The sequence below is a fragment of the Trematomus bernacchii genome, unplaced genomic scaffold (genome assembly GCF_902827165.1).
Source record: "Trematomus bernacchii unplaced genomic scaffold, fTreBer1.1, whole genome shotgun sequence".
In the NCBI taxonomy this organism is placed as follows: domain Eukaryota; kingdom Metazoa; phylum Chordata; class Actinopteri; order Perciformes; family Nototheniidae; genus Trematomus; species Trematomus bernacchii.
This window is the reverse complement of record NW_022987720.1, coordinates 26,696,578-26,974,103: the sequence shown is the minus strand read 5'-3', so window position 1 is coordinate 26,974,103 and position 277,526 is coordinate 26,696,578. Positions and strand designations below refer to the sequence as shown.

Below are 277,526 nucleotides of genomic sequence, written 5' to 3'. Positions count from 1 at the left end.
ACCTTACCACTGATGCTCAGCCATGCACATGCAAATCCACATACAGATGCACCAGACCAGCCCATACACAAACATGTACAGTACATATATCACAATACACAGTGTGTGTTTGTTTGTCTGTGTGTTTCTGTGTGTGTGTGTGTGTGAGCTCATGGCTGGGCCTTGTCACATTACGATCATTATTCAGGAGATGACCTTATCAGTGTGTGATTTATTGCTGACTCCAGTACAGTTTTATTATCATCCCCTGCAATCTCGCAGATTTGGTGGCCGGGCACCTCTGCATCTCTCCAACCTGATTTAATGAGAATTCTCAGACTGCATATAAACAGCATTATACAAGTGAATTGCAGAATGTGTGTGTGTGTGTGTGTGTGTGGGTGTGTGTGTGTGTGTGTGTGTGTGTGTGTGTGTGTGTGTGTGTGTGGTGTGTGTGTGTGTGTGGTGTGTGTGTGTGTGTGTGTGTGTGTGTGTGTGTTTCATAGTAAACAGTCTCTTAATAGGCTAAAAATCCTTAGCAATGTTTTTTTTCTGTCTTGTAACCCACAGAAGTCATGCCAGTCATCAAGTCTTTCCAAATAATATGGCAATCTGTGTCAAATAATCTTTTGGCCTTAAGATAAGAGTTTTCTGATGTCATTTTTTTCAATATTAAAACAAGACGATCCTTTTCCCCTAACCTTGTTCAAGTGTCTTGAGTTGTATATGCATCTAAAGAAATATGAATCATGGTTAAGTGCTAAAGCGGATTAGGAAAAACGGTTCAATTGCATTGCAAATGAACGTGTTGCACCTACATTCATCCATGATTAAAAATGACTACATGCCTCGATTATGTCATTCTTTATATAGCCTTTCTATCAAGCTCAATACCTCAACACAGATAATATTTGACCTGAATTTCTTCCATTAGTCCGGGACAAATCTTATGTTGATTGGCTCCAACTTTTTATAGAAAAGGTAACGCTGTGTTTGTGTAGATGCTTATCGAGCAAAAAGTCCGAATTGGGGTAAAAGTTGCAGCGATGTTGCAGATGCGTTTTCATTTTTTAGCATTGATTGCTTAAACCCCTCTTGACTTCACACAGCTATGAGAATCAATGGTTAATGTTACATAACACTGGAGAGAGAGATGACCCGGAGGAAGCCCTCGGTGTTCCTACTGTATCAGTGTCTTACAGTCGCACTCCTGAGTTGGCTGATGAGGCAGTGAGTGACAACCGATCCTCATTATCTCGGCTATATTTGTACTTCTTCACCATCACCCAAGGGGGAGAAAGAGCACTGTAACCCATTATACTGCGTTCTTTACAAGAGTGTATGGCAGGATGGCTGTTCAGTTTTTTACAAATTGACTTTGATCCAGAAATATAAACAAACTGCCTGCTTTTCACTTTCTCCAAAAGTCAGTAGAGAGTTGCCGCAAATTAAAAGCTCCAATACTGCAACTTTATGCCCCCAGGCAGCGAGTGTATTGTTAGTCTTGGCGCTCGGTTCAGTTAGTTTAAAACACTCGTCTCTCATCGTGATGGGCTGTCTACCTTTGGAGAAACATGTAGCCTCAGGTAATCTAGGGAAGCTGTGGGTGAATTTCAAATAAATAACAATTACAATGTAAGCAGATGGCTGGTGTGCTACAATTCAACTTCAAGGTGTTTTACTAATATCTTTTTCATTACATTTACATACAGTAAATAACAAAAATAATAGACAAATCGAATGGGCCGCCCCTATTGACAGACGCCATACGGTATGAATTATTTAATATTGTATCTTTTTCATTTAGATTACATAAATAATACAAATAAAAGTGGGCTCCATGGTCTGTCTCCCCATGGTGTTATTGAAATAATATAATATCATGTATTTTTTCATTACATTCACATAAATAACACAAATAAAAGACAAGAAAGAAATCAATAATATAAAATGAATGTGCCGCCCATTGTATAACATGAACATATGGTCAAACTCCCATGGCATGATATCAATTATATAACATTGTTTTTTATATAATTTAATTAACTTAAGCATTTAAGCATGACATAAATAAAAAACAAGAAAAAGTGAATTCAAATAAAACCCCCCATTTCAGAGGCTCCATGCAAAAAAATGAATGAATTATATAATATTTTGTCAACATACATAAAGGCAGTTTAAAGACCTATGACAATATGGTCCTAATTGTTTTATCTCAGAGATCCTCATCCTCTTGCCTTCACATATTCCAATGGTTTCCATGGTGATGACTGTACCGTTACTTGAGGGCCACCAATCACGAGTCGGCACGAAGGGCAGAAGAGGGTTCAGGGCGTCTTCAGGTTGAGTCAGGGAGAGCAGAAGCAAACAGAACATGACGACACACTCAACTCCCTGAACTCAACGTGGACGAAGCTCCAGCCATGTGGGGCCAAAGAGAATATTCATCAAGAAAAAATACAAAAAAATGTAATCCTAGCATGGCTGCAAATAAAGCTATAGGCAAAATGAGAAAGGGTAATGGACTGTACATTAAGTGGACCTTGAAATGACCTTCAGTTGCTGGAATGTAAACACTGCTACATATGTCACTACACTGCTGCTATAAACAAACGTTGGAGGCGGATTTATGTCCTGTGAGTGTTGTGACAGAGTCATCATACTATTATCATAATTGCCTTGGAGAGCAAATCAATAGTGCACGGAGCATTGCGTCGGCATGAGGTGAACCTGCAATTTTCTATATGTTTCTGAGCATCTTGCATCCACTTTTTTTCCAGGAGTACTTTCTGACTGCTGGCAGAAAATCGATCTCCAGACGGAGAGAATGAAAAAGGGTATTTCTGCTCTGCAAACACACACATCAATATATCACAGTTCCATCTTCAGCAGATAGATGCATAAATCAGCTAAATTTGACCTTTTTCGAGATAAGAATGTCTTTGTTTATTCAAGGACCAAACTTGAATTTGCTCTTAAAACAATTTCAGCTCAAAGACAATTAGCTGTGATCTCACAATATCCCAAACATATCTGGCTAAAGTCACAATGAAGATCTTTTCACTTGTGTTTTGCTTAAAGTCCCTTCATTCAGAATTCAGATATCATGGATACAAGCCATTGGTTAGGTAATTGGGATAATTAAAGGGGACCTATCATGCAAAATGCACTTTTGTACGTCTTTTATACATGAATATGTGTCCCCGGTGTTCCAGGGAACTCACCAAGTGTCAGAAAACACAACCCTCTCTATTTTCCTCCATACCCAAATCTCTAATAAAGGGGCTGCAACGGATCTGATAAAAACTGATCCAGATTTGAACACTGTCCTGACGTCAGGACAGTGGCGCTACGGCTATTGGGCCAACTCCACCAATCAGGAGGAGACAGCCACGGCCATTGCCGTTCGAAAGCGCTGGAGACGCTGTAGTGCATATGCCAGGCCTGTAGGTGGTGCTGTTCTCACTGAATCAGCACTTGCTAAAACAGAGCTAGAAATGGTCAAATTGAACAAAATGAGGCATGGCTAAAATGCATGATCTGTTTGGTATTTTGAAAGAAGAAAAAGTATAAATATGCCTTATATAGGTATGGTCCTACACTATATTATTCAAATATAGTATGATAGGTCCACTTTAAGCAATGTAAATGTATGTTGTATCACCTGTTAATGCTAATAAGCTATAGCTAACAGTCGCAAACGTAAGTTCCCGTAATTGCACTACAGCTATGTTTCTTTTCAAAACAACACTATCCTGAAAAAATGTACGCGCTATGCAAGAACAAAGTGTACACAATGTACTACAAGTACTAACAGAAGTGTCCAAAATGAGTCATAGGTTGCAGTCGAATAATCTTTTTGGCTTATAAAGAAAACCAACGAAGTTAAAGGCCAAGGAACAACCTAATTCATAATAAGAGATTATTTTAGGGCCGTCAATTTCCTTCAGCAAATGACGTTGGTTAGGAACAGTGGTTAGGAAAAGACGTAGGATCAGATTTATTTTTATTTTTCGACCGCAGCCATATATTTAGTTCTTGATTTGGTATCCTTGAAATTCTCAGACCTGCTATTCCACCATCTCCGATACAAGTACAACCATTCCCTTTAGGTTCTTTGTGCAGATTCCACTGAGCATTTCAGCAATCAGCTTTACTCAATAACAACCACCACCATCACCACTGTCTCTGGATGATCCTTTACTGTACGTTGATGAAGATCCTTTACATGAATTGGATCCAATCACTTGCTCTGTTTCCAATCTAAAGGCTTGTTGTTATACGCCTCCATTTGATATCATCTTCTTAATTAACTTTTGAGAGTGTCCAATCATTTCCAGATTGTCGTATTTTATAAGAAGTATAAAATGAGGAAAATCCGAGTCCTTTGAGTCCCACACTTGGTGTGACGTACAAATTAAAACTATAAATTGCGTCACTCGCTACTCTCTTTATAACATGTCAAATCACATTACAACTTACCCCAGTCCATCTACCTACCCTTTAGCAAGTAGGATAGCTGCCAGAAGTTATCGTTTGGCTCAGGGGAGGGGACGCGGATCAGTGAAACTTCCTGCAGACTCGTGGGGACTCAGAGGAGCCGACGGCTCCTAACCGTAATAGCATAGCAGATCCAGAGATCCATACTCGTCATGTGCACGAGCATAGCCCCTCCTCCAGCACCCGGCTCCCGCGGCTATATTATGCACGAGTCAACAGCAGACTCGCAGATTCGCAAATCCTGACTCGCTGTGCAACACACAGCAGAGCAGACTCGTGCGGACTCGGAGCCGTAACCATATAGCAGCAGATCCAGAGATCCAGCAGACTCGTCCTCATGCACGAGTCAACAGCAGACTCAGATTCGCAAATCCTGACTCACTGTGCAACACACAGCAGAGCAGACTCGTGCGGACTCGGAGCCGTATATAGCAGCAGATCCAGCAGACTCGTCGTCATGCACGAGTCAACAGCAGACTCAGATTTGCCAAATCGCAAAATAACCCTTTTTTTTTGTGATCAACATTTTTTATTAAAGCAAAATACACTGTGTAGCGGAGGTTAATATAACGTCAGTTTAATAGATAGATAGATAGATAGTACTTTATTGATCCCAAATTGGGAAATTGTTTGATGTTACAGCAGCATAAGGCATTTTACAATAAAACAAACTACAAAATATACAAGAAATAGAAATAAAAATAAAAATAAAATATAAAATATACATGTCGAAATAGAAAATATACATGCAGATATTATATATATATAAACAAATATATATATATATTCAAAATATATGGCAATAATAATATGCTTGTGAAATGCAACAACTTTTCGGTTTCACCGATAGGATTTCTACGGTCTTGGGTGATGCTGACTCATATGACTCAAATGAGCCTCCCTACGATGCTGCTTCAGAAAACAGTTTTGCATCAGATTGAGGCGATTGAATCGAGTCCTTTGCTTAAAAACACCTTCAACAGTGCAGTCCTCAACCCCCCTTCTATTTTTGCCAAAACCCAAAGCAGGGAGCACTCTTCAAAGCAGCCAATCTCCTGTGCACTGACCCGTTCACACACACCAACCTGGTTCTGTTGGCTGTAAAGCAGCCAGCAGAAAGTGCTCGAGTGAGAGCATGGGAAATGAGATGGCTTTTAAAAATCAATGATAATATCACATAGTGCTCCCCATCCCGCTCGTTTGCAAATCTGTAGAAATATTATTATGAACCCTTCATTCATTGGAAAACAGAGCCCTTAGGGAAACAAAATGAATAGGTCACATACATGTTGTGAGTCACAAAGGGGACTTTCGAATATCAGTGATTTCAGGGATAGTACAGAGACAAACGGAGAGACTTTGAGGAAGAAAACACAGAGAGATTGATAGAAAGTTGGATTCGAGAAGCTTTTAATTGCTAATTAATGGGATAATGTTTGGGCTGCAACAAACTGTAAAGCCTTGTGGGACCTCTTCAGTGGCTCCTTATGGCGCTGCCTTTAAACTGCCTTTGGAACACTAATTAATTTGCATCCTGCTGCTAATTAATTTGCCACCGCTAATTAAACTGAAAGGCACCTTCTTTTCACCCAGTCCTCTGCGTCCCACAGCTCCTCTCGCTGTTTCTCCATCTCCGTGTGTTTTTTTTTTAATGTCCCTGGATTCAACAGCTCATCCAACGAGCCGCTCTCCCCGCAGTGTTTTCACGGCTGACAGCTGATGCTATTATTGTGTTGTATGCCCCCGGCTAAAAAGTGAAACATCTTGCTTTTTTGTACCTTTTTAAATGGTTCCACCAACAGGGGCATTGTTAGCGGGATGTCAAGTATAATCACTCTCCGAATCCCAACACCGCACTCAGCTGATTCAAAGCTCCCGTTTCCCACTCAGACAATCACAACGACATAAACGTGGCAAATGGCTCTTCAAATTACGCAATCCTTGTTTACCTAATGATGTAAAACTAATCTGCATACTTAAAATATAAACACAGCTGTTTTTAAGCAATTGTCTTTTTCCGATGACTCACGAATTTCGTCAAACCATAATGGGCTTTACTTCCATGCCTGTAATCATTTTGTGGGGGTATTATCTTTCTGGAAAATGCGTCAATAGCAAAGCACTGTGGTTGAACCGTAGGAAGGAGGATGTCCGCTGAGAACTCCTCGTGAACCTCGATGCTGATTTGTTCTCGTGCCGTATGTTGAAAGTCGTATGGGGATGCGCTGTGATTCTAGCCTCGCTTGGACGGTCCCAGTGTAAGTGTCGTTCCCCATGTGCGCGTCCTGGCCCCTTGACCCCCTCCTCAATAATTCTGTCACGGTAATGTATTGCATGTCAATTTGACCAAAGCTCTATATCCACTCCCATCCACACGGGAGCTAATGTGCATGACAGGTCGATCTCATACGAGCCCATTTGAACCTCACTCCAGCTGAATGGACATCTTTTCAAATAATTTATTGTAAGTCATGCCGTATAACGTGGAATTGTAATAACCAATTACATTCGTAATAATTGGAAACAACCTCATTATATCTGCGATTTAGTCTACTTATTGACGCATAATGAGCAGCGATAAAGCTCCTCACGAAGCAGACACACACGAAGCAGACACACACACACGAAGCACACACACACACACACACGAAGCACACACACACACACACAGACACAGACACAGACACACACACACACACACACACACACACACACACACACACACACACACACACACACACACACACACACACACACACACACACACACACACACACACACACACACACACACACACACAGACACTTAGCCCGGGGTTATCTTTACCTGGCTTAACGGCTGACTGAGGAGTTTTTGACACACAGGAATAGTTCGGATTTTTTAAGTGGGGTTGTAGGACTCACTTATCCATAGTCAGTGTAAAACCTGCAGTAGATAGCTGTAGGCAAGTTCTACAGTTTGGAGAAACAGACAGAAGTTACGGGCACAGAAGCAAAGTAATGTTCCTGCTGTTGACGGGGACTGTGGCAAAATACAGTATATTTTAACCACCTAAAAAACCCATTAAGTTGAAGTGTATGCTATATTTAAAGTAATTTTTTTTGCTTTACCTTGCCATCAGCAGACACGGGAACTGAATCCATAATCTATGCTCTCTTCAAAGCAACTACCATCCTTTGACAAAAGAAAGCAATTTAACCAATCTAAAATCTAAATCCTACACACTTCTTCTTTAAGTGAAGCACATGAATACCTATTTAATCACTGGCTTTATAATGAAATTCCATAAGGTATTACAACATCTTAAATGTTCACTTAACTCCATATAACTTATATTCACCTAATTTAAATGAAACCCTATCTACTGAAAATACCAATGGTCTATTATTAAAGCAGAGGAAAACAAAGACACATAAGGTAGCTCATTTAATGAATGGCTTTAATACAAATAGGTCCAAAAATGTGTTCAAAAAATACTTGTTTAAAGTAACAAACCTTAAGATTTTCCTTTTAATAAGTAACGGACCGTCCACACAGCAGCGTTAAAAAATCTTGAAACGCTTCTGCCCATTCACTTTGAATGGGGTGACGTCATTTGCCTCACTTTTCGCCGAACTGCATTGTGGGCAGGCGAGCGGAGATTTTCAGGATTTTCAGGATTCAAAGTTGAGCAATGTTCAACTTTTGAAGCTGAGGTGGAAGCGTCAGCCAATCAAATCCCGTGTATGCAAATCTGACCGTTCAAGCTCTAGCCAATCAAACCGCGTGTATGCTGGGAGAGACATACCGCAGGTCATTTCCTCATATTCCAAAACATGGAGGAGAAATTAGCGGTAGGGAATCACCCGGTGCTTTATGACCAGTCCCTATTTACCTACCGGGATATAAACCGGAGGAGCCAGGCATGGAGGGAGGTGGCAGAGACAGTGGTATGTTTTCGCCTGTTTGGAGAGTTTATATCCAGTTTACTTCAAACTTTTTTGCTTCGTATGTCGGGGGCGGGAGATTCATGTGATTGGTTGTTGGTGCCTTGCTCGCAAAAAATCCCCAAGCTTCAGATACGCCCACCTCCAAGATTTTTTTAACGCTGCTGTGTGGACGGTCCGTAACTGTTGAGTTTCTGTTTGTTGCCAAAGGATGTAACACAATGGTGATTGAACACATGACCCACTGATGAATGTATTCCAATATCAATTTATTTGCAGTATTACAAACCAAGTGTCTGTGGTGACATTACTAAAAAAAGAACTATACTAATACAGTTTTTCTCCATTTTCTCCCCCAATGTTGCTCTGACACGTTTAATCTCCTGACACAAGGATAAAACCCCACATCTCTATAGTTTGTTCCCCCATGTTATTACAAAGCTCTTGCAACAGATCCTCAACTAAACGATCTTCCTGAGGATCAGTGCTGTGTGTCCCTGTGCTTTAAATATCCATCCACTTACATCAATAACAATTACGACTATGATTATGATGATAAAGGATTGTGCTGCAGTTCTCTCGGGCTATGATGTGATTATATTACCAGCGACAAAGATAATGAAAGTCATACACTATTGATTACGGCTGTGATAAACCTTTACAGTGGTGGAGTACTCATTAAACACCAACTCCTCATGAGAGTGTGTGTGTTCCTGTGTGTGTGTGTCAGGTATCATTATGGTACAATGACCTTGTGAGGGTCATTAATGACGGTATGTCTCGAGGGGTTAACTTGATGCATAGAGAGTGTATTTGTGTATAAGCACAGATATACCATGTTTTAACATTCACTACATCAAAACACCTTCATATGCTCCAAATAGATATGTCCTATGGTGTGAGTGTGTGTGTCTTAGCGTGAAAACTGACAGTACGTGTGATCACATAATGAGATTCTGGTATTTAAAGACGCGTCGAGTACATATTTTTCTAACTCACGTGCAATCTTATATGATGTTTTTCATTGTTTTGTTTGCTTTTTTAATTTATTGCCGAGTGTTATCTCCAGATCTGCCCCTTCTGTCAGATTCCCAGTCTGCTCAAACACCCCTGTCTTTCACGCTATCTTGAATGCAATGAATTTCTAATGACTGGTCTGATGGAAATTACATTTCAGTGTTTGTTCTCTCGTTGAGATGTGTGCTCGATGTAATCCACCGGGAGATGTCGGGAAAGAGAGTCTGCCTGTGAAACATCTGCTTTGGGACCCCTGTGAGTGACAGATGTGGCCCATTGTTTTTGTTTCCAAGAGAAGTAGGACATAAGTCTAAAAGAATGACCTCAATACTAATCACAAAAAGAAGTTAACCCTTTAGAGATGTTCTGTGACGATTCCACTCCAAAAGAAAACCTGGAGGACCAGAAATAGCCTGGCGGAGAAGTGTGACGGACGAGCTAGCCAAGATCAACTCAACTTTGGGGGGAGGCTCGGCGTGTTGCCAAGGAGAGGAACGACGGAGGGAGCTCTTTGTGGCCTTATGTTCCACAAGGGATGGAAAGGGATTAAGTAAATTAGGAATTTTAAGCTTCATTTATACTCCAGCATTAAAGGGTTACACCATCCCTACGGCAGCTACGAGTATTAGCTCAGAAGCTACAGCTGACGTGTGCATTACACAGAAATGCGTCTCTGGTCATTAGCATACCCTCATTGATAAATGGGGAGGGCTATATAATAAGAAAAAAACAGTAACTCAATGCAAATAACCAAACCAAAATGACCACACAGTTGAATCAACACCAAACTGTTCCGAACAGAAATATACATGTAATGTTCATTAAGGTAGAATTATACAAGACTATTGGACAGCGTTTCCGCCAGGGGGGCGTCTTGCCGTCATTTGACGCCATTATTAAGCTCGGAGTAGGGGTGCATACCGGTTCCCGGTATTACCGAAATACCGGTTACTGGTGGCTACGGTATACCGTACCGAAATCAGATCCGGTTTTCGATACTTTTTTTAATTTTAATTCTTTTACTTTTTTTAATTTTTTTTTTATAAAAGTGAGGCATAATATCCTTAAACTTGTGCCCAAACCGTCGGAATTACGATGTCAATTTCGCAGTGAAACTCCGCAACCAAGTCACTTTTGAAAATCTAAAGTGTGGCTGCATATGACTGCCAGTCTGAATGGTGGGGTCTGTAACCACTGCCAGTCTGAATGGTGGGGTCTGTAACCACTGCCAGTCTGAATGGTGGGGTCTGTAACCACTGCCAGTCTGAATGGTGGGGTCTGTAACCACTGTCAGTCTGAATGGTGGGGTCTGTAACCACTGCAAGAAGTTTATTTCTGGGAAAGGTGGCAACACATCCAATCTCCAACCAATGCTGTCTTGTATGGCAACCAAGTACCTTTGTGTTCAGGGAAGCAGCGTGCCAAGCGAGAGAGTGTTCAGTTTAGCAGGTGATATCCTACGCTGTGAAAGGGCCCGTTTGGATCCAGAGAGAGCAGATATGCTCATCTTCTTGAAGATGAATGCACAAAACTGAACTGTGATGGGATTTGTTTTCTTTCATCAGGCAAATGTTGATTTTAAGGATGCTATTTGTTTTATGTGCAATGCCGAGATCTCATGATCCTTTATGTGTTCTCTGGTCAGTCGAATCTCAGGTTGAATATTGATTATACTGGTGCTATTTTATTTTTCCATTGACAAGATGTACTATTCCCGCCTGATGGTTGTTATAAATGATATTGCAGAATCAGTTTTCTTCATAGATAACGTGTTTTTCATTGTTTGTTCAGTACTAAAAGGTCCAAGTCCCACAATTGAATTTAATATTCATTTGACATGTTAACTATATAATAAAGCGCTTCATGGGAGTAATTGCGGGATGATAAAATGTTTCCCTTATGCAACATGAAAGTATCACGATATGTATCGGTTGAGTATCGGTATCGTTCAGTGGTATCGGTATCGGTATCGGTATCGGTATCGTAAAAAAGTCAACGATATGCATCCCTAGCTCGGAGCGCCCTGAACTCGAGCCGAGGGCGTCCAAACAAATAAATAATTCGAGAGAAGATCGAGAGTTTTAATTGCTTGAAATTACGAAAAGGAAAAAGGACAAGGATATCCCTCTGTTGGAGGGGCAAAGGAGTCTGGTTGGATTATTTTCAGAGTATTGAAGATCGTTTCCCCGACATCGGCGGTGCCTGTCACAGGACAACACGGAACGTGCGCAATTTGGACGCGATGAGCGGGGGTGTGCTAGTGGAGCACGCGCGTGAACTGCGAGCGTCGGGCCCTCGCAGCGGCGAAACTGAGGCTCCGTTTTAAACTGTGGTAACATGAAGAGCCGTTTGGGAGCCGAAAGAGAGCTGAGCCAAATGATGCGCCGCATTTCCCATCACTAACGTAAAGAGATAGTATCTATAAGGGACGGCTCAATTCAAAATTCAAGTCACGTGACACGACGTGACGACACACCCTGTGCCCCCCCCCCCCCCCCCCCCCCCCCCCCCCCGCGCACTCTCGGGGTGGATGCCCTCTCAGCCCTGGTCTGGCGGAAACACTGCTATTGGATTAGTTTAGCTATGTGTTTCTGATGAGGATCATTTATGATAAACATCGGTCTTCTGATGTTTTGGTAATATCAGATACTGACTGACCTACCAATCAAAACGTACGTTGTAAACCCTTTCTTCCATAAAAATTGTTTAACTTCCACTACTACCGAAAACTATTGGTAGGCCAACGACCTTCTTTTCCATGTCTGAGAATTAGGGATGTCCCGATCACCTTTTTTTGCTCCCGATCCGATTCCGATCATTTGATTTTGACAATCTGCCGATACCGATTTTTCCCGATCCGATCTTTATGCAATGCATTAAGAGGAAAAAAAAGGTAACAGATAACGGCTGGTCATCCAACGCGATGAATTCAGCTATCTTGGCTGTTCTGGGGTAGTTTCTCTTTCCTTTTAAAAGTCTCTGAAAGTGTCGGTTGTTTCAGTGCCGTTACCTGAGTGGCCGCTGTGTACTCGTCGTGTTGTTGTTGGTGGTGTTTGTATTAGATTGGTCATGTTGAACGTAGCTCTGTTCTTTCCACCACGCGGAACCTCCGCCTTGCAAACATTGCATCTGGCTGTTACACTGCCTTCGCTTTCAATTTTATAATACTTCCAAACTCCTGACATTTTCTCTGTCCCGACTCCCGAGTCACCAGCTGAACGTAGCCTCTCGTTAGCTTACTGCTACTATTAGACACTGCGCCCACTCTGTTGCCAGATTTGAGAGAAATAAGCAACCAGGTCTATGAAAACAAGCCCAAAAGAAGCAACACATACATGATGTTGTGTAATTTTAACCCAAAACTAAGGCCTCAGGATGACTTTAAGACGTGAACATGGTCATTTTTGTTTTGTAAGATTAAATAAAATGTATAAAAATATTTTATAAAAAAAAAAAAAAAAAAAAAAAAAATTCCGATCCCCGATTTTTTTCTCCCGATCGCCGATCACGTGAAAATCACGTGATCGGCTCCGATCCCCGATCACGTGATCGGATCGGGACATCCCTACTGAGAATACATAATGACAACACCAATGTCATTAAACAGCAACTGTGTCTTTACTAATGCACAATATTGTTGTAGACAGAAGACAAGACAACCAACAACATATTTGCATTAACTAAACTGAAAAAGTTAGCCCACAGTTTTTTCTGAGACTAAGATAAAACTAAAATGCAACTAAAGTTTAGACAAAAAAAAGTTTGACATAATATGATACAAACTCTACAATACAAAGACATTTGACACCGTAATATAAAAAGGCTAAACAATATATGTAACTAAAACCTTCTAATGTGTCAAATAAGTTGAGTTTATTGCTAATTTACAAAGTTTTTCCCCTGCTTATCTTATACTCCCGATAGAAGCTTAGATGCCTCCACAATTACTGCTAGTATAATGGAACCTGATACGTTTGAGTCCCAGTGCGGTGTAAATGGAGTCGTGCATGTAACCTTGCACAACCCCAGGTGTAAGGTTAGCAGGCAGCGGGGTCAGACTTAAATGTCTCGGAGCAGGTGTATCTCAGAGGAGGTCACATGTAGACAGTTAAGGTTCAGTAATGCATTGAGCAATGCATCGACCTTAAATGTCTCAAAGGAATTGTAAATTAATCTTAGTAAAAAAGCTCATGTGTGAGATTCAATAAGATCAGTTTAATTGGTTTGCAATTGTGTAGTTTGGAGAAGTAACAAACTTGGCTTTCCATAATAATTATTCAGTTGGATATCATTGTCTGTAAATCTAATAGCTTTTAAAATGTATTTCCCTCTTTTGGGAACAAGGATATTCTCTAACTGCACAGGAGAGAGCCTCGTCTTGATTTAGATCATTCGTGATCGGTGGAGACAGATTTTGTGATGAGCCCATTTCAGAAGAGCTTTGAAATTTGAAAGGGATAATGAGGTCACTGCGGAGGGCTTTGATGAAGGCGAAGAAAACATTTCTGTCGTTGTTCCTATAGCTTCAGTGCAAAGTGAGCTCTGGAATATGAAAGAGGAAAGGAGACACTTTGCACTTTGTACCAATCTAATTCAGTAAGGTGGTTTGACTGTAACAAGTCCTGCCAAACCTTACCTATCCATGGGGAAAAAAGGGGGAATTTTGTTGTCAACATCAGAAATGTACCGGGACCACAAAATCACTTCTAGTGGTTCCAGTGAATCTCTGATGCCCGCATTGTGCTGCCACCTTGGACTGTTATCTTCGGGGTGAGTGCTTCATTTTAAGCCAATACAAATTGAAATCTCTTGGTAGCTGTATTTTTAAGACTGGAGGAGTTATACTGTAGTTGTACTCTCAAAGCACGTTGTTGCAGACTACAGAAGGTCTTTATTATTTCTAAACATTAAAAAACAGAACTGATTTAGATCCCTCTGCCCACGGACAAAGTTGCGTGCAAAGTTTGCAGTCCAAATGGCTAATTACACACACACAGTGACTAAATTAGGACGCTGCAGCTAAATTATGAATGTCGGACCTCTCTGAATAAATATTTGAATGGTTAAAATGAATAATCTTGGCTATTTTTTTAATATTTCAGCGTTCGTATTACAAAATCAACCATCTTAAGACTCGGGTGTTGCCATAAGCCTCCTCTACTCGACTTTCCCTTTGAAGAACTTTAAAGAAATTAAAGAGGAAGCCCTGACTTTGATACTGCCTTCTCAGCACGAAACATTTTTAGATTAGATCAGGAAAAAAATATCCTCCCCTAGGCAATTTGCCATGCAATATATGTCACATATTTACACGCTGTAAAATGCTAGTTTACACCCCTTCACGTTAGCTTCACGTTAGCTTCTGGGCTCTTCATGGCATGGAGGTAATCGACTGCACAGGTTTGAGCGAGTTTCTTTAAATGTGATGAGATGATAAATATAGAGTTGGATAAACAGCCACGGGGAGAAGAAGATGTATGGTGATGTGATCAGGCGTACTGAACCAAATATGAGTCATCTACAAGTTTAGGAGCCTCGGTGATGAAAACATCAGCCCTTAACTAGGCTAATCCACTGAAATCCACATATTCAAACTGCACGGACACACACAAGGACACACACACAAGGACACGCACACAAGGACACGCACGCACGCACGCACGCACGCACGCACGCACGCACGCACGCACGCACGCACGCACGCACACACACACACACACACACACACACACACACACACACACAGTCACGTACTTAAACCAAAGCGGTGCCTCATTTAAAATGAAAGAGATTAATTATGGAACACTCCAAGTGCTTATACATGTGTGAATTATAGACCTTACATTGTTTACTGTAGCTATCAAACATGTTTATTTAAAGGCTTTACATTTCCATATGTGCATGCACTGATCTCTGCTCTGTAATAAAAGTCAACTGGATTTTACAAATCCTCCGCTTTGTGTCACAGAAGTTTAGCAGGAGGAGAGAGAGAAAGCGAGGGCACGTTAGTCTCTGCATCAACAAGGTCTTCCAACTCTTATAATCTGCTTGGGTGTTTCTCGTTTCCTCTTTTCATTTCACACTAAAATGTCCTGAGGTCAATAGGTGCGTTCACACCGGAGTACTTTGGTGTACTTTTCCCACAATAGTTCATCAGAACTACGATATATTTGCATTCACACCAAAAAGCCCCAGGAACTAAAGTAGCTCAAATTAGTTCGTCCGACCCGCTTTTCAGTCCCTGCTAGAGAGCAGGGACTGTTGTGGGAGAAAATAGTTCGTACGTCTGATTGGCTGTGCGGAATGCAAACCACGCCCGTTTGACTCTGAATTTTTTTTTGGAAGCAGCCATTGTATTTGCTCGCTTCGGGCAGCGTACCCGAAGAGATTACTTTTGTGAAAGCAGTTATTATAGCAACACTAAATAAATCATCGGAGCGGTGGAATTGATGAGGATGTCTCGGCGCTTCTGGCGATTTACTCGGAGGACGCGAAGCGCCGCATTCAGAAGCTTCTACTGAATGCAGTTTCCGTGGCTCTGCAAAGTTAGCAGACCTGGCAAAGTCATGTCGGGACGACTACCAAGGTAAAAATAAAATACATGCACTGCACTGTTTTAATCTGCACAATACTGGTCTTAGATGTACTTTTATTTGCTCAGTAGATCGAGCTAGCCATGCTAGAACTTGCTAACGTTAGGTCCAAGCTGGCTAACAACATCTAGCTAGCTAGCTATTCTCAGCCATGCCCGCTATGAACACGTTTTGACTTGGGAATAAGTGTGCAATGTTCTGTAATTTGCTTCACTAACTCATGGCACTAATCGTGTGTTTCAGGCGAGGTGTTTCTCTCAGGATTAGAAACTAGTTTTCCCCTCCGGGATAAAACGATAATATAACGTTAGCAATTAGCATGCTAGCTGGACATAATGCTACCTCTGTATTCTTACCTCTAACAATACATTAGTTGCTATAATTTCAAGTAATTTGCAACATTCATTCTACATGTTAATGGTAAAAGCTTAAACAGTTGATTACCTGCATGCCACAAAGACTGATGTTCTAATATTTTTGCACATTTAAGTAGAAATGTAATTGAAATTCTATTTATTTTTCCTTTTTTTTATTGATTGTTATAATTGTACTCAGCCATGTTATGTTAGATGTCAATCCACTTACACTGTAACTACTCTGGCCTTGAAAGAAGAAGGTGATATAACTATTAATAAGTAAAAGTAAATCGAAATATGTATTGCATCACCGCTGCTTAGAGTTCATGCACAAGTCATTTGCTTGATAATGAATTGATGCATTGTAGCAATAATTGTAGTCAATATCAAAGAGAGATGTAATTTCGATATTTCAGTCCAAGCTTGATTGGCCCAGCTACCTCAGTATATGTGATGTATAAATAAAAGGATTACATGAAAACGGTTTGATCTTTTATCTCAGAGTAAACTGGACTATTAATCAACATTTTGCCTCGTTGTTGCGATTAAACTGATCTTGTATCTTGCATATTTCACCTTAGGAAAGTGGGCACGCGATGACAGCTTCCTTGACACCATCATGGCGATGGACCGCCGTGCCATGGTCAGCAAGGAGAATGAGGACCTGCGTGCCAAGGAGATGTACGATGAACGGCTGCTGCATTCACACAAGGCCCAGGAATCGAGGTGGAGCAACAAAATACCTTTCAGGCTGGGCTTCTGGCAGTGCTAAGCGAGCTGATTAAATCCAAGAGGCCTTCAATACAAAAATTAAGAAAAACTTGTCGTTGATAAACTGTACAATGACTTGTTGGGAGGCGTGTGGTGCAGTGGTCTGGTGCGTTGGTGTTCGGATCAGGGGAGCACAGGTTCAAACCCCACTGCAGTCAGGATGTCGTTGTGTCCCTGGGCAAGACACTTCACCCCAAATTGCCTACACCTGTGACAGTTCATTTTGTATTATTGTGATTATATATATATATGCCACTGTTATTAATACTGACACCTAACTTTGCACTAAGGTGTGTCTGCTGCTGAGCCTACCTATTGTTATTATATATATATATATATATATATTGCCACTGTTATTATATTGTTTTGATACTACTGACACTTATTGATCTGCTGCTGATAAATAAAAGAGAACCTACATGCACGGCACTAGCATCATGACTGTCTTTGTTTAAACCAGCAGCAGTGCAGCTGTACACAGACTAACCTGTGTGTGTGTAACGTAGTTCTTCAGGTGTGTATGCTTAACATGTATGTTAACATGTATGTATACAAAAGTTTTTAAAGAGCTTTCAACCTCATCCCATTGTCTTTAACACACATTTAACATAATAATATACTCATTAATATACAAATATACAGTATGAGTACTGTTTTGATACTGACATTTCATCTTTGCACTAAGGTGTGTCTGCACTATTGTAATTGTGTCTGTTGACTGGTAAATAAAAGAGAGAACCAAATGCACTGTACAAAAGATCAGCTTTATTGTCAATTTACAATTTCCATGCTGTTCAGATGCCTCTCCCCAACGTTGCTTCCAGGCGAATACAGAGGAGTTGAAAAGAGCCCTTGGACATTCGGAAATCTTTGATCCACTGCACATGTTGGCAGCACCTCCCACCAGGCCGACGTTCTATTGTTCACCCAGAGTTCCGTAGTATTCGCATATCTGGAACACATACAAAGACACAAATTAGCCCTACATAACTCCATAAATCCTACATTAGATAGTATTAATGTGATTTAATGAACGTACCATTGCTGTTCTTTGGGCGTGATAACGGCCATCATCCTCAGCTGTCCTACGGCGAAACATGTCCATAGCGTGTGCTTTCGTCGTCCAATCCTTTTGTTAAGGCTTCTTAACCGCCTTCGCCTCCGACTCAGCATTTCTATTGCATTTGAATGGTCGATCTGTATTTGTATTTGTGGCTGAGTTATTGGCTTAAATAACTCAGTTACGAAGCTGGATAACACGACCACCAAAACGTCAACTCCATACCGTGTCTGAGGTCGGAAGGTAAACAGAAGCATACAGCGGAAGCGGAAGTTTTTTTTCTTCTTCTTCTCTCGGTTTTTTGGCGAATTGCAACTTTAAGGTGCATACCGCCACCTACTGTACTCGCCGTGAAGTGCGGCCTGCCAGTAAACCCAAAGCAGAAGAAGAAGAAGTGACGTCAGCGGCTCATTTGCCTAATCCACCCCCAGGAACTCATTTTGGTGTGAACGCGATCTGCTTTAGTTCATCAGAACTAAAGGAGCTCTCATGAACTAAAGTTCTCATGAACTACTGTGGGAAAAGTACTTGGTGTGAACGCGCCTATTGATGGATAATTAAGGGTTCAGGGGTAGGGAACCAGGAAATGACTTTAACAACCACTTCTGATTCCCTCGTCTTGAGGTCAACGGTTGTTTGAACGTGGTTGGAAGCCTGAAATGAGGTCTGTGGTTAAAACAAGCCTGATTTATTTTTGGAAAGTCAATCAAACCAGTACAAAGAGATGCAAAATAACAAAGAGACTGCAATGAAAACGATCCCAAGAAAGACCCAAATAAAGAATACGAAACCAGACCTCAAAATGACTAATAAGACAAGCAAAACTAGGCTCAAAATGAACTACAAAACATGTGAAAGGTCCCAAAATAAAGACAAACTTGACACAAAATGACTACAAGATCCGAATTGACTACAGAGATATGGAAGATAAATAACTAGGGTTTGGCATTATGCTGAAGTTTCCCAACTGGCCACCATTGCTCCAACATTTGGTAATTTCCGACTCAGTTGCGCGCGCGTGTGTGTGTGTGTGTGTGTGTGTGTGTGTGTTGTGTGTGTGTGGTGTGTGTGTGTGTGTGTGTGTGTGTGTGTGTGTGGTGTGTGTGTGTGTGTGTGTGTGTGTGTGTGTGTGTGTGTGTGTGTGTGTGTGTGTGTGTGCTGTGTGATGTGTGTGTGTGTGTGGTGTGTGTGTGTGTGTGTGTGTGTGTGTGTGTAGTGTGTGTGTGTTGTGTGTGTGTGTGTGTGTGTGTGTGGTGTGTGTGTGTGTGTGTGTGTGTGTGTGTGTGTGTGTGTGTGTGTGTGTGTGTTGTGTATTTGCGTCACTTAAGAGCAGCTGCCACTCGCTCCCTTGGTGCGGACCATTTAATTAGCAAGAAATTACAAAAAAAACACCCAGATAAAAACATCCGGCGATTAACTAAGCCAATCACAATCATGGCTGATTATTTCTCTAATCCCCAAATCGGAATTACCAACCATTATTTTTCAATGTTTGGATATTGCTCTTATTCAGGTGAGGTTTTGGACCTCTTAAATGTCTGTGCCCCGGGGTCCTGCGTCTAGTAATCCGTCCATTCCTCACATTTGTGCACAGGGCTCTTATTTGAGTTCCTTCGTTCAGCTGCTTTCCCCCCTCATAGTGGGAGCCACTCTACCTCAGATTATCTTTGTTGACCTTTGGGTGACCTTTCTCTTTCTGTCTCTTCCTCTCTCTTTCTACATCTCTGGTCACTCTATCCATCCTTCTGAGGACAGATCTGCTCTCTTACCGGCTGATTGGGTTACTGTCCCTGTTGACACACACACTAACACACAGATGCAAACAGTGGATGGCTTTGCAGGGGACAGGCTGCATTAGGATGACACGGAGACAGACAGCTAATAAAGACATGGACCTCCCACTGAGACCAGTCAGATAATCCTCTATTGACGACTGCTGGCTGAATTCTTGACAAGTCATCTAGCTCGGTGTCTCCTCGGTGCTCTGGTTATCTGATTGAAAGCTCTCTGCTGACTCTGTCAATGATTTCTCAAAAATACTACAGCTAACAGTCCGGTAAAGTCGGTAAATGAAATCCATTTGTGCCAAAATGAAAGAAAAATGTAGGAGATCTTGTCTAGTGTTTCCTTTCGCCTGTACTTAACAGACTTTGGAAATTGACCGGACAATCTGTGGAAGTCCGACAATTTTAAATCTCTCCATAATAATTTTGCGGAAAAAAATGATTCAACCATCAACACTATCAAGATTACAAAGAAATAGGTTAAATAGACGAGTCAGCAGCCCTTTGGTTGTGGAGGCTTGATATTTTATATATATATATATATATCTCAGAATATGACTTTAAGCTGAGGGAAATGTTTTGTGTTAATAGCTACAGAATAGTATTGTGTAATAATTATTTTATATGTTTTTATTTTCAAATGTTCAGTTTCTGGAAATCTTCCCTGACACAATGACAGATACTAACTTTTATTTTTACGGAAATTCACATCTAGTTTCAATCATTCTAGTGATACAATATCAATATATTACTCAGCCCTATTGCAGGGTTGCACAGGATGAAGCTTTCCCCAGCACACTTTGAGAAGGACACCATGAACAGTTTTCTAATCGTCTACAGTGGATGCTCCTCAGAATCAGAAATCCTTATTTTGTCACACAGTGGAGAATTTTACTGCATTACGGCAACAAAGATACAGTGCAGATAAAAGGCAAACGGAACAAAAAAAGGCAAAAGATAATAAGGTATCCAAAAAAACGTAATCAAAGTTAAAGGGGACCTATCATGCAAAATGCACTTTTGTACGTCTTTTATACATGAATATGTGTCCCCGGTGTTCCAGGGAACTCACCAAGTGTCAGAAAACACAACCCTCTCTATTTTCCTCCATACCCAAATCTCTAAAAAAGGGGCTGCAACGGATCTGATAAAAACTGATCCAGATTTGAACACTGTCCTGACGTCAGGACAGTGGCGCTACGGCTATTGGGCCAACTCCACCAATCAGGAGGAGACAGCCACGGCCATTGCCGTTCGAAAGCGCTGGAGACGCTGTAGTACATATGCCAGGCCTGTAGATGGTGCTGTTCTCACTGAATCTGCCCCTGCACAAACAGAGCTAAAAAATGTCAAATTGAGCAAAATGAGGCATGGCTAAAATGCATGATCTGTTTGGTATTTAAAAAAAAAAAAAGTATAAATATGCCTTATATAGGTATGGTCCTATACTATATTATTCAAATATAGCATGATAGGTCCACTTTAAGTTCAATGATACAATGTCCAACAGTACAATTACAACATTTTTTCCTATCGTGCCCTTTTTGTCTTTCCTGTGGCCTCCTTGTGTCGTTCAACTTATACATAGACTACCATTCACGTTTTTTAATGGTGCGCATCAGAAAAGGAGTAGAGCAAGAAGAGCGTAGTGTTTGCGTGCATTGATGCCGTGCGCAGATTATTCCAGCCTCCTGCCGGACAGTGATGGATAATGAACGATAACCCCTCATTATGCTGCGCCTTCAGGTTTGTTGACAGCTCAATACCTGATGAGTTCAAATTAAATTTTTGCTGATAGATCGAAGTGTGTTGTTGGCCATCATCAAACTAAATGCCTGTTTGGATAGCTGACTGACAAGACTGGATAGCCTAGTTAACAAATGGCTCAAAAGGATCATCAATACTTAAATACATTAGCAGCGGGAATTGATCCGCACATAGAAGGGCATTTGGGGTAGTCTTACAAAGGAAAATAGAGTCATCATATTGGAATATAGGATGGTATAGACTCACAAACACAGTATAACACCAATCCAAAGTTAAGTTTTCCAAGAAATAAACTAAAACAGGATATCTAGGAACCAATAGATGTATCTTTGATATCCGAGTGACCCACAGAGAGGTTAGAGCAGGGCAGTTCTTTCACAACAGGACCTTTTTTTCTGTCACAGGGAACAGAGAGGGTGAGCTCTTTGTGTACTTTTGATTGTCTGTAACCCTCTCAACTTTCCCTCTTCTTCAGAGAGGGATCACAGTACAAAAAGTGCCACAGCGGGGAATAAGACCCAGCTGTGTCGCATGGGGGGGGGGGGGGGGGTTGGGGCACGGAGAGTCATCCACAAATGAAACTTTTATTTTAAGAGAACAGCTCGAGGCAGGGAACAGATATAAACCCCCAGTGAGACACACTTTAGAAAACTTTTTTTTTTTTTTATGTTTTACCTTTCATCTCTCCTGTAAAGATTCTGCTCCCATACAATAAAACTGCACTTTCAATTAATGATTTAAAGGACACCTATCATGCTATATTCGAACAATATATTGTAGGGCCATACCTATATAAAGTATATGAATATAGTTTTTTTTTCAAAATACCAAACAGATCCTGCATTTTAGCCATGCCTCATCCATTTGCTCTTTCCAGCACTGTTTTTGCAGGGGGCTGATTCTGTGAGCTGCAGCTGACCACGCCCCCCTGCAGGAGAGGGGAGCGTGCTCTGATCAGCTGCTGGGCTGTCAGAAGAGGGGGGAGATCTCCGTCCTCTGTGTTTTATTATATAGAGTCGTTATTGATTTGTTTTAAAGCTCAATAAATAACAAAGAAGACCTTTGACCGGCACTTTTCTAATTTTGTCCGGAAGATTTAAACTTTAACGGACATCTTGACCGGCAGAAAAAAACCTAACTGAAACTCTGCCGCACGGTCCCCTCGTTCCTTGGAAGAGGCGGAGAGGTGGGTGTTTGTCATCTGCTGGTGGACTAACCGGAGAGAATTACAGTGCTTGCCTCGACGGGGAGGGATTGCATTGAATTAAAGCAGCGGGAGCAAACGCTTGCCTCGGGGAGGGAGAAAAAAAGCCACAGCGGAGAATAAACAGAAGGGTAACCATGGTAACCATGCGCGGGAAGTCTTCTTCGCTGCTTTTGTGGCAGACTACAGCGCCACTTACAGGCCTGGCATATGTACTACAGCGTCTCCAGCGCTTTCGAGCGGCAATGGCCGGCCGTGGCCCAACCCCACATTCCCCTGATAGGTGGAGAGTTGGCCCAATAGCCGTAGCGCCACCGTCCTGACGTCAGGACAGTGTTCAAATCTGGATCAGTTTTTATCAGAGCCGTTGCAGCCCCGTTTTTAGAGATTTGGGTATGGAGGAAAATAGGGAGGGTTGTGTTTTCTGACACTTGGTGAGTTCCCTGGAACACCGGGGACACATATTCATGTATAAAAGACGTACAAAAGTGCATTTTGCATGATAGGTCCCCTTTAAGGGAAAACCAATACCACTCTCATGGCCGTCCGCTAAATATGAAGTTATGGCCAGCAGCATGTTAGCTTAGCTTAGCATATCAAAAAGACTGCAAACGGCGTGGAAACAGTGGTATCAACTATAGTCAATCACAAGGTAGCCACGTCCGTAAGCGGTTACGACTATAAACTCCTTAGTAAAAAGGTTTAATCAGGTGTCAATTTAGTAATTTTCTCATAGACTTCTATACAATTTGACTTTGTAGGCCATTAGAAAGAATGCAGGTGTAAAACTATTGTATATTGGCTTATGAAACCTGTCTTGCCAGCTGAAATTCAGATTTACAGTTAAAAACACCAGTGTCATAGTCAAATAGATTATTAAAAAAAATACAAAACAGTAGACACACACACAGGGCACTCACACTCCTAATTACTGCCTAGGTTAGGGTATAAACTATATATTCCATGCTGTTAAACTCTGCTGTCTGAATCCTCTCTTCTTGGATCATGATGTCTTTGTGAGCGAGTGCATGTGAAAGTATTTATTTATGTGTGTGTGCGCGATAGCTCAGAATCAATGGCAGGTATACGATGTCTGGTCCCTGTAGTCAAGGTTGAGGTTATTGGAGGGCACCGTCTTGGGACAATGCTGAACACGGCAGTCAAAAAAACAAACTCTCCTACAACCGCAGTCATCCATCAACCGGGTGAAGTTACCAAACTATAACTTAATCCATCGATCTTTGTCTTTCTTTTGTCTTTGTTTGCTATTTTTCTTCTCTCTTTCTTGGTTATTTTTGACTGCCATTATTCATTTTCTTCTAAATAACTAATCCTGTTGTCCAAGGCCTTTCTCTTGATTCTTTCATTTTACCTTCATTCTGTCATGGCCTTGTCGGAGTTACCCTCCCATTACTCCATCTGTTTTCTCCGTGTTCATCTCCACCCTGAGTTAATCTATACCGAGCTAATCTGTATAGCTCAGGACAGTAATGCTGCGTTCACACCGGACGCGATGCGATGTTTGGGGGGGGGGGGGGCGCGATTACATGTAAAGTCAATGCAGAGACGCGGACAGACGCAAATTCGCTCCGACGGCAAGCATGAAGCGGTGGACACGAATTCCGCGGCGCGATTGAAGCGATTGAACGGTGCCGCGACAAACGCTCGAGTTCAATTTTTTCAACTCGAGCGTCATATTCGCGTGACGCGATCTCGCGGTAGCCAATCAGCGGTGAGGATCTCAGCCTGCCGTCACTGACGTTCAACCAGAAAACATCAGCCGTTAGCTGTTAGCAGTTAGCACACAGAGCTCACAGCTCCTCATATCTGTTCAGAAACTGGACAAAATGTAAACAAGAACAAACCACAGACTGTCTGTGTCATGGCGAATACAGTCGCTGCTTTTATTATGATCTTCATTCAGAAAACAAGCATTTTAAAAAGTTTTTCGGCTGCCGTCTTGTCTGTAGACTTGTCAAAGCATTAATTCATGGTTTTTACTAACCGGTATCAGTATGTTGTTACTTCGGCATCATTTAGAAACGTGTATTACAATTTAGTCACGGTAAAATATGTTAATTTTGTTGTAGTTGTAGCTCCCGAGCCAGCGCGTCTTGTTTGAATGACGCGAGTAAACACAGCTGACAGCCGCGGTGAAACTCGAGCGTTTAGAGCAGAGGTGGGAGTAAGTCCTACATGTGCAAGTCATGAGCAAGTCTCAAGTCTTGACCTACAAGTCTCAAGCAAGTCCCAAGTCACTGTGATGAGAGTCAAGCAAGTCAAGTCAAGTCATTGCTCAGGTCAAGCAAGTTAAGTCAAGTCATACGAAATTCTGATGAATTTTCCACATTTAAATCAGTGGTTCATAACAGTGGTTATGAAAATAGATTCAACCCACACTATGATCTTCATTACATACACAGTTAATCATTTGAAATCTAATTTAGACCGATGACAATCATATTAGATTCATATTAACCCTAGAACTGCAGACAATATAGCTAGGACTCAGTCAAAAAGTCTGTTCAAAAAGGCAGAATTCCAGGTAAGAAAATCATATATGGCATTTGCCATTACACAAATTTAATTTAAATGTCTGTTAACACTAGAACCGCCTCAGCGTCAGCATCTACATAGATATCATTTTCAAATCATTTAATTTGTTCCTCTTCATAATTTCCTTATAAACTAAGTAGGACGATTTAAAACTCAGTTAATTGGGTTAATTTAGAAATTGCTTCAGTTTATCATCATAACAGATCAAAAAGTTCAGATTCATTTTACAATAAATCAAGGAATGATGCACTTCTACAAACAAAAACAACATAATTAAAACATTTAAACAAACTACTAAAAGTGGATGAACTACATTATTCAACAGTTTACAGTAACTTCTGATAATAACACCGGGGAAATAAACGAGGCATCTCTTTTCCTCTCTCTCTCTCCCTCTCTCTCTCTCTCTCCCTCTCTCTCTCTCTCTCTCTCTCTCTCTCTCTCTCTCTCTCTCTCCTGACAGCCCGTCAGTATCAGGGTTAGTCAAAATGAATCCCTTGGCGGTTCTAGTGTTCATTTACCGTTTTGTCTTCTCTTTGCAAGGCTTAATCGATTTGAAACCAAGTCTGACGTAGCTTAAACTTAACGTTAGCTTTCTAGCTAACACAACACATTCACGCACCTTTCTCTGTGGGTTTTTTTGTAGTGACGAATGAAGTTGGATGTTGTGGTGGTCGTGTCACTGATCTTTATGCTGCAGACCCTGCATACCGCTGTTCTCTTCTTATTATCGTCATCGACAACATAATCCTTGAATCCAAACTTCACTATTTGTGGAGTAACGCTAGCCGCTGCCATGTTAACTGACAGTCCTGTCGTCTAGTGGGTTGCCAGGTTTGCGCGCATGGCGCTATAATCACCCAATCACGTTTTTCAAAAAAACTAAACGTAATATCTCACTACAAAAACAAACGCAAATATTTCATTTTAAACAGTCAAGTCCTTTCAAGTCATCTGTCTCAAGCTGAAGTCAAGTCTCAAGTCATGAAAACCAAGTCGAAGTCAAGTCAAGTCTTTTATCAATGTTTGAAGAGCTCGACGAAAACACTCGTGAAAAGTGATGTTTAAAACTCAGTTAATGGGGCTCATTCACTGGCGCTTCCACAAACAACAACCAACATAATTGTTACATTCAAATGAAGTAGCCTACATTATTCAAGTTTACATTAACTTTGGATAATACCACGGGAGAAATGAGCGGAAGCGCTCTCTTTTCCTCTCTCCCCCTCTCTCTCTCTCCTGACAGCCTGTCAGTATCTCATGCAGCTCACTGATCCAGTAATGAGTGACAGTGAAGAATAAACATATGTATAACTAGTTCCAAATGTAGATAAAATAGCTAAGTGTGTTAGGTCTAACTCTTGTGTGTTCTGCTCCGCTCACCGGTCCGTCACAGCGGGTGGAGCTGCAGGATTTCTGCTTCACACACGTTGCAAACCGCTATTTTATTGTCATTTTCGGACACCTTAAAATACTGCCAGACTGGTGAAGCGATTTTTTTGCGAGCTTGTTTTGCCGCGCACAGAGAAAAGTGTCATGTATGTTACGCCTCGCGATCGGCCTTTTTAGAGAGCACCGATCGATCGGCAGAGAGTGAGTGTCGGCCGATATCGATCGCCACGCAAAAACTGGGGCATTTTTACAGCTCCTTATGGGTAATGTAATTTGTGAAGTGCTTTCCTCTGTGGTGAAACTATCAGCCCTGCACCACGGAGGAAAGCGGCAGAAAGTTGCCTGGAGTTAAAGAGGGGGGTTTGCGTTGCGTGCATGGCTTCCTTCAGCAGGTAACGGGGAGACGCGCTCTGGCGGCGGTCTCGTTCAGGATCCGAAAATAAAATAAATATTTTGTACACTTATTCCACTTATTCCTAGTGTGCCACTGGTTACGGTGCCGCGTGCCATTGGTGGCACGCGTGCCAGGGGTTGCCGACCCCTGCTCTAGATCCATCATCCCTACCATTCTGTCATGGCCTTGTCGGAGTTACCCTCCCATTACTCTGTATGTTTTCTCCGTGTTCATCTCCACCCTGAGTTAATCTATACTGAGTGACGGTCTGAGAGTACTCGAGTGATGAGCCGAGCAGCCATGCCGTGCGGAAGTAAGTGACAACGATTGAGTAAAAAAAGAGCAGGAGTGACAGGCGTGGCGTACCGTGGCACATACACCAATATTTGAGAGACAATGGGAGACAGTTTGATGAGAGGATGTGAAGATGAGGAGGGAGACGGTGACACAGTGAGCGAAGGACGAAGTGAAAGTAAAGAGATGTTTGAAGTGGCAGCAGGTGATGGAGGTGAAGAGGGAGGGGGAGGTTTGCTTTGAGGAAACTTAACATATCTATATTCATTCAGATTTCTGTAAGATATAAAGGAGAGGAAGTCATGTGAAGAGGTGGAAGATGAAAAAGAAAATAGAGGAGAAGAAACAAGAGAAAGGAGCAAAGTACCTGAGAAAGATGAGAGGAAGAGGAGGAATAAAGAACAGATTAACAGAGGAGCAGGGCTCGACAGTAACGGTTGCCAGGTTGCCATTGGCAACCATTCAGAAAAAATGTCAACCACTTCTTGGCCTTTGGTTGCCATCAGTGGCAACCAGTTTTTAACATAAAGAAATAAGGACAGCAAACAGCAAAATGTGCACCCCAAAATAGATAAATGTTAATTATTTGTTGTATTAAGAGTGATATTTAATTATTTGTTGTGACCAGTCGGAACCTGATACTTAAGTTGCACGTGCATTGGTGTGATTACGGAGCCAGAAAGCGATGCACGTTTACTCGCGTGCGTGGTGCGCCGTGGGTGTTTCTCAATGTCGAGGAGGCTTGCTTGGTAGCACATGTCTTCCGAGTCACTTGCTTCAGAAGCGAGGCAAGAATCCTTCCTAGCCTCGGAAAACAAAGAATGGTGGAACAGGCTAACATGTGTGCGTCATATGCGAGGCCCCGCCTTAAATGGAGCGCGATTTCCACCAAAGATTTGGAAATTGGTCCGTGCGCAAAGCATTGTGGGGATTTTAAGACCGCGGAGTCTACACATGTGCAGCCTCGAAATTTCTCGCTACGAAGTACGCCGGCCTCGGTAGAATTCCAAGTATTGCTGGACATTGGAAGAGTCCTTCGGCGGCACTCGATGACGTAGTATGCTTGAAATAGTGGCTCTGGAGCAGCCTTCTTCGACATTGGGAAACACCCCCAGTGTTTGTTTTACTAAAAATGGCGTAGCAAATTAAGTTGTTTGACTGTGGGGTAAAAAGTTCGGCCAACCCGTCAACATCTCAAACGAATGTTCAAAGTGATTCAACTGATAAAGCGCAAGATGAACTCGAACGAAAAGCAAAGAGGAAATGTGTAAAGTCTTGGGAGGCGAAATATATATGTACATTCTGCTCCGTTGTCCATTCACTTCCGGTAAAAGGTCCTTCAAAATAAGAGTCCCGATCTTATTACTACCAAAATAAAAGTGCAAAATGAAACTTTACCATAGGAAAATAATATTTAATTCTTAACTGTGAATGGTTTTCATTTATTTAACATTAGAAATGTATTAGTCTGGCCAATCCAAGACTTTAATGCTGAAAGGCCAATGGATCTATGGTGGGGGGTCAGCACAAAGGTCAAGGAAACCCACATTTGAAAGGGAGACAACGGATGACAAAGAAACTAGTGACTTGCTCCATTCATTTGTGGATCTGTGAAGAACATGACAACAGCTGCACTACTGGTATTTTGTATACCAGCAATTGAGGGTGGACAAGTTTACTACCACTTAAGTTTCAAATAACTGTGTTAATTACTTATTGTAAAGCATTTGAACATTCTTTTGTGTCACATGTTCATTATTAAGTTGATGTATAACTGTATAGTATCTTCATTATTTAAAATATAAGGTGACTAAAAATGGCAACCGTATTTTCAGTTTTGGCAACCAAAAGCTGATGCCTGGTTGCCAGCCTGGCAACCACTTTTAAAAGGTAGCGTTGAGCCCTGCAGAGGAGAGAATATCCTTTTACTGGATTTGTCAGCATGTGACAGAAAGATAGAGAATCCACCAAATACTCACTCCTGTGCTACCTGGAATACTGTTAGGTGTCAAAACAAAAATACTTTAAGGGATGTAAACAAATAGGCTGGCTGCACAGTTATCATTCTAGTAAAACATTCCCTGGCTTGTTTGTATTGCTTTATATCCATCAAATGTCTTTCTTTGTACATATTGTGGTGGTCCATTTTTGAATCCATACATTTTTAGTTGCTGCACTTGTTTTGTCGAATCCGTGAACGTTTCTAAATGCTGGCTTGAGGACACATGTTGGTGAAGATGCTTCTTGATTTCCACGTGTTTTGGCACATTTGTGTTTTTTATATTTGCATCGTTTTTGAAGCTGCAGCGTGTTTCTCCTAATGAGAATGGTATGTGCCATTTTACTGCATTTGCACCTGTTGGCCCCCCTATATTTGACTTAGGGGCAACATTTTGAGAACAAATCAAAATACTAGCGTAGCGCATATACAGAAAGTGCGACTTTATTTGCAAAATGTCCACTTTATTATCAACATTTCGACTTTATGCTCAACATTATACTCAAAATGTGAAATGTACTTGTTACATTTGATCTTTATCCTCCAAATTTAGATTTTATGCTTAAATCGCAAACATTTTTATTTTTAATTTTTTAAACCTCCCAATTACCCCCCCTTATTCCTGGCCCTACAATTATTTGGTGAGGAGATACCACCCCGAGAGTGTTTTACCTAATGGAAATCTTCTGGGCCGTTTGCACCTGTAAATCAGACTTTGGCTTGAATTTAAAATTACAATTGTACAATTCAATTAATTAGAATTTTTCGACTTTATTCCAAACATTATACTCAAAATGTCAAATTGACTTGTGACATTTTGTTTTAATCCTCAGAATGTTGATTTTATACTTAAATCCTCCTTACAGTATGTTTGCCCTCTTATGCCTGACCTTAAAACTCTTTAAGAATGATGAAAATACAACACCATGGCATCAAGAGTGGAAAATACTATGAAACCACAGCCAAGCAGAGAGAGAGAGAAAGTTAAATGATTTAAGACTATCCTATTCAATCTGCCCTCCGTCTCTCCCCCAGGACTTCACCTCTACATCCATCTCATCCCTCTTTTCTTCCCGTCTAGATTTTCCACAAACACCCTTCGCTCACACCTCTCACTGCCTCTCTGCATCCTGCATTTTTTTTTGATGGTGGTAAACCAATCTTTAGTCACCACCACTTTGTTTCCCATCTCTTAATTAATGACCTGCTTTCCATTAGAGGAAATGTGCTGAGGACACTTTAATGTCAGACTGCAGGAAGGAGGAGGATTAGCTGATTTGTGGCACATCGCAGAGCTCTAGTGTAAAGTCATGGGAGTGTGTCAGCGCGCAGTGTTTGTGTGCATTTTGTTAGTGTGTGTATTCTTAACACAACTCCTGATGCACCCTGCCAAAGATTTTAAGCGAATTTAGGCCGAGAGGGTTGGATAGAATTCAAACAGCAAGCGAAGCGGAGCAGTGAAAAAAATTAAGAAATGCGGCTTATAATCAGTGGGGAGTTTGTGAAAAGATAAAAAGTAAATGGTGACAGGGAAATTAAAGAAAAGCCCTTAAACTTTTATGTAAAAAAAGTTTGAAAAATGAATATTCAAGATAACTTTCAAAAAAGTGAATAAAATATTAGGTACCTTCTTTTCTCCGTGCTTTCTGATAAGGTTCATGGTCGGACCCAAAGGCGCTATTTCATTTCCGTATTGAAAATCTAGTTCACATTCAACATTATGTCTGGGATTATTCAAAAATTCATATCGTCTCTTCACTGGATTTCCTGAGAATTTGTATTTTTCTGAATTCTCTCTGAACACTATTCCCTCTCCCGGTCTAATATGTCACTTCCTTTTTGAGATAGCTGTCCTTTTCCCCCTCCTCCTACCTGTCTGCACTCCCTTCCTATCTGTATCTCTCCCCCAATCCCTCCCCCTTTCCCTCTGTCAGTTCCTATTCCAGTTTCTTTCCCCATGTTTCTTAATCCCCCCTCCCGTGATAATTCCTCTCCTCTTTTCGCTCCCCGGCTTCTCTCTTTGGCAGCCGCTGTCCTCTTTTCTCCTCCCCTCCCTTCTCTTCCTGCTTCCCTCTTCCTCTCTGTTTATCTCACTCTCGCTTCCTCCTCTGCCTCTATCCATCCATCCCTAAATCAGCCCCTATGGACTGCAGCAGCTTCACATGTTACAAGCGTTCTCCCGCAAACAAACGGGGATGTGCAGAGGTGTTAGCGCGGCAATTACGCACATTCTGAAAAGGTTACATGGATAAAAGGTAAACAGAGATGAATGGATACCACACAAAAGAGGGAAGAAGGGGAAAAGGGAAAGGATGGAGTTTTACAGAAAGAAGAGGGACACAACTGCGAGAAGAGAGTGTCAGTGACACATAATGAGGGAGTGAAAGGGAGAGTCAGCAGCGCTCATTTACGCACAAAAGCCATAAGTGTGTGTGTGTGTGTGACAGAGAGAGAGAGCAAAAGGGAGGGGTGGAGTGAGCGAGAGAGGGAGGAGTGAGTTGCGGAGGGAGGAGTGAGAGAGAGAATGTGTGTGTGCGAGACATTGTCATCCAGTCCTGACAGAGAACAGCAGCAGCAGCGCGAGCATCACCGGCCGGCGGGATCCAGACGCACTGAGCCCACTGAGCGAGGAATACGGAAATACACACTGATGAAGAAGCAGCAACAAAGGGAGAGGATGGAATAAAAAAAGAAAAGAAAGAGAAAAAGCATTTTATTGCTTCTCTTCCTACTTCTGTTTGGAGCATCCCACAAGCAGAGCACCAGTGAAAACACATACATATGATATATATATAAAATTCCTATACATATATATCAAATTATGCCTGTTTTCAAAGAAGCTGCAGCCGGACAAGGACTGAATTGACTGAACAAATCCAGTGCATGACAAATTGGGAGATAATATGCAGCATTTGAATTAAAACTGTTGCATATTAGATTTCTTTTTTGTACAGCTCAAAGGGGGAAAAGACAAACAAATACATTGATGCAAATGGAACATTTGGAAAAACTGAGTTGTTGAACAACAAAGATCTTCTGCTGCAGGCAGTCCTATATTTCCAAGTGGGCTTCTTTTGAAAACAGGATATTTTTTTCTGATCTGCCCTCATTGCCACACGGCCGTTTGGCTGTCGCATCTCCACTTGTCTCTCGTGCGTATGGGCTGGGGGAGCTTTATTCCGCCGAGGCTTGCACAAGTGCGACACTGAAAGTGCAGAGGGCAGTCCACGGGCTCTCTGACCCCACGCTGATATTTCCTCAGCGACGACAAAAGCCCTCACAGCTCGGGTTGAGAGAAAAAGGGTGAGGTAAGTTGCGGGGGGGGGAAATAAAGAAGTAGAAAATATCAAAAAGAGAGCATTTAGGGAGATCAAAATGTAAACACAGAGAAACTGAGCCTAAAGAAGAACAAGGGAAAAAACCCACTAACTAAGATCTGTTATGTGGGACACGCCACTCATTCCCACATATTTTACAGCTTCTTTAGGGACGTGGATGCAGCAACGCTAAGACATTAAGATCAGAGATTCAGCGTCCCAACATCAGCCCCCTTCCCCTCCCACCTCTCTCTTTCTCCTCCTCTCCCCTTAGTCTTAGCACTTGTAGGGCAGGCTGGTGTCCTGGGTCTGTCAGAGATCCACAGAGAGGAGGGGTTTCTCTGGAGCAGCAACAGCAGACGAGGACAAGAAGCCATTGGAGTCCTTGTGTGTCGCTTAAACAGCACTGTCACCAGGGGGGTTTGAGCTGCTGTGAATGTGTGTGTGAGAGAGTGTGTGTTTGTGTGCGTGAGAGACAACACGCCTCAGGTGCGAGAGCTTTTGGACCCTAAGGATTTCAGCTTGACGAGACCCCGGAGTAATGTTTTAAAGAATATTGCAGAGCTGTTGTTACCTGTTGGCTGGAAATAGGAAGGACATATACCCTACGTGATCTTTCCAAAACAAAAGATCAACTTTCAATCTCACTCCAAAAGACTGGATCTACACATCTCAAGGAGGGGGTTCACCAAAGTGGAGCAAGGTGGCAGTGGAAGAAGATGCCCACCACCAAAATAAAAAAGCTTAGTAGTAGGAGGAAGACAGATGCGACATAAGCTCTGAGAGGGAAAATTGGAGGAGACACACAACAACGCTCCACTCGTGGTCTGAGTTTTTCCAGGACATCTGAACTGATTTGACTTCAGCTTTGAGATTTGTTATCCACTCAGGAATATGAGTCTGTCTCCGGAGTGCAAATCCTTTCATGTGGGAGCCTGTGACTATCTCTGAGTTTGAGAGGAATCTTCCTTCTTTTTCTGCGAGTGCTAACAGTTTTCCACTTTTCACGGATTATTCATCCACTCAGCAGGGGGGCTTATTGCAGGATGTGCCAGAGGCAAGTTCATTCGTAGGTAACACGCCCTCTTAAACTAGATTCCCTCCAAACCAAACCGGATTAGGATTTGTCTACAACCGCCTCTGCTGTCTGCTGACGACATATGGCTTTGTGAAAGGTGACAGTTCCTGAATTTTTGAATATGTATGTGCTTCGATAAACACACTCCTACACACATAAAGTAAGCTGCCAGGGACTGTGGTGATGAGTCTGTGCATTTGAGTGTCTGCTCACAAGAGACACATTCACTCCTGTTGAGATGGGAAATTGATTTCTTGCACTCACTTGTTCCTCTGCCCCTCGACGACAATTTCCCCTTCTGTAACTGTTTGCAGTAATAACTCCCACAACGCTAAATGAATGCTCTTTCTTTTTCTTCCAGGCATGCATATATAGGTTAACCCCAATGTATTCATTAGACCTGTTATCTCAGAGATTCATTGACTAAAGGATATCTAACTTTCTATTTCTTTGTTGTTTTTTTAAACCTAGGAGCATTAGTATCATTACAAATTACACATCAGACCTACCAGAAGACACTGGCGTAGATCCAAGATGGCGCCCTCCGTGCATCCGCTCTTGATAAGCCTTTCCCTGGCCCTTATCCTGGGACTGACCTCTTTCGGGGGACTGAACTCTTGGCCCTCAGGTCAAGTTGTGGCGCAGGTTCCTACGAACAACCAGACGACAGAGCCCTCTATGATACCTGAGGCCGCGCTGGCAACGCCGACACCGGAAGCGGAGGACAAAACGTCTCTGTCGAACGGTGGCCGTTGCTGGGGTTACTACGACGTCATGGGCCAGTGGGACCCGCCCTTCAACTGTAACGTTGGTGTCTACCTGTCCTGTTGCGGCTCCTGCTTCTACCGCTTCTGCTGCCAGTTCAAAATCCACAGTTTGGACCAGACTGCCTGTTCCAACTATGACACGCCGGTCTGGGCGAACACCGGGAAGCCGTCAGAACCCGTCACCGAGGTCCGAGAGGAGCCGGACAGAGATCAGACCCACATGATCGTTTATATTATTTGTGGAGTGGTGGCCATCATGGTGTTGGTCGGGATTTTCACCAAACTCGGGCTGGAGAAGAGTCAAGGAGGACAGACCGACATGACCAACTCCAGGTATGAAGTGAGAACGGCAGATTGATGGTTGGGTGGATGATGTTGGCCAATGATGATAATGGTTTCGCTAACCACATCATCCATCTGATGTTGATATATTTAATTACATAGGATTATCTTGACTGGGAGAAATAGTCCCTGTTGCCTACTGTAGGAGTTATTCATTTGAAGAACATACTGTATGTGTACTGTAAGAAGCTTTCTGTAGTTTGTACATTTATTCTAACAAAGATAGAAAAACAATGGTTCTTAAATAAAAAGGCCACCTCCCAAGCTTTTTCCAGCAATAACTATCTAATGAAGCTTAGCCAAACTTGGGAGGCTAGCAACCTGCAGACAAATTTTGTGTCAACTTTCGTGTAGGGCACATTTGTAATCTGTTATTACAGGCTAACTTACATAGACCCTCCATTAAAGTACGACAACAAATAAGTGGGAGCCCCACATTTTCAAAGTGTTCCTGGGATTTGTTACCATTATGTACTTGGTAAATTACAATTGCAGTCCTTTGTACTGCTCATTACTGGAAACAGTAATTGCACTAATGATATTTGTTACTGAATAATGCATTACTGCCCAACCAATACAGAAAAACAAAACAAATCTGCTCTGCTTCTCCGCTGCAGCACACAGTGTTTATGCATGCACACATGTACCTGTGTGAAAGCCTGCCTGTGGTGTCGGCCTGCGTGTTTCTGCTGATGTGTGAGAAGGTCACCGGCTGGGCGGTGAGTCAAGCGCCTGAATTACAGCGAGGCGATAATTTGTGAGACTTTTGCATGCAACCACGAGGGAGCAATGGACATAGTGATGGAGGAGAGGGAGGGAACCTGATGGAGGTCAGGCGGTGGGACGGAGATCCCGAAGGACAGATGTCGGGTGATAGTAATGGAGGAGTTTGGGGGGGATTACAGTGCGGTTGTGTTGTGTTGTCTCCCACATTGATAGGTGATTGATTGCTGTGACACAACTATGACAAAGCGAGGCCTCCAGTGAACAACGAGAAGAGAGGCGTTTTTTTTTGGGAGGGTGGAATATTGAGCTGATCCGACTGGAATGCAGCCAACGGCTAATTCTAGTACCCAGAATAGGGGTGTGTATTTTTGTTTGTGTGAGGGAGGGGGGGAAAGGGGGATGGTGTGTGTGTGTTTGTGTGTCAGGCCACGGGGGTTACTTTAAAAATCCTTTCATTACCTGATCTCCTCCACCTCCCAGGGGGGTATGAGAGGTGGAGGATGATGGCGGTGGACATCAGGACTTGTTAGTGTTACACTGCAATGAGCCAACCATAACACAATGAAAGCTGGCACCTCTTCGCACTTGTTCTCCCCTGAATCAAACAATTATGCATGAGGCTTTATACTTGAATCAAGGACTTGTTTGGGAGATATTTTCTGAAATGTGGTCTGTCTGTCCTCACCACCTCCAGGTCAGAGTGTCAAAAGATATTCTGCATATGTCTTGAAGTTTCTCCGAAGTGACATCTGTTTCCTCCGATCAGCAGGACAGATGTTGGCAGGCTGAAGTGTCCCGGAGCAAGACACTGAAACTCTGCTGTCTTGACCGTTCACTTTGACCTTCCTGGTAGAATGTAGTTACTTCTTTCCCCCAATGGAAGTAAATAAGATCCTTTTAAATCAAGTAAATGAGCAAGTGTATGCCAAACTAGAAGGGCACTCGGGCTCCACCAAGGTCGTTTCCATAATATAAAATAATGCCTGTACTGTATGTGCTTTGTTATTTGGATCCGATCCAGAATTTGAATGAGTTTTTCCTCGCCCCATGCTCAAGTACATCCTTCCATCAAGTTCCTGGAAAAGTGGTCTACTAGTCTTTTTTTCGTAACGCTTTTAAAAACAGACCTACAAACAAAACTGAAAACATGACCTTGGTAATGAATGCATGCAAATAAATTGTAGAGAGTTATTTGAGCAATCATGTGGAGGACAATTTAAATTTAGCAATCAAAGAAAAACACAAGTCCTTATTTTTATTTCTGTTTGTAAATTAGAAAAGACCTGCCCCAGTGCTTTGATTGAATTCACTGGAAACAATGCTGCTCCAAAAACAAGTTAAAGAATAATGAAAACAAGTTGTTTTCACTTGAAATAAGTACAAAAATCTGCCAATAGAACAAGTGAAAATTTGCTTGGTAAAATGTCTTGAAATAAGAAGGAATATTTAGATAAATCAGATCTTGTAATTAGCTAGGAGAACTTATTTTGAACTGTATTTGACCAGAATCAGGAAATGCTGTGTTACAATATAGGCCGCAAATACTCAAAAGTATTCTGTTTTCTGATGTTAGTTGGTGATTTTCCAATAAATATGTAAAAAACCAAAAATGTAATCTGAGATACAACTCAAAATAGGATTATTTGATTTAACAAGATGATGCATTGTCTAAAAACAAAAGCCTATATCTCACTGCATTGTTACTTCTGAAGTTAATATGTCTTATAGCAATTGTAAAGACATATTCTGACTAGATATTAGACAAATATACTGGGCAAGATTTCGAATTCTTGTAGTGTTTTTTGATAGAATTGTGACAGTAAAGAGGTCACAACTCTACTCGAAAAACAACTTCTTTGTCAGAGGGTTGTCAAAAAGGAATTGGTATTGTCTTTCACGGCCAATCACATTCCCAATCTGGCTGAAGGGCAGGGGGGAGCCCAGTAATGGACAATGGTAACACCAACATTGCCCTATAAACTAATGAATTGCATCTACTTCAAGCAATGCCAACATCTTAACAGGTTTTGTATTAGTACACAATTTACACATTTCCCTCCATCCAAACCATTAGGCAATGGTAATGGAAATAACATCCATTGAATCGGCTGATAGCAATCGGAACGTTGTCTGTGCGTTTAGAAAAAAACAGTTCAGTCAGACAACTCACGTGTTTCTTAATATGTTTATTATAAGCAGCATATAGTTTGGCGTCTAGGCTCGGGCCTCATCACTCCACAGATTTACAAAGAACATTGAGTGATGATTATATAACTATCCCCCGAGCCTACAGGTGGAAGCTGGGGTGGAAGCTGGGGTGGAAGCTGGGGTGGAAGCTGGGGTGGAAGCTGGGGTGGAAGCTGGGGTGGGAGCTGGGGTGGGAGCTGGGGTGGGAGCTGGGGTGGGAGCTGGGGTGGGAGCTGGGGTGGGAGCTGGGGAGGAAGCTGGGGTGGAAGCTGGGGTGGTGGTGGGGCAGGCGAGCAGCAGCAACATGAAACACAGCAGCAGGAACATGAACGTAGCAATAGCAAGTGAACACAGCAGTGGCAGCAGCAGCATAGCGAGGCAGAGGCAGGAAGACCTGGCAGCTTAAATAGAGCGGCATGTTTAGGAGAATGTGTTTGGTTGGTTGTAAGAGGGACGAGGTGCGTCACATTACATTAATGATTGGTGCTCGAGTTGACTGCCTGAACTAGCTCGCAGGCTTCGCCCCATTTATCGGATCAAGTGAACTTAAGTGAGAATGGTTTTTTTTAGTGGCTGATAAATGGATGGAAACTATCTTAAGAGAGGGGAAAAACTGTCCTTTATTTAGTCTATGCTCCTCAGGTCATATTTCTGTCATTTATTCCTATCATAATTGTCTTTTCAAAAAAATCTAAATTGTCTTAGTACTGTCTTCCGGTGTTTGGGGCTAAACACACATCTTGGAGGCAGCACTTTGCACACACTCTGTGATAGGCACACAAAGAAGCAGTTGACAATGTGCCATATTAAAAAACAAAACAATGTACCCGTATCTCAAGCTTTATGACAAACAGAAAAGGAGATAGTGAGAAAAACAATGCAAAAAAGATTAGAAATTCAGTGAGGTCTTTATGTTTTCCAGAGTAATATAACCTCCAAATTGCTAAATGAATTGCCTAAACTATAAATGACCAAGTAACTGAATTGAGTTTGAAACCACAATTATAAAAATGTCTTGGATATAGCCTGATTTTGCCTGAGAGAGACAAAAACACAGCCAGTTTCTCCGTAGCCTGGAGGAGCCCTGGTGAAATTGTTTATCGTATTCTAAAATTCATTCTCAACCTGCATACATTTGACTGCACTTTCACTGTGTGCGGGAAAGTGCAATGGGTGTGTGTGTGTGTGTGTGTGTGTGTGTGTGTGTGTGTGTGTGTGTGTGTGTGTGTGTCAGTGCTTCCACGTGTGTGTGTGTGGGTGTGTCTGTGTGTGCACTGAAGGAATAAATTCAGCCACAAAGCTGTTAAGGTGGTAATGCGCTGAAACCCCGGGTCAGGCAATCACAACAGCCAGCAGTGCAATGATGTATAGCACAGAACACACACACACACACACACACACACACACACACACACACACACACACACACACACACACACACACACACACACACACACACACACACACACACACACACACACACACACACACACACACACACACACACACACACACACCTCTCATTATGACTACGCTGCCCCCCCCCCCCATTGTGTCCCATCAGTAGCCCTGCTTCTCACCTCCCAAGTGACTGTTTTTGTTTTGCTCTCAGTCTGTCGGCTGCTGCGTCTGTTGTGGGGAAACTGCTGCAAAGCAAAATAGAAAAATGATTCATATCCTTTGATTCTGCTCCGGGATTTAATATGCCATATTAATTGTATTTATTTTTTAAAGTAACGACAGCTCAGCTCATCACATTTTAGCGTTAGTAGGGATGCAGAGGGAGGAAAATGGTAGTCGACAAACACCATGGCCTTTCAATGACTAGTAAACATGTTAATATAGAGTCGTCCATGAATGACTCCTGAACCTGGATATGAGTCAGCTTTTTCCCTTGTGGTTAAAACAAGGTTTTATATGTTGTTCTACGACAATATACGTCAGTAAATGGTGAATCCATCACAAAGCTTTCATGTCAACAAGTGGCAAAAAGCTCTGACCAGCGGACCATGAACGCTGTTTAAATGGCCGCTGTAAGACTTTGGTGTTGGCCAACACATATTGGCACACTTTTATCATCTAACATTTGTATAGCATTACTCAAATATACCAGTGTTAACAGGTTTAACATCAAACAAGCACATGAAACAGATAATGGGTCACATTTAAAATCCCCAGATTTACAGATACATGTTTCTTACTAGACTTGAAGGGATTTGGAAAGTTATTCTGAAAGATATCTGACAATTTGTTGTGGGATAAAAGGTACGAAATGTATTGGAAATAATCTAATACCAAAACATTTGTTGGCCTACTCTTCATTCTCAGTGCCAGTAAAAACATATGGTTCAACAACATGTATTTATTCAGATTTGAACCATTACATTACCAATTGATAGCAATGGTGTAGAATCACGTTTTGGGATGAATAGCTCTTAATTGTGTAATACTGTCATATAATACCAAACTGCAAAACCAAGAAATCAGTGATATTAATTTAACTTCATATGTCCCCCTATTTAAGTACCCTAAATGTGTACTTAAGTACAGTACTATGGTAAATATACTTCCACCACTGTTTATATGGCATACTGTCATCATGGCTGTCTCTCATTAATGCAAACTAAATAAATGAATCCAACACAAAGATACATGTTGAGGATTTTAGGGAAGCTCTCATCACTAATCCAGTACAGTATGTAACACTGCCTTTCTGTTGTGTAATGACAAATGCTGAATAAGTAGAATGACTAATAACAAGTACTGTGTTTGTAACCTTTATCAAAGACCTTATTAACACCACCATCATAATATCGCAGCGAGAACAGCGAGGTATTACTCAGCTCAAGTGTGTTTTTGTTTGGTGGAACAAGTGACCACTTCATACGCAAGTTGTAGACACACACACACACACACACACACACACACACACACACACACACACACACACACACACACACACACACACACACTCAGTTTAATAACACTGTGCCACTTAGCCTAAGTTATTCCACTGAAGAGCCATGTGTTCAAGGGCGCAGGCGATTGAATGACCCACTGGGGACCAAAACAAGCGTTTCCATCGGCCATTCCCCTGTATTGTGTTTCACCTGCAGCGCTTTCTATTTCCCTCACTGTGCAGCCGCAGTGTTGCTCTCCATCATCGCCTCTGACAGGTGTTTAGAGCCCAGAGATAAACCTCTTTGCTTTCCTCAACACTAGCGGACAAATAAATCTAAAAATGTTGTGGTGAGGCGTGTGCAACCCAAATTACGTTTTTGTGTCGTGGCATTTGGGGTGCAACAAACCGAGTTTCTCTTTCATTTAGATCAAAGGTATTCAGGAAGCATGAGCAAAAAATAAATTAAAACATCAAATAGGAAATGACTGATTAAACAATTCTGTGCAAAGAAAGTCGTCGTCGATGTTAAAAACAGGTCTTCAGGCTTCGATGCTGATGCCACCTCTCTTGTTGGAGCGTTTGATATTCTCACCTTGCATTAAAAGGAGCTTGTGTTTTTTTTCGGAAAGCAGTGAGGCTTGTTAAGCTCATGTCTTCCTCCTCCATGCTTAATCACGACCCAGAATAAACTGCTGCAGCACACTTTATATGGAAAGCACGCCTACAAATATTATAACATTTCAACAGCTTGTACATAGTTGAGTCTCAACAATGCAACTGTTTTGCTTTGTCTTTAGAAGTCTAACACAATATCTCTAGGGCAGGGGTCTGCAACCTTTTTGACCAAAAGAGACATTTTGCCCCCTTTTCCACCAATTTCTTTTGTCTGGAGCCGCAAAACATACTTGATAGCTTGATAGCTTATACAGTTGTATATATTGTTACATCATAGACACAAACTACAGTTTTTTTTGCATTTATTATTTATTACATTATAGAAAACAGTTTACCTCTAATAATAAACAAAGAACTCTTACTGTATAAGGAGAATAAAGAAATACACAGGCCAACTTTAAAATGAATTAAACAGCACTTAAACAGCACTTGGGGAGTCATTTTATTTATATTATTCATTTGAATAAAATTAAAATGGGCCCACTTTGAAATAAATAAAACATATAGCTGCACCCTGAAAAGAGTTAACTGATTGAATTACAGAGTTACTTTTGTCGGTAACGGAGTAGTGTAACGCGTTACTTTTATAATTCAGTAATCACACTACAGTTACTAACATTGCCCCGACACGCGTTACTTCGTTACTTTTATAAAATCAGTCATAATCACACTGACAGACAAGAGGGGTTTCCGCCGCAGGTTTATATGTACGTAATCTGCGCGACTTGCGCGTCTACATCTCCCCGGGCAGTGCTACATAAACATGGCAGAGTCAGCGATAACTTTCGAGGGGTGGAGGTATGCCCATTATTTTGAGTTCGTCCGAAGAATAGACAGGAATGTGACGGTGAGGTGCAAACTGTGTCCAGGCCAGAAGCTGTTATACACTGCTGCAAACACCACGTCAAACCTCAACAAACACCTGCAAAGAACACATGCTAAGGTGAAGCTAATAGCTAAGGACCCCCGAACCCAGAGTGAGGATGTTGTGAGTGCGCCGCCGCCGACTCCGAAGCAGCACAAATTAGAATTTGGAGGACCGGTAACCAAAGCAAAGATGGACAGGCTTGTAGCATCCTTCATAGTAGAGGTAATGTTGCCCATTTGCACAGTGGAATCACCATCGCATCGTTCAGAGATATACTGCGCAAAATACAGATAGCAGGAGACAGAGGACAGCCATAGTCAGAGCTATCTGGATCAGTCTTATGCGACAATGGAAACTGAACTAAAGAGAACATTTGAAACTTTAGCAGTCTGCGTGATCTGCCTGTAGGGAGGGGCGGGCCGGCCCTGCGAGTAAAGTAACAAGTAAAGTAACGAGTAAAGTAACGAGTTACTTTATGTAGAGAGTAACGAAGTAGTGTAATATATTACTTTTTTTAAAAGTAATATGTAATATGTAATATATTACTTTTTTTTAGTAACGACCCCATCTCTGTTGAATTATGACTGAAGGTCGTCAGCTGTCTTCCTCTTCCGTGTTTTTCCTCCAATACGTAAAGGCTGCAGCACCTTTGATAACTTCTCTCCACATATCAAACATCCCGGTAAGCCAGCATCGTTTGCTGTGAAAGCAGATAACTCTAACCACGCAGAATTAAACCCTCTGTGTTCCTCCGATACTTTTCTTTGATGTATCCATAGTTCGCTCATCGAGCCGGGGGTCAGGTTATTCGCCTGCAAGAAAAGGCGCTGGTGCGGGACCGTAGCAGGATGTGACGCATATTTTAGTTGACCTAATTAAAACCGTTTTTTATTTATGTGTCACAGTATCACCTCAAAATACAAGATACCAAACATTTTCTACCGTGCAATTAAATATAAATAGTCCTACAAATATTTTAATTTTATTTCCTTCTTATTTTTGTCTAAGCTCAAGGGAGCCAGAGCAGAGGGCTTAAAGAGAGCCGCGGGTTGCAGACCCCTGCTCTAGGGTAAAGATGACAATTCATGACCATACCAACACATGCTCACAATATTTGAGCATCGATTGAATACGTAATTCAAGTATACACATGAATATTAGCAGTTTCAATATAAAATGTAGAAAAAGTTGTCTTTTACAAAAGGTTTTCAGCAATACTCAAAAAAAATAACAACCCCTTAGCAGTAAATATTTAAGAGAAATATTTAATATTGTATATCATGATGACATATACATATTTTGTAACCCTCCAGAAATGTCAAATTTCATGTAGGAAGTGTCGGAATATAACAAAATACATTTTCTCAACTACTAAGTAAGTAGCAAGTAAAATTAGGAGGTACTTTCCATTAAATGTCACTTTATATGAATACCCTCTATATATGTATATTTATGCACCATTTATCTAGCTACTTTGCAGATAAAGATTTTGCATACAAAACGCATGATTATCTTACGATGTGATGAATATTTATATATTAAATTACCCAACAGTGTGTAAGGTAGTGAATGATTTGTTATAGAAATCAAAATGCGTTAGACGTGATGCTAAGTTTTACCTTTGTCTCCTTGTGAATGCAAGACTGTTGCTACTTTTTTTACAACTTGGTGCTTTTACATTGAAGTATACTTGAACTTCGTAATACTTCTTCCACTGCTGGATGTGCTGGATTGTTTTAGACAGAGGTGTGTCTTTTTACATGCGTGTCCCATAGAGGAGGTGTAGCGGTTGGATTGTAACTCCGCACCACGCCTCAGTGCAGCAGCTCAGAGACGGATTGCTGCAGCGCTGAAGTTCCTCCAACTGTTGCTGCAGTGGCTTCAACTCTTTCTGCCTCCACCTCACACTGAAGCCTGGGCAAATGTTCCATTCCTCCCTCTTTCTCTCCTTCCTCCAGTCTCCCCATTTCAAATAGTGTATCCAATTATCTCTCCTCCTGCTTCTTGTACTCCTTTTCTCCTTTCTCCTATTTTCTTCTGAGAAAAACATTTTGCAGACATCCGGCAGATGGTCAGACTTAAACGGAAAATTACACAAGGTTTTGCATATTCTGTTTGCACATTATGCATCATTTTAAAGCAAAGAAAATAAATTAAAGCAAAGCAAAGCACTTTAAAATGAGTGAATGCAAGGCAAGTGTGTTTAGATGACAACATTTGACAGCAAGGCAATTTGAGGTGCTTTAATTAAGACACAAAGGCCTTGAGAAAAGACATAAAAAAATATAGAATTTATGCAATTAATCTTAAGTGTTGTACGGCTCTCATTGGAAGCATTGCATTTCAAAAACTGGATAAAACAATTAAAGATATTGACGGTGAAAGTGAAAGTAAGTCTTACCCCATGCAAAATGATAAGAGTCTTAGGCCTGCCATTATCCTTTAAAAAAAATTCAATGCTATTGAATTGAGAAATATGCAGATTTTATTGATTTATTTATACATTTTTGCTAAAAAGTCATAACACAGGTCGCTGAATTCAAAGGGAAAATCCTGCGAAGAGGAACTTCTGCCACAGTGAAACATGTCATTTCTCAGCACAGAATCAAGTATTTCAGTATTTTTTATACCCACCAAAACAGGGTTTCCCACACATAGACTTTACTTGGGCGGGCCACCAAGGTATATTAACGTCCGCCAAAGTATATAGCGCGACCCATTTAGGTTTAATCTTTTTTTATCCGTCCGCGAGCACGATGCCATCTGCGATCGATTAACTACCCCTCCTGTACCTGTTCGCTCTGCTATCGCGTGAAGGGTCTGCTTTATGCGCTCCGCAGTAACTCCGCAGCGAGGCTCCGGCGAACAGTTCATGAGCGTGCTCCACTTTAACCCTCCCAACATATTCCCTTTCTTCCCAGCTATTTACATGAAACATCAAAAATGCAAAAGCCCATCTGTCAGTTTCATCCTCTCTGCTTTGATTTTAATTTACTTGTCGTAGCATCCTATTCGTCATCCTACGTCTTCTGTATGAGATATTTATATCACATCACAGCCCACACACCCAAATTACCAGATATTTTCCATATGACGCGCAACTAAAACACCATACAGTATGTCTCTTTCTGTTTGAAAAGAAGACCAACTATAAGCTAATAAGTGTGATTACTCCATAATGAGAGGTTTATTTCTCTCTGTGGGCCGCTAACAAGGATCCCTGTCACTTTTGACTTTGTAATTTGAAGACACTCTAGGAGTGGGAGGCTCCATTGTTAGTGTGTGGATATTGTAAGATTCTGCCCTGAGGTAGGATTAGCTGAAAAGAGTCCAGGAAGCTTATTTACAAGTTAACAGCGTTTAATAAAACAATGGTACAATGATACGACAAATTTGCAAAAGGTTAGCCCGGCCGAGCTTGCTCCATCCAGTCGCAGGGCATGAGAAAGAGACCGACTTCCTGTTTGTGTCACATATTTATCATCTGTAGTCTTCTCCCATTGGCTTAGCGTCGACGGGGGCGGGTCCAAGGCACGTCCTGTCGTTTTCTGATGTTAGTTTTACAATCTTCTAATATCTGTTGGTCATTTAAACATTCCCTAATAATAGTATTGCAGCGTCAATAAGTGAGAGTTGAATGCAGTGTGTTTGGTATGCAACACAACGTATCATTCCCCCTATATTCATGTTCACAATATACCATTAGCTACATGCTAATGGCTAAAAACAATGATTAACGTGAAACCGGAAGTCGACGGTGTCGCGAACATGCGGTTTCAGAAAAAAACAGTTTAAAAATATAACAGTGTATTCATTTAAAGTTCCGGCACTTAAATATTGATTTTATTTCTTACAATATATTCCCGTCTAACTCCTCAGAACTTGTGTGTGTGTGTGTGTGTGTGTGTGTGTGTGTGTGTGTGTGTGTGTGTGTGTGTGTGTGTGTGTGTGTGTGTGTGTGTGTGTGTGTGTGTGTGTGTGTGTGTGTGTGTGTGTGTGTGTGTGTGTGTGTGTGTGTGGTGTGTGTGTGTGTGTGTGTGTGTGTGTGTGTGTGTGTGTGTGTGTGTGTGTGTGTGTGTGTGTGTGTGTGTGTGTGTGTGTGTGTGTGTGTGTGTGTGTGTGTGTGTGTGTGTGTGTGTTACATTGTGAGCCTCCCCTGTGTAACTGTGTGTGTTTAGTCGCCATGGAGTTTGGGAACAGGCCGTCCAACATGGGCTGTGTTTTCACTCCAATGGTCCTGGTAATGGTCTCGTCCGTGTGGATTGACGCTGGCTCCAAGTCGCCCTGACAGAAAATCAACTGCTTACATGTCGCTGTTTGCTGAAGCGCACGTAGTAGCAAGCATTATCACTCGCTGTGTGCTGTAGCTGGTCGTCTCTCTTTCTCCTCCATCTCCACACTGACACATCCATCTATCTGTCTATATCTATTTGTCTGTTTATCTCATTTCTATTCATTGCCATCCCGCCATTCTTAGATATCGTGCATTTCTTCATTTCTTTGCAATTTGCCCTCCAACCCTCCTGCTTCCTTCTCATCTTTTAATATCTTTCTTTCAAAGGAGGGAGGAATAATGAAACATTTAAACTCAGGTGGGATTGCTGTTACCCCAAGCAAGTGAGGTATAACATAGCCTACTGTTCAAACAATGCATTTTGAAGAAGATCTCATAACTTTTCGTTTTTTATTGTTTGCTAATTATGACTGTATTTTGAATGGCCTGTAAATACAGAAAATAAATGGGTAATTATTTACCAAGTTAATCACGTAGACCCTTATAAGGAAATACAAGTCTAAAAAAGGTTAATTACTATCTCATTATCTAATATCTTAAAGTGGACCTATCATGCTATATTTGAATAATATAGTGTAGGACCATACCTATATAAGGCATATTTATACTTTTTTTTTTTCAAAATACCAAATAGATCATGCATTTTAGCCATGCCTCATTTCGCTCAATTTGAAAAATGTTAGCTCTGTTTTTGCAAGGGCAGATTCAGTGAGAACAGCACCATCTACAGGCCTGGCATATGTACTACAGCGTCTCCAGCGCTTTCGAACGGCAATGGCCGTGGCTGTCTCCTCCTGATTGGTGGAGTTGGCCCAATAGCCGTAGCGCCACCGTCCTGACGTCTGGACAGTGTTCAAATCTGGATCAGTTTGTATCAGATCCGTTGCAGCCCCTTTTTTAGAGATTTGGGTATGGAGGAAAATAGAGAGGGTTGTGTTTTCTGACACTTGGTGAGTTCTCTGGAACACCGGGGACACATATTCATGTTTAAAAGACGTACAAAAGTGCATTTTGCATGATAGGTCCCCTTTAAGAGGGTATAATGCCATTGGTCCCAAGAAGACCATCATGCATAATAAAGTTGTCCAGACCTGTTATTGTACGCAGAACAAGAAATTAGGATAGAAATGGCTCCCGTGACAAAAACAAAGAGATGTTTTCATTGGATTCTTGAATAATTCAGCATGTAAGATCTTTGGCAAACACACCGTTATGATACTAACACGTGTTGTGCAGCAGGATAATCTCACATAAGAGTGCTTTCATGATGGATGTAGCGTAAATGCCAGAAGTAAATAGCTAGTGTTAGGCTATAAACAAACTACATCACGGTCACATGACTTTACATCAGCGCCGCCAAGCTAAGACTTCTAGTGATCTCATTAAGACACTTGGTAGCAACCGCAGATATTAAGACACGTAAATGTTTCAGACATTCCCGATTGCTGTATTTACTGATGTGTTTTATGTCTTAGAACAAAACATTCAAATCTCGTACATTTTGCATCAAACTGCAATTACTGCTTTTGAAGCGAAATTCCACAATTTATCATTTATGTGAGAAAGCCGTTATATCTGATCTTAACGATAACACCTGTATTTTATCACCCGACGCCAACTCCTTCCCTTGGTAATCACCTAACACTTTTTTGTATCACTCTTCTTATCTTCATATCAGCAGATCAAGATGTGCTAATAAGGGAAATGCAGCTATTTGTACAGCAGTGTACACACTCATCGCTAACAGGTTGTTATTAGTAACAGACCTCAATCTGTTTTGTTGCATGTGGGTGTGAGTATAGTTTTTTTTATTCCCTCTCATCTTCTGGCCATCGTGGCTCTCAGTAATCACCTCTTATCTCCAAACACAGTCGCACCAACAGCAACGCTTTAACGTAGAAACAGATTTGACATTCATCTTCCTTATCCTTCCATCCTTCTTCATGGTCTCCCCAAAAAATAATTACCTGCTAGCTGGTATCGCCCAAACCCTCGTACATCTTAAGCGTTGTGCAGGGACGGACATGAAACAATAACGCCGATGAGCGGAAACTCCGAGGGGGAACAGGATGACACAGCGAGGAGGAACTCACTTCTTTACTTTGCTCTCTGCTTTCATCCCTTGCCATCCTCCCCGTTCATGATCTGCTTGCTTTTCATATTCGTATGCTTGTGCTTGTTCCATTCCCTGTCGGTCTCTCGTTGTCTTGATCCTTTCTTCTGTCTCGCTGCTCTTTTTCTAAGCCCTATTTCTTTCTTCAAAACTTTTTTTTGGCACGTAAGATGAACATACACTGTGGAGTTATCAGTACCAGAGTTGGAACAAGTACTAAAATCTTAACATGAGAAAAAGTAGCAATACTTTAACGAAAACTTTATCTATTCGTTGGTTTAATTTTTTAATTAGTTTATAATCTGATTCTGTAAAGTAACAAGTAACTCAAGATGGCAAATACATGGAGTGGAGTAAAAACTACAATACTGGCTTTCCAAAAAGAACAACAAATTGCATTTAAGTTAGGGCTGTGCAATTAATCGTATTTTAATCTCGATTCACGATTTTGGCTTGAGACGATTACGAAAACAACGTAATCGAAAACGTAATTTTTTTTTATTATTTACTTTTATTAAATAATTTTTTTATTGTTTTTTCAGTTGAATTATACTTAAAGTTCAGGGTAATCAACTGTTAAAAACATATCGTTCAACATTTTTCTTTCAATAAATGGATGTTTTCAAAGTAAATGGATAATCGTTTTTAATAATCGTGATATCAATTATTGACCAAAATAATCGTGATTATGATTTTTGCCATAATCGCACAGCCCTAATTTAAAGGGGACCTATCATGCAAAATGCACTTTTGTACGTCTTTTATACATGAATATGTGTCCCCGGTGTTCCAGGGAACTCACCAAGTGTCAGAAAACACAACCCTCTCTATTTTCCTCCATACCCAAATCTCTAAAAAAGGGGCTGCAACGGATCTGATAAAAACTGATCCAGATTTGAACACTGTCCTGACGTCAGGACGGTGGCGCTACGGCTATTGGGCCAACTCCCCCAATCAGGAGGAGACAGCCACGGCCATTGCCGTTCGAAAGCGCTTGAGACGCTGTAGTACATATGCCAGGCCTGTAGATGGTGCTGTTCTCACTGAATCTGCCCTTGCTAAAACAGGGATAAAAAATGTCAAATTGAGCGAAATGAGGCATGGCTAAAATGCATGATCTGTTTGGTATTTTGAAAAAAAAAAAGTATAAATATGCCTTATATAGGTATGGTCCTATACTATATTATTCAAATATAGCATGATAGGTCCACTTTAAGTTCTAATTTTCTAATAATTAAATAAATAAACATGTATTCTCATCAATTATCATTCATCACAGTCCCATTTCTTTAAGGTAGGCCTTTAAAAATGCATTGGCTGACCTTAAAAAACACTTAAACACACAGATATTTACCTACACACACACATATATCCACCTACACACACACACATATATCCACCTACACGCACAATAGCACACACAAACTTGTTGTTGCCGAGTACAATGCCTATATTTGTTGAGAGCGATCACAGCAGGTGTTTCTCACCTTTCAAGTCGAAAAGCCGGGTTTTTCATCTTCCTTTCATACCATCTGCAGGAAACAGAGAGGAGACACAGAGTTCTAGAAACCGTTGAACTAGAACGTTTCCATGATTTCCCAGCTGTTTTTATCCTCTCAATTACCCAGGTTGTGCACTTCACTTGATATTAACTTCAGCAAAACGGCTTGATTAAGACCTCGGTGTACAGTAACTCAAATAGAAACAGTCAGTGATTTGTTTTCAGAGCTGGAAAGTAACTACACTTATCTTAAGGTTATTTACTTCAGTATTTCAATTTTGTGCCATTTCCCCACTAGAATTCAGAGACGGACATTGAATTCTTATCCCACCATAAAGTCTTTCTGGCAACTTGAGTTAGTTTCAGATGCAGATTAACGTTGCGAAATATCTCAACAAATTATGATATTATTTTATAAGCAAGAAAATCAAACCAAGACGGAAATTCACAAGCTACCCAGTGTTACATAGGCCAATATCATTTTGATACTGCCCCTTTTGAGTACTTTTGGTGCTTTTAAGGGCTCTCTCACAAGCCAACTAATTAAACTCTGGTGCAGGCCATTTGGCAGCAGAAAGCGCAATAACGGTAATATGGTACGGTCCGAAACAACCAATCCAAGACCGCTTGAGAGCCGTGGTCTTGGAAGTTCTTCAAAGTGAACCCTAGTTCAATGACATTTCAGGAAGGGAACCAAAACACTGGTGTCTGCAAGTCTTCTACTGAAACAATCAAGCAACATGTTTTTGACAATCCTGAGCCTTTAAATGAAGCATTCGTTCTGAACACTGTCCAGATGTGTTTGGTAGAAACTGCCAGTGTCACCATTGTATATGCGATGTGTTTTGCACCTAGTTGCTCAGTTTGGGTTTCCTCCGCATTAGTTTATTTCCTTATTGACACCACCAGCTTTTATGACGAAGACCAACGCAAATACATTTCTGACCTTGCTCCTCTCAATGCCCCAATTTTGTTTAAAATGTTCTCTGCTTTAATTTGAGCACTGTGAAACCAAACCAGTCCTAATAGTAATAATTTCACTGTAATGCAGACTAAGCTAACCGACTAGTGCAAAACACACCAAGTATGATTTGAGGCTATTACTTTGGTACATTTTTCAATATAACACTTTTACTTGTAATACACCATTTCTATTCTGTGGTATTCCTTCTTTACCTTAAGTTAAGAGTACTTATCTCACTGCTATTGAACCTATTATAACATGGTTTCAGAGAAACACTTGTTTCCATCGTCTCAGTTTGTTGTTGCAAATGGACCATGCAGCCAGAAAAATAAATCAGTGTCTCCCCAAAATTCAGATAAGTTTGTTGTTGCAGTCTGAAACAAAACCAGCACACTATTATTGCTGAACTCATTGGCATTGACCCAGAATGCAGAACTGCTGAATGATAACATTCTGAGTATTCAGAATGGGTATAATGGCCATTTACAGACTGCAATTAATTATGGTTTTCCCCTTTCAGTGATTGTGATTAAAATAATTGCCTATTGTATAAAATGTGGACTATTGTACCGCGTTCATTTCCTCCATGCATCACAGTATTTTACTGCTATTCCACTAGGAGCTAATTGAGGGTTGACTCTATATCTCGGTGTGTGTCATGATTGATGAGCCTGCGAGGCGTTCAAGGTCTAAAGCCACTACCGCCACTACATCATTTTGTCTGCCGTTAACCCTTAACTCCATCCACTAATGCTTTTACATAATCATACAAATAAACATGAAGTTACATCCACAGCAGCAACACAAAACTTTGCTTGACATTTGCACATTTATTATTAATAAATATAAGTTTTCTGTTGTACAAAAGGCGGCGGTTAGTTCAAATCAGAATGGAAGTGTCGAAGACGTTTCAAGGGAATAATTGCTTTTGCAAAATAACAAACATGTATATAATTAACACTCACTTGCCTTCTTTTTTGCTTCCCCTCACACACATGGAAACATCTTTTTCTTCATGCTTTAGCAAACAGAAATTGCTTTTACAGGGTTTTGCTTGTCCAGATAATAAGAAAAACAGCTCTGCTGGTCCGTCTATTTCTCGACTAAAATTCTACTTCTCTATTTTGCATCATAAAAAGGACAGGAGTTATCTTGTCTTCAACCACAACTAGATGTGTCATTTTAAGTATGTCATTCACTGTCTGCTCTACAGAAGCAGCCACAGAGTGTAAGTCTACTATCCTTGTGCTGAGCAGGATTGTATTTGTTCTTTGCACTCGGGATTAATAACACAGTGCCTGAGCTATAATGAAAATCAATCTGGATTCAGGCCTGCAGTTACAACGCATGATGACACAGTCATAGTACACTAGAGCCACTGGGCTGTCTGTGGAGCCAACAGCAAATATTAAATTCAATATTTTACCTGCATCTTTTAAGTACTTTGGAAGCCTCCTATTATAACTGGAGATATGCCCGGTCTGCTAATACTCCCACTGTCAACTCTCTCCAATTTGTGTCTTTGCTTCAGCTGGTCACAATGATGCCAATGCTGCTTCACTTGTGTCCTTTTTTGGGACACAAGTGAATCATCGCAGCATGTCGCAGAGTATGACAAATATTGGCAAGATAGCCAGGAGTTTTTTTAACAAGATGGGCTTTTGGAATACAAATATTGCAATATATTAAGGTTAATACATTGAGGTTAAGGGTTCTTTTTATTTATAGTAATTGTACAACACAAGGCTGTGCGACCAAATTAAGTTGTTGTCCCTTTTTGCTTCAGTCGACAAACTAAAAAAGTGACTAAGTGAATACAAGTTGAATATTCAATTGACCAAAATGCAGTTTTTAAAGAGGCCCTATTATGCATTTTGGGGTTTTCCCTTTCCTGTAGTGTGTTATATAGGTTTTTTCTGCATGTAAATGGTCTGCAAAGGCCAAAATCCCAAACTTCCCCCCCCCCCCCCCGCCTGAAACGCCTCCATTGGACTCCTTTGTTTACTTCTGTAACATAGTGACATCACTGTGTAACACTCGCGTTTCTGTTGGCCATCCCTCCAACACATTGTACGTGATAGGCTAAGGGGCGGTGTGGGGGAAACTTCAGTGTAGCAATGCAGGAGGAGTCACTGACTCATGAAGGAGACACGGGGAGAGCTGGAGCTTTGATGTCAAACACTGATGGTTTATTTAGGAGCCTCGGCCGGAGAATTCACAAAACAAGTCCAAGAGTCAGAGGTTCTGACTTCATGGTAGAGTTGCCACGTCAATTCTGAAGAACTCTACCCCAGACCCATGTATTTAGCTAGTTCAGAGAGAATAATCAACATTGTGCATAACAAGATAGAATCCTAACACCTCTATCAGCTGACGCCAACAGCCAGGAACAGGGAGACAAAACACTGAGAGCACAGCAGCCAAGGTTACAGGTGCCTGTGCTCAGTCAGGACAGAACTGATAAACTGGGTCAAAGTTATGGGCCTTGGAAAATATTTCCCCAACAGGCGGGACATATCTCAGCAGGTGACCAATCCCAACAGAGCAGGCCAGCTAACCAATCAGAGCAGACTGGGCTCTGGTTTCAGACAGAGGGTGAAAAGAGGTGCTGCAGCACAGGCAGTATGAGAAAAATAAAGAGCTTTTTGAACATTAAAGCATGGAGACATGTCCCAGTAGAGACACTACATACAAATGTGAAACTGAAAATGAGCATTATGGAGCCCCTTTAAAGTCAAAGACCCTAAAAACGTTTGCATCAAGATTGCTCTCAGGGTCATTAGTCTGAATACGAACCGTCCTGCACACATACAGTACACACACTCACATTTGGCTGCAGCGCATCAGTCGATATGTGTTACCTAATTATACCCATGCTGTATCAACGTTTTAAATGTCTGCGTGATGCACACTGACGCTGGGTGATAGAGAGAGAGAAAGACATGTTGACGTCTTGTCCTTGAGCTGCAGTGAACACAATATAATGCTGTGAAATTACTGAGACCATGACAGAAAATGACAGGAGGACAGATATTTATCATCGATACATGACAGCCTTAATGGTCAAAACTCATCTTATCTGTCTACGCCTCTATCTCATATCTTTAAATCCATCACCACTTCTTCTTCCCTTTCCCTCTTGTTGCTCCTCTGATATCTTCTTCATAAACCCCTCTGGTTTCTAACCCCACATTACTTGTAAATATGTCAACAGTGAAGAGTCGTTCAGTGATATTAATAACCAGCTTTAACTGTGGAAAGACCCAGTGCCTTGAAGTCAATGACCCTATTGTGTCCTTATGGTTTAAAAATATGCAGCGAGTGCTTGTACGCATGTCTGAATGGTGGAATGAAAGACTTTAATCCGCTGTATATGGCTAATTTAACTCATGACCCTTGTGATTAGGGATCATCGTCAGACTTGGTGGCCCTCAGGCTCGGTGGCAGGTTGCTCCGACGGTTGACAGAGATATTAAAGGCTCTGCGCTGCCTCGGACAAAAGGCCTTTAATAAGAAGATGATGTTAAAACAGCTTGTCTGGCATACACTAATATACTAATATTGAAATAAGAAAGAGAAGGGTATTTCAGATTGGGGGTTGCTATGCTTTTAATACATTTGGGAGCCAGCAAATCTTATTTTAAGGCCAAATTAAACTGTTCTTATTTCAATATTTCTATGTATATGGTAGTCAATCAGAAAAGTACTAAAACTGGATAATAACTGCAGACTCTCCTGTAGAGAAATGTTTGTATGGTTAACATCTTATACCAAATTTTAAAGAGCTGTATTCATGTTTTTTTTTATAACATTAATAGCGCAAAACCATTTTTATTTATTTTGGAGATAAATATGCTTAATCGAAGCGTGAACAGCAAGCATGTTGCCATTCATCCCATTGCTTCTCACCACTTGTATTTCTAAACTATATTTGATTAATGTTACATTTTTGGGCCAATTTAAATTTGGTCGAATAAGCTAGTAGCATTTCCTGTTTCAGTGTTTTTATGAATGAACAGACAACTCTCACTGGATTACTTTGATACTAAATACAAACTAATACTTTTTTTTAAATCATACTGTAAGCAGCGTTTTCCCGCCATGAGTTCTAATCATCATCATCAATCAATCAATGTAATCACAACTGTGTTTACAGTGAACATCTCTGAAACATCCATTAACCCAGCTAGCCCGACATGGTAAACAAACATGGCAAAACGTCCACCATTTCAACTTCAGGAGGTGATCATTTGTCAATGTTGTGTTTACGGGCTTTGTGCTGCCCCTAAGTGGCCAACATTCAATTAATGAGGTTTAATATATTACAACTGGTATCAATTTCATCATTTCCCATGATGCCTATAGTTGTTGATAACTAAGGAATCACCGGCAATAACTGCTTCCCTCTTTTAATTTCATTCACTGCAAGTAAAACACAAAGCACAAATGCATTAGTAGTGATTTAACCATTACACCCCTGAGGAGACTGTGATTGTGGGAATAATGTTGGCAGTGGTAGCTTCACTAAAGAATATCTACTCAATAGTCACAACAGAGCCTTAATTTCCAAACTGTTCAGTGGGGTTTACAGTGACAACAAGCACTCTATATAGTTCAGCCACTGCTCGGGGGAAACAAAGTCACTCTGTGTGCCTCGTCCTCGGTGAACTTAGTAATAAAAACAATGCTTACTGCTGGTCCCCACAACCAATAAACCCAGCGCAGTTTAACCACGGTCTGTGAGAAAGTGGAGCACGGAGGCACAGTAACACGGTTACATAACACAAGACAAGGGAAGAGTAGGGGGGGGGGGTTGAAGAAAACAAAAAGCTTCAGAGCGCAAAGATAAAATACAGAAGTAGATGTGAACAGAGAGAGAGTTGGTTTGTAAAAGTGATGGATATGCAACAAGACGTAAAGAGAAAACATTGATGCTGGAAAATATTTGTTAGTTGGTTGTTTTTTTAACGTGAATACATTTTAAGGTTTGTTAAATTGTGTTGCAGCCTCTGGTTGTGTAGATTTTAGACAGAAAGTGACAACGCTTTATCACTACGATCTCTAAACTGGAAATAATTCAGACTATCGTTTATTTTTTTTTAAGTTAATAAGCATTTAAACAAGTTGTGACAGCTGGATTCACGCGATTGACATATGACGGTGTATATCCATAAAGGAATGCACATTGGATGACATTTGATAATAAATCTACTCTGGTCAAAATGTGTCATCTGAAGCAACAACCTAATCCATTTGAATTCCAAGTTGTTGACACATTTTTACAAGTAGCAACACCAATTTCTTCAGGTATTCATACGAAAAAGACACTTTATTATACATCTACTTGAGTATACATCCATTAGTATGCAGTGTATTTGAGCAATTCACCTAAAAGTGCTTCATTCCCACCTATGGATAATGAGTTTTCCTTCATTTGTAGGCCACATGGGTCTCTTTTAAAGTAAGAACCTAATTTAAAGTCTCACATAAATGATCAAATAACAAGGTTAAGATTGAGATTACTTGAGCTGAAGTGGCACCATTTTATGATCCATGTTTTCTTTGGAGAATTTATATTCGGTCATTTGGAACCCTAAGGAAAACTGACGGCCGAAATACGCAAATTACCTCTTTATGACACCATTTTGTATGGACATGCGCATCTGTCTCTACATACAATACATGACAAGTAGAATAAGGGACTCGTGCTTTCTGTTGAGCCCTCGTGTGTCCTTTGCTTCTGGCTTTCAGTATGACTCTCTTTGAGCCACGTCATCCCTATTTCCTCTTTAATAACCTTCTTCTGTCGCTCCTCCATCCATTCCCTCGTCCACTCCTCCGTCAATCCATCCGTCTCTACTCCATTTGGTGTTTTTATCCGTACGAACCACTGTGAAATTTAAAGGGACATTTATATTCCAGCCATGCTTCCTCTCCTCCATACTTTTGTACAAATGAGTGTGATACATCTTAAGGGCGAGGAGGGATGCTGTATACTGTATACTGCATACATATTGTGGCAGAAAGGCAGCACTCCAGCTTTCAATTGGAAAACGATGGCAGCAAATGTATGTTTAGACACTGTGAGCAACGGCAACTTGGGATGGCAAGAGTTTAAGAGGCTCTGTTATCATTTTTAGGGTTTTCTCTTTCCTGTAGTGTGTTATATAGGTTATGGTGCATGTAAATGGTCTGCAAAGGCTAAAATCCCAAAGTTCACGCCAGAGGGAGACTCCCCCCCCCTGTCTGAAACGCCTTTTTTTACTGTAACACTCGCACTTCTACTGGCTAGCGCTCCAACACATTGTACTAATAGGCTTAGGGGCGGGACAACTCGATTGACCAATCACAACACAGCCGGCCAACTAACCAATCAGAGCAGACTGGGCTCTGGTTTCAGACAGAGGGTGAAAAGAGATGATAACACAACAATCTTCATTGAAACCCGAGAGAAATAAAACAAATCAGACGCATCTTTGTTAAACCTTCCACTGTTTCAACAATCACTAACTTTAGTTTGGTCGAATTTATCCCATAATTAACTTTCTAATGTTGTTATGCTCTAGCGAAACAACCGGACTCCATTGATAAAAACAGTAATTTTACCTCGCTGATCGTTGCAAAAACACTTGATTTAAGCTGTCGGACACAAAGCATGTATGCTGTAGCACCTGTAAGCTACCAAGTATATCCGACCTGTAAGTGTACACAAACACACTCACACACACTTACTCACAAACAGCCTATTCCCCTGATTAAAAGTTGCTCGTGGTAATGTGCCAAGAAATGTTGCAATGCGCCAACAAAGAGGCAGAAAAGAAGACTGCCAGCATGGCAACGTGGATAAGAACAACATTGTTTTTAAATCCTTCCAAAAATCAACTCTGAAATGTATATTTTATGAGGAAGGATTTTTTTATTTCTGGCCTCAAGGACACACACAAATTGTGTTTGATGTAAACGTTTGTTTGTTTACAAAAAACTCCACAGGGTGCATTTTAATTTGGTGAGCATTCATGTTTTTATATGAATGCATTTTTCTTAATTATAGACCAATCAAGTATTTTTTTGTTACCATATAAATTATAGGTATGGCTACAAAAATACATGTATATAATCAAATATTTACTCTTGTAGATAAAAACTGATTTTATATTTTTCTCAATGTATTAATTACGCTTTTTTAACCTTTTCTCTGCTTTTCTGTACAACAGCACCTGAACCACCTTAAAAATGTATAGTACATTTATTTTAAAATATATGTATAATCCCTTGGAACATTTTGTCAGAGTATTCAGTCCAATCTCTGCTTAGACCACCTCCTGTGGTTGTGTGTGTGTGTATGTGTGTGTGTACCTTTATCATTATGTGTACAGCAGTTTCTCCCACATGCACATACATCAACATATAATAAACCATTTCCCGCTGTTCACATCCCCTTTTGGTCTGTCTGTGTGACGGCCTCCATCCATCTCCAACCTTCCTCTTTCCTCCTAAGTGATGACTATCCCGTCAGCTTAGCTCATGCTAATATCTCCAGCCATTAGGTGGATTTATGGCCCTGCCTTTCTGCGGGAGGAACCTTTCTAAGACACCAATCAATGCTCCTTCTCCCTACATATATGTCTGCTCCACCCTTTTCCATGTGGGAGGGGTTTGTGTATGCCAGCAAATCATCATACATGTGTAGTCTAGGTGCCTTAAGTAATAGGTTTTTAAAAGCCATCTGTGTGATGGTGCTAGACTGTAAAACGCAAGAAATTATGCCAAAGTATATTCTACATTTGGAACATTTTAAGCGTTTTCAGTGTTGAATACAATGAAAAGCAGCTTTCATACATTTGTAGATGTAAAGAATGTGTGGTGTGTTTGTAATTCATTCAGATACCATTTATTCCAAACTGCTGCCTACATTTTGTGCGTACCTTTACTCACTATTTAATGTAAGCTTCACAGATCGGCCCTTAGCAGAGAATGACCTCTGAGCCTCTGAAGCCTTAGGACACGTTGCATGTTATTTACTGAAAAACACGCATTAGCATTTCTACAGATAACTCTAACCATTGCATGTTGGTTTTCAAAAACTCAGTGTAAACGTGGTTTCGTTTTGTGACAATTTATCATGTGCCAAAATAGTAATTCATTTAATTAAAAAGTGGTAGATTAAGTATTGCACTTACATTAGGTTGCAGTTATTTGCAAGACATCCAAGTATGTGTCAACCTCCAAATAAGTACTGGATACTACATTTCCCATAATGCATGTATAGTAGCTCTCAGATCGTCTCTGCCTTCCCATCCTTTCAGACTTCATATTACCCACGCTTTTAAAGTCTCTAACTCGAAATGAACAGTGTGACATCATGTGTTTTTAGAGGCTGAGTAGTCACCCTCATGACCTTACTAATTTATTTGTGTAAAAATATAAACTTCCATTCCTATATTTAGTCCGTTATTGTAGTTACAAGTAGTTTCGCGAGCCCTATCACAATAACATGCCAAGTCAGCATAATACCATCAGCTATAACAAATATACCTGTTGAACGTAAACTATAATCTCTCCAAATCCACATAGTTGTGCTTTAATTCACAATGGTAACCACGTATTTAACAACCTAACTGTTTCACATTGTGCGCCTGTCATTTTAAGACTATAGGCGCTTTCACACCACAGTACTTTTCCCACAAAGGTTCATCAGAACTTAGTTCATCAGAACTCTTTAGTTCTGATGAACTAAGTACAGATCGCGTTCACACCGGAATAAATCCCTGGGGGAGGATTAGGCAAATGAAGCAGCTGACGTCACTTCTTCTTCTTCTGCTTTGGGTTTACTGGCAGGCCACAAACAACTTCACGGCGTATACTGCCACCCGGAGTCCCCGGCCGGAAGTCCCCGGAGTTGGGGACTGGCTTCAGTAGAAGCTGCTGGGACTCCCAGAACGCCGACACCTCCTCATCTCCACCGCTCCCATGTTTTATTTTGTGTTGCCATAAGTTAGTCTCTCTGCGTTTCTGCGCTGGGCTAATGCTAATGCTAATAATGCTAATGCGAGGATAATAAAATGGCGGCTTCACAAAACCTTTTGGGAGTTTTACGGGGCGTGGTTTGCAATCCGCCCAGCCAATCAGACATAGGAACCTTTTTCTCCCACGAAAGTACCTGCTCTCTAGCAGGGACGGAAAAGGGGGTGAAAAGGTTCTCATGAACTAATTTTAGTTCCGGCTCTTTTTGGTGTGAACGCGACATTTCGGAACTATATCGGAACTAAAGTGGGAAAAGTACTGCGGTGTGAACGCGCCTATTTACTCCATTCTGTCATTGTCGTTGGTATGGGACATGTTTCATTAGAGGAAACACTGTTAAAGTATTCATCATTGAGGCTGTTTCTAGTGACCAACTGTCACCAGCATAGTCCCAGGAACACATTTTGGTGTCTACTTTCACATCTCATTGTTGATAACTTGACCAATGACCAATTTAACAAAGGCAACACCACAGCTTAATCCCTTCGAATGTGTGTAGAAACACAGGTCTGTGTGTAACTGCAAGCCGAAGCTGTGCCTGTGCATCAACTCGAAGCAATAAGCCAGTGAAACACACAGAGATGGAGAAAAGGTGGGGGGCGGCGGGGGGGGGGCTTCTGAGAAGACGCTACAAGTGTGTGCGCTCACATGTGTGTGTGTGTGTCTGTGTGTGTGTGTAAGTGAATCAGAGGGCAGTTTGTCATGTTGCTGCTCCACAGCCCTGATCCGAGCTGACAGGTGAAGCTAAGCGCGGCTAAACAGCACACGTAACAGAGAGAGGGAGAGAGGGAGGCAGCGGAGATAACGAGAGGCAAAAAAAAAAAGAGGATGGGAGACAAGGAAGGAGGAAAAGACATAAAATAAGTGCAGAGGGAAGGGGAGATAGTCGACAGAGTTAGAGAGCCATTAAAAAGAGAAACAGGCAGACTCCAGAGGAAAACAAGCAGCGGCACAAAGAGTGAGACAGAGAGGATTGGAGCTAAATAAAAAGCTTAGGAATGGAAGAAATGGAGATTAACTGGTGAAAGAGATTGGTTAATTGGCATTTTATCAAAACACTGGGCCGAGCAAGTTAATTTTTTCACACCATCACGCAATTAATCTCTCCCGCCCTCCCCTCCTCCCTCCTTTCCCCCCCCCCTGTAATGGCTGAACGTGCCGTTGTGGACACGGGAATTTATGGAATGTTTTATCAGCAATTTTTTTAACGAGAAAGATATAATTTAAGAACATTAAAGTCAAAGTGAATCATTGTTATTGTCAGCTGAAGGCACATGTGTAGCCGTCGGGGTGGGGGGGGGGGGGGGGGGGGGGGGGGGGGGGGGACAGAAGAAGCAGGAAATAAAGACAAAGGAGGAAAATAATCAACATCTAAATGTTCAGAGTGCATTCTTTCAAAATGCATTTTTGTCTTTTTAATGCAGACCCAGCTTCCAATAGTTCAAATATGTCATCACATATGTCAAAGCAAACGTGGTTACTCATCAGGTGAACAACGCCACTATACCATCAACAGAACATCTAATATTAGTATAAAAGATTTTGTAAACATTGTTGGCTTTGTTTTTTTTAGGGCTGTTAACATTTTAACCCTTGCTTTTAATCTGGAAACCTTAAATGCCCCCCCCCCCCCCTGTCTGAAAATCCTCCATTGGACTCCTTTGTTTAGTTCAGTAACATAGTGACATCACGATGTAACACTCGTGATCTATCAACTGGCGCTCCAACACATTGTACATGATAGGCTAAGGGGCGGGACATCTCTAAGTGGTTGACCAATCACAACAGAGCTGGTCAACTAACCAATCAGAGCAGACTGGGCTCTGGTTTCAGACAGAGGGTGAAAAGAGGTGCTGCAGCACAGGCAGTATGAGAAAAATAAAGAGCTTTTTGAACATTAAAGCATGGAGACATGTCCCAGTAGAGACACAACATACTGATATGAACCTGAGCATGATAGGGCCCCTTTAAACTTCATTCAAATCCACTTGTTTCTGGTCTTTTTGGTTTTGTAAGTATTTTTTCAAGCTTTAGGGGACATTACAGAGGTTGGAGCAACCTGCTTAGTATAATGAGAGAAAGAATAGCTTGAAGGAGGTCAAAAGTGAAATGGACCACTTCAACGTTTCGGGGGAAAAATGATGGAGGTAGATCAAATGCTGCAGAAGAGGTTGAGAGAAGGAACAGATAGGAGAGGACGGAGAGGAAGAGGAATACAAAGAGAGGGAGAGAGAGGTGTGTGGATGGAATTAAAAGTAGTCAAATCGGACAGCTTGATAGATTGGAGTCATTGATGTGACCCAGCCCGTAGGTACGCACTCACTCATGTGAAGGGAAAATACCTGATCAGACCTATTGTGTGTGTGTGTGTGTGTGTGTGTGTGTGTGTGTGTGTGTGTGTGTGTGTGTGTGTGTGTGTGTGTGTGTGTGTGTGTGTGTGTGTGTGTGTGTGTGTGTGTGTGTGTGTGTGTGTGTGTGTGTGTGTGTGTGTGTGTGTGTGTGTGTGTTGTGTGTGTGTGTGTGGTGTGTGTGTGTGTGTGTGTGTGTGTGTGTGTGGTGTGTGTGTGTGTGTGTGTGTGTGTGTGTGTGTGTGTGTGTGTGTGTGTGTGTGTGATTTCATGACAAATGAGGACCAAGAATTGGCTCTGAGACTTGCTTATCCATTAGTTTATTATACCGCATTGTCAGACTGTCCTTGTACACTCTGTGTGTGTGTGTGTGTGTGTGTGTGTGTGTGTGTGTGTGTGTGTGTGTTTGTGTGTGTGACAAACAACATATGGCGTAAATCTTTGATGACTGCGTACGAGGCTGAACTTTGAGCTGAATGCAGTGTGAAGGGAATATCTTTGCCTGAGTGAATGTGTGTGATGAGCTAAACACAGGTTGACTCCTGGCTCACACTTGTGTTGCGCTGCATTGCGAAGCTTTTGGTGTTGCTTCCTGTTGCATTTCACTGCGTTGCATCAAATGTATTGTAGTGCGTCAAGCCGATTAGCGCCGAGTAGTTTTCTTTTAACTACAATTCAGCTACAGTTTAGACCAGGTTGAATTAGTCTTTGTAGATTAAGGGCGGCAAGAGAGAGAAGATAATATGCAAGTGATATTTCTATAGGTCTGCTGTAAAACCTTGGTATCATTTGTAACATTTACACATTAAAATATCCCAAAAATGACTAGACCTATGTCATATATTATAATTACATTTCTAACAAATGGGTCATTGATGCAAATCTGACTCCCGGTCAAAGTTTTATGAATGATGAATATGAAAGGAATTCCAACCATAAAATATTGAAGACAACAACTCCCATGATCCCTACTTCTTCACAACATCACTAAAACTCGGCTATTGTTTATATTCACAATCCCCTTAAAAACGATCAACAAAATATAGAGATTGCAAAAAAATGCAAGTTTCTGTAACTTTAAATATATCGCATTTGGAAATACACTCTCTTGCCAAGAGTTGGATGAGAAGATCGATTCCTCTCTAATTATTTTTCTTGTAAATGTGAAGTTACAGCCAGCTGCAGGTTAGCTTCACTTGGTATAAAGTAGGGATGCCAGAAACTGACCATGATCAAAATCGAAAATCGGACAGCCCTGGCGAATATTAATCGATTATTCGACACCTGGGCAAGACACTTCACACCAAATTGCTCCTGTGGGGATTGTCCACAGTATTGAGTATGTAAGTCGCTTTGGATAAAAGCATCTAACAAGTAACATGTAATGTAATGTAATAAGATCTGGATGCCTGACCCAAAGATGGCTACTATTTAGGCCAATAAGAAATGCTTACAGGCACTTACTGTAAGCCATAACCTTTTTTACTTTGGTGAGTTTGCATCGTACAAAATATGCTGTGTAGTCCATTTGCCAAACCTCCATAGATTGAAAATTAAAAAAGGAAAGTCATAATTGATATTGTTTGCAATGGAGATCAATAGGAAACATTTTTTTAAAGCCACAGGTGGATTTCGCTTGCAGAAATTGTAAGCAAAACTAAGTGGAAACTTCCTGCAGCTCACTCTTCATGTTAGGCTTCATGCTAAACTAAGATGCTCTAGTTTCATATGTAGCACACAGTGCCGTGAGAGTGGTATTGATAGATTATGTTTTACAGTGTTAATGTTCATATATCGATGTGGTTTGTTCAGAAACAAAAACATTAATGGTTATTGAATCATATATTTGACATGATGCAACACTAACATGAACCCCACAGGAGGGTCTGGTCATGTGTCCTTGTCCATCAAGCCCTCCTGGGTCTTTATTCAAACTCTTAGCATATCCCACATTTACTGGCTGACCAGCTGCATCCCCTTAGCCACAAATAGCATCTGGAAGACGCAGAGCTGCCAGATCCAGATGCAAATGAAGGCTGCATCCAGTTAAGATTTCCCATTCATGAATCCGTCCTGTTTTCTGAATGGTGCGAGTCTGCGTGTCTCAACTTTCTAGACCGAGAAAACACATCTCCCAGGGCGACTGACCATCATATTGGCCACGGCAGCGCCATGTGTCCGTGCCTGAGGTCGTAATCCAAGGTCACTTAACTCTGCCGTTCACACACCGCTAAACAACATTTACTAGAGCCTGTCGCTGTGCTCTGATGATGGAGTGCTGTGGCATTGCTAATTCATCAATGCTGCCCTGACCATGACATATTTACAGTAAATGGCATGTACAGGTTGTGTGTTGGGCCCCGTGAGTGCTTCCATAAGAGACATAAAAGGACGAATTGATCCCATTGTGCATGTCAGAGGGATGGATGGTCAGGACGTTGACCCTTCTGTCTGAATGAAAGGATGAATAAGGGCTGGGCCATAAAACCATCACGAACGTTTTCAGGATAAATGTCTTTCAAGTCAACAACGATGAGATTTATTTGCGATAAAGTCATTTTTTAACTTACACCAGCTACAAAATAGCAAACATGCTGGATACATACTTTTGAGCGTCACATTATCCACGGAAATGATTTGTTTTTGACTAGAATGACTAGAATTTTGATACATTTGGTACAAAAATATTTGGAAATTCTACAAAAGCCGCTTAACTTTCGAGTTCCCCGACATACCGGGGGACACATTTATATAAAATACATCAAGAAGTGCATTTTGCATGATAGGTCCCCTTTAAATGTACAGTCAACTACAATGAATTATTGAAAACTCTTTAAAACAAACAAAATATAGGAAGCTTAAGCACGTGTATGCATGTCTAAATATTAATTATGAAGGAGACATAACTAGTAAAAGGGAAAACATCCACCTGCTAGTAAGTATCTGAAACATCCACTGTATTCTTTTTGATGGACACCTATAATGAGTTGTCCTAATGAGTGGTTTAACATGTTATAGATATCTGATAAAAACAGATCAATATTGTCCTGTCTATATCAGTGTAATGATGGATTAGGGTGAGATCACAGCATACTGAGTACCTACATCAGCAATAATGTCAGAGGCTTTACAGGATGATAGATATTCCGCTGACAAACGTGTGTCTCGGTGTGGGAGTATTCATGCGTGGGCTATGTGTGCGTCATGCTGCTGAATGTTTGAGAACAAATCCCTTGAGGAGAGTGAAATCTTTGTATTTGTGTGCGTGTGTGTTGTTTCTAAAATAAAGACGGCCCTAAAATAATGAGTGCAGGCAGTGACTCAGAAGTTGACATATGGTATTTTCTGTGACATCATCTTTAGCAACGCTACAGCCTGAGCGCTGAGATCCTGCCAGATACCGTTCATGCAGCTTCCAGCATGCTGGCTTTGTGTTTTGCTCGTTTTATTATTATTTTACTGCCGAATCTAGGGCACGCTGGTGTATGAATGAATCTTGTGAATCAAACTCACCCAGAACCATTGCTTTAACACTTTAAGAGATATTGAAACAGAGATTAGAAGAGCATCAATGAATGACATCGATAATGATGGAGGGGGGGTAGGACCAGAAACGTTTTTTTAAGCTTCTTCTTGCCCCTGTTGAACATGACAGAGACTGTTTGAGAATGTATTTTTATTTTTTTTGTATCATGAATGTTTTTGTTGTTGTTTTGTTTTGCATCTCTTTGTTAAAATTATTATTATAAAAACAATAATAATGTTCATTTAGGCCATTCTTTATTGGGGTTTTCTTATAGAGTTTCAAATCATGGAGGACATCATTTTGATTGATTTAGATTAGTAATTCACTTTATTTTGTGATTTAAAGTGGACCTATCATACTATATTATAATAATATAGTGTAGGACCATACCTATATAAGGCATATTTATACTTTTTTTTTTTTCAAAATACCAAACAGATCATGCATTTTAGCCATGCCTCATTTCGCTCAATTTGACATTTCTAAGATCTGTTTTTGCAAGGGCTGATTCAGTGAGAACAGCACCACCTACTGGCCTGGCATATGTACTACAGCGTCTCCAGCGCTTTAGAACGGCAATGGCCGTGGCTGTGTCCTCCTGATTGGTGGAGTTGGCCCAATAGCCGTAGCGCCACCATCCTGACGTCAGGACAGTGTTCAAATCTGGATCAGTTTTTATCAGATCCGTTGCAGCCCCTTTTTTAGAGATCTGGGTATGGAGGAAAATAGAGAGGGTTGTGTTTTCTGACACTTGGTGAGTTCCCTGGAACACCGGGGACACATATTCATGTATAAAAGACGTACAAAAGTGCATTTTGCATGATAGGTCCCCTTTAAGTCAACAAAAAGTAAAAAAAATGTAGTCCTGTGGCCTTTTTTGTCATATGTTACTTTTCTTGTAATGTTTTCCAATCATTCAGAGGCTACATCTGTCACCATCTTGGGTTTGTCAGGCTCAGGAGGGAGAGCGAATCGCCCTTTTTATCACAAAATTGATGGTGAATGTCTGCCTCTTCCTGTCCGTGAGTAAGAGTATCCCTGAGCAGCAAACTGAAGCTAAATTGTCTTTAAAGGCAGCTCTACTGTGATTTGTTTGCAAGGACTTGTTAAAAGAAAATACTGGCCCTCTTAGAGCAAACCCGAAAAGTAGTCCAACTGATAAGAGACTCACTTGTTTGCATTTAGATTGTCAATGCGTTAATGCGTCTTTTTGGTCCATAAATAAGAAACATCCAATCCTTGAATTAATGTTATTTCCTGTTTTCTACAATCAAGTAACTTAAAGTCAACTACCATGAATTATATAGTATTTTTTTTTTTTTTTAATTTTCAGCCTTTTCTGTTTTGGCTCACCTAGCTTTAGCGTAGCACATAGCAGCGGTGATGCTAGGTTAGCATTGCATGAAAACGTGATCTTTCATAGGCTTGATGTTCACTACCTTAAATACTGTATACTCTCTGTGTCTAGGCTGAGAGCTCAAACATTGGATAGTGTTTGATATAGTTGAAGGCAACAATAACATATTGTATCATGGTTTTCATTGACTGGTCCACTTGGACAGTAGGCTGTCCCATTGTGCCATGCTAATCTGTTAAAATATGTTTCTTTCTCTGAGCTGGAAATGAAATGAACACTTTGCATCTGCTAAAACAGACAATTGAATGATGACACAAATAATTAACAATGACAGCGAGTGAGTCAAACCATGTATTGATCCTAAATGCTCTCTATGACCACAACACATATTTAAGTTGGATATTTCATTTGTGAATACTAGGCCATCATTTCTTTCCAAAAGGGATATGATATTGTTTTGGAATAAAACTCTAACTATGTGAGGGTTGTACACACACAGGGAAACACACACTCATGTAAGTGGATGAGAGAATATGCCTGAACACAAACCGGCCCTGGCATGGCAGGCGCTCAGCCATACCAAGGGACATTATTTGGCAGCTGTCAGCTCTAATAGGAGTATAGCAGGGTGGGAGACAGATCCAGGCTCTGTACCAAGCCTACAAGGGTGCACTATCTGGCAGCTACAGCAGATCTGCGTATCTCGTATCCGTGTGCACGTGAGGATGTGAATGTTTGTGTGTCAGAGGGACTGGTGTATCAGACCCCCTTTGAGATAACGCTTGCTACCACTTGGGCCTCTACAGTGTCCATGTGGCTAACTATCTGTGTGTGTGTGTGTGTGTGTGTGTGTGTGTGTGTGTGTGTGTGTGTGTGTGTGTGTGTGTGTGTGTGTGTGTGTGTGTGTGTGTGTGTGTGTGTGTGTGTGTGTGTGTGTGTGTGTGTGTGTGTGTGTGTGTGTGTGTGTGTGTGTGTGTGTGTGTGTGTGTGTGTGTGTGTGTGTGTGTGTGTGTGTGTGTGTGTGTGTGTGTGTGGCATCCCTCTGACAGCAGTTGGGATCGAGTGCGGGGAATTACTGATGAAGAGAGACTTCAAGTGTTGGCTCAGTCACTTCATAACACTATAAGACAGAGAAGGAGGGAGAGATGAAGGGATGGAAACACTACACACACACACACACACACACACACATACACACTCACACACTCAACAAAAACTGTGAACTTCAACTTGATTTACATATCAGTCAAACTTTCTAAAAAGCTGCGGAACTGCAACCAACACAAAGAAGAAGGAACATATACACAAAAGGACTATTCTTACCCTGTTTTATGGAGAAAAATCAGATAACACTATATTTTTGTCCTAAAAACACATTATCAATATTGCTCAAATATTGAAGGGGTTGACAATTGGTGCTTTTATTATATTAATATAATAAAATATCCATATTATAATGAATGGGTGAACACCAATAACTAAAATATTCCCTTTCCTGTAGTGTGTTATATGTTTGTGTGTTTGTAAATGGTCTACAAAGGCCAAAATCCCAGAATATTCTCTCCCACATTTTTCAATTGGTATTCAAGGTAACACAGGATGAGTAGCTGATGTACTGTACACATGGTCATTTTGTGGGGGATTTAATTTGATCATTGGGGAAGCAAATAAACAAAACACTCAAGCAGGGGATATACTATTACAACAAGTAGGTGTAAAATCGAATTATTTGGTGTGTGTGTGTGTTTTGGATGTCACTTTTCTAATTAATAGTGAAATATAAGGCACAGGACAGAGAGGAAACAGACCCCACATGCTCATAAACAGACATACATCCTCCTAGCTTGCTCATAATAAATTCAGTTTTTCCTGCCCCCGAGGATTTCTTGTGAAATGATTGGTAACCACCACATAGACACAGAAACATGAACATGCTTATTTCCTCCCACTGATGTAAAAATGCTTCTCCCTCCCACTGTTACCCCTCTAAATTACCATCCATGAGAATTACAGGGTGAGTCACACCAGTGTGGCATCTACTAACTCCCTCTAGGAACAACCGTAGGTAGGACACTGACATCTCTCTGTGTGTGTGTGTGTGTGTGTGTGTGTGTGTGTGTGTGTGTGTGTGTGTGTGTGTGTGTGTGTGTGTGTGTGTGTGTGTGTGTGTGTGTGTGTGTGTGTGTGTGTGTGTGTGTGTGTGTGTGTGTGTGTGTGTGTGTGTGTGTGTGTGTGTGTGTGTGTGTGTGTGTGTGTCTAAAGCTGCATTCACATGATAAGACATTCGCTTAGTCGAGATATGAAGCAGAGCGTAGTTATTCGTCATCTAAAAGTAGCCATGTCACATACAGCTGTTATGTTTCATTGGTTATTTGAAATGTCAATGGCAACCAAGGTCAAAGTTAAAATAATTTGAATTTGGTGGCAACTTATAGTGTTGCCTTGTTGGGCGTCAGTGCTCTCTCTATGGAAAAGCAATGCACTTCAGAAACATAGTGGACTATCACATTTTGTAGCTTAAGGCCCAAGGAAGTGAGGCACACAGTGCAGCAAATGTCCGCAGTGGCCAAACGGTGGTACTACACCTTTGTGTCAATGTGGGGCTCATTTGGTCCCAAAATGACTTTTTCCCAGTGACTTACATTGGGATAGATATCTAAATCAGCAGCTAACTCATTTTCAGCTAAATTATCTACCCTGAACACTTGAATAGCACTTTTTTGAATCTTTAGGTCCTAAAAGTTGTTAAAAGCCGCTGAGAGCTGAATCCAGGGTTATTTTTCTTCCTCCATTCATTTGACTGACTGAGCCAAGGCTGTGACGCAGGGGATTTGTGGCCGGGCTTAAGGAAGATCCCCGTTAGATCCGGTTGTTTTTGGTCTCAAGAGTCAGGCCATTTTGGCTTCAAGCACCACTGAGTAACTTCCTTTGGAATTAGCAGGGCTCTTCTCCAACAGGTGTCTTCATACATCTATGATGTTGATATAAAGGGTTTAATCCAAGGTAACAAAAACACAATGTATCTTAGTTTCAGGGGATTTAACGCTAATTATATTCCGTTTATGTTCCCCTAAACCCTACACACTGGCCCTTTAATCTTCTCAGTGGTGGGATACTGTGAGCTGATCTGTGTGTAGGTCGGTCGGGTGGGACGACTGTAGGTGGCGAGGAGCATCACAAACAATTATGCAGCGCTCCTGTTTGTAAACAGCAGGGTTGTATCTTAATGCTCAGTCCCATGCTAGCTTACAGAGCCCTGGAATCATCTGTGGGGGGGCTTGCAATATAAACTAACCTGCTGTGACAGTGAAGAGTGATTCAGCCACAAATGCTGTGTTAAAGACCCAGGGGAGAAAATGTGTTTGTGCACAGAACAATACTGAACATCTTATTACATGACCATGGGGTGTTTTTCTCACTTTATTTTTAGCAACAAACACACAATTGAAAGCAATAGTGCACATTTAGTTATGCAACCAAGACCGCTGCAAGGTTATGATACACCAACAGACAAACTGTATGCTGATAAAGTAATTGGTTTTCACACCGCATTGATTTGCAATTTGACCGTGAAATAAATAGTTGCTCCCTCATTTTCGCGGGAAGTTGCGCGGCATCGCAGAATGTGTTTCTTTAAATGCTTGCAAATTCAATTCTATCACAATCTATTTGCATGTAGATTTGCACGAGTGACTTAATCATGCTCGGCTCTTAATCAGCCTTTTGAGTTTTTCTGTCAACAAAACAATAAACGCTTACATAAGCTCATGAAGTTAGCTTTTACCCGAGCTGCTCTCCTGGAGTACTTACTGTGTTCAAGGGCTCATTTACAGCAACAGCAGAGGGAATGGATAACTTTTTTAATTAAATATAAATGTGTCAGATCATTTATTCTTTAGATTATTGTTTCTAATGAAGCAGTTTAACACACATTTCACACATTGTACCGACTCAATTATCATTTAATTAATACTGTAATGTGACTACATTAGTTTTAGTGAAGCTTACGCTAAGTAATGAAGTAATGAGTGTAAATGATATGTAGGTTACAGCATAAAGACTGCTGCTCTAATTATGATGTGATATTTAGCCATGTTAGCTGATCGGCTCTGGGGATGGCGGTGTGGGACAATTGGTCCGCCACTTTGTTTCAGACTGGAATATCTCAACTGCTATTAAATGAATAACCCTTAAATCATGTAGAGACATTTATGGTTCCCAGAGGATGATTCCCACTTACATTAAAGTTCCCACATCAATACAGAGCCACCGTCATAGGACTTATTCTCATTCAATTTGGTGCAGACATTCTTGTTAATCTAAGCCTGACTTTTGTAAAACGTTTGGCACATTACCAAATGTTTCATTTGGTCAAAACTTCTCCTTATGACACATTTCCAGTACAACTAATGACGTTCCCATCAGCCTCGACACGTACAATGTGTTGGAGCGCTAGCCAATAGAAACACAAGTATTACATAGTGATGTCACTATATTACTTAGGTAAACAAAGGAGTCCATTGGAGGCGTTTGAGGCATGGGGGGGAGTGTGGGGATTTTAGCCTTTGAAGACCATTTACATGCACAAAAAACTACTGTATATAACACACGACAGGAAAGGGAAAACCCCAAAAAGCATTGAAGGACATCTTTCGGTGATAAGTAGCTAATAATGGGATGCTAACGTGCTATATGTGAACATGGTTTAAAATAAGACCTGCGTCACATCTATATTGTCCATTTCGATGTTAGAATTGCTACATGAGCCTGTTAGCGTTCTAACGTCTAACGTAAAGTCTTTTCGAAGCAGAATTCTCATTAATTCCTTTACAATAAATCTTCACATTCAACTAATCAACTGTCATCTTCATCATACATGGCTTTAATACATAAAAGATGTTCTATTCTTATTGCTTCTGGAAAAACATTAATCTTCTGATGAAATAATCACATTCATCCATTCAACAGACATGATTAATCACTACTGCCTGATATCCCAGATACTTTTGAAACCCTATAAAAAATGCATCTTTGCTTTAACCTTTCCATATAATTCCCTTTTTTTCAAGTCTAATGTACTTTAAGAAATATACATCAGAGGGCAGATTTAACAGATTGATCTTTCTCATAGCTTTAGTTGTGATACAGTTAAGGAGGGAATTCAAGAAGACAGCATTAAATTGTCACGCTCTTATCAAGTGCCACATGTTTTACCCATGAGAAGCTTCATGCTGCTTGGAAATTAGAACATTTTCAGAAGCTGATCGTTTTCCCTAACGTCTGGATGATCGCTAATTGCGCCTGACTGAAAAAGATAGCATGATGGTAGACGGCTGACTCAGTTAATAATTACCAGACATTAAACTGCTTCACTGGAAACATCCTCACTCTGTCGGCTCATACAGACTTTAAATGTGTCACTGTTTAAACATCTTCCTAGTTGCTTTGTTTGTGAAGTTTTTTATCAAATCAACCATTCCTCTGTAAGATTTAGCAAGCCTCAATCGATAGAGAGCTGAGTATGTCGTTTTAAAACTCTTTCAGATTGCCAGGAGAGGTTTTCTAGGAGTTTCTTAAACCAAATGGGATTAAAACCCTCTGTAGTGGACATTTACAGCCTTCTGATGAATCATTTGAACAATACAGTCTGTGTACAACAGCTTTTATTCATTTTTCAATTCATATCCTGTCTTGCATTACAAGAAAAATCCATTTCGTGGTAATTTAAAAGGATATTAGGCTCATTGGCCCTTGTGTGAACGCAAACATCATGAAATTGATTAACGATATTCTATCTAGAAAACAACACGCCATAAAATGTAACTATGCAGGGTTTTCCATATGAAGAAAGTTGACACAACTTGAACAAAGTCGTTTTTCTACATTATATAAATGTTTGGTAGTAAATGAAGTGAGGAGAGTGTATTGAGATGAGAACAGAATGCTGTATGGACAGACACAAAGAGCAGTGGACAGAGAAAATGACATTAAACGGGACTAACAAAGATCACATCATACAAAGATCACAGTGCTGCAGATTGACTACATGGAGGGGCTTTCCCAGCATGCATTGGGTGAGTGGCGGGCTACATCCTGGACTGGTGTTGCTCAGAAGCTAGATGTTCTTTTACTTAACCTTTCCTAGCGTCTTTCAACCTCCATGTCCCCAGTTTGTGGCTCATGCTTTCTGTTATAAATGTTTTGTTTCCGAGCCTAAACCTGGAAATTAACCCTGAAAATACTATAGCGTCATCAGGGTCATTCATACAAGCTTTTCCAAAGTTACAGAGGGGACTATTCCAATATTTTTTCCAAAGGCTGAGCGATGGTCCTTATTAAAGGTCCCATGTCATGGACATTTCTACTGATCATAATTCCATTGTTGAGGTATACTAAAATAGATTTATATTGTGCAATCTTCCAAACTCACATTGGTTTCTCATACAGCATCTCTGTATAGTATGTGTATTCACTCTCTGTCCTAAACGGCGTGTTGGAGCTCCTGCCCCCCCCTCCCTATGAGCCCAGTGGTCGTCTGCGAGACAGCGAGACACAGCGAAACCCAGCCCGAAACCAGCCCGAGCACACACACACACCCGCAGCCTAGCTGGGAGTTTGTGTGTGTGCTCACACACCGACTCACAGCCTCGCCGCGTCCCACCGTCTCAGGGAGGAGAAATCGGCGGAGCAGAAAAGATTGAGTGTCCGTGGACGTAACATAACGGCTCCACGGATTGGTCCATTTGGAACAATGGGTCCATTTGGGTATGAGCACGCCACTGTACCCAGGAAGAAAGCAATATTAAAAGAGAAATCTCCAACGAGGCGTTCTGGGGCAGCATAGACAGGTATTTTCTGTGTTAGAGTTTTACTCGCTACAGGGTGTACTTTGAGGGTTTGTGACTCTGCAGACCGTTCACATGCATAAAAACCTTCATAACACACAAGGGGACGAGTAATAACCGGAAAAGCATGACATGGGACCTTTAAGAGTAAAGTTACCAGTATGTGAGTATACAAAAATGCCAGAAACATCAGCTCAACCTTCAAATACAGTGTCTTTTTATAACACGCCCAACTTTAAGAAAACTAAAACAGCATTTGAGTTTTAGTTCCTCCAGATTTAAGAAGCTGTGCAGTTCATTTGCCTGCATTGTCCTGTCTTTTTCTTTATCTCTATGCTAGACCTAAGTGTTGTTTGAAGTGCTGCATGTTAACACGCTGTCCTGATCTGGGGTTTAAAAAGTATTTGACTTAAGCGGTGCAGCTTTGCCATTTGTCAGAACGATATGGTGAAAAGCTGCTAGAGGTGAAAGCTGATGGTGAAGGCATGCCTTTACTTTATCATTTCCAGGGTCATGCATGAATTGTGTGTTGGTTTTTGGTGCTGACATGGAGCTTTAATGTCCTCATATCATTCTGTTTCATTCCAAGAGTGCCATAACAACAAGTTAGAATAGTTTATGTGGCAGTCTCCTCAGGGAGGGGGTGAGAGACGACGGAGGAAAGGGCAAGGATACTTAAGGGGCTGAAAGAAAGAAAGAAGAGGGAGAAAATAGAAATCAGGCCAAAGGGTGAGACGTACCAGACACAACGATGTGAAAGAATAAAGAGGACTGAGGGGGAAATAAAGAGAGACGCAGGGTCGAAGCAGCGATACAGGAAGAGATAAAAAGGCTCGTAGCGACGGGAAAGATGAAGAAAGGGGCCGAGTGATAAGAGGAGGGGAATGGAGTCAGACGCAGAGAGTTGAGAAGATAAGAACGACAGGATTAGACGAGGAGAGAAATAAAGAGGAGAGATAGAGGGTGTAGAGAACAACAAGTACGCAACAAAAGTGCTCTCAAGCATTCTGGAGGGGAGGAAAACAGAGCAGGGAGACGAGAGAGTGACGGACATTCAGCCTCACCTCGCTTTATTGCCAAGAGAACGAGACGAGGGGGGGGGGAGTGGAAGACAAATGAAGTAATGAAATGGAAGTGGACTGATATTAATGAGATGAGAGGGAACAAATGGATTGGCTAGCAAGCAGAAAATGCAAAAGGCAATCTAAGTGCATGTGCGGGTACTATATCTGTTTCTGAGGCACATAGTGCTAATATAATACAGTAGGAGGACTCATGTTAAGGGTATTTATCATCCTTTTATCAGAATCAGAAATCCTTTATTTGACCAGCAGCAAATTTAAGGCATTACGGGAAAGTGACAAAGCAGATAATAATAATAGTAAGCTAACATGTTAAATATAGAGAAAAGCACACATTACTAATACAATAAAAAACAAGACAAATACAGTAAGTACACATCCATGGCTAAAAATAAGTCGCAGCATTTTAAAAGTAAACGTATTAAGGTGTTAAGATATTATAAAAAGGCAATAGAGGGATACATTTACAGCGTTACAGCAAAAGTGACAAAGCAGATGAAAGGCAAACTATAATAATTGTAATAAAAAAAAGAAATATAAGTTCACATCCATATCTAACAATGCTATTTACACCCGGGTGTCCGTAACAATAGCCGCAGTACTTTTCCCACAAAGGTTCATTAGAACTTAGTTCATGAGAACTCTTTATTTCTCATGAACTAAGTACAGATCGCGTTCACACCGGAATAAGTTCCTGAGGGAGGATTAGGCAAATGAAGCCGCTGACGTCACTTCTTCTTCTTCTGCTTTGGGTTTACTGGCAGGCCGCAAACAACTTCACGGTGTATACTGCCACCCGAAGTCCCCGCCCGGAAGTCCCCGGAGTTGGGGACTGGCTTCAGTAGAAGCTGCTGGGACTCCCAGCAGCTTCTACTGAAGCCTTCCGAGTAAATCGCCAGAACGCCGACATCTCCTCATCACTCCACCGCTCCCACGTTTTATTTTGTGTTTTTTGTGTTGCCATAAGTTAGTCTCTCTCCGTTTGTGCGCTGGGCTAATGCTAATGCTAATAATGCTAATGCGAGCAAATAAAATGGCGGCTTCACAAAACTTTTTGGGAGTTTTATGGGGCGTGGTTTGCAATCCGCCCAGCCAATCAGAAATGGGAACCTTTTTCTCCCACGGAAGTACCTGCTCTCTAGCAGGGACTGAAAAGGGGTGGAAAGGTTCTCATGAACTAAGTTTAGTTCCGTTCTTTTTTGGTGTGAACGCAAATTTTCTGAACTATATCGGAACTATACTGGGAAAAGTACTCCGGTGTGAAAGCGCCTATAATGTAAATAATAACACATTTGAAAAAAATACAGATTTCAGTATTCCGACACAGAACGATTCTAGAAGCAATGTATTTCTATTGGTATTATGTTTCGTGCCTGCACCAAATAATAACAAAAAAATACAGATGTCAGTATTCTGAGGCTCTGAGCCACATTTATTTCCCTCGCGGACAGCAAAAAAACTCCGACATTATACAATTTAAAATAAAAGGGTTAGGCTTAGGGTTAGATATTGAGTAAGAAAATGTTTTTATGAACCACACAGCTTCTGGTCTTACAAGACCCGACCGGACAAAAAGACGTGGTGCAGGCACGAAACATACTACCAATAGAAATACATTGCTTTTAAAATCGTTCTGTGTGACACGAAAAAAATGCAAAAATCGTGTTGGTGAACACGAATCAATAGATTAAATTAATTTCGTGACTATAACACGAAATGCCGTGAGACTGGGTTGGCACATTAGATACTGTTTTGGATGTATAGATATTTATGGAATCTTTTCTTTGATAACTTAATTCCCTTGTGCTGCTGCGTCAAATTGTAATTCCCCTATTGTGGATGTATAAAGGCACATCTTATCTTAAGCACTGTAGCTATTTACACCCGGCTGTTGTACTGTATGCATCTCTTCTTGCTCTTTCTACGATGGCCTGCAGGTTACCTGAACATCAGGGACAAAAAACACCTGTGCTATATTGTGAACATGGCTGTAAGGTAATAAATGTCCCACAGACCCCCCTGATGAAAGGGGGTTAATTCATCTGCCACAACAGTCGGAAAGAAGTTATGAGACGTGATGAATTTTAGTATCTTTATTTACAAAATATCACAACAGTAAACAGTGACTAAGACGTTTTTGGGGGGTGGGTGTAAATAGCCGAATAGCTGCCGTGTGTCTATTTTCACCTGGTTGCAAATAGACACTCCGAAAAAAAAAAATGCAATGGACCTCACAGTGATTATTGCATAGTAGATTTTACAAAAAATGGTATAATGCAGGTTTAATGCACTCAATTGTAGCAGTCTGTAATTGTGTGGTGGTCTACCAGGGGCCGTAGTAGTTGTAAAGCAACCCATTAATGCACTATTTAAAAAAATACAATCAATGTAACTTTCTTTGTATCAGTCAAAAAGTGACATCTTTGTGGTTTAAAGAATACAAATACAGTTCTAAGCTTGTACACATTTGCCAGAAGAGATGATCTCAGCAGGGGTGCGATATCAAACAAAACTTTCTGATGTTAATTTATCCTGGCGGGGTTTTGCTGAGCTCTGTATTTTTCACATGCGCACCAGGGAGCAGCAGCTTTAATGGCACCTTAGCAGCAGAAAAGTATCAAGGGAGAGGAAAGAAATACCAATCTTAGTTTGCCCGATACTTCTGATTGGACGTTGTACTGCGCAGTCACTCAAAGTCTCCCAACAGCACCAATAGGCATTTCTTTGATGTCTAGGAAAAATTGAATTGTACTGTATAATTGCTTTCACCAAGGAGAGCATGTTTCCAACCTCTCAGTTAATTTGTAAGTTTCTGTGTCGGGTGGATATTTTCAAAAGCTCATTCCTACAAAAAATTGTTGGAGAACTAAAACTTATAAACTTATGTTACATTACATGTCATTTGTTAGACGCTTTTATCCAAAGCGACTTACATACTCAATACTGTGGACAATCCCCACAGGAGCAATTTGGGGTGAAGTGTCTTGCCCAGTGACACAACGAGGGGGACTCGAACTTGCTATCCCCTGAGTCTATCCACTGAGCCACAGCCGCCTGTGTTGAATGTATTCACTCAGGTACAGCTGGTGGTGAATAGTATGTCAATGAACACACATCAAAAGACTAAAGCCAGGGAAGTAAACCGTATGTAATGAAGTAAAGCTAAAAATCAAGTGAAACGTGGGGTTATTTTCTCATAGACTTCTATAGAATTGGACTTCTACTTGAAACCAGTGGTGTTGCCCCCTGTTGGCCGAAAATTGCTTCTTGCTCCTCGCCAAATAAGCATGTTGTGAATTGTTTGTCTCAATGACATCCTCAAAGGTACATTTCTCAGACTTGACAAAGTTCCTCCAGAGCCAAAACACACATTACACATTTTATCACAGGTTGACTTGAACTACTCATGACCAGTGAAGTCATTTTCATGTGTAAAGTGAGTAGACTGGCCTTACATGTACATGTGTTACCATGATGGATTGGCACCAAGTGCAATAGCATTGTTAATATGTTATCCAGAAGATGCTTGAATCATACTTGTTCCTCCTTTGCTGCGAGTAGGACCAGGTACACCTCAACAAAAACACACCTGTTTGCTATCCTGGCCCAAAATGGTGAAACAAGCTCCCCATTGTTACTATGATAACAGGAAGTATATACATCTGCAGACTAAAACCCCACCTGTCTAGACTGCACCTGGGCCATTAAACCTCTGTTGTTTATTACAACTTACAATGGTTTGGCTCATTTGAAGTGACTGTACATGTTTCTCACCCTTCTGTCTTTTATTTTCATGATTTATTGCAATTATTGTAAGCCGTTTGGATAAAAGCGTCAGCTAAATACAATGTATTGTGTATTGTGACCTGGAATATACCAGTTTCTATTAAGAAACACAAATATACAAAAACATAAACATATTGACCTTATCCATGACATGTGATACATAGCGCCAAATGCATGTCAAACCCTGGTGACTACATTATTACATTACATGTTATTTGTTAGACGCTTTTATCCAAAGCGACTTACATACTCAATACTGCAGACAATCACCACAGTAGCAATTTTGGGTGAAGTGTCTCAGGGACACAACGACATGCTGACTGCAGTGGGGTTTGAACCTGTGCTCCCTTGATCCGAACACCAACGCTCTACCCACTGCGCCACACGCCTCTCATGACTAAGCGTTTTGAGCACCAGGAAAAGCGCTATATAAATAACATATATTATTATCAGATGCTAATGAATGCTGCTAGCTCAAACGCCTATTTCCCCCCCCATAATACACTAGAAGAACCTATCTTTAGGTGCTGGTGTTTTGTTTTTTTGCGTCCTTGCCAATGCCATGCACAAATACATTTTAGTTTTGAAGCTGTGCCTGCTGCTTCCTCCCAAAAATAACCACGACTTGTGAATTGCATTATATAGTTGGAGCGTTCATGTTTTTATGCTTCATGCTCCCATGACCACAGGTAATCACTTCACAGCGGGCTAATAAAAAGACAGTTGCTCTGCTGCGTATTAGAGGCTGCGTTAAGGGCTTCAACAGTGAGATTAACAGTGAGGAAATATTTATGGGTCTCTTGATAGCTGCTCGCAGGTCACAGCTGATTTGTTGACGATGTCGCTATAATTTCCTTGTCAGTGGTTACATGTTGATGTGGAGCAAACTCTTGTTTTTAATGTGTGCAAAAACTGGAAAGTTTACGAAACCAATTAAAGAGGGGGAAAGAATACAACATTTTCTTATGAGCAGACAGCAGGTAAATATATTTGTTCTTTTTCTCTCTCTTAACCTTATTAAAAACAAATACTGACAGGAGAAAATGTAGTAGCTGACAACCTGAAAGGGCAAGTAATATTCTTTGTTTTCCACCAGGGTTATTTACTGCAATAAAGTGCAATCACACATATGACAGTGATGCAGCTTTGTATGAGACAAGCTTTGACAAATCAGATCACTTGGCTGAAACTATATTATATATATATATATATATATATATACACTATAACCCACTGTTTCCTCTTCCATCTTACAGAGAATAGGCAGTGGTGGATAAAGTAGTCAGATTCTCAATTTGAGTAAAAATACTACATATCAAGTAAACGTAATACATGGAGAGCGGTACTTAAAGTGGACCTATCATGCTATATTTGAATAATATAGTGTAGGGCCATACCTATATAAGGCATATTTATACTTTTTTTTTTTCAAAATACCAAACAGATCATGCATTTTAGCCATGCCTCATTTTGCTCAATTTGACATTTTTTAGCTCTGTTTTTGCAAGGGCTGATTCAGTGAGAACAGCACCATCTAGAGGCCTGGCATATGTACTACAGCGTCTCCAGCGCTTTCGAACGGCAATGGCCGTGGCTGTCTCCTCCTGATTGGTGGAGTTGGCCCAATAGCCGTAGCGCCACTGTCCTGATGTCAGGACAGTGTTCAAATCTGGATCAGTTTTTATCAGATCCGTTGCAGCCCCTTTTTTAGAGATTTGGGTATGGAGGAAAATAGAGAGGGTTGTGTTTTCTGACACTTGGTGAGTTCCCTGGAACACCGGGGACACATATTCATGTATAAAAGACGTACAAAAGTGCATTTTGCATGATAGGTCCCCTTTAAGTAAAAGTATTTAAGTAAGATTAGGAAAATGTACTTTACTGTACTGTACTCAAAAGATATTTTTAATAATTTTAAATATTTAAAAGCTAAATTAGCAAATTTTCACATTTAAGAAGCTGGAAATTTGAAAAAAATTTGTCCATTTAAAACAAAGTAGTCCATGTTTACAGCTGCAGGTTGTGTGAGCGCTAAAGAGTTAAATCTGCATGTTTGAAGGCTGTTTCCTGCCAGTGTTCCAGTTCTGTTGAGGCACCAGAACTTCTTCAAAGGCATCAAACAATATAAGATAACAAGGGGGGAAGGGGAAGTCATTTTTTATTTTATTTTGTTATGAATGATTGATGCTCCCAGTTGGCAACCGTCCAGAGACACATCCTTTTCATCCTCGTTTCCGGTCTCTTGAATTTAATCATCACTATTTTCTGTTTTGAAAGACAATCTGTTTCAAACTTGTCTTTATTCTCCGGTAGAGGAATTAACATGAAGGCTGTTTGGATAGTTTCTGGATTGTTGTATATAATTTCCACATGTGTTTATTTTTATCATGTTTCTCACTCTGTCCAATCACATCTCCCTTGAGTTCTGTTTTCCTCACAAAGCTTCTCATTTACCTGACAACACTCTCTTCCCTTTGTGAGGTCCTTTGTGATTTATGTCTACTTTTCAGCTTGTATGAGGATGCTTTTATGAAGTGTGTAAATGTGTATTTTTCTTCCTTCTTCTAGGACTCTGACAGAGCTCATGAAGCAGCCAGGGGAGGCAGGGATGGGAATGGTGGATGGGACGGGGATTCATCATCCAATAGGAACCAACGGCATCTCCGCCAGGGCGCTACGCTCCAACAATGGTCAGTCGTGTGTGTGTGTGTGTGTGTGTGTGTGTGTGTGTGTGTGTGTGTGTGTGTGTGTGTGTGTGTGTGTGTGTGTGTGTGTGTGTGTGTGTGTGTGTGTGTGTGTGTGTGTGTGTGTGTGTGTGTGTGTGTGTGTGTGTGTGTGTGTGTGTGGTGTGTGTGTGTGTGTGTGTGTGTGTGTGTGTGTGTGTGTGTGTGTGTGTGTGTGTGTGTGTGTGTGTGTGTGTGTGTGTGGGTGGGGGGTTTGCATGCAGGCACACTGAGCTGATGTGAAATGACTGATAACAGAGGTTTTTCAGTTGGCACTCTGCAATCACAGAGGTCAAATGGAAAAGTAGTAATTTTCGTAGTCACTGTATATACTTTATAAACTGCCGTGTTATGCCAGTGTGTCAGTTCAGAACAGTTCCATTATGTGACATGTCTTAGAGCAGTGGTTCCCAACCTGTTTTGTAAAACTTACCCCATCTGACGAACTCAAGTAGCCTTTCACTGACAGCCTCATTTGTTTAAACGGTTACTCCATCCATTTTAGCTGACCACATTTCATCTAGTGCTAGCTAACTAGCTTATTAAGCTGTTCATACACAAATTACAGATTTTAATTCTTTGCCCTAACTTTTAGCTAACTATTTTGACTGTTGATCCTTTACTTTCGGCTAACTATTTTAACGATTTATTTATCACTTTCAGCTAACTTTTGCAGCTGTTTTTCAATTAGTTTAAGCTAACTATTAGAGCTTCATTTGAATTGCTTTAAGCTAACGATGTCAACCACTTATGAACTAATTTAAGCTAACTAATGCGACTTTGTATCCATTACTTTAAGCTAACCATTTAACCATTACCTTTTAACTGTTTCAACTATTCTACTCACTTCCATCTGTTAATTTGGTCCCTCTCAAAATGTGGTGTTCAGGTGTACTTTCGAATGAGTTAAAGGTGGGGTAGGTAAGTTTGAGAAACCGGCTCGAGATACACTTTTTGTTATATTCCATGGAATGCTCTTAACATCCCGATAGCAATGAATATCTGAAGTGCTTTGACAAAAAATCCATACAAAAATATCATCTGTGGAAGCCGTAGTACTGTAAAAAGCACGACCAATCATTTGAGCCGGCCCGGCTAAAATAACTGGATGGCCTACCTGCCTGTCAGCCTTCCATCTGTGCACAAACTTATCTCGTGCCCTCATTGGTCATGTGCGCGTTCGTGTGTGTTGGAGGAGGGGCTCTGTAAGGAAGTGGCAGATTTTTTCCGGCTGTGTATTTTCAAATTCTAGCACACTCGAGCTGGTTTCTCCAAAATTACCTACCCCACCTTTAAGCCAATCCATGCTCCTTCAACAAACTCCCTGGCAATGTTAATAATAATAATACATATTACTTATAAAGCACTTTTCCTGGTGCTCAAAGTGCTTTACAAGCAAGTAAAGAACAAATAACAACAGACTATCTAGAAGTGCCCCATAGCATTCAAGTACCCGTGCCTGGGATGAACTGTCCTTAAGTGACTGTCCAAATGGAGAGCATTTCAGAAACCCGGGGATGGATAATTAGGAAAAGTGGGACAAAGCATTATTATCCACTGAGACGCAACACAGCACATCAGCGCTGAGCTCATGGGACAGCGAGGACTCCATAGACCCATTAAAAGCCCGTATACTGTGTGTTAACATTGCATACCCACACAGAGGTCTCCATTTGCTCTCTTTACACATGTGTCATCCATGTGCAAAGAAGCACAGGCACAGACAGGTCATTTTTAATTAAGATGTAATTAACCGTGTTCCAGCTCCAAACCCACCGAGGGAACACTGCGGACCCATCTGTCTCCCGCTTTCTCTTTCTGACCACACACACACAGCAGTACACACACATTCATGCTCAATATAACCCGGTGCTTCTTCAGTGCATTGAGACTGAAATGAGTGAGCATGTTTCCTGAGGGCTGATTTGTGACAAGAGTAATGGCACGTTGTAAAGGACAAAGGTCCCTGTAGCCTCACTGTTTTATCCTCCAGCAGAGGGTCCAGTTGTTTTCTAGTCTGACTATTATCACTGTGTGTCTGAGAAATATCTTAATAGATGATATCTGGTTACTCGTTAGAGCATGTGTAAAGCAATATGATTTCAATAAACACGCTTCTTTATCGAACATTCAAGCGACAACGATACCAGATGTATCAAATGCTCTGGTTCATTTATTAATCATTATCGTGTTAGCTTTTCAAGTTTCAAGAATACTCCCACTTCCATGTGTGGCATTAACTCACACATACAGTACAGAAAAAAAGAATTGCTGAGGCTTCTCCCTTTGCTTTCATCTTCCCACCATTGCAATAAACAAGGTTTTGGCCTCTTTTTCACCCCATACTGTGCTTATTAGCACTCTGCTTTCTTCTGTCTTGCTCTCCCTCGCTCCGTTAATTTCTTTCTTCCCTTGCTATTTAAACCCCCCCCCCCTTTTTTTCCTCCTTTGCTTTCTCACATTATTTTTCTCTCTGTGTTTTTTGCTGGTCTTCAGCAGCATTATCTAATCAGCCTTTTAGCACCAAGCAGACACATTTAGTTACATACAGTATACTTTCTATTACATGTGAGAATACTTTCAGCATGCTTTCAGTTCATTTTAATATTGTGTGAAATACAGGTTTAGTTTTCATTAGATTATTGCCTTTTTTTAAAGAGGCCTTATTATGCTTTTTTGGGTTTTCCCTATTGGCTAGCGCTCCAACACATTGTACGTGATAAGGGGCGAGTGATCTCTAAGCGGTTGACCAATCACAACAGAGCCGGCCAGCTAACCAATCAGAGCAGACTGGGCTCTGGTTTCAGACAGAGGGTGAAAAGAGGTGCTGCAGCACAGGCAATATGAGAAAAATAAAGATCTTTTTTGAACATAAAAGCATGGAAACATGTCACAGAAGAGACACAAAATACAAAATTGGAGCTAAAAAATAAGCATAATTTTGAGGATTCACAAATAAAATGAATCTAGAACTTTGAAATCCCTTTTCTACCTAAAGAAGATAATATTCACTCTGTTCTAAAACCACATTTTGTTGCGTTTATGAACGTTTTCCATCTTATATTCTCCTTTCTGCCTACAGTACCTGCGTGATTAGATGTAATAATGGAGTAATATTCCAGCACTTAGGTACAGAACAGGGGAGAAGGATCCTGAAGAGGGAAAGATAATTAAAAAAGGGAGAGGGAATAACAGAAGGAAGGGTGTGAGAGGTGTGAAAGCAGGAGAATATAGGTCGGACATATGGAGTAAAGTGTGTGTGTGTGTGTGTTGTGGTGTGGGTGTGTGTGTGTGTTGTGTGTGTGTGTGGTGTGTGTGTGTGTGTGTTGTGTGTGTGTGTGTGTGTGTGTGTGTGTGTGTGTGTGTGTGTGTGTGTGTGTGTGTGTGTGTGTGTGTGTGTGTGTGGTGTGTGTGTGTGTGTGTGTGTGTGTGTGTGGTGTGTGTGTGTGTGTGTGTGTGTGTGTGTGTGTGTGTGTGTGTGTGTGTGTGTGTGGTGATGACAGTTGGGGGAATGGGATGAGGATATCTTGATCCTACTGTGTCAGGGCTCTACAAATAATCACCTCTTAATGAAACACTTGTTAGTCCTCCAGGCCACTTAGACGGACAGAGAGAGAGACACTTGGGAGTGAAAGACGAGGGCGATGGTAGAACGTTGGGTATGAATGAAGACAAAATGCTTATCACTTTGCATGTTACAGTAACGTACATTTTCAGATGTGTTTGGCCGTTTCACAACTCTATGATTTGAACTATTGGGCTCATCCAAAATAAAATATAAGTATGACCCAGCATGTTTCAACACTGAACAAAACCTACAATACGATGGAACGCTTTTGACTCCAAGGTCACTCAGAGAGCGCAGACCTCTGCCAAGGCCGTTTGACAATATGGAAACTACTGTGTGTATATTCATCGTGATATGGATCCTCTCCAATGTTCTAATGCGTTGTACCTTGGCCAAAGCTTACAACCTTCCACCTAGTTTTATGGAAATGAGGTCAGTGGTTTTTCTGTCATCCTGCTGAAAAGCGGACGAAGAAAACCAACTCCTTGACGAATGATGACAACCCTCTTTTCTATAAATGAAAAGAGTGATTGCAGTTGTTACCCCTGCTTGGTCCCGCTTTATGGAGATCCAGCCCATGGATAAAAGTCAAAGAGCCCAGCTGTTGGATATATTGCCACTAAATTAGTACTGGCATTCATGGTCCCCAGAGGATGAATCCTACTCGCTCTACTATCTCCTGACTTTTTCTTTTGTTCAGAGCAAAACGTCTCCCAAAACTATTGTGACTCTCTTTAGGATTGATATGTCCCTGTAACTAATAAATGGATTCAATAGATGTTTAGCTTAACACCATATACATTTCAGTTTGTCTAGTAGTGGTTTATTATCTAACACCTGCAAAACCAATCATCTTTCAGCCTTAGCGCTACTTTCTTTTATTTGCTAATCAGCAAATGTTAATCCGAGAAGGACCTGGGGTGAAGTGTCTTGCCCAGGGACACAACGACATGCTGACTGCAGTGGGGTTCGAACCTGTGACAGAGGGTGAAAGTTGTGCACAGGGCCGCCACTTGCGGACAGGCAAGACAGGCAACTGCTTGGGGCCCCGGACCAGAAGGGGGCCCCCAAAGAAGGTAGATTAAGAAGGTCCACAGCAACGACAACATGAAACACCCTTTAATTTACTGCAACCACATGTCGGGAAACCCCCTCAAGGCGGCCCCATGCATAGCGCGCCGTAAAATGCTGCTTCTTATTTAGGTTAGGGTTGTGCTGTCGGCTGTGCGTGGTGATGAAAAGCTGGTTCGAGGGGCCCCCAGTGAATGTTTGCCTATGGCCCCCACAGACTCTAGAATCGGCACTGGTTGTGCACACCAGGTTATTATCACATTATTGCCTTCCTCCCAAGAAAGTTCTCTAAACTCATTTCCAAAAGAAGTCTCCAGGCTTGATAAACAACATATTCTCATCAAGACTGGGAGCGTGTTAATAAAAGTGCTGAAGAGCATCAACGCAGAGCACACAACAAGAGAGTCTGCTATTCCTATCGTTGTTAGAGCAGAGCAGCAGCTTCCAATGGGCTGAACCTGCACTAGTGAGAGTGCAGCGAGCAGCGGGAGTGTAGCTGATTAGGATGAAAATACACTGAACACGTTCTGAGCCCTTTCCCTAATGAAGACAGCAGCCAAATCCTCATGTTTCCTCACAGAGACACCAATGATCTCCTTATCTGTCTTCCACTCTTCTCCTGCTCATTTTCAAGGCAGATGTATTTTTAATACCATGAACTAAGGGATGGAAAGTGGCAGGATGGAAAGTTAAAGGCTGGCATATTTGACAGAAAGAGGGAGAGAGAGATTGGAGAACAGAAAAACACAAGGAGGAAAGTATTGAGACGGTTAACAAGGAGTGAATCGGTGACAGATGTTTTGTTAGAAATGACAGGTGATGTGATGGAGGGACAAGGGGTTGAGGGGAAGTTATTGAGCAAAGTCAAAGAACGAGGTAATGGGAAGTGGAGGAGGGAGGAGAGGAAAATGAGATGAGGTGAAAAAGGACGCACGGTAACAATTTACTGAGGCGTGCACTGGGATCAACGTCAAGAGAAGGAGGGGGACACGGGATGAAGGGAAAGAAAAGAAAGATGGGCAGTTAAAGGGGGTTGATAGTGGCAAAGAGTGGTGGGTGTGACACTGTGAAGAAGAAGAAGAGGAGAAGAAGAAGAAGGAGAAGACATACTTTTCTTTATCCGTCAAAGGAGAAATTCAAGAGGGTGGATTAAGAAAGGCAAGGTTCGAGCAATGTGGAGCGCAAAGGACAGGGTGAGGGAGAGAGAGATGGAAGAGTGAGAGGAAAGAGAGAGAGACAGGGTGAGGGAGAGAGAGAGAGAGGAAAGAGAGAGAGACGGGGTGAGGCGGGATGGATGAACGGAGACAGAGATGGAGAGAATAAGGTAGAAGAGACAACATGCTGCTAGCTGCGAGGGGGACAGCTGGTCAGCTGCTGCTCTGTTCTGGTGTGGAGATCTGCCCCGAGGACAGTCACCCTGCTGAGTGTACACACACACACACACACACACACACACACACACACACACACACACACACACACACACACACACACACACACACACACACACACACACACACACACACAGAAGGTTGCATGTATCTACAAGTACACCTATCTATTAAACACAATTTAGGCCAGATAAAACAGTCTCACGCATATTTTAGATTTATGGAGTATATTAGCGCTGCACAGTTTAGATAGTGTAACATTAAAACAGCAAGAAGGATGTTATTTTTAGAAGGCTGAGCATGTGTTAAAATACCATGAATTAGGTATAGTGGTGCTTCTGAGGGTCCCGGACTACAAAAAAGATGTTCAAACCTCGCTCAAAAAGGTCATTTTCATATATTATTCAAAGATAATGAGAATGATGTTGCAAAATTATAATTCCTTCATATTTGATTATTGCAATGGCCTTTAGTTGTTTTCATCCCCATTGTGTTGCCCTAGATTAAATCAACTATAACGATATGTTCTACCAAAGACCTCGATGACAGTGTGACGATATTGTGACCATTATAGGTCATTTGATCTGTAGTCTATAAAGAAAAATAATAAATATTGGATTTGAATATTGCAGCCTTTAAAACAAAGAAAATACTCGACTTGTGCTTTATACCAATTTATCGATATCCAGCATCCAAGACAATCTTTAGTCTTGTATCACAATTCCGATATCAACATATCGTATTGCCCAGCCCTAGTTTTACTGCACAAACAGAGGGTTTGAAGAGGAAGTGTGGAATAAATGATGGGCGATATTAAGAGGCAAACATTTGAAAGAAAGGTCAGATGGAAGGAAAGGAAAGGACGAGAGAATCCCTGAAGAGTCGTCGGGCAGAGTGCTGGAAATCATAAGAAGAGAGAGACAGAGAGTGATTATGTAAAAGTGAGAGATGGAGAGGGTATCAGGCGGTGGGATGTAAATAAGAAAGTGTGGCGGGGGAGAAGGAGCGAGAGCAGAGCAGATGGCAGGGAAAGAAGAGCGGGAAGGAGAGTGGAAATGTGGGAATGCGAGACACTCTCCCGGATCACTTATAGCTGACACAGCCCTGCCGACATAATTGAAGCACTGAGTGCACAGAGTGGAACAAAGCAATCCTCCTTCCTTTGTTTCCTCCAATGACTGTGAGCTGATTTCAGCACAACGGACAGCAAATACAGCCGGGACTCTGCCAGCGAGGTGTTCCCACAACTGGCTGAGCATCCCTGCGATACAGTATTAGAGCGGGAAAACCTCTAACAAAGTTGAGAGGAATCTTCTGAGGAAACACGTTTTATAGTGCGTGATAATTAAAACAGGGGGAAAGAAAGAAGCATAATCAGGGCCGCAGCTAACATTGAGGACACGGTTTCTTTTTTTATCTGGGGCAACCTTCAACTCTACAATACACATCAACAATTAATATACAGTACACATCGTTTCATAGACTCATTCAAGGATTTAGTGAGTGAAAATACTTTGGTTTTTAATCAGGGCCGTCCCTGGCCAACATGAGGCCCCACGCAAAGTTATATGAGGCCCTCTGTTTCGCGAGCGTTGACGGGGGGGTTTGCAAGGCCCCACGCAGTCTGCATGATCGGCCTGTAGGGAGGGACGGCCCTGGTTTTAATACCTCTAGGACAGGTTTGTCATACTCAATTTCTTCGCGGGCCACATTGGCATTATGGTTGCACTCAAAGGGCCGGTTGTAACTTTAAGACTATATATAAAAATACATATGTAAATATTGAATATATATAAAATAATGTATTATATATTATATTACATTATTGCCTCTGCATTGGATTATTATCGGATAGGGTAATAACTTCATAATTAACTACGTCTGAAAGCAGAAGTCTGGGGCAAATAATTGCAAGTCTCTTCAGTAAGAATGTCACAAAATGATTTAAAAAAAAAATCGAATTCTGAGAAAAAGGCAAGTTCTAAGAAAAAATGAATATTTTGAAGAAGAAAAGTCAAATTCGGAGAAAAAAAGTCAAATTTGAGATGCATTGTGGGATATGTAGTTTATGGGCAACGTGCTTCCGTAAAGTAGCATGTAACCGTATAATAAACATATTATATTCTTTGCAAGCTCTTGTGGGGCCGCATTAAATGAAGTCGCGGGCCGGATTTGGCCCCCGGGCCTTGAGTTTGACACCCCTGCTCTAGGACTTGGACTTTAGTTTTTCTGGCTATAGATAATTAAAAGGAAGGAGCCATGCTATTGCCATGTCTCAAAAAGGCAAAGTCTGTGTACCGATTTTACTAGACGGAAATATCTATAATGAAAAAACTAATTATGAAATCTCTGTGGTGTCCAAGTCATACATTTCACTTTTGCTTTAGCCAGTATCGGTTCTGTTTTTTTTGTGTGTGAAATGCCTCAACAAGTATTGGATGTATGCCATGAACATGTTTCCTGCTTGATTCATTGTTATCACTTGTATGATCCCTTTCGTTCCTGTAAAACAAATGACATTCTCATCAGTCCCAGCTGTGCTTTGTGTGAGTGCTAATTAGCAGATGTTTATCATGCTAGCACATGGAAAACATCAGCATGATAGCATAGTGACTGTGAGCATGCTGTTAGCATTAAGCCTAATGCACCACTAATGCAGCGTTACAAGCAACACGAAGGTTGGAAGTTCCAGTATGAAATGTCCAACCTTCAAGCGTGACAGGTGCATGAGGCCAAATGTAAACAAAAACATGGTTCACCGTGTGTAGTTTCTTATAGAGTGTACACCAGCAGCTTTCACCGTTTTTTGGGCAATTTTATGAATATATTTTGTACAAATATAACTTTCAGAGATTGTTTTGTGACTAGTTATATTCTGTTGGTATCAAATCACATTCAGAACATGTTGCGTTTTAGTTGGTGGTTTACCATCTACACTGGCGCTTACATTGTCGTGTGTCGCCAGTAAAATGCTTCTTAGTCGGTAGATAATTTTTTCCCAATTTTACAAGAAGGAACTTTTAGTGGCCGCTCCATTTTCCATTTCCTAATAAGACATCAGACATTTGTATGTTCTCTGGATAGCAGTAGGTACAATCACATAAAGCTGCTAGCATGGTCGTAGACAATGATTTGTTGGACACTATGTGCCATGCATTATCCATATAAATAATCCATTAAAAGATTGCAGTGTTTCTCAGTTAGCTAAGTAATACATAGAGAAATGTGATGGAGCCACTGTAATTGAACCATTAGATTCCTCACTTATTAGCCGCTTAACACATATATGAGTTTCTTTTATTACACCAATGATTACATTCCTTAACAGTTATACAAACCATTGCTACTTGTGCCCTAGTTTTAGTGCAACCTCCATTTAAACCCGTTGAATAATGATGCCTTGGACTATCTCAATAACGCACACAGTTCTCAGAGGTAACCTTCAAACAGACGCCGCCCCTTCGTTACAGACGGAAGACATTCAGTGGAGCATATCTGAGCAGGGCGGACTCTTCTCCACTGGAGGTCTCTTCTGAGATAGGGAGGCATTTGCATTTATGGGGCATAATTTGCATGTTGCTGGCCTGCGAGAGAGGGAAAAGAGGCAGAGAAAATATAAACATCAGAGGGGGAAGGGAGGAGGTGAAAGAAGGAGGGAATATACAAATCGGGAGGAAAAAGAGAGTGTGTATTTGATGCAAAAAAGGGGAGAGGGGATCGGTGTGACATTGAAATCAAAACAAGGAAATGAGTATCATGGGAGCCTGCAGGACGGGTGTTAAGTGAAAAGACGCACTATAGGCAAGGGGCTGGTGTGCATTTGTGTGTGTTAGCATGTGTGTGTGGGTGTGTGTGTGTGTGTGTTTGTTTACATCTGTGCGCCCTTGATTTCTTCACTACAGTGCCACATGGGGCCAGTGCCAATTATATCCGCACTGAGCTCGTCAACGACACCCATCCAGAGAGACAGAGAGAGGGAGACGGAGGGAAGGGAGGGAAACAGAGCAAATATGGTTTAAGAATATGTGAGTATATGTGTGTGTGTGTGTGTGTGATGTGTATGTTCATACAAGCATGACCAAAACATGCTGTCATGCATGAACGTACAGTACAGTTTGTACAGGTGGTCCACTTGTCTTCTAATCCAGTTATGTTCTTAACATCATGTCTGAATGAGAGACAGGACCACTGGTCATCCTGCCAACCTGTCTGCTGCTGCATTATGGGAGTTTTTATCATAATTAACGGCAAAATGACTGATCCTGACCTCGCTGGCCTTGTGATAGTGGCCTCAGGGCGACCCTCTATCACCGGCCTCTGATTTAATATAGCAGAACAGAGCAGATTGTATGGGATCACAGGAAGGTGTTTAAGCAGGCCTGGCAGCTGTAATAAATCAACACAGATGCCACTGCGTAATATGCCTTAATTTATTAAATGTAGCAATCCACAGTTTATCGAGATGACAGCTCGTTTTTTATCCAAGAAAACTGAAGAGATAAATGTCTGAAAGAATCTAAATGGTATTTCTTTACCAGTTCTTTACCAAGTTGGTCTAATTATAACAATACCATGTTGTCCAGTACAATATCTCAACAACTGTGTGGTAAATTGCTGTGGCATTTTTTACAGTCATTCATGGTCCCCAGAGGATGAATCCTATTGACTTAAGTTATCCCCTTACGTCTTGCCATTAGACATATGTAGTTACATTTGTGGTTTTAATTGAAATGTCTCAACAGCTATTGAAAATATTTGCCATTAATTACGGTCCACACATTCATGACCCCCACAGGGTGAACTCTTATAACTCTGGCAATCCCTTCACTTTTCAAATACAGCCTACGGAGCCTTTTACAGTTTACGCTGGCCATGAAAAGTTTGAAATGACTGATTTTATTGATGTTTTTCCTCTTCTGTCAATAATAGCTATTTTAACATTAATACAACTTAGACAACAAATATATTATTTACACATGAAGTTGTTTTTGCCCCAACACCAGAATAATTAACTGCTTAAAACTTCTATCTAGTCAATGTCCCCACAGTATTGCATGGGAGTGGAGATTATTTTTTGAAACTTCAACATTTAATTTGTTTTCTAGGCCAGAAGAGCGTAAGTGACCCTTGATCATTTTTTAACCACAACGGTGCAATAGGGCTCTAAATATTTAGATAAGACTTTTTTCTTTGAGGCACTTTGTAGTCAATCAGTGTTTAGATTGAAGAGGTTTAAAGGTGATTTGTTAGTCCATAGGCGCTTTCACACCGCAGTACTTTTCCCACAAAGGTTCATCAGAACTTTTGTAGGAAAAGATCGCGTTCACACCGGAATAAGTTCCTGGGGGAGGATTAGGCAAATTAAGCCGCTGACGTCACTTCTTCTTCTTCTGCTTTGGGTTTACTGGCAGGCCGCAAAACATCTTCACGGCGTATACTGCCGCCCGAAGTCCCCGGTCGGAAGTCCCCGGAGTTGGGGGCTGGCTTCAGTAGAAGCTGCTGGGACTCCCAGCAGCTTCTACTGAAGCCTTCCGAGTAAATCGCCAGAACGCCGACACCTCCTCATCTCCACCGCTCCCATGTTTTCTTTTGTGTTGCCATAAGTTAGTCTCTCTGCGTTTGTGCGCTGTGCGAATGCTAATGCTAATAATGCTAATGCGAGGATAATAAAATGGCGGCTTCACAAAACTTTTTGGGAGTTTTACGAGGCGTCGTTTGCAATCCGCCCAGCCAATCAGACATAGGAATCTCCCACGAAAGTACCTGCTCTCTAGCAGGGACGGAAAAGGGGGTAAAAAGGTTCTCATGAACTAATTTTAGTTCCAGATTTTTTTGTTGTGAACGCGACATTTCGGAACTATATCGGAACTAAAGTGGGAAAAGTACTGCGGTGTGAAATATGTTGAGCTAGTATTTCCTGATGCATTTCAAACTGTGATCCTGAGATTCACCTTCTATTGCTGTTTTAAAGTTTGAAGAACAGCCTTTCTAAAGCAAAACGTTGCCTGTTACAGGGTGTCCGCGGGGTCTTAAAAAGTATTAAAAGATGATAAATCAATTTAGCGAAAATGAAGGTTATTAAAAAGTATTAAACGGCATTTTCCAAGGTATTACATTGTGTAGCTTGTTTTCAATAAGTATATAAATTGTCCAAAGAGGTTGTATTCTACAGTCTGCCTGAATGTAATCATTGCGTAGGTGTGTAGTGTGATTCTGTGTAGTTTATTTATGGCATCCCGTTGGATTTGACGTCATCTGAACAGGACATCGCACGCTGCTCGATAGCGCGCGAAGGTCCGTTTACGCCGGTTGTTAAACAACATCGTTATGGGGAAATGCAAGTTTGCGTCCAAATGGTTGGAAGATAAGGAGGAAGGACAATCAATACTGTATATAGTCAATGTGAGGTAAAGTGTGTAAATGTAACCGCTTAAAACTCCAAGTGGCGATGAGGTCTTAAAATGTATGGAAAGGGTCTTAAAAGGTCTTAAAAGGTATTACATTTGACTTCAGGATTCCTGCATATACCCTGTGTTAGTTCTAGCTTGTTATTCGGATAAAAGAGCACCATGTTGATGCTAAGCTTCTAGTTTCTTTCACCAATGGCTGCTGATTTCTTCTATTCTTATTCTACTCTTACTTAGAATATGTATATTCACGTTCAGTTGTCAGTCTTGGTAAACTATTGTACAGTAGTTATTTTGTTCTCCATAAACAAACCAAACCATTTGTACAATATAACATCTTTTTCTAAAGAGGACGACCAACTCAAAGCATGAAACCATTCAGAAATAAAGAGTTTCTGCCATCTGACAGACCATTGACTTGGTTATTTACACACAGGCTGATTTGATTGTAGACAAGACTAGAGCTGCGTTTCACTTCGGTTAAATGGATTCCTTGCGTCCCTCACTTGCGTCGTTTCCCTGTGACTAGTCCCTCCCACCAGGGAAGCATGGAGAGACGCAAGGAAACCACGAGAAGCAGGGAAATGAGTTTTAAGAGCAATGGGACGTTGTTTCCTCCGGAGCGTCACGTGAAGCGACGTCCGTTTGTAATGACGCCGCACAGCTGATCGTCTGACAGCAGCCAGATCAGTGCATTCGCTGCATCGTCCAATCAGTGAGCGATACACAGTAAGGGGGCGGGGCGAGTGTATGAGGATTTCACCGGAGGATGGTCTGGTAAGTTCCTCGATTATCGCTCCTCCGTTATCACTCCTTGATCCTCGATCCTCGGTCCTCCGGCAAAAATAAGGCCACTGGGACGCTACTCAAGATGGCGCAGACAAATCAACTTCCGGTGATACCGAGCCCGAGGAGCGAGGAAATGAAAAATAAGAGAAGTGAGACGCACCCTAGGTCTACAGCACACTGTAAACATTCTGCACTCTTTTAGTTTGCCATATTATCCTCCATTAAATACAATTGTCGTCAGTTTTGACCAAAGTAGCACATATTTGTAACTGTATGCTGCCACAGTGCTCAACCCTATTTGTTCCAATACTCCTCTGGGGACCATGAGTATCAATGAACTCATCCTATTGTTGTTGAGATATTTCAGTCTGGACCAAACTGGCTGATTTCTTTCTACATATACTAACACAGTACTCAACACTATTTGATTTTAATAGATGTTATCATCGTCAGTACACATGTGTGTGTTCTCTTCTGTCTTTCCCTCTTTGATTTATACATATCTATACATAAGATCGTTGTTTCTTTTTCACATAAACCTCCCAAAGTTAATATTTTCTGACTAGGAGAGGAGAAAAATGAGTCTGCATTTCCCTTCTCTACATCAAATAGCTTCTCTCTTTCTCTCTCAGTGTTTTCCCCCCCTCAGGCCAAACTATCTGTTTCCACCCAAACTCTACTGACACAGCCAAAAACACTCAACATCCAAAAACACCCAATTTAAATCAGTTACAGAGAGAGGCAGATATTTTCATGAATTTCTTTTGATGATTTTCCGAGTCACTGGAAAGTTTGACTTTCATTATCTTTGGATGATACCCATTTTGAATATATATATATATATATATATAAGTGATATCTATCTGTCTTTTTAAGGCAGAACGGAAAGCTTCACTGATATACAGTTGGATTGAGTTAACCCCCGCTGATTTTGAGGGTGGGTAAATCAGGTGTAAGTCAGGCTGATAATCCTCGAGTCTAGTGCATCGCTAGCTTCTCTTTTTCCGTCTTCCAGTTCTCTCTCATTAGCCGCCAATCTCCTCATCCTCTGCCCTCTTTCTGCTCACAGCCCAACTTCCCTCGAGGTCTCGCTCCCTCCCTCTCTTTCCACTCTTTCTGTCATCTCTCAGTGCCCTCCACTTCTATCTCCCCCTCTCCTCTCTTTCTCTCCCTCTCTAAATCTTAGCCCGGGTGTCTGAGTGCACACTGAGCTGTCTGATCCCTCATTTTCTGACTGAACTCCTAAAGTCACCCAGAAAATGATCACAGAGCTACAATAAATAGACCTGATATTCCTTTTGGTGTTTAAAGAAGTTCAAGGGTTCAATTGCACTTCAGTTGAGAGCAAACGTTTAGGTTTTTAGGGACCAAACCAAGAGGAAACAGGATGAAAAAACAATACAATAAAGAACGTTAAGATGAGTTCAAACAAAATGCTTGTGTCACATGAATATTAGGGATGCTCCGATCGCCAATTTTGGGGCCGATCGCCGGAATCAGTATCGGCCGATACCGATCGCCGATCCGATCGAGTGGGCGGGGCCTAAATTGAAGATTTAAACATCACTTTAAATCTTTCATTTAAAGGGATGTTTAAAACTCAGTTAATGGGGCTCATTCACTGGAGCTTCCACAAACAACAATCAACTTCATTATTACATTCAAATGATGTACATTATTCAAGTTTACATTCACTTTGGATAATACCACGGGAGAAATGAGCGGAAGCGCTCTCTTTTCCTCTCTCCCTCTCTCCCCCTCTCTCTCCCCCTCTCTCCCTCCTGACAGCCTGTCAGTATCGTCTCATGCAGCTCACTGATCCAGTAATGAGTGACCCGACAGTGAAGAATAAATATATTTATAACTAGTTTAGCTAGTTCCAGAGGTAGATAAAATAGCTAAGTGTGTTAGGTCTAACTCTTGTGTGTTCTGCTCCGCTCACCGGTCCGTCACAGCGGGTGGAGCTGCAGGATTTCTGCTTCACACACACGTTGCATACCGCTATTTTATTGTCTTTTTCGGACACCTTCAAATACTGCCAGACTAGTGAAGCCATTTTGGCGAGCTTGTTTTGAGACAGAGGCACAGAGAAAAGTGTCATGTATTTTACGTCATGCGATCGGCTCTCGCGATCGGCTCTCGCGATCGGCATGTTTAGAGAGCACCGATCGATCGGTAGAGAGTGAGTATCGGCCGATCTCGATCGGTGACCTATCGATCGGAGCATCCCTAATGAATACAAAGAAATGTAAGTTAGATCTAAAGTGAAATGAAAAGAAATGACACTAGAAACAATCAGAAAAAACATTGCTTTAAATCATTGATTCAGAAAGTAAAATGGTTCACAAAGCGAGCACATGGATGGTGCCGCTCTAATTGTCCTAGTTCTGTGAGGATCCGTCCCCGCTGCTGAAAGTCGACCAACTCACAGAGGAGGAATATTCAGAACAGGCTTATTATTAAGCCAGGCCAGCGACAGATTACGGCTTTACTGAGCCGCCAAAACAATGACTCCGTCTGACAAACTGAGAGACAGTCAGGCAGACAGAAGGTCAGGGATTTGAGGGGAAATAGTGGCTGATCAACAGGAACAAGAACGATTCAAACACATTTTACGGGATTCACACCAAGAGCCTCAATCTACAAACCCTAAACCTCATTTCATTGATTTATTTGATTAACAGAGAATGATCATATTAATAAACATCGCTGTAAATGCTCTGTTTTTGTCCTCTGTGGACACCTTAAAACTCATTATAATATTTCAAAAAGTGATTAACTTAATTTAAAACATGAGAAAAAGAGGCTTACACTACAGGACATATCCATTTTGAAAACATGCATACTACATAGTTTTAATATAGCGATGATGACACACAAAATTCATGAGGGTCCATCCTCTATGGACTGTGAATTTAATGGATGAACTCAAAGTCAGAAACATTTGAAGTACTATTTCTGCGTTGGCCCATTTCAGAAACAAATATTTATTATATCATTAAGTTTTATTCATTGATGCACTAATGTCGCATCTGGTAAATGAAATCTGCTAAATTACATTTGTTTTACTTTATTTACTGCCTCATATCTTCTTAATTTCCTTGAGGAATCAATCCAGTCTGTTCTTAATGTTTAATAGTACATCATTAAATATTAGTTGATTGTTAAATGGATAATCAATCCGAATCTGAAGACGTCAAAGTAACTTAAGCAGTAAAGTAATTGTTGTGGAATAAACAGTGGAATATGTATCTATTAATTGTAGTAGAGTACAAGTTTAAAATACTACCTCAAACTGATCTTAAATACAGTATTTCAGTACATTTACAACGGTACTTTCCTGCTCTGATTCCAACCCAGTGAATTGTACGGATATATACAAATCTGAACACACAGCAACCAATGATACATTCAACTGAGTATTTTCTTCTGATTGATCTTATAAGTAATGATTGGCTGTATAGAATCTGTAGATCTCTTTAGGCTTTACTCAGGATCGTGTCATGTGACTCTCTGTGTGGGCTTGTTTGGTTGAAGTTAACACACGGAGACCCCTGCAGCTCTGTAGAGGACGTCCTTAAATGTATACAGCATGCATAAGGGAAAAGAGTGTCTTCAGGCATATCTTTGCTGTTATTTACACGCGTGCATGAAGAGTGAGTGTGTTTGCGTGTTTGTGTGTGTGTGTGTGTGTGTGTGTGTGTGTGTGTGTGTGTGTGTGTGTGTGTGTATATGTGTGTGTGTGTGCATGTGCGTGTGCGTGTGTGTGTGCGTTCATTGATCCAGTGTGGTGCGGGGGTGGTTTTCTTATGAGAGGCCGTCTAGCTCACAACTCATACTTGGTCTTACAAACAATATCAGAATCTCTCATGTACACCACCAGACTCTTTCACACACAGTATCATACCGTCTTTAACGTACTGTCATTCCTTCCTTCATTTACTATCATACTATCATACATAAATAACTATTCTCTCTCACACACAAAAACAAAATCTCTTAAACGCACCATCATACTCTCGTACACACACCACTATTGTCTTTCACATACAACTATAATCTAATAGAACATTATAATAGTGTATGTGAAAGAGGATAGTAGTATGTGTGTAATCGGTAAACAATGTATGTAAGACAGAATAATAACCTATGTAAGAGGGAATAGTATTTCATGTTAATAACAATAGTTGTCTATGTAAAACGGAATAGCAGTGAATGAAAGGCCGAATAATAGCTTATATAAGAGGTAATAATAGTTCATGTGAATGACTATATAGGTATGTGTATAAACAGAATGATAGGGTGTGTGCATAAGAATAGTTATGTGTGTGAGAGAGTATGATTGAAAAGGAAGTGAGTATGATTGAAAAGGAAGTTGGACTAAATTCTCAGTTCCTGATTGGCTGTACGTTTTTTGTTTGACGGACACCGCCCACCCCCACATAGCGCCATTGTGAGATGAGAAAATGGTGGAAAGGGAGCGACTTAATGAAGCCATAGGCCTCTTAACTAATATTTTAGATAGGCCTTCTCCAAATGTTGTCACATCGCTGTCAGGAATGATGGATCAAAGGCGACAGTCGACGTCGTCCACAGTAGGCAATTCTAGTGCGAGCGTTGACGAGGAATTGCAGCGGGCCTTCAGACGTGGATCAGGTGCATCAGGGAGTGGCGGTGGAGCCTCATTAGGCGCCAACCTGAACCAAGTGCTGCAACCCCGATATCAAACTCAGCAGTATTTTGGATGGACTTCAAAGTCAAGGAAGAGGTACGTTTATTTTTTAAATGTCAACCGTGGTCATTTTAATATGCATGTTGTTGATTGAAGCCGTTTCTTACTGCTTGAAGCTAACGCTTTATTAACCTACTATAGCGGGGCAGTCAAATGTTAGAAACGAGACTAATCACAGGGTTCCCGCGGGGTCTTAAAAAGCCTTACATTTAATAATCAGAATTTAAGCCCTTAAATATGATTTTAAAAATCAAGAAAGGTCTTCAATATGATTTAATAGGTCTTTAAACGGATTTGGAAGGTACTTCTGTGTTGCAGTTCCCCCCCCAAATTATTTATATGGAAATAAATCAACATGGAACCAATAACTTGCTGCAATAACTTTGCATCCCCTGGCCCCTTATTGGAGAACACCCAGCTAGTAACTAGCAACCAAGCGTTAGCTAGCGTCAGTTCAGAGCCGGAGGTATCTTCACATCTTTTTACGAACATTATGGGGAAGTGTAAGTTTAACCGAATATGGTTGGAGAAAGGGGCATTTAGTGCTTGGTTGAAACTAGTGAAGGGGAACGTGTTAGAAGCCCGCTGCACCTTATGCTAGTGTGTAAAGGCTTTTGGAATCACACACGCAGTCAGCGAAACATAAGACCCAGGTAAGGAATAAACAACAAACGCCTGCCATGTCCTCTGTGTTCGCCAATGCTTCGCGAGCATCACGCGTGTCCAGTGTAATGTTACCCAGTAATTCAGCTCCCGCAACAACATCGGGGATAACCTTGGGTACAGTACAATACAGTTTTTACTTAATTGTTACAGATTTAATTTAATTTTCAGTTTCTCAGTTCTCTTTTAGTATTTTGTTTAATCTAATATTGCAAGTGTTTTTATTGGGGGGGGGGTTGTTGTTTTTGTTGTTTAGTTTGCATGTATATTGCTACTGGATGTCAACATTTCCCTCAGGATCTACAGTGTATCTATCTATTCTATCTAATCTATCTATCTAACAATAATGTTGCTTTCTTTTTTAGGACCACTGGCACTGTCCAAAATCACCCCACCTTCACCAAGGATGTAATTCTGTTACCTCATCCAGAATGGGATGCAGTTTGTAAGCACAAAACAAAGAGAAGGCTTCATCAAAAAGGCTTTATTTTAAATGCCTTCGAGATGAAGAAAATCTGGGACTGCAGGACAGTCATTGCTGAGCTAAGGGAAGCATTCAAGGACAACATTCCAGAGGGAGTCAGGTATTGTCTGAATATTTAGGCTATGTCTGGTATTGTTCATGAGTTGATTGCTTCAGAATAATTTTATGTATTTGTATTTTGCTCTTTTTTTTCAGTATTGAACTTTTGATGCCATGTGGAAACAAACTTGTTTCACCAAAGCTGCGTGAGGGACAGGAACTGAATGGCTTTCTAATTCACAAAGTGTTTAAGTCAAAGGCAGTGTACATCAGGCCATCAAGCATGCTTCAAAATACGGTAACCAATTTCAAACGATATGAAGCGATACTTATTTTTTTGTAATTTGTTTGTAGCACAGAGGTTTCTTGTTTTCCCAATGAACTTAACCCCTTATATTATGTTTTTTAATTATTTGTTCACATTTTTGTTTGTATGTTTTGTTTTAGTTGGACAGCTCAGATTCAGAGGATGGTATGATGGCAGACACACAATCCACATCCAGTGAACAGCACATTTCCACTCAGGCTACCCCTGACTGTGTGACAAGGGCTAGAGGAAACCAAATTGCATCAACACCACTGGTTTCTAGTTATCCTTTCACAAGAAGTGGCAGAGCAAACCGAGCCGGGGCAGAGCAGCAATCTTCAAGTGGAAGAATAACCACAGAGACCCAGCGCAGTGCAGTTGAGCTTTAATCCAGTGGCAGCATGGCCAGAGAGACCCAGCGCAGTGCAGTTGAGCTTGAATCCAGTGGCAGCATGGCCAGAGAGACCCAGCGCAGTGCGGTTGAGCTAGAATCCAGTGGCAGCATGGCCAGAGAGACCCAGCGCAGTGCGGTTGAGCTAGAATCCAGTGGCAGCATGGCCAGAGAGACCCAGCGCAGTGCGGTTGAGCTAGAATCCAGTGGCAGCATGGCCAGAGAGACCCAGCGCAGTGCGGTTGAGCTAGAATCCAGTGGCAGCATGGCCAGAGAGACCCAGCGCAGTGCAGTTGATGACTATACTACCTACCTCTCGATCATGGGTTCCATCTCTGACCATTCATCTGATGATGAGGAGTTAAACCAAGCGATTATGGCCAGTCTTCAGAGTAATATGTAAGTGAGTGGGTGATAAAAATAGTGCAGTAATTAAAGATAAACAGGAACAGGGTGAGCATGAAGTGAATCTGATAGGACTTTTTACAATATTGACTTCATATAGGCACATCAGCCACTAGCCATTTTCCACTTGTAAAATCCTTTAGGTTTGCAATGGGGGTTTTGTTGTTGAAAGGTATGCTCTTATCCCTATCCTAAAACATTTTTTTCTTTCTACAGGGAAATCGCAAACACCAAGTCTTCACAGGAAGTGCTCCTCGATCTTGCATCCAAAATTGACACAAACCAAAGATGCAGGTTTAACATAAATAGGTCAGCAGTTCTGGATGGTGCTGTTCGTGGCTTCAAACGAGTTTCCTACAATCCTGCATCCCAGATGTCCGTCAAGTTTTCCGATGACTTGGGAATAGATGAAGAGGCTGTGGACCTTGGTGGCCCAAGGAGAGAGTTTTTAAGACTCCTTATGGAAGCATTGGCACGGTCACCAATGTTTGAAGGAAGGGACAGCAAATTGAACTTGGCTCTACACAGTGCTGGTAAGTGTGATATATTTGGCCGATGTGTATTAATTTATTGGGACTCCTTATGATCACAGCCCTTTAGTCAAATATCTTTCCCATTCTTTTAATACTGTGTTTTTTCATAAATCAAATTTTTCTCCAGCTTTAAGAGAAGATCGGTATTTCATTGCTGGACAGGCCATTGCTGTTAGCCTTGTTCATGGGGGTCCTCCACCAGGATTCCTTGCACCAACACTGTATTCGTGTCTTGTTGGTGGGCACTCCTCAATTAAGCCTGACTTGGAGGACATTGTTGACGCTGACCTTTATGAAAAGGTTAAAAAGGTAAATGCATTGTAAATATATTGGAATATGCAAATCTTGACTATATTTTCATTCGATATGAATGCCACAGCTTGACCACAAAAATGAAAATAATAATAGAAACAATATTTGTTTACTGAAGCAATTTATTTGGTCACTTATATAGTTTAGTAAATAAGTTAAAAAGGATGCCATGATGTCAAAATAAATTTTCCTCAGTAATCTTGGGTGTCTAACATAAATGGATATAGCACTGAGTTATAATCAGCCAGTCAAATGTGTTCAGAATTTAAACCACTATTTTTTAGCGAAGCAGATATGTCACACAGACCCTGTCTGCCTCAAAATCCCCTGCAAATGCTATAGGCTCATTGGTCGTAACCGTGCCATTCTAGCTCATCTCAAAGTCTGCAATTGGCTGCGGAATAATTACGTTACTTTTGTTATAATTTTTCAGCATTATGCTGCAATCTTTATGTAAATCCACGTTAGCAGTACAAGATGTACTTAATAAGAGGATTTCTGATATTAACAATTTAATTTATTTTGATGTCTTCCATATCTTACACCAGTCTAAACTCCTGAAAGAAATAATTGGTCTGCCTTCTATATACATGATTTTAAACTATTACTAAACTATTTTTAATGAAAAGTACAGGTTTAGGATCATTGTGTCACCAACAGAAAATATTTACTGCTCTGGTAAAACAGCAAGATATTTGTGGTGATATATCTGATTTCTTAGATTCATGCCTCTTTTGTAGTATTTGCTGTTGATAACAACATAATCCGCAGTAAAGGCGCTTCTTCTGCCGTTGCAGTTGAGTCGAGCCAACCCTGAGCTGTTTGACTTGACCCATGCTTTGTGGTTCCTCCCCCGACTGCACTCGGCTACACTCGTCTACTTTCGATGCAAGCAGCAGCTCATCTCAAACTTTCTTTTTTGTTTTGTTTGTAGGTGTCAGAATGTTCTTCTTTGAATGACCTCTCACCACAGAACCACTCCAAGATTTTCTTGCAAATGCAGGGTGTCTCAGGCCTTTGAAATCCATAGAAGACAGAGACCTGTTGGTCCAAGACATTACCATGTTCCAGGTGGTCCACAGAGTTGCAGGAGCATTTGAAAGGTTTGTGCAACACTATTGCCTATAAACCAAATTAGTGATATAATTTAGGTGCTAACAAAAAAGCTAAAGCTGACTATATTTTAAACCTTTTTTTCAAACAAAGATACAAGAAGAAAAATGTTTGAACGTGTATATTTTTATTGAAAAGAGATTGTTCCTTATAAAATAGGGCTGTGTAAGAATATAAAAAACACAATCAAATCAGTTCATGTGGTCAGAAACATATTACTCCCTGTAAATGAAGCTCTGAAGTATGTCTTTTTGAACAAATTACATTAATTAATTTTCCCAATTGTTTGGCAAGTCTGAGCATATTAATTAAAGATTGTCACAAACATCAAACTTTGTTTTTGCCCTCTTAGATTTCATACTGATCTCTGATGGACATTTTTTATTTTCGAGCTATTTTTCTGCAATGGTGATGGAATATATCTCTTTAGTTCTTTACTATTAGCACAATTGTTCACACAAATTCTTCTCTTGACCCTCATTTGTATACTGTAGATTTAAGGAGGGGCTAAAGGTCCTTGGCGTTCTAGATGCAATTAAAATGCATCCAGAAAGTTTCCGGCCTTTGATGTGCCACGAACCATCGGCTCTCACTGCTGACGTAATGGACCATCTATTCCATATCCTGCTGTCTGAAGTGGGAAGCAACAAAAGAAGGACAGAGGAAGTTGTGGTTCCCTTTTGGAGGGATTACCTGCAGGATGTGGAAGGTTAATACTGCTGCTAGATGTAGTACTGTCTCCAATGATGTTGATCACTTGGTGTGCAAAGACTTGCTACAACATTACATACTAATGCCACATTGACATTACTCTTTTCATTGTCTGCCTTTTTCCTTAATCTTGCTTTGATTCTATTTCCTTTTTCTTCCTTTCTTTCTGTCTTAAAATATCCTCTTACTTGTCACATGTTTGGTTTCTTTGTCTTTCATTCTTTACTAATAGATTTTTTCTGTATGGTATTTTGTACTTGCTGGTATGGTTTAAAATTGTAATTATTGTTTTGCTTGCTTTACTGTGTTTTAGATCAAGAGGGACCACCAAAGTTAGGGAAAATCCTTGCCTTTGCAACAGGTGCAAGTGTCATCCCTCCAGTTGGCTTCTCTCCTCAGCCATCAATTGATTTCCTGCATGGGCATCCCTCCAGCCCCAAACAGCGTCTGCCCATGGCGAACACTTGCATAAACTGCCTGAAGTTGCCGCTGCTTGAGACTTATGATGATTTTAAAGAGTGCATGGACTTTGCACTAGGTAACACACAGGGTTTTGGAAGAGAGTAATGGGAACATTATGTTCGTTCCATCTACCTCGTTCAGGAGGTTTCAGCCAGGTTCTTGAAGCAATGTGAACAACAATTTTTGTTTTTAATTTTAGCGAAGTGCAAAAAAACATTATTCTTTAAAAGTCACTTTTATTATTTATCAACCATTGTATATTGCTTTATTAGTGCTGACTGAGTAACTGGGCACATCATTAAGGTATTATGGCCCAGTGGTGCAACAAATCACATAAATATATAACTTACTTTCAGTCTGTTTAAAAAAAAAACAGTGCTTGTTTTGTTACTTTAAGTGTGAACCATTTCCAGTGTTTACTGTTCACTAAGAACATTCACCAGAACTAAAAAAAATGATATGCCGTGATTACCATCATCACTCAAAGGGTCAAATAGTTCTTCAATTCTGTTCATCATGGTTTGATTAACATTAAAGTCATTTACCGGAACCACAATGTTGTTGTCTGTCACTAATGGTAAAGGGATGTGTTCATTGACTCCAACTGTCTCATTTCCTTCAAAAATGTCATCAATTGCCAAGTTTCCAGCTCCAGCACTGTTTAGAACTCCTCTCTGCCACAGTTGGAGAGGAGTTTGTCCACCCATTGTAGATAATCCATGGTGGTTCCACTGATTTTGGAATTCAGCAGCTGACCTTTGAACTCTTGGCAGGTAGATGTAGTGAAGACAAAACAAATGGAGGTCATTCGTAGAATCCAATATGCCCTCATTTTCCATGAAGGTAAAAAGGTTACTAAAGTGGAACGAGACAACTCTGTTAAGCTCTGCCCACAGCCGTTCTATCCTCTGGTTATGGACACTGCGTCCCGTAATGACACTACCTCTGTTTAATCCCCTTCTCTCTAGCATATACCTGGCAACCCCTGTGTTTTCCATGCCATGGTCACAGCGTACTCTTGAGGGAAGGCCAAAGTTGTGTACACCAGTACAAAACAGTCCCAGAACACTTGATGCCCTGTTGTTATTGAGGCATTGCAAATAAATGATGGTGCGACTAAAGCCGTCAACACATCCATGAAACACCATCCGCCATCTCACCAGTTTATGGTTTCCGTCTATATGCCTGTAGAGAGAAAAAACTTCAATATTTACACAAATAAAATTGCAACCATGATGAATATTGTTAATACAGAACCAGAATGTCCATCACATGGTTGCCCTTCTAGAAGTCAGGACTAGTCCTTCCAAATTACAACACCTTTTTTATTTCACAGCATGAACTCAGTTTGTGTTGTTTAAGACAAAAACACATGATAAAGGACATCCTTTATTGACTATATAAGTATTTATATTTTTAACGTAAAATAAAGTTCCAGTGGAGGAAGACTAGCAAAAAATAATAAGTGTATTTTAAAGTTTTACTTGCATTTTAGGCCTACTTGCAATAATGTCATGTGTTACTTTCTACCACTAGCAATATCTACTATATTACTTGTGCATTCATGGCACATAACTTAATTTAATGTCATGCAATACTCACCATAATTGATTGGGAGTTTGAACATTGTAAACTCTTCGACGAATTGCACGGCGGCGGCGAAAAGCCCGTCCAACCGGGTCAAGTTGTTGCAGGCAGCGTCTCACACGCCAACGTTGTATTCTGATGTGCCGTGAACGAAGACTCCCTAAAACATACCTTTCCCCTGCATTAGGGGTAGTTTGAAGGATCTCGCGAACAGTGTTTGCCAGAACCTCATCAGACATTCCTGCATAGGTCAGTGGTCTAATTTCAAGCCGCTGTCTGTGTCTGTACAGTGTGCTCCTGTTGATTCCTAAGCAGACTGCAGTTCTTTGCCAACTCATTCCAAGTGATAAACAGTGCATAATTTGCTCACGTTGTATATTGTACTGAGGGGGACCAGGATGGCCAGTTCTTGTTGTTGGAGGTACCCTTGAGTTAAGGCTAGTAATTTGTCTTTCATGCAATGATCTTGAGCTTTCATATGTGTTGGTAATTACACAAATACATACATACAGGGCCGCAAGGACGACTGAAGTTTCTTGACTATCAGTCCCTGCAAACTCCTGGCTAATTGATAGAAAAGTAAAAAATGTCCGTTGGTATCCAGCAAGTTCACTGAATAATCTGTCCAAAACCATGCTGTCAGGTCCCATGCTGTCACTTTCCCTCATAATGTTCTGAGCACACCGCACCGTTAGAGTGAAAAAAGTAGTAATGTCTTCCTCATTAACCTCCACGAAAATAAACTGTCCCTGAAGAAGAAGGTACATAAAAAGAAATATCATGGCTTTCTTCATACTGTTCAGACCTATAAAACAATCTTAAAAGTTCTTATTGCAGCTCAAATTTAGCGAGCAGGGCTCTGAGCAGCTTCAGGCTTCGTTTTCAAAGCTGTAAACCAGTCAAGGAATGAATATTTAAAATGGCTTCCTGTTGGATCAACCTGACTTCCTTTTAAAGTATACTCTCTCACACCCAGTACAATGTCCTCTCACACACATACACTATCATTCTCTCTCACACACACTACTATACCCTCATGCATACTACAATCCCTCTCTCACATACACTATCATTCTCTCTCACACACACTACTATACCCTCATGCATACTACAATCCCTCTCTCACATACACTATCATTCTCTCTCACACACACTACTATACCCTCATGCATACTACAATCCCTCTCTCACATACACTATCATTCTCTCTCACACACACTACTATACCCTCATATATACTACAATCCCTCTCTCACATACACTATCATTCTCGCTCACACACACTATCATTCTTTCTCACACACACTACTATACCCTCATGCATACTACAATCCCTCTCTCACACACACTACTATACCCTCATGCATACTACAATCCCTCTCTCACATACACTATCATTCTCTCTCACACACACTACTATACCCTCATACATACTACAATCCCTCTCTCACATACACTATCATTCTTTCTCACACACAACGTTTCCTGTCTTGCATACACTACTAGAGTATTATATTGTAGTATGATGTGGTCTGTAAGTGGGAATAATAGTGTTTCTAAGAAAGTACAGTTTGGTATGTAAGTAAGTTTGATTTATGGCCCAGACAAAAGTGTGTGAAAGAGAGTATGATTGTGCGTGTAAAAGTGTTTAGCAATATGTATACAAGAGTTTAATGGTGTATGTGTGAGATTCTGATATTGTTTGTAAGACCAAGTATGAGTTGTGAGCTAGACGGCCTCTCATATTTTCTCACAGTCATTTGAAGGACACCAGACCCCGCTCTGCAGCCCCACACGCCAAGCAGTCATGACAGCCCCCCTACACACACACACACACACACACACACACACACACACACACACACACACACACACACACACACACACACACACACACCGTAATGACAGCAATTGTAGGTGGCACAGTCAGACGATTTCATAAATTGCAGCTCAATGGAGACAAATGACGGCAGACATTCGCAAGATATTGTCATTGTGTACCGTTTTATCGCGTGGGGGTTGTGTTATACGCAAGAGAGTGTGTGTGTGTTTCCATGTGTGTGTGTGTGTTTCCATATGTGTGTATTGGGGATTGCAAGAGGGGCTAAGGGAGGCTCTGTCTGTGACCTCTGCCTCCAGCCATCACAGGAATGAACCACTATGGATTGACACATTTGTACACATTTTGACCTTAAAAAGAAACTGTATGTGTGTGTGTGTGTGTGTGTGTGTGTGTGTGTGTGTGTGTGTGTGTGTGTGTGTGTGTGTGTGTGTGTGTGTGTGTGTGTGTGTGTGTGTGTGTGTGTGTGTGTGTGTGTGTGTGTGTGTGTGTGTGTGTGTGTGTGTGTGTGTGTGTGAGAGAGCAGAAGCATGTACATCCATGTGATTTCATATAATTGTGTGTAAATGTGTTTTTCCTGTCCCTGTCTGCATCAATAACTATAAGGTCACCATGAATACCCATGTATGAAGTCAAGCAAAAGAGCCACTGTTCTTTTTATTCTCGTCGGGTGTTATGTGACACATTTGAAGAGGATGTTTTTTTTCCACCGTGCATGGGTACAAAAGCACTTAGCCGTCCTGAATGTGCAGGCAGAGGGTGGCATTTATATGAGTAAGAAGCAATGAGGCAGTTCAAAGGGAGAATGTGGATTTCCATGGCTATGAAGAGTGTGTGAGTGTGTGTGTATTGGTGAGTGTCTGTTGGATGCTGATAGGAGCCACGCTGAGCCCCTGAGTGAGGTGCAGTGCGTGGCTATACATTAAACGGCCAGGATTAGCCCCAACTGCTGCAGGCTCACTGATAGTATTACTGTTATGGAGCGGAGGGGAGGGATCGGAGTCCATTTTGGCTCTGTTATTCTGTCATAATGAGGCATAACCCCTCTTATAGAGGACTCAATGGTTTCCTGGTTAATGCATCAAGCCAAGGGTAGCACTTGTGCTGACTAGCAGAGAGAGGGATGACGGAGGGGGGGGAGTGTGAAAGAGAGCGTGGAGCACTCAATATCTGCCAGCAAAGGAGAACATTTACAGGATAAAACAGACCATTTCTTATTATTAACTCTGTTGTGATTTCGGTTTGGTCTGTTGGCTTGATTATCCATTTGTCAGCAGGATTACTGAAACAATACCAGAAATGTTTTCATTAAACTTGGTGGAAAGGTGTAGCATGAGCCAAGAAGAACCCATAAGAGTAACATTTTTTGCAGTCATCAGTATTTTTATAAACAGTTTTTGTCTGAAATTCTGACAAATTCTTGGAATCAATGCAGCACCACTGCAACAAAAACAGAAAATGTAAACACCTTACCAGTATTACATGTCTAGGGCTTTTATTCTGAAAGGAGGGGATTTGATATGCAATGCCTCTGTAAAAGTTGAAAGGGAAAGTCTTATCACGTTTGGTGTCTTGTTTCTGAACACACAACAAGCTCAAGTTTGACCTTAAAGCTGACACACATGCATTGTTAGTTGTACAAAAAAGGTTAACATGACATTCAAGCTGTAAAGGATACCCTTACAGTGGGCCAGAACAATCCCTGTGCTTAAGTTGTTTACTACCCATGGTTGCATTTTTGCCTTGATACTTTTTTGTTCAACATTTGGTACATTTTGAACCTGACATTTTTAAGTGTTTCACAATATAAATGGCAGACTTATCAGACACAAAGACAACCTGTACTGTGATGTGATTGGACGGTGATACAGATCTGGAGACACAGAACAGCAATGCTATTTTGGGATTTTTCAGGCATATCTAAGTTAATCGTCTTTTGCTCGGCACACTCTGAGAATGCGTACATGTGTTCTGTCATGTTCAACGCGAGTCATTTCCCACAATCAAACCAGCAATCTTGTAAAAGCGCAAGCCTACGATTACAAGCTTCAGAGATGATATCAGATGAAGGGAACGTGTCTTCTAGAAACCTCGTATCTCTTTAAGGTACTGTTGTTTCACAAAAAGGTTCATTCCCCTTCCCTTTAATGTGTGTCACGCACATCATTTGGCTTAGTCCTGCAGCCATGAAGCGTTTTAGAAAATGGGAAGATCAAAGGTGCCGTTGCTTTTTTAAAGGACATTAAAACACAACTTCATAAGTGAAACCTAGGCGAAGTAACAGGGGACAATTTGTGTTTGATTACAATGTCTCCCTCTGATTGGGAAGGTTGCTCCTACTGTGAGCTTAAATTGATGGAAGTTATCACTTCAGCAACAGTGGCTGCGCTGGACTCTGCATGGTAGCTCTGTGTGTGTGTGTGAGAGTGTGTGTTGAGTGTTTGTGTGTGTGTTTGTGTGTATCTAAGATTAGCCAAACGATGCTGTAACATATCTGATTGAAATCAGTCTCACTACGGAAAGCCAGAGTCCTTGGCACGCACGCACACGCACACACACACACACACACACACACACACACACACACACACACACACACACACACACACACACACACACACACACACACACACAGAAGAACAAAGAACCACAACAAGCACACCAGCACACACCTTAAGAATAAAAAACACACATGTGAGCACTGCACATACAAATGACAACACAAGTGACACACACACACACATACACACACTTTCTCCCTCTTTGTCCAGCACACACACACCCACACACACACACACACACACACACATACACACACACACACACACACACACACACCACACACCACACACCACACACCACACACCACACACACACACACACCTACACACACACACACACACCACGCACAATGCCACATCACATCATGTCACTTTTAGAGAGCGTGTTTAACCTAATCACACTCACCCATGCGTGATCCTCAGAGGGGGAGTCAGGTCTGTTGTGACAGTGGATGTGCTGTGTGACGGCCACGGGCTTCAGAGAGCACCGACCAGCAGCCTGCTTTTAATACACACACAAACACACACACTTACACACACACTTACACACACTTTGACCACACACATGCCTGAGACCTGGGCAGGAGAGGTGGACATGTGGGCAGACGAGGGAGGTAGCCAAACAGACAGAACTGCGAGGCAGAGCCAGTGACTAATTGTGGTTTTTATTTCCGTATCGCTAACCTGTGACCCAGACACATGTCCAGATGAAGAGCCAATGTCCAATCAGATTTGTCACATGAAACCTCACAGGGATCTGTTTTTTGTTGTTGTTATGGTATCAGTGATTCATTGCTTACCTGTGGGGGGATACTAGTGGTGAGACGGGAACCTAATGCATGAGTAGGAGTCATATGTGTCATGAGTATGAGTACAGTCATCTCTGTAAAAAAAAATTGAAACAGATTCTGAAAGTAGCAGAGGACCTCCTAAATTCTGCCCGAAAAGCCACAAAGCCGTAAATAATTTTCCAGTCTAAGTGAGTTCAGACCTGACTCAGACTTGTTGACATTGTACCTTACACCAACACATATCATATCATTAAAATGTGTATATTTAGCCTAAACATTTCTCCAAAAAGGGAGAAAATCAAGTTTCACAAGTGCTGTTGTTTCCTCTTAAATGTCTGATGTTAAACCTTCAAAACCTTAGTGAATAACATCCCATCAATAGAACTCATTTGAGGACAAAAGTAACCCACATAAACTAGATTGGCTAATAACGAATTAGCCTAGCTTAGCAGCGTAGCAGTATCTGCCATCTCTGATTCCAGTTGAATTACTTACTTTCTATCAGTGCGTTTCCATCCACCCGTTTTTGTACACAATTTGTATTTGTTCATATATAAATCTGAGGAGAAACGCAGAATATTGAAATTCAAGACAAAAATGGGAAAAAGACAAACTCATGCTAAAAGTAAAGTAACCGTTTAAATGTAGTTTCTTAAGATTCATTTATTTAACGAGCTCAAGAAAGCTGAAGAACAAACGAGAACACATTTTATTTGTGGAACATTTCCCCTGCCCCACAGAGTGCAGCCAAAGAGTCGTTTTGTTTTTATGTAAGGCGTGTTAAATAATCAGCATAAAAAGAACTGAAATGAAGGTTTTCAGAGCATCGATATCAGGGACACCGTTTTTCAAAGTTCTTTCCAACTTCAAACCTCTCCTCTACCTCTTCACTGTTTCTGTATTTACTGCACATTGTCTTGACCGATGGGGTTCAGTGGTGTCAAAGATACTACAATCCATCACTGTGACAAACAGAAACAGACCTTCACAGTGTGTGTGTGTGTGTGTGTGTGTGTGTGTGTGTGTGTGTGTGTGTGTGTGTGTGTGTGTGTGTGTGTGTGTGTGTGTGTGTGTGTGTGTGTGTGTGTGTGTGTGTGTGTGTGTGTGTGTGTGTGTGTGTGTGTGTGTGTGTGTGTGTGTGTGTGTGTGTGTGTGTGTGTGTGTGTGTGTGTGTGTGTGTGTGTGACACAGACAGTCAAGGTGAGATTGTCAGGTAACAAAGTGAAGTCATACACCACTGCCAGTATGCTCCTGTGCGAGTGACAGATATCATTTATCTAACGGCAGCAGAGTGTCTCCGTCACTCGCTCCATCACACACTTTTGGGTATCATTAAAAGCAAATAACTTTCTTAATTGAATCGTTAACCAACACATATTAACTTAATCACACACTGGATGTCATTCAAATGTCCCTCTTCCCACTGACTGTCACTTTCCTCTCATCCTCGTCCCAATACTCCCGCCATATGTCCAAACACTCTGCTGCAATCCCTGCCTGCCAAAAAACGATCTGCAACACAAGGACGAATCAACACATTTTTTATACCTCACATTAAGATGTGATCAACATCTGGATAATCGAAAATGTGACAGCTTCCTTGTATTCACACCTGGAAATGATCCCAGCATGTACTGTCCGTGTAGTGATTGATTTTTCATAAACACTCCATTTGAAAGCAGATGGGGAGGTAGCAGGTCCTTTATTACAAGCTTACATGCTAGAGGTGATGTCATTGCTATATCTTGTCAACTGTTGCTGCTCTGCCATCTGTACGGCGTAATGGTGTTTCCCTGTAATGCTGTCAGGCTGTCACTCTTACCCCACACACTGCTATCAATCATCGGCTTCTCGTCGGCTCCAGGGAGGTTTTCACCCGGAGTCATTTCATAAAAACTACCACACTAGATAGACATTAATCTCACTGATATTGAATGACAACTCCACATTCCCCAATAAAATGAAATAGGAATTCCTTTTTGATAGGATTTCTTTTTTTTCTTTGTCAAGGTGGTCCATGAAATCGATGTTTAAAGGGGTCCATGTAATGCTTATTTTAAGGTTCATAATTGTATGTTGTGTCTCTACTGTGACACGTTTCGATGCTTTAATGTTCAAAAAGCTCTTTATTTTTCTCATACTGCCTGTACTGCAGCACCTCTTTTCACCCTCTGTCTGAAACCAGAGCCCAGTCTGCTCTGATTGGTTAGCTGGCCGGCTTTGTTGGGATTTGTCAACCACTTAGAGATGTCCCGCCCCATAGCCTATCACGTACAATGTGTTGGAGCGCTAGCCAATAGAAGCACAAGTTTTACATAGTGATGTTACTACTGTAGGTTACAGAAGGTTTCCAATCATTATTAGAATGCTAACACATTTTCTGGTTAACATGGTAAAGCTAAACATCAACATGTTAGCACTTTCATTGTGAGCAGGTTGGCGTGATAGCATTTAGCTCAAAGCACTGAGTACAGACTCACAGAGCAGCTAGCGAGGAGGCAGACTCTCTGGCCGTTTCTCAATCGCGAGGATATTGGCTTCCAAGCCAATATTGCAAGGATGCTACGTCATCGAGTGCCGCCGAAGGACTGTTCCAATCTCCAGCATACTTGGAATTCCACCGAGGCCGCGTCCTTGGTTTGGGGGAAATTTCGAGGCTGCACATGGGTAGACTTCGCTCCTTAAAATCCCCACAATGCTTTGCGCATGGACCAATTTCCCCAAATCTGTGGCGGAAGATGTAAGGCGGGGCCTCTCGTATGACGCACACCTGCACACTTGCTAGCCTGTTCCACTCTTTGTTTTCCGAATGCCAGGAAGTATTCTTGCCTCGCTTCTGAAGCAAGACGCTCGGCTCGGCTGTGCTACCAAGCCAGCATCCTCGCGATTGAGAAACGGCCTCTGTCTTGATTCGAAGACAGAAGGCAATACAAAAGGTTAATCACACACTGAAACCCCGCTGCACAGAAACAAATACTGGATAATTGAACAATATCCACTTACTACAATGGCCAATTTTTGCCCTGGCACTCTCTCTGTGTTTGCTGAAAATGGGAAACTCAGTGTCAATGTATCTTTGGCTGGTTGCAGAAAGTGGTTCATGTCAGTCTGGCCTTTTTTTCAGCGGACACAAAATCAATTTTTGGAAGTCTTCCACTCAGCCAAGAAATAACCATGTGCAGGTTAATTTAGAGTGGCTATATTACGAGCAGCTGTGGTCAAATGCTATTTATTTTTCTATAAAAAACGATGGTAATGTTGTGGGTGGGGGTTACCTGTAAACACAGGCGTAGAGAAGCCAATTAACCTCGGTTATTGTCGCACCAACCCACTGCAGTCACACAGAAAGTACAACTGCACTGTTGCTGCTGGAACATTGACATGGAGGTTTTGTTAACTTTTCACAACACAACCACATTCAATGTGCATTCAGGCGTCCCTGCTTGTGCGTGTGCAGCGGGTACAGAATGAAGCGCAGAAAGAAAAAGACAATAAATAAATCACAAAATGACACATGACGAGATAGCGAGAGAGAAGGCACGGGTGGAAAAGGTTACGAGGAGTGACGGAGAGATAACAGAGAGGTGGAGAGAAAATAAAAGAAAGTGAGGAATAACGAGAGAATGAGATAATCAGACAGACGGAGAGAGGATGAAGACCTACACAGAAAACAGTTCCCTGGTGACACTGCGCTATTGATCTTAGCTTGTTGCTTGGAGATAGTCTCACTGAGATCAGGCTGAGCGCTGACACAGCCATCACAATGCATTATGGGGGATCAAAGGGAGGCCATTATGCAGGAGGGGGAGGAGGGGAGAAGCAGAGGAGAAACAGAGGAGGAGGAAACACCCTCCTGCTAAACAGGATTTTCAATCACAGCCTGTCATTCGCTGTGGCATCTCAATCGTTCACCATGGCACAGGAGAGAAAGGGGGGAGGATGAGGGGGGAGGACATGAGAAAAGTAGAGCATGAGAAAGGGAAAGTACAGGCGGCATGTGTGTGTGACAGATGGAGGCAATAGGGTGACGATGAGGTGAGAAACATGGTGGGACTCAGGGAGTGAAACTTGAAAGTGAGAAGGATGAGGGGAGGCGGGAACCAATAAGGAATAGCATGTTTGTGTGGCAGTATAAACCTGTTCCAACATCTCATAAAACACTTTTTCTTCTTCCTCTCACGGCTCTCCGCTCTCGTTTATTTCCCGCTTTCTATCTTTATGTTATCCTCTGTCTCTGTCCATCCCATCCGCGCAGTGTGTGAAATGTCAGTGGACAGCCAACATGTGCTGGCTGCAGAGTGAGAGAAATGTCAAGCATGGTAAAATCGCTGACGTATCTCACTACGTGTGTGTGCTATATTAAGTGACTTGGGTGTGTCTGTTTATAAGTCATGCTGCTGAAAGACTGGAGGCACGTTAAACATGCAGCATGCATATGAGCAAGCTGTATCATCACAATGACATATGTTTTTTTTAATTGTGCTATTTATTGCGTACTGTCTGTCTCTTACGTGCTGGTGAACATTGCTTGTAAATGTCTTGTACATCAAGTGGCTGGTAGCGCCATTTTCATGTTGGAATAATAATAATATATGATATTTATATAGCGCCTTTCAAAGGACCCAAGGTCGCTGTGCATGGTGGACAAACAAAACAAACAGACAATCAAAGGGCAAACTAAAAATAAAGGAAGCCGGGGGACCAAGAAAGGGCTAGGGCCCGAGGGCCAGGGTGAACAGGTGTGTTTTTAATGATGATTTGAAGATGTCCAGGGAGGCAGCATTACGGATCTCGGCAGGAAGTGCATTCCAGAGGGTGGGGGCCGCAACACTGAACGCCCTGTCGCCAACCGTTCGGAGGCGAGAGCGGGGGATGGAGAGCAGGCCCGTGTCTGAGGACCGCAGCCTCCGAGAAGGGGTGTAGGGATGGAGGATATTGGTTAGTTAGATGTGTGATTCTGCTGTGGCACTTTGTCAGGTGGTCCGAAATAATTTTGCCATTATTATAAAATTGGGAATCAATTATCAATCAATAAATAGTGCATATAAACAAGTGGAGAATATTTACGCCAATAAAAGAATAATTCACGTCAGCTCTGGGCTAATACAAACTCTGATATGATTGTGACAGAAATCAAAGGTGTTGTTGTTTATTTGAAACTAAAGCACTTACTTAAAGGTGGGGTAGGTAATTTTGAGAAACCGGCTCGAGTGCGCTAGAATTTGAAAATACACAGCCGGAGAAAATCTGCCACTTCCTTATAGAGCCCCTCCTCCAACACACACGAACGCTCACATGACCAATGAGGGCACGAGATAAGTTTGTGCACAGATGGAAGGCTGACAGGCAGGTAGGCCATCCAGTTATTTTAGCCGGGCCGGCTAAAATGATTGGTCGTGCTTTTTACAGTACTACGGCTTCCACAGATGACATCTTTGTATGGATTTTTTGTCAAAGCACTTCAGAGATGTCAGAGCATTCCATGGAATATAACAAAAAGTGTATCTCGAGCCGGTTTCTCAAACTTACCTACCCTACCTTTAAAGTCAGATTTATACTGGTAAATGTACATGTCTGAATGTAGTGGGATTATATCTTATTTTAGCTCATTTTCTGAAACGCTTGAAACATACAAAGAATAAAGTCCAAATGCAATGAACAAAATGACCGTTGGTTTAAAAGCATATACAGTACATTCTTATAACCCAATTTCAATTTCAATTTGTTCCTGTTTATCACATTGAAACGTGTTTAAAGTATTCTAGTCCAAATATATTAGCATCCAAGTAGTTCCAATGGCATTTATAAGAAAACATTGTGATTAGGATGAATTGGTTTTACGATTGTAAAGAAGTCCTTGGGAAATGTTCTAAACTTCAAAGTGCTTCAGGACCCTAGAAATAAGACATATTAACACCAGGTTAAATCTAACATAAGCGTGTATTTAAACTTGGAATTGCCGTCAGAATTAGGATTGTATCGGTGTTAAATTAGCCAAGTACCAGAGACAGTTCATTGAGATTTTGGGTTTTTGAGATCAGTCCAAGTTCCTCACAAGCACGTATTACCATCTTTGTGTTGATGCCCTGTTTGAATGGATGTGGCCCTGTGTGAGTGTGTTTTATAACATACCCCGAGGTGGTACACTTCACCCAGCACGTCTCCATCAATAACAGCTGAATCACAAAGTCAAATGTCAAAGTCCTGACCTTGGCATATGAAGTCATAACTCCTTCTTATCGTCTCGTCGTGATGTTTCGGACGGTGCTTATGACGTGGCACTGTTTGAATCAGAGATTTAATTATACGTATAGGACATTGGTAGCTCAGAGAGGATTTAACCCAGCAGTCCACAGGGGGGGGGGGGGGCATTTAGTGCAGATACATGGGTAACACTTTATATTAATTATATTCAACTATTGTTAATTAACATATTAGAGTCAAACTACTAGCTTATTTGTTATGAACAAGACTTCACTTTAAAATAGAGAACATATTCTGAGTTAGAAATACCAATGTTTTTGTTATTTTGACACCATTAACCCTTTTAGTTTCATGTCTCGTTACATAAGAATAGATCATATTTGTTAGGTGTTATTATGGGAGAATTACTATTCTTGTGGTACTGCTGCCTTATTAGGCCCATATTGAGCATACTAAGACCAACACTCATGTACAACAAATTCCTTACAATAAATAAGCACTTATTAGGGGGTTATTGAGAAAAAACTCTTAAAGGAGAGGTGTCATGCTTTTCCGGTTATTACCCGTCCCCTTGTGTGTTATGAAGGTTTTTATGCATGTAAACGGTGTGCAGAGTCTAAACCCTCAAAGTACACCCTGTAGCGAGTAAAACTCTAACACAGAAAAGACCTCCCCAAAATGCCTCGTTGGAGATACGTCATTGCCCATTTGATTCTTCCATTTCGTTCCGGGTACGGCATGATGTCAAGCGGTACCCGGAACGAAATGGACCAATCCCGAAGAGCCGTTACGTTACGTCCGCGGAGCCGTTACGTTAAGCCCCCGCTGATTGGTCCAAATTGACCAATCCACGGACTTCCTCACACACACATCTGTGTGCAGGGAGCAGGCAGCTCAGCTGATTTCTCCTCCCTGGCTGCAGGCTGATAACAGACAGTTGGGAAATTCTCTCTGCAGACCCATTCTCACAGCGTTTATCAACCTTTTTCTTACTCAATATCAAGCCACACTTATTGTTTTTACTTCGGATGTGAGTTTGTGTGTGCTCAGGATGAGTTTGGCTGTGTTTCGCTGTGTATCCTAAACAAGGAAACAACACCTCCACGGAGCTCAGCGCGATTCACAACGTCCCGACCAATCAGAGCACACTGTGCTCACAGGGAGGGTGGGGGCTGGAGCTATTGGAGCTACAACGAGCCGTTAAAGGCAGAGAGTGAAATCCAGTGAATACACGTAGTTTACAGAGATGCTGTATGCGAAACCAATGTGAGTTTGGAAAATTGCACAATATAAATCTATTCTAGTAGACCTCAACAATGGAATTATGATCAGTGGAAATGGCCATGACACCTCTCCTTTAACTAATGGCCTATTACTTGTAGAATATGGTCATATAGAATAAAGCATTAATAAGTGTTTAATACTGACTAATAAAGAGCCAATATACTGCTAATATGCATGTTAATTAACAACTAGTTGATGGTGAATATGTGTACCTTAATATAAAGTGTTACCGATAAATGATATTTGTAGTACAGAAACTCGAGTAACTTAACCTCTTCTTGTTTCAGTGGAGCCATGTTCAGGTTCAAACCGCTCTCAGGAGTGAACCTGAATGATGAAAAGCAAAGTGCTGAAAAAAACATGTTGGTTCCATTCATCCATGGTTAAATAAAGGTTAGACAAAGGTCAATGTCACAGTTCATGGAGCTCAGTTTGTGTTTTCTGCTGCTTGAATTGTGTCAACACGTCTTGACATTAAAGCTAATGAAGCACAACTGCTATACTGATAACAACGTATATATATATATATGTTTTTGCTTTAGAGTTTTTACTCTTCTTGTGTTTGTGCTTCATTCATTGGACGGCCTGCTGGGGCGCTGTATTGGAACAAAGCTATTATTCATGCTATTAATTACACCAGTGCTTTTCAATTAAGAAAATGTACTGTGTGACCAAGGTTTCTTATCGTCTCGTTGTGGTATTTTGGTATATATTGGTTCAAGATTCATAGAGGATTTGAACCAGCAACCTTGAGACCATATAGGAAAGTTAGGGCAGAGAGATTATACTTGTAGTGAAGAAGAAGAAGTTACTTAAAGTGGACCTATCATGCTATATTTGAATAATATAGTATAGGACCATACCTATATAAGGCATATTTATAATTTTTTTTTTTCAAAATACCAAACAGATCATGCATTTTAGCCATGCCTCATTTTGCTCAATTTGACATTTTTTAGCTCTGCTCTGCAAGGGCAGATTCTGTGAGAACAGCACCATCTACTGGCCTGGCATATGTACTACAGCGTCTCCAGCGCTTTCGAACGGCAATGGCCGTGGCTGTCTCCTCCTGATTGGTGGAGTTGGCCCAATAGCCGTAGTGCCACCGTCCTGACGTCAGGACAGTGTTCAAATCTGGATCAGTTTTTATCAGATCCGTTGCAGCCCCTTTTTTAGAGATTTGGGTATGGAGGAAAATAGAGAGGGTTGTGTTTTCTGACACTTGGTGAGTTCCCTGGAACACAGGGGACACATATTCATGTATAAAAGACGTACAAAAGTGCATTTTGCATGATAGGTCCCCTTTAACCTCCAGTTATTTCAGTAAAACTGATTTGTGGCCCAACTCTCGCATAATTCTCAGTCGTGTACCTGAATAAAAATTGCAAAATGCTGTAAAATGTGGTTTGTTACATCCATTGATGATTAAATGAAGGATTCTAAAAGGTCAACAGTTTCAGTCACAGGCCACTGAGCTCAATTTGTGTCCACCAACTCACCCTGACATTAAAGCTAATATAATACAAGTGTTTTACCGGTAATAACTTAAATGATTTGGTTATAGAGCTTTTGCTGTTGTTGTGTTTGTGCTTCATCATTTGGATAGCCTACTGGGCCACTGGTCTGGAACAAAGCTATTATTCATGCCATTAATTACACCTGTGCTTTTCCTTTGAGAAAATGTACTGTGACCAAGGTCTATTAATGCCTTAAGTGCATAGACATGGAGAATTAGCTGATTAAGTCAAAGGCAATAAATCCAAGAATACATTGGGTCAGAAAATAAGAACTTTACAAACATGTTTTCTCAAGATAGTAATACTAACAATGCATTTCTGCCTCTCTAGCAAACTGTGAGTTGTTGTTCGTGTAATTTGAATGGCATGAAGACCAGAGAAAAATGAATTATGAAGGTTATTTCTTTTGAACCAAGAGCACAGGGGAGTCCAATTTTAGTTAATAAGATGACGGGTTACACATCCAACCTTTTTGACATGTCATAGCAGGAAAAGCAGGTGTATTTAATAATAATACAATGGGTTGTTGTCCAATTGTCTACTTAGCACTCTCGCTGACTGGCAACTTCAATAGAAAAATAGCCATAATTAATGGAATTTATTTTCACCTGTTCATAGTCTCTGGGATAGTGGTGGTCTAATGGATAGTGAGGTGGGCTGAAGATCGGAAGGTTGTGAGTTCAAATCCCGCCAGGAACACCACCACTAGTGTTCTCTTGAGTAAGGCACTTAGTCCTTAGTTACTCCAGGGAGAATGTCCCTGTAATTGGTAATTGTAAGTCGCTTTGGATAAAAGCGTCAGCTAAATGAAATGTAATGTAATGTCTCTTGTTTACGTGTCAAAAGGCTGCTATAACAGGTGTTAGAGTGGTGATAACATCCATTAATGCTGAGCTCTACTCAAATGTCCAAGTAAGGTTGGCAACAGACGATTGTCACCTAAACTTTAATCCAAAATAGGGCCTTCGAATTCTCACGCCATTGAGTTTATTGTGAATCATTTCCTGTCGTATTCTGATTGGTTGGTTCGCAGACGTAGGTCATAGCAACAGCCTGAATTTGTTCCTAAAGTTTACACACTGTCAGAATTTGTTCCTAGATTTTACACACTGTCAGAATTTGTTCCTACATTTCAGACACTGTCAGAGTTTTGCAGCAGGCTGTCTTTGGCATCTGAACTTTGTTTCTCTCATGACTCAACTATTGTTTGAGACAGCCAAATCCTCCCAGTGTCAGGAGCCTTCAGACAGGCAGTGTGCACAATTAGAGCAGAACTTCATTTATTATATATTTACTATTCACATCTCAACTTTCTCAGATGAGGCATTTTATAATAATCTTTCTTTTGAAAAGGGCTTTTTCTACAGCTGACATATCGTGAACCTGCAATATACAAAATAAATGCAACAAATAATGTAACTGTAGTTTAGACTGTTGCGGTTGACCACAATTCAACTATTTATGTTGAAAGTGTTCTACCTGTTTTAGATCTATGTGCACAAACTATCTATTTTAAACATGTACAGATCAAATAAATCAAGAAAATTCAATGATTTAAGATACAAACATTTGATCAAGTTTGCCTTACACAATTCAACGTTTTAATTTCCAAAGGCTTGACTTATTTTCATTTAACTGTTTTCAATTCTATTGGATTTACATTATATAGTCATGGATAATGATTTCACCATTTTCTTTCTCCCAGTTAAGATGATTGTATTTTAAATTAGTTAACACTTTTTTTTGACAAGTCAAGCTCTCAAAACATCAACCATTATGTTATCAAAGTATTTGGTATTACATACTTAGAAGTACTTTCAACAATACTACTAACACACCAATCAAATGAACTCAAATGTTTTACACTGTTAGTACATTTGGAACAACGTTAGAAGGCATGCTATTCCAGATTTTCATCAATACTCAATCTCCACGCTTGGTATTAGCATCCAAGTCACCCATTAGCATCTGGATCCCAACACAACACCCAAACATGCGGCACAAAGCCCCCCCCCCCCCCTGAGTAAAGGTCTAATCAGCGAGAGTAATTGAACACACCTGTGTGCATTCAGAACGTTCTTCTTGTTCTGCGGCGTGGACCCACCTGGTCGCTTTAAGAATGGTGATGAGCAAATCATCTCAGCAGTCTGGATTATTTTTAGTCTGGTGGCCTACATTTCACACCTAAAGGATGACAGCGCATGGGGAGAAGGGGATGTTTAATTATTCGGAGGTGGCTAGACCCTTATATTCTCCCTCCCTGTGTCCTTCTCCTCACTCCTTTTTCTAAAGGGGACAGGCAGAGGATCCAGCTGCCAGAGGATGACAGAATCCACAAATCACTGCCTATGGGGAGCAGAAAGTGGGGTAGAGAGAGAGAGGAGGGGGGGGGGGGCAGGCTGAGAAAAAATCAATGGGTAACGGAGAGCTGTACGGGACGATTGCTGAATAATATGGTGAGACGAATATTAACCATTCTATTGGGCTCACATTTAAACAAATTATCTTAACATATTTCCTCAGTTTTATCCATTTTGTATTCGAGCCCCGCTTCAAAATGGCTTTAAAACACAAGAAAACCATTTTCTATCATTTCATTTTATTTTAAAAGTCTCAACAATTCTTGAATCAGCGTTCTTCTGGGTTTTATCAGACCTGGCAGAAAGTAATAAAAGGTTTAGGTGGTTCTGTGGATAGAAAACGTTTTCTGCCTTCACTCAAACTGGGTTAGGATTGATCTACAAAACTACCAAGCATTTTGTTTCTTCGTGGAGGACTTTTGTATTGATTTTTTTATTTCAATGTGGGGTAAGGACTACCAATTAAAAGAAAAGTAACAAGTAAGTTATAATGAAAACCAGTACATTAGGTAAAAAAATCACTTTTTTGTTTTGGTGTTTAGTGATAAATGTAATGAGAATGTTACATTTTACCTGCAAAAGATACATTTCCCTTTTTGCAGAAGTTTATTTAATTAGTGGGACTGGAAAATAAGAATAATTGCTTTTCCTGGAGTGGTTTCCAACTCTCTAAATGATTGAACCAGTTGATGATGATTCTGGAAACATGCGTACAACATTAAAAAGAGGGCAGATTGCTTCTCTGCGAGACGACACCGCTACTGGATGGAGCGTTTTCTGCTGCTTTGTCGCTCTCATATCATCCCTTTCACTTTGGAAGCCATCTGCTCCCTCTGTCCCTCTTCATGAGTCTTCTCCATCTTTACCTCCCTCCTCCCATCACACCTCCGTCCCAGGACGAAGCACGCTCTGTCCATCATGTCCTCCCACGTCTTCCTCCATCCCTTTGTCCCTCCCCCTCCGCAGGGTATATAGCAGCCAATTAGCATCCTGTGCAGGTTATGCCACCACCCCCCTCCCCCCCCCCCTTAACTCTACATCCTTCTCCCCTCCCATGTGGCCTTCGCAGCACTCGGTCAGAACGTACCAAGATGGAAGCACAAATAGGAAGAGGTTGGGGAGAGGGGATGGTGGGTCGTTTGGATAGAAGGTGATTTGAAGGTCAAACACAGGCATGCACGACACATGCACCCACACACACACACACACACACATACATGCTCACACACACAGCGTCCGTCTGAGAGTCTGTGAAGCATCAATCACTGTTAGACATGGTGGGTGGGCACACTAGCTGGAGATTCACGCTTTAGGAAACATGGAGAGGAGCTGGCCCCTGAAGCGCCGAGACGCGTGTGTGTGTGTGTGTGTGTGTGTGTGTGTGTGTGTGTGTGTGTGTGTGTGTGTGTGTGTGTGTGTGTGTGTGTGTGTGTGTGTGTGTGTGTGTGTGTGTGTGTGTGTGTGTGTGTGTGTGTGTGTGTGTGTGTGTGTGTGTGTGTGTGTGTGTGTGTGTGTGTGTGTGTGTGTGTGTGTGTGTGTGTGTGTGCGTGTGTTTGAATGACCATGCGTGTGATCCAGTAGAAGTTGTTGTCCGCAGTCCTCACGGGCAGGCCATGTGATCGAGGTGTTTGTGTGTGTTTCTATTAAAGGATGTGGCAGGGAGTAACACCCGCCGCATGAAAAGGAGCTCATTGAAGCGCAAAGCATGTCTCAAAACAGCAGCTCTTTATATTCTGTTGTTCTTTCAGGTGTTGGTTTCAAATCTTTCATATTGTTATTCATAAGACACCAATATGCTGTTCTTTTACATTCCTCTTCTGTTTGCACTTCCTCACTTCTACTTTTAATACACCAGAATTCAAAATTCAAATTCAAAATCAAATTCAAAAAGCTTTTATTGTCATTGTACAGAATACAACGAGATGTATAGTTACTGCTCCAGCGAGTGCTTTAAAAACAGACATATTAAAACACCGATTAAAAGGTCTGACAGTTACGACCGGCAAGTAGTGCACACAGCTTCAGATCGTCATGGAGATGAGCAGGATTAATAAATAAATGAATAAAATAGAATTATGATAAAATATATATGATAAATATGACAGTGTATACATACATAGAGACAGACCAGAATAATTACACCGTAGGAAAGTGACGGCCTGTCACATTGAAACTTTCCTGTTTGAGGTACATGTAAATAAAATAGCATCCCGGCTTTCAATTGTTATTGTGATGAAGGCAGGTATCGTCTCTCAGATCAAGTAAATCATAATCTTACTGATTGCTTGAAAGGACTATTTCTCATTTTGGGGAATACACTAGCTTCACAAATAGTACAACTTTCACCTTACCGCACCTCTGAAGTTCATCAATTTACATTGTTCTTATTGTTTATCTTTGGTTTCAGGCTTGTTTATGTGCAATGAGGTTTTCTTGGCCAGGCATGGTAACTTCCTGGAGTCAGTGGAGTCAGTCAATTCTCCAAGACAACACATATTGAGCTTAAGAGATGCTGGCACTTCTATATCGTTACCCTTTGGACAGAGCCTGGCTAGCAGTTTCTCTCTGTTTCCAGTGTTTGTGCTAAGCTAAGCTAACAAACTGCTGGCTGCAGTTTTTTGTTTACTCAACAGAAATGAGTGTGCTATCGATCGTCTCCTCTTACTCCCAGCAAGAAATCGAATAAGCATATTTGCCAAAACGTCTAAGTATGCCTTTAATGTCTTTGTTATGCTCTGGGCACCATGAATTAAATTCTATTCACCTCCATTCTATTGAGGTGAAGGCAGAAATGTCTGAGACACATATCTATCTGGAATACCTGAGCATACTTAACAGAAACTATTTTCATAGCAAGATACAATGGGGCAGTGTAAGAAATGGCAAACGTGTCATTAATTATGGTTGACAGTATAGCTTAAGTTGCCTTTCATTGCTTGGATCAAAATGTACCTTGAATAAGTGTCACCCTGAAAGGGACAATGAATAGAGACACTTTCCTGTTTGAGTTTTTTTTTTTAAGTATAGTGCTGGCGTCATTATTCATCTTCACTTCAATCAATCCATGTCACCATCTACTGATAAAAACTGACAAAGGGCGACGACTTTGAAAGCTACTTTTTTTTTTGCCCACTACTCAAACCACCACATTACAGAGATACAGTACATTAATCCATCTTAAGGTGACGTAGACATATTGTGGATGTGTTCGCCTACACACTCAGGACATTAGAATACATACGAGTTGGGCAGGAATGTATGGGGTCAGATCAGTCTCAAAAATTATTAAATGCACACAGGAGGATACACAAATGTAATTCTGGATTTATATACATGTCTCCATCCACACACATATTTTTCAATGCACACACAAAAACATATAATTTTCTAAATGTAAAAAAGTTTCACAAATATATTTCTGATCCACACACAAATAGTTACATCAAAAACACATTTGAGTGTTGTTACATTTATAAAACAGGCTTTCTGTGTGTGAATCTCTCTTCATTTGAGTGTGGATTTTTGAGACTCCCCTGCCGCCCCTAGATTCACACATACATTTGTTTAGGAGGCGAGTGTCTTCAGCCAATCAGATGTCTGCTTCATTTTAAGCCAATCACATAGGAATAAGTCCTGAAAACATGGAAAGTAAATCACATGTTACCGCATCCAGTTCTCGTGTGTCAAGTCAACGTTTGTTTGAAAGTGTTTGTGGTTAGACGCCTGAAATAAGATCTGTGATTAACACGAGCCTGGGAGATTCACATGATTCGTTCTACGACTTAACATTTGTACACCACTGGTGTTTTTACTGTACGTGTTATAAAACAGCGGTTGCTAAGAAGTCACAAAACGAGACGACTAAACGTGAAGTCGAACATTTGCTGCCTTTAAGATGTAGTTCCTTGCTGAAAGTCACGAGTACGTGTCTTAAGATTGAGAGAAACTTACTTGCTAGCTTTTAATTTATTGAATTTATTTATTTTATTTGATACTCCAGGTGTAACTAAAGTCAGCTATTATTATATATATATATATTATGCAAAATCCACTTTTTCATGTCTCTTCTACATCAACATGTGTCCCCTCTTCTTCATGTCTCTTCTACATCAACATGTGTCCCCTCTTCTTCATGTCTCTTCTACATCAACATGTGTCCCCTCTTCTTCATGTCTCTTCTACATCAACATGTGTCCCCTCTTCTTCATGTCTCTTCTACATCAACATATGTCCCCTCTTCTTCATGTCTCTTCTATATCAACATGTGTCCCCTCTTCTTCATGTCTCTTCTACATCAACATGTGTCCCCTCTTCTTCATGTCTCTTCTACATCAACATGTGTCCCCTCTTCTTCATGTCTCTTCTACATCAACATATGTCCCCTCTTCTTCATGTCTCTTCTATATCAACATGTGTCCCCTCTTCTTCATGTCTCTTCTACATCAACATATGTCCCCTCTTCTTCATGTCTCTTCTACATCAACATGTGTCCCCTCTTCTGCATGTCTCTTCTACATCAACATGTGTCCCCTCTTCTTCATGTCTCTTCTACATCAACATGTGTCCCCTCTTCTTCATGTCTCTTCTACATCAACATGTGTCCCCTCTTCTTCATGTCTCTTCTACATCAACATGTGTCCCCTCTTCTTCATGTCTCTTCTACATCAACATGTGTCCCCTCTTCTTCATGTCTCTTCTACATCAACATGTGTCCCCTCTTCTTCATGTCTCTTCTACATCAACATGTGTCCCCTCTTCTTCATGTCTCTTCTACATCAACATGTGTCCCCTCTTTTTCATGTCTCTTCTACATCAACATGTGTCCCCTCTTTTTCATGTCTCTTCTACATCAACATGTGTCCCCTCTGTGTAAAGAGATTCTGAAAGTTTCAGGAAAAAAGATTCTCTCTCTTTTTGTCCTGATCCATTTATATAAAAACCTGTCTGAAAATGAGCTGATCAGATTTTGGCCACTTTATGATGTCATAACGATGTTTTGTCTTGTGTAACCATTAGCCAATCACCAACCAAGGTAACCCCCCCCCCCCTTATCACCTGAATCTCCTCCTCGAGCACCATTGTGTTCTTTTTAACCAAATATCTCTCAGAGGGGCGTGGGGAGGGGCTCCTTATTTTCATCTAAAGTAAAAGACAGAGAATCAGCACTTTTGAAACAGGGCTGAAACAGAGGGGATTATGGGTAATGCTGCAATGATCTGTTTGGTGTTTGGAGCCAAACACTTCAGAGACATGTTCTGTATATATCTGAGACCTATAATATATTTATGGAAAACAGTATAATAAGGGACCTTTAAATCCAAAATGCATAAAGATCCACTTCCAAGGGAAAATACGGGGAAAAACATGCACAATATCCTCTGTGGGGGATTTTATAAAAAGCAATTTACATGATTTAGCACTCCACAGAGAGATGGAAACCGTGCACCCTTTCCCATTTCCTGTTACCTACATGGCTGTAATTTTAGATGCTGGATGGGATGCTTTCTACCCCATAGGTTTGCAGTTAATATTCTTGATCAGTCGCCCCTGTCGCCAAAGTGTTGTAATGGGAGCCGTTGAGTGAAGGACAGACCGGCTGGCTGCTGGCTTTATGGTGCGTCTGGAGAATATGGATGAGATCATTCACACACAGACAGTACACAGAAAAAGACTCAAGTGAAAGCGCTCGGATGCACCTGTATAGGAACGTAGTATGTAGAGGAAATAGTTTAGTCTCTCCACAGGGAAATGCACACACATATACACACAGGGGAATTAACATGATAAGGTAAGAGCCTGGGTAGCAAGGCCTATCGCTTCTACCATCACACTACAGAGCTGATACTATTATACAGGGAGCAGCAGCACAGAGCACAGGGAAGGCATGACACACACACACATATGCACACACACTTGTGTATATTTGGTCGTGTTTGCATGTCCTATCTGAGGCGGTACACTAACATTAGAGCGTTGTTTTTCCAGTAAACAAGGCGTTCCATTTCTCTACTTATTAATGAACGGGTTAGTTGCAATACATGAAATGAACTTTACCATTGATGTGTAGAATATCAAATAAATAGCCTCTTGCTTGTCAGTGAGGATGACGATACAAAAGATTATAATGATGAGATGCATTTGAAAATAAATTGGAAAACGTAGGCTAAAGCTGACATTAGGGGCTGGAAAGAATGTAATCTACCTAGCTAACAGAGAAGGGTTTTTATGAAAAGCAAATACTGTACATACCTACATTCGAGTTCATGAAAGGTCCAGTTGGTATACTAAGTGACTTTTTTACAAATGTACCCTTTATATATATATATATATGCGTGTGCTTTCCAGCTCTGTGTGTATATATGAGCACACACACACACACACACACACTCACTCACTCACTCACTCACTCACTCACTCACACACACACTCACTCACTCACTCACTCACTCACTCACTCACTCACTCACTCTCACACACACACACACACACAAAAGTGTATGTCTATGACAGGTGCATGAGACCTAAAGGTTGTAAGTTATAGCACAGTCTTACGTACAGAACGGACTTTCAATTTTCAGTTATTTTTAAGGGTTGATTATTTGGTCCATTGTTTTTTACAATGGATTTTCTTCACAGGGCATGATCATGTCTTAGGTCATGTGTGGTGCTTAAGCTTAAGTGGTGCTTAAACATGCAATTTGGCCTTGATCTTCACTAAATAATTGACATCCAAAGAAATGCGTCATCTAGTTTTTTAAGCATAGCATCTGCGGATTAATTCCATACTAGAAATGTTAAGATCCACTAAAACTAGGCATGTCAGAGATGAAAAAGAATCCCTGTTTTTATATTTACTGCTAAGTGAGCCAAATGGTGACACTACCCTATTGTGGATCAACTCTATTATTCTTAAGCTCAGATGTGAGGGTTGTGTCGCTGGAATGCCATTTTCAAATATTACTTTATTGTTAAACCAAAAACATTTTTCGTTTTTTTCTTTCGAACATGTTTCTGTCACGGTTGGAGCCACGTCTTTTTCTCTGATTTATGAGCCGTCTCTCTGCTACGGTGATTTATTTGATCCTGACTCGGTACATGGCTGATAGAGTTGTTCATATATGAGGCATCTATGTGTATGGACATGTTTCTGGATGCTCGTAAAGTAAATGGGCCGTATCCCGCTTAGTAGAGCAGCATATAAACCTACACACACACACACACACACACACACACACACACACACACACACACACACACACACACACACACACACACACACACACACACACACACACACACACACACACACACATCATTGTGTATCACTGTCATCTACCATTATACATCAAATTACATCACAAGAGACACTTCAGTCCCATAAACCATTGAAGTGACACTGGGGGGGGGGGGCTCTTGTGTAATGATAGGCTTCATGTTCAACATCCATACACACACTCGATATACTCTTTTTTCCCCTCAATGTATCACCCTAATGTACTTAAGTTCATTATTCGGGTACTTCTCCACGTGTTGCTATTCATATTTGTCTCCACTACAATTTGGAAGATAATATACTAATGAATTTTACAGCATATTATGAATTAAGATACATGGAGGTTTTAAAAAGTCATTAAAGTAACCTCCATTCTTGCTGCAAAATGAAAGCAATATACAAATGAAAGGATCACTTACTACTGTACAACTCAGTAATATAATAAAAACAAAGCTGTCTATGCCGTCTGACGGTCTATTTGACACGATTTTTATATTTTTTGAGTAACTATACAGTTTTTGGCGACCAGAAATATTGTTATCTGGCATCACTTAAAAGATGTACGGGGGAAATCGTCATTTTGTTGGTTTAGACTTAACCCTGTGTAAAAATGTCTACGATGTGATATTACTATTAGATCTGAGTACCACCTCTGACTTTCCCTCTTAACCTGTTATTGTCCACTACAACTGTCAAAGTCAGCTATCAATTAGATTTTTTATCACTTAACTATCCCTGATCCCTATCCTCATTTGTTCCCATCACACATATTAAAGGTCACCTATCAGGCTATTTTTAGGCAATAGCATAGGTCTCAGATATATAAAAATATATAAAAAACATGTCTATGAAGTGTTTTGCTCAAAATACCAAACAGATCACCCATTCTAGCCATGCCGCATATCCCTCTATTTCACTTCCTGTTTCAAAAGTGCTGATTTGGGGTATAAAGCTTTACAAAAAATAAAAAGATTGATAAAAAAATTAAAAAGGAGGGGGCTGAGCTCATGCAGGACCCGGCAGCTACTGTCTAAACTAAATGCTGCCGTGATGAAACGCCATATCATGGATTATCAAGGATTATTGCTGAAACAGTATGGAGCTCAAAGGCTTTCTCTCTTGCCGGTTATACCACAAGGTGAGTGCCTTTTTATTTCCTGCTTCTTCACACACATGCTCTCCAGTACAGGTTAGCTCTGAGTGTTAGCGATGCTAATGTAAACACTGACCATATTACGTCCAAAACAGTTTCTCATAGCAACGTTTGTGTAAAGCCAGCCTACATTTCCGATATGACGTCATATCGGACGCAAATCTGGATCAGCTCCGTGGTAGCCCCGTTTTTAGAGATTTGGGTACGGAGGAAAAGAAAGAGGGTTTTATTTTCTGACGCTGCGTGAGTTCCCCGACACACCGGGGACACATATTTATGTATAAAAGACATCAAGAAGTGCATTTTGCATGATAGGTCCCCTTTAAGACACTTCATCACATGTCTTTTCTGTCACCTCCCTCTCTTCCTCTATAACTCCTCCTGTTCCTTTAACTTTATTGCAATCTTTGGGCTGCACTAAAAGGTCTGTTCTGTAATATTTCATAGAGAAGCTAATATGCATACCTCATGCCCTGTCTTCCTGTCAGGGTGCATGTATAAATAATGAAGTCCTGACTTGACACGCTCCTTCACACACAGGTGAGAGTGTGTGTCCATATGTCACATTACAGTATGTGTGTGTTCTCATTAGGGTTGCAAAGGGGCGGAACATTTCCGGTACATTTCCGGAAAGTTTCCATGGGAAGTTAAGCTGGGGAATTTTGGAAATATTCGATGCAAAATTAAACAAAAGACATGACATTTCAACAGATTTTTTTTACATTTTTCTTTTTTTTTAAGTGGAACAGGACAAGTTTTAATTATTTTATTGAACAATTATTTGTTTCATTGAAGAACGAAAACAGGAATGTTGAGTTAAATATTACTCATCCCCCCCAACCCCACTCATTACAAAATGAACAAAAATGCACCCCCCATCCAAAAATCCCCACAAAGTCCCGTTCAAAATGTTAAATGAAAAGAGCCCTTCTCTTTTAACATGCACATCTTCCTTCAAGCGATCCTCTGCATTTTTGCTAAACCCTTTCAGTCAACGGGCTCTTCCTGGGCCTCATCAACATCCAACTCTGAGGGTGTTTCTCAATCGCGAGTAAAGCTGCTTCAGAGCCACTATTTCAAACATACTACGTCATCGAGTGCCGCCGAAGTACTGTTCCAATCTCCAGCATACTTAGAAATCTACCGAGCCCGGCGTACTCCGTTTGGAGAAATATCGAGGCTGCACATGAGTAGACTCCGCGGCCTTAAAATCCCCACAATGCTTTGCGCTCGGACCAATTTCCCCAAATCTGTGACGGAAAATGTAAGGCGGGGCCTCTCATATGACGCACACCTGCACACTTGCTAGCCTGTTCCACTCTTTGTTTTTCGAATGCCAGGAAGTATTCTTGCCTCGCTTCTGAAGCAAGATGCTCGGCAGACATGTGCTACCAAGCAAGCGTACTCGAGATTGAGAAACACCCTGACTCTTCCTCTTCAGTGTCACTGTCCAGCCTTGTTGAGGATGGCTCTGTGTCAGGCTCAAAGAGCCTTAGGTTTGCCCGAATGCCAACCAGTGTTTCCACTCTCACATTTGTGAGCCTTTTGCGAACCTTTGTGTGGTCTCAATAGCCATGCAGTAAGCAGTGTGCTATGGCATGGATATTCAAGTGTACTTGAATGGCATCCGTTTGTTTTAGTCAAGATTATGCTAAAATATACTTTCCCCAACTATATTTAAGAGCCAACCTTCAATTTAGAAAATTCCCAGTTTATTCCCATTAATTCCCGTGGAAAGTTTCCATCTTTGAAAATTCCCGGAATTTTGCAACCCTAGTTCTCATTGACCTTGACAATATGCATCATTGTTTAACCCTCATTTACAAGTAACTGCTGCATGCCTAGTTTACAATCATATAAAACATTTCATAAAACATATTTTTGGTTTCTTTGTAATGAAAATTATCAAGTTTTTATTCATCCAACTTTTTAAAGAAATTACCCAAACTTATTCTGTAAAAAAGAAAAACTGAAAATGACAGTAATATAAACACTGATGACACTCATATTTAAGTTTTCGGCGAATCAGTCACATCTCATATTGCTGATAACATCGTATAATGCAGCTTATGAAATATTGTTGTATTGCCCCTGGACAGCTCATAGATCTCATAAAAAGAAAAGGCGCCCAGGGCGACAGAAACATGTAAGAAATTAGATTTAATGCACAATATGTATTAATTAATTTCTCCCTCACTTCTTTTATGGGTACAACAGAAGCTCCTGGCTACAATGTAAATGGGTTTCTGCATGAGAAGAAATAGGGTTTAAATCTGTCGTGCCAGGCCTGACACTGCTTGTGTTTTATACTCCTGTACAAAAAGATGACAGAAGGATTAATAGCGAGGACATGTCTGTATTTGACACACAAATTGAGCAGGATAATCTAATCTGGCAGATTTTTAACCACCATGACAGTTACCTGGTCAGAAAATGCTCACCAGTATCAGTACTCTGAATTTCTGGAACAATACATGAGATCTGAGATATTGTCCAAAAGATACATTCATGTGGGTTTAAGGCAAATGTAAGTGTAAAATACAGGTTGTTTCAATTTAGTGCTGATATAACTCATGTTACCAGATTCTCTTGGTGAGGAAATATAATAGATGTAAGGTCTGATTTATGTTTATTGCTTACAGGATATTCAACCATGTTTTAGATTTCCTTTCTTTCCATTGATATTTAAAATAAGCTTCCTCCTAAGCAATAAACCTGAGTTTAAGTATTCATTTTCAGGCCGTTCTCCCAAAAATGATGTATATTCAACTGCAATGTCAATTACGTTTTTGAGGGGAAACGTTTTTTGTCCCTGCTCATGATTGTTTTTCCCAAATACGTTTGTAATCATAGACGCCGGCGGTCGGTCACAAACATATTTATTTAAAGCGAAACCAAGATATTTTTTCTAAACCTAACCTTGAAGTTTGTTGCTTTAACATAACCAAATAATTTTGATGTTTTTTTGTTTTGATTTGTCTCAACGTCAACCACATTTTTATACTTGAGACCGTTGCCATTTATATTCTCCAGTGTGTGGATGGTAAATTAAAGAGGGCAGACTAAAACACCTTCAGACCACTTTTTTCAAAAGGGTTCACTTTCTACTGACAGGAACCAATAATTATCATATCATACTGTACGTACTTCAATTAAAAGAAAATGGAAAAGCTATAGGGCAAGATATTTCCCTCAGGAGCAGGTGGCAACCAAAATGGAGCTAAAAGCGTTAATGTCGGACTAACATTTATCAGGTTCCCAGAGACATGATATAAATATATAAAAGAAAGAAACAGGCTTTGTACTTAAAGGTCCCCTATTATACTGTTTTTCATCAATATATTATAGGTCTCAGATATATACAGAACATGTCTCTGAAGTGTTTGGCTCCAAACACCAAACAGATCATTGCAGCATTACCCATAATCCCCTCTGTTTCAGCCCTGTTTCAAAAGTGCTGATTCTCTGTCTGTTACTTTAGATGAAAATAAGGAGCCACTCCCCACGCCCCTCTGAGAGATATTTGGTTAAAAATAACACAATGGTGCTCTAGGAGGAGATTCAGGTGATAAGGTGGGGGGGGGCGGGTTACCTTGGTTGCTGATTGGCTAATGGTTACACAAGCCAAAACATCGTTATGACATCATAAAGTGGACAAAATCTGATCAGCTCATTTTCAGACAGGTTTTTCTATAAATGGATCAGGACAAAAAGAGAGAGAATCTTTTTTTCATGAAACTTTCAGAATCTCTTTACACAGAGGGGACACATGTTGATGTAGAAGAGACATGAAGAAGAGGGGACACATGTTGATGTAGAAGAGACATGAAGAAGTGGGTTTTGCATAATAGGTGACCGTTAAGAGAGCAACACACCCTCAGATAACTTGGTGTTAAAGGGTCAACTTTCTACTGACAGGAACCAATAATTATCATATCATACTGTACGTTCTTTAATAAAAATGTTTTTGAAAAGCTATAGGGCAAGATATCTCCCTCAGGAGCAGATGGCAACCACGACGGAGATAAAAGAGTTAATGTCTGTGTTACGGTCCGGCTCATAGGCTGCAACAAAGATGGGAGACCAGACAAGTTAAGTGTAACAAAAAGCGTATTTATTTACGATATAACAAAACCAAAGGACTTCAAAGAAACCTAAGCAAACGTGGAAGTCAGTCATCAGTAATGATTGCATGTATTGGTGCAGAAAGTAACATTTATCAGGTTCCCAGAGACATGATATAAATATATAAAAGAGAGAAACAGGCTTTGTACTTAATGTAAACGGGTGCTGTGTTGCAATAAGATATATGTTGGTATTTATTTGTTAGTGCCTGCTCATGCTGTGCAGCAGTATCTTTTGGTCCGACCCTCCTGAAGCGAGCTTGGTATTGGGTTTCAGAGATTTGTGTAAAGTGAAGCCCCAGGGGCAGCTTGGCCCGGTGATGAAAGGGCATGTTCAACACTCAGATTAGCTCAATAATTCACTAGTTCTCTAAGTACAGAAGGAAAACGTGTACCTGTATGCATCCGCTGCAGTGACACACACACACACACATGCACAGATGTACTTATACAAACACACACAGATTTAACAGATCTACCAGTTATTATTAATTCATCAGTTCTGCAAGTAGAGCGGATAGCAAGACTGAGTATCTCTAGCCTTCACAGAGATTTATAGAGATGTATCTGTATCTACCTTTTAGAGAATTGGTCAAAAGAAGACTGTAACGGAAGAGGAGTTTATTACAGCCTTGAGAAATCCAACTCATTCAGGGATTGCTCATGGATTTTTTTAAGATAATGTAAAGAAATTGGCAAAAATCACTTGGACTCGAATATGTTTTAACACTTTTTCAAGATATTTCATCACTTTTACTGACAGTTTAACCTCTATGGGTTTTTCACATCCGACAGTCACTTAGCTCATGACGACGGTCGCTTGAATTTACTGCACATTTATTCCAAGAAGAAAAGAGGGTGCCTCATAACGCGGCCTGCATTCGTCAAAAGAAAACAATAGCATTGAAACAATTTGCATTAACACGTTACTATCTTTTGACTGACCTTATTTCAACACATCACCATTACATCGTACATTCCCTTTTCACAATATTCATTTTTAATAAATATATTTATACTTTATATTATTAGCATTATGGAATTCAATGGGCGAACCATTAGCGTTAGCTGTTAGCTCCCCATAACTAGCTCTCTTCCTGCTGATTTTCACAGAGCATTGTCTTTCACAATGTCCCCTTTTTAGGGAAAATAATAGGGTAAGTTTACCCCGATGTGTCGTATTTAAGCGTGTTCTAAAAACTATTACTGTTACATTTTCAGAAATACGGCTACTTGTGCAGTAAGATAGCAAGCTACCGTCGCTAACGAGCTAACAGTAGCATTCCACTGCATGCTAGCTACAAGCAAAACTGATGGTGGAAAGTTTTGCTCTCTCCTAGGTCAGAAAAAACTATTGACAGTTTAACCTCTATGGGTTTTTCACATCCGACAGTCACTTAGCTCATGACGACGGTCGCTTGAATTTACTGCACATTTATTCCAAGAAGAAAAGAGGGTGCCTCATAACGCGGCCTGCATTCGTCAAAAGAAAACAATAGCATTGAAACAATTTGCATTAACACGTTACTATCTTTTGACTGACCTTATTTCAACACATCACCATTACATCGTACATTCCCTTTTCACAATATTAATTTTTAATAAATATATTTATACTTTATATTATTAGCATTATGGAATTCAATGGGCGAACCATTAGCGTTAGCTGTTAGCTCCCCATAACTAGCTCTCTTCCTGCTGATTTTCACAGAGCATTGTCTTCACAATGTCCCCTTTTTAGGGAAAATAATAGGGTAAGTTTACCCCGATGTGTCGTATTTAAGCGTGTTCTAAAAACTATTACTGTTACATTTTCAGAAATACGGCTACTTGTGCAGTAAGATGGCAAGCTACCGTCGCTAACGAGCTAACAGTAGCATTCCACTGCATGCTAGCTACAAGCAAAACTGATGGTGGAAAGTTTTGCTCTCTCCTAGGTCAGAAAAAACTATTGACAGTTTAACCTCTATGGGTTTTTCACATCCGACAGTCACTTAGCTCATGACGACGGTCGCTTGAATTTACTGCACATTTATTCCAAGAAGAAAAGAGGGTGCCTCATAACGCGGCCTGCATTCGTCAAAAGAAAACAATAGCATTGAAACAATTTGCATTAACACGTTACTATCTTCTGACTGACCTTATTTCAACACATCATAAATTACATCGTAAATTCCCTTTTCACAATATTCATTTTTAATAAATATATGTATACTTTATATTATTAGCATTATGGAATTTAATGGGCGAACCATTAGCGTTAGCTGTTAGCTCCCCATAACTAGCTCTCTTCCTGCTGATTTTAACACAGCATTGTCTTTCACAATGTCCCCTTTTTAGGGAAAATAATAGGGTAAGTTTACCCCGATGTGTCGTATTTAAGCGTGTTCTAAAAACAGTATTCAGAAATACGGCTACTTGTGCGGTAAGATGGCAAAGCTACCGTCGCTAACGAGCTAACAGTAGCATTCCACTGCATGCTAGCTACAAGCAAAACTGATGGTGGAAAGTTTTGCTCTCTCCTAGGTCAGAAAAAACTATTGCAAGTAGGACAATTATGGATTTGTAGTTAAAAACGCAACACAGACTCAAATGAACTTATTCTGAATGCAGCTGTTATAAATAACCATCTTGAAACCAGGTCATACCGAGAGTTAATTTGTCACAAAAGAGTGTCAAATGTTGCTGATTGTCCTCTTCTTGTTATCAATTAGGCAACAGATACAAATGAACCTCACTTGACTTCCATCGTGCGGCAAACTTATCTCGAATCTGAAGCAATTGATGTGAAATGTTTTCATGAAACATTCAGTCAGGCAAATCAGCTTATGAGACCCCAATTGAGTCCCGTTGCATAACGAGAGTTTCTTCACCTCTAAATTCCTGCAGCTGTTAGAGGGAGCTGGAGATGATTATGCAACACACACACACAAATTGCACGTGTACCAATGCAGACACACACACACAGTCAATTTGTAGCACACAGAAGGCTATGGGATTGCTCACAATCACACAGAAAGAAGAAACCAAAGCACACACACACACACACACACACACACACAGAACATCAGCCAGCGTTTGTGTGAGTTTTGGAGGATTTTGCAGTACAATTACCTCTTTTGAATAATTGAATCCTCAGAAGTTAAGTAGCGCTGGCCAGGGGTCTGCTTTGTTGTTCCTTGAAGAACAATTAGAGAGAGAGAGAGAGAGGGGGAGAGTCAGAGGGGGGGGGTGGGGGGAGGATGAGTCATGGTGTCTTTGAGGGGGGCCAGCGGGACTTCAGACGCCTGTCAGAGTTAAAAAAGCTCTTTGTAGATAATGAAAAAATAAATAATGGAATAAAGAGATTCACTCATACTGTTTGCTCCACTGTTACATAACACGCACATGCATGCAGAGGAGCACTAGTTATCACACACACACACACACACACACACACACACACACACACACACACACACACACACACACACACACCCACACACACACACACAAACACACAGTATGACTACATAGGAAATATATGTGTGAGTAAAGAAACTACATTTTCTCCTGTATTAATTCGTAGGATGCTTATTGTTTTTTAATTATGCCTGACAGGTTAAGCAGCCAGACTGGATGTATGAAATAAGGATTAACAACAAAGTATTTTTAATTAAGAACCAGGGAAGAGTTAAAGGATCAAAGCAAGTCAAAAGGAGGGGGTAAAGGATGCAGAACCTAGAAATAAACTACCATGAAAAGCTCATTACAATTAAATATCAGCAGCTTCAGTGTCAAGTGTGTCCAATAAAGTCAAAGGAACGATGAATGATTTGCTAGTTTCTTTATTCAGTTGCTATATTCACCCTAAACAGGTAAAAGTTTGATGAGCTACCTTGAAAAAGAAGCACCCCATCATTCCAGTCTAAAGTAGGTTAATAATTCATATGTACTTAGGCATAACAACTTATTTTAATCTCTTACATAATAATAAATCGAGGCTAATAACGGTGTTCATTGTGCTGAAAAGAGACACTCGAGATCTCAGGGGGATTTTGTTATTGTGTCTGCGGCGCTTAAAAACAGCTGCTTTACATTTGGGATGAAGGATGAAAAGCACGAGGGACATTATCAGCTCTTTTTGTCATTTTTCACTTTTTATCTTCCTCCCATCTGTTCATATCTCACCTGCTCTCCCCTTCATCAACTCTCAGTCCTCTACCATCTTTCATTTCAGTTTTTTTGACATATCATTCACATCGGTTACAAGGACTAGACAGTAATCTACTTTGTGACCTACTTTTCCATGGACATTAATACTTTTGCTTTAAGTTGCACTCACATGTAAAATGGGATAAAAGTAGTTATACCTGCATTATATAACTGCATTTTCCCTAAGCTAAGCGGATCATTTAGCATATGTCTATAGAGAGGCGAAGTCCCTCCCTTCTACTTCCGACCCATGGGACCTTATTTCGGAAAAATGATGTATTGAAGTCAATGGGGAGAGAAAGATTATCTTTCGATCCCGTTTGAATTGTGCCACGAATTACACATATGATGTTTGTCAATCTTAAATAATAATTTCCATGTCAAAAAAGTCACAGTTTGTCGTAAAACTGTTGAAATATAAGACTATGAAAAATACGCAACTAGAAAGACTACAAATCCCAGAATCCCGGTCCCGCATGCTGGCTCTTACGAACCGACTAACTCCCCTTGTGTGTATGTGCAGCTCTCAACATGCCCAGACTTGTAGTGATTTTCACCTCGTTTAATACTTTTCGCCTCATTCTGAAAGAAAGAAGTGAAATGTGCCAACGTGACGGCCGTCTTGGTGTGTGGTGCGAGACGGGAGATGTAGTTCATTGAGCGGTTCACACCAAAAAAAGTGTTACTTCACAGTTTTACGACACATTTTTATATTTTTGACTTGCAAAATTATCTTATAATCTTTCTCTCGCCAATAGCCGCGTTCTCTTTACTTTTCACCGTACTTTTCGCGTTTAGTTCCGTTAGTACCCCTTATGTCGCGTTCACACCAAAAAGAGCACTTAATCTCGGGAACTTTTACCCCCATTTTTAGTGCCTGCTGAGAGATGGTACTTTCCTGGGGGAAAACAGTGCCCCAGTTCTGATTGGCTGGGCGAATTGCAAACCACGCCTCGTACAACTCTGAAATGTTTTGTAGAGCCGCCATTGTATTATCCTTGCATTAGCATTATTAGCATTAGCATTCGCCCAGCGCACAAACGCAGAGAGACTAACTTATGGCAACACAAAATAAAACATGGGAGCGGTGGAGATGAGGAGGTGTCGACGTTCTGGCGATTTACTCGGAAGGCTTCAGTAGAAGCTGCTGGGAGTCCCAGCAGCTATTTTTTCCCCCGGAACCCTCTCTATTGGTTTTGTCTCTTCGCTGTTATTATCCTAGCTCTTTCATCTGAAATGATCACACGGTACAACACGTGGCCAACACCAAACGACACACAAAAGCATTTAGTGGTAAACGTAGTAAAACATTTGGCAGCTAAAGAGCAAGATATTTCCCTGGTAGCAACCTCAAAGCAGATCTAGAGTACAAATCTATCTATCATTGCCAATACAAATAAGACTCCAAATAAATGCTATCGTTGCTGAATGTCAGCTGGAAGTCTAAAAAGAAAACATTTTGTTAACATGTTCTTATATCAACTTTATAATCCCACTATATATGTGTGTAGTGTTTAAATTGTTGTTGTGCTCATTCAAGCAAAGCAGGTTCAAGTACTTAATATAAATTAATAATATAAATATCTTACTGATACGCTTTTCTGAAGGGCCTAGTTAATGAATAATATGCTCCTTACATCGTCACACTATGGGTCATCAGGGGTTTTTCTAGAAAAATATAGTATGAGGGCGCTAACGTCACTTCCTGCCAAAATGATGCATTAGTGCGAAGCGGAAAATAATAGTTTCTTCTTGTCTGAGTCATATATTGCACCTCAACAACAAATACATCCCGAGTCACGTTTTCTTTACCTCCTCCACAGAAAAAAGGACAGTAAAAGAAACTAATTCAGAAATCACAGTTTCAGTGTAAGCCTGCTGCCTGCCACTCGACTACCAGCAGACCGGCCTATTTATTCAGAGCTCCGTAAAAGCAAAGCTGTCTCTGCCGTCTGACGGTCTATTCGACACCATTTTCATATTTTGGGAGTAATTATAAAATTTTGACCAACAGAAATATTGTTTTCTGGCATCACTTTAAATTGTTGCGGGGAAAATCAGGCATTTTGGTATGAATGCGCACGCCAAAAGTAAGAGGGTGCACGGTGCCCCTTGGTCTTTGTAACAATGCGACTGTAAGCGTCTTATTAAATAGTTTCTATAGTGTATTAAATCAGTGTGTCATTATAAGACTTCACTATCTCTCAATACACCTTCAGAATATTAGCTAAGCCGTAAATTATTTTCTTATCTCCTCCCTCCATTCATTTACTACCTTCCTGGGGGGGGGGGGGAGTTTTAAAAGTGAAAAGGCGCCGTCCGTCCTGCATGTTTATTACCAGCGTGGCGCTCCACTGCGTTACGTAAAGTGCTGAGCAGACAGACAGTCAAAGTTCAATGCTTCCAATGTGTGGGCTGAAGGCAGAAAATAATGGTGTTTTCTCGGGATAAGCCCTCGTTTACCCTGCAAATAGAGAGTGTGTGAGAGAAGGAGAAGGGACGGGGGGGGGAGGGGGGGGATGACAGAGAGACTTTCTCATTGGAATCAGTGTACTGAAATGACTCCATTTACTCCATTTAACACACACAGGCGACAGCGAGGACAGCAGGGGAGAAGCAAGGAGAGTGTGGGCTAGCAACAACGCTTTCTAGTCATTTCATCACTCGCTTTTTGTAGGAGTTGTCATTGCGAAGTTAAATATTAAAGCATTTGTGCAACTAAAGACAACCGACAAGCATCTTTTATTACATCACTGCGTGTTAAATGTAGTCATCCGGGAAATAAACGCTTACTTTTTATGCTAATTTGCATGTTTATGTGCTAGGTAGAGGATTGAAGAAATGAAAGGTGGATGAGTGCGCTCCACACGTTGCTTTCATTGCTTCGACACAACAGATGGTGTGCCTCACACTCACTGAGGGAAAATAAAAGATAAGACGGGGTACAGGAAGACGAAGGTGAGTGAGAAAAGAAGGATGGAGCAAGGCAGAGAAGAAGAGGCATATGACAAGAAAAGTAACAGAGAAAAACTGTGATAAAAGAGATAGAGAGATAAATATAAAAAATGGGAAGAAGGAAGGCAACGCTCAGCTAAGCAGCATCTGCTCGTCCTCTTTGGATGTTGTTGGTGTGATTTAGAAGGACTGCAGCACGATATACTCTGCAACACCTTCAAGTAATGTGTGCGTGTGTTTATTTTCAGGCACACTGAGAGGTATACTAATGAAGAAGGCCCATATGTTACACACATGCCACCCTCTGAAAGCCCTAACATGCAATGGGTATAGTTACCTAACATGTTCCAGGTTAAGGTTATATCTACCTCTTTCAGCAGCAGCAGCACACTTAGTTTAATTATGATCATTCCATTAGCTTGATAAAATCACACGCTGACTAAAGGGGCTGTAAGGCTGGCGGAGAAATTGAAATACATCTGGCGCAGCTCCTCAATATTTGAGAAGGAAATCTTTATTTGCTGTTGTTTCATGCAGCCCATAGCCTAAAACAACAGACATATTTTCCCTTAAATAATATGGAACGATAGTGGAGTTATTTGAAAGGTGCAATCAATTGCAGTCAATCGTGTTATTTCAAGTATTAGTTTGGTATTTTGACATGGGTTAGTAGATGAGAAGACAACAAACGTTACTGCACATAATTAACTAAATCTTAAAGCTAATCTTAATTGAGTATAAAAACTGTTCTGTCTGTTGGAACAACAAATACTTCAGCACATTACTCTCTTTATAAATTATATATGTCATTTTTTACACTTGTTGATTTTGTTACCTTTAAACAGAGCCAGCTATGCTAAGCTAATCAGGAATATGCCGATAGTATTTGGAGTATCTAAATCAATCCAAATCCCAATTTTTTTTTATTTTATTGATTAATGCTTTAAAGGTGGGGTAGGTAAGTTTGAGAAACCAGCTCGAGTGCGCTAGAATCTGAAAATACACAACAGAGCCCCTCCTCCAACACACACGATCGCGCACATGACCAATGAGGACACGAGATAAGTTTGTGCCCAGATGGAAGGCTGACAGGCAGGTAGGCCATCCAGTTATTTTAGCCGGGCTGGCTAAAATGATTGGTCGTGCTTTTTACAGTACTACGGCTTCCACAGATGGATTTTTTGTCAAAGCACTTCAGATATTCATTGCTATCGGGATGTTAAGAGCATTCCATGGAATATAACAAAAAGTGTATCTCGAGCCGGTTTCTCAAACTTACCTACCCCACCTTTAATTAGTTGAAAAAGTTGAAACAATTAGACACTCAGGGGAGTAGCTTGTTTATTAAACCAGAATAGCTGGTCCACCTTCATTCCTGTAGCTAAGCTAACTAGCGGCTACCTGTAGCTTCTTCATAATTAGCGTACAGTCATGAAAGTGGCAGAAACAGTGAATGAGCTCAAATGTAATAGCTAAATTATTCAGATGTGCAACAGTTAAAGTTGTCCTATACTGGTTGCATGCGATGAGTAAGGACACATGTATGATTTGTAGCTTCCGCTCTAATAATGTAATGTGCACATTGGTCCAGTCACCCAAACAGCTGGTGCAGTACTTCAGCAACATGTCCTCTCTGTAGGGAGGCATGGTATATTTACTGAGGCCCATCATGGGAAATGAATATTATTAGGTATCAGTATTTCCTATGAGATTTTGAGAGACCATGGTGAGTAGACATTGGACCCCCCGGGGGGCTCTGAGGTAATGATCCCCTGGGAGAACATTTGATACATTAGTGCACTTTGAGAGCACAATTAAGACGTTAGGGACTTTGTGCTCTATTAAACAATTTCTAGTTAACAATGTGTTGCTTTAAAACCTACAAACACGTTGTTAGTATAAATCTAAAAATGTTTTATCTGCAGACTAAGCAGCGGGTCGCTTCAGGTTCTGCTTCAGTATTAAGTATGTATTAAATTAATTACATTTTATGTGATTGTAGTTATTACATGTACAGCACTTTGGCCCGACCAAAAATCGCTTTTAAATGTGCTTTATAAATAAACCTTGATTTGATTTGATTTGATTTAAATTGTCTCCTTTGACTGATTATGTCAAATCATTTAATTTGAATTATTCTGAAAAATGCTTAAATATGCAAAGCTAAGTAAGGGATGAATGTTGCTCATAGCCCAGAAGTGTTTTGATGTACTTCACTTTACTTCACTACCTTTTTACCGTTTTAGGATTAGACAACAGTGATATCATGTGTTTCCATTTCAGCCTTTATTCCTCTTTTCACATGAACACCAGGTTATGATCTGCTTCTTTTTTTAAATGCAACATAATTAGTCTTATCCGTATCGGCTGTGAGCAGCAGGTAACGTTATCGGTTGAAGAAAATCCAAATGATATCTCCTTAATTAAAAGACATTGTTGTATAAGTTGACTTCTCCTTCCTGGCCTCCTCTGACCTCCTCTTGTTTTCTTCCTCTCCTCTCCTTCCTTCACACACTTACATGAAATGATGTGACATATACGCCACTTGGCTGTTCATCCAGTGTGCCCTACAGTTCCATAAGTGCACTCATCTTAGCCTGCGTGGCTAACAGGACTCAAACTCCCTGCTAGTTGTGTGTACAATGCATTGAACAAAGCAGGAGTCTCCATCTCCATCTCCTTCTCCCTCCATCTATTTCCCTCTCCTCTTTCCAACCATGTGTGTGTGTGTGTGTGTGTGTGTGTGTGTGTGTGTGTGTGTGTGTGTGTGTGTGTGTGTGTGTGTGTGTGTGTGTGTGTGTGTGTGGTGTGTGTGTGTGTGTGTGTGTGTGTGTGTGTGTGTGTGTGTGTGTGTGTGTGTGTGTGTGTGTGTGTGTGTGTGTGTGTGTGTGTGTGTGTGTGTGTGTGTGTGTGTGTGTGTGACAGTAGTCATGTCAGAGTAAGGCTGGCTGAAGCCCTTGCAGCAGTCTGCCTCTTTGATGTTGAGCCCTGCTGAATTAGGCCATCACCCAGCGGTGCTCTGCTGCCTGCCTGCACACACACAGCCTCACACACACACTTGCAAACAAAAACAAATGCATGCTGGTAGGATGCAGCATGCACGTGCAAAACAAAGCATACATGCTGCAAATCACACAGAAGTAGTGAGCGCACACATGCAGGTCTCAAAACGCCGCACTAAAACACTCCCCCCCTCACACAGTCTCCCTCTCACGCTCATTGAGAGTCACATTCATCTACCCTAAGTCCTCATTTCCTTCTCGACTTCTCTTTAATAAACATAAATTTGAATTCTTATGAGTGTTTCTCCTCCGAGGCCTCCATACTATAGTACATCAAAGAATGCGCACACACTCATGAACACTCATACACACCAGCGCGGAGAAAATGTAGGACATTCAGAGAGAATTTATTCACGAATACAGAATACAGGGAAAAATGTATTCCCTTTCAATCTGCTCCCTCCGCCGCGCTCACAATGTGGTCGTACGAATAGCGGCAAAGCGACTAAGGCAGGAAGCCTCCTGAATTACGCATAAAAACAGGCTGGTGCCCTAACATCTCATAAAATGAACATTAAAATGGAAATATATACTCTGTTCACAGAGAGAAATGCAATTCAGCTGCAAAAAGATGAGACTTTTGTATCCTGTGTTAAGCTCCCAAATCATATGCAGAAAAAATATTTTAACTGTTCTGTATCTTTACCACTTAGTGTAGTTTTTAGGCAGTGGCACGGTGCTGTTTTCATTTAAATAGCTCTAAAAAAAAAACACTGTATGCTTCCTGCTCTGCACCAAACAGCATCAAAACATAGTGAGCAACTAGCTGCAGAACATAATGGAGCATTCAGACGCTTAAACTTTCTTGTAAGCTGGTGGAGACCAAAAATAAGATTTATATTTGGATTTTTATTCATCAGGCGGATAGAAACACAACTTTATATGAATCCTAATATATCTCTGTGTGTCTACTAAAAGGGGCTCTATTATATTTGCTGTTTTCCCTTTCCTGCAGGGTTTTCTATAGGTTTTAGTGCATGTAAATGGTATGCAAAGGCTAAAATCCCTCCTGAAGGAGTTTCTCTCCCATATTAACTTCATATATACTGATTTTGTGTTACCAAGTAGTCAGAAAATCGATGAATGCTGCATTTTTTGTTACCTAAACCATAACATTAACGCTAAAGAGATTATCGTTCCCTAATTTTAATTACGAATACTGTAGGAGTTTAACCAATTCATTAAAAACACTCCTACAGTGACAGTTATGTAAAAATGGCATTTCTATGTGTGATTTTTGGAAGTAAGAAACATTTTTCGTATCAGAAAAATCTGTGAAATTCTTTTTCAGAGCTAATGGGCACACCAGGTTCACTCTGAACTCGTCTACTCTCCTGCATCATTAATGCAGAAATGCCCTTTTCAATTGTCATGTTCACAAAACTTTTTGCAGAAGTTATTGGCCCTGGATAAAAATACATGAAATGGGAAATAGTTTGAGACATTCAGCAGTTTCTATCTTGTTTCAATACTAACAGATAACGTGCACCTTTTGTTGCACATTGCTGATCCCATACCGTGTCTCAATGACTGAAATGTGGGATGTGGCAGTCGCTCAGTCTGTAGGGACTTGGCTTGGGAACTGAAGGGTCATCTGTTCAAATCCAGATTAGACCAAACATACGGAGCGTGGACTGGTAGCTGGAGAGGTGCCAGTTCAACTTCAAATGTCCTTTAGCAAGGCACCGAATACAACAACTGCTCGGACAACCTGGTCAATTATAAATGAATATAATATAATCCTTTATTGTCATTATACAGGTACAATGAGATGAGTACAGCTACTCCTTTTTTTAAGCTGCCATCAAAAATACAAACACCAACAAGAGACGTACAACATTCAGGAGGAGACAACGTACAAACATTCATACTTAAAGTTAAAAGTGCATGAATATATCGGTTTAAGTCAAATAAATATGTTTGAATGTGTGAAAATGCACGTGTTTGTGCATATCTGTATTTGAACTATTTGGTATAGGTCCTATGCATGTACGATAACAGATTGTAAAACTGAATTTCCCCGTGGGGATTAATAAATGGTCATATTATTTAGCACTATATTGTTAAAACACGCTTGTCTCTGTCTCTCTCTCTGGTGGCCAGGAACAGCCCTGTGGTCAAACTGGAGACCGGCCAAGGACCTTTCCATCAATTACTTGATTTTTTTTTGCCCTATCTATCTCTCCCTTCACTGTCTTTCTGCTCTTTTCTCCATCTCTCTTTCTCTGCCTTGCTCTCTCTGTTCGTCTCATTATTTCCACTGTTGTTGGCTGGCTAGAAGAACTCTTGAGAGCATTAATATAGGTCACCTAAAGAGTAAAAGCCCTTCTTCTAAATGTTGATATTTATCCCTCAAAAGAAGATAACAAACTGTTCTTTCATGTGTTTATTTACTTCAGGGTGACGCACCTTTACATTTCTATTTTTAAAGTGTTGGTGGATGAGAAAGTGAAGATAGCAGGTGGTACTGGCGGTTCACATTAGACAATAACAAGCCACATTTCACACACTCGTGGCAACACAAACGTAAAATGACACACACACACAGTCCCTGCCCTCCACGGCAGGGACTGTCATCGCTGCATATCAATTACACGGAGAAGTGAAGATCTATTTCGAATTCAATCAGTCAGCGCTGGTGTCACGTCGCTCGCTCTGCGTTTCCCCCGCCGCCTCGTTCCCACCGCTCAGCCATCATGGGGCTGGTGGACGCGGGGGTTGTGTGTGTGGGTGTGTGTGTGGTGTGTGGTTGTGTGTGTGTGGTGTGTGTGTGTGTGTGTGTGTGTGTGTGTGTGTGTGTGTGTGTGTGTGTGTGTGTGTGTGTGTGTGTGTGTGTGTGTGTGTGTGTGTGTGTGTGTGTGTGTGTGTGTGTGTGTGTGTGTGTGTGTGTGTGTGTGTGTGTGTGCGTGTGCGTGTGGCTGCATTCCAAATGACATACTTTTTAATTTGAATTTTTAGCAAGTACATTACATTATTATTACATCTCATTTCATTTAGCAGATGCTTTTATCCAAAGCGACTTACATTAAGTGCAATCTACCATGAAGATACAGGCTTAAAATAGTAGGGATCCTGTAAGTCCATTAGCTTCCAATAAGCCACACCGATCTTAGTGCTACTTCAATGGGTCAAACCTTTTTTTAAGAGGCCCTATTATTAATGTTGGGGTGATCGCTTTCCTGTAGTGTTGTTTAGGTTTTGGTGCATGTATCTTCTAAGGCTAAAATCCCAAAGCTCCCTCCATACACATGGGATCACATGATCTATAGCAAAATTGCTAGAATGCAGGTTATTAACAGATGATCAAATCCTGAGCCATAGTGCATCAAAGCATCCAAATATTAGCGGTTTCTCTACCATTATAAGACTCAGCCATTACACAGACATTGCTTACTTTTGTTCACAGTGCTCAAAAGTCTATTTTATTTATCGTTTTTGTTTGATTGTTTTATTTTTATTTTACCGTAGGCTGAATTGTCTTTCATTGATCTTTAGGAAGGTGCATTCTCATCATTTTAGGGTCATAAAATGGTCTTAAATTGACATTGATATCATCCATTTATGTACTGTACTGTATACGTCCCATATGTCGACTTTCCGTGTGTGTGAATTCTAGCGGTTGGCATTTAAAATGTCTCTGTCCTGGGAAACTTGCACATCTGAAGGCTTTATGAATATATTTATTAATTTAAGCAGAAACATTATGTAACGAGGTATGCGCAAATGGTTCTGCAGCCTCAGCTTATCATTGCACCCATTCTGCAGAAAGAGAATCTTATGTCTCTCTAGATACATTTAGTTTTAAGGACTCCGTAAAGCCTTCAGACTTTAAATTGTGAAACATTGTTTCCCCTTCTTGACAATTTTCTCAGTCTCTCACATTTACTCTGGCTGAGATTTACGGAAATCTACATTTTATGTGAACAACAATTAAAATGTATAATGTTCTGTCTCTTTCTCAGATCATAACCACTTGAACAACGCAGCCTTGTCTCCCCTGGGTCCCGCCATGGCCTTGTCTCACCCTCACAACAACCTGGGCATCGGCTTCAACAAGTACACCTCGCTCAAGGCCGTGGGTGAGTAGGATTACACACACACACACACACACACACACACACACACACACACACATACCAGGTATACATCACTTCAGGAGACATTACATTGACTTACATGCATTTCCTGGAGACTTATCCTAACCTTAACCATAACCAACACATGCCTAACCCTAACCCTTACCCTTAACCTTACCCTAACCCTAACCAAGTCTTCACCCTAAAATTAATGATTACCCTTATGGGGACCTCCATTATGTCCCCATAGGGGAGGCGAGTCCCCACACGTGACTGTGTAAACAGATTTACTGTAGGTCCCCACAAGTATAGTAATGCTAGGACACACACACACACACACACACACACACACACACACACACACACACACACACACACACACACACTCAAACTGACTACACACAACCACATGTACACAGTTGAATAGTTATAGGTGTTTTGACCTATTGTGAAGATAACACGTTGAATACAGAGCACAGGTTTAATGTACGGATGTAAGTCGGCCCAAATACTGTACATCATAAACAAACCTGAGTCAGGAGTAGTACACATGTGTCCCCATACTAATGTACACACTGAGTGAGAAAGTGGTGAAGGGAGAGCTTCACCAATTAGGATAATGATCTTTTTTCTGACTCTCATCAACCATGTTGACTCATTAATCCCGTTTGAGTGCTGATTTAAGACTTCCTCAATATTATATTAGAGCCATGAGACAGCCATGGTGTAAATATTGTGATTGTTGCTACATTCATGCAGGGTGAGAATAATCAGGAAAATTAGTTCTCGAGCGAGAAAATAAACATGAATAACGCTTCAACACACACTCAGGAAATCGGGGAGATTTATGTTGCACGACTTGTCAAGTAGATTCAATATTATGCAGACACATGTTGGAAGACGTGGTTATGGACACAGGATCATTCTGTGAGGGATAATATCTGATTTTACATCAAATGACTTGCCTTTTCCCAATACATCATGATGTTTATAGCCTATTTTTATATCCTTATCAACATATTAAAGGTGGGGTAGGTAAGTTTGAGAAACCGGCTCGAGATCGCTAGAATTTGAAAATACACAACCGGAGAAAATCTGCCACTTCCTTATAGAGCCCCTCCTCCAACACACACGAACGCGCACATGACCAATGAGGGCACGAGATAAGTTTAGGCCATCCAATCATTTTAGCCGGCCCGGCTAAAATGATTGGTCGTACTTTTTACAGTACTACGGCTTCCACAGATGACATTTTTTTATGGATTTTTTTTCAAAGCACTTCAGATATTCATTGCTATCGGGATGTTAAGAGCATTCCATGGAATATAACAAAAAGTGTATCTCGAGCCGGTTTCTCAAACTTACCTACCCCACCTTTAATAATGCTGTTAATACAAATTTGAAAATAAATAAATGTGCTTTCAGTTCATTCTCTTAGTATGTGTAAATAAATCACCATGTGGACAAAATTGTGTATATACTTTTATATTTGAAGTGCACACACAAGATGACTACATTTCTGAACCATTCCCTGGTAAGATCTTCAGGGGAGGGCGCAAAGAAACATCTGTTTGCTTTGTGCACTCTCTTGTTGACTGCATCCCGTCAGTTTCCTTCTGACTGTTAATTACCAAAATTGAGGATAATGGAATCGGGGCCAAACATTTATTTTGAAACTACAAGCAAGTGCCCCAAAAAACCGGATTCTATATGTCTGTCTGTCTGTCTGTCGGTCGATTTTCTTTGCTGTATTTGAGTACCTTGAACACTTACACAAAACAATCATTGATCAATAGGTGAGGCTTGACCAATCAGATCGACTCAATGTTTTCATTATCTGGTATTTACTGGACTTTGAACAGAAGAAAAGTCAGCTGAAGGCCGACAAATTTCAATCTCTTCGGTCATAATGTACTGTGAAAAGAATTGTCCGTAGGCGTAAATGGAAGTGTGTTAAAAATAGGCAGAATAGATGAGTCAGCACCCTCTTATTGGTGGAACTAACAACAAGATCATCCCCTTCATGTTAACCGGCAACAATGGAAACGCTGAATCAACTATTTACATCCTCAGTCAGGGACACCCATGTGCATTGTTCCATGCTGTTAGCTTCTAACTGAGTAAATAATCTGTTTTATAATCCTTTATGACGTTGGGGAATTCCTGTATTGAACAAAGGCAGCGTCGGGATCATTGTTCAAACTCTGCTGTCCGCTGTCTGTCATCGGCCTGAAGCTCAGCCTCTAAAAAGCTGACACTTATTGACAGCCTGCCTTTCAGTTTATAGTAATCCGCTGTGGAAAAAAAGGTGCAAGGATGGCATGAATTCACTGCTGGTGATGACACAACACACTCAGAAGTGCAATACAAAATAATATATAGATTCCAAATTGGGGAGTGGTAATTCAAAATGGTTTAAATGTAAAAAAAAACACACAATACTTAGCATGTGTGGGCGATGATTGACAGTAACTGGATATTAGTTTGAAGCGACAGGTCCAGCCCTCCAGCTCGCCCTTGGGCCTTTCTCACACACACACACACACACACACACACACACACACACACACACACACACACACACACACACACACACACAGAAACACACTCACACACTCAGAATATGCACACATCAACATACACATCATAAACATGTCCTTGCTACCCTACAATCACACAACCCTCTTCCTACTGCATAGGGGCACATAAGGGTCACAAGCGTAAACATGTACACACACACACACACACACACCATCTATCATCTGATCAGTGCAGACAGATAAGGACGTGGTGACGGTGATGATCAGCGACAGGTTGACATGTACTGTTCATTGACACAATATGCAGATAGAGACAGGATTGCAGAGCGTAGAAGTCGGACTAAGAACTAAAGAGCGTGAGTCATCTGAAGTTTCATCTAAAAGACAAAGCTGTAGAAGTTGGTCGAGCTTTCCGTTCTCACAAGGCATTCTTTTATGTAGTTTGTTATCATAAAGCTGCCAAATGTACTAAGATTCTTTCAAACAAGGGGTACTGGATATCTGCCAGTGCTAGATGAAAGTAGGATTCTGATTTCTTGACCGTTTTGTTTGCCCTTTTCTCATGAATGTGATATCTCAAGAACGCTTTGAGATATGTCTTTACATTTGGAACAAACGTCCATTTGAACTCTTCAAGAAGGAACCATTGGGTCCTCGTATAGCTTACGTAGTAGCAGCAGGAAAGAGTAATCAGATCTCATTGAGAAACGGAGGCAGATTGCAGCAGCAGAACCCCCCCCCCCCCCACACCGCTCTGTGATGACCGTGAGAAGTCAGACACATTTCACTGAAAACTACCTCGAAATATGAAATCGCTCTCACGTCTCACTGCAGTATTCATATCTTTCTCTGTTTGATGACACACAGACGGTGAACTGCAGCTCTCTGTTTGGTATTTACTAGTTTTGTCTCTCTAACACACACACACACACACACACACACACACACACACACACACACACACACACACACACACACACACACACACACACACACACACACACACACACACACACACACACACACACACACACACACACACATTTCTGATGTGTCATGGTATTTCTGCCATCAGGGACTCTGATCTTCTGGCACTTATTGATGCACCATCAGCTTACACAGCACACACACATCCAGTGTTTCCACGCATTAGTCAACATGGATACTCTGTGACACACCTACTTTCATATGCAACATAGACGTTGGTTCACTATTAGATTCTACATAATGACAATAGCAGGAAAACTAAACCTAAAACCTTCTGAGTGGAGACAGGGCAGACAGTGTTTTTGCGCTAAAGTAAGCAATGCTACACCTTCTGCATAACTTTGTGCTAATAAAAATAAGTTATATTATTATATAGTATTCATAGTTTTGATTCTTACAGTTTCATTTGATTTACGAAGCATTTTTATTTACATTTTAGTTTGTTGAAGAACCTTTTTTTGTACGATTATTTGTACTTCCTGTATCCTCTTCTGCTCTCACTAGGATGGAAACGTACATAGTCATTTTGACAATGTTAGGTGGCTTCAAAAAAAGTGTTGCCTCTTCTGGCTCTTGGTTGTTTAGGCATGCTGTATACACTCTTAAGTGGAAGAGTGCAGACTATGCTTAGGGGTAAAATAAGCACTTAAAAATGTAGTCATAATATTATAAGGGGGGAACCCAAACAGCCGACTATATAATGGCATTTTAGATAATCAGTAATGAGAATATAATCAAATCAAATCAAACTTTATTTGTATAGCCTAATATCACAAAACACATTTGTCTCAGTGGGATTTACAGATTAAAAACAAACAACAACATTGAATATGATGGAGTTACAGCAAAATGAGAAGACAAGATAGTGTGTGGAATAATGACACAACACAAATAATTGAATATAAAAAATGCAATCACTTTCCTGTAAGGCAGTTTTTAAAACCAGGAACACCTATACAGACCAACGACAGTAAGGCATAGACTGGGTGCATTTCTGATGGTGCATGAGATATCTTGGTTTCTCCCATTAAATCATGAAATATAGGCCTAGCCTTGTTTGGTTCAAATATCAGCCTAATTGTAATACTGTTAATACAAATGAACTAAGGCTCAGTAACCATGCTCTGGCCCTCATCATATCTCCATCGCTCCATTTCAGTACTTCCAACAGCGCCCTACCTACACTTACTTAGTGTGCAGTTTGTTCTGTACTACTATGACTCCTTCCTGCGTCCTCTTCTGCTCTCACAAGGATGGAAACGTTACTATACACACAGTCCTTTCATTTCTTCACACATGCTTATCAGTTCTCTCGCTGGGTAGTAGACCAGGCGCCGGGGCCAGAGATCCTGGCTGTGAGGACAAAGTCACGGCTAGGACACTCCACAGTTTGGAGGTGAAAGCTGAACCTTTGCCAGCTCAGACTGCAGGTGTCCGGACCAGGCTGCTTAAAATCTTTATAAACACATTGGGATTTAATGCAGCTGTTACTACATCAAGTTTTCTTTTTTAATATTGCGTGCGTAGCAAAACACAAAAGGTGATAGGAGGGAGGAAAAGGAAGCAGTAAGCAGAAAACAGTGATAATATGTTAGAGAGGAAGAAGAGTATAAGAGGTCAGAGCGGGGAAGCAGAGCCAGGTGAGCAGCAGGGCTCTGGCTCCAGAAGATATATCTGTCTTAATTAAAGCAGGACAGGACAACAACACGGAGGGGGAGGAAGAGGGTGTTTACCAGCACACCCCCACCCAACTCTCTTATTATCGAATCATTTAATTAAATATATTGTATTCATTTTTTTAAATCGATTTTTAGAGTAAGGTTAAACTTTAAGAAAGGCCTAACAACCTTTTTTTTTTTTAACCCTTAGATGCATAAGTGGGTCTTTTTGGACCCGGTGAGGTGGTTTTCTTGAAGTATCTTTGTAATTACATTTTTTTATCATTTCATATTCCAGCTATTCCTCAAAAAACATGTTTTGGATATCATGCCATTCTAATTTTAAATTTAAATTGTATACATTTTAAGACATTTTAAGAAAGTTTTTGTATTACTACCCCAAGCTTCCATAAGTGGGTCTTTTTGGACCCGGTGAGGTGGTTTTCTTGAAGTATCTTTGTAATTAAAAAAATGTATCATTTCATATTCCAGCTATTCCTCAAAAAACATGTTTTGGATATCATGCCATTCACATTTTTAATTTACATTTTAAGAAATTGTAGTTTTTGTATTAGTACCCCAAGCTTCCATAAGTGGGTCAAAACTGACCCGCATGCATTTTCTATGGAATCCTATGGGAAAATGTTTTTTTTCAAAATGTAAAAGACATTTCTAAAATTATAAATAGTGAAAAATTAAATATAAAATATTTCTAGTGTGAACCAAAATATAATACTAAATATTATACAGTGATTTTTCTTAACCAAATTACAAAAATTGCATAAAAACACATATTATTCTAATACGGGTCCTTTTAGACCCACTTATGGAAGAGGGTAGGGTCCAGTCACTCGTGCATCTAAGGGTTAAAGCCTATCCCTCTTCTTGTAGCACTTTGGGATTACTTTTAGCAATGAAAGGTGCTTTACAAATAAAATGTATTATTATTATTATTAACAGCCTTTTCCACATCCAATATTTTTTGTTATTCTTATTGTAAGGCACATTGATCAAGATAAACTAAGATACAATTATTAAATGTTTTTGCTTTTTTTAACAAGCATTTCAGGTTACTACAAAAATATCCAAAAGCCTGAGCCATGTTTTAAAAATACAATTTTAATACACACATTTTTTCTTATTATAAAAAAATTATAATAATATGACAAATATGAATAATAACAATATATAAATTAATAATAACAATACGATTAATAATCGTACTGATAATAATAATTTACTTTTGGCCTAACAAAGACTAATAATATGAAGTTGTTTGGGTTTGTATTGCCACAAATAAGCACATTTATCTAATTAATAGATCTTTATGATGTGCAGTTGCTGCATTTGTAACGTGTGCTGCAGGTTACAGAAACAAATATCTAAAAGCCTGAGCCATGTTTTAAAATAATCATTTGAAGAGATTCTTTTATAGATTTTTAAAGTTATCAATTTCTTCACGAACGCTATATTGATAGGTTGATTTTATAGTCTTGCCACAGAAATGAACAGCTTTGGACTAAAGGGATAACATCTCTCAGACTCAGTACAAGAGTTCATTTCTCGATATTTCTGCAGTGCAGTTGCTGCTTTTTTAACGTGTGCTTCAGATACGTTTTGGGATTTCTTTTTTATTACTACATGATCTGTAGTGATCTAAAATTCCCTAAAAGATGGCTTTGAAGTCGGAGGAACTCCTCTGGTTCAAAGTCTTTTTTTATTTTGCAAGCAGCAATCAGTGGACTACCTGTGGTGACTAATGATGAAATCTAAAACATTTTCCTCACCAGATATTTTTAGATGGAATAGAGAAGTACTATATATATGTCTGTCTGGATATCATCCAAATGTGCAGTAAGTGGTGCAAATTACATAGAATATTTCTATTTTAGGTAATGGTGCAGCTATAGCAACGGCTTCTGGGCTTTAAGGGAGGTTGTGGCTCAGTGGTAGTGCGCTGATCTTCGGATCACGGGGGCACTGGTTCGAATCCTGGTGCAGTCAACATTGGACAAGACACTTCACCCATATTCACACATATTGTTCCTGTGGGGATTGCCCACAGTATTGAATGTATGTAAGTCGCTTTGGATAAAAGCGTCTAACAAGTGACATGTAATGTAATGTAATGTTAAATATTTCACTCAGGGCAAGACATGCATTAGCTGCAATGAGGCCGTTACAGGACACCATTGCTGTCGTGAAAAATGTGGAAAAGGAGGAACAACTGTTTTCTAAGTGGCCATCATGTTTTCCACAATTAGAGCAGAATTAGAAACAATCCCCTTGAAACAAAATGCCTTACTGTAGGAATTAACCATGGGTTGCAAAACTGCTCCTAAAGTTCTGAGATACACATACAGAAAATATAAAACAGATAAAGATAAATTGAAACGGTGAAGTGTGTTAAGCAGAGTGTAACGGCAAGTTCTGATATAACGTGAAGGGCCTCTTTTATGCTCCTTTTTAGGTTCATATTGGTACATGCTTTAATGTTCAAAAAGCTCTTTATTTTTCTCATACTGCCTGTGCTGCAGCACCTCTTTTCACCCTCTGTCTGAAACCAGAGCCAGGTCTGCTCTGATTGGTTAGCTAGCCGGCTCTGTTGTGGTTGGTCAGATTAGAGATGTCCCGCCCCTTAGCCTATCACGTACAATGTGTTGGAGCGCTAGCCAATTGAAGTGCAAGTGTTACAGAGTGATGTCACTATGTTACATAAGTAAACAAAGGAGTCCAATGGAGGCGTTTCAGGCAGTGTGTGGGAGACAAACTGTGGGATTTTAGCCTTTGCAGAACCTATATAACACACTACAGGAAAGGAAAAACCCCAAAAAGCATAATAGGGCCTCTTTAATCTGCATCATACTGAGAAGGTTCTCGGCTTAAACATAATTAAACGGCAATCAAAATATACTTAATTCAACACAGCATGTTGTCAAACTCTGAAATCCTTTGTTGGGCTCAACTTCTGCAGTTATAATGCGTTGGCCCAGATTCGGACCGCGGGCCTCGCTTTAGGCAGCTGGGGAGAGCGCAGGAGCTGATGTTTTAGAAGAGTACAAATTAATGAAATAAGGATGGAAACATTGGAAGACAAGAGGGCGAGAGGGGAAGAATGAGCAGATGGAGAGCATGTGAAATGGAGAGGAAGGCACACAATACTGTCGCAGAGCAGCCGGCTGTCAGGTGCTGGCAACATGTGTGGAAACACTCAGATGGACAGAAACAGCAGTTGTTGTGGGAAGGGAGAGTGTGTTTAATTCATAGTTTCTTAGTCCTCACAGATTCTCCTGCCCCTGTCCAGAGATTGAAACCAATTTTCTCTCAAATGATGCTCCTGTAGCTCAAGCTGCAGTTTATCACACCAACTGGAGAGACAAAGTGTCCACAAATCAATAAATGGTGCAAAAACAGAAAAGGAACTGCTGTCGTCAAATGTCTTGGCGTCATCGTGACGAACAAGGAGCCGGTGAAAAAGCATGAGAGGCACTTATCTGTGGAGACGCGAACACACAAAGAGGCTTATTCCCGTTTTAATGAGGGAGGAATGTATGTAAATGATGTATGCAAATGTGTTGCACAATGCCCGGCGCACATACAGTTGCACAAGCCTTGCGTGTGAATACAGGAACACACAGACCAAAATACACTCTAATCCTCAACACCCTCTTCTGCACAATTTAAATGAAAGCAAAGCAGTTTTTCTGTTTATTCACTGCGGTGACACTTTATTGCTTTATAAAGAAAACATGTGCCTGCTTAATCTCTGTTGTTTGAACAATTAGTGATTCATTTAATTGTCCGTCTCTCTAATCCCTCTCCACAAATCTGCAGGACTTCCTGTCTGAAGGGCTTCTCAGTTTGAGTCGTATCAGCTTACCTCAGAGCTCTCTGGTTGAATGTTTAAAGTTTGTTTCAACTAACCATCTCACTCATGGGTTTAGTTGGATATGTTACTAAGACCGGGGCTTCTCCATCGCTGCAGCAAAATAAGACATCACTCGAGGTAATACAAATTTAGATTTTAGTTGCAAATAAAGTAATACTTATACTGTATCACCGAATTAGGTAAAACAATGGCGATTGAGCCAATGGCTGGCTGTTAAAAACTCCGGATTTGGTGCTTTGTAAATTCATAGGACGATAATACTTTAGGTCCTTTACCTTGTCCAGAAGAATGGATGCGTTGGTCCTGACAGTGGAAATAGCTCTTATCATCTTTTATCAATAAACCAATTATTTTCATTTAACCCAATTACTTAATGTTGTAGGTTCAGGTTTATGGGCTGCTTTGCCATGCAATAATGTACGATATCCAGCTGGCCTTTTGAGATAAACAACACTTATAACGGTTATAGCGTCACTTTTTCGATGGTACGATGAGAAAAGCAGAACTGTATTTAAATCTTGGGAGCAGCTTGGAGAATTTCCCTGAATGATTAGCGGTGGCTCCGTCTCCTTCCTCGACAGCTGCTGTTGAAGAGCCCTGGAGGAACACAATGGACCCACATATGAAGTGTTCAATAAGCAATTACCGGACTGTGATAGCACTGGACAGTTTGTTGAGACGTGTGAAAGTGAGAGTACTCCTCAAGGTGTTTCCCGGAAATACGAAAACAAACGTCTCCAGTCATCTTGCAGGGTGTCCGCAGGGTCTTAAAAAGTATTAAAAGTTGATAAACCAATTTAGCGAAAATTAAGGCTATTAAAAAGTATTAAAAGTATATAAATTGTCCAAAGAGGTTGTATTCTACAGTGTGCCTGAATGTAATCATTGCGTAGGTGTGCAGTGTGATTCTGTGTAGTTTATTTATGGCATCCCGTTGGATGTGACGTCATCTGAACGGGACATCGCACGCTCACTGCTTGATAGCGCGCGAAGGCCCGTTTACGCCGGTTGTTAAACAACATCGTTATGGGGAAATGCAAGTTTGCGTCCAAATGGTTGGAAGATAAGGAGGAAGGACAATCAATACTGTATATAGTAAATGTGAGGTAAAGTGTGTCGCCAATGTAACCGGTTAAAACTCCAAGTGGCGATGAGGTCTTAAAATGTATGGAAAGGGTCTTAAAAAAGGTCTTAAAAGGTCTTACATTTGACTTCAGGATTCCTGCATATACCCTGTCTTGGCTGGAAAACATGATTAGGAAATTAATCGACAGCAATGGATACAGAGGGAAACAATTGGCTTCAGCTAACAAATACAGTAAATTAAGCCAACACTCTACAGTCAGCCAATGGATGATTGTTGTTTAACGTGTACATTTGAATAATGTCCAAAAACTCTACATGCAACGCTGTATTTTCCTGAAACTGCATCACAAAACTCAAGCAGTCCAGTGGACCGAATATACGGTACCAGAGATGGAGTACTCGAGTCCTGGACTCGAGTGCCGATTTTCGTGACTCGACTCGGACTCGCGCATTGATTGACGCGACTCGGACTTGGACTCGTCAATTCTCGCGCACGATGACTTGGACTCGGACTCGGACTCGTGAATTCTCGCTTACAATGACTTGGACTCGGACTCGTGAATGTTCCCCCCCCACGATGACTCGGACTCGGACTCGTACATTGACGCTCCGACTTGGACTCGAGCAAGTTTTCTCTGGAGTCTGATGTCCTCTATCCTGGCGTGTGCACCTGCGAGGCGAGTTCATGTACTGGGCCCCGCTATTCCAGTCTAAAGATGTCTAGAGACACACCCCGCATCGTGCTGTATGCTTTCACACATTCTGCTTCCACATTGGAAAAGAGCAGCGCAAAATGCTCTATGTGGAAACAATATTGAAGAGAAGAGAAGGCTCCATAACACATTACTCTAAGGATCGAGTTCAGACATATAGGCTGTCTTGAACACTATCATCAGAGTAACGTGATCTAATCAATACATAAAGATTCAGCCGATAACACGAAAGCACATGGCTACTTAACATGCAGAATGACTTCATTTTGCATGCTAAGTAGCCATGTGCTTTCTGGGGCTCAATCTTTATCGGTAAACCGATTTAACCGGTAAAAGTTCCTTCAAAATAAGAGTCCCGATCTTATTACTTTCAAAATAAAAGTGCAAAACGAAAACGTTACCATAGGAAAATATTGGATTACAAATATAATCACTTCTCTAAAAGGTAACTAATTTTAAATATAGTTAGACATATTATGGGTCATTTACAATAATAATAATATTATTAATATTAGTAATAAGCTTTATATTTGTATAGCACCTATTACAAGAATTGTAGCCAAACTCGCTTCACAGCAGTTCAATAGACAGATTAGTATAACATGACAGGATAAAAGCAATGTAGAGGAGCAGCTACATTTCAACACATATATTAATACATGAAGACTTGTGACTCGGACTTGACTTGGACTCTTCTTGGGTGACTCGGACTTGGACTCAGACTCGAACACAGGTAATGATGACTCGGACTCGACTCGGACACTCCTTGGGTGACTCGGACTTGGACTCGGACTCGACTACGACTCTCCCTTGGTGACTCGGACTTGGACTCGGACTCGAAGAGTGGTGACTCGAGAGTGACTTGGACTCGTGAATTGGTGACTTGACTACAACACTGTACGGTACCCCAAATATTCTTTCAGATAGACATTTTTGTCTACTTGAAATTCCTGAGCACAGTGAACACTCGAGCATTCATTAACACCGAGGCCTCATTCATAGACGTTCATTACAACAAATTACAATCAACTGGTCCTGCTTCTTCTGACCAGACTATTGAAATAACCTTAATATGTTGCTGCACAGGCACACAAACAGATTTAATTAATCGTGAAGCTGATAGCATATCATTGTAAGTTATGAGGAAGGCAGTTGTTTAAGATATGAAAGATAAACCCAGTCTGAGATAAGAATTCAGAACAAAAAATAGCAAGGAATGACATAAATATACCACAAAATATAAATGTTTCTTGTTTCTCTCCAGGAAAAAAGGACCAATAAAACTGGGCTAAGCAAACAAGGTTGTTGGTGTCTTTAGGGCAGAGTGTGTGTAGGGGGGGGGGGGGGTCAGTGGTGATGACCAAACAGCAGTTGAGTTGCACTCAGGGGGCTCACACTAATGTGACTCGACACGATGAACCAACTCTATTTTTACTCCCAACAGATCTCTGTTTTCGCCCGACTCCTCTGATTCTCACTCTCTATTTGTTTCTCTCTGGTGCTGTTGTTATATTTAACTCCACGGTCAGTGCGTCGACAGTTCAAAGCTCAAAAACAAAGCAGCTGTTTCATTATGCTCAGGGTCAGAATGTTTCATATCGGTGTTAATGCCACATATACACACAAAGAAGTTGATTTATAAAAACAACCCGTTCTCAATCGCAACTTATCAACTATGGATGCTTGATATCCATAGTGGGATAGGGCGGCTGTGGCTCAGTGGATAGAGTGCTGGACTTTGAATCAGGGGGTAGCAAGTTCGAGTCCCACTGCAGTCAGCATGTCGTTGTGTCCCTGGGCAAGACACTTCACCCCAAATTGCTCCTGGGGGGATTGTCCACAGTACTGATAAAAGAGTCTAACAAATGACGTGTAATGATATGAACCCCTTTTCCATGCGTTAGGTGCTTTTTAAGCGTAATTTCTCAGAGAGCATGGCAACAATTTGTTAAGGTTACATATTCAATGCAAGTTACCTATGTCCAGGGGTGCACACAACTTTCTCAGTGAGGTACTGAGATGAGTACCTGGAGTCAGTGTTTGGTACTCCAACTTCTGGCTCCCCTCCAAGTTCCCATGAAGCCCTCTGTATCGCGAATGTCAAGGGGGGGGGGGGGTGGCGGGTGGTAGTGGAGTACAGAGCTTCGCGAATGTCAACGGGGGGGGGTTGGGGTGGTAGTGGAGTACAGAGCTTCGCGAATGTCAACGGGGTGGTGGTAGTGGAGTACAGTGCTTCGCGAATGTCAACGGGGGGGGGGGGGGGGGATGGTAGTGGAGTACAGAGCTTCGTGACCATAGAGCGTGTGAACGTTGTGATCAGCTGTTTTAGCGCAGTGCTGCTGTACAGACCGACGTTATCAGCAGCCCTGTCTGTGCACACGGAGACCGATGAACTAACCGCCTTCTGGAAAAGCTTCACTAGTACGTCGGTACGCAAATGCGCTTTGTGACACAAGTGACAGTACGCATTTCAGATTGTTGCCGCGCATGCGTACCTGCGTACCAGTTATGTGCACCCCTGCCTATGTCGCATTACCATTTAGGCAATAAAACAACTTTTTTCAGAAGTTGATTTATATAAACGACATGTTCTCAGTCTCAACTCATCACCAATGGATTTATGGTCAGGACAACTAGCAGTTGCTTTTTTAGTGTAATATTTCAAAGTCCAGGGAAACACATGGATACAAATATGTACGTGACGAAAGTTATGTATGATACCTGGGTTAAGCTTAGGGAAAGATAATGGTTAGGGTTTGGGTTAATGTAAGGGTAAGTTAACTTAGTTATTGTAAGTTCATTACATTACGTTGAGTGCAAATGTTTTGAACCCATCCATCCAAGCCGGCCTCCTTCACCTCTACGGAAACCGTCAGTTCGTCCTTCACTTAGGCTTTCTTACTACGGCCCCTAGAGTCAGCCCTGTACATCCAAAAGTAACTCTAGAAAGGTATGTGGAGCGTCAGAATTTGACGCCTAGTCGGTTGCATGAACAGGTTGTATAAATAAGAAAACATATAGGAAGGTTATGGTGGCGTTCACTGATTGCTTTTAAGAAAAACTGTCTTCACTTTTCATTATGATGATTTAACCTTGTCTCTGACTTTGTTTCCCTTCCCCCACTCTCTCACTCTTTCATGCAGACACAGCCTCGAGAGACTACTACAAGAGCTACCCAATGGTGGACTACACCCACCGCCAGTCCCCTCCCACATTCCAGCCAATCAACTTCCACCCCAAGGACAAGCCCTTCCTCCCGCCGCCCGACATCCACGCGCCGCTGGCCATCACCATCAACGCCTCCCAGATCCCCAAGCCTAAGATCTCCAAGACCAACACCCACCCGCTCACCTCCAGCTCGGCCTTCAAAGCATGGGACCCCAGTAAGAGCCACATGCAGCACCCTGTGGCCTCGCACATCGGCCTCCAGGGGCCCCAGCACCACCCCATCCAGCAGCAGCAGCAGCATCAGCAGCAGCAACAGCAGCAGCATCAGCAGCAGCAACAGCAGCAGCATCAGCAGCAGCAGCATCAGCAGCAGCAGCAGCATCAGCAACAGCAGCAGCAGCAGCAGCAGCAGCAGCAGCAGCAGCAGCATCATCAGTCGCTGCAGCAACAGCATCACTCTCTGCAGCAGCAACACCACGCGCTGCAGCAGCACCAGCACCAGTCGCTGCAGCAGCAGAACAGCCGGCGCCTGGCGTACTCCAACAAGAGGCAGTTCAGCATCGAGACGCTGCCCGAGCTCTTCTCGCAGCCGCTGAGCTACGGCCACTCGCCGCACGTGCATCCCAAGCACAAGGGACTGCCCACCAACAGCAAGACAGAGGTCACTGTCTGAACATGGGGACGAATGGGTTAACGGACAGAAGAGGAAACCAAGTGGAGTTGTAAGCAACTTCAAGGAAATGCTCAGATATCTTTTATATCCACAGCCGTAATGGCGAGAAAGGGGAGAAAGCAAATATCGTGTATAATTTTTTTTACATTTTCGTCCTCATTGTTGACGACAATAATAATAATGTGAGTGATATTTGTGTACTATTAAGACCACTGGATCAAAGCAGCAGCAGATACGCTGTGAAGGTGGCGGATCAGCAGGTGCTGGCTGTGACTCTTTGAACCCGGCCGCTCCGCTAAATAATTGAGTGGCCTCTCAGTGTGTTGGCACAGCTCTCTCCCCGTCTTCTGCCCTCAACCCCCTCGAAACCTCTCTGATACTGCACCACCACACCAACGCACAAATGCTCAAATCCCACACACAGACACTATTTACCCCACAAAGTAGCCCACAGACACGCTCTATCTACTTTCTTTTGGGAGACTGTCAGAGAGGCTGGTTGGGGGGAGTGTTTCCCCGAAGACTTTGGCTCCCCATCAGCAGAAACAATGCCATTGTGTTGTCAGCTCCCATTGCCCTCCAGCACCTCCAGAGAGTGAGATATCAGCCTAGCAATTCATACCAGCGAGGGGGGGTGGAGCGGGGCTGGTTATTCATCTCATTCCAGGGGCAAATGAGATGAGAAATATGTGAACTGCGTACACTACACATTTGTCAAAAACTACAGACGGTTCCCAGCGGTGTCAGAGACCATAGGCACCCCCCACTGACACAAAAAGACACACACTCCGAACGCTGATCCTCAGAAACTAGGGAGAAGTGAATAAGCGAGCTCTCTTGTTGGTATTTGTAGGGTTTTGTAGAGCTGCTCATTTCAGTCACCGTCTCTTGGTGGATATTTACCGCTGAAGAAAAAAACGGGTTTTGTGTCACGACGACTAGAAAAAGAGTCCATGTATCTCGGAAAGTCTTTACGAAGTAATTGCGTTCTCTACTCCTCTCTGCATGGCTATAGATTTCACAAATTAGGATGGGTTTGTGTCAGGTAATGCTGCGTATCGGATATATAGTTGTACCAGGAAGGGGAATTATGGTGTCTGAATATAGATCATCACACTTAACTGTAATTAGCTGACAGAACCATTGGTTTCCAGAGACATGATTCCATAATCAAACACCAATAATTAACATTTCTGGATATAGGAAGAAAAAATCAGTGATGCGTTACAGGAGAACCTTTTTGCCAGTCTGGCTGTTCCTAGACACAGCTGTTTGATGCATGTGTTTACAGCTGCAATGCTAACGTAATCTGAGAGGCTGAAACCACTTGTCAGTGCACTGCAATTTACTCCCTGGTAATGAAGTATTTTAAAATACACAAATGAATGACTGTTGGCACCCAAACAGAAAGCAATATAATTCCTGCTCTTGATGCATCAAACATAGTAAAACCATCTAGTTCCTTTGGCATGAAAATGGGTAAAATCTTTAGTTTTGGATATGTTATTTACATGTTGAGTCTTTTTTGCTGGCTTGCTAGCATTAGCCACATTTAGGACTCAGCTAGTTGTGTTCAGAGTCTCTGATATTTCTGGGGTTGTGGTGTAGCTTAAACTTCCTGTTTACCACGCTTGTCATTGTTTACAGTATAATACAAATGGATTGTTGTTATAATTAGCCAGTTTACAAGCACATTTTTTAGCTAATACAATCGTCCAACAGCGCATGGTTCCATGATTGCATTTTGGCCGTTGCTTTCTGCCTCGTCCGCTCTCACCACGGACTGTTTACCTGCATGCAACCAAAGCTAGCTTAAACATGATTGGTCAATACTTCCCGTACTATCTAAAACCAGAATGCTTCCAATACCGAAATCATGTTTCGTAGCATTCATATGTAAAATGTGTTTATTTTAGGATGTTTGAACCCTGTAGTTTCATTGTGTGAACTCTTGGAGAGTCGCATGCAGTCACCATGGCTAACGCTAAGCTAGCTGTTTTTGGCCAGTAAATACCTCCAAACCATTCGTTGGCTAATTGTTGAGCCAAAATCCCTTGTTTTAATTCTATCTGCTAAATACAGACATTGTGAGGTGTGAGGGTGGAGACTTTCAACACAGTCTCACGGCATTTCGTGTTATAGTCACGAAATTAATCTATTGATTCGTGTTCACCATAACGATTTTGCAATTTTTGCGAACAGAACACAGAACGATTTTAAAAGCAATGTAAATAATAACAAATTAGAAGGAAAAACTGATTAAAAGAAATACAGATTTCAGTATTCTGAGGCTCTGAGCCCCAAAAAAAAAACTCTGACATTATACAATTTAAAATAAAAGGGATAGGGTTAGGCTTAGGGTAAGATATTGAGTAAGAAAATGTTTTTATGAACCACACAGCTTCTGGTATTCCAACCCGACCGGACAAAAAGACGTGGTGCAGGCACGAAACACACTACCAATAGAAATACATTGCTTTTAAAAATCGTTCTGTGTGACACGAAAAAAATGGGGAAATCGTGTTGGTGAACACGAATCAATAGATTAAATTAATGTTGTGACTATAACACGAAATGTCGTGAGACTGGGTTGAGACTTTGGAGTTATTTAAAGAAAAACGATGGTATATTTCAACCTGGCGTATTTCCATGCAGATCAGTAGAAGCAGTTTCCTGTGGTTCTTCATTTCGGACCGCCGAGCTGCTTTCCTGCAATCCATCCAAATTTTTATTAGAATGATTTAGTAAAGGTAATTAAGGTTTAAATTGTCATCATTTTAGATTCACTCGTATTAAACAACATCTAAAGTCAAATAAGCATTAGCATGAGGACATTTCCTAAAATGTACAATGGGTTTTATTTTATAAACAAAAAAGAATACATTAATAAAACCGCGTATAATCTTACATTTTCCAAGTCGACCACATTTCAGCCAACCTCTCTTTTGATGATAGTTTAATCTGTATATACAATTTGAAATGATTCTTCGTTATGTATTCCCTTTGTCCTTACTGCTTCAAGCATCAGTACTTTAACACCCTGAATAGACGTGCAACAGAATACAAATGTTATGACCCATAGTGTCACTAAAGACACATTTAGTGGGAATATGCCAGGTGGAATAACGTTTCTTTAAAGGCACATTTTACGGAGCTGGGCTAAATAATCAATGTAAAATAATGTAGCCAAGTACTTTTGGTGACCAGTCATTTGAAGAGCAATACTTTTAAAATAAGTTATATATAAAATGTCTTAAGTTACATGTCCAATGCTGGTAGTTGATGAATTCACTTGCTTTCAAAAGGCCTCCACACCACATATTCTCACCTCCTCCTCCTCCTCTTCCTCCTTCTTCTTCTCGGTACAGAGCGGTTTAACCGCCAGTGTGACTCACTGATTGAATTCACCTTCATTTGTTATCGTGAGGACACCAGCCATGCCGCAGTGCATATGCCTGGCACATGCTATAGCACATCAGACAGGTGGTGGAACCTAATCAAACGGCAGCGCTTACCAGAAGTCACACACTATTTAGCACTTTCTCCCGCTCCCTCTCCTTTTTTCTCGCTTTCTCTCTCTCTCTTTTTGCCCGCTTCCTGGCACGCTGTCATCTCCCCCGACCTCCCTCTGTGCATCCATGTCCATGGAAGCTTGAGCGATGGCTACCAAGCACTTTCCTGGCATTTGGTACCCAGCGATACAAGCTGTTGTAAACCATGGTATTCCAACTTGTGTGTGTGTGTGTGTGTGTGTTGGGGGAGAACTGTAGTCAGCTACTGCATGGCTGACTCCAGATTCACTCCCTAATACACCCTCATGCTCACACACTCCAGCACTTGAAAGGAAACTGGCTTACGCAAACACAGGGCGGGATGGATGGCCAGATGCTTTGAAATACATTATTCACATCCGGAGATTTGTTGGTACCAACTTGCTACCTTTTGAAAAACTGCACCAAAGTGGATTTATGTAAAAAAAAAAACATTTCATTTTATTTATGAATTGATATTTTTCACCCAACCAGAAATGCCAGTCAGCCAAATTCCCCAATTTGCATCCCAATTTTATGGAGCTGTGAATGTACAAAAGCAAATAAAACGAGCAACCGAATCAAACTTTAATGAGAGGGAATGAATTATCAATATAATGTTTGTAATGCCGCCACGGCTTCTCCACTTCACCTCTCAAAGATGTGGAAAACCTGTAAAGCAAGTCTGCTGGAGTGCTGCTGGCATGCTTTTGTAATAACAGATCAGCAGAGAACGGGGATCATGAATACAAAAGCATGAATGGGATATGCATGGTGTGAATATGCATCAAACACATCTGCGCTTATGCTCTCGCCCAGCGTGTTTCATCTGTGGCTTACTGTCTCTTTGACTTTTATTCCCAAGAGGTGCCATGCTATTTAAGTGGGTCACTTCATATATATAAAAAAGTTTTCTGGCCCTCTAAAAAGCCCTACCAAAATATTCTGTTGGGTCTGTCCTTAATCACTCTGAATGCATTAGAGGTTGAGAACAAACAAGGAATGACAGCAAGTAAACAAGCAATATGCGTCAGTAAAGCAATAAGCGCCCGACCATCCTCACCCTATCCTTATTTCTCCGTCTGTCTGGAGCCTTCCTCTGAGTTTGGGTGCTAATGAGGGTCCGGGTGTTCAAACCCAAAGGAGAGATGAGCAAAATGTTGAGCTTGGGAGCAGATGAAGGGAATAAGACAGAAAAAAGATATGGGGTTGCATAAAAGCAGCTGATATGGCGATGTTTGTTTCTCATTTGGGTTTGTCTGGAGCTCCTAAAAACAATAATTCTGGGTTTCATCCCCTCTGATGTACCCAAACAAAACGTTTTTATAAGCATGGTGTAACTGTAGCTGAAAGGGGAATTGGTCTTTACTTTCAAACGCACAATTTCATCATCAAAGCTATTGTTGTGGTTGGGTCTTGGAGGACTGAACTCCTGACAGAACTGGAGGTTGAACACAATGGCAACTTCAGGATTTACAATTACAGGAGTCTAAAGTAAGTCCTGTATGACGAACAGAGCCCCAGGAAAAGGCTACCAGCAAACTTTTGACAACTTTCTTCAAGTTTCATTGCCTGACATGTCTCACAACGATTGGCCAACAAGAGTTTAAACGAGCACCGACGTCGATATATCCTCTCGCGCTTTGGGGGTTGTGCATCCAAGGTGCCACAATCACAAGACTCAATCGTGCTGATGTGCTGGAAAACACCTTTTCGTGTTAATTTCCCTGTGGTCAGGCATCCTGGATCTTTTTTCTGCTTCAATGCTGGATGGACATGGTTGGACTGCATGGAAAAGAGTTGAATAAATTAGACTGAAAAAGCCTCTGATGAGCCACAGTTTTGCCTCTGTTGTGGACAATGTACATACTTGAACACACGCACATACACACACACACACACACACGAAACACACATTATATATCTTCCATACAATGTCCACAACTTTGTGGTACGAAACAGGACCAAAAGCCTTGAATCAGGAGAAACGGAGTACACCTAACTGATGCTTAACCATCCAAAACAGTGAGAATGCTGAGACTGTTTTGGGTCGTCAGCTTAGAGTGCTCTTACTCAATCTCTCCTGATTACCAGACAGACTATGGCGTCACTCGCTCATCTCAGAGCTAACTGACTGTTGTTTGTAAAACGTCCTCTCTATAAAAAGAAACAATGCAAGTATTCTACCGCAGGTTATCTGAATGCAACCTGGTAGACATACTTGGGCTCCATGATCCCTAGCAATATATAGATTACGGTGTATGGTTCAAATTGTGTCTTTGTTTTCTGTCGGTTTGTTCTTTTTGTACTGTGTTTTTTCAAGGATTAAACTCCTGTCAAAAAAAAAAAAAAAATAGTTAATTTGACCAATGGAAGTGCTTCCAAATGTTATACTCATGGCTGCCCCACCCCCCTCCCCCTCCCCGCTCCCACCCTCCTTCCTTTACCCCCCCTGAGGATGTCATATGTTTGAAGCTTGTGATCTTTTTGAGTTACATTGTAAGGTATACATTCACTCATGTATTTAATGTTAAAAGATATTGCATTGTATCCAAGTGCTTTGCCAACACATTAGCTGAAAGTCGAGAAAGGAACATTTCTTGTACAGCTTTTGCATCTGCAAAAAAAAACGAAAAAGAAAAAAAATCATGCGTTGTTTCATGATAATTTGTAATAGGCAGCAATAGGCTGTCTTGGATTGCTATGTACTACTTGTGTATATATGTATGCTGTACCACTTGTCTGCTGTGAAATTTGTTGACTACTCAGCTTATATAAGGGCTTTTTATAGATATAAAAGCAGACGGGGCAATCTGACGTCACTCTCTGTAACTCAAGACAAATTTCCCTAGAGTTTTTTTTTTTTTTTTTAGGGATGGAGGGTTATGGACAGAATTTTCATGCATAAAAATGCTATATACTGACTGTCTAACTGGCGGAAATGTCTATAGGCACTCATACGACGTTGGCCCATGTGTCCTGTTTGAATAAATCTTTCGAGAAATATAGCATTCATTTGTCAATCTTACCTGTGTGTACTGGCTCTTTCTGTTCATGTATTTTAAGAAGTCCCACGATGAAGAACTTGTTTTCGACATTCAAAGTGTTGACCTTCAAAGATCACCACTTTTGGTAAGACTAGTGTTTCTATTACATTTCCAAATTAACTTTAAATAAACTTTTGTAAAGCGAGTAAGGAGCTTTACCATCAACTGGTTTGGAGCCAACTAGGCCACGCAAAGCACATTTAAAAAATGATGGTTGCTAACTAGTGGCTAAATGAGACTTCTAGACGTCATCATGTCAAACATTAGCCGCCTTTAGCTTAGCGGTAGTGATGAGAGTCATGTGACTGTGATGTAGTTCCTTTATAGCCTAATGTTAGCTAGTTCTGGCTATTGCATTTACACTAAGTGGTGTTTATATGTGGAGATTATCTTACTGGACAAAACATTTAAAGGTCCCCTATTATACTGTTTTTCATCAATATATTATAGGTCTCAGATATATACAAAACATGTCTCTGAAGTGTTGGCTCCAAACACCAAACAGATCATTGTAGCATCCCATAATCCCCTCTGCTTCAGCCCTGTTTCAAAAGTGCTGATTCTCTGTCTGTTACTTTAGATGAAAATAAGGAGCCACTCCCCACGCCCCTCTGAGAGATATTTGGTTATGACATCATAAAGTGGCCAAAATCTGATCAGCTCATTTTCAGACAGGTTTTTCTATAAATGGATCAGGACAAAAAGAGAGAATCTTTGTTCCTGAAACTTCCAGAGTCTCTTTACACAGAGGGGACACATGTTGATGTAGAAGAGACATGAAGAAGAGGGGACACATGTTGATGTAGAAGAGACATGGAAAAATCCCATTGCTTTTTGTTGAGGGAAACCTTGCTCTGCCGGGTAGGCCAATACAAACGTGTAATCTCTTCACCACTTTCTTTTTTTGTCAACATCGTAAGGCCTTTACACACCGCCCCCTGCTGGTGTGGAGAGTTATTTCCTCTCACAGGTGCAGAATGTAGTGCTAATTGGCTGTTAGCTGTAGTCTTTGGGTGTTTCTCAATCGCGAGTACGCTTGCTTGGTAGCACATGTCTGCCGAGCATCTTGCTTCAGAAGCGAGTCAAGAATACTTCCTGGCATTCGGAAAACGAAGTGTGGAACACTTACATCTTCCGCCACAGATTTGGGGAAATTGGTCCGTGCGCAAAGCATTGTGGGGATTTTAAGACCGCAAAGTCTACTCATGTGCAGACTCGATATTTCTCCAAACGGAGTACGCCGGGCTCGGTAGATTTCCAAGTATACTGGAGATTGGAACAGTACTTCGGCGGCACTCGATGACGTAGTATGCTTGAAATAGTGGCTCTGAAGCAGCTTTACTCGCGATTGAGAAACACCCTTTGTGGCTTCTTCCAGTGCTTCTTTTTGGCCAAGACGCAGTCAACATAAGACAACACAACATCGGCCTCTGTTGTCGTAGTTCTCGGTTTGGTGTGTCTTGGTTTAAAGACTTACTGTTTTCACGTCTCTGCATCCAGGAAGTCATCCATGCAACAATACGAACTGTAGCTCTGAAGAGACCGCACCTTGCAGATATTTCAGTATCAGCCTTCATATGACATTCATCATGTTCATGCTTGTTGGGGCCTGTCAAAAGGCATCCAGGGGAGTAGAGAAAAGAATGGAACAGAACCACAGCAGGGTAAGTTAAGCCACTTCATCACAAATTAACACACTGACTGTAATAGACTCATGATAAAAACAGGTTTATCCACAGATGAAAGCTTTCCCCCCTCAAATCTTCCTAATTAAACAGTTGTGACAACACAATTCATGCCAATGCAAGCATGGAAACTCGCCCCCGACAAACTGCAGCCCAAGAGATCTGCTTCAAGCTTTCATTTGACCCAGTTTGGGAGTTTCCACGCGTGACGCCCCTCAAAAATGCGTTCAGGTTTAACAGTGACACGTCAAAAACAGAAAAGCACAATGATGGACAAAATGGACCAAGGGGTTCCTCATCCTCTGCCATCACCTGTTTCAGCTGGATCACAGGATCATTTCTATATTCCTCTTCTCTTTCCTCCTCATATGTCAAACAAAGCCTTAAGTATGGATTTCCAAAGAGGCGTGTTGCCACTTAATTTGTTCTGACATCATCTTGGATTTGACTGGATGTTTTTTCTCCGGGTTATAAGCGAGCTGGCAGCGTGTTTTTTTAGAGCCCCTAAGTGTGTGATGTCATCCGACAGCACATATAAAATAAATCCCCTATTTCCTGCAATCCCTTTTTGCACACATTAATAAAAGCAGGCTCGATCTTAATGCATTTATACCAGTTTTAGTTTTATCATCTATCAAGACTGCACACCATATTAATTGACCGACTGTAACTAATTCATCTAACCCAGTGCAACAACATCCTCCCAAATGGATCGATAGACTAATCCAGTTATGCATGTCTGCACAGAGATCTGACTCAATTTATTTTCAACCTGCAGCGTACATTAAACACTTTCAAAATGACCTAGTTAATCGGTTTTGACACCGACAGTATAATTGCCCATTTATCCTGCAATGAAGACTGTAAATTAGACCTTTCATTGTTTTTGACAAAGAGGAAAGAGAGAAAATCTGACACTATTGTGTTGTCAATTATCGCACAGGCAAACATTTGAATAATGCCGTCCTTGATGCACATGGCTGAGAGAAATAGAGCAAAATAAGCATATCTAATGTGCAAAGAGTAAGTAATGTGTGAAAGACAGGAGTAACAGATGTTCACACACGGACGCACACTGCAGCAGAACAATGTCATCTTTATTGTACAAACAAACAAACAATGTGCAACAACTCCTACGAGCACAAGCAACCCAGCTGAGAGGATGTGTGTCACTGGAGGCAATTGTATCCTTAGCCTTTAAGAGACACTGAACTGAAAGGCCCTTTTTGAGTTTTCTTGTTTACATAATGACACTGCTTTCACTCCCAGAGGCTTGGAAGACAAATTCACAGAGCGGCTGAATATTTTTAATTCAAAGGGCTTTGAAAAATCTCAGAGACGCAAGTAAAGAATGAACCTCTTGTTTAGCCTCTGAACAAACACTAAACTTGGGAAACCCTTGCCCCAGTGTGTGTGTGTGTGTGTGTGTGTGTGTGTGTGTGTGTGTGTGTGTGTGTGTGTGTGTGTGTGTGTGTGGTGTGTGTGTGTGTGTGTGTGTGTGTGTGTGTGTGTGTGTGTGTGTGTGTGTGTGTGTGTGTGTGTGTGTGTGTGTGTGTGTGTGTGTGTGTGTGTGTGTGTGTGTGTGTGTGTGTGTGTGTGTGTGTGTGTGTGTGTGTGTGTGTGTGTGTGTGTGTGTGTGTGTAGCAGGCAGGGCAGTGGGCATCATCTCCAGCTGTCATAAATGTCACAGTTCATTTGTGTGTGTCTCAGGGGTTTGGACCAAATCCATCACAGAGAGCAAAACGCCATGTGCCACAAACCATGTCCACAATAACACACACTCACTCTCTCTCTCTCTCTCTCTCTCTCTCTCTCTCTCTCTCTCTCTCTCTCTCTCTCTCTCTCTCTCTCTCTCTCTCTCTCTCTCTCTCTCTCTCTCTCTCTCTATAACTCTCCCCCGTGGTGGGCATCCCGGGGCTCAGTACCAGTGTGTAAATGTTGTTATTCAGGTCAGAGGACATTGGAATATTGCATTAAGCATGACTTATTCAAGCGTGTCTCCAATACTAATGCAGGGAAACCTTTCAGAAAGCAGTTTGTATTATTATCTAGGAATGTTTTAAACAAATCACTGAGACTCAGCATGCAATCAATACGCCTTTTTCTCTGCAGATATTTTTAAATGATCATTTTAGAAATAAGCACAGGTGTTACTGACAAACCACTGTAAACATTTCCCAGTAAGCCAAGACCGTGAGTATTTACACCTGTGATTGTTTTCTGTAACATGTACAAAAATAGTTGAGGTGGTAAATATTAACGACGTGTTAGGAGTTTATTCAAATAATTTTTGGCCACCTTGATTCAGTGGGTTTATAGATGGCGTTTAAAATACTTACACACAGTATTGGTTCTTTTAAAGCTGCACCTATTTGATATGAACTATTCATCAAAAGACTCTATAATGTGGATAGGGTCCATTAGTTCATCGGAGCTCTTTAGCGTCTTAATAAGATGTTTCCTTTCCACCAGCAACAGGACGCTGTTTCCAGCAAAGAAGCTCTGATAAGTCAGTTAGCAACACGCTGGTAAAGATGGGGGACTGCACATTGTCCTTACATCCCATTATTCCAAAGCGCTAATTGTCTTTTATATAATATTTTTGGAAACATGACCTACTCTCCTCTGATATCTTGTTTCTTTTATTGGTCGGATTGGTTAGGTCTAAGCATGATAAAATAAATGGGTTTTGATATATATATAATATGAGGGCAAACCAATGGGGGAGTAGGGAGGGTCATGCCTATTTTTTAGCGATATAAATATGGCAACCGGGGAATGTCAAATTATATCTTTTTGCATACATTTTTTTGACATGAGAGTATGCATTTCCTGATCAATGAGGCTTCAGAACAATGGGCCTTTGTACTTGGGATAACGAGCTGTCAGACAAATGGGCTGGCGGTCCAACGGGACATTCTTTGGACTATTGGGGTTTAACAATAATGGGCCATCGGGACAATGGCATAGCACCAAAGCATTAAGCAGCTAATGAGCCATATCTTTTTGTTCAGGGGTTGGCAGGGACAAACACAGAGCCGAAAGGAGAGTGAGTATTGTTGTTAATTGCATCAGGTTGCCTTAAACCGGACTCCAATGAATGCTAATGTTGCCTGCTGGATGTGTAAATAAGTAATTGTTAGCTAACAAGTTTGCCATATCAGCTTTTGGGGGATGAAATATTGTATTTGTGGTTCAAAATACTTAAAGCTGAATGTGCAATATGTTTTAAACTGAATATGGTTTATGTTTTTCATTCAACGGACTGATGTGCTAAAGTGTGTCTGCTTATAGATTGCAGTGGCGAACCGTGTCTATCACAACTGGACCTTCTGTAGACACACACACACCCCCCCCCCACACTTCACTAGATCCTCTGTCTCTCTCCAGTGAACTAGCGGGCCTTCTAGAGGACCTGGAACCGAGGGAAACTCTGAAAGAATACGCCCATTGGCTACAAATCAATATCTGATTGGTTGATCAAACAGTCAGTCCAAACGTACGCTCTCATTCAGTGCAACGGCCAGGGCATTCTATCAAGGATATAGAATTCCTTGGTTGAAGGATATTCTACCCAGAGACCCAGAACAAGATCTGATTGGTTGCTTTCTTTTTCTAACACAAAACCACTGAAATGCGTAGTGCATGGACCGAGAAGGACAAACAAATCAACGTAACACTGTGATATTACAGATCAACAACACAGATACGATTCTCACTTATACATTTTATATACATTTTATTACATTTTATTACATTTTATTTATATAATTAAATTGATTTTGTGTTTGTTTTATCTGAGTGTTCCAGGGTATTCTCTGAATACCTTGAAGGCCCTGACGGTTCGCCACTGATAGATTGCATAGTATACCATAGGCTAAGGCTAAGGCTAAGTCTGAAAGGCAAAGGAAGGAGTACAGGACCAGTAAAAGCAAACAAACCCAACTATTGTCTTCCAGTTCCCTTGAGAGTAAGATGATGATAAACTAAGAGAGAAGAAAGGGAATCAAGTCACATTTAGGGCCGTACAGTGTGTCCAGCCAAAAAGAAAATGCTTCCCATTGCATTATGGAGGCAGCACTGGCATTTTCCCAGCCCACCTTTGTGCATCCTAGCGATGAATGGATTTTAACCGGGTACCTGACAGAACCAGATAAGACAGGAGCTGCCACACAAAGCCTCTCGCTGCAGTCGATAATGACAGGAAAGAGAACTAAATGAATGAAGCGAAGGGGAAAAAAAGCTCTAGGAGGAGGAGAAGAGGGAGGGGGGGAAAGGAAGAAATATCCCGTCTCTCAGGAAATATTGTCAAAAAGAGAATGATCGCAAGAATGAGACTGAGATAGATAATAGCATGGAGAATAAAGGAAGGACAAAGGGACTCTGAGAGAAAAGGGAGATGACATTTCCAGCAGCATTGGGAGAAAGAAGGCGAGAGGCGTGCGTTTGCCGCAGAACTAGCTGAATGTAACATGAGCTGCGCAGAGAGGAAGAGAGACGGGCAAAGGCAGGGAGAACCAGAGGACGGCTTTAAATCTGGTGCTGCAGGAGAGAGACAGACACGCAGAGAGAGCCTGGAGGTTAATCCAGCTAATGCTGTGGTTGACTGGGGAGTTCGCAGCTGGAAACGGGGCCACGGAGAGCCGAGGAAGTGCTTAGCCTGGTGGTTTGATGGGCTAAGTGACATTAAGGGCCAAAAGCATGTGTGTTTCATTGGTTTTCATTTCCAACCAGAGGCCAGTCCACTGAGCCGTTCAATGACACACTCATAACCTTACTTTGTATTCTCTAAGCTAGCAGCTCGGCTCTAGGGATGTAAAGTCCAAACCGAATTTGGTCCAGACAGAAAATATCTTTGCAACTACTGGATTTTGATGGGTTGCTAAATCCCTAGAGGATCAATTCTCCCTGACAGTTAGTCTAGCGACACGTTGAAGTGGACATTTGTGGTTTTGAGTGAACCTGTTGGAAAGCACACCCTCAGAGTGCTGAGCTGTAGTCTCTTGTGCTTTGTCTCAATTCATACATTTACCTTAGTACACTGGTATGCTTTCTCCACATGTCTACCCTACTTTTATAATTTTCGAATCATAAATGTAATCGATAGATTTATGATCGATAGATTTATGATTAGAAAATTATAAAAGTAGGGTAGACATGTGGAGATTATATGAGTAAACAAAATGTGATCCGTCTCTTAAATGTGTGTCAACCACAGACCTTATTTCGAGCTATTTTCCAAAATCCTATGGAGAAATTGCATTGCGTTTTTGTGGAAGGAACCGGAAGAAGTTTACTTCCGGGTTTTAGGACGCGTCACTGCGGTTCTCTATAAGCCCTATACAAATAAGGTTGGATCTTTTTCATCACCAGTAGTGATGCGTTACTTAAATAGTGGAAGAAAACTTGTATACATTGTATATATTTTAATAGTTCTGTGTTCACCGAAGCAACCGCCATTGGGGCCAGTTGCTTAAAGTGCTCCTATTATGATATTTTTAGGCATATATTATGGGTCTCAGATATATAAAAATATATAAAAAACATGTATATGATGTGTTTTGCTCACAATACCAAACAGATCATGCATTTTAGACATCCCTCATATCCCTCTGTTTTAGCCGTGGGTCCGCATTGCCAATATTACGTCATATAGGACGCAAATCTGTATCCGCCCGTTTTATTCAGAGATTTGGGTACGGAGGAAAAGAGAGAGGGTTTTATTTTCTGACGAGTTCCCTGACACACCGGGGACACATATTTATGTATAAAAGACATCAAAAAGTGCATTTTGCATGATAGGTCCCCTTTAACTTCAGTTATGTAGCCATGATGGTGATGTTTGAGTGCGTTCAGCGTTCCACACTCAACCTTTTGTGCACTCAAAACATGACATGTAAGTTAAATAGTGCACAATTTGAGACACAGCATTAGTGCTGTTTTTATCAAACTTTTAAATGTAATCCGATGATGTCATTATTGTGTTAAATCTAGTCATTAAAGATCCTCTTAGGAATGTTTTGTCTTCTCTTTTCACTTTCTTATTCTATGGGTCTATGTGTTTGTAAATGGATGTGTGTCGTGGTCTTCACTGCGTTGTCGGATCATATTTATATAGTAGTAAAGCATAGTATTAGTATTCTCTTCAGTTCTGTCTAAGCAGCTTTAATGAGATAATAAGCTGCTGCTGATCATAGGAAATACGTTCCATAAAACTGGAATGTTGAAAAGGGAGTTAATAAGGAGCGTTGAGGCATTATAGTGTGTGAAGGGCGGAGATTTATAATCACAGGGGTAACAGTGGGACTCTGAATATCATCAGGGACAGCCTGTTCAATGCATGTGCACATGGAGAGAAACACACACTGGTGCACACTAACATTCACACACACACACATATACACTCTGCTCTTTTATTCATACAATATGCATTCATTAGCATATCATTTCCCTCTTTTACTTTGCTCTGCATTCCAAAGACATGTCTCTCTCTTTCTTCCTTGCGCTCTAATCTTCAATCAATCAATTCTCTTTCATACTAGTATACACACAGGACTGCCAGCCCCACACACACACACACACACACACACACGCAAATCTGCAACTCTGCAGGCCTGGCCAGCAACAGCTTCATCAATCTGGTCAGCTCTCTGTCTGCGGCCAGCTGTCAACACACAGTCAGGAGTGTAACAGGCTGACAAAACAGGTTTGTGTGTGTGTGTGTGTGTGTGTGTGTGTGTGTGTGTGTGTGTGTGTGTGTGTGTGTGTGTGTGTGTGTGTGTGTGTGTGTGTGTGTGTGTGTGTGTGTGTGTGTGTGTGTGTGTGTGTTGGTGGATGTTTGTGTTACTGTGTATCCTATTATAAATAAATATGGGCTAGCAAATTTAAATTACAACCCGCAGTATAATTATGATGCGTATAAATGAAATGCTTGCAGTGTGCCTATCCTGAGACATACAAATGAAAAGAAAGGTGGTGATTAGCGCTGACAGTACAGGTGAAACAAGAGATGGAGTTGCGTCATGAGAAGAGAAAGGTAAAGAATTGAGGACGGTTGAGTAGTGAATTGTGATGGTGAAGAGTGTAAAAGTGGGGATGGATGTGACGATCTGTTAGGAAAGAGTGTGTTATGGTGAAGAGGAGGTAGAAGGATAAAGAAAACAAAGTCAGAAGGAAGGAGGCGGAAAGAAGGGACAGTAAGTGAGATGAATAGAGGAGGAATAAACGCACAAAAAAGGAGAAACGGTTTAGGTGAAAGATGCAGAGCGAGGAAGAGGAGAGTCCACAGGCATCATGGTGCGATTAGATGGATGTACTCCATCAATCTGCTCCGTCCACTGCTTCATAAACTCAATTAAACTGCAGGCCTCCTGAGGAAGAACTCTCCTTCTCCAGCCATCCATCTGAATCTCACTCTCCATCCCCACTCCCCCTCTTATCTGGCGGGAAATCTACCGGTTTGTTCCACCGATTCTCCACCCTGTCCCTCCACAACAGAACACCCTTACCTCCGTTGTTAGAGGCAATATAACAAAGGAAATTAAAAATACCGACGCTGCCCCTACATCATTTACACAACACCTTTGGGGGACATCGTTTTTCATGATTTGAAGGAAAAACCGATCCAAATGTGCAGCTTTATCTGATTCCTAAATGCTTAATATCCTTGAAAGCTCACTGTAAAAAAAAGACATTATTATTTAAGGCCAAATTTCCCAAAGACCTCCGTTTTTTATTACTGCAGTGACAAGGCGAATTCCACTTGCTCTCAGCGCCAGAACAACAGGAGAATAAAAGGAAAGACAAATAGAGAAATGCACTCCGGACCACTTCATAAAACGACGACAAGCCCCAATCAATACATCTACTCTTAAGGGGAAATGATGGGAGATGGAGAGGTGGGCGGCAGACAGCACATAAAACCTGACGGATAGAAAGAGCTAAGACCGACTGCACGAAATTAATTAAACTTAAGGAAATTCATGGTGATTGGACACATCCATAATTACTCTCTCTTGATCGTGTGTGTGTGAGGATGGAGGTTTCATCACAGATACAAGTAGAGGGGGTTGTGTGTAGCTGAAATGAAATGTGTGTGTTTGTGTGTGCTCTTTCAAATGGACTCTTTGGAAGTACCTCGCTCCCAGTGTGTAAACCAGTCAGTCATCAGGTAACAGTCTGTCAGTAGCGCCTCTGACCTGAAATCAACCAGCATTAATCAGTGAGTGTCTGCTGGGAGCTTTTCTCCCCTTATGTTCTCCAGTATAGCGTTGCAGAGAAGCACCATTTTTCTTCATATCTTTATTGCGCTGCTTCATGCTCTCAATGGGAATTCTATGCATTGATTAAGTAAACAATAGACATAATTGCTAAGAGGGATTGACGCACTTTATTTAGTAATCCCGCCTGCATTGGGAATGAGCCGGCAATATTTAAGTTGCAAACCTGATTTCCAATTGAACAAAATGATTGCTGTTTTTTTAAGCAATGCTAGCCGTGTTGCTCTAGGAATAGCAATGTCTCTCTGTTGGTTGGCCAACCCAATACTAAAATACCTCAACAACAATTGTGTAAAGACATGCATAGTCCCCAGAGGATGAACCTTAATGACTTTGGTATTAAACTGACCTATTGCTGCCTCTACCCAGCCTAGTGTCCTAAAAATGACGTTCCCATACAACGAAACTGCATTGTTAATTACCTTTTCAGACCAAATGTTGGACAAATCACACATTTGTTTCAAATAAAAGTCTACAGAAACTGCATATCTAATGTTAATGTCCCATGTTAAACTCCAAGTCAATGTTGGCTTTTATGTACGTCCTGTTTTTTGGGGAAAAACGTTAACTACATGTTTCAAATTGTGATTGTAAACCAGATATATATATATTTTGTTTTCCTTTCAGAATACATATATATATATATATATATATATACATAGGGAGAAATTCAGAAAAATGTGTCCATTCAGTCAGGTTCCCATTTCTTCAAACCAATTATTTACCATTGTATTCCTGTCCACCAGATGTCGTCACTCTCAGATCAGGCCATTCCCCCCTGCCCTACAGTAACCCCTTAACCTCCAGTCCCAGTCACCTGACCACATGCTCACCTGTTCCCACTTTCCCTCATCAGGCTTGCAGAAAGTAGTTATAGGTATAAAGGTTGCCAACATCTCTTTATCCACATCTCAACCTCTATCCTGTTACCTGAAATATTTCCCCTGAATTCTGTGTCTTTTGCTTACCTGATCCACGGACTGGGGGTTCTCTACCAAACCCATTGGATAAGTTTGCCTGTTTGGACGGCCTTCCTGCCTCATGTTCTGTAATGTAAGTGTATACTCCATTTTGTCATTGAAACCCTGAACTGTATCAGTCCACCTACTGTAGTTGTTTACATGTGGGTCATTTCCATGTTGCCTCTTTCAAATAAGCCTTGACATGTAACCTGCAAAAGTAATGACCCAACTGATAGCATGCTAACACGCAAAAACTGATGGTGAATATGGTCAAAAGTATCCCTGCTAAACATAGCATGTTAGCATTGTGTGCATTTTAGCATGCTAAAATAAGCATTTAGACCAAAGCAGTACAAGTACAGCCTTAGCATGGATGTAGACTTTTTACCAGACTTTCACCACTGGTATTTTGTACATCTTGTGACAGAAGACACAGTCACAAAACAGTTGTGTAGTTGAGATGTAAATGAAGGTCAAGAGTGAAGACCCCAAGCAAGGGGCCATTTCCCCCCGTTTATAACAGTTGCCCCATTTGGTGTTGTGGCTTGTGCGATCCCATTGGAAGATGGTTTATTGTTGTTTTGGAGTTTGTTTAATTGGACGTTTCTGGACTGGAGTAGCAAACAATTGTTGAACTGTAGACCTTTTTTTTTATATGATATTGCTTTATTTCAATTGTACTGAATGATTTACAATTCTCAGAAAGAAAATATAACAGCCTCAAAGGCACTTGGGTAAAACTCAAAATCTGCCCCCCCCCATCCAATTCATTTGTGTAATTACCTGGAAGGACAATACTCTCAATCAAAAGTAAGTAAAGGAAATAAATGGAATGAGCTCAATTCTTTGTGAATGTAATTTACTGCAGATGCTTCCACAGCCTCACAGGTAATGTTCACACAGATGGAGAACATTTGATTCTTAACATCTGCTGAAATGGCGTGAACAACTCAGAATGATATCATATTTGTGTCACAAAACAGACTGAATTACACACTTGATTGGACATTGAACACGTTCTATGTTTAGTAAAGGGCAGCAAACAAAAGGAAACCTGGTAAACCTGCTGTTTATGTTAGCGTAGAATCAAAGTATCCTGGTAAGGAGGACTATTTGTCTTTTTTAATATGAACAAACCCCCAATGCTCTCATTTTTTTTAATCCAAAAGAGCTATCCAATTCCGAACAAATCATTATTGAGCAATAACTCAGTGATTATGATTGAATCCTGTCAATCTCCATCACTACTCTCTCAGTGTTGCGTTCATCTAATCTACCTCTGCACCACTACTGTCTTTCCCCATTGCAGGACCTGCCATATTTCCTCTCAATTGCCACCATTAATCGCATTCATGTGACGCTTTTATGTTCCCTCTCCACAATAACTAACCTGTGTCCCGCAGCGAATCAGTCAAGCAGTTATTTTATAGTAAAGAGCTAAACAATTGACAGAACAAATGGTACATGGTATCAAAAAACAAATAGGGTATGTACAGAACGATCTGATGTTTTGATTCTATTTCTCAAATCATATCCATAAAATGCCAAGTGCAGATCAACAATATTGGAAAAACACTCGAGCCGCACACCAACAGATGTCTTCGATTACTTCTGTTGATGAGATGTCTTTTCAAGCTGGCTGTTGGTTTGAGATATGTTGGAAGTTGGCCTCCAGATTGTACTCATGGTTAAAATAAATGGGCTTGAGTCTAAAAGTCTAGGGGAAACCTTATTAAGTTCCTGCTTTTGTTCCCTTTTTCTCTGTCAGTTGCATGGACTGTATATAGAAGCTGATGTAACCATCGTCACACATTAGTTTGTGGTCGACAGTTTTAAAGCTTCAATTGTGGCATCTTGTGTTTTTTTACGAACAGTGACTATATTTGGGCAATAGTAAGGCAAGGCAAGTTTATTTATATAGCACCTTTCAACACAAGGCAATTCAAAGTGCTTTACAAAATTGAAAGACATTAAGAAAATGGCATTCAAAAGCAAAGATAATAAAATAAACATTGAAAGACAAAATACATGGATAAAAGTTACAGTGCAGTTTAAGATAAGATGTGAATAGTTCAATTAAAAGCAGTGGCAAAAAGAAAAGTCTTCAGTATGGATCTGGCTAGTGCTAGCTGGCTGGCTAGCTTGGTGAGGAAGTTGCATCTTAGAGCGTATTTACTGGGAAAAAAACATGCAACTCCTTAGACCGTCTTTTATTAAAACTGAAGACTGAATAACGGCATGCTAATGATAGTGTGGTATTAACCTGTCAATCATGAGCCACGCATTCCCTGCTGTATATTTTATTCAACCAGATAAAAAGCATTGAGATAAAATCTCATTTACAATGCTGACCTGGCCAAGAAGGCAGCAACGTTACACATTCTTACAAATAACACAGACATATAAAATACAGAGAACACAACTAAGTAAACAAAAAGACGAAAAGCAGTCACTACATTGTGCACATTAGGACAGTAAGTAAGGTACACTACTTATTACTGCAAGAGCAGCTGGTGGTAAGGACCTCAGACAACTTCAATTTAAAACAGGCTATAGGGTCAAGTGCCATCAGTTTGAGACTTGATTGAAGGTCATTCCAAGACTAAGGACCATAATAAAAAAGACTCCTTTGTCCAGCCTCAGTCCGCACGGCAGGTACCTGGAACCGTATCCAGGCACTGGATCTGAGGTTGTAAGAGTCGCAAACTGGGGCAAATCTGGCCCAAATATACAGTGGAAGCTTTCCTAAAATGGCTTTATACATTAATAAAAACCAATGCTGCATCCTACGCATAGTAAGTGTGGACCATCCAGTTAGGCTATACAGTGTGCAATGATGAGTCCTATAGGGTGCATTTGATATGTATCGCAGTGCAGCATGGTAGAGTGGGTCAAGTTTGGCCAAAACAGTGGGACAGGCAAATCTATAGATTGTATCACCGTAGTCAAGCTGGGACAGGAATAAGCCAGAGACCAACCTTTTACGGGATGAAGTTGAAAAACAACATTTAAGTCTGTAAAGGAAGCCAAGAGTGAATTTCAATTTCTTAGTTAGAACTTCAATATGGTGTTTAAAGACTTGAAACTAGCAACAACAACCATACACTCTGGAATAATAGGTTGCATTTTTCATGTCTGGAATTAAATTATAATGCAATAAACTCTATTCAGTGAAAATGTCTATTTGTCGAAGAAAAATCATAACGTTATCATGATATTTTCAAAACTTAAATTAATATAGTTTTATAATCGAGTTGTTTTTGGTCCAACTGTTAAACTATGCACTCTTAGCTGCATTGCATATAACATGTTAAACTGCTAATGCAAATAAATGTTCAATCAAGCAACTGTTTAAATAAATACAATATTACATTTCCTAATCACTTGAATTGTGTTTTATGCAAATCACCACTTCAGATGAATGGTTCAATTTCAGGACGGTGGTGGAAACAGTAAGACTGGAGCCTAGGATGAGGGGCCCAATTAAAAAAAAATGCTGTCCCTCTTTCCATAATTTGAAATGTCTGTCCTGCGTCTGCTTATAATAAACCAACTTCCACATTTCTTACACACGTTTCTCATTTAAAGGGGTCTCTTAAATGTAACCCTGCGTCAGATTAGATTAACATTCAGATTTACAAAGCACCATCGTTCTGGTTCCCCATGCAGGCCCCACCTTTTAATCAGCTACACTTGGCTATATATCTGGCACCTGAGAGCAGCTGAATTAATTTATTACACTACGCTTTGCAGCTAGTTGGCCTCCCCTGTGCCACAATAAACAATTCCATCCCATTCGCTTGAGTTAAATCGATTCAGTCCAACTGTCTGTGTGATTGCTGAATGAGGAACAATAATGCCAAGGAATTTTAGCACATAATCAACATTGTTTTAGAGGCTGAATGAATCCCGTCCTCTCTTGTAGGGGGAGGATTAGAGATTAAAGATTGTAATCATGCAGAACATTCTGACACTTTAGCACTGCAGTGTTCAGAACTAGTAAATTACATTGTTATTTATAGATTGTCATTATCAGTGCTGATGACTAAAACATGGAGATTTACAGTAATAGGGAGTGGAGTGGGGAGAATTAATTACTGCTATGAAATACATCCTCATATTTCAGTTATCCACTGGAGAGTTATGAACCCATTTAACTTGTTTTATCTATTATGTTAAACTGCTTCTCACTGCATTTCTCTGTTTTTTCTCAGCCGTCCTGTACGTGTATCACCGTGTGCCTCTGTCTCCATGTGTTATAGGCGAGAATCTGTTGTTTTGGGGTCAGGTTGAGAGGATCCCACTGCTGTGTTGAGCTGACTTTGGCTCCAATTAACAGAATACCACTTGACAGCAGCAGAATACAAAGTGAGAGCGACTGCGGCTCAGTGTCCCGTATACTCCCTGCTATCTAATTCTCTCTCAGTTCTCCCTTTTCCCGCCCCTCTGACTCTCTGTGATAAAATCAATCTTTCATGATCTCGGTTGCGGGAAAATGCCACATTGCAGCAGCAAGTATTAAGAGGCTACAGCATGTACAGCAAGTGTACATTTCAACACCAGTGATGTTTAAAACATGAAAAATGTGGCCCCATGAAGGTGTGAGAAATAGCAACAGGAGATGCAGCAAAATGACGAAAAGACATGTAAAGATATTTCAAACAGAAACCTGTACAAATCATAGCAATGAATATGACATATGGAGATAGTAGCCTAAGAGAATCACAACTGGATTGTGTAATACTGGCTGTGTTTATGTATGTATTTATGTACACTTCCCCTCAGGTCTGTTTCTTTGTGTGTCTCTTATTCTGTTTGTGTCCCCCTACTTCTATTCTCTTGACACAGCTCTCGTTTTTCATTTTTCTTCTGTGTGCCTTCGTATCCTTTGCTCGCTGCGCTGTCACTCGGTTGCTCAGGGCTACTTGTTTCAGCTCATCAGTAAAGTCAACTGTACAGTGAGGGCTCGGCTCCCTGCAGCTCTCCGGCTCTTTGCTCAGATCTGATCCAAACTTTTTTATAGAACAGCGGCTCATTTTACCCACTCTGAGCAACTGCACCACAATTTGTATGATTTCTGGCAAACAACTCTTCCTTTATCTGCGATTGTCCAACCATATACTTGCAACTGAAAGGCACGCAAACTTCAGATTGTAACACCACAAGCCTTAACAAGGTTCAGCATCTTAAGAGTTTGATACAAAACCAAAAAACTAAGAAACAAGAGTGTGAGCAATGGTTTAAACATTGTTTATATGCTCTAAAGTTAGCTGCTTATGGAAGCATGCCAGGCTAGCTAGCTACGGTAGCTTACCACCAAAGCTAGCATTGCCAGGAGCATTTGAGATGGTCCATTTTGCTAGAAACTATATGTGAGGTTTCAAGTTACGTTAGGCCCTTTGGCATGTCTCATTCACTGTATAACATTTCCCTAGTGCATGGAAATCAGTCAGTATTAAGCAGGGGCGGACTGGAACTAAAAATCAGCCCGGGTCTCTCGACCAGCCCACTTCGGTACCGCCGGCCCACCTCGGTACCGCAATTAAATACCGCTAGAAAATGGTCAACGGGGGGAGCTAGTGACTTATCCGACCGGCCCACCTCGGTACCGCAAGTAAATACCGCTAGTAAATTGTCGATGGGGGGGGGGGGTGCTAGTGACTTATGCGACCGGCCCACATCGTCTGACCGGCCCACTTCAGTACCGCCCGAATGTCCCGATGGCCAGTCCGCCACTGTGCATGCTAGATTAAACAGGAGGCAGGGCGAATCTAAGAAACAGAAACATTAAGAAATGCAGAATTCAAGTTCTAGCATAGATGGAAAGGTCAGATTGTGTTTACTTCTGGAAAAGGGCCATGTGAAAAGGTACTCACGAATCAAGGAAGTTCACATCATAACTAATGAGACACAATCAGGAAGCAACGTGCGCCATCGGCTTAATAAGGCTCAGTTTCTGCCCAAACAAACTAAGAGACAATCCCAGAGCTTTTAAACTAAAATGGGGTCAAAGGAGTAATTCTTTTTTGAAGAGGAGTCAGATAGAAAACTATATTTTGAAGGACACTTTAGAAAACTAACTCATGGAGCTGACGTTAGCTTAATTAGCTAGCTAGCAACAGGATATAACTCTGCTTTTGTGTGCTTGTCTTTCCTAGTTTTAATATTGATGCACAAGATAATGTGTATTAGTTGCATAACAAAATGTAATTCAGGTTTTTTTTTTTTTATTCAAGTGTTGTAACTTTGGGAGTGCTGAAATCTATTTTTCATAAGTGAAGAAAATGTCTAGAGAAAGATTAGGTGTGATTTCTCTTTTACTCACAGAAAGGCTCTGAGATCATCACTCATTCATGAATTCAAGAAGTCTCTTTGAAAAGATATCCTATGGATAAATAATCGGGTGGTTTACTGCGGCAGGAGGATCTGGCTTGCTCAGAAAGAAAAAAAAAACAGTTAAGACTCTTAACTTTCCCACGTAACACTACTTTTGGAGGGAAAAATGTCCTCAGTTTATATTAAGGGAATATGGCACTAAAGCCAATATCGAAAGGGGCCAGATTTTTGCAAAAGTGATTTAACATTATGACTTGTGTGTTGGCTATTTCTTGCATTCTTTGCCTGTTCTTTACTCTTTTGTTATATGGGGACACTTCCTATATGACATCTGCCGATCTCTTGCAGTTTTCCCTTTCTTAAGTATTTTTCCATTTGTGTACTTCTACTTAAAGGTGGGGTAGGTAATTTTGGAGAAACCAGCTCGAGTGTGCTAGAATTTGAAAATAGACAACCGGAAAAAATCTGCCACTTCCTTATAGAGCCCCTCCTCCAACACACACGAACGCGCACATGACCAATGAGGGCACGAGATAAGTTTGTGCACGAGATGGAAGGCTGACAGGCAGGTAGGCCATCCAGTTATTTTAGCCGGGCCGGCTCAAATGATTGGTCGTGCTTTTTACAGTATTACAGCTTCCACAGATGACATTTTTGTTATGGATTTTTTGTCAAAGCACTTAAGATATTCATTGCTATCGGGATGTTAAGAGCATTCCATGGAATATAACAAAAAGTGTATCTCGAGCCGGTTTCTCAAATTTACCTACCCTACCTTTAATTTCTACTGCTTTGTTGATGTCGTTGTCTGTCATTGTTCCCATGTGTGACATCCTGTCTTCATAATTGTACTCCTCTCCATTCTCTCCTGTCTTCTTTAGCTTGAGGTTTTATCCACACAATCTTAACCTTTTCAGCTTGACATCCGAACAACTCCTAAGTATTTGGTAAAGGTTGAAAACACAACCTGCGAGGGCACTGCAGGAGTAATGAGTTTCATGAAAGCATCTCACCTTGACTTCAGGTCGAGCCATCTTTCTTCCAGTCCTTCTTCTAGTTCTTGGCTGACCCGCTGACACGATGTCTGTCAGGATCCCGGTGTGTGTCACGCCCTCGTCTCTCTGATGGCAGAGTCCAAAACGCTCCACTGCCCACCTGCCCATGCAAGTCATTACCTTTGGTCCCAACTCAACCTTTGAGCGTGTGTCCAGTGATATTTTAATCCTTGTTTTAGCTGGTCTTGATACTACTGTCTTGCCCTGTTTCTGGGTTATAGGAATGTTTCGAAATTTTGAAAAATAAGATTTGCTTTATTACTGAGAGATATTCAGAAGATCAATACAAATGTAATGCATGTACTGTATTAATGAAAATACAGCTAGCAGCCACCTAGCTTAACTTAGCACAAAGACAGGAAACACAGGGAAACAGATCATTCTGCTCTGTCTAAGGTAACAAAACTTCCTGCCAACTCTCCTTAAGGTTACTAATGGGTGGTTTCATTGCATGGTGCGACACTGCTGAACTTGAGTCCCTTTTAGTGCCAAGTTTGTTTCTCTATCTTGTTTTCCACTATGGATAGCACCCCATCAGTATAGACAGGATTATCAACTGATTGGCTTAGCGTCCTTGGGGTAAACTCCTGTAACATCATCTTCACGCAAAATCCTTTTAGCGTCAACCAAAGAGAAGTCTGTACGTATTGACATCAATAATAAGCTGATGCACACTTTCGGCTTTGGTCCTTGTGACATATCAAAGTAGATGCGTCCCAAAGTTTAAAATGGTATATGGACTGTACGCATAGATTCGCCATCACCAACATTTATACAAGCTGTCTTTAAAGAAACCGAAATGCCAACTGGACGTTAGTGTGATTAGAGAAAATGCGCATGCGTTGAACACCAGACAAATGCACATCATCGATTGCAGTATTAATGGAACTGCGTGCACTTTACATGACCGAACTGTACGTAGATGCAGAAAAGAGGCTTTAGTTTATTTAATGAATGAAATCATCCCTATCGTTCTCACGAGAGGATCCTCCAGGTCACATTGAAGTTTTAGTTTCCCGTTCGGGGATTCTCAACCAGAGGAACTATCAGAGCAGTGATGTCCCAGCATCAACTCCAGGGAGGTAATTAGAGGACCGCTGGTTTGTGTAATGCTGTGGAGGAGACGCCAAATCAAAAAAGGACATTAATATTTGATGTAACAAAAAAAGATAAACACGCCAATAATACCACACACTCAAAGCCACTGGTTAGTGTAACAAAGTTTCACCAGTTTTTGTGAAAGTTTGATAAAAGTGGAGGTTTGTTTCTCTGATTGTTGACAGTTTGGTTTGACAGATATGTTTTGTTAGCGAGACAGCTCAAACTCCTTCTGGAGGAACTGTTAATAATGGCTCAACAACTGAGCCCTTGTGAAGTGTTTTTATTTTCTGCTTCTCTTTCTCCCTGATGACAAGGACAGTTACTGTCATACATAGCTTTTATGTGAAGTTGCAGTGTATATGTTCACGTAAAATATGACTGTATTGTTTCTGGCAGATGTGAAAGGAAGATCTAAAAGTAAACATGCTCTGTTTTTGACAACAGAGGTCCTTCATCTCTGTTATTTATTCTCTGTGTTACGGTTTATTCGGTGACCTTTCAGATAATATGACCTGGTTTTCTATAAGAGCTTTATTGCCATGACAAACATCATTAAGATGGGTCCCATACTGTATTTTGATAGCTTTTCCCAAAGTAGGGGAAGAAGCGTTAGCCAAGAGATCAAAATAAAAGGTTTCTATAAGTTGCTATTTCTCATTTGTGTTTCTGTGCTGATGCTGGTGCCTCTCTTCCAACACACTGTTGTAATTACAGAAAGCAGACTTGGCAGCTCTCCGAGTTGGATCCGAAGCCAGTGTTTCCATAGTTGATCTCACGGGACGAAAGAGAATAGAGGGCGCGGTTGTGGATGAAATGTTTTCTCTGAGGAGACATTTGTGGGATGCACAGAATTGCCTTCATGAGGACTGCCAGATGGCTAGTCATCCGTCTTTCTCTAAAACGCCCCAGAATCTGTCCACTCTCTCTCTCTCTCTCTCTCTCTCTCTCGTAAAATACCTCTGTTGACTTCTGTGGATGCCCATTCTTCTGAACTGCTTGGCGTCGAACCTGCTCAAACACTGGCTTACTGGATTTATTACAATCTATTGTAATTCCCACTGCTGCTGAAAGAGTTGAAGCCTGAAAAAGCTTTTTGACATTAGTGTGTATGACATTCGGATTATCGTATTGTCCTTGGGCGAGACACCCAGCCCCTAATTGCTCCCGACGGCATGGGTAACGGTGTGGGAATGGGTAAATGCTGACTTGTATATGTAAAGCGCTTTAAGCTGTCGCACAGATTGGAAAATCACTATATAAATGCAGTCCATTTATTATGAATGATTCCTCAATGCCACACTTGCCATAGGTGCACTTACATCAGAGATTAAGGTAGGATACATTGCAGGGTTGTTGCAGAGGAGGGACCAAGTCAAGTCCCACGTTTTTCAATTTGAGATTCAAGTCCTAAACATGTCATAACTCTTCTCTAATTTCTACCTGCATGTTTTCCATGTTGCTCATTTTCAGTTTCCTAATTATGTAGTGTCTCTACTGTGACATGTCTCCATGCTTTAATGTTCAAAAAGCTCTTTATTTTTCTCATACTGCCTGTGCTGCAGCACCTCTTTTCACCCTCTGTCTGAAACCAGAGCCCAGTCTGCTCTGATTGGTTAGCTGGCCGGCTCTGTTGTGATTGGTCAACCGCTTAGAGATGTCCCGCCCCTTAACCTGTCACGTACAATTTGTTGGAGCATTAGCCAATAGAAACACAAGTGTTACAAAGTGATGTCCCTTTGCGTTTCAGGCAGTGGGGGAGTTTGAGATTTTAGCCTCTGCAGACTATTTACATGCACAAAAACCTATATAACACACTATAGGAAAGGGAAAACCCCAAAAAGCATAATAGTGCCCCTTAAATCTGACATTTGGGAGTCTGACTTGAGTCTTGTGATTCTTCCTCTGGTAGATTCTACAGCTGTCAACTGTAATAAACTTTGTGTAAATAATTAAACAAATGTGATTATCTAACCACAGCTTTATTATTCACTTAGATCTGTTTGCCGGACTTCGGGCTAACATTTCTACCTCCAGTGTGCCTCCACTTCAAACAAAGTAATCATCTTCACAGCTGACACTCCAGTGTGCCCTTCACATTTGATGCATTGAAGTGGACGCTCCAGTGCCACATCTGTTCACATGGTCTAAAATGTGTAGTGACACCTCCTAGTTACAGGTTTCATGAGTGCAAGGAGCTTCGCCTCACAGCCTCCACATCAGTGAGCACATGGGCTGCATGCTGTAGATGAGTCAGCTTTTGCGGCTCTTAAATTTAACACAAATATATACGAATCATAGTGTAATAAGGATTAACTGACTGTCTTTTAAAAACCAAAACATACCCCATTTTCATTTGTCATTGTGATACATTTGAAGGGCGAATTTGAGTCTCCTTCATTGTAACAAATAGTGTTTTCAGGTTTCTCTTATGCAACGCTGTGAGGGCTTACATTAGGCTTCAACCCAAAACATTATTTTTTTCAAATCCTGTCATATTATACCTTCTTGACAAACACCATTGGTGTCATAACAGCTGCCTATTACCTCTGTAAAGATGCGTTTTGAGCTGGTGCCATCAAGTGGAAAATGTGAGTAATGCAAAATCACAAATCTGCTCTGTTGCCATTCAGAGGAATTGAAAGCTTCCAAGCTTGTTATATCACAGTCTGAATCTCTCCTGAGCAAACAAACGTCTCAACATGATGTCTAGAAGTTCCTTTCTGAAAGTGGGCCATTGTGTTAGGAGACATTTTTTTTTATTGGGATCAAGATAATAGCAGGTCTCATTGTTGCAACAGCCAGTGTGTTCATTAAGGACCATTCAACCCCCAGCTATCAGGTAATTGGTGTTACCTTCTCCTGTCTTCCTTAACCTTCTTTTCTTCTCCCCCACCTCTCTCTGTCGTCCACCCCCCCTTCTCTCTTAGAGGTCTGCAGGCACCATATCAGGTCCCTGTAGACACCACAACTACACAATCCTCCTAATGAGGGACAAAATGGGTTTTCAGCCCCAATTCAACTGTAACACTGACTCTATAGTGCATATATGACCGTGTATCGATTTAGTTTTGTGTGCCTGTGTGTAATAGATATACAAAGGCAATTTCCTGTGCAGGGTTACATGGTTGGACTGCTTGACCTACAGTACACAGGATATTTAATTCAAAATGAAAGACTGACTAATGGCGTGTGCTTTTGGTTTTCGGTGTGTTTGATCTTGCATGCATGTTTGTTTTTATAAATGCAGTTCCTGGAAAACTAGTAAAGATGAGAGTGCATGACTTTCACATATAAAAAAACATCTGTCACATTCAATCCATTGCCAACTGCTGATTAATCCTATCGCCATCAGGGAATCTTCTCCGTTTTCTTACAGTATTTTGGAGCAACTTTCCCAAGCTGGTGCACTAATGCCGCTTCTCCCTAACCCAACGAGTGCTAGTCCTTAATCCTTCCTCTGAACGCCAAGGGTTTATTTTATCTGAAACATCCACTCCAGAAATGTGTGCCATGATCCTGGCTGCTGCTCAGTCTCTCTCCCGTATGGTAACTACTCTCACTCTGAGAGGGGAGAGACAAAAGTTCTGCACTCTAACTATAATTGTTACACATTTCTCGGAAAAACCTCCTTTGCTTTCTTGCCTAGACTTTTCCAAAAGAAAATGGATACTCTCGTGACTCGTGCCCTTACACACCAGGAGCAATTCATTTGCATAAGGCCATATTTTCCAAAATATCAAACTATTAATTTAAAGGGGACCTATCATGCAAAATGCACTTTTGTACGTCTTTTATACATGAATATGTGTCCCCGGTGTTCCAGGGAACTCACCAAGTGTCAGAAAACACAACCCTCTCTATTTTCCTCCATACCCAAATCTCTAAAAAAGGGGCTGCAACGGATCTGATAAAACTGATCCAGATTTGAACACTGTCCTGACGTCAGGACGGTGGCGCTACGGCTATTGGGCCAACTCCACCAATCAGGAGGAGACAGCCACGGCCATTGCCGTTCGAAAGCGCTGGAGACGCTGTAGTACATATGCCAGGCCTCTAGATGGTGCTGTTCTCACAGAATCAACCCTTGCAAAAACAGAGCTAAAAAATGTCAAATTGAGCAAAATGAGGCATGGCTAAAATGCATGATCTGTTTGGTATTTTGAAAAAAAAAAAGTATAAATATGCCTTATATAAGTATGGTCCTACACTATATTATTCAAATATAGCATGATAGGTCCACTTTAAGTTAAGTGTCTCCAACGTTTTCATGCTAAGGGCCGCCTGTATATGTATAACATGTGATTGCATATTAACTTGGACCTAGAACAACATGCAGGTCGGCATAAAGTGTCATTTATAAACATACCTTTTGTGGAGCATCATTACAAAGCTTTTAAAATAATAATATCTGGCCTAAGCTAACATAGTTTTGTTATTGATAGGTGACACACAATGTTATATACTGTATATCTCAAGTGATTTCACAAGGCTTCCTGTGTAGCAGATAGTCTTTCATCAATGTTGTTTAATGACCTTGGTTGTTTTTTTAAACGGTGATTTATCTTTGCTAATAATATGTTGGATTCATGTTTCTGTAATGTGTATTTTCAGACATATTTTAACTTTCTAACAATAATTTGGCATTCATGAACCACCTGTCGAGGACCACATGTCTCAGGAGATCTTGCAACGATTACAAATTGAGGTCACATAAACTTCATAAAACTATGGGCGCACAGGGACAGATAAATTGTCATTTTCTCTCTCTCTCACACACACACATGGAGGCAGACACACTGAACTCACCGGCACAAATACACACACACACACACACACACATACACACTGTCCAGATGGGACAACCCAAGGGCATTGCAGGAAACGGCTGTATGGTGACTGATGCGGCAGAAGGTCTGGAGGACAGTTCACATGTGTCTCTATATATATTTATGCATCTATGTATTTATGCAAGGTCACGGCACTTATCCTGGCCTTGGCTCCACACAGACAAGGAGCTGCGTTTGTTGAACAAAGTTACTCCAAAGCAGTGACCTGTCCAGCTGGTGGGCCGACGCTGGCTGGTTGCCTGTGGAGGGAGCTGACAAGATGGAGGTGAAAGTTAAGGAGAGAGAGGTGGTCTACAGATTAGTGTCCAACTTTGGATTTGGTTTCATTTAAAGAGGAACTGTTGTGCTTTTGGGGGCTTTCTCTTCCCTGTAGTGTGTTATATAGGTTTGTGTGCATGTTAATAGTCTGCAAAGGCTAAAATCCCCAAATTCCTTCCAGAAGGAGTTTGTCTCCCCCTGAAACGCCTCCATTGGATTTCTTTGTTCATTTCCGTTAAATAGTGACATCACTATGTAAAGCTTCTCTGGCTATAGCGCTCCAACACATTGTACGTGATAGGCTAAAGGGCGGGACATATCTACGCGGTTGACCAATCACAACAGAGCCAGCCAGCTAACCAATCAGAGCAGACTGGGCTCTGGTTTCAGTCAGAGGGTGAAATACAGGCAGTATGAGAAAAATAAAGAACTTTTTGAACATTAAAGCATGGAGACACGTCACAGTAGAGACACTAAATATAAATATGAACCTGAAAATTAGCAGAATATCTATCATACACTCCCTAACATCAAAAAGTGATCTCTTTCTGCATCAAATAAAAACAGAGCCAACTCTTGTTTGCAACAAACTTGACCTGCAGAAACTCTCCTAGTTGTAACTTTTTGCTTTGCATGAGTGCTCTTAGTAAAAAAAGAAAAAGTCCATTGAAATAATATATAATAGCTGCAAAGTCCAAGCCCATTACAACTCCAAGGCTAAATGGATGATGGAAAATGATAGGGTTTAAGCAACAAGGTCAGGAAAGTCGGAGGAGGACACGAGTAGAGAAATGAGAGGAGGAATGGAAAGCGGAGGAGGTGCAGCCAAGCAAAAACTCCCTGGGTAATTAAGGATTTTGAGAAATGGGGGGTTTTAAAGGAAGTGTACAGAGGTGTAAGAGTAGAAAATATGAGGAAAAGGATGAGGTCTGAGGTGTAAAAAGTAAGAAACTATTAGAAAACGTAAGGTATGCATGTTTAGTACTGGTGTAAGTGTGCTGCAAAAGAGGTCTAAAGCCCCAGACACACCAAGCCGTCGATGGATGAGCGTCCTGTCGCCCTACTCAGATTGGTGTGTCCCGCACCGTCGTGTCTTTTCGGCCGTGCCGACACCTTTTTGGCCGATAACCGATTCTACATGTTGAATCGGTAGGCAATCGGCCAAAGGCTGTCGGTCAAATAAATCACTCTGATTGGCTGTTCAGCTTAGCAAATCAGTGCATGAGAAGCAAAACGGAAGTGAGGGACCCAAACAAACTATTAAGAAGGCAAATCTGAGATTTCATTTAACTCCAGCTCTCGACACAGGTTCGGGAAAGCCCCATGAGCTTCTCGCTGTAGAGTGAAAATGGAACGCACACGCTATTTGTTGTTTGTTTATATCACGCAGTCTGTCTTCCGGTTGTTGCCTATTTTGAATGACGAATACAAACTACCGCCGCCTGCTGGTAAGGAGAGTTATTGCCAATCACGCATGCGCAGTTCGTACGTGCTACTTGGCCGTCGGCTGAAGTCTTTGCGGTGTGTTCCAATGCGACTGTTGGCCAAGACGCAGGAGACGTGAGGCGACACAACAGTCGGGTCCGTCTGTGTCAGTTCTTTGGTGTCAGCTTGGTGTGTCCAGGGCCGTCCCTGGCCAACATGAGGCCCCATGCAAAGTTATATGATGAGGCCCTCTGTTTCGCGAGCGTCGACGGGGGGGACGGGGGGTGCTAGTGAAACCGTGCCGCGCCACACCAATTGCGTCGCATAAGCGCATAGGTGCGCCGCATTTTCGGCTCAGTTGAGGCAACCTCCGCAAGATGAGGCCCCCTCCGCAAGGTGAGGCCCCACGCAGTCTGCATGATCGGCCTGTAGGGAGGGACAGCCCTGGGTGTGTCCCTACCTTTAGATACAAGGAATGAACAAAGGACATATTTGCTGAGTTATGGAGGATGAACATACAAGAGGAGGGAGATGGAGGATGAAGAGTTAAAGGGTTCAAAAGAGGATATACCCTTTTTTCTCGTACATGAATAAAGAGGGTTGCTGTGACAAATTGACAGTCATTCAAAGTGACACCTACAGCAGAGATGAACCCATGTCGGTGAAGCATGACCGGACAAAAATAATCACGTTCTAGACAGACTCCTATGTGGAGATGACTACTGTGACAAGACAAGGAAGAATCTGTGATTGCGAGCAATGTGTATTTTAAGAGATTATAATAGAATAAGGAACGTTTATTCTGCTGCTAAGAGTGGTTTGTTTCTTGAATTTGGTTAGACAGAGCAAACAAAAACATCTGAGAATCAAATCTGTGCCATTTAGGAGACTTCACAGTGGCGTAGTGTTTTTCAGGCGTGCAGATTTATAATCGAGATTAAGGGATGTCTTCCTGCAGAACACCAGATGAAGGAAACATGGGACAAATTATAGGGTTTTCTCTTACCCTAATAAGAGCCTGGCACTCTGCTACTGTGCAGTGTGCAAACATTAATTATTCGCAGGGTAACCTTCAAAAAGTGGTACATGAATCCTTTAATTATGCATATCAGTTCTAAATGAAACATTAAGCCGTGGGGAGAGCTCACAAAATGCAGCTTTTAAACACTTACCTGTTAAAAGCCTCCCTCTCTCACTTTCTCTCACCCACAGAAACACACACAAACTTTTAGGACTCTGTTAGAGACTCACAAACCTTTTCAAATGAATTCTCAAACCTACAATGCATTTGGTTTGTGTGGTTAGCTTTGAGGCCACAGTTTACGATTTTTCTTTTTCGAATTTGAATACATCTTAAAGCTTCTTTAACCAACATATTTAAGCTAGTGGTATAACCTAAGCATCGCCACGTTGTTCTTTTGTACAGTGTACTGTGGTCCAGTCTGATATTTGGACTACTGTTGGAAGGATTCAAGTCTCAATATCTACTGGATTGATTGGCACAACATCTTGTAGGTCTACAGATGTTCGTGGTTCCTAAAAGACGAACGAGAGCCCCTGACTTTCATCTAGTGCTACAACATTTTTGGTTAGAAGTCAAATGTCTTGAAAACTCTTGACAGTTTGCTCTGAAAGTTGATTCATTTCTAGTGCCATTTTAGTAACATTTAATTTGTCAAATATTTCAGTTTGAAATCTACTTTTCGTTTAGTGCAAATTACCAAATGTTAGCATCATAGCATGCCAACACGCCAGACTGAGATGTAAGCTAAGTAAACATTAGCTAAACAACATGTTGGCATTGTGTTTGTTGGCATGGTCAGTTTAGCATTCAACTGCTTGCATTTTTAAGAGCCAAGCATTTCTCTGGAGGGTTGGAGGAGACCAAAAACTTTGCTAAAACGGGAGTGATTATTGGATTTGAAATTGAAATGGGTGTGTTAATGGTGTGTTGGTTAATAACAAATGATATGCTAACATATTGACGTTGCAAGTCAAGTAGCAAGTCACGACAACATACTAGCTTGACGTACATATCAAATATGATGTGGTACAGCCTACTTATAATAAATCTCATATTTTTTATTTAATTTTAACAGACAGATTTTGTGGACTAATGAGCTGAACTGCATGGCACTTGCCCTTAACATTTAAACCGGTTTACATGAGATGAACTTTGTACCAGAGCTTAAGAGGGACTCTACATGTTGGAGGAAAAGCCAAATCACCCTTATGTGTCATGGCAGGATTTGCACCCCCAGCAGGGGGTCGGTGACTCACTGGGTTTTGTCACAGAGGTACTGCCGTGCTAACAACTTTGGCCAGCTTGACAGTCCCCTTGTAGTCGGGGAGAAGGTTAACGTTTGTCAAACGTCAAGTGAAGACTCATAATTGTGCTAACCAAGCTGATTCAGCAGCTCAGCTGCAGGGAGCAAGGACAGGCTAGCTCTGTCTCGCATTTATTATCCACTTTCTCTCAAGGCAGGTGCAGATTCTAAAGGCCATGGACCAGGTCTGCTTCACATCTGTCCGCTCAACAGTTTTGCTGCACAGTGAAATGTCTGAGGTATCTACTTTCTCTGCAGTCATGATTGTTACCCCAGAGTTTAGATGACAAAATGACAAAATGATATTTACAAGATCTGGTTTAGACAGATCTGGACGGCTGTGGCTCGAGAGGCAGATGATTGTCTTCCAAACGCCCAAAATGCCTCCCAATGGCCAATAGGGAATATAAGGAAACACATAATACGGATTATAATTTGTCATAGTTAATAAATGGTTATTTTGATCAAAATCAATGTCTGTCCTGAAGCTGCATCTCTAGCTAGAGACAGAGCAACACTGACTCTCTGTGGACACTTAAAGAACTGCAGGTCACAATATGAGATACCCAGACTTTGAAAAAGTGAATACATTTAAATTTGGTGATATCAATACAAGATTCATTATCCCCATATTTAGCATGCGTTATTGTAAACATCTCATGATAGTTATGAATTTCATTTACATATACATACCTTATTGCCTACCAAATGATTCAAATCATATGTGCAATCTATGAATAAAATGTATATGCATACCCGAAGCTATAAGAATGAGTCAATAATAACAACAGACGTTCTCAAATTTGCAGTCAATGGCTTTATATTTAGTGGTATTTACAAAAGAAAACAATGACACAAACAATATGCATAAACATACTATAGTTAGAATCATTAAATAGGGAATAATATCCAGCACTATCTGTTGCAATTTCCCATCACAGGTAGCACCCAGCACACGTCAGATCAACAGAGTGATTTGTGAGGAATACATTTCACTGGTCTGCTCAGCATGTCTCTCAGTTGGTGGGCAGAAGGCAGAATAACCAGAGAGCAAATTAAACTGAGCCTTCGAGCCTCTGAACAGTGGCCGAATACTTACAAATATCAGGTTTGAAAATTCCTTAAAATGCCTGCTTTTGAAATATAAACGCTGCACGATAGAAACGATAACGGTCACAGCTTGGAAGGTAACATTTGTGAGATGTTTGCTTATTGCAGGAAAATGCAATGACATTTAATGCTGGTTTAGTCATTTTGTCTGTTATTTCCTTGTTTTTTTTCGTTTGATCGTTCCACGAGGTTCAATATGGTTCATATGGGTAACACTGTCTTTATCAGGCACACCTTAAATATGTCAAGACTATGAATTAGCTTGAAATTAGACGGCTTTTGTTCTTTCTGATGGCCGTGTATAATGCACTGATATTATAGGCTGTGAGTGTTGCTGAACTACTTAAAGGGGACCTATCATGCAAAATGCACTTTTGTACGTCTTTTATACATGAATATGTGTCCCCGGTGTTCCAGGGAACTCACCAAGTGTCAGAAAACACAACCCTCTCTATTTTCCTCCATACCCAAATCTCTAAAAAAGGGGCTGCAACGGATCTGATAAAAACTGATCCAGATTTGAACACTGTCCTGACGTCAGGACGGTGGCGCTACGGCTATTGGGCCAACTCCACCAATCAGGAGGAGACAGCCACGGCCATTGCCGTTCGAAAGCGCTGTAGTACATATGCCAGGCCAGTAGATGGTGCTGTTCTCACAGAATCTGCCCTTGCAAAAACAGAGCTAGAAATTGTCAAATTGAGCAAAATGAGGCATGGCTAAAATGCATGATCTGTTTGGTATTTTGAAAAAAAAAAAAGTATAAATATGCCTTATATAGGTATGGTCCTACACTATATTAATCAAATATAGCATGATAGGTCCACTTTAAATTTTTCTCACTACTTCTACCCACTTTCACCTAATTTGTGTACGTTTTCTGGAGCTCCACACAGTAACCTAACTAGCAGATTTGAATGCAGACAGCACAGGGAGTTACTATCTGTGCTACACAAAACAACATGCCAGCTCCTAACAGTGTGACTGTCGCCAAGCGGAGGGAAATGAAGGCACAGAGGTGCATTGTATATGCAACACACTCTGGTGGCTGTCAAAGGATGCAAACAAGTTGTATTTAAAATCTGTGGATGAGCAGTTTTTATAATACACATGGCAACAAAAAAAGGGTATAATAAAATGTCATTATAATCAGCATCTCCCTGTGGCAAAGAGGCACGACTCATGTCATATAGCAGGACCGGGGTGCAGTTCACTCTCAAAAATATCTGAGACATAAGTTAAAGGGGCCCTATTAAGATCATTTTCAGGTTCATATCAGTATGTTGTGTCTCTACTCTGACATGTCTCCAAGCTTTAATGTTCAAAAAGCTCTTTATTTTTCTCATACTGTCTGTGCTGCAGCACCTCTTTTCACCCTCTGTCTAAAACCAGAGCCCAGTCTGCTCTGATTGGTTAGCTGTCCGGCTCTGTTGTGATTGGTCAACCGCTTAGAGATGTCCCGCCCCTTTGCCTATCACGTACAATATGTTGGAGCGCTAGCCAATAGAAGCGCAAGTGTTATGTAGTGATGTCACTAAGTTCAGGAAGTAAACAAAGGAGTCCAATGGAGGCGTTTCAGGCAGAGATGATACATACTGTAGGAATAACTCAAAAGTGAACTGATCCCAGTCCTGCTATAATGACACATACTCAACATGTGGGTTTTTTTCACATCACCTCTCTATATATTGTAACTGCAGTATGAGTTAGGCGTCAATAACCTGCTTTATCACAAAAGATGCAACAAATCAAATCATATCTTGTCAGTTGAACTCGACAGAAACAGACACATATTACAGGTATAAAAGGGTCAATGATGGACATTTAACTACAGGCTACCAAATAACAATAGACAAAACAATCATAAAAGTGCAAAATGTAAATATTGTTGACATTAAAAGATCCTTCTGCTATCTTCATCCTGATGTTCCTTCAAACAGCCTTCATATAATTGAATATATTAAATATATCTATGCAAAAGTGTACACTACATATATCTGATATGCATGTCAGTGTAAAACAATTACATTAATTATTAAATAACTAAACTACAGAAGTCAAATCTTATTAAATGAACACCAAAATGGGAATTAAACTAGTTCCAGGTGTAAAGGAACACTATTTACTTTTTTGTATAAAATGTATTGTACTTCCTAAGTTGGATGCACTAATGCGCAAGAGGTATTTTAATGTTGTAGGTGGTGTGATTACAGCCTATAGATAAATGTTATGGAGTAAAAAGTGCAATATGTTATATATGTTATGGAGTAAAAGTACAATTTCTTGAAAAATGAAAATGCTAAGTTACGCCGCAGTGCTCCAAATCTTTAATATACATTTGCCTGTTATATTTTACTTCTGAAAAAAGCTTAATTGGACATCTGACTTTCCATAGATGTATTTATAAGAAGGCAACATTCATTAAAGTCAGTTTTAAGTGTTAAAAAGCATCTGTTATCCTGCTATGCTGGAACCAAAAGCTTCATCTGTGTTTTCTAAGTACATTGAATTTGATTCCAGATTCCCCTTTAATAATAAAGAACTAAATCATGTGGATCCTAAGGAGGTGTAAATTATGAATTTTTAAGAAAACACTTGTCAGTCATCAGTAATAGCTTCCAAAATGGCCATTAGCTTAAATGCTATAGTGTGTAATGTATGTACAGAAGGAAAGGAGAAAGAAAGACAATTATCTTGACTGTCTGACTTCAATAAAAGTGACCTTGTGAGCGCACGGTGATCTGCGGCTCTCAGGTTACACGTTTCTCCCCCGGTTGATGACGTTTCCCCCTGGAGGGGCGATGTGGATCGAGTCCAGGATCGGCCGCAGAATCTGGCCGAACGGTCTGGAGATAGAAGGAAGAGATTTGATATTTTAAATCGCAGACACAAAGCATTATATTATGTAGCCACTTCATATATTATTACATTACATTACATTATATGTCACTTGTTAAACGCTTTTATCCAAAGCGACTTACATACATTCAGTACTGTGGACAATCCCCACAGGAGCAATTTGGGGTGAAGTGTCTTGCCCAGGGACACAACGACATGCTGACTGCAGTGGGACTCGAACTTGCTATGCCCTGATTCGAAGTCCAGCACACTAGTGATGTGTCGGTCGCGAAAGAGCCGGCTCAAAGAGCCGGCTCTTTTAAGTGAACGACGGGAGCCGGCTCGCGCCCGCGAACGAGCCGTTTTTTTGTTTTTGTTATTTTTTGTTAAGTAATACAAGACAGAATGATATGATGATCTCCGCGCTACAGCTGCTCCGTGCATGCATGCAGTGACATGTAATATCCAAGGATTAGAGACTGTTGGATGCTGCTGTTTTGAGCATTGCAATACATTTATTTGTATTATGTTTTTTTATGATTAGAGACGTTTGGATGCTGCTGTACTGAGCATTGCAATATATTTATTTTCACTATGTTATTTATTTATGATTATCCTTGGGCTCAGCAAAGATTTGATGTCAGCTGTTGCTGTCTTTTTTTCTATAGTTAATACTGAAATAGAGCCCTGCTGTTTTGTCAGGGCCTTTTCTTTAAATATAATTTTAAAATGTTGATACAGTAGCCCCTTTTTTTAAATGTCTATGCTTAAGTTTTTATAGGTGTTGCTATCTGCTTTGTGTAGCGTGGTTCTACAAGCAAGTCTGTGCATTCATTGGGTGGTATCAGAGAGATACAAGGGTCTGTCAATGCAATGAAAACAATTGGCCACAGCAAATAATTGATATTAAACATGTCATTTTTACTTTTGAATACTTCAGTACAAAGGATGTATTGAATAATTTAAGTGATATGTGTACACATATAAATCATTAGTCAAAACAGGGCTACATTTGATTGAATTATAAAAGGTATAATATGTGGTAAACTGAAGAGCCGTTTGGGAGTCGAAAGAGCCGGCTCTTCTTGGTGAGCCGAGCCAAATGATCCGGCTCACCAAGAAGACCCGGAATTCCCATCACTACAGCACACTATCCACTGAGCTACAGCCTCCCATATATCAGCGAATGCCTTTCATTTTGTGTACGGACAAGAAGTATCTGATAAATCTCCGGACTTTCTTTTTCATAAGCTCCTCAAGCCTTTCCGTCTTATGACCTTAAACTATTAGAAACATTTGTATTCCTATACGTTTTGTTTTTCAGAATCTCATGTTGAATTTCTTGGATTTGAGACCTTCTACATGTTGTGACCCCTTGTTAAAGAAACTGTTCGTCTACATTGGAGTACTAATGGATGTAAAGGGGAATGTGAGAAAATAACTAATAAAGAATACGTTTTTAAAAAATAAAAGAAACTCCCTCCTATTTGATTTTAGAACAGCAGATTTAAAAAATAATAATAATAATAAAAGACACACACTTTTTCTTTGCTTACCAGGCCTTTTTTTATGCCTAAACCATACATTTAAAACCCTTTTCATTCATGCATTTTAAAAGAATGTGCCTGCTTTGGTCTTCCTGTTGGGTTAATACATTTTTCTGCATAAAACATATTTATTAAGCTACATTTTGGCAGTTTCATTTAAGATTGTATGACAGCAGGTTGACCCAGACACATAGAATGGATAGTTTACATATAATAATATTGGGAGGGATGAAACCCTCTTTAATGGTCTCACATGCAGAGCACACAGCACACAGTGAAATATGTTCTCTGCTTTTAACCCATCCTAGTACCAGGAGTCTAGTACTAGGAGGAGTGGGCAGCTATTGTACAGCGCCCGGGAAGCAATGGGAGTGAGGGGGGACGGGGGGTGTCCGGTGCCTTGCTCAAGGGCACCACGGCAGGGCAGGAGGTGAACTGTATCCAAGTAGCAGTCCACACTCCATATTTAGGTCTGTTCGGGGACTTGAACCGGCGACCCCGCGGCTCACAGTCCAAGCCCCTACTTACTTGGGGAGTAGTAAACAACTTCTAATTATAACTACAATTTCCAGAAGCTTGATGTTAGCTAAACTATTTTCACATATGTTATTATTCATATTATTGTGACTCTTTTGTATTGTATTTTCTTAAACCTTCGATTGGAGTCACAGGGAGCTGACAGATTGAGTTTAACACTCACGTGGAGAGGACTTCTGATGGGAGGTCGGTGATGTGGGATGGGATGGAGTTGCCCGTCATGAACTGAGCCACCTCGTTGGTGAAGGTGTTGCAGTTGTGCTCAAACAGACGATACTTGTCCCCTCTGAACCAAGAAAAAAAAGGAAAAATATATCAAATAATAGTTTTTCAGTAGATTTGTGAAATTAGACATACATTCAAGGTTCAAGGTTCTTTATTGTCAATCTGACATAGCTACAGAGTAATTATGTAGTTGAAAATCTTATGTCACAGGCTTCAGGCATGATACAACAATTCAACTTTGAGAACTTGTGAGAATTTCTTTTTCTTAAGGATTAATACTATGTGTCTTAATTTGTGTTGCCTTGAAGAAGAGCTATTTAGCAGTTACTCGACCTGTATGTGCTTTCTCCCAGGGAAGAGAGGTACTCCATGAAGATCTCCTCAGTTACTTCGGTCTCTCCGAGCTCCACCACTGTGTCTGGAGGACCCAGCATCGTCCCACCCTGACAAACACACAGCAAACAAACATCTTATAACATGTACACGTCATATGACATCCATGAGCAGGGACAAACTAGTTGATTCAGTTGTTTCCTTTCACCAATACTGTGTGGATTTACAGACTCCCTGTTTGTAAATCCACACTATTATAGGCCACTTCAATAACACATTATTGAAGTGGCCTATAATATAAGTATGCTCGGGAAATGAGAATACAAATTATTTCAAGAAAATGAATTGTAAAACTCGATAAATATTGTAAGACACTACACGTAAATATTGTAAAAAATGTTGTACTTATAGATATATACATTACCTAAAGTAAAACCACTTTTTTTATATATAATTCAAGTTTTCAAGAGTCATAATCTTAGCGAAAAAATGAAACTAAGAAATGTTGATACATCTCTCTGCTGTCACTTTTGGTTTGCATACTTTTTCTTAATAAGCTTGTGGAAAATAACTGAGAGTTGTGAAAGGAGTCAGTCCCCTTTACACAGACTCACCGGCGGACAGCTGGAGATCCCCTCCCCTCCGTAGAAGAACTCCTCACCGTATGCCACTATAGCTGTGTGCCTGTGAGAAAGCACACAGTTATCAAAGATGTAAGTAAAGCTTAGAACAGTGGAATTGTATTTATTTAAAATTATAACTAAGTGCCTCTTTACAAAAAAGCAAGCCATAAACCAGTTAGCCAACCTAATAACTTATAGGAATACACAGTCATATATTAAAAACCCAGCATTTGATCAATTGATTGTTATAATGAACTCCCAAAGTATGTATTATAATTGTTTTCAATACAATCTCTTATATTGTTAAATGATGCTCTACTTTATGATTTCCTTCATTTTTTTTTAATTACTTTAAGCTAAATACAAAAACATTACTCAATAACTAAATAAGCTAGAGCTGCTAACAATAAGTTGTTTTATTTATTAGCTTATTGTCACAAAAATGGCAAATAACTGATTGCTTATTTTTATGAAATGTTTTATTTTGTATGAACAAATGAGCTGTTTTCAGAATCTTTGAAGTACTTTTTAGTATATATTTTATGGTTTTGGACTAACAAAACAAGACAATGAGAGTCACCTTGGATTTTGACAAATATATACTTCTTTTTTTATTCTTGCCATTGTATTGACCAAAGGGTTGATCAATAAAATCAATTAATCAATAATGGGAATAATCGTTGGTTTCAGCTTTAAATTAAGGACAGAAATAGTCACATTTCGAGTAACTGTTTCCAGCATTACAGTATTATATTATATTAAGTCATGTGTTTTCTGTGATAATGAATGGGTCAATGGACTGGACTTGCAATGTTTTCACAACTCAAGAGGTCTTTTTAGATATCAAAAAGACAGCTGTCAAAATAAAATAAAAAGGTTCATACCATATACCATCCAGTTGCTTTCCTGTAACAAAAAGGGGTACAAATGAATCGGTAGCAGACGATATTCAGTGCAGCTGCAACTTACAAGTGTATCAGTTTTAAATCAACCCCTTAATAAAGACCTGAACCATTTCTTAAGAGGTGGAAACATAAATCAGTCACGATTCACACCATATTTTCAAAATAAATGCATTAAAAAATCTTGATAATTTAACCAAACATCAGTTCACTGAACGGTAATGATTACATAAAAACTGTTAATACATATATAATAAATCCCCTATTTGTGTCCAAGGCCGGATTTTTTGTCTGCACTTACCTAACATGATGGGACTAAGGCTGCGGGCCATTCCTCTCGATAAATCATAAATATATAGCTGAACATTGTATCGCGTTACATTATTATCCATAATGTAAAACCTAAAATAGCTTTTTTTATTGAATGTGTTTCTTGGCTGGCTAAGCGACGGATATTTAACCGCACAGCTGACCGGGAGGTTCTCATACAAAAACACTTCCGATTCCACTGCTTCAACCGCCTTCAAAATAAAACATGTTTTCGCAAGACGCCAGCAATTCATCGTGAGCTTCCTTGATAAATCTTCTTATTTTGAAAATAAGTTATACCTCTTCCGGTTTTACTATCGCTATCGCTTAATGACTTGACAGTTTCTATATAACCGCAGTTTTTGCTGGAAATGTGCCACTTTAGATAAGAGAAAAAATACATTTGCAACTGATGATCCCTTCAGATAACACAGAAAAAGTCCTGAATATTTAATCGTATTAATCAAGTGCCCCACACTCAGAAGAAACAAACAAAAAAAACGTTTTTGTTCAATAAAAGTCGTGTTATCTAAACATAATACTTTTATTTAGAGGCTATAGTCTGGACTTTTAAATATGGCTAATTAATAAGCAAGTCCTTGTAGAAACGGGACACCCACACAGCCCTGGGTGCATTGTAGTCCCTGGTTAAAACCCCTAGATGACGCTGTACACACACTAATATTAACCTTTGGTACACATTCCGGAACAGCGGGTGGCAGACAGTAACTGTTGGTAGAGGTTATAATAATATTCAGAAGTCAGTGTCAAAGTTTAAAGGGAATTTGCAGAAAAGAATGTCCGCAGTTTTCTCCAGGGTGAGATCAGGACATACTGGACTCAATGATACATTATTCATCATGAACACATTCAATTAGAAGACAGTTGAACATGTGTTATTATGTTGTAAAGATTCACTGTAGAAAGAGAAATACTGAAGTGAAGTGTATAAAAAAAACATGTTGAACAATCATATATTGCAAATAGTAATTTTGTACAGATTCGTATTAGACTACAACTCAAAAGGCAGCCAGTAATAATACTAATTCAAAATAGGTAGCCTTCATATTGCACAACACTGGTGTCGTCGTGTTTGTTTGTTTTTCAACGGTCTTTAATTAAATATGTCAACAATACCGTTTTTATTTCTAGAATTTAGCATGGTTTTCTTTATTAATTTTTTCTTTATAATTATTAATTTAATTGTCTTTCAGTCTTGACGATACACACTCCAGTACAGTAGGTGGCGGCATGCACCTTCAAACGTTGGTTTGTCGCCCGCCATTAAAACAAACGAAGAAGAAGTGTGCCGCAGCCACAACCCTCCCTGCCTCTGGACCAAAATAGACAGTTGAGGGCAGAGCAGCTGATAAAGCAACCAGAAATGGCTTCCACCGGAGTTCTTCCCTTCATCAGGGGGGTAGATCTCAGTGGAAACGACTTTAAAGTAAGTCTTCCAATATGTTTTTGCTGGTATTGAATTCGTCGCTGTTGAACACGTTGAGCTAGCTAGCTAAAGCTAACCCAAGTTAGACAGTCACAACAAACGGCTAAAGGCTAAACTCGCTAAACACTAGCTTAGCTTAACGTCGCTAGCATTGGGCGTTAGCCAGTTGTCAGTTTGACATGGACAAAGTAGCTGTCTGGTTTCCGTCACAAGCCTGTTTCCTGGCATTTTACCACTTTCTATTTAGAGGAATGGGCTGAAAGGGTTGTTTTTTTACTTTGTTATGGGTACACGTTAGCTCATTCTGTGTAGTGTGGGATCTTTAGCTCTAGTTTCAACGCCACATTAGCTAGCAAACGTAGCTTCACTGTTGGCTAACTCTGTGACTCAAACTTCCCTTCACAACATATGTCAGCTTTATCAGCTTTTAAGTACAATCGCTAACCTACAAGGCCAACCATTCAATACATTTGGTTACAGTTTTAGAGTTTGTTGACTCAATGTCGTCATGGTTGCAGGGTTGAAAACAGACACACTTTGTGAGCTTAGTTTGAGAGACTGGAATTAAAAGCAGCCCGACTGGCAGCAGTGAGATCATCTGGCATGTATTCTAACTGTCAGAACTATTTGTGTGCGTAATGCTAGCTGCCATGTTGGTATGAAAATAGTACGAAGCTGGATAAATAACCTTATTGTTAAAGGAATGGCTGCTTATATCTACAGTACAGGATGACATCATTTCCTCTGCCTAACTATGAATCATAACGACTGACTGAAAGGTTTCTTATCCCGACTGCACACCACAGCGAGCTAAATGTCTGCTTTCTAAACTCATGTAGCTGATTTAAATCACCTAGTTGTTTTGACAAGTTGACCCACAATAAACCAGCAAGGCTGTAAACTTCTATTTGGGTTTGTAGGTGCATACAAGAAATGCACTGTTCTTATTCTTATGGATATACAAGGTTCATATGCTGTGTTTAATACATTTAGCTAAACATATGGTAATTATTTGGAACATTTTCGGAAACAAATACCTGTTTGAACTTTGCTTTTTTGGGCTGTGTCGGTAAAACATATCTCCATTATGTATTATAGGAACACTACATCTAAGGGTTTTTACACCAAATGATTTAGGTAATCAGACAATGTTGGGTGGGTTTTATTTGCACCCTCCACCAACTTCCTCTCAATTTAACTTTACAAAGATCTAGCATTGACCTTCCTTTCCTCTCTGTCTTTACAGGGCGGGTACTTCCCCGAGCATGTGAAGTGTATGAGCAGTCTGCGATGGCTGAAGCTGAACAGGACCGGACTGTGTTACCTCCCAGAGGAGCTGGCCTCTCTGCAGAAGCTGGTGAGACCTTCAGGACTGCACTTGAAATCGTAGTTGTCACCTATAGCAACCTATGTTAATGTAATTCCCCAAGCCATCTATAAATGCATGGTTGGGAACAGTATTGTTAATTGTTTATATTTAATGTGTGAGTAACAAAGGACTTCACATCAGTAGATTTAGAGAACAGTACAACCTCATTTGATAAAACACTCAGCCTTACTTTAATCCTTCATATCTTTGATAGGATTATCTAATCTGAACCTCCAAAGCTTTACTCAGCAGGCTGCGGTGAAAAGGTGATCCACGCTAACATGCTTGTTCTTACCAGTTTTAGGTAAATAAGATTAGTCTGCTATCTCAACAAGGAGTCACAGTGTCTGGGCTGTGTTTATCAGTCTTGATTTGATCCTGTTTTCCGTTGAATCATTCTGTTTAGTGACAAATGAGAATTAGTGCAAGAAGTACGTTGCAAACTGGACCTTGTAGAGTGTATTTATGGAGTTATAGATGATATTTTCTTTGTTGGTGCAGTGTGTATCTGTAAACAAAACCTCTGTTGTTCTTCTTCAGGAACATCTTTCAGTGAGTCACAACAGCCTGACCACTCTACATGGAGAGCTGTCCAGCTTACCCAACCTACGGGTAAGTGACACCCACACACGCACAAGACAAAGCATGTGGCAATTTCTTACAAGCCATAAGCACTGTACATTTCAATCTGATGCTTTTAATATGGCAACTTTCTCCTCGTACCAATGTGTAGTTTTTATATTGCCCTAATTGTGTTTCTATATCTGTGCAGGCGGTGGTAGCCAGAGCCAACAACCTGAAAAACTCCGGAGTCCCCGATGACATCTTTCAGCTAGATGACCTCTCTGTGCTGGTATGTAATACTCTCACACAATCCCAATTGATCTGCTTACCAACCCACCATTTTTACAACAACACATACAACATAACTCCACCTCCCTGACAGTATTGTCTTCAAAAACGCCACATTTCCCCTTATTCTCCTTCAGGACTTGAGTTTCAACCAGCTGACGGAGATTCCCCGGGACCTGGAGAACAGCAGAAACATGCTGGTTCTGAATCTGAGCCACAACAGCATCGACGCCATCCCCAACCAGCTGTTCATCAACCTGACAGACCTGCTGTATCTGGACCTGAGCGACAACAAGCTGGACAGCCTGCCGCCGCAGATGAGACGCCTGGTCCACCTGCAGACGCTCACACTGAACAACAACCCGCTGATGCATGCCCAGCTGCGGTGAGAAGACAGGACTCCGTTATTATTTCCTCTTACTTCACATCAGGGCTGCACAATTCATCAAAAATGTGATCGAAATTGCAATATGGACAATATTCAAATTGAAGAAAGCACAATATTTTCTAAGTCTAAATATGTGTGCCTAAGTATTGTCGTGCTGTGAGAAAATACAGGCCTATAAATTGTGTTCTACTTAACAAAACATTTATGTTTGGTACAGATCCATTAAAAAGAAATCACACCATGGTCATTCATATATTTTTTAATGATAATGACAAAATCCTCCAATGTCACAATGGCAATATCACACCTTGTATAATAGGCGATTTAACGTTATTTTTCTCTTTATTTCTGTGTGTGTGTGCGTGTGTGTGTGTGTGTGTGTGTGAGCAGCCAGCTGCCAGCCATGGTGGCGTTACAGACTCTCCACCTGAGGAACACCCAGAGGACCCAGACCAACATGCCCACCAGCCTGGAGGGCCTGACACAGTTAGCAGGTAACACACATAGATAAACTCACACACACCACTGTCATGTTTTCTTCCAGAGCTTTTTTCGGGGCTTGGCACATTCTTCTTCTTATGTTTACCTCTTGGCACTGTGGTACATTTTTCACATAGCAGTACAGTCAATGTAAACATTTCAGAGTCTTAAACATTCGCCACCTGACAGGCAACAGAGAAGCAGTTTTTCTCTCCCCGTGCAAACGATTATTCTCTAAAACTATTAGTGGTGCATTGTCAGATTGACATCTTGACCATTGCTACTGACTACTAAGTCATAAGAGAAGTCAATGTTTAAATTGCTAAATTAGGGGAACAGATTAGGGGAACACATTTGTTTTCTTTTGTATCAAATGTGTTGCTCTGGGGAAACATACTCTTACTAACCCGTGTTCCCTCTGTCCTCCCGTCCCTCCCAGATGTCGACCTGTCCGGTAACGACCTGTCCCGCGTCCCCGAGTGTCTCTACACTCTGGGCAGTTTGAAGAGACTGAACCTGAGCAGCAATCAGATCACAGAGCTGTCCCTCTGCATCGACCAGTGGACGCAGCTGGAGACGCTCAACCTGAGCCGCAACCAGCTCACCTCCCTGCCCGTAAGCTCACTGAGAAACACTCAGCTGCAGCTTGGAGCCGCTGTTTGATCTTTCTGTGTTTAGAAAGCTGTGGAGCTGGAGTTGTTGCAACATTCAAGGACACATTTGATTACATTATTGTGGGTGTTTTACTGGGTTATTAATGTGATCTACTTTCTTGCTGGAATCTTACTAGCTTTTGTATCTTGCATTAAATCAACATTTCTCTTGTGTGTCTCTATTCAGTCTGCAATCTGTAAGCTGACCAAACTGAAGAAGCTGTATGTGAACTCCAACAAACTGGACTTTGACGGGGTGCCTCCGGGCGTGGGCAAACTGTCCAGCCTCACAGAGTTCATGGCTGCCAACAACAACCTGGAACTGATCCCAGAGGGGCTCTGCAGGTGAGCTTTACACACCAACACACACACAGACTGAAGGTGCATTGTTACTCTGATATTTATATTTTTCCCTAAAAGGCTGAGTCTTGATGCAGAAGAATTTAAAGCTAAACAACCCAATTTAACAGCTATGTAGAAGTATACTGGCAGTAGGAGATTCTCTGTACATGACGAGCTATATCGACACAAGAGTAATTGGTTATGTTGATACAATATGTGGTTTTGTGTTGTGTAGGTGTGGCAAGCTGAAGAAGCTGGTGCTGAATAAAAACCGTCTGGTAACGCTGCCCGAGGCCATCCACTTCCTGACTGATTTAGAGGTACAACACTTGCTCACTATTAACTAAAAATTAACTTATTTCTCCACCAGTCACTGTGGCAGGTCACAGAGCATTTTTACTGGCCACTCAATTAAAATGTTTCTGCAACTTATGAACTCTAAGTAACAAAAACATTTAAACAGCGAATAATCGATTAATATTCGCCAGGGCTGTCCGATTTTCGAATTTGATCATGGTCAGTTTCTGGCATCCCTAGTGTTGGGTGACCTGACATCTAACCTAAATTCCCTGCAAGGCCGCTTGTCAAATACTCTGATAGAATTGGATTTAAACAGCATTTATTTTAGGGACAATTGTAGATTATTTATAGGGTTGAGTACTTCATAAAAGTGGCAAAAGAAGGTTAAAGTAACCTGTCTCATGGCTGGAGAGAACATATAACACACTTATATACAATACATTCTAGTTAAAATAGGATGAAGTTGGATAAAGCAAATATAACATAATCTGACAGACATAACAACTTCATGAAAAAGACAATAGTCATAGTCCAGTTACATTTCGGTAGGAATGCTAATGACAAACAGACCTGAAATGATTGGTGCTTTGTAAGGTCATAATGTTTAGGAATGATAGATGCAAATATATGATCATACAACCCTTTCTTTTGTCTCTAGGTTCTGGATGTGCGTGAGAACCCTAACCTGGTGATGCCTCCCAAGCCGGTGGACCGCGGAGCCGAGTGGTACAACATCGACTTCTCTCTGCAGAACCAGCTGCGTCTGGCCGGGGCCTCGCCGGCGACCGTGGCTGCTGCTGGGGGAGGTACGAGTGTTTACGTCTGTCACTGGAGGAAGCGTTTGGACTTTCATGTATATAGTATAACTACCTTATTTAATATTAAAAAGGCATTCAAATGTATGTTTTTTTTCAATGAAAACATCATTAAAATCATCAGAATCAGAATACTGTCTTTTATCCCAGGGGGACATTTTGTGACAGTTTCTCAATTTCACAATAAAATAAAATATATATTTAAAAATAGAATTAAAATAGAGAAAAGTAGATAAAACAAAATGAAGGCATTTGTATGAACATAAGAAGTTATATTAAAAATGTGCAACTTCTACTACAATATACAGTATAACATGAATATTATGAAATATGCAGCGGTGTTAACGTTTTAATAAGATATTAATGCTGATATCTGTAGTATCTCTGTCTTTATGTTTGCAGGAGCCAGCCCCCGAGACCCCTTGGCGAGGAAGATGAGGCTGAGGAGGAGGAAGGACAGCTCTCAGGACGACCAGGCCAAGCAGGTGCTGAAGGGCATGAGCGACGTCGCTCAGGAGAGGAACAACTTGGAGTCAACGGTAAAGATCAGGAAGGATGGATACACCGTTCAGAGGGAGAACGATAAACACAATGAGGTTCTTAAACTTGTATTCACCAACACACCCTTTGTTCCTGCAGGAGAACGGGGAACTGAAGTACGCGGATCTAAAGGTCCGGCGCTGGGACAAGAGTCTGGAGAAACCGGCGCTGGACTACTCGGAGTTCTTTATGGAGGACGTGGGCCAGGTGATGGGCACACTTTTACTTACTTATATTTATCTAAATATTTATATTCTATTTGATTTATTTGATTTTTTACTGGACATTTTAATTTCATCTAATTATCACTTTTAAAAAAATATATAATTCTAAAATAAACCTATTCTTCCTTGGGGAGAAAAAAAGTATTCTGATTCTGTCCAAGCTACAGCCAACCAACATCCCCTAAAAGATTGATTTATAAAAATGTCAGATAAACATTTAAAGTTGTGCATGGTACAGATATCAGTGTTTATATCTCCTGTTCCCCCGTCCTTCAGGTCCCAGGGGTGTCGGTGTGGCAGATAGAGAACTTTATTCCTCTACAGGTGGACGAAGCTTTCCACAGCAAGTTCTACGAGGCCGACAGCTACATCATCCTCAAGGTGACACATCAAATCAAACAACACAGGATATATATATTTATGTAAACTGTCCTGCACTCTATACGCCAGGACAACTCTCTTACCTCCGTCCTTTGTGAACTTGCAGACCTTCCTGGATGAGAACGGGCAGCTGAACTGGCAGATCTTCTACTGGATTGGTGAGGGCGCCACGCTGGACAAGAAGGCCGGCGCCGCCATCCACTCCGTCAACCTGAGGAACTTCCTGGGAGCCGAGTGCAGGACGATAAGGGAGGAGATGGGAGACGAGAGCGAGGAGTTCAACGCCGTATGTAGATTTAACTGTACAGATGATAGGGGGCACACCGATAGGCAGACAGACAATTGAGAGTCTAAGCTTAACACGAAGTAAAACCCCTGTGCTTTACAGTGTAACATTTCAAGATTCACGATTCAAGGCTTTTATTGTCATGTGTACATAGTGTAGTTATGACAATGAAAATCTGAGGTCACAGGCTCCTCCAACAGTGCAACACAATAAAACAGATAATAGTGCAAGTAAATAAAATAAAATAGAATATAATAGAAATAGTGCAGAATAGTCTATATACAAGTAATTGGAATATTGATATATATCTAAGTTGCAACCAGATGGATGTTCTTTCAAAGGTTGAGGTGTTTAAAGGTCCTTACACACCAAGCCGATTTCGGCCGTCGATAGACGTCTGGCCGTCGATGAGCGTCCTGTCGCCCTACTCAGATTGGTGTGTCCCGCCCCGTCGTGTCTTTTCGGCCGTGCCGACACCTTCCACCGCCGATTCAACATGTTGAATCGGTAGGCTGTCGGCTAAAGAAATCACTCTGATTGGCTGTTCAGCTTAGCGAATCAGTGCATGAGAAGCGAAACGGAAGTGAGGGGACCAAAACCCAAAAGACTTATTGCCACTCACGCATGCGCAGTTCGTACGTGCTACTTGGCCGTTGGCTGAAGTCTTTGCGGTGTGTTCCAGTGCGACACATGGCCAAGACACAGGAGACGTGAGGTGACACAACAGTCGTGTTCCGTCGGGACGTGTTCTTTGGTGTCAGTTTGGTGTGTAGGCCCCTTAACAGTCTTATGGCCTGTGGGAGGAAACTGTCCCTGAGTCTGGTGGATTTAGTCCGGAACACAATGTTTGTAAAATCCATTTTCTTTATTGGATGGAGTACGAGACTGTTTTCTGTCTGTGTGCAGGTGTTTAACAATGAGATCTCCTACATCGAGGGGGGAACAGCCAGCGGCTTCTACACTGTGGAGGACACCAGCTATCCTGTCAGGTGAGATGCACGAGACTTCTTTTTTAAATGCGTCTTTGTTATTTCCATTATTCTTCTTTATTTCTTTCAAGTCGAGGAACATTTTACAGAAGCCCCGTGAGGCAAGTTAGAGAAATAGAAAAACCTGGATCCATAACTCTGATCAAAATGGGTCATAAACATCAACAATATGCTTGGGCAGCCCCTCCTTATGGGAGATAACGGCTGCTCAAGGTTGGTCAGCTGCGTCAGAGGGCGAAGGAGGACATGCAGGGCAAATGATTCCCCAACAGTAACTGCCAGTTGCTTCATTACTTGCCAATACTCATCACGTGTCAGCCTTTTGTGGCCAAAATGAGTATTACATCAACAAACTCCAAGAAAAGCAATCTCCACCAACAAAACATGTTCCCTAAAAAATATAAATATAATTTCTATTTGCCTTTTACGTGATTGTTATCTTGTCGGAGATTATTCATTTGGAGTCTGAATACATTTAGTCAGATTATAGCTGTAAATAATTTAGACTTTTGTGACGTAAACCTTTGTGTCTGTTGGTCTGAAAACATTTTGAATGAGGTATTCAATATATTTTTTTGTCCAACAGGTTGTACAGAGTTTACGGCAAGAAGAACATCCGACTGGAGTCTGTCCCGGTGAAGGCCTCCTCTCTCGACCCACGGTAACTCTCACACACCTTCCTGCCTACACTCACAGTTTCACACACACTCCCTTCTTGTTTCCTTATCCACAGGAAGGGTCTTATGACGGAGGGTATATGATGCTGAACACATTTTAAAGCCCTGTGATATTGGGCCCATTAGATACATTTTGATTTGATCCCTTTCTGACATATTAACTGTAGTTAGTTTTTCATTTTCATTTTGTTTATGGCAGGTTTGTCTTCCTGTTGGACAGTGGACCAGACATCTTCATCTGGAGAGGAGCCAACGCTACTCTGAGCGGCACCACGAAGGCCAGGTAGGACACAAAGCAATTAGTAACACAAACATTTCGATGGAAGGCAAATCTAAAGTTGGTTTTCACGTTGGGAACACCATTAAACATTAAAACAACATACTTGTAGTTCAGCAAAGCGTCAAAGTGTGTGTGTGTGCATTGTTTCATCCTGCAGGTTGTTTGCAGAGAAGATCAACAAGAATGAGCGTAAGGGCAAGGCGGAGATCACGACCCTCTCTCAGAACCAGGAGCCCCCGGGCTTCTGGGAGGTTCTGGGAGGACAACCGGAGGAGATCAAGAAACACGTTCCTGACGACTTCTCTCCCGTCAGACCCAAACTCTACAAGGTGAGCGTTTTAACAGCAGCGCGTCTTCAGCATCAGGTCAGCGTGGTGTACAGTAGGAGTGTTCCTGCAGTGTGAAGGTAGGGTAGGTGTAACGGGTCAGAGCTGTAGGAGGTGTGGGATCTACTGTGGAGCTTTCTGCTTGATCTCAGTCACGTGTAACTGTTTCTGTAAACCCATGATGATGATGTGCAGTATGTGGGATGGACTAAACCACAAACAATCCTATTGAAATATGACTTTATAAAAATGTAATCAAAGAGGTTCAATATTATTTCACATTAGTTGATACTTAAAACTAGTACTTTTTTTTACTTTAATACATGATGGCAGACGAGTCAAAATGTTGTCTAAATTATGACTATGGTTACAATCGGAACAGTTCTTTAGCTCCAAATGAAATGATGTTTATTGATTATGCCTTACTATTTGTAGTGAGTATTTCAATGGGTGTAGAGACACAGATTAGAGACATTCCCTACTTAAAATGGCTTCTTACGGTAACATCATTTATCTTGTGAGGGTCTAGGACCTGAGCATTAGACGAGGCCCTTTCTTACACACCTTTCTACTGAAATAGACTTATTTTTCTGCTCAGAGAAATAAAAAGTCCCTCAAAAACGCTGTTGCAGGAAATATGATCTTTATTAATTCTTGCAGAAACAATAAAAAAGGGTTTATTAGAACGATCAAAAACTCTCTATAGCGTGATAACACGTTAAGCAACATGACAGGGTCACATGATCACAGATATCATCGCCCAGCAGGAAGTTACAGTTCTCTGATGTTTTGTTTCTCGTGTATCCTGTCCTGTAGGTGGGCTTGGGTCTGGGCTACCTGGAGCTGCCTCAGATCAACTACAAGCTGTCCGTGGAGCACAAAGACCACAAGATCAAACTGGACACTCAGCCGGAGCTCAGACTGGTAACTTTATGTGCTAAAAACATGACTTTTTGACTGAAATATTGCCATTTAAAAAGTCAATATCTGATTCCATGTTGTCTCTCTCGTGTCCCCAGGTGCAGTCCCTGCTGGACACTAAGGGCGTGTACATCCTGGACTGCTGGTCCGACGTCTTCATCTGGATCGGGAGGAAGTCTCCTCGCCTGGTCCGAGCCGCCGCCCTGAAGCTGGGCCAGGAGATCTGCTCCATGCTGCACCGGCCCAAACACGTCTCGGTCACCCGCAACCTGGAGGGCACCGAGTGCCAGGTAACAATAATAATAATAAAGCTTTATTTATATAGCACTTTTCATACAACACAAGTGCTTTACAAAATGACACATCACAAGTTAAAAATAAACAAGAAATTCCCCTCAGATGATTTGTTAATAACTTTACAGCTACATGCAGCAAAATACAACATTTATCAGGTTCATAGACACAAGGAGGTCAAAAGTATGATAATGAAAATAAAATAAATAATGGTTTCTCTCTGACAGATAAGACACAAGACAACTGAGTCGATGCAACAATATAAAATAATATTTGTAACACTTCACACTGCCCCCCCACTCACTGCTGCAGGGACTGAGGGAGGTGAAGTTGGTGGGACGGCAAAAATCAATAACATCCACCTGCTTTACATGCTGTCTCATGACGGTATCTGGATGGTGTGCAGGGATCATTTTATATATAAATACGCATTTCTGGTCAACGGCAGACAGTCTCACAAGTGAATGGATGATAAAACAGAAAGACACAGTTCTACAAGAAGGAAGAAAACGTATAATAATATTAAAAAAATAATAAAAAAATTGATAAAATAAAAAAGGAGGGGTCTGAGCTCATGCAGGACCCAGCAGCTACTGTCTAAACTAAATACTGCGGGGATGAAACGCCATATCATGGATTATCAAGGATTATTTCTGAAACAGTATGGAGCTCAAAGGCTTTCTCTCTTGCCGGTTATACCATAAGGTGAGTTCCTTTTTATTTCCTGCTTCTTCACACACATGCTCTCCAGTACAGGTTAGCTCTGAGTGTTAGCGATGCTAATGTAAACACCGACCATATTACGTCCAAAACAGTCGGGCATTGTTTCTGATAGCAACTTTCTGATAGGGCCGTGGGTGTAAAGCCAGCCTACATTTCCGATATTACGTCATATCGGACGCAAATCTGGATCAGCTCCGTTGTAGCCCCGTTTTTAGAGATTTGGGTACGGAGGAAAAGAGAGAGGGTTTTATTTTCTGACGCTGCGTGAGTTCCCCGACACACCGGGGACACATATTTATGTATAAAAGACATCAAAAAGTGCATTTTGCATGATAGGTCCCCTTTAATGAAATGGCCCCGCATTTTTAACGCATCCAACGTTAATTCTGTATATTTATAATGTGTATTCTATAGACATACTCTGTAGATATATACCTTTCACTGTTGATATGTGTATATTTACATATGTACTGCCTTGTTTACATGCTACTGTGACAAAACAGTTTCCCACAGTGGGATCAATAAAGTAAATCTAATCTCCTCCTCCTCCTCTTCCTCTTCCTCAGGTGTATAAGTCTAAGTTTAAGAACTGGGATGACGTGCTGAAGGTGGATTACACCAGAGCAGCTGAGACCGTCCAGCAGAAAGACAACCTGCAGGGCAAGGTCAGCGATACAAAGGGTTTAAAATACATCACACTGGTTGGATATCGTGCTATAAAGCATGATTCCTGGAGCTCTTGCCTGTGTCTGGTTATCAGAGTGATGGTTTCTCTGTTCCTCTCTCAGGTGAAGAAGGACGCAGAGCAGAAGGATAAGATGAAGGCCGACCTCACCGCCCTCTTCCTCCCCCGGCAGCCCGCCATGGCCCTCACTGAGGTACCAACATGGCTATTGTTATTGTTGTTTTGTTTCTTTCCGTTAACTGTCAAATGGGAACCAAGTATTTTTTTGTAAGTTTTTGTGTTTCTCTTATTCTCCTACGATACTGTTATGATTGGCTGTGAATAAGAAAATATGAAAGACAGACCATATATTTCTATTCATTTATCTTTTAGAAAGGGGCAGGTAATATCAGATTATTTTCTTCTCCCTGCTCCTTTTCGGGTACGGTGTGTTTATAGAGACGTGTTTTGTAAATAATTGTTATACATTAAAGGTCCCATGTCATGCTTTTCCGGTTATTACCCGTCCCCTTGTGTGTTATGAAGGTTTTTCTGCATGTAAACGGTCTGCAGAGTCACAAACCCTCAAAGTACACCCTGTAGCGAGTAAAACTCTAACACAGAAAATACCTGTCTATGCTGCCCCAGAACGCCTCGTTGGACATTTCTCTTTTTCTTCCTGGGTACAGTGACGTATTTTGGTATAGTGACGTAACGTAACGGCTCCGCAGATTGGGCCATTTGGACCAATCTGCGGAGCCGTTACGTTACGTCCGCGGAGCCGTTAAGTTTGGACCAATCCACGGACTTCCTCACACACACACACTCGGCGGGACGTTGCGAGGCTCACTGCTACGAGGAGCGGACAGTGTGAGCTGGCTCACTGGTGTGGGGTCGGCGAGACACCGCGGAACTCAGCCTGAGCACACACACAAACTCCCAGCCAGGCTGTGGGTGTGTGTGTGTGTGTGTGTTTCGGGCTGGGTTTCGCTGTGTCTCGCAGACGGCCACTGGGCTCACAGGGAGGGGGGGGGGGGGGGGGCAGGAGCTCCAACAAGCCGTTTGGGACAGAGAGTGAATACACATACTATACAGAGATGCTGTATGAGAAACCAATGTGAGTTTGGAAAATTGCACAATGTACATTTATTTTAGTATACCTCAACAATGGAATTATGATCCGTAGAAATGGCCATGACATGGGACCTTTAAGTTGTGCATACCATGAACGGAACAAATAAAAATGAAATGAAATGTTCATTTACACTGACTCATTTAATAGTTGAATTACACACACCTGAAGACCTTCTTTGAGGCTGAGGTCTCACATGTCTCTCTGTCTCTCTGTCTGTGTGCAGGCTGAAGGTCTGATGGAGGAGTGGAACGAGGACCTGGACGGGATGGAAGGGTTTGTGTTGGAGGGGAAGAAGTTCGCCCGCCTGCCTGAGGAAGAGTTCGGTCACTTCCACACGCAGGACTGCTACGTCTTCCTCTGCAGGTAGGACCGTGTGACTGTGGGGAGCCAATCAGAGCCTCTGATGGACCAGATAACAATGGCCAAACACTCCCCAAAAGCTTATAATTAACAATGTAGAAATAATACATGGTCGTTTTTTACTATTTTCCAAAAATATTTAGTTTTCCCCCCAATTTCTTTCCCATCTAAGTAAATACATGCTATTTTCCAGGTTTCCACTTAATAGCAAAAATATGCGTACCACTTTACAATGAGACTACCCTTATAAAGGGTTCATAATTAGGTTATTAATTAAGTTGTAAACACTTTATTAATCATTAAGAACCATTTATAAACCAGTTCTAACATAGTTTTCATACATCAACACAGGCTCACTATTTGGCAAGATGACTAAGCCTTATATTGGCTACTTAGCGAGAATCAACTCAGTGAGCAACAGATACCAAGGATGCTGGCTGATGAAGAAGACGAAGTAAGCTAGGTAGCCAATATAAGGCTTAGCAGTACAGATAAATGTGGGCTCACTATTTGGCAAGCAGCCGGTCACAGTTGCCCTGTTTATCTCATGTCTTATAAAAGCTTATTAATGATTTATAAAGTGTTCACAACCTAATTAATAAATGAATTACAAACTATTGGTAAACCCTTTATACGGGTAGTCTTATTGTAAAGTGGTACCAAAATATATAACTTGGTGAAATTGGAAAATAGTAATAGTTTATAATTGTATGATACCTTTTTGCCCTCGGAGCAACACAAACAGAAAATCAAAGGGCCATAGCCTTTAGAAAGATGTTGGTTTCTTTAAAAAAAACGTAGTTTATTGGGTTTTTTCAACAGCATACAGTTATTCTATCAGAGCATCAAAGTAGGTCAACAAATGTTCACTTTATAGAACAATAGGTAGAGTAACAATGTAAATACTGCTTAACACCAGGGCAAACAACATCCCACACAGACAGAAGACAAACAGACATACAAAAACAGATAAACAACAAATAAACAAATAAATAGAAAACCAGCTAAAATAAAAATGTCAATAATAAACAATACATGCCAGTAGGGAGATGTTGGTTTCTGTTCACACGTAGATGAGAAGTGTCTCCACTGTCCTGTCAGAGCGAGTCAGTCTCTCTCTCTAACCCCGCTCTGCCTCCTTCAGGTACTGGGTGGCTGTGGAGTACGAAGACGAGGAGAAGGGGAAGGGGAAGAAGGGGGGTGAGGGCGCTGAGGGGGAGAGCGCCGCAGCAGCTGAGGAAGAGGAGAAGCAGCCTGAGGAAGACTTCCAGTGCGTGGTGTACTTCTGGCAGGGCAGGCAGGCCTCCAACATGGGCTGGCTCACCTTCACCTTCTCCCTGCAGAAGAAGTTCGAGAGCCTCTTCCCCGGGAAACTCAAGGTATGGGAGCGGACCTGAACGGAGACCCCACTCTGTTGTTGTCTGTGCATAAGTCTGTCTGTTTTTCTGCCAGTGTTGTTCCTATGTTTATTAACCTGTAAAGAAAGGAAATAAAAAGATAGATGTATAGAAAGAGATAGAGATAGAAATACCTAATTTTGAGTTATTTAGACACAATTAATACTTATCATTTCATGTCTTACATTACATAAGAATAGATCATATTTGTTAAGTGTTATTATGGGAGAATGACTATTCTTGTGGTACTCCTGCCTTGTTAGGCCCATATTGAGCATATTAAGACCAACACTCATGGACAACAACTTCTTTACTTGCAATGGTCACGGAGAGATACCGCAGGTCTTTCCTTCCTGCAGCGGCCGGACTCTACAACCAGCACAGCCCCTAGTAGACCCCCCCCCCCACACCACAGACTATATCACCCCTTGCTGCTAAATACCAACAAACTATGTGCAATATATATAAATGCCGTTAATAACTGTAATATATGCCTGGCTGCTAAATCCTTAGAGCTGTTACAGGATGTGTATTTTGTATTTTGTAAATTGTGTAACTTGCCGCTGTTAAATACCAACCACCTATGTGCAATATGTGCTAGATGTGCAATATATATAGATGCCGTTAATAACTGTTAACTGCTAAATCCTAAGAACTGTTACAGGATGTGTATTTTTTTAAATGATGTAACTTTCTATTTTTTATTATATATTTTTTTAATTATATCATAACTTCAGTACTTTAAAAAAAATGCATGTCACATATTTAACATATGTAACATTAAGCTGTCAGTGGCTCTTGTTCCTGCTGTAACTACACATATGATTCTGATGAATAAGCACTGATTAGAGGCTTATTGAGGAACAACTCAACTAATGGCCTTTTACTTGTAGAATAAAGCATTAATAAGTGTTTACTAATAAAGAGCCAATATACTGCTAATATGCATGTTAATTAACAACTAGTTGATGGTGAATTTGTGTACCTTAATATAAAGTGTTACCGAAAACCCTACTCTGAGCGTATAGTGAAGTGTGAACCCTTCCCCTCCCTGCTGCTCAGGTGGTGCGGATGACTCAGCAGCAGGAGAACCTCAAGTTCCTGTCGCACTTCAAGAGGAAGTTCATCATCCACAAAGGGAAGAGGAAACAGAAGCTGGACGCCGCCCAGCCCTCGCTCTACCACATCCGCACCAACGGCAGCGCACTCTGCACCAGGTACACACAGCTCTGAGATCAGCTGTTATCACATCAATGCACACCACCACTGTCTGCAGAACTTCATTTCTCTGACTCTCTCTCAGGACGATCCAGATTGGAACAGATTCCAGCAACCTCAACTCGGAGTTCTGCTTTATTCTCAAGGTGTGGTTCTCCTCCTACGTTGTACTGTTTATAGAAAGGGTTCTTCTGGTTCCTGTGTAACAGTTGATGTTTTCTGCAGGTACCGTTTGAGAGCACAGACAACCAGGGCATCGTGTACACGTGGGTGGGCCGAGCCGCGGACCCCGACGAGGCCAAGCTGTCCGAGGACATCATGAACAGCATGTTCGACGACACGTACAGCAAACAGGTACACGTGAGGTGCCGTGTGCATAATTCAACTCATTTATTATAATTCATTGTTCTTTTTTATTCTGTGTGTAGCTTGTAATGCTCGACAAAGGTCAAGGTTCAATTCCACACACACCAGCTCTGTCGCTCCTCTATCATCAAACGTGTTAACTCCTTTCATTGCTTTGCTTAAACTTAGCATTCAAATACTCTCACTTTTAAATTCCAATTAAATACATTTTAATTATTTATTTAATGTTGCCGTCATAAAATGTGACGATAGACATATAAAGGTTTCTCTATAAAGTGTCCATGAAGAACTCTCTCTCCAGATTTGAGAAAGAGACTTAGGTGTCTGTTTCTTGTCAAACTGAAGATTCAATTTGTCTCCAAGGTGATAAATGAGGGGGAGGAGCCAGAGAACTTCTTCTGGGTGGGGATTGGCTCTCAGAAAGAGTACGATGAAGACGCAGATTATATGAAGCACGCTCGGCTCTTCAGGTGAGTGAACATCATCTCTAGGTATTATGTACTTATTATGGGAGGCGTGTGGCGCAGTGGGTTAGTGCGTTGGTGTTGGGATCAGGGGGAGCACAGGTTCAAACCCCACTGCAGTCAGCATGTCGTTGTGTCCCTGAGACACTTCACCCCAAATTGCTCCTGTGGGGATTGTCCACAGTATTGAGTATGTAAGTTGCTTTGGATAAAAGCGTCTAACCAGTAATATGTAATGTAATATAATGTAATGTAATGGTTTACAAAAGTGCGACCTATAAATTGATATTAAGTTGAATCTGCTTCTTTCTCAATGCCACCCGTCTTTTGTCTCCACCCTCCTTCTCATTTCATCAACTGTTAACTTCCCAATTGTTTATTTCTCTCCCCTCCCCCCCTCCCTCCCTCCCTCAGGTGTTCCAATGAGAAGGGATATTTCTCCGTGTCGGAGAAGTGCTCGGACTTCTGTCAGGACGACCTGGCTGACGATGACATCATGTTGCTGGACAACGGGAAGGAGGTAACAGCCATTCTTAAATCTGAGTGAATCCGTTGGACTAATTCTTTTCATTTGTAACCATTAACTGTTTGTGTTTCTGCGTCACTTCCTTGTTCCTCCCTCAGGTGTACATGTGGGTCGGCACTCAGACCAGCCAGGTGGAGATCAAGCTGAGTCTCAAAGCCTGCCAGGTGAGTGAGAAACTGTGATTTAGTTTGTGTGTAAAACTGGGTTCAAACATTAGGCGAGTTTATGTATACAGCACCTTTCAACAGAAGCTTCAAAGTGCTTTACACAAATGAAAGGCATTAAGAGCATTAAGAAACATATTATAAAATGGCATTTAAAAGCAAAGATAATAAAACATGAATAACAAAGGTACATGAATTAAAGTTACAGTGCAGTGTGAGACGAACCCCCCTTTGGAAAATGTTAATCTGCAACCCAGTGTTCTGAAAGTTCAACGGATCCTGGCCGTATTTGTGTAGCATATCAAATGTATTTGCTCCCAGACATTCATGTGGCTCGCTAGTTCTGGACCCCATCTGTAGTCAAAAGGTTCTGCTGCCATCCTCATCTCACTGACTCCCCCCCCGACTCCCCCCCCCTGCAGGTTTACATCCAGCACATGCGCTCGAAGGAGGCGGAGCCGCCCAGGAAGCTGCGTCTGGTGCGGAAAGGAAACGAGCCGCACTGCTTCAGCCGCTGCTTCCACGCCTGGGGGGCGTTCAAAACCCAGCTCGCATAGACACACCCAGAGCGCTCGCATAGACACACCCCGATTGCTCGCATAGACACACCCCGATTGCTCGCATAGACACACCCCGAGCGCTCGCATAGACACACCCCGAGCGCTCGCATAGACACACCCAGAGCGCTCGCATAGACACACCCACAACGCTCACACATGCTTCAAATCTATCCGCTGCCATATCATCTTCTTCCAGTGAAATGATGATGATGATGTCTTTGCCTAAGCTGGCTTTATATGACCTCTTATTGCCCCCCCCCCTTCTCCCCCCCCCCCTCTCCTCCTGCCAAAAACGGATTTAAAGTTCAGCTTAAGCTTCAAAAAGTTCTTCTGGTCAAGAAGCCGTTTCTCGTCGTTGGGACAAACTGCAAAATATCACTTTTTTTTTTTCTACAAGCTTTTTTTGGCAGCGTCTGAATCCTGGTGTTGAACGAGAGGTGATGTTTGAGAGGAAGTATGTGTACAGAGGTTTATAAAACCCAAAGGGAGCTGAATGCCCTGACATATCCATCTGTTCTGCTGCTCTCTCTGGGCTGCGTGGTCTAACGTTACACCTCCATGCTCCGTTTAGCTCAATTGAAGCAGTTCAAGATAGATACACGTTTTACAGTTGTTGTTGTTGTTGTTTTTGCATCAGAGTGGTGCAGAGATGATGTATTTTTGTAGGCCGACCTGAGAGTTAGCATCGAAAGGGCGAACTACAGACCTGCTGCAGTGATCATGTGACACGTTTGTGATGCTTCCACGTTTGGTTCAGCAGGATATGTTCACGATGTTTAATGATTTTGAAGGCGTAAATGCAATTGCCAGAAGTAAAAAAGCTCTTAGTAGGTCATAGACGAACTACATCACTGTCGCATGGCTTCACATCAACACCGCTAAGCTCAAAGCCGCTAACGTTCGGCATGATGACGTTTAGTAGTCTCATTTAGGCACTTGTTATCAGCTGCGTTATCGCTTCAGACATTCAGCAGTGGGGTATTTAGTGAACAAAACGTGAACATGTGTGTTTACCACGGACCTTGTTTCAGGCATCTAACCAAAAACATGTAAATCGTCAATTGCTAACTCATTACCTGGTTTTAGGACTCATTCCTGCACCACTCTTTTAAGGGACAAAACAGAAAACAGCACTAAGTTTTTCTGAGGAATGTCTGTTTTTACATATCTATTTCTGTTTGTCTGATATTTGGTATGTTTGTATGTTTGCCCCGCCTTCATTGTAATGGGGACGGCTGATTGGTCACCTCTAACTTCTCTCATGTAAAGATTCTTCATTCTTAAAAAGTTGAGTTTATTTGGCCAAAGAGATTTTAAACAAAGGGTCGTATCCAAGTGAGACAGAGTCTTGCTTCATGTTTAATTTAAGGGACAGATGTTTAAAAGTGCAATCAGCAGAGCCGGGGAGATATTGAAACTAAATATAACTGTATTCTTCTACGACACACGCTGCGCTCAACTTGTCAAATGTTTATTTTCTTGGTGTTCTGGAGCGAAGAGGACAAGAAAAGCTAGTTTCTTTCCAAATGTAGTCTAATAATGTTTGATTCTACAGGTTTAGAAGTTAGACATTTCAGTCGGACATCGATGTTTAAACGTTGCTTTCTTTTTCAAATATCTTGTTTTGTAAACTTTAAGATCTGCAGACTTTAATGGGAGATGTTCTGCAGCATATAAGAGACATATCTTAGTACATATAGTGACTTCTGGTTCCACTGGTCTCAAATCAGTAGTTTATGTTGAAGGGCTTACAGATGAGTTATGATCAGTTTCTAGATCAGTGTCTCCAGGGTCAATATTTAAAGGAACGACAGACCTGCTGCAGTGATCATGTGACCTGTGTCGAGTTCAGGCATTGGTCCAAACCACATATATCTACGTACCATATTCTCTAAATGGCTGCAACTACCATCGTTTTGTTTCTTTATACTTTATTTTGTGGGGTGAATCGTATGCCTGGTAGCGTGTTTGAGTCCTCTACATATATGGATGTGTGTATATGAATGTGCACATGCTTCTGATGCCACTTGCAGATGCTTTATTTATGTATTTTATATTAAAATAAAATTTCACATCAAGTTTTTTTGTCATCTGGCCTTATTTTTGCACGGTTATGTCATTTCACATCTGTTGGGAAAGGTCTATGTGGTTTATCACTTTAATGACATACTTTACCATGACTTTTAAAAAATAATATACAGTTTCTTCTCAAAATATACTTTATTTGACCTTAAGGACCTTTTATAGTATGCCTTTTGTATGCCAGACCAATGCCAAAACACTAACTTTTTTCTGTCATACTACTATGACTATTTTCAGATGTTTTTGAAGTACTATAGTATATACAAAGTATCACGTATACTTTTTCTACATACTGACATTTAAAAAAATGTTATATTATATTTTTGACATACTTTACAGTGACTGCCTTATAATATTTTCCACCTCCTATACTGACTTAAGTAGAATGTTTAAGTACTTGTATTTACATTTATGCTACTTTGTACTTCTACTCCACTACAGTTCAGAGGTAAATCGTGTACTTTTACTTCACTACATTTATTTAATACCTTTAGTTACTTTACAGATTTGGATTAATGATGTGAAATATAATCAAGATTTAAAGGTCCCCTATTATACTGTGTTTCATCAATATATTATAGGTCTCAGATATATACAAAACATGTCTCTGAAGTGTTTGTCTCCAAATACCAAACAGATCATTGCAGCATCCCATAATCCCCTCTGTTTCAGCCCTGTTTCCAAAGTGCTGATTCTCTGTCTGTTACTTTAGATGAAAATAAGGAGCCCCTCCCCACGCCCCTCTGAGAGATATTTGGTTAAAAAGAACACAATGTGCTCTAGGAGGAGATTCAGGTGATAAGGTGGGGGGGGGGTTACCTTGGTTGGTGATTGGCTAATGGTTACACAAGACAAAAAATCGTTATGACATCATAAAGTGGCCAAAATCTGATCAGCTCATTTTCAGACAGGTTTTTATATAAATGGATCAGAACAAAAAGAGAGCAAATCTTTTTTCCTGAAACTTTCAGAATCTTTTCTACATGTTTATGTATAAAAGACATGAAAAAGTGGATTTTGCATAATGGGTGACCTTTAAATCAGACTTTAGTTCCACCTGGAGTAAATCCACAAGCTACCCTGCAGTATACAAAGTCATTCAAACTAGCTGCACCTTTACCAGCTTTGAGAACACTTTAATGATCAATCATTATAAAACATATCATATATTATTCTGAAAAGGACCAATCTGCACAATGACTACTTTTACTTTTGGTACTTTAAGTATATTTTGATGATAATACTTTTCTACTTGAGTAACATTTTAAATACAGGACTTGTACTTGTAAACAGAGTATTCCTACACTCTGGTACTTCTACTTTTACTACAAGATCTGAGTACTTCTTCCACCAACACATTATACACAATGAATTTCTGTAGAGTAAATAATTTTATTAACATTCACAATTCATCAGCCAAAACGCTAAATGACCCAATTAAAATCCTACACACAACTTATTGACGAAGTAGAAAGAAATTCATCTTAATGTGAATCGTGCCAGCTGTAGCATCGAGAGGTTAAGTGTGTGTGTGTCAACCAGAGCACAAAAACAAGCTAACACAAACGTTTAAAAAGAGCGTTAACATGATTCCTACCTGATGAGCTACATGAGTTAGTAGTGAGGTCCCTTTTTTTACTTTTTACTGACGTGATGTGATCAAAAAGCTGGAATACTGAGCGGTTTTTAGGCTACGACTACACACTGTCTATCATCGGCTCTCTTCTGTAAACCTGGGTATAGATACTGTATGGATTTTTCTTTTTACACAGTAAAACGTTTTTTAAAAGGGTTAAAAACACTGGTGATCAAAGCTCTGCATCTAAGCCAATATTACCCAGAATGCACCGATTCACAGAAACCCTTGAAAGACCTCTCCTGGGTGCATGGTAGTACACAGTACGTTACACTTAGCATTCAGCCTGACTTCGCTTCCCTCGCCACTTCCCTGAGTCCCGTCAAAAAGATTTCAGATGATGGAGGATCTGCATTTAACACATTCTTTATCTTCCAATTACTGCTGTTCTGTTCTTTAATCATGATTTTACCAAACAACAACAACAACAACATCAATCACATTGATCTCTGAGCTCTTCTGTCCACATTTTTGCCTGATAAAAACGAATTTAATGGAATTATACTGAAGGTTTAAGAATGCGTTTGCAACCCAGGCCATGCGTTTTAGCAATAAAGGTATTTCAAAAATATTATTTCACCTAAATCTGCTCTTATACTTCAAACCTAGTACCGCTTTCCCTTTGAAATCTTTTTCTACTCCCTTTCTGTTAGTCATTAAAATATCTTTCTCCAAAAGCCATACAAAACATATGCATCCGTCTTTGTATTACAAAACGCCTTCATCCTCCTAGTCCTTTCTTTTCTACATTATCAACACTTTGTGGTGATGTGCTTGTGTTTGATAACATATCGGCTCATTTTATGGCACATAAGAGGCGGAGAATACACATTAATCAGCCTTCAAATATTCAAAATACTTCATTTGCTAGTCTTACTCTCTTTAAATCTACACAGCTCCCTTCTTGCTGGATTCCCTCATTTCATAAACACGGGTCATGCGTTAGCGCGAGGAATCATTTGAGCACCAATTCCAGTTCAGACTGTTGGGGAAACATCAGACTGATCCCAGCACACCAAGGAACTCTGGGTAGGAAATGCGTGAAAACATGGAAATGTCACCGTTAAGTCTCCAATGCAGGATGTAACAGCTGTTTCCTGAAGGCTGCAGTCATTTCGTCCCATAACGGATGGAGACAAGATGGACGACGGAAAGTTTTCAGTGCTTGATATCCAGATAGTCCTTCACTAATCCATCCAGTCTCTCCCTGCCAGGTGAGGCTGTCTCTAGCTCCATGTCATGTTTCCAGAGTGGTTATAAGAGAAGATGAAAGTCTTCTGATGCTGTGCTCTTTGTCCGTCTGAAGGCTTTCCTCCCAGTTCGTGCCAGGCTAACAGGACACAGATGGGCTCCACAGAGGGATGATGGGAAATGTTTGTGGTCCAGCACTGAAATCCGGTCCATCCAGATCCACCTGAGCCCCTCCCTGTAATACTAACAAGCAGAAAACAGTATTAGCAACAAGAAAAGGAAAATGGCAACACTCTTACAGCAGTTTATAGCTTCATGCTAACAGTGTAGTGCAGTGTGTCAACTGGCAGTGGGTAAAAGTAGGTTTATCTTTCAAATGTTGTAACGTTTGACCTTAAATTTGGACAATAATAGACATCTCCATCTGGTTTGTGTTCAACATTTTGCTGCTTGTATGTACAGAAAGGGGAAACCCCAGTAGGTCTGTGATACAGTGTAAAGTAGCGGTCAGTGAAAGTGAGTTATCAACAAAATGCTTCATGTTGGGAAAATACTGAATGTCCCTTCTATATCAGAGTAGCACGTGATAAGAGAGGCCCTACGTAGCTGTGTACGTAGCCGGATGTTTGACTACATGGATGACGCTCATGAGACACTGTTGAAGTTATGATAGCTATGTTCCTAAGATTGGCATGATAACACAGGCCCTCGAGAGATAGGCATATGACTGTCATGTTTATTGCTTACGCAGGCCTTACCTAATCTGAACTAATGTCAGAATACTGCTTTGAACCGGTATTCCTCCATCTTGTTGACTGTAACTCCCTCTCTTGTATATCAGCATGTGAAGGACACTGTTCTGGGTACTATTATTCCACGCAGCTCTGTGTGTGATGACTACTTCCATTCTTGCAAGGATAATAAATACATGTATCCTGACATTGAAGACCAAGCCGGTGACGAGTGATATTTTTCTAACACTTCACATTCGTTTTATTTAACCCCCCCCCCCCCCCCCCTAATTAAGAGAAATTCTATTTATTTATGACTGGGAATTAAACATCTTTGAGTATTGGACTGTAAATGTGACAAAATCATTAAACAAGTAACCGTAGTCTCTAGCTTGTGTGGTGTATAATTTTCAATATCTTCTGACATTTATTTAAACATCATTACACAACAACACATACACTGAAAAATGTATAGATTATAAAAATATGTACATTTGACATAATGTTGTTATATCTATATTTCCAGAAGGCACCAGCAGAGGGCAGCAGAGGATTTCATACAGGGAGTAGAGTGTTTGACAAACAGACAGGAACCATTACCTCTGATTCATGAGTCCTGTGAGAGCAGACTGGATGCATGAGAGCAGTAAGTGCTGAGTCGCTAACCACCACAAGCTCCAGTGAAGATTTCACTACATTAAAGGTCACCTATCATGCTATTTTTAGGCAATAGCATAGGTCTCAGATATATACAAATATATAAAAAACATGTCTATGAAGTGTTTTGCTCAAAATACCAAACAGATCACCCATTCTAGCCATGCCTCATATCCCTCTATTTCACTTCCTGTTTCAAAAGTGCTGATTTGGGGTATAAAGCTTTAAAAAAAAAAATGAGGGGGGCTGAGCTCATGCGGGACCCGGCAGCTACTGTCTAAACTAAATACTGCCGTGATGAAACGCCATATCATGGATTATCAAGGATTCTTTCTGAAACAGTATGGAGCTCAAAGGCTTTCTCTCTTGCCGGTTATACCACAAGGTGAGTTCCTTTTTATTTCCTGCTTCTTCACACACATGCTCTCCAGTACAGGTTAGCTCTGAGTGTTAGCGATGCTAATATAAACATGCACCGACCATATTACGTCCAAAACAGTCGGGCATTGTTTCTGATGGCAACGTTTCTGATAGGGCCGTGGGTGTAAAGCCAGCCTATATTTCCGATATGACGTCATATCGGACGCAAATCTGGATCAGCTCCATTGTAGCCCCGTTTTTAGAGATTTGGGTACGGAGGAAAAGAGAGAGGGTTTTATTTTCTGACGCTGCGTGAGTTCCCTGACACACCGGGGACACATATTTATGTATAAAAGACATCAAAAAGTGCATTTTTCATGATAGGTCCCCTTTAATGGTGGAGACATTCTTGACTTTTCATCATAACACCACACAAGCTCCAGCTGCTGTCTTTACAATCTCCTTTAGTTTGCCCAATCCTGTAGCACCCATACTTTTCCCCCTCAAATGTGTTTTATATAGAATGAAAAATACTACTTTTAAAAGGAAACTTATAAGAAGGTTTGCTGCCAACAGCTTTACAAAAACTGGGATCTTCATGGAGCTTCAAGGGAAACGCAACGACTGCTCCTTTTTGTATCTGTAAAGTGGATTTTTTTGGATAAACTTAGACATACCTCCCACCCGAATAGCAGAGGATACTATTTGTATTTGTTGTTATGCACTGTTACTAAATGTTTTTTATTTTTGCTTTTCAGGAGAGGGAAACAGAGTGGAGCGCTGGTAATTGGAATGCAACGCTCCGACTGAACAACTCTTTGAAGTTTCCACACTCTGGACGCGCTCCATTAGAAACAGGTGTCCGAGTGCGTGTGCGTGTGCGTGTGCGTGTGCGTGTGCGTGTGCGTGTGCGTGTGTGTTGATCCCCTTTCATACACCCTGAGTAGTGTCTAAGCGGGTGTGAGCTCATGCATCTGCTCACTAGGTTTGGGGGAAATAATCAATACAGCATAGTATCGCAATATTTTTGCGTGGCGATATTGTATCGATACACGGACGCCAAGTATCGATATTTTAGTATATAAACTAAAATATTGCAAATCCAGATTATCTTGGCAAAGCTACCATCACATTCTGAGCGAGCTAAGAACATAACTCAATCAATCTTCATGTGCAAAGACCTGCGTCCATACAGCGCAGGCTTTTGTCACGTCTTAAAGACACTGGAACCCAATGTATCATGCAATCATATATCAATATATATGCGAAATATATCGTATCGCAATACTTAGCATATTTTAGAATCGCAATACTATTGTATCGTGGCTTAAGTATCGCGATAGTATCGTATCGTGGGGAGCCTGGTGATTCCCACCCCTACTGCTCACACTTGAGTACCTTCATCAGAGACTTCCTGTTCCTCACCTGTTCAGTTGATGAGGATGCCGGTGGAGCGTCCCTCTTCCTCCTTGATGTTCTTCAGGTTGTTCTCTGCCTCGTCCACAGTGCTGTCAGACACAAAACACACGTTAGATTACAGTTCCTAGATCAGATAACAGACATTGGAAAACCATAATCCTGGACATATTTTTCAAGATCTGCGGTTCCCATTATTTGATCACCCTCAAAATTATCCACATATGACCAATAATGGAATGGTTCATTTTATGTCTATGCGTCCTGACTGTTAAAAATACCATATCAATTATAACACTGTCATTCTCTACACTGTATTTTATAATCATTTTTCAGCTTTTCTTCGATGTGTTTCTTTTTTCTTCTTTTCATGTCTTTTACATTTGGTTTATTGTACGTTTTTTTCATTTTGGGTTTGCTTGTCGTAAATCGTTTTTTGTTGTTTAAATTATCTTAATTGTTACTAAACATTTTACAAACAAAGGGGGCAAATAAGTAAAAAATGAATTAAATAGCAGTAGGAGTGGAAGCAAGGGGACTGTGATGGGTTAGGGGTCAAAGGCCATGGTGAACAGGTGAGTGGGCTATATGGGCATGTAGAGGGTAGAGGAGGGATGGAGTGGGGAATATAGCGAGTGCACTGTGACACTAAAATGTACATCAAAGTGTGTCTGTTATTGTACACTACTATATTACAAGATTACCGTCTTTTTTAAATCAGAGCGAGGTGTGTGTGTGTGTGTGTGTGTGTGTGTGTGTGTGTGTGTGTGTGTGTGTGTGTGTGTGTGTGTGTGTGTGTGTGTGTGTGTGTGTGTGTGTGTGTGTGTGTGTGAGTGCCTACGTGAGGAAGTCCCTGACGTCCTCCACGGTGATTTCTCCGGTGGAGTCGAGGGTGAGGTCGGCACAGCTGAGGGGGGAGTCCAGAGGGGTGTCCATCAGGGGGGAGGACAGGGGGGGGTCCATCAGGGGGGAGGACAGGGCGATCGGAGGCTCTTCTGTTTGTCCTGTGAGGGAGAGAACAATGAGAGTGTTTACATGAGAACGAGACGGGTTGTATCCGCTACTTTTCTCGCGCGTATAGCCCGTTCGTTCACACGAGGTCGTAACGGGGCAAACGGCTCAGTGTGTACGCCCTATACGATCATTTCCCGATAACGATGAAGCCATAGCCCCGCCTCTCCCCACCTGCTGCTCACGGGTATATAGTGCAAAATCTACAGCTCCTCTACCACAACCATCAGCAACAAGTGGACATGGAGAATTACATGAACTACATGTTGCTAAATCCACCGCGGGTTATAAACAGAAGGGCAACCATGGCAACCATGCTCGGGGGTCTTCTTCGCTGCTTTTGGTGTATTTTGTGGCAGAAGTACAGCGCCACTTACAGGCCCGGCATATGTACTACAGCGTCTCCGGCGCTTACGAGCGGTCTCGTGCGGAAGTACAGCGCCACTTACAGGCCCAGCATATGTACTACAGCGTCTCCAGTGGTCTCGTGTGAACGGACACGTTAAATGAGCCGAATGCGTGTGAACGGAATACTTTTTTGATAACGAATTCGGTCCGTTTGCGCTCCCGTGTAAATGGGGTCTTAATCTGCTACAGATGGACGACTCTTATTGGCTTCAAAAGGTTTCCTCGGTCATGTCGGGTTGAGTTTAAAATATTTGGGCAAGCACATTGTAAACAACTTCATCACAATTTGGTTTGACAGTCGATTCAGGAACGATCTGTCATAAAGTTGATACCCCAACGAGCATGAATGGAGTTCAACACTGCTTGGAGAACAAATAAAGATGGATCAAATCTGTATCTTTGTTTATTTCGTCTGTTGTTGTAAGCCCAAATATGTTGGTTTACCATAAAAGTGATTTTCTTAATTGTTCTTATCTTAGTTCAAGGGTTGCACAAGTCCCCATTTTCTTAAATGCCAAGCCTGCCTGTCAAAATTCATCTTTAACATCTTAAAGCTGCTATTACTCATTATTTTATATTAACGATGAAACAAATGGCGGCTTGAAAATGAACTCAGATGAACTCAAATGAACTCAAATGAACTCAAATGAACTCAGATGAACTCAAATGAACTCAAATGAACTCAAATGAACTCAGATGAACTCAGATGAACTCAAATGAACTCAAATGAACTCAGATGAACTCAAATGAACTCAAATGAACTCAAATGAACTCAGATGAACTCAAATGAACTCAAATGAACTCAAATGAACTCAGATGAACTCAAATGAACTCAAATGAACTCAAATGAACTCAGATGAACTCAGATGAACTCTTATTGATGAACCGACAAAGTTGATATCGCAATGCTGCAGTTTTCCTCAACCCAACAAGGCTTTTTCCGTTTGCCTCGGCTCTACACACGTTTTTAGCTTCCTTCCGCTACTTGTTTTGGTTTCACTCCCAATGCTCTCAAAGCGTTATTTTGAGTGACAGTGGGTAGCAGTTTTCAGCAAAAAAAGCACACAAAAAATCCACATAATTAGCATAAGTTAGCCAATCGTCTGTGCAGAGAGGGGGAGTGAATATTGGATTTACATTCATCACATGGACAGAAACAAACTAAATGGATGCTAAAGGTTTATTCAATAAATAGGGATGTGTTAACTAACAAGATCAAAAAGATTATAAGTTGATGATATGTGCCACTAGTGCTGCCCCCTAGTGGCCAAAACACACCTATAGCAGAGCATGTATAACATATCGTCAGTACATATTTTTTTTTTTTTTTAGTAGTACTAGTTATCAAAGTGCCAGGTAGAAAACCCCCTAACACACAACTCTACTCTACTCTGGTCTGGTCTCCACGACAACCATCATTTCCTGCCAGAGAGGGAGGCGCTGGGCAGGAGAGCATTCTGAATGATTGCCATGGAGACCAGTGGGGGGGGACGCTTTCAGTTTTAAAAGAGAGAAAGGAGTGATGAAGAGGGAGAAAATACAGAGTGTGTGTGTGTGTGTGTGTGTGTGTGTGTGTGTGTGTGTGTGTGTGTGTGTGTGTGTGTACGTACCCTCAGCCTGACCCATCTGGTTCTTGTGAGTCCCGTTGGCCTGCGTCGTGCTGCCGTCGCTGAGGAGACACACGATCACACAGCATTAGACGGAGTAATAATACAGTAACAGTGGAAGTATCATTCTCTGGTTTCAGATGGAGCAGAGAGCCTGAAGGAGCTGCTGCTAACCAATCAGAGAGCGTGACTGACAGGAACAGTGGGTTTAGAGGTTTACAATGTGGGGTCTCGGACCACCAAGAGTGTTTCATAGTGGCTCTCTGGAATTCCCCAAGTCTATTTTTTTTTTTTCTTGCATCAATGCATGGTTTGTCAGATATTTAATTTGCTGGATTGGACAAAAAAAAAAGGCATATCTGGCTGATTAGCTCATCTAACAACAATTTATTAAATGTTAAATGTATGATTTCCTAAAATAAAAAAAATAAAAAGATGTATTATAGTATACTCTACTTTGTTTTAAATCAAAGAAAAGATCCTTGAGATGTAGCCTCTCTAAACACACATTCAAAATGCAATAACACATAGAAACTAAAACAACATTACATAACACACACTGCAGATACACAGACAACTCGCTCACCTTCTCCCACACACACCCCCACACCTCAGCTGTTCTACAAGAAAAACTGGCTAATATGAAACCAGAAAATAAATAAATGTCATCAGCACGAGGAGCATTTCAAGCTGTCTGTCTTCAGTCTATTTGTTCTTCATGTTTTGAAGGTGCCTACATAACAAAGACACCGTGAAGCAGTGGGGAGAGGTACAAGATCCCACAAAAAGAGGGACATTGATCACATTTCCAATATTGTAATGGAGGACTCTTATCTGTATTACACGACCACGGTTTAGTTTGACTACAGGTGTGTGCGTGTGCGTGTGCTTGTGTGTGTGTTACCTGGCAGGTGTGTGCTCCAGCGGTCGGTCCAGCTGAACAGAGCAGAGTGCTTCTGTGACGACTTTAGCCGACAGGGAGAACCTCTCGTACTCTGAGGGGGAGACCAGGTAAAACCCTGCGAGGAAAAGAACATTTAGACTCCTTCACTGCAAACCAGCCCACAGTGCAGTGTGCAGTTAGACTGGGGACATTACTACTGGAAAGAAAGTTGGATGTTGTTTTTCCGTCCTAAGAAGCACAAACAAATGTCCGTGCTATTATGATGGATTATCATGATATAAGTAACCTAACATGGTCTTAATATGACAGTTAAACAGTTTATCACAATTATTTCTGGGACAATATCGTGTCCAACATCAGTCGCAAACTGGCATGACTGGCCTAATAATGGTGACATTCAAAATGTACTTTACTTAAATAGAGTAGAAGAAAGCCATTATAATTTTTTTTTTTTTAAATTACAGATCAAGGCTGATTTGTTACAGTTTATTTTTGAGATGGAGGCAGGGGTCTCAAGAGATTCTCGGCAAATTAAACAATAACGATACGCATGACTGGAAACAAATTGGGCGAGTGGAACATTCGTTTTTGGTATAATCTGTGTGAAATGACCCTTCAAATCTCTCGCTGTGTGTATATTCTGCACAGTTTGCATTGTGATAATAACAATTACCAATTTCCTTGTGACGTTCAGAGCCTGAAAAGGACATTTTTAATGTTTTTAATTCAAATCAAGCATATTTTTCTCACCCTGTCCGTTCTTGGTGAAGACACAGGATGCAATGCCGCTGATGTCTTCTTTACGGATGCAGTCGTGGCGCACCTAAAGACCCACAAAATAGGCATCAATTACCGGTGCTTAGCGAATAAATGAACAAATGAATAGTTGTCTCATATATACAAATAACCCCTAAATACTGTAATAATGCGTGTGTTTCTACCTGAGGTCGCAGGCCGGGGATGGTGAACAGGTGCATGTCTCCCAGGTTGGTCAGACACACCAGAGTGTGCTCGCTGTAGTCCTCCTGAGCCGTGGAGCCGAACACCACCAGCGCCACCTTCCTCACCCGGCAGCCCTCATGAGCCGTCAGCTTGAACTTGGTCTTAGCGCTCACCTTAGGGAGGGAGAACACCTGGAGGAGAGAGAGGGGGAGGGGGGAGGGGGGAGGGGGGGGAGAGAGAGAGATTTTAAACGAGGGAACTGGAAGTGCTAAAACTACTCATTTAGGACTCATTCCTACATCATTCTATTAGTCCATTAAATACAACAGGCAGAGATACATTTTATGTGTAACATATTATAAAACTGTTGCATTTTCCAGCCGTTACCTTGAGCTGCTCCTCGGAGGCGATGAGCACAGAGTGGGCGTTGGTCATGTCGGGCGCGATGGAGAGATCCTGAGACGCTTCGTACGGGTCGGGCAGCGGCTTCCCCCGGCCGTCCAGCACGGAGATGGACACCACGGGCGCTCTGTGCATCAGCTGGATCTCCTTCCCCAGCACCGCCTCCACACACACACTGCTCTCGCCCGCCCCGCCGCGCTCACACACTCGCCCCGAGCCCACGCCCGGCACCTCCAGAGCGTAGGCGTACACGCTGCCCGAGTTAGTGCCCGCCCACAGGGTGGCGCCGTGGTGCGTCCCTGAGAGATGAGGTCATACAGTTAGTGTGGTGTCATGATAATTATGTTATACACTTTTGATATGATATACAGTAAGGACATAGCGTAGATTTTTGTTGATATTGTCTGCTGTTTTAAAATTAGTTTACACAAGAATTAAACCATCATAAAAGCCAAAAATGAAGTTAGTACACAGAAGGGTTTTCTCTAACATCATCTTTGCCAACAGAGCGAGAGACCACTTTATTTATTATTTTGGTTACGTCTCTTTATTCATTCTAGTTTTATTCATTTAGCTTATTTTAATATTTATTAGATCCCAGTGTCAATATTCTGAAGAAGTTTATTGCTCCTTAAAAAGGGTGTACTTGCAATATTATGGCGTTATATTGTCATTGGTGGCATAAAATGGCCTTAAAATGACAATTATATTGTTTATCGACTTATTTCTGGGACAATATATCATCTAACGAAAGTAGTTCTTATGACAGACCTAATACTTGTAAACTTTACATCAACCAGCAAAACATTTTGGATTTTCTTAATTAAAACATGAGTGAATGAGGATAAAAACTATTTATAAAATAAAACAGAATTAAAGCATTGTTATTGTTAGGGTCCCACATTCAGTTAATAACCACAATGGGTAAGTAAACACACCGTCACGGAGAAATGTGTCCGCAAAGCAGAGACATCGGACCACTCCTGATAACGAGTCGTCTGCTGAGCGCGGCTCGATCCTCCGCTGGATCGGAGCCACGTCCTCCTGCTCTGCCAGCGCCGCGTTGGCCTCCTGGACCTGCACATGAGACAGTAACACAATGCAGAACTTAATTCAGTCTGTATGACCCGTACGAACCTCTTACGACCAAACAGAGACCGTCTTTTACCTTGCTGGTGGGCGTGGCGATGGGGCGTTTCTTCCCCGACACCCTGCTCTTGCGGATGCGTCTGAAGCTCTGTCGTAGCGATTTTTTCAAAGACTTGACTCTGGAAAGAGGGCCCTCCATCGCCAAGGAGTCGTTAGGGTGCAGCGTACATCTAGGAGAACAAAAAGAGCATTAGTGGATTTAGTGTACTTTTCAACGATTTCATCAAATGTTATTTATATAGCCAAATATCAGAAAGCGCAGTGTGTACAGCATACGACACCCTCACTCAAAACATTGAAAAACTCCCCAAAAAACCCACAATTTACATGGAAAACAATGGAACAAACTTCTATCCCAGGAAGCTGTCTGCGTGTAGATTAAAAAAGATAATAAAGTTACAACATAAACAATACAAATGACAAATATAATAATAGGACGGTGTATATTTAAAAAAGTTGGATCCAGGAAGATTTAAAAAATCGTCCAGGTGCTGCCAAAAATAACAAAGTGGGCATCAGACGGGACCAAGACATATTTCTACATATGCAGGTTGTTTTTCTGCTTGCATGAACACTGTCAAAATGTGTGTGTGTCATGTTCCAAATATATATGTGCATTTGGAAAGAGCTGTGTGTTTCGGGTCTCTAGAAATATATGATTTGCAAAACTGTACTTTTAAAAAATGTGACCCCAAATAAATATATGTGTGTGTGTGTGTGTGTGTGTGTGTGTGTGTGTGTGTGTGTGTGTGTGTGTGTGTGTGTGTGTGTGTGTGTGTGTGTGTGTGTGTGGTGTGTGTGTGTGTGTGTGTGTGTGTGTGTGTGTGTGTGTGGTGTGTGTGTGTGTGTGTGTGGTGTGTGTGTGTGTGTGTGTGTGTGTGTGTGTGTGTGTGTGTGTGTGTGTGTGTGTGTTTGTGTGTGTGTGTGTGTGTGTGTGTGTGTGTGTGTGTGTGTGTGTGTGTGTGTGTGTGTGTGTGTGTGTGTGGTGTGTGTGTGTGTGTGTGTGTGTGTGTGTGTGTGTGTGTGTGTGTGTGTGTGTGTGTGTGTGTGTGTGTGTGTGTGTGTGTGTGTGTGTGTGTGTGTGTGTGTGTGTGTGTGTGTGTGTGTGTGTGTGTGTGTGTGTGTGTGTCTCTCTTACCTGGCCAGCACAGCGTTTCTCCTGTGGTAGTCGAACAGGCCGAATCCGTGGCTGGTCCCGAAGGAGATGAGGTTCCACTCGGCGTGCAGAGCCACGGCGGTGACGGAGGCGGGGGGCATGCACTGCACCAGCACCTGAGGCTGGAAGCCCGGGGGGAAGGGGGGGGGTTTGAGACGGGGCTCCAGCCGGTCGTGGCCCTTCCAGGTGAAACCCTCGCGGTCCTGCAGCAGATCCACCACCGACACGTCCACCGTGTGCTCCGAGCGCTCGTCACTCAGACCCAGAACAATCACCTGGGGAGAGGAGAGCAAAAACATCATGGTGTAGAAGTTTAGAGGAAATAGAGAAACTATTTTTGTACATGACAGCAACCCATCTGGGTACTTTTCCTCTATGAAATGGCTCCTCTCTTGATTACGGTAAATACAACTTAGTTCTTTGCCAGTAAGATAAAACAATTGTGCATTTGTTCATTTACAAGGGGCCCAAATACAATGGTCCATAAGGCAAAGAAGTAAACAATGTAATTGGAGATCGATGATCGGCGCCAATATAGGGTACACTAAAATCTATAGGAAATCGATGTCCTTTCAGTCTGCCAGTGGACGAGTGGCAGGCAGCAGCACAGAATCATTCATTGTACACAGAGAAATCGAAATATCAGGAGGTGATTTTGATTTAAATATAATGAGCAAATGATAAGTTATAATACATTAGCAGACATGTAACTTTACCTGTTTGGAAAATGTATTGTAAGCAGCAGAAACATTCATGCTCAGTTTGTAGATGTTAAAAATAACATATGCTCACTTAGCCTCACAGCTACAGCCATCACAGCAGAGCAGAGATTAAGTGTGTGTGCGTGTGTGTGCGTGTGTGCGTGTGTGTGTGTGTGCGTGTGTGTGTGTGTGCGTGTGTGTGTCTGCAGCTGCAACTCTCTGCTGCCAACTTAATCAGCTAGCTGCATCTCATCCAGAGAAAATACAAAATGAGGCTATTTAAAAAAAGAGGTTCTTCATCAAGTATGATCTTTAAAGTCAAATGGTCTCATTACTCATTTCATTAACACATTAACAGTTTGAAAGCAGAGAGAGCAGAAGATTAGATGATGCGTTTGGTTTTTATTAAAAACTGGCAAAGTGTGTGTAGTACAGATCACATGTAGCTATATAAATATGGTATGTGAAATGCAGGGCCTTGGTATGTTTTCAATTTTAAAAAGGCGCTGTTTTGGTCTTATAAATTACGGTTCTTAAAACGTTAGAGCTCTTTTTCTAAATTAAAAAAGCTGGCAGTGCATATATAAGTGAAGATTTGTTTGTCACAGCAGTAAGTTAACAAGGCATTTCAAATGAATTAAAAATAAAACAAACAGTAAATATAGAAATGACATGATGTGTGTGTGCAACGTGTGAACGGTATACCTGTCCAGCAGTTCCAGCCACCAGCAGCTTGTTGCTGTATTTGCACAGACTGATCTTCTGGATGCCGAGTCTGGGGTCATCGCTGTACGGGTCAAAACAGCCCACCTACACACACACACAGACACAGACACACACACACACAGACACAGACACACACACACACAGACACAGACACACACACACACACATACATACACAGGCTTGGATTAGATAGATAAATGCAAAGGGCACACAACCCCAGCAAAATAAATCAAAACATGGACTAGTGCAATAATGAAAGGAAGCATCATCTTATATATTACAAAGCTGTGTAAATACCATTTTGGATGAAGTATTGCGGAGTTACAACCTACAAATCGCTTACTACAGACTTAATAAATAGACTCTATTACTTGCATTTCACTATTTTATTTGTATTTACTTGCACTATTTGATCTGTTTTATTGTGTTGCACTGTTGGAGGAGCCTGTGACCTAAGATGTTCATCTACATAACTACACTGTAGCTATGTACGAATGACAATAAAAGCCTTGCATCTTGAATAAAACGTTTTTTTTGGTACAAATCCTCTTTAAAAATCACTCCTTGACCAAATCAATACATTTTTCAATGATAGAGAAAAATGATGCAAAATGATCAATACCTACAACATCGTGCATCACATCACAAATGCAATATCAGTCAAACAATCGCAATCATCAATTTTTTCTACATCATGCAGCTCCACTTTTCAATAAAGCTTCCCAAAAACCATGTGTGCCATCCTGATGATTTGATTTGAACCAACCAACAAACTAACTCAGTTTAAAATGCCTCCTAAAGCTCTCCTCCTTCCTCCTCAGGAGCCTCTTTACTCCTAAGCTCTGCAAAATGCCAATCCCCCCCCGCTGCTTCTCATACATACTCTGCAAAACATGGGCATTAATCTGTCTCTCACACACGGGAGGAATTCCAATAGCATTCCCTCGCACAAAACAAGGAGTAGGAGAGGTTGGTCACACTCACACACACACACACACATGCAGAGAACGAGTGGGCTGATGCGTCTGGTTTTCATTACACCGAAGAGGAAAAAAGGGAAAGGCTCTTCATCCCATATGAGAGCCACATTCCTGAACATGCAACTCTGTTACCACAGGATACATGAGGAAAGGTGGGGGAGCCAAACAGTGAATGGGAAGAGAAGAAGAGAAAAGAGGCCAAATAGTAACTCAAATCTATTTGTCAATGTTGAACGTACCCCTATAAATCTGTTTCTACTCCTTTGTATGCAATGAATTTCTTAAAGAGGACATATCATGCTAGTTTCCAGGTTCATATTGTGCCTTCAATGTGACATGTTTACATGCTTTAATGTTCAAAAAGCTCTTTATGTTTCGGCTATTGGTCAACCGCTTAGAATTGTCCCACCCATTAGCGTACAATGTGTTCGAGCACTAGCCAATAGAAGCTCGAAGAGTACACAGTGATGTCACTATGTTATGACAGTAAACAAAGCAGTCCGATGACTCCCACCCTCTGCACTCAGAATTTAAGCTTCTTCCTTCGGGCCGGACGTTAGTTGTCCCAAAGAGTAGAACGAAGCGGTATAAAAACAGTTTTATCCCAGCAGCTATTGCACAAATTAACAAATCATAGGAGTGTCACACAGATGCCTATTTATTTATTTAATTATGAATTTTGAATGTCCATGTTTGTACTAGTGTTTTTCTTTTAAAATGTTTTTAGGATTTGACGGAGCAGGGTGTACTTTTATTGAGATGTGTCTGTTGTTTGTGTTTGTTTTTAGAGTGTGTCAGGATGGATCCCTTGTCTTTTTATCTGCAAACTAAATCTACCTACGGGTACAAATAAAGAACCTGAACCTGATTCCAATTGAGGCACAAAAACTGAAATAAAAACAGGAAAGGGAAACCCCCAAAAAGCATAAAAACTGCATTTATAATAAACATCTGCATTATTATTATGTTGCATTGTTGGAGAAGCCTGTGACATAAGATTTTCAACGACATAATTACTCTGTAGCTATGTTAGTTTGACAATAAAGAACCTTGAACCTTGAACAATGAGAATCCTCCCATGACAGCTCGTCTTAGTGAAAGAGCACAAAATGGATATTATCACCACAAAAGCCCCAATTGAGTTTATTCCCTTCACTGTGTTCCCTGCCATCTACAGATGTGAGCGTATCTTAGGAATCTGCCCAAACCCTGAGAAAAGTTTTCCAACTGTAAGATTTAAATATCAGCACTTGTTTTTCTTCATGACTCATCTCCGTTTCACATCTAAGCTGTCGGATCAGATTTTCTCCATATGGGACTCCTCATGATGTTGAATCAGTTCATTTAAATGAAATTCTGCGCAGAAAAACAGGCGATTAAAACAGAATCAGACTGCGGTTCCTTCAGGGTTTTAATAAGAGGAACAATGGGGTGGGCCCTGTCTGAGAACCAAACACATGAAAACACTCAGATGAGAGAATTAGGACACAGATGTAGTGTTAGAGGACTGACTGTGTAATGAACAGATTGTTTTGATTCCCACAGATTTTTTTCTTCCTCTGTTTCACATCTCCTCCTCCTCCTCAGTTCTCACCTTCCTAAAAGGAGGCCATTCCTCCTCCTGCTGCATGTCGGGGTCGTCGCTGGGGTCATGAGGTTCGTCACATGGGTCGCAGTCGGTGTGGAAGACGTTGGCAGTGCTGAGTTTATAAAGCGGAGTCAGAGCAACACCTGACGCATCCCAGAAACGCACAGTGCCGTCCTCGTGCCTATAAAACACAAAATGTATAACTACAACAAATGCAATCAAGATGAAAATGTATTTCAGTGCAAATCAATCAGGATTTTGCAGGTCCAAGTGTGTGTGTGTGTGTGTGTAGGCTAGCAGGCTCAGATCCAAATAGCTCCTCAATTCTGATTTATTTGGACGGCTCCTAAAAACACAGTTAGCAGTTTATTTGGTAAGCATAGCCACATGTAATGAAATACAAATGGATTTGTGACACAGGGACCAAAGCTATGCTAGCATCTCTGTGAAGCTGCACTCTGGCACTGTGGAGCTTTGAGCTAAAGGCTAACATCAGCATGCTAACATGTGACAATGCTAAAATTGTAATGTTAAGCAAGTATGTTGACCATGTTCACTTGCTTAGTTAAGCCTGTTAGCATGCTTATATTTGCTTCCTGTTTAGCGATAATGACCTAATGCTAACACGCTAATCAGCTAACTCCTTTTTAGCTGATATTGGCGCTTGAAGTCCAAAAGATAAAATAATTCATCCTCCGAGGAACATAATATCTTGTTAATCCATTCAATAGTAAATAGTTAAGATATTTCCCTGGTCTCGCTCCAGCTGTTTTACTTCATTTTCATGCTGTAGTTGCGTCTCATTGTGCCCCATGCTAATGCTAGCACTGCTAAAAATCTGCAGTTACCAACATTAGGTCATCTGCCTCAGGATTCCCTTGTTGCTAATGCAATGCTAACACATTTCACTGTCAGGACAAGTCATATGTCCACCATATTTAATAGAGGATCTCCATGTGGTTCACATCAGAAATCCAACCACGCTGCATTCAGTCACTAACACTTATAGAAAGCAACAGATTTGTGTCATGAGAGAAAAATGAAAACTGGATCCACCTGGACTGTTTATACAGTGTGTGTGTGTGTGTGTGTGTGTGTGTGTGTGTGTGTGTGTGTGTGTGTGTACCCTGTCAATAGCAGCTCTTGCTGTTTGGGTGGAGGAGCCAGGTTCTTCCCTCCACAAATGGGCCAACTCTGTATGAACAGACGAAGATTAAAGTCAAGTTAGAACTCTTGTTATACTAAAAAGATGTACAAGAAAAAAAATAAACATTGAAAAACAACATTTCCATTTCCTGACGGAGAGGAATTCCCATCTGGATGAAAGTGTGCAGACAGAAACACACCAAACTCAGCTCCTGTGGGTTTTGAGTTTGCTCTGTTACTGTGCCAGTCTCTCTGGTTTGGCCTCGCACAGACAGAGAGCCAGGAATGATTTAAGAGCGTACCAGCTGTGTGTGTGTGTGTGTGTGTGTGTGTGTGTGTGTGTGTGAGTTTAATCTGCCACTGATAAAACAGCTGATCTAAGCTACAAAGCCTCTGCAAAGCCTTTAACTGCTTACACCTGCTCTTAAAGTTAACACACTAGCAGCAGGCCGGAGGTCACGCCCAGAGCCGTTTAGCTGCCAGCCTATACTAGCAAATACCATCCATTTACCTTTAATATCCTAACATTAAACCTCTAAAATGATGACCTGTTTATATTTCTCTCCATTCATGGCAGCCGTAGAGCCTTGACAAGACACCTGACACTCATCTGGTAGAAATCCAACCCTTAAACTGAATCTGTGACCATGCTGCTTTGTGTGTACGTCGTATAAACACCAATTAGTGTCGATGGCTTCTTTTAAAGCAAGAGCAGCTTGGCTATTGGCCAAACTGTTAACGTGTTCCGTGGCTTACATCTTGGACTTTCAGTAATTAAATAATCCCTACGGTCACGAACAAGCCAATTTACAGAATAATCAGTCATAGTGTCTGGCTGCCAGTCCACAGGTTATACAAAATGTTGCTGGCAGTTTCTCTGAGAATGAATTAATTCCTGAAAGCAATCTGTGCAATGCTTTCCTTTTAAAAGAAAAGACCAGAATAAAACAAAGAGAATTGTTTAAATGAAACATCCTTGCAAATAATAGTAAATTACTTTTTCTTTCTGCAATAGGGGAGATTCCTGACCATGTATCTAAGAAAATCAGCTGTATTTACTATTCTTAACTTTAATGTTAAAGCTTTATTAAACCCAAAGGAAATTCAGGGGTCAGAGCAGCAACAGCAATACGAAACAATGGAAGCGCAGTACATTTTACATTTATATTACATTTATTTAATATTGAATAATCAATTTATTGCACAATTAATGTATATATATATAATATCCTGCATTATCTTTTTTTTACTGTAAATTTGTATTTCCACATAACTAACTTTTCATTTCAGACATATTTTGGATTGTTTATTTTTGTCTTAATTTCTCTTGCCTTGTCTTTTATGCTGCTGCAACGCAAACATTTCCCAAATTGGGATCAATAAAGTACTTATCTTATCTTAGTATAGGACAGATAAGAGTACAAACAGGGATAAAGAGCACTACAAAATATGAGTTAAAGTACATCTCATGTGCTTCTCACCCCATGCGCTTGTTGCCGGCCCTGCTGAGCTCTGCCGGCGTTGACCAGCCTCTCCCAGAGTTTGGGCGAGACGCTGGAGACGTGGAAGGAGCAGGTGATGGCGGAGGAGTGGAGAGGAGCCAGGTAGGGGGTCGGCAGGGAGGGCCAGCCGGGGGTCAGGAGGTCAATCACAACCAGCTCCTCCTCCAGCAACACCACCACTGCTGACGGATCATCAAACTCTGTGAGGAGAGAGATAAGACACAACATGAAGGGCTGATGCTCCTGTAACATTTTGATTATTTTAGACCAGGGGTGTCTAAACTGCGGCCCGCGGACCATTTTGAATCGACCCTCAGCAAATTAAAAAAGTATAATGGAATATGGCCAGGGGCGGACTGGCCATCTGTGTGTTCTGGAGAATCACAGAACGGGCCGTTGAAGGCCGGCTCGGTTCGCTGACGGCCGGCAGCGCCCTTTATTTCTTTTAAACGGCATCATTTAAGTTGCGCTGACAGGCGACAGAGGTCCACAGTTTCCCAGCAGCAAGGCTCCCTCCCCCGTTGACAGTTCACGAGCGTGCTCTACCAATTTGTGATTTGTGTGGGCTGGGCTTGGTCAGAGTCCAGGGCTGATTTCAATTAAAGTTGGAAAAAATCTCTAACATATAAGAATAAGAAAAAAGCCCAATGACCTGTTTACATAACAAGCTTGAAATAAACCCTTTTTATTTCTCCTTATTATAAATCAACCTGTGGCTTCTGTTGTAAGGGATGAGCTGCCAACACTCACAAGCATAAGTTACCTACATTTGATTGATTGTGCTAACTTATAACTGAACTTATGAGGCGATATACCTCTAGTGAGTGGCCCAGCCCTTCGTATATTTTTCTGCATGTGGCCATCAGTGAAAAAAGCTTGGACACCCCTGTTTTGGACGTTTGATACATGGCGGTGAGACTTAACTCAGCTGAAAGACGGAAAAAAGGAAATCATGAATGAAAAAGGGGAAGGAAATCATTAGTCAGAGCATTAGTGATGGTCCGCCGCTGACCTTTCTCTTGCTCTACGTTATGGACAGTGAAGAAGTCGATGACCCGCGATGTGAAGTCCAGAGTGACGTGCTCTTTGTCTCGTTGGATGGTGAGACAGTGGCGGTCTCCATAGCTCGCTCTGGGCATCCCTCCGCTGTACAACAACACTGGAGAGCTGCAGCGAGACAGACATGTTATTTAATTCAGGGAAATTAGAACAACATTGAGAAAGTGTTACGATATAATAAGGCGTTATTATCCCAAAAAAAAGTATTGTACACTTGACATTTTGAAAATGACCAAACTACATTTGCCTTACAAGGCTTTTTATTTTTGGTTTTGATATAGGAACAAATATAGGAAGTTAATTATGAGGCAATCTAGGAATCTTTGTTTCTTGCCTAAGGTGAACTACAACAAATATTCTTCTTTGTGCAGCAGACACAAACTGGATTGAGGAGACATAAAATCCACTTGAATATATGATTATATAGTCATATAAAATGATAAGAAAAACAATAAAAAATAACAGAAGAAATTATACAAATCAGATAAATAAAAAAAGGATTTACAAACATGACGAAACTAAAAACAGGAATCAAGTTTTACTGACACACTGATTTATAATTTCAGTCTGATTTCAGCGGTCACACACTCACCCCGTCTGTGTCGTTCTCCACAGGATCTTGTTGATGGCCTTACAGGGAAATGGACCTGTGACAGAAATCATGCACAATAAAGTAACAACCAAAACATCACAGCGACATTTGTCGGATTAATAAAAACACACGAAAAAGAAAGTGTCACCTGATAGTTATTAATGTTATCTTATGTTGTATGGATATTCTTCCTCGTTATGCCTTTATTAGTGCGTCGCCTGTTGATTTTTATTTTTTTATTTAGTATTTTAGTTTGTTGCCAATGTAACTGATGTTATAAATATATAGCAAGGAAGAAAGAAACGTCCTGTCATTTACCAAAGTAAAAGGCAATACGAATTTGATTTCCATCCAGAAAGCCTTTAAGTCAGAGAGAGGGCGAAAGAGAGATATTATAAGATTTGAAAAGTGTCACTTCCACAATGAACCTGACCTAACCCTGACTCTAATTCTGAAAATAGTAACGAGTCACTACGAGTCACGATGTGTCAGCACTCATCGTCAGTTATTGGAGGCTTTGTGGACGAGAACATGACCTCCACTGGACCTGGACGACAAAGTGTTCAAACAAGAGACACTAGCTATAGTAAGAATATGTGTGTGTGTATGTGTATGTGTATGTGTATGTGTATGTGTATGTGTGTGTGTGTGTGTGTGTGTGTGTGTGTGTCTGTTGTATGCATTTCTCACCATATGGGACGGTGGAGGACACTGGCTGCTGATGGCAGGTGTTGCCGTTAGTAACAGGCCACACGGAGTAGCCGCCATCGTTATGGGAACTGACAAATAGGTTTCCAGAGCGTTCCCACACCAGACTCTCCAGCTGCTGCAGGGTCACACACACAGAGAGAAATGCTTTAAAAAGGTTGCTTAGCAGTCAAATACACGTTATAGATAGTAACGTCAAAGAGTCAAGTGCCTCAGAGAGCAGCTCAAATATTCCTTGCCATAAAAGCATAGAACTAGCTAACTGACAAGTACGGCTGGGACTAGCGATTGTTTTCTTTATCAATGAATCCAATGATTATTTCTAGATTAATTGATTAATTGTTTGGACTCTAAAATGTAAGAAAATTGTTTTAAATGTCGATCCCAGTCACTGAAAGCCCTACATGTATGTGGTGTCTTTTAATGTTTGTTTTTGAAAGTCCAACTCATCCTATTCACTTAAATATGATATAAAACTAGGAAAAGCAGAAACACTTCATAATTGAGAGACTGAAAACAGCATTTTCTGTTATTTATTACTTTCCTTCCCTGTCGATTAACTATTGATTAGTTCACTTATTGTTGCAGCTCCATCTGGAACACCTATTTAAAAGACTTGTTTCATTACTGTTAATGCTTTGCAACTAATTCCTGGCCTGTTTCAATAAACTTTAACACGACATAAAAAACATTCATAAAGTTCTTCATTGGAACATCCTGAAGATAAGTTAAGGAACAGAGTCTGTAAAAAGTAACACAGTGTGCACGAGGCTCCGTTCTGTAAGGCAGGTACCTGTTTGCCCAGGAAGAGCTGCTCGGTGTGCCGGGTGCTCAGATCCCAGAGGACCACCAGGCCGCGGCTGTAGCCAATCAAAATCTTCCCTGGCTGTTGGGGATGTTCCTGAAGAGACTCCACCGGCCCCAAGGACTTTCCACATCTGTAATCATCTGGCAGGCTGGGAAAACAAAACCATCATCGCATATGTTGTTGATTAAACATGTCTACAGGTTTGTTTTAATGCACCATTATACTTCCTTATTTAAATATGTCTTAAAGAGGTCCTATTATCCTTTTTCTCCCTTTCCTGTAGTGTGTTATATAAGTTTTTGTGCATGTAAACGGTCTGCAAAAGCTAAAATCTGAAAAAGTTCGCTCCAACACAAATCTTAGGGCATTTTTATTTCCAAAATGTCCCAAATTGTGATCAATAAAGTACCTATCTATCTATCTATCTATCTATCTACCTACCTATCTACCTACCTATCTATCTACCTACCTATCTACCTACCTATCTATCTACCTACCTATCTAACTATCTATCTACCTATCTATCTACCTACCTATCTACCTACCTATCTACCTATCTACCTACCTATCTATCTACCTACCTATCTAACTATCTATCTACCTATCTATCTACCTACCTATCTACCTACCTATCTACCTACCTATCTTATCTACCTACCTACCTATCTTACCTACCTATCTAAAACTACTATCATATCTTACCCTAAGCGATCTACACTATCTATCTACGCTATCTATCTACCTACCTATCTAACCGTATCTATATCTACCTACCTACCTATCTTACCTACCTATCTAAAACTATCTATCTACCTATCTACCCTATCGAACCATACCTATCTAACTATCTATCTACCTATCTACCTACCTATCTACCTTATCATTCTACCTATCTAACTATCTATCCGTACGGCTATCTAACCTACCTATGTCTATATCTATTCGATCTACCCCTATCTACCTACCTATCTAACTATCTATCTACCTACCTATCAAAAACCATCACTGAATTCACTCAACATCAACCTTTCATCATGTGAACACATTTGACAAAGAGGACCTTTAAGCCTAGATTATTTGTTTACATACACTATTAAAGTAAGTTTCAATGACTGTAATTTGCCTATTCCCTTTAATGCATGTTTGGGACTGTAAAATGAATACATCATGAGAGGAGTGGAGATCAGATCTGTGCATATTGATCATCCGGTTGGTAAGTAGAACACAGGGAATGGGCAGCATCATATATTTCAAAGCACTGTTTTTCATTTGCACAAAAACAACCCAAAGCAGAACTCCTGAAGTGTTCAGATGTATGTTAAATCTAATCAACATCAAGCTCAAACCATCTGTATAAACTCCACCACAGGCAGCTGTCTCGGCAACAACAACAACAACAACACAACAGTGAAATCAACATCAAGCTGCTGGAAGTTTGTGAACTAGACATTCCTCTGAGGCAGCGGAGGAATGTAGAGCAGGACACACCCTCGAGATGTCAGGAGGATTCCCCCGGTGAAGGATGGGGAGAAGAGAGGAGAGGGAGAAGAGAGGAGAGGGAGAAGAGAGGAGAGGAAGCATCAGAGAGGGAAAGTCAAAGAGTAAACAAACAGACAAAGTGCGAAAGAAAAGACGGCAATGCAGCTTTCTCTCTGGGCTCTCTGCAGCAGAACCATCGCAGAAGAGATGGTCAGCTTGCATGAAACACACACACACCCCACACACACTTCTGACTGCTTTGTGGTAGCGCTCGCTGAGGAAGATCCTCTCCGGAAGCACAGAGGCAGAAACATTCCCAACAAAGCATTCCATTGTCTCCGTCTCTCCGTCCACGAGTATTTTTAGGGAATCCAGCATCCTGCTACTGGCGTGTGTGTGTGTGTGTGTGTGTGTGTGTGTGTGTGTGTGTGTGTGTGTGTGTGTGTGTGTGTGTGTGTGTGTGTGTGTGTGTGTGTGTGTGTGTGTGTGTGTGTGTGTGTGTGTGTGTGTGTGTGTGTGTGTGTGTGTGTGTGTGTGTGTGTGTGTGTGTGTGTGTGTGTGTGTGTGTTGTGTGTGTGTGTGTGTGTGTGTGTGTGTGTGTGTGTGTGTGTGTGTGTGTGTGTGTGTGTGTGTGCGTTAGAGATTCAGCTGAAACACTTCCCCAACCGGAACACCGTGTTTTGGCAGCCATTACAAAGCATCCGCGTCTAAAAACCTACCCTCCTTTGCACACACACACACACGCAAACACACACACATAAACACACAAGCCTTATCAGGGCCCTCGTTAGGCCTCAGTTCCGCCCACTACCCTAAACAAGCCGGTTAATGAGGGGTTTGGCCGGTCAGTCAGCAGAAAGAGAGAAACAGCGGCTCTGTGAAGCTACTGTATCGACACAGGAATGCAGAGAGGAAGAACGAAGAAATAGCTTTGTTTTCGTTGAGTACCTTGAGCATTTTGCACTTCGTATGGCAGCTTATGTACTTTACTGATATGTAAAAAAGGGTTTTTGAGGGGTAGTAAAGACTAGAAAATTGCTATATAAATGGCGTCTATTTACCATTTATAAAACAAGCACTGCAGCGGGCATGTTTGTTGCATACGGATTGTTTTAGATAATGCAGTTCTGTGCATATTAACGTGATGAGGATGCATCGGAAGTGGTTTGCTCTGCTTCACTGCTGACTCTCATACATGGCTGCACACTAGTTCACACAACACTGCAGAATGTGGAGGGGCTGGACAAAATAACAGAAACACATATTTTTTCTTAAGTCTGTGGGGAATACCAAGTTTAGGCCGGGGTCTGCAACGCCACAATGCTTTTCACCTGTTCTTAAACAAATAATATTCTTGTTGTATTTTTGGAAAGTTTTTGTGTATTTCTATTTCTTGTCAGTTATTTTCTTTTAATTTTGAAAACGTTTTTTTAAATATTTCTATAATAACAGTTCTAAATGTGCTCCTTTTTTACAACCCAATGCCTTTCTACTTTGTTTATATATGCACCATCATACACCAAAATTCCTTATACGTGTAAACTACCACTTAGCTATAACCCTGATTCTGACTTGAATGTCAGAAGATATCATTTTGGAGTTTTTCAGTATGTGCTCCCTTTCCTCTCCTCTCTGAGCAGTGTTGAGGACATAACGCCGTTCTCATGGTCCATGAACCACATGACCCCGACCTGCCTGCTGCTGCTGGGGTCAAGGGGGATATTTATTTCTGTGTGTGTGTCCGACCTGCTCAGCTGGAGCTGTGAGCGGAGGAAACTGGAGTGCTAAATGTTTACAGGAAGACATACTGTGACAGGGACAGAGAGGTGGTCAAGAAGAGACTTATAGGCAGAGAAAGGGAGAAACTACATTAAAGACTTGTTAAATGTGTAGATGCAATGTTAAGAAGTGCTGGAATATTATAACAAATGCAATGATCAACTTTACAAACATATGCACCTGCTTTGCCACTCCAAAAACAACTGCATTAGACTTTAACATATGCTAGAACTATAGTTTCACAGGAAGACTAGGGGTAGAGGAATGTGAGAATTTGGTTAGGGGTGTTATCAAATATCTGGAACAATACCAGAAACCTGCAGGTCCGCTGCAACGCTTACTGCTTTTAAATCCAGGCTGAAGACTTTCCGCTACTTTTAATTGAACTATTCACATCTTACACTGCACTGTAACTATTATTCATGAACCTGTGTTATTCCTGTTTTATTATCTTTGCTTTTTAAGGTTTCTAATAATGTCTTTGTAAAGCACTTTGAATTGCCTTGCGTTGAAAAGTGTTAAATAAATAAACTTGCCTTGCCTTGCCAGGGTCCATCTTTACTAGGCTCCATATTTGATCTTATTCCTCTTATTTATTTATTTTCCGTCAGTTTTCTTTGAAGTCATTTACGGGTAAGTCTCACCTCTGGGTGACCTGGTCCTGTGGCAGCGTGAGGTTGTCCTTCAGTGACAGGCAGGGCAACTCCAGGAAGTAGACGCCCCCTCCCTCTGTGCCGATGCACAGCAGGTCACATGACCTCAGCAAGAGGAGGACAGTCACCCGGGTGGCACTGAGGAGAAGAAGAGGAGGACGGATGATAAGAGGGAGGCTTCAGTCAGGATAGATTTAAGCCACCCAATTATTAAAGAATATATTCAATGATGAAATGACCCACATTGCTTTAAGTGCAATCTGATTCAAAGGTTCAAAGGTTTTATTGTCATATGCACTAAGCTACAGTGTAGAAATGGCAATGAGATTCTTCTGACCTGAGCTCCTCCAACAATGCAGCATATATAAATGAACGTGTAATGTTCCTCTAACAATGTTAAGGTTAGTTTAGTTTAGCAGATTTCACACTCAAATTCAAGGGTGCTTAACAGAAGACACAAAACAAATGAAACGGAAAACTTCATAAAGAGTAAGAAAATTTGATCAACATTGCAAGTAGATTTCTTCAAGAAGTGCAGAAGTAAAATAAAAAATAAAAACATTGTTAAATTACCTCTGGAAGTGGACTCACTAGGTAATACCCTATAGGCCTGATTTAGTTTTGACAGATTCATAACTCTGCTGTAAAGAAATAACTACTCCCTAATTGTTCACTGTTGTTTTATTATATGTATGTCTTTCTCATCTGTTTTTTTTGTCTCATCATGTTTCATTGCTGAAAGGAACTATGAACAGATTGATGTCATTCATGTAAAGATGCAATGGACAATATGCTGTGGTAAAAATAACGTTTTTAAGCCATGTTATCTACCTGCAGCTCTCGATGCCTGGTCTTCCTGGGAGGCTGTAGCTGTCTACTTCCTGGAGAATGATCACTCCTTCTTTCTTAACCCCGCCCACTTCTCTGGGGGCGCCGCCCACCAGCTCCCACAGGTGGATCGTGTTGTCGTCCAGCAGCGACAGCAGGCGGCCCTGTCACATGGCACGGTAAATGTTAAATTCATACAACTTTAGGCCACTACTCTGATCACAAAGCAGGTAATGAGAGCTCACCTGTCCGGGCAGGAAGTGGATCTGTGTGACAGCTGTGGTATCACTGTGGAGTCCCGTGAACTCAACGCCAGGGGAGCCGTAACTGAGAGGGGCCCGTCAAGGAAATCAAATATTGGAACAATGGACAGACTAGTGGAAATGATCATAATAATACATATATCAAATAAAGTAATAATATAAAAGTTAGTTGGTTACCCTTGGCCCTTTTGTTTATATAATACCCAGCTTTTTTCTTTCTTGTACGCCATTTAAAGGGTACCTACTGCACTTACTGTATATTGTGTTTGTCTTTGCTTTATTGTTACTAAAAGAAAAATTCAAAATAAAGTATTAAAAAAATAATATAAAAGATAATAATAAATGTTTTTAAAGAATAAAAAAAATAATAAAGCTTTATTTGGAAAGACATTTTTATACACGCGATGCAGCTCAAAGTGCTTTAACAATTTGACACACAACACAAGAAAAATAAGAGATTCAATTGAAGTCAGAGGTTAAAACTCATTAGCACACATACAGCATGTGTACATGATATATACATGACTGCAAGAAGATAAAATAGGCAATACAATTATCAAAAAACGAGTGGAGCTACCCACCAATCTAAGGTCTCGCCAGATCCCAAATCTGCTAGCATGTGCAACATAGCAGAGACTTCATTCTAGTCTAAATAAGGGGATCATTTAGAGCCACTTAAAGGTGGGGTAGGTAATTCACTTCAGGAACACTTTTTGTTATATTCCATGGAATGCTCTTAACATCCCGATAGCAATGAATATATTAAATGCTTTGACAATAAATATATAAAAAAATGTCATCTGTGGAAGCCGTGGCGCTGTAAAAAGCACGACCAATCATCTGAGCCGGGCCGGCTAAAGTAACTGGATGGCCTACCTGCCTGTCAGCCTTCCATCTGTGCACAAACTTATCTCGTGCCCTCATTGGTCATGTGCGCGTTCGTGTGTGTTGGAGGAGGGGCTCTGTAAGGAAGTCTGAAGGAAGTGGCAGATTTTTTTCGGCTGCGTACTTTCAAATTCTAGCGCACTCGAGCTGGTTTCTCCATTCTTACCTACCCTACCTTTAAGAGCAGTATATTAAGACACTAGGAACCATTTGTATACACACTGCCTGCCGATTGAAGGAACGTTTTCTTTAAAAATAGGAACTAAATTAAAATAAGTGATTAAGACGGCAGAGACTGTTAAAGTGGTAATTGTGAGCTGTAAACCGTTAGAGAAACGCTGGTTAGGTGTAATAGGAGGGGAGAAATTAGAGCGCTGTAACAAAGCTCATAGCAATTACAAGCACCAGATGACGCAGATGCTCAAAACCAACACGGTGTGTGTGTGTGTGTGTGTGTGTGTGTGTGTGTGTGTGTGTGTGTGTGTGAGCAGCAATCTTAACCCCCTTCCTTAGTGCAGTAAATGAAGCTGAGCTGATATAAAAGCTATACTCAAGAGTGACGCGAGTACACACCACTAGGCTAAATTAGTCTAAAACCGTGTATTAGCATTGACACGCTAGCAGCTACTCACACACACACATTTGTGAGCAATACTGACACACTCTACTGCTTACATAAGCCTGCAGGAATGTGGATTAAAAGGCAGAAAATAGAAGGAAATCTGGAGTTTGTCTATGACTGGTTTCCTGTTTCCCGACCACTATCTGTTTATATTATCATGCTTTAAGATAAATATCACAACCACATACAGTTCGATTCCTCCCCTTTTCATATCTTTACTCTTATGGTGATGGTTTTTCTTTCCTTCTCCCTCTGGAGAATTGTACCCAAATCCAATTATCTACAGCTCTACTTTTCTCTTGTATTCTCTGTAGGGGACTCCTAGAGAAAAGGTTACTACAATTTGTTCTCTCTAACCATTTTTGCCCAAAACCACTCGTTATCCCAATGGGGGTCCGGTGGAGTTTTAATACCCACATTCCTCCGCTGTCTCCTTTTTCATTTACCTCCTTCAGTTCTTGGTAGCTCCTCTGCTCTGATTCATAGAAACCTACCTGCCCTCCTCTTTCTTCCAAGTATTTAAATCCCTCCTTTATCGCTCTCTCCCTGGAGGCCCGGCCGAGTGTTATACTAGCATTCCTCCAGTGTTGTCACTTCCTGTCCCCTGGTTTTATTCACTGCATCAACACATGCCTCAGACAGCTGGGAGGTGGAGGTGTCAGGGGACACTCACTCACGGGTCATGAAACCCCAGACCAGACAGAGGGAGAGGCAGGATTTCAATCCATTAGAGGGGTCGTTTGACATTTGTTTGCTTCCTTGGAGAGATTTGTTATCAGTGATGCATGCTAAATATTGAGCCACAGCCAGCAGCTAGTTATCTTAGCTACGCATAATAGAGTGGAAACAGCTTGTCAAGCTCTATGAAAAATGTCTAAAATCCTTCTAAATCCCAATAATACATCCGTTTTATCTCGTTGATAAGGGAGTAACTGCCCAGCGCCAAATTCCTGGTTAAACTTAAATGTGTTTTTTAATGTATTATTATTATTTAAGTTTCTGGACATTCACACAGATCCAGGCTTGTTAGTCTTCTGGCTGCAGCTTCATATTCAACAGACATGAGATTATCTCCATTAACTTTGAGCAAAACAGACCATAAGCACATGTAAACAAATTGAAACTGAAACCGCAAGATATGTGGGGTGTGCAAAGAAAGACCGATACACTGAGGCGCAATGACTGTGAAACTGAAAAAGGGACAGACAGAATTACAAATCAAAGAAGTTGTACTGCATGTGCTCTAAAGTTACATGCAAGGAAACTGACAGAAAAAGTAAGGTATTGAGAAAAAAACTGAGTTCCACAGCTGTGTAAAAAGCAGGGAGTGAGAGCGGATTGGACAGCAGTGGTTTGCGTGTGTAGTCCAGCGATGTGAGGACGACCGCAGCTCATTCAACACTAATCTATACAGCAACTCCCACAAATGTAAAGCTGGCTGCGCGAGAAAAGAGTGAGAAAAGAAAAGCTGTCCATGAGCAGATAAAATAAGACCACTAATGACTATTTAAAAACTGCGTCAGAGCCCAGCTGATCTGCAGCAGCTCTGACGGGAACATGGCAACCAGCAGCTCCACTTTCAAAGGTTGTCATACCACACGAGGAAAATGTCTGACAGGCAGCGGAGGAAAGCAGGGCTTAGGTTTGAATTGCTGTTATGAGGGAGGGCGAAAGAAATGTGTGTGATAAATAGTAATTATAAGCTCAACTGTAGCACATGATTCACACATGTCACGCACACTTCCTGGTTATGGTGATGTCAGCTGGTGGAGGGATTCCTGGTGATGGTGTCATCGATAGGGGCAGCTGTAGAGACCCTCTTTCTGTAACCTCATTATGTGTGTGTGTGTGTGTGTGTGTGTATTAAGCTCCCTCCCCCATTGGATCTGCAATTAGGCCAATATACAAGTCCTCAATAATAGTGGGCATTTACAACAATGTTTAAAGTGTGTCAACCTTCATTCCCCTCCCCCACATCCCCAATATTGAATATAAGTGAGAAACAAATAAATCAATACACACAATGTGGGGATAATATTATGTTTTGGGATATTGTGTTGACTTTTTTATTTATAATTTACATGCAAATATATGTGGCTGACATTGCAATGATGTTATGGGGTCTGTGATAAATGAAACTACTTGATTTTTTAAAATAGTACCACCAGATTCTTGCCAATACAGAGCCCTAGTTTAATACTGATACACACTGTACATGTAGGAGCCAAAATGCTTATTTTGCTATTGCTTATTATTTCTATTATTATTATCATCATCATTATTTGTTTACAACCCACACAGTCGTAATTAGTCACCCTCATTGTCATGGAAAGACAATGAGGGTGAGCTGGCTGTTGTATTTTTCTGTTGACCGTTTGGTCCCGATGTAGCTATTGTTTGTTTTATTTTCTTTAATAAATATCGCCACACACACACACAATTGCTAATATGTGAAAATAAGTTAACTTTACAAGTATACACACATGCCAAAAGTGAAAGAAATCCTAGTTGTTCAAACATTTCCGTCTGGATCAAAGTGTGCGTCCAGCATCTGTCAAGCCTAGAGCCATGACTCTAGCGTGATAATAATCAGCGCAACACTGCTGTTTATTTTAAAATGGTAATTGGCAGTGATTCCTCTTGACTTGTTCCGATTACACGTCCGATTAAAATCATCAAGGACTGATTGCCATTTATTTTAATCCGTCACTTAAAGACATGCCTAAATGTGAGATATGTGCATAAAAGACAGAAGTGAGAGATGAAAGGAAGTGCTGCAAATTCTCAGGATGCCCCGCCAAGAACATCAGAGGCTTCTTCCACAGCTCACACACACACACACACACACACACACACACACACACACACACACAGAAGGATAAAAGCAGTTAGGTCAATACTGGAGCTGGAAACAGTGACTCAACGCAGTAATTCACAAGCCTACGCAATTCAATTTGGAGATTAAAATTTAAAGCATTAATAACAAAGAACCACAGACACCCATAAAGCAGCGAGACAAGTGGTGAGGGCAAACAAAGAGAAGAGTATAAACGGTGTTGGATGACACAGTGTTGTAATAAATGTTCCGGGTGTTGCTGACAAAGTTGCGTAACAGTTTCAGAAAGAAGAAATCAACACTAAGTTCATGAACGACCTGTTGAATGTGCAAGAAAAACCATGCAGTGTGACATAGCAAGATTTGCTCACCAGAGTACCCTGAATCGCACACAATGGATGCCTACAGTAACTCATAATCACTGAATCACTGTCTTTCTCAAACACACACACATAAGTGCGATTGCCCGGTGATGCAGAGAGAGAGCGTTAGCAAGGATAAAGCGATTTCACGGTCTGAATACAGACAAACAGAGGGCATTGTCCTCCATGGCAGACACAGACCACAGCCAGCACACACACATACACACACACACACACACACACACACACACAAAAACGTGATAGAAGATTTGGATGGACAGGAAGGAAGGACGGATCAGTAGATCCAAGGATGGATGTGCAGGTTGACCACACACAGAAAGACAATTAGACCCCAGAGGAAAATAAACTTGTACAAGTGAGACTTCAAACAACTTAAGTTAGTTTTTGCTGGAAACTTCTAAAAGTCGAGTATTTTCTTGAACTCCCTTTCTTCCCTACACACATAGCAACACACACACAATCACAAACTCCTCAGACGTCTGGCAAAAGGCAGCCGACAACAAGACAAGCCAAACAACTCCACCCACCCACTAGAGGAACAATCCGTCTCATTTGCATCCTCTCTACGTCAACTAGTACCTCTCCACCCCCCACACACTCTTTTTCATGTCCCACTCCCTCAATGCACTCTCCCCCAACATGGGACAAGTCAGACCTAGAGATAAACTTGGCTGTAGAGTTATAGATAGACAGAAAATCATGGTCCCCGGAGGATGAATCGCAAGGATTTTGATTTATGCAGTGATTGAAGAGGGTGTTTAACCATGATGTTAGAAACTGGGAATCACCCTTAACCTACAGAATACTATCTACTATCATGAGTAATGTCAAAAGGAAATAAAATAAAAAACAGACAGAAGGAATAACAGAAAGTGTCTCGACTGATTTTGGCAGTAGAAATGCCCCCCCCCCCCAACATTGGTCCTTATCCCAATCTGGGAGGGTCAGGGTTTTGTTCTGGCAACATTCGGCCTGAGTTAAACCCTCCTGCCTTGCTGGACTGTGAAAGAGTGTTGAGCAACTTTTATGGGCCAGCCGATGAGTTTCACATTTAGTTCAAACTGCTTGTAGAAACATTTCATCAACTAATGTAAGCTTTCCTAAGAGTTCATGTCTCCCAAGAGGAGAAATGTCTGATTGGATTGAGATGGATTCACATTTTGTACAGACATTCATGGTCCTGTGAACTTGCATAATTCTTCAGTTCACAACCAAATATCTGCAAAACCAAAGACAATTAAATCAGCCTAAGCGTTGTGGCCAACGTTGCATGCTATGACGCTAAACAAATATTTAAGGGTGACATTATACCTAAACATCAGCCTATTAGCATTCAGCTCAAAGCACCACAGGCTCACAGAGCTGCTAGCATGTAAACGTATTATTGTCAAGTTAAATGACCTAACATTTGTTTTAAAAAGAAAGTCTAATCAAGATAAAATCCACATTTAGCTGGATCAAAATCAAGGTGGATAAGTGCAAGTAGATTTTAAGATATTTTACTTAAGTCAAAGTCACTGCAAAATACAAACTATAGACCTTTTATTAGCATTGAAAGAACCAAGTTACAATTACTTTCTACTAATTTTTCGTCTAACCTTTATTTCAGTTGTATTCTCCCACCCATCCCTACTGAGCTAATTCAACAAGATGGGTTCATGTTTGTTTTTTTTTCCCCGTTAGCCTCTCCGCACAGTCTGACTCGGTGAGACCACACACCCTTTATTCCTGCAGACAGACCCCCACGACTTGTTGCCAACGGGACCGGCGTGTGTGTGTGTGTATGTGTGTGTGCCCATTCATCTGTAAGTGTGTATAGGTGTGGGGGTGAGTAGACCAGTATGGATGTTAGACAGAGAGTATATATATATTCTCCAGGAATACCAATGAGGAATAAAGTTATGGTAAAAGGGAAAACAGGTGGGAGGTAGAGGAGAGAGACATGATGGTAGGTGGGAGGTAGAGGAGAGAGACATGATGGTAGGTGGGAGGTAGAGGAGAGAGACATGATGGTAGGAGTGAGACAAATACCAGGAATAGTGAGCAGTGAGAGGAAAGTGTTTTAAAGAAAGAAAGTTAAGAAAGAGAGCAGGCAGTGTGTGGGTGAGGATGAGGAGGATGAGGAGGATGTTATGTTTATCAGAGAACATCTTCAGTTCAGTTAAAGTGCTACCGTCCATTCAATAATTACTTCTGGATTTGTTACTGCAAACAACAAAGCAGAATGCCGATAACATACACGACATGTTTTGTGTTGTTTTCCTTAATACTGACCACAGTTTGAAGCAAACATGAAAACAAATTAATGTCACTATGTAAAAGAAAAAAGCTATGCATTTTGGGTCAGGAATAGCTGTGGCTAAAGCAGAATTGAAAGGGTATTGTGTGGAACAAACAAACACTGGGGGAATTCACCCTTTTCACCACAAAAAATCTTTCACTTTGAGAATGGATAAACAAATTCAAGGCACTTTAAATTAAGCGATAACAGCTGCCAGAGTCGACTGCTGAGGCCACCATGAGAACTAAAGACATGATGAAAGGGTGCATTTGTATTCTTATCATTTCTCATGCAATGTTATAAGTGTCCCTGCAGTGACCTTGCAAAAAGGGGATGACTCGCAGAGAGAAAGTACAGAGATTTCATACGTTTATTAAATCAAGCTTCAACAGCGCAGTGAGACATCAGCCCGCAGTGAGACATCAGCCCGCAGTGAGACATCAGCCCGCAGTGCTCCGCCACACTGACCTCAGAACTGTTCATCGGCCACAGAAATGTCAAGAAAAGGCAATAAAATAAAAAATAAAAAATTGAGTCTTTGATGTTACGGAGAAACACATTTTAGCAACCATCCCTGAAGAGTACTTCTATTTCTTGTTAAATGTCTCTTTATTTTTGTATTAAATATACTAGTTTATTTAATTTAATTATTTAAAACCTGTTCCTGTTCCTGATTCTGGTGTGTGTGTGTGTGTGTGTGTGTGTGTGTGTGTGTGTGTGTGTGTGTGTGTGTGTGTGTGTGTGTGTGTGTGTGTGTGTGTGTGTGAGACCAACAGGATGTCAGACAGACAGAGGGAGCACACGAATCAGAGCTCTGCCTGTGTGTGTGTGTGTGTGTGTGTGTGCGCGTGCGTGCGTGCGTGTGTCAATATTAGCTAATCCTGTCGCTGTTTGATGGCTGATACTGCAGCGTCACAGAGTTTCAGTGTGACTCAGCAGGAATAAGTCAAAGCCCAATGTTTCACCGTGTGTGTGTGTGTGTGTGTGTGTCTAAATAAATTACGTGAATCAACTGATAAAAGGACAGGACTTTAATCAATTTTGCTGACCTTGAAATTGTCTGTTATGTTTACATGCCTGGCTAAAATGCTTCCAAAAATAAAACAGCTTTTAAAAAAGGCATACTTGCATTATTATGCCAGTCGTACACGATTGGCATTAAACAGTCTTAAAATGATAGAATTATCTTTTAAGCAATAATTTCTGGAACTAAATATAGTCCACCAGACAACAATAGATACCTCCTAAACAAGCATTGTAGGAGTGTTTGAATTACATTTAACCTTGATATCATTTAGTTAGGAGTGTATCATTTGAACCTTTTGTTTTCATATCCATTCTCCTAGTCATCTAACCAAAGATCTACATTTTTGTGAAGTTTGTAAAGAGGTAAACATACAAAAACGTATGTAAAGTATGGTTTACATTTAGCACCAGCTTGTCATTTACAAGTGCCTTCATGGATTCAAGTGTTCATTAAAAAGATAATTGTTAATTGGACGTTGGAACCCACATCTGATGGATTTGGACCCACAGACTCTGATGTGCTGAGCTGCAGACTTGTAATGCCCCGAGGCCCGCGAGCACTTCTCATCCCCGGCAACTGCGCTGGTCGTCTTGGAAACCGATTCAAAAGCTTCCTTTATTAAGACTAGACTCAGCAACAAAGCTCTTACTCACCCAAATCTGCACACACACACACACACACACACACACTTAGAGGGAGGGTTAACCCAGGGCAGCGCAACACACATTCTTCGACAGGAGACATACTCCTCAAGATCGCCCCGCCACCCCCCCACACACACACACAGAAGAACTACACACCACATTGTCCCCCTTCCCTCTGCTGAGCCCCAGTCTGTGGTCCAAGCTGAAACTCTCAGGGCGTAATATGACTCTGCCTTTATAAACATGCAGCGAGAAAGAGGGAAAGAAACTTGAGCAAAAGAGAGAACATGGGAACGAGAGGCATCGCAGAAAGATGGAGAAGAAGAAGTTCAAACTCAATTTCAAACTTTTTTGTAATAAAGGAAATAAACTCTACGTCAACTTGTCCCAAACTTTTTTTTCAGGATTCTGTTTCCCACTGCTCATACTGTACGAGGCTCAGGCATCAGTGTGTGTCAGAATCCAACCACACATCTGGCACTAACGCTGGAAGAGTGTGAGTGTGTGTGTGTGTGTGTGTGTGTGTGTGTGTGTGTGTGTGTGTGTGTAGTTACAGTACTGACAGGTATGCTGGCAAACATGTCTAGGTCAAACTCAAGTCAGTGAGTCTGTGAGATTATCAGGGAATGTGAACACACACAAAACATGTTTTTTTCTAAATGAAGGCAAACTAACCTGGTTTTTGGAACATAATTGAGTTGAAGTTTGTAAAGAGCAATGCAGCCCTGACATTAGAGGTTTCATTCATTGATAACTGCTCCACCAATTAAAGACATCTGCCCAAAGATTGTAGGTCAATCCTTTGAGAAACTCTATGAATCAACCTACCATAACAACACATTGAGGTTTAGACATCGTCTCTGCAAATTGATGTATTGAGTTAGATCCCAGATCAAATGTACGATCAAGGGTCTATAGTTATTGTTTAAATATGTTAACGTCTGTTTCCCTTGTTTCTTGTCTAAACATTTGACCTTGTTGATGTTGCAAAAGGAGCTGCTGTAATGCATGAACATCTCAAAAAGTAATATTGAATTTCGTATGGTAGTCAAACAACAGGAACAAATCTTAACTATTTAGAAAATCTAGTATCAAATCATACATTTTTGATTGCTAAGGCACCAAACACTTTTGGTCCCAGACTTCCTAAAAACAAAGCAACTCTTACAACGCTTTGTCAGGTTGCAAGAGTTATGAGAATTTCAACGACAGATCATTTTATCTCTCAAACGGTCTCCTCTGAATGAAACTAATCTGATGCAATAAATGTGTCAAACAAGAAACTTTTCACTTCAGTTATCTTTCCAGACATTCCCTGTGGTATCCATGCAGGCTTTTCTACAAATTCCAACAGCAGCTGGGCCCTTGTTAAAAACAGGATGACTCGCTGTATCAAGTCGTTTTTCAGTCGTAGGTATAGACGTGTAGTCGAGTTATTTTTCCTCCCCTTCCTTTACACTCCCCTGTCTTCACTGCCTCTCTGTTTATCTCCATCCATCCCTCCATCCCTCCCTCCCTCCCTCCATCCCTCCATCTCCTCTGCGTGTGAGTGCCTGGTACCACCGGCCCCTCTCTCTCTCTTAAAGCTGCATCTCAAAGAGTCCATTCACACCAGGCTAATGCATCAGCACACATTACACACAGCCAGCCTCCCTCACACTCTGATTAATGCCTTCAAACAGATTGACTGGAACAAATAAACTTACTGAGATGCTTAAGATGAAATGATTGTGATTTTTTAGGAGGATTTGTACAAAAAAGGATTTGTTTATAGTCTGTAGAATACAGTTTGTAGGGCGGGACTTCTCAGCACCTCCACAATACTTCATTCAGATTTAAATCTTAGCCAAATATTGCTCCTACTGCCATTTGGATATTGCACCAGTCCATATTAATACTAGTTGAACGTAACATTTTTATATTTGTATGTGGTTTTATATGTTCCTAGTTATTGTGCTTTGTATCTTGTTTTTAATTATTGGTTTATTATTTTACTCCTATTGTGTTATTTTATATGTGTTCCCTGAACAGCACTTAGGTCAACTGAGGTTGTTTCAAATGTGCTATATCAATAAATAAAGATTGAGATATTGTGATTTCCATAACACATCGCTATGTAATACTAGTGCTTCTATTGGCTAGCGCTCCAACACATTGTACGTGATAGGCTAAGGGGCGGGACATCTCTAGGAGGTTGACCAATCACAACAGAGCCCGTCCAGCTAACCAATCAGAGCAGACTGGGCTCTGGTTTCAGACAGAGGGTGAAAAGAGGTGCTGCAGCACAGGCAGTATGAGAAAAATAAAGAGCTTTTTGCACATTAAAGCATGGAGACATGTCCCAGTAGAGACACTACATACTGATATACACCTGAAAATGAGCATGATAGGGCCCCTTTAAATAACCATACACATTTGCTATGGACATAAATTCAGATTGAAACACTGAATTGTTTGTGTTCATAAATCCTCCACTGAAGCTGCACTACACGAGACAAAAAATAAAACATGGGAGACAAGCAAGCACAACATTCACCCTTAACAAATGCTTTTAAATAACTTCCTTTTCTAAAAGCAATGACCATTAACCGAGAGAAGAAACAAACAAACCTAAAACAACAAAGCAGCAGACTTTTAGCCTGCTATAAACCACAAAAAACGTCATGGTAGAAATGACAGTTGGCAGCCATATAAAAAGATAAAGTGGGATCAATAACACATCAGAGGGTCCTGTCATGTGGACAGAGCGTGAGGATCCAAGCTGCTGGAATTTCTGACACAACTGACGAGCTAAATGATGGCTCTGCTGCTGCGATGCATCTCACGAGCCAAACCAAACCTCATTTCCAGCTCGGCTTTACTCTTCTCTTATTCTGTGTTGCTCAAACAGACGCAGTATTAAACTGCAGGGGGTTGGGGGTTGGATTCCCACTGATGACCACACGATCAAAAATGCCTTGTGGGTATTCTGGTATTACTTCTAAGGGTTGAAAACATCTGCCAAATAGGTTATATAATGACAATACAGGTTTTGTTTCTGGGTCTTGTGCTGTGTCTCAATTTGGATATTTCCCATTAGTACACTCCCATGTCGCACACTGTAAACAATTGTGCAATGAGTGAATTTAAACCAGGTCTCACATTGCACAAGGATGCTGTACCCTTACCAGAAGTGACAATCACTGCTGCTAGCTTGCTATCTAGCTAGCAGCAGTTGTTTGCGGTACAACATCATTACAGACTGCTCGATTGACCCTATCAAATTAACAGTGGCTACTTCTCGACACCAGTAAAGTAGCACATTACTTAAAAGGTCACCTATTATGCAAAATCCACTTTTTCATGTCTCTTCTACATCACCATGTGTCCCCTCTGTGTAAAGAGATTCTGAAAGTTTCAGGAAAAAAGATTCTCTCTCTTTTTGTCCTGATCCATTTATATAAAAACCTGTCTGAAAATGAGCTGATCAGATTTTGGCCACTTTATGATGTCATAACGATGTTTTGTCTTGTGTAACCATTAGCCAATCACCAACCAAGGTAAACACCCCCCACCTTATCACCTGAATCTCCTCCTAGAGCACCATGGTGTTCTTTTTAACCAAATATCTCTCGAGGGGCGTGGGGAGGGGCTCCTTATTTTCATCTAAAGTAACAGACAGAGAATCAGCACTTTTGAAACAGGGCTGAAACAGAGGGGATTATGGGTAATGCTGCAATGATCTGTTTGGTGTTTGGAGACAAACACTTCAGAGACATGTTTTGTATATATCTGAGACCTATAATATATTGATGAAAAACAGTATAATAGGGGACCTTTAAATGGTGAAAAAACAAAAGGTTAAACTTGTATCTGTTTGGAGCTGCGTTAACTTTAGCAACTGCAATCACGGCTAGTTGCGTAGCTAATGTTACGAATCAAAGATGGTGATCGCTGAGTGTAAGAAGTGTCCAGCATTTCACACTCAACTTTTTAAAGAGTGCATCATCCAGCATACTCATCATTTATTTTCCATAATACGCAATTAGGACACACTTAAGCACTCAAAACAGCAAATATAAGTAGAGAAGTACGTAATTGAGACACAGCATTGGTCTCATTTTCATAGCTCTGAAAAGCAGTCCAATCGGCTACAATGACATTTTACTCACTAAACGTAATTGAAGTGATGTGCAGTTTTACAACAGAGTACAACAGGGCAGGAAAACACAAGCAGTCAGATGATCAGAAGTGGTAAACAAACCCCCTTTTTGATCATGTTATCTGAACCTTTGTACAGGAGTTACACTGAAAGAGAGTGCACCCAAAATGTCAATAGCAGAGAGAAACTGTGTTTACACTACTTCAGTAAGTACTGTGAGTCATACTGCAAAAGGTAATTGGTGTTTAAAAAGGACAATTTAGGAAATCATTTTAACTACGTCCGCAAAGGAGGTCTGCAGGATGATGGAAAATCCAATGGCCCATTTTTTATGAAACTAGCTGGAAAGGTGTTTCTTTGGCCATGGCAGAACGCAATCAATTTTGGAGCAGATCAAAATTAGGGGTGGATAAACAAATTACGTTTCAATTTCGTCAACATTGCGAGATTTACTCATTTGATTTCATTCAACTATAAAACACATTTGGGAACTTGTTCTCCAAATCCTTGTTAGTCTTGCTCACACAGCAAACAAAGGAACCAAACCGCAACATATTTTCTTTGTCTTTAAAAACCCTTAAAACTGCTCTGAATTATTATTTTTTGGCAAAATCGTTTCCACTCATAGACTTAAACCTTTGTACGTCTTTTATACATGAATATGTGTCCCCGGTGTGTCAGGGAACTCACCAAGTGTCAGAAAACACAACCCTCTCTCTTTTCCTCCATACCCAAAATCTCTAAAAACGGGGCTGCAACGGATCTGATAAAAACTGATACAGATTTGAATTATTTTCTACGTCACAAAAGTGGTGCTCCGCCTATATGGCCAACTCTCCACCTATCAGGGGAATGAGAGGTTGCCGTGGCATGGTAACAGCATGGTAACACGACGCTCGTAACTCGGCCCCCTCCTTTGCAGGGGGGCGTGGTCAGCTGCAGCGCATGCAAAGACAGGGTGGAGGAGATCAAAATAGAGCGAAATGAGGCATGGCTAAAATGCATGATCTGTTTGGTATTTTGAAAAAGAAAATGTATAAATATACCTTATATAGGTATGGCCCTACAATATATTATTCAAATATAGCTTGATAGGTCTCCTTTAAAGGCCATGAACACAACAAAGTCAAAAGGACATCTTCACAACTCTAGAAAAGGCTCCATCTTATGAGCATGCCAGTGCCCTTCTAGTTTCTCTTTGAAATTAAAGGTTGGTTTAGTACTCACTTATGCTGCTTCCCCCTACAAGACGCCCATCTAAAAATAACCACAGATCTAAGGTAGCTGACATTTAGTTTGTGTGAGAACAATGTTACTATGACCTAAAAGAGGAATAGACCTTATTAAACCAAACCAACTATTAAAACCAAAACCCAGATTGTAAAAAAATAAAAATAAAGTGACTAAACTTTTCCCTGATACTCCCATTTTTAAGAGGAAACTAAGTGTGTACACGCACACACACACACACACACACACACACACACACACACACACACACAACAGCACACACACACACATACACACACACACACACACACAACACACCACAACACACACCACACACACACACACACACACACCACACACACACACACACACACACACACCACCACACACACACTACACTACACACACAACACAGCACACCCACACACACCCACCACACACACACCACCACAGTCACGACACCACACAACGACACCACACACACACACACACACACACACACACACACACACAACACACACACACACACACACACACACACACACACACACACACACACACACACACACACACACCACACACACACACACACACACACACACACACACACACACACACACACCACAACACACACACACACACCACACACACACAACACACACAACCACACACACACCAACACACACACCATCTGATCAGTATTTCCTCAATACTCAAGGCATCATGAAAGCCAGAAAACCAACATCAGCTCTTTACTCATAACTCAATGAATAGCTATAAATAGTGTCGACCCTTTGTGTAGCCATGGATTTTAAATGACAGTATTTGAAAGCATCACAAGCTCTCTTCCTACAACCTGCACAACAGACAAAACCTTACACTAAAGGACATGAAAAAAGTACGACTGATGTAAGAATAGTGCCTTCTGTTCCCCTCACACTACAGTAGCTGCACTGCAGAGCTGATGTGCAGATAAACAGAGTGGCACTTCAAAGATGTTAACTAACAGAAACGGAAGAAAATCTGTTTCCGTACGAGCCACACCTCAGGGGTTATTTTAGGGGCTTGGAGTTTGTTATTTCCTGCAAGTGCTCTCAATACATTCTCACTATTTGAAAACACATAAACCTCTATAAATCAATTGGTGCATATTTCATTTCTTGTGCCGGCTCATTTCTGACACGCTTGCCCTGATTAATTCAGTGTAACTACTTTAAGATTTTGGACTGCAAGCTGATTAATTGTTCAAACATTAATAATTCTTAGGATTCAGATTAAGAAATGCTTTATGCTTTGTATGTCATGGGGCTGTGACTCAGGGGGGGTAACAGGGTGTCTACCAATCAGAGGGTCTGTGGTTTTATCCCAAGGCCCTGACACACAACATGTTGAAGTGTCCTTGGGTAGGATAATAAAAAGGGTCTTATTATGATAATTTTCATTTAGGATTTTAGCGTTTGCAGACCATTTACATGCACACACACCTATATTACACATTATAGGAAAGGGAAACCACAAAGAGCCTTATAGGGCCCCTTTAACGTCACAAATTGCTCCCATAGGGATGTCTACGGTATTTAAGTGTATGCAAGTCACTTTGGACAAAGCGTCAGTTATATGCCCTGTAACTGCCATATTAGTAAACTAAGGATTAGTGATAAATAAAATTGGTAATTTCAAAAATATCAACGTATCGCCAAAACTTACTGTGACTGATGGCCCAGAAAACCCTTCTGTTAGATGCATGATCTGAATGATAATAAAGGATACACTTTGATGGCTCCTGACTTTGTCCCGATGGCCATAAGTTCCAGTTTGGGGTCAAAGGCCAAAGCACTGGGCTGGTGAGGAAACCCATGCTCCACAGTCTACAAGAGCAAGAGTGGGAAAAACAAACAGACGTTAACAGAGATGACACAAGACAATAAAAATGCTCAGATTTATTTAACACCCTGTCTGAGTGCATGCTGTCTGTCTGTAGAGTCGGTGAGGCGTCTGAAAGGGAGGACTCCCGTAATAAAGTTAGAGGGAAGCGCTGAGGGCGACAGCATTTTATTTTATACTTTGTTTCAGACTTTGTAAAATGGGATTAACATAAATTCACAGTTTTTCCTTTGGCCTGTGTCAGGAGACGGCGAGACAGCTGGGAAATCATTCAGATCATCAGAGGAAGAGCAGCAGCACTTTGTAGACGCCAGAGATACCCTAACACACTTTAAAAGAGGTCGAGGGGGTCTTTAAAGTTTTGTAGCCGAGGGTCCCTGAGTCCGAGAAATATGGAAATTAGGTATTTAGCTTGGAACTCAGAGATGAGGTAAAACATTAACTCTTTGTTTCTTTAGAGTGCCGGTCTGACTACACACACACACACACACATCAAAGTAACACTCCTGTTGAGAGACCACCACTGATAGTGGTGGCAGCTGGTGCCAAACCTCTAACAAGTGTGTGTGTGTGTGTGTGTGTGTGTGTTGTCACAGCGCAACAAACAGTTCAAGGACTTGACACACAATGCACAATTCCACCGAGTCAACTTCCATATACTCTGTTTAAAACAAAACTGTAAAACTCTGTCAAATGTATAATGGGCACTGACATTCCAACAAATATTGGAAATGAGTGAGTGAGACACACTTTGTGAGTGAGGCACACTTTGCAAACACAAAGACCAATTTCAACCTTAACAAATGGAAAAAGGACAGAATGGATGTTGTGGTGTTATTCCTAATGTGTCCAGTTCTAATGCTGATATTAAAAACTGATATGCACATTGATTTGTTATTTTAGATATATTGCCTTTTATTTTACTTTAATTTGGAATAGATTAAAGTAAATAGTCTTCAAATTGGATCGATATGACGATATCTTCTGTAAGCGTTGGACTAATAAACAGAGACAGCCTCTTGTTGAAACAAGGCGTGAAGTAATGTCTTTCAGATAACTTGTTTTTTTATATACTTTGAGTACATTTCAGAGTCCTTTTACCTGAGCAAGAACGTGTGTTTGTCACCTTTGCTTGTTGCATTGTTGTGTATAAGTGTAGACCCTGTGTTAACATGCACACCATCATGAACAAAAACATGACCGCCTGCAGCTCAGATTTAATATGCACAACCATCAACACAATCCATTGACTGTAACCTACATTTAAGCTCACACCAGTTTAGCAACAGTGATAAAGTTGAATGCATTTTGCTCACAGAAAGGTGAACTGATGAATACTTGCGAGTGAGGAAGAAGTAAAGCCTGCTAATTTAAACTCAAGCTTCAGGAAGCTGAAGTTTACTGTACACAAGCTGGTTTATATCCATATGGATGTGATGTCAGGGAGGGGAGTATTCAATCTGACACACATGGTTTCACCCACAGACCCTAACACACTGAAACAAGAAGAGCTCTCAGCACCAGGAAGATACACTCCTGTAAGCTTTAACATGCAGAAACCATCAGCACACTGACAGCCATGTTCAATACCTGAATATTGATATTGATATACAAACATGTCTCACACACACAACTCAAACTGCTGCAACACAACTAAAGTCTTGTTAATGTGAAGCCTGATGATCCCTGTCAGCAGGGGCGTCACTTTGGGTTGAGAAATAGTGGGGTGTCAGAAGATTTTCAACAAATACAATTTATACGCAATGCAATGAATGGATCAGTTTGAGATTAGAGTCAATAATTATCAAGAAAAGGAAGAAAACTAGTCATGATTTCTTGAAGATACTGATCAGTGCATGCATGTTTTTGATCATTGTTTAATAGGCTTAGGCTAGATGCAAATGACAATGCACAGTGGTGTATTCTATACACTGCCTTTCATGTGTTCTTATGGTGCAAATAACCTTTATAGAAGCTTAATCTCTTGGTGCAAGCCATTTATCGAAACAGATTTAACAAATCGTGCTTTGAAATAGCAATAGGGACAAAAACAGCCATTTCAAAAAGTGGTGGAGACATGTCTTCACTATAAATGACACCTATGGCTGTCAGTGTGTGTGGTTGTTAATTACAGTCATGCTAGGGTCTGCAGAGATAAGTTTCTTGGTGCTGCTCACTTTGAACGCGGGCCTCGCTTGGGTGAAAGCCAATTAACACGCTGTGAAAACAACTGAACCCCACAAACACACACAAGCGCACACACACACTCACACACACACACACACACACACACACACACACACACATCAACAAAGCAACTCCAGCCTGCACTAAATAGCTGTTTTTCTGCTCAAGCTGCAACCAGACAGAGACAGAGAGGAGCAAATGCTGCAGAGTGCTCCAGTTAGAAAACCAATCCCGTTTTGAGATAATAGTTTTGGGGAGCAGCAGAGGAGGAGAGGAGGAAACCCTCTCTCCCTCTCTCTCTCTCTCCCTCCCTCTCTCTCTCCACCGTCCCGTTACTTTACCTTGTTGAAGGCGAACAGCTCCTGTTTAATCTTCTCTCTCTGCGGGTCGGTACCCTGCCGACGGAACCGAAACTTCATCATCTTGAAGCCGGAACTGCAAACACGGAGGTAACAAACCCGGTGTTCAGGAGAGGCGGTGCTAAGCTAACCGACTAGCCCCATGCAGCAGGCTGAAAGCGGGGCTGCTGCTGCTGCTGCTGCTGCTGCGGCTCTCTCTCCTCCCTCCTCTCTCTCTCTTTGACCACAGCCCCCTCCTCTTCCCGGTTCACACGGACCCCGTTGTTGTTAACCAATGAGGGTGAAGAAATCTGCGAGCAATTTACTCAAAAACCGCCCACAGAGACAGGAGCTGCGGAGAGGGAGTGCTCGGTTTGTAGCACGGAGCGCACCGGATAAACGTTCCATTTACAACTGTCAATATGATGCGTTAAACGGGGAGAGCGTTACGTAAAATGAAGCTAACACACAGTAAAAGGCTAGTTTCAGTTAGAAGAGACAAGTTCTGTTTACCCAATTATATTTTACGACTTTATCAAAAGGATTATTTATGGTTTATATAATACAATACAATACAGCTTTATTTATGAAAAGCTCTTTAAAACCTCCAGACCTGTGCAGAGAAATACAAAAATAATAAAATCACACAGCTCAGCTCACAAACCATAACATTTGTAAAACTACAAATAAAGTGGAGAAAACTGAAATAAAGAAGAATACAAATCGTTAAAGTCATATAGTAAAAACAATAAACTATTTGAAATCAATTATAGCAACTAATTCGAATTTTTGGGTTAACAATAATCGTATTATTGATAGATTTTATATATAAAAATCGAATTATATGAAAGAAAAGTTGTGTGTGTTTCATAAAGAGTTTTCTTCCTTTATAACAGCCCTCAAGTTAATACAAAAATATAAAAATGCAACACAATTATTGTTCTGTTTCACACAACACATTGTTTATGCTACAAACTTTAATGTACAACATTATTCATATGCATTGAATTTGCATCGTTATGTACAACAGCTATTTACAAGACATATATACATTGTATAAATAATCTAATTAAATAGTGCAAAGAATTCAGCGATGT

At 41.0% G+C, this 277,526-nt stretch overlaps 5 protein-coding genes across 10 annotated transcripts; 3 read left to right on the top strand and 2 right to left on the bottom strand.

The window, feature by feature from the left end:
• The first annotated feature begins 33,955 nt into the window (after positions 1 to 33,955).
• On the top strand, positions 33,956 to 165,090 carry LOC117492154 (protein shisa-8). The gene is made up of 6 exons (XM_034142269.1): positions 33,956 to 33,966; positions 34,491 to 35,087; positions 81,863 to 81,984; positions 150,263 to 150,379; positions 164,393 to 164,681; positions 164,883 to 165,090. Exons 1-6 carry the CDS (start codon positions 33,956 to 33,958, stop codon positions 165,088 to 165,090), a joined length of 1,344 nt encoding a protein of 447 aa, XP_033998160.1.
• On the top strand, positions 99,695 to 105,951 carry LOC117493554. Of its 5 annotated transcripts, XR_004556975.1 has the most exons (9): positions 99,695 to 100,011; positions 101,004 to 101,222; positions 101,318 to 101,459; positions 101,609 to 101,633; positions 102,481 to 102,797; positions 102,925 to 103,106; positions 104,044 to 104,212; positions 104,717 to 104,931; positions 105,247 to 105,951. XR_004556975.1 is itself a non-coding variant. In XM_034144178.1 (8 exons), exons 1-4 carry the CDS (start codon positions 99,710 to 99,712, stop codon positions 101,855 to 101,857), a joined length of 912 nt encoding a protein of 303 aa, XP_034000069.1. In that variant the 5' UTR covers positions 99,695 to 99,709; the 3' UTR covers positions 101,858 to 102,797; positions 102,925 to 103,106; positions 104,044 to 104,212; positions 104,717 to 104,931; positions 105,247 to 105,951. The 5 variants fall into 5 exon arrangements, 2 of the variants coding, with proteins under 2 accessions (XP_034000069.1, XP_034000070.1); XR_004556976.1 differs by lacking the exon at positions 101,609 to 101,633; XR_004556974.1 differs by having other exon boundaries at positions 101,318 to 101,633.
• Positions 165,091 to 202,547: 37,457 nt separating the features above from the next.
• On the bottom strand, positions 202,548 to 208,540 carry desi1a (desumoylating isopeptidase 1a). The gene is made up of 6 exons (XM_034142206.1): positions 208,359 to 208,540; positions 208,040 to 208,061; positions 207,147 to 207,216; positions 206,533 to 206,642; positions 206,138 to 206,260; positions 202,548 to 203,898 (listed from the first exon to the last, which is right to left on the bottom strand). Exons 1-6 carry the CDS (start codon positions 208,447 to 208,449, stop codon positions 203,808 to 203,810), a joined length of 507 nt encoding a protein of 168 aa, XP_033998097.1. The 5' UTR covers positions 208,450 to 208,540; the 3' UTR covers positions 202,548 to 203,807.
• Positions 208,541 to 209,682: 1,142 nt separating this feature from the next.
• Positions 209,683 to 229,586, top strand: flii (FLII actin remodeling protein). 2 transcript variants are annotated; one of them, XM_034142335.1, is made up of 32 exons: positions 209,683 to 209,813; positions 211,060 to 211,170; positions 211,723 to 211,794; positions 211,955 to 212,035; positions 212,172 to 212,419; positions 212,813 to 212,916; positions 213,342 to 213,517; positions 213,743 to 213,900; positions 214,133 to 214,217; positions 214,856 to 215,003; positions 215,415 to 215,551; positions 215,652 to 215,759; positions 216,053 to 216,157; positions 216,264 to 216,443; positions 217,350 to 217,432; positions 218,019 to 218,093; positions 218,309 to 218,392; positions 218,547 to 218,718; positions 219,532 to 219,639; positions 219,735 to 219,926; positions 221,220 to 221,318; positions 221,442 to 221,531; positions 222,676 to 222,815; positions 223,957 to 224,191; positions 225,272 to 225,426; positions 225,513 to 225,573; positions 225,653 to 225,781; positions 226,157 to 226,263; positions 226,672 to 226,777; positions 226,882 to 226,947; positions 227,370 to 227,510; positions 227,580 to 229,586. In XM_034142335.1, the coding sequence occupies exons 1-31, from the start codon at positions 209,751 to 209,753 to the stop codon at positions 227,502 to 227,504; spliced, it is 3,813 nt and encodes a 1,270-aa protein (XP_033998226.1). In that variant the 5' UTR covers positions 209,683 to 209,750; the 3' UTR covers positions 227,505 to 227,510; positions 227,580 to 229,586. The 2 variants fall into 2 exon arrangements, with proteins under 2 accessions (XP_033998226.1, XP_033998225.1); XM_034142334.1 differs by having other exon boundaries at positions 227,370 to 229,586.
• Positions 229,587 to 230,961: 1,375 nt separating this feature from the next.
• Positions 230,962 to 276,746, bottom strand: llgl1 (LLGL scribble cell polarity complex component 1). The gene is made up of 24 exons (XM_034142333.1): positions 276,433 to 276,746; positions 273,791 to 273,888; positions 257,954 to 258,035; positions 257,712 to 257,872; positions 256,872 to 257,018; positions 252,955 to 253,117; positions 252,144 to 252,279; positions 251,454 to 251,508; positions 250,815 to 250,969; positions 249,782 to 250,002; positions 248,281 to 248,348; positions 247,161 to 247,335; positions 244,566 to 244,670; positions 243,142 to 243,434; positions 242,023 to 242,173; positions 241,793 to 241,931; positions 240,840 to 241,153; positions 240,452 to 240,643; positions 240,261 to 240,333; positions 239,511 to 239,625; positions 238,610 to 238,668; positions 236,422 to 236,584; positions 235,590 to 235,672; positions 230,962 to 232,659 (listed from the first exon to the last, which is right to left on the bottom strand). Exons 1-23 carry the CDS (start codon positions 276,511 to 276,513, stop codon positions 235,594 to 235,596), a joined length of 3,225 nt encoding a protein of 1,074 aa, XP_033998224.1. The 5' UTR covers positions 276,514 to 276,746; the 3' UTR covers positions 230,962 to 232,659; positions 235,590 to 235,593.
• Positions 276,747 to 277,526: the final 780 nt, after the last annotated feature.

Coding starts and splice junctions, on each gene's coding strand:
- flii (XM_034142335.1), top strand. CDS start 209,751: ATGGCTTCCACCGGAGTTCTTCCCTTCATCAGGGGGGTAGATCTCAGT. Junction 212,917..213,341: donor GGGCCTGACACAGTTAGCAG/GTAACACACATA, acceptor CGTCCCTCCCAG/ATGTCGACCTGTCCGGTAAC. Junction 225,574..225,652: donor AGTTCTGCTTTATTCTCAAG/GTGTGGTTCTCC, acceptor TGTTTTCTGCAG/GTACCGTTTGAGAGCACAGA.
- desi1a (XM_034142206.1), bottom strand. CDS start 208,449: ATGGATAATAATGTAACGCGATACAATGTTCAGCTATATATTTATGAT. Junction 207,217..208,039: donor AAGCAACTGGATGGTATATG/GTATGAACCTTT, acceptor GCTTTCTCACAG/GCACACAGCTATAGTGGCAT. Junction 203,899..206,137: donor CCATCAGAAGTCCTCTCCAC/GTGAGTGTTAAA, acceptor TTCTATCTCCAG/ACCGTTCGGCCAGATTCTGC.
- LOC117492154 (XM_034142269.1), top strand. Junction 35,088..81,862: donor ACCGACATGACCAACTCCAG/GTATGAAGTGAG, acceptor TCCTTCTTCTAG/GACTCTGACAGAGCTCATGA. Junction 164,682..164,882: donor TCGCACATCGGCCTCCAGGG/GCCCCAGCACCA, acceptor TCACTCTCTGCA/GCAGCAACACCACGCGCTGC.
- LOC117493554 (XM_034144178.1), top strand. CDS start 99,710: ATGGTGGAAAGGGAGCGACTTAATGAAGCCATAGGCCTCTTAACTAAT. Junction 100,012..101,003: donor ACTTCAAAGTCAAGGAAGAG/GTACGTTTATTT, acceptor TTTCTTTTTTAG/GACCACTGGCACTGTCCAAA. Junction 101,460..101,608: donor CAAGCATGCTTCAAAATACG/GTAACCAATTTC, acceptor GTTTTGTTTTAG/TTGGACAGCTCAGATTCAGA.
- llgl1 (XM_034142333.1), bottom strand. CDS start 276,513: ATGATGAAGTTTCGGTTCCGTCGGCAGGGTACCGACCCGCAGAGAGAG. Junction 257,873..257,953: donor TCCACTTCCTGCCCGGACAG/GTGAGCTCTCAT, acceptor GCCATGTGACAG/GGCCGCCTGCTGTCGCTGCT. Junction 236,585..238,609: donor CCAGATGGGTCAGGCTGAGG/GTACGTACACAC, acceptor TCTCCCTCACAG/GACAAACAGAAGAGCCTCCG.